This window comes from Ochotona princeps, chromosome 10 (genome assembly GCF_030435755.1).
Source record: "Ochotona princeps isolate mOchPri1 chromosome 10, mOchPri1.hap1, whole genome shotgun sequence".
Classification (NCBI taxonomy): Eukaryota; Metazoa; Chordata; class Mammalia; order Lagomorpha; family Ochotonidae; genus Ochotona; species Ochotona princeps.
Genome location: NC_080841.1, coordinates 30,387,223 through 30,663,829, shown reverse-complemented (window position 1 = coordinate 30,663,829; position 276,607 = coordinate 30,387,223). Strand labels below are relative to the sequence as shown.

At 48.7% G+C, this 276,607-nt stretch overlaps 3 protein-coding genes, 1 non-coding gene and 1 pseudogene across 9 annotated transcripts; 2 read left to right on the top strand and 3 right to left on the bottom strand.

Annotated features, from left to right (window-relative positions):
- Nucleotides 1-76,452: 76,452 nt before the first annotated feature.
- On the top strand, nucleotides 76,453-136,240 carry TP53BP2 (tumor protein p53 binding protein 2). 5 transcript variants are annotated; one of them, XM_058669219.1, is made up of 18 exons: nucleotides 76,453-76,771; nucleotides 99,403-99,550; nucleotides 105,048-105,161; nucleotides 108,175-108,257; nucleotides 111,512-111,613; nucleotides 113,587-113,761; nucleotides 114,708-114,889; nucleotides 115,237-115,401; nucleotides 115,750-115,978; nucleotides 117,105-117,212; nucleotides 117,566-117,645; nucleotides 118,603-119,068; nucleotides 121,353-122,128; nucleotides 125,453-125,590; nucleotides 126,213-126,346; nucleotides 128,372-128,538; nucleotides 132,501-132,700; nucleotides 135,536-136,240. In XM_058669219.1, exons 1-18 carry the CDS (start codon nucleotides 76,745-76,747, stop codon nucleotides 135,575-135,577), a joined length of 3,336 nt encoding a protein of 1,111 aa, XP_058525202.1. In that variant the 5' UTR covers nucleotides 76,453-76,744; the 3' UTR covers nucleotides 135,578-136,240. The 5 variants fall into 5 exon arrangements, with proteins under 5 accessions (XP_058525202.1, XP_058525201.1, XP_058525203.1 ...); XM_058669218.1 differs by having other exon boundaries at nucleotides 117,497-117,645; XM_058669220.1 differs by having other exon boundaries at nucleotides 105,048-105,165; nucleotides 117,497-117,645.
- On the bottom strand, nucleotides 130,505-131,955 carry LOC131481295 (large ribosomal subunit protein mL42-like; annotated as a pseudogene).
- Nucleotides 136,241-140,149: 3,909 nt separating the features above from the next.
- CAPN2 (calpain 2) lies at nucleotides 140,150-187,315 on the bottom strand. The gene is made up of 21 exons (XM_004578613.3): nucleotides 186,920-187,315; nucleotides 183,175-183,244; nucleotides 158,782-158,900; nucleotides 158,390-158,523; nucleotides 157,587-157,755; nucleotides 157,117-157,200; nucleotides 155,567-155,652; nucleotides 154,614-154,688; nucleotides 153,963-154,123; nucleotides 153,307-153,476; nucleotides 152,642-152,653; nucleotides 151,554-151,765; nucleotides 150,018-150,054; nucleotides 149,178-149,243; nucleotides 148,671-148,728; nucleotides 146,665-146,729; nucleotides 145,722-145,790; nucleotides 145,240-145,318; nucleotides 143,254-143,370; nucleotides 142,991-143,049; nucleotides 140,150-141,085 (listed from the first exon to the last, which is right to left on the bottom strand). Exons 1-21 carry the CDS (start codon nucleotides 187,154-187,156, stop codon nucleotides 141,062-141,064), a joined length of 2,103 nt encoding a protein of 700 aa, XP_004578670.1. The 5' UTR covers nucleotides 187,157-187,315; the 3' UTR covers nucleotides 140,150-141,061.
- A 31,465-nt stretch (nucleotides 187,316-218,780) lies between these two features.
- CAPN8 (calpain 8) lies at nucleotides 218,781-274,882 on the top strand. 2 transcript variants are annotated; one of them, XM_058669215.1, is made up of 20 exons: nucleotides 218,781-219,047; nucleotides 224,326-224,395; nucleotides 243,685-243,803; nucleotides 244,291-244,424; nucleotides 245,204-245,372; nucleotides 246,218-246,301; nucleotides 247,893-247,978; nucleotides 249,861-249,935; nucleotides 250,698-250,858; nucleotides 253,674-253,858; nucleotides 260,347-260,558; nucleotides 262,554-262,590; nucleotides 263,203-263,271; nucleotides 264,144-264,201; nucleotides 265,960-266,024; nucleotides 271,489-271,557; nucleotides 271,964-272,042; nucleotides 272,567-272,683; nucleotides 273,465-273,523; nucleotides 274,365-274,882. In XM_058669215.1, exons 1-20 carry the CDS (start codon nucleotides 218,811-218,813, stop codon nucleotides 274,386-274,388), a joined length of 2,109 nt encoding a protein of 702 aa, XP_058525198.1. In that variant the 5' UTR covers nucleotides 218,781-218,810; the 3' UTR covers nucleotides 274,389-274,882. The 2 variants fall into 2 exon arrangements, with proteins under 2 accessions (XP_058525198.1, XP_058525199.1); XM_058669216.1 differs by lacking the exons at nucleotides 260,347-260,558; nucleotides 262,554-262,590; nucleotides 263,203-263,271; ... (5 more) ...; nucleotides 273,465-273,523; nucleotides 274,365-274,882 and having other exon boundaries at nucleotides 251,473-253,765.
- LOC118759140 (U6 spliceosomal RNA) lies at nucleotides 256,437-256,543 on the bottom strand. The gene has a single exon (XR_004995994.2). It is a non-coding gene; the product is annotated as a U6 spliceosomal RNA (small nuclear RNA).
- Nucleotides 274,883-276,607: the final 1,725 nt, after the last annotated feature.

The following is a 276,607-nucleotide window of genomic DNA, read 5'->3' as shown; positions in this document are numbered from 1 at the left end:
TACACATATGGGAGACCCCAGCTTGTGATTTCCACCCTGGCCAAGCCCTGCCCAATGTGGGCATTTGGGGGAGTAAACTAGCAGAAAGGAGCTCTGGCTATCTGTCTGTCTCTGCCTCTCAGAGAGTTACAAGAAGAAAGACTAAGGATTTGTGGCACATGAAAGGAGACTGCAGATACATAGCAGCTATCCAAGAATGGTCCTAGATTGGATCTTGGATTGGGAGAAATGGCAACAAAATATTATTATCTTTTAAATGTTTATTTATTTTTATTGGAAAGACAGATCAACAGAAAGAAGGAAAGAAAAAGATCTGCCATCCGCTGGTTCACTCCCCAAGTGACCTCTCTCAATAACTGGAAATAAACCAAGCCAATCTGAAGCCAGAAGCCATGAGTTTCCTCTCTGTCTCCTGCTGGGTGCAGGGTTACAAGGCTTTGGGCCGTCCTCCACTGCTTTCCCAGGCCACAAGCAGGGAGCTGGATGGGAAGTGGAGCTGCTGGGACATGAGCATGTGCGCATATGGGATCCTGGCAAATGCATTCAAGGAGAGGATTTAGCCACTGAGCCATTGGACTGGGTCCAATCTGTCTTTTCTGTGACCAATTGTTTTGGAATCTAGTTGTTTTACAGAGTATATGGAGATTATAGAAAAAGCTAAGTGAACTAAGGGTTATAGGAAAGTAGATATATCTAAGACAAGGAAATTTATTCAGTGTTTTGATATAGGTGAGCTTCTCTGACCATTTTCCCCTACTCACTGGGCAGGTAAACAGTTGGTCATTTTACCTATGTTTGTTGCAGATCCTTTGAAGTTACCTCTTTGATTCTCCTGCCTTGGGTTGCCCAATATTTAACAGATGCTTTCTGCTTAACTGTTTCTGACATGTTTGCAGATGTGCAGTAGGGCAGTTTTATCTTCACTAGTAGATAATAATTTCACTTTCTACTTAGGGTATTACCGCATTTTTATAGAAACTATCCAGTTTAAGTTGAATTCATTTTTATCTTGTTTTATTAAAATTCTTGGTAGTTTAGACTGAAATAGAAGTTCTGTAAATGAAATCATTCTTTAAATATATTAAGGAAACTCTCATTTAAAGAAAATCTATAGAAAATCCTTTAAAAGTGAATCTCCAAGGGGCCCAGCACTGGCACGACAGCCTAGTAGTTGAATCTGCCTTGGATGATCTGGGATCCCATAAGGGTGCTGAGTCCCAGATGCCCCACTTCCCATCCAACTCCCTGCTTGTGGCCTAGGAAAGCAGTAGAGAGGATGACCCAAAGCCTTGTGTCACTGTACCCAGGTGGGAGACCTGGAAGAAGCTCTTGGCTTCAGATTGGCTAAGTTCCGGCCATTGTAGCCACTTGGAGAGTGAACCAATAGATGGAAGATCTTTCTTTCTGTTTCTCCTTCTCTCTGTAAATCTGCTTTTCCAATAAAAATAGATCTCTTAAAAAAAAAAAAAAGAGGTTCCAGGGCTCAGTGCAATGGCTCAGTGCACAGTGGCTCTGTTTGCTAATCCTCCCTTGCAAATGCTGGGCTTCCGTATGGGCTCTGCTTCACGTCCTGGCTGTTCCACTTCTCATTCAGCTCCTTGTTGATGTGCCTGGGAAAGCAGCAGAAGGTGGCTAGCGGTCTTGAACTCTTGTATCGGGGGAACCCAAAAGAAGCTCCTGGCTTCAGCCTGAAGCCCCAGTTATGGCCATTTGGAGAGTGAATCAGTGGATGGAAGATATCTCTCTCTGCCCCCACCCATAACTCCGCCTTTCAAATAAAGAAAATAAATATTTTTAAAATAAAAAAAACAACCTTCACTGCCGAAACTTAATTCATCTAAGTTGTGAAAACTGCCGTTACAACAAATGTATAGTTGAAGTGGGCATGCGAAAAGCCTTGTTATTTCCTGAATTCTGTATTCTGTAGTCAACGAGTTAACATCCACCTGTATTCACTTAAGTGAGAGAATAGAACTTCGGGAACAAGTTCAACCAGAGCCTGACAGTTTGTCTTCTGTTTATATACATTGGATTTGTGCCCTTGTATCCCCTGCATTTTTTTTAAAAGGAGAATTTCAAAGCAAATGGTTTCTTTGTTTCAATTATTTAAATAAATGCTTGTTTTGGATATGATTTCCAATTAAAACAAATATTTTTAGTTAAAATAAGCAAAGGAGCTCTTAGGAGGAGTTCTGGCTTCCAAATATCGTTTCATGCCAGCAAACTATTAAGACAGTTGTGAGATGGACACGTTTCAGGAGATCTGTGTGCTGCTTTTATTTTTTTTAATTTACTTCTTTTTATTGGAAAATCACATATACAGAAAGAAGGAGAGACAGGGAGAAAGATCTTGTGTCTGCTGATTTACTGCCTAAGCATCGACAACGGCCAGACCTAAGCCAATGTGAAGCCTGGAGCCAGGAGCTTCTTCTGGGTCTCCTACACAGTGGCAGGATCCCAAGGCGTGGGACTCCTACCCAAGTTGAGGGTCCTCTCGACTGCTTTCCCAGGCCACAGGCAGGGAGCTGGATGGGAAGCAGGGCCACCGGGATTAGAACCTGTGCCCACATGGGATCTCGGGCAAGTACAAGATTAGAACTTTAGCCGCTGGACTACCTTGCCAGGCCTGCTTCTAGTTTTTTATTTATAATAGGGAATACTACTATTTTCCTTATTTTATCTCACACAACTGATACAGAGGGAGTACAATTCACATGATTAAAATGTAGAATGTACTATAATGAAGACATTGTACGGGTTTCTGAGTTCCTTCTTTCTGCTTTTCTGACAGAGTGTGTTTAAGGAGCTGGAGTGGGATTGGATGTGCTGGGGTGTGGTGAGGCTGACTTAATTCATCCTAGGACTCTGCTATAGGAAGATAGACTCTAATTCCTTAGCAGATTTGTCTTATATTTGAAAGTTTAATTTTATGTGAAACACAGAAAGAGACAGGCACAGAAGGGTCTTCCATTCAGGAGTTCATTCTCCAAATGCCCACGCAACAGTCAGGCTGGGTCAGGTTGAAGCCAGGAACCAAGAACTCAATCTGGGTTCCCAGGTGGTTAAGAGGGACCCAAGGGGCCTGGCACCTGCCTCCCAGTGTGCATTAACAGGAAGTTGGAATCAGGAGTAGGGCAGGACTGAAGCTCAGATACCTCTGATGTGACATTTGGGCATCCTGAGCACTGGACCAAACACTCTTGCCCCTGTGCTAGGTTTAGAAAAAATTAGATACGAGTTCATATCTTAACTGAAAAGAATTTGGAGTTTTTCTGGATTGCAGTTAATGGTACTTTCAAAGACATATCTTTTGAGTGGGTGAGATCTTTTCTGTTGTGCTTAATATATCTGAAATTCCATTAACAGATGCATAAACTTTTTTTTTTTTTTACAAGATTTACTTACTTTTATTGGAAAGGCACATTTACAGAAAGAAAAAGAGAGAAAGAAAGATCTTCTGTCTACTGGTTCACTCCCCAAATGGCCGCAATGGCTGAAAGATCATCCTCTCTGTCTCCTCCTCTCTGTATATCTGATTTTCCAATAAAAATTAAGAAAAAGAAATCTTTAAATAAAAAAGCAGAAGTGTGTGAGGGCATTTCAAACAGAAGGGACACTAAACACAAACTGTAAGCATCCAGGTAATGAAGGAAGTGTGTGTATGCACCGAATTTTGGACTTTGTTTCATTAGCAGGATAATTTTAATGCTTTTTTAAATGCTTGTGTCAATTACCAGTTGATTGCCTCTGAACTCTAGATTTGTTGCATTATGAAAGCAACAGGCTCTTTGAGTATCTTTCCCTTAGTGGCAGACACAGTATTGAGCTGTGTCAGTTGAGGGCTCTGGAGTTGTTTCCCAGTTCTAGAGTGCTTTGCCTGACAGGCTCCTGCAGGTATCCAAGAAGTTTTTCCAGCACCTGTCCCTGCAGTGCGAGGCAGGCGATGGCACCCAAGGGCCCTCGGTCTCCTCCTCTGGTACCCCCTCCTCCCTTGGCTGGCTTTGTAGTCAAGTGCCTCTACTGAGGTAACTCCTTGTGCAGAGCACTCCCCAGTATCTACAAGATGTATTTCTGGTGAATTGCTACTGTGTTTTGTCAGTACAGTACCACAGCAACTTTTCTGCCATCTATCCATGCCATGTAGTTAACAAATCTTGGTATTAAACTTTTTTCATTCAAATTATTGTATGTGCTTTTCTAATTTTTAAAGACTTATTTTTATTTGAAAGGCAAATTTTACAAAGAAAAGGAGAGGCAGAAAAATCTTCCATCTGTTGGTTCACTCCCTAAATGGCCACAAGAGCCAGAGCTGAGCCAGTCTGAAGCCAGAGAACAACTTGCTGGAAAATAGCAATGCATGAGGAATTAGGTGGATGCAGGGCATTTAGATATTTGAATCTCAGTATTCTGGCTTAGCCTCAGGGCCGTGTCGGTGTGATCTGCCCTTGTCTCCCATGACTAAAAGTCATTGCTTCTCTAATTGTAGCCAAAAGCTTCCATCAGAAGCCCTGGGGTGTTCGGTAGATGTTGAAGTTCAGTGGTAGATATTTAGCCTCTTCATTGGAGTATCTCTGTCTGTTTCCCAGCTCTGGCTTCCGACTCCAGCTTTCTGTTCACACAGATCTTGGAAGGCAGCAGTGATGACTTGAGTAATTGGGCTTTATTACCCCCGTGGGAGACCTGGGTTGAACTGCTGGTTCCTACCCTCAGCCAGTCAGCTTTTGCAGGCATTTGAGGAGCTCTCCCTCCCCTCCACCATTCCTCTCTTACTGTGCCTCTCAAATTATACAACAACTGCCATGGCTCCTAATGCTAGTCAAGATACTTGAGATCAGAAACTCCAAGAATCGAAATCAAAGTGTTCTTCACCTGTTTTTTGGGGTTTTTTTTTTTGCATCTGAAAACATTTGATTTTCAGTATTTATATGTTCTTTGTCCTCGAATCTTTAAGAAAGCTTCTATTCTTAGATTGTATAATTATGTACTCAAGTAGAATTCAGATGAGCTGGACAGTTGGGTATTTAAGAACTCCACCTGCCTTTAAAAAAAATTTCCAGTTTCTTTTAATTTTCAGAAAATGGCCTCTATTAAATTTTATGAAACTTTTCTAATGAAGAAATATACTTTATTTCTTCCTACATTTAGAATTATAATTATTCTTCAGAACTTGTTGGCCTTTGTGTGCCTCAGGTGCCTGGTATGGTGTATTGGCACAAAGATGCTTACAGGTATCTAATAAACTGGCTGAAAGAATAACAATGCATAGTGGGGAGTGCTTAAAACTGTTAGTCATTGGTCTGGAGTGAGGGCGAGGCGTTCGTCACAATGAAGGTTTCAGCATCTCCTCTTACCAACTTCAAGGGCTGAGCAGTGTTAAAGGAGCTGTCAGCTTTGTGAGCCACGACCAATCTGCAGCCTGGAAGATATTATTCCTCAAAGCAAAGCCTAATCAACAGAACTTCAGGATCAAAAGCTTCTTTGATTTAAGACTGACTAGAGACTCTGGCCTCTTTAGCCTTTGACCAAAATTATGGCTCTGGAGATGACCTGTCTTGTTAATGACTGTTTCCACCGAGGGGGGAGGGTACAGGGAGGAGTTGGGCAAAAAATTAAAAAATGAATAAATAAAAAAAAAATAACTTTTTCATTCTCTCACAGTCCTCCTTGGGTTTCATCTAGACATGACATCAATGACTTGGATTCCTAAACACTAAACAATAAACCAGAATGACTCTGCCACTTAAAAAAAAAGAGAAAAATATTCGCAAACTGGATAAAAACATGCCCTACATATTATCAGTGCCTTTGCTTATTGTCCCCTGGTCACTGTCTTATACCCCAGTAGAGAGGGTGCATTTACAGCAACAGTGTTGGAAGCAGGCACAGTAGGAGCAGATCAGAGCCACATTAGGTAGTGAGGACAGAGTTAAGGAGCAAAGCCTGTTTCTCTCGTGTCAGTAGAGACAATGCCAAGAGCTGGGAAGGTTGGCTTGCTGAACTGGAGGCATGCAATGAAAGCATTGGTGGAAGAAAATGATCTAGCAAGGGCTGCACACTGGGAGGTGTCTCAGATGTTCCTGAATTTGAGTGATGGGTTCTGAGGGAACACTCGTGGTTTAGGTGGCATCTACCAGGTTCAACTGCATCTCAGAATGTAGGAAAGTATGGAGGAGAGGATTTTTTTTCTTTATTAATTTTATTTGTTAATAATGGTTACATGGTTGGTCAGGGTGGGAAGGATCAAGATTTAGGTAAAATTGGGTGAACTCATCGCTTCCAAATTTGTTATTTCTACTTGTTGTTCCTGGGGGAAGAGGAGAGAGAAAGGGGAAAACCACTCACGACTTTCCGCACATCCCAGTACCCAGGGACGAGGAACCGCCACCTCATATCAACCCATAGTCTCAATGTGTACGTATTCCGAGGGTTCTGCCCAAGTGGTTTGGATAGTTCTGAAATGCTGCCAATTTCACCAATCCTAGGATGATGTCACCCTCCCAATGTCCATTGGCTTGCTTCTCCAAGATTTGTTGCTGTTATCGTTTGTTTGGGGTAGTTGTCTAGTTCTGTTCTCCTTCTGCTACAGCACCAAATGTGCTGCCATATTCTGAAGGAGGGGATTCTAAATATCTAAATTATGTCTGCCTTCTTCCTGGATTTTGAGCTTCTTGGAAGGAAATAGGCAATTATAATTTTTTTTTAAAAGCAACTACCATTTTTTTAGCAGTTGAATATATTCAAGCATCATTCAGATGTCCTCTGTATGTTGTCATCTTTTATAGTAACTGGGGTATAATGTCAAGGGCTAGGATGAGGGGCACTAGATGGAATCAAGCAGAAAAAAATATTCCTTAGGATGAGGCAGCAAACAGTCCAATATTCCAAGAGTTCAGCAAGCTAGGTCATGACATTCATGTCAGAGGACATCTTGTCTGGTGGGATGGGGCAATATTTGATGGGATTGTGTTTTCAGAAAGTATCTTAGAACCTGGCACGGTAACCTAGCGGCTAAAGTCCTCACCTTGCATGTGCCAGGATCACATATGGGCACCGTTCTAATCCTGGCAGCCCTGCTTCCCATCCAGCTAACTGCTTGTGGCCTGGGAAAGCAGTCGAGGATGGCCCAAAGCCTTGGGATCCTGCACTCACATGGGAGAGCTGGAAGAAGCTCCTGGCTCCTGGCTTCAAATCAGGTCAGTTCTGGCTGTTAACAGCCATCTGGGGAGTGAACCAACGAAGGGAAGATCCTCTCTGTGTATCTAACTTTCCAATAAAAATAAATAAATCTTTTAAAAAAAAAGAAATTATCTTTGAGAGAAGGAGGTGGGTGGGTGGGAGGGGATGATGAGGAAAAGGCACATATCAGAATTCCTAGATTCTGACACTAATTGTTCACTTCCAGAGTGAGATGGGAAACCAGGGCTGGTAAGGACCTCATGTCAGCATGGCCAACATGATGTGTGGGGGAGGGGGGGAGGTTCCTGTCCAGCCCAACCAGGGTGGGTGTTGAATAATGAGCTTGCTTATGCCATTGAAGACCAGCCATTGCCTAAGAAAAGGAAGGTAGGCTCCATTCAAGGACCTAACCACAGGGTCATGACCTGTTTTGTACTTAGTATTTTCTCTCAACTCCTATCATGTATCTACACAGTTTCATTGATTTGGCCTGAAACACCCTTTTGCTTCATCACACACTGAGAGTGAACAGGTGGCTGAAAGCTTCTTCATAGTAGTTAGTCTGGTAGAACTTGAGCTGGTTTCCTGGACAGGCTCAGAACATTTGGCCACCTAACTTTATCCTGGGCTGTGGGTAGGAAGGAGGAGAGGATACAGGGGCGTCTTTCCTTTGACTGCAAGAAGCTCAGTTTTGTGGTCCTGTCTACTTCCTCCTTTGCCCTCTCCCAGTTCTATCGTTACAATCACTTTTATGGCACTTGAAACATTTCCTTCCTTCTCTCTGCCTCCAGGTGGCATAAGCAATATCTTGGTCTATTCTGCAATCCAATGACTAATGCTAGACAACCTGCAGATCTCTTCTCTGTTACTGTGTTCCTCGAGGACACTACTACCTGGCAAATTCAGGGAATAAGGCTGAGGCTCTTTCATAAGAGGAAATATTGAGGAATAAAAAACATATGCTAGGGCCCGGAGGCATGGCCTAGCGGCTAAAGTCCTCATCTTGAATGCGCCGGAATCCCATATGGGCGCCGGTTCTAATCCTGGCAGCTCTGCTTCCCATCCAGCTCACTTGGGGAGTGAATCATCGGACGGAAGATCTTCCTCTCTGTCTCTGCTCTTCTATGTATATCTGATGTCACTTTTTGCCCTAAATTAATGATTGTCCAAGCATCATTGCCTATTAAAAATAAGGATCTTTGGCCTAGCGGCTAAAGTCCTCACCTTGAACGCCCTGGGATCCCGTATAGGTGCCGGTTCTAATCCCGGCAGCTCCACTTCCTATCCAGCTCCCTGCTTGTGGCCTGGGAAAGCAGTACAGGACGGCCCAAAGTTTTGGGACCCTGCAACCGTGTGGGAAACTTGGAAGAAGTTCCAGGTTCCCAGCTTCGATCGGCACAGAACCGGCCACTGCAGTCACTTGGGGAGTGAATCATCGGACGGAAGATCTTCTTCTCTGTCTCTCCTCCTCTCTCTGTATCTGACTTTGTAATAAAACAAAAATAAATCTTTTTAAAAAAATAAGGATCTCTGGGTTCCTCCTCCAGAGATGTGGATTCAGTAGACCTAGGAAAGCTTAGGGAACCTATACTAGCAAGACTCCTGGGACTCCTTAGAAACAGCAAATTGTGAAAACTTGGCCTCTGAGAGGATATGTTATTTTGTTTTATACAAAATTTTCATATAAAAGTTTATCAAATCAACAGTAAAAAAAACTGTCTCTAATTTTGCCATTCTAATGTAGTAGATTCACTTTCCTGCAATATATTGTAGGCTATATGCACATAGTACATTTCTGTAAATAAAAATACATAGACTATTTTTATGCAGTATGGCAAAAACACTTTTATATAAGATTGGAAAGTTAGTCCATCTGAACATCTATACCCCAAATACCATAAACAAAGTGGCTTATAAGCAACAGAAATTTATTTCTCATAGTTGTAGAGGCTGGGAACCCCAAGATCAAGGTGACTGAAGACTGGCAGGAAGGGATGCTGTTTCAGTTTAAGAAGTCAAGTAGGGGAGTTCCTTCTTAAACACCTTTCAGTTGACTGGATGGAGTGGATGGAGGTAAGTCTCCTAGTTTTACTTGGTCCATGCATACACCCAATCGTTGATCTCATCCAAAGCATTCTCATGGATACGGCTGAAATAATGCTTGGTTAGATATCTGAACACCTTGTGGTACCGTCAAGTTGACATGAAACTGCTGCCACAAGCCCACCTTTTGGCTTCTGGGCTCCCAGATACATCCTGTTAAATGGTACTGAATGTTCAAATAAAGGCAATAATTCTGCTTAAAAAGATAGGGCTATCATTCCTTATCATTTGTCATATCATAAAGGGACTATGAGGAAAGGAAACAAGGTATTTATTTAATAAACACATACAAAGTGTATTCATAACCAAATGAGGAAGTACTCGTGACAACAACTAGTCTTAATTTTGGTAACTGCTCATGTGATTGTAGGTAATATTTATAGCCATCTTCTTCCACTACCCAACTTTTTTCTCTTTGCCTTTAGTAAGTTCCCTAGCTGGTCATGTTTTTTGGTTGGCAAAATTGACCCAGCCCGTTTTGACAGTCTAGGGTCCCAACCATTGGTAGTACTGATTGGATTGAGCTGCTGTGTTTTTAATGACATTAATGATAAAGACTTGATATTTCTTTTTTGTTTGTTTTAAGATTTATTTATTTTCATTTGAAAGGCAGATTTACAGAGACAAAGAGAGACAGAGGGAGAGATTCTCCATCTGCTAGCTTACTCCCCAGGTGACTACAATGGCCAGAGCTGAGCTGATCTGAAGCCAGCAGCCAGGAACTTCTGTATCTCCCATGTGGATGCAGGATCCCAAGGCTTTGAGCCATCCTCAGCTGCTTTCCCAGCTCTCAAGCAGGGAGCTAGAAGGGAAGTGAAGGGATATGAACCAGCATCCCTATGGGATTCTGGCTCATGCAAGGCAAGGATTTAGTCACTAGGCTATTGTGCCAGGCCCATATAATGTGATTTTTAAAAAATAATTATTTACTTTTATTGGAAAGGCAGATCAGATTTACAGAGAGAAAGAGACAAAGATCTTCCATTCACTGGTTCACTCCCCAAGTGGCTGCAACAGCCAGAGATGAGCCAATCCAAAGTCACGAGCCAGGAGCTCTTCTGGGTATCCCACATGGGTGCAGGGTCCCAAGGCTTTCGACCACTGCTTCCCCAGGCCATAAGCAAGAAGCTGTATGGAAGTGGAGCAGCCAGGACATGAACTTGCACTCCTATGGGATCTCAGTGCTTTCAAGGTGAGAATTTAACCATTGAGCCATTGCCCTGGGCCTTGTAATGTGATTTTAATGTATCTGGTTCACCTTTCCAGGTTCTGAGAAGTCATGCTCATGTGGAGGATAGTCCTTATTTTGACAACCACTTGTCTAGTCTAATGACCACACTGAAATAAGAAGGCTAACCATAGACCTTGACCTGCTGCATTCTGGGACGATATTGATAGTGTTTTGCTTCATCCTGCTCCACTCTCAGTGCTTGGCCTTTTATGGCTACCAAACATTTAACAATCACAGACTAAAGCAACTACTCATGTCTGTTTTATATCCCTTGGCTTCCTGATACTGTTTTAAATACTTCTTTTATAATCATATAATAACTTCATTTATAAGGTCATTGAAAACCAAGAAATAATGAACATTCAAATAGTCTAGCCAAAGACGTGGGCCAGGACATTCCCCAGCTGGGGCAAGTGTTGGAAGATACAGATTTCTCAGCAAAGAAATTAGCAAGTGACCTACTGTAGCTACAAAAGGAGAAGATAGCAGTTTAGGGGCCTGGCACAATAGTCTAGTGGCTGAAGTCTTTACCTTGCATGTGCTGGGATCCTGTATGGGTGCTGGTTCTAATCCTGGTGGCCCCGCTTTCCCATCCAGCTCCCTACTTGTGACCTAGGAAAGCAATCAAGGCCGGCCCAAAGCCTTGGGACCCTGTACCCACATGGGAGAGCTGGAAGAAGCTTCTGGCTCCTGGCTTCAAATCAGGTCAGCTCTGGCTGTTACAGCCATTTGGAGAGTGAACCAGCAGATTGAAGATTTTTTTTTTTAAAGAAGATAGCAGCTTAAATTCTTGGTATGCTCTAAGAGCCTACTTAAAATGTGAGTAGTGGGATAGCAGAGTGCAGAATCTACATCTAAGGAGGAGGGCTGCTCTGTCAGCCTGCAGGATGCAGTGAATGTATTTACTTAAGGAACTACAGGCTCCTTTCCTCTGTCGTATTCCTCTTTACAATAGGTATGCTTGTCGTAAGGAATTTTGTACTCAGTATTCATTTTCCATTCCAGACTTCACAACCGGCTTCATCAGTGTTCAAACTATCAAGAGCAAGCATCAGAGAATAGGAGTAATAAAAGAAATGCTGAGAAATAAAAAAAAGTAGGTAGGCATGTTATCTATTTTTCTAACCACCTGAAAATCTGTCCATGTGAGCAGCCATCAGCAGGAAACAGGATGTCATTATTTTAATGTCCTATAGATGCTTTTGTGGTGGCATGAGTTTACAGGAAACAATTTCCTCTGACTTCAAGTAGGAATATTACTCTTCTATGCAATGAATTACTATTGTCTTAAAAATTTTCAGGGCCAGCACTGTGGCATAGTGCATTAAGCCTCTGCCTGCAGTGCCAGCATCCCATATGGACTCAGGTTAGAGTCCTGGCTGTACCACTTCCAATCCAGCTCCCTGCTAATGCACCTGGGAAAGCACCAGAGAATGGACCAAGTGCTTCAGTCCTGGAAGAACATCCTGGCTCTGGCTCAATCCCAGGTGTTTTAACCATTTGGTGGATGGAAGATTCTCTTTCTCTCCAACTCTGCCTTTAAAATAAATAAGTACATCTTTAAATTAAAAAAAAATATTTTGTCATCTGAAAGGCAGAAGCAGAGAGGCAGAGGCAAATAGACAGATATCCCATCCACCAGTGTTTTTGCTAGATGCACGCCATAGCTGGGGTTGGGCCAGCCCAGAATTCCGCTGGGACCTTTCAGATGGGAGGCAAGGACCCAAGTACTTGAACCAGGCATATTAGCAGGGGGCTGGATCAGCTACAGAGGAGTCAAGGTTTGAAACAGACACTCTGATATGAGAGTGGCCATCCGTGTAGAGGTACCAATTGCCTACTCCTGCTCTTGTCTTTTGAGAGCAGGGTGGATCATGTCGTTGATCATATGTTTTTTTGTTTGTTTGTTTGTTAAGAGATTTTTGAGGGCCTGGCACGATAGCATAGTGGTTAAAGTCCTCACCTTGAACGTGCCGGGATCCCATATGGGCACCGGTTCTGGCTGCTCCACTTCCTATCCAGCTCCCTGCTTGTGGCCTGGGAAAGCAGTCGAGGATGGCCCAAAGCTTTGGGATCCTGCACCCGTGTGGGAGACCCGGAAGAAGCTCCTGGCTTTGGATTGGCTCAGTTCTAGCTGTTGTGGTCACTTGGGGAGTGAACCATTGGATGGAAGATCTTCCTCTCTGTTTCTCCTCCTCTCTGTACATCTGCCTTTACAATAAAAATAAATAAATCTTAAAAAAAAAGAGTTAGATTTTTGAATTCTATCTCTACCTAGTGAATTCATTTTTTTAAAAAATGTTTTTCCTGGCTTAGGGTCAGCTCAGCCGTGCGGCCACTTTGCGAGTAAACCAACAGATGGAAGATCTTTCTCTTTGTATTTCCTTCTCTCTGCATATCTACCTTTTCAATACAAATAAATAAAAGTTAAAAAGATAAAATTGGTTGTTAAGTCTCTTCTATAATTTGGGTAACTCAGTAATAGATAAACAATTTGTTAATATAGTCTCCAAGTTGATAGATTATTTGTTTATCCTGTTAATTATTTCCTTTGCTATACAGCAACTTTTTAGCTTGCTACATTCACGTTTGCATATTTTTGTCTGCACTTTTGGAATACAGGCCAAAAAAAGAAGCATTGCCCAGACCAATGCTATGGAGGTTCCAACTCTGCTCTCATAGGTCCACAGTTTTAGGTCTTATTTTTTTTGCTAAGTCTTTGGTCTAATTTGACTTAATTTTTGCATATCATCTAGAACAAAGATCTGATTTCATTCTTTTGTATATGTTTTTTTCCCAATAGTATTTATTGTGTTCTTCATACATTTGTTGAAAATCACCAGACCGTGAATGCATGAGATTTCTGGGCTCTCTGTTTCATCAGTCTATGGATCTGTTTTTCTGTCAGTACTATTTGGTTTGATGAACATGTTTTGCAAATATTTAAAAGCCAAATAGTGTGATGTCTCCAGTTTTGCTTTTTTGGCTCAAGATTTTAAATTGTGCTTCTCAATTTTGGTGTTATTATTCATGGCAGTGGAGTTCTGGAACCATCCCTGAATGAATGCCATATAGCACATAATGTGCTGGTGGTAGTTGTACAATAAGCTAAAGTGATTTGACCTGAAAATAAGATGGGAAGACCCAAAAAGCCATTAGGACTTCCTAAAGAAGCAAATTGTGGCTTCGCTAATTGCTTTCCAAAAGAACTTCAATTATGGTCTCTAAGCAGATTGCCAGGAAGTAGCAGCCACTGACATGAGGGAGGGAGGAGGGAGCGGGCAGGATTTGGTTTGGGTTTGGTTTTCAGCAAAGGCAGCTTGTAAGGTAAAATTGAACTTGAAGCAGTGATTTAGCACCAACAGCAGCTTTGGCTTTCAAAGCAATCTAGGAAGAAAAGCTTTCTTACAGCAGAGCTGTAGCCAAGTCATGTCACTGAATTCTAACATGTCAGCGACTCCCCATTATCTTCACCAGCGAGAATAAGCCCTTCAGCGTGTAGATCAAAGCTGGGTTGTTTCTTCAGTGTTATCTTTTCTTGCCACATGCAGAGCTAGTCCGTGGCTGCATTCCACTGAGGTGACTCAGTCACCATGCCCCATCCCTGTGCTCAGGCCATTCCCTTCTTTCATCTAAACTAGATTTGCTTTGGATGAAGTGGAGTTCCCTCTTCTGTGGAAAGCCTTCCACTGCTTCATACTATTACTTTAAAATATATTTAACATTTTATGTATTTTTAATTTTTATTTGAAAGGCAGGAAAATGTAGAGAGAAAGAGAGAGATTCCCATTTGCTGGTTTACGCTCCAAATAGTCACGGTAGCCAGGACTGTGCCAGGCTGAAGCCAGGAGCCTGAAACTCCATTCGAGTCTCCCACATGCATGACAGGGACCCAAGTACCTGCTGCCTCCTAGGGTATATACTAGCAGGAAGCTGTGATAAGAAGTGGAACTGGTTTAAAAATTTTTTTTTTAAATAGGAAAAAAAAAGTAGAAGAACTGGGACTTGAACGCAGTCATTCCAATAGGAATGTGGACGTCCCATGCTGTGTTTTATTATTATTATTATTATTGGAAAGCTGGATATACAGAGAGAAGGAGAGACAAAGAGGAAGATCTTCCATCCGATGTTTCACTCCCCAAGTGAGCCGCAACGGGCCAGTACGCGCCAATCCGATGCTGGGACCAGGAACCTCCTCCAGGTCTCCCAAGCGGGTGCAGGGTCCCAAATCCTTGGGCCGTCCTCGACTGCTTTCCCAGACCACAAGCAGGGAGCTGGATGGGAAGTGGAGCTGCCGGGATTAGAACCGGCGCCCATATGGGATCCCGGGGCTTTCAAGGCGAGGACTTTAGCCGCTAGGCCACGCCTCCGGGCCCATGCTGTGTTTTAACCAGGTTGCCAAACACCTGCCCTTTCACATTATTACCTAACAAAAGCCTTGTACTATACTAAGTGCTTCCTACATATATACTCATTTAATTTTTACAGTAGTTTTAATGGGTGATTACTAATATTAGTGGCAAAGGAAGATATAGCCGTAGAGCCTTTAGAAAAAGGAAAGACAAAACTGACTTGCAAAAGAGAAGATTCAGAAGGTCTGGTTTGGCAAATGCACATAGAAATATTAGAAAGTTAAAAACTACAAATGCCAAGGTTATTCAATTTACATATTTGTTCATGTTCCACTTTCTCACATGATTATCATATTCATGGAAGTCATGACCTATTCAAGCAAAGCAAAGCAAAACAAGACACAGGATACTTTTAGGGAGTTTATGAGAAACATTTAAACTTTTATTACTTGGAGAATCATAATTAAAGTGGTTATCTCTTTTTAATTAACACATAAAAATACATGTTAATGGAAAATAATGTGATATCTTTTCTTTTAAAAATTCGTTTTATTTTTATTGGAAAGGCAGATTTATAGAGAAGGAGATACAGATAGGTCTTCTGTCCACTGTTTCACTCCCCAAGTGGCTGCAATGGCAGGAGCTGAGCCAATCTGAATCCAGGAGCCAGGAGCTTCTTCTGGGTCTCCCGCATGGTACAGGGTCCCAAGGCTTTGGGCCATCCTTGACTGCTTAGCCAGGCCACGTGCTCCAAGCCCTGCATTTTCTCCGTCTCTTCCTTAGAGGTTGAACATTCAGGTTGTTTCTATCTCTTGGCTATTGAGAATTGTGCTACTATAAATGTGGACATGCAGATAGCTCCTCAATGGAGTGATTTAATTTCCCTTAGATATCTACCCAGTAGTGGGTTGTTAGACCACACACTAATTCTATTTTAGCTTTTGAGACCCCTCTGTACTCTTTCCCACAGTGGCTGTATTGATTTGTATTCTTTTTTATTTTTTAGATTTTTATTTATTTTCATTGGAAAGTCAGATATACATACAGAGAGGAGAGACAGAGGAAGATCTTCTGTTTGCTGATTCACTCCCCAAGCAGCCACAACGGCTGGAGCTGAGCTGATCTGAAGCCAGGAGCCAGGAGTTTCTTCTGGGTCTCCTATGCGGATGCAGGGTCCCAAGGCTTTAGACCTTCCTCGATTACTTTCCCAGGCCACAAGCAGGGAGTTGGATTAGAAGTGAGTCCTCTGGAATTTGAACTGGCGCCTATATGGGATTCTGGCATGTGTGAGGCAAAGACTTTAACCACTAGGCTATTGCGCTGGGCTCCTGATTTGTATTCTTAACAACAGTGTACAAGCATGTCCTTTTCTCCACATCCTCAAAAATGTTTTTTTTTTCACTTGTCTTTCGACAATAGAAAATCCTAACTACAGCAAGGCAGCATCTCTTTGTGGTTTTGACTTGAATTTCCTTCATTATTAATGATGGTGTGCATTTTTTCCATTTTGACCAATTGTTAATTTTTGAATTATCTCACATTCCAAGTGTCTTTCCCTCCCCCATCCTTTTTCCTAATGGAATGTAAAATGCCTAATCATGTTGGAAAGAACATGTCAATTTTTACCCCTAAATTATTCTCTGCCCCTCTCCGGGTTTTTCTTCTTCTTCTTCTTCTTTTTTTTTTTTTTAACATACGTAACATAACATGTTATACATAACATCATATCATCTTAAATTAAAGCAAACATGTGGTATTTAACCTTTTGGGATTGGCTCATTTCCCTTAGCATTATGGTTTCCAGTTTGGCCCATTTGGCCACAAAGAACTGCATTTTGTTTTTTTTAATAGCTGAGTAGTATTCCATGGAGTAGATGAACCATAGTTTTCTTATCCAATCCTCTGCTGATGGGCATTTTGGCTGCTTCCATGTTTTTGCAATTACTGATTGTGCTGCTATGAACATAGGAGTGCATGTTGGTTTCTCGTAAAACAAGTGTTCTGGATATATTCCTAGGAGTGCTATTGCTGGATCATACGGTATGTTGATTTTGAGTTGTTTAAATGTTCTCCATACTGATTTCCATAGAGGCTGTACCAGCCTGCAGCCCCACCAGCAGTGGAGTAGGGTTCCTGTTTCCCCACAACCTCGCCAACAAGTGTTGTTGGTGCTTTTATTCATGTGGGCCAGTCTTACTGGCGTTAGGTGGTACCTCATTGATGTTTTAATTTGGATTTCCCTTATTGCCAGGGAACTTGAGCATTTTTTTCATATGTTTATTTGCCATTTGGGTTTGTTCCTTTGTGAAGTGTCTGCCCATTTCCCGTGCCCATTTCTTGAGTGGCTTGTTTGTTTTGACTTTTTGGTTGTTTTGCAGCTCTTTGTATATTCTGGAGATTAGCCCTCTTTTCTTCTTCTTTTTAAAGATTTTATTTTACTTGATTTAGAGAGAGAGAGAAATCTTCCCATCTGTCGGTTCACTCCCCAAAAGAAACTGAACTGATCCAAAGCCAGGAGCTTCTTCCAGGCTCCCCTGTGGGTATAGGGGCACAAGGCCTTGAGATATCCTCTCTACTGCTTTCCCATGCCATAAGCAGGGACCTGGATGGAAAGTGAACAGCTGGGACTCAAACCATTAGGGATACCAGCATCGCAGACAGGATTACTTGTCACTGTGTTGACTCCCCAGGTTCTGTACAAATCAGAAAACTGAGTCAGAGAGAGCTTCCTTCAGGTTGTAAGGTTGGCAAGTGACCAAAGCAGGATATGAAAGCAGGCAGTTAGGCTCCACCAAGTAATGATGCATCTCTATTCTTTAATATTTCCTTCTCAGAAAGCTAGAAGCTACTTAGTACCTGCGCCATTCACTTACCCATGAATGATGCACTGCCCTATACTTTTATCTCATTTTGCCTGTGAAATCTTATTTCCCCATTGATCTAAAGGCTCTGAACAGCCTGGGCTTTGCCAGACTGGCATTTAGTGCGGTGCTCAGCACACAGTCGCTGCCATGCAAATATTCATGAAGTGCATGAGTGACCTTCAGGTTCAATTCCCCACGCACATGTAAGCTGAGACCTCTTTTGCCACAGTCCCTCTATACCCCCAACAGTTACATTGAGACTTCAGGAATGCACTACATAAAATTGATGAGATACCACACAAAATTATTTTGTTTGATACCACCCCTCCTTTGCCCTCTGCCTCCAGCATACTCCCTCAAGTAGTTAAGGTGGAAAAGATCTAATTATTAGGAGGGATCTCTAACACTTTTCCAGGGTAGAATTCTAGCTGGTCTAACAAGGGTCCTTTTTAAAAGGTTTTTGGGGTACTAGACACTGCAACTTTATTATAACTGGCAGCATTTGTTTGGAGCAAATTCAGCTGCAGGAGCTGCATGAATGCAGCTTGAATGCAGGAGGGGTTCCACCAATCGCGCCAGTACCTTCCATTGTAGCAGCTTGGCCAAAGCGTTCGGCTGCCGGTGGGGTCAATCCCAAGGTTCCATCTGGTATCCTAGCGGCAGGTCCTGGAGCTGCTGGGGTTCCAGGTGGCACAGGAGCAGGTGGCATGACACCGCTGTTGTTTATTCCCATAGCACCTCCCATGTCCATCTGGCCCATCCGTATCGCCTATTAATTTTGATCATTCCGGTTTGTGTCCATTCTGTTTTATTTGCTTTCTCATCACTACATCACTCCCTCCCCCACAAGCTCCAGAGACACTGTTACACACACCACAAAAACCATGTGAGAACTCAGGCAAATGTCCACAGAGGTCTCAGCTTACATATGGTTCTATTCTATCCCATATATTACCCGGTCATGTCCTAAGGAAGTTTTCATTTTGTGTTAACTTGCCTCCATCTTTCTCTTGGGTAAGACGAACACAAGAATGGTGTGTTTGTGTCCTACGGTGTTGCTATTCTGTGACAGGCTTAGTACTGTCTTGGGAACAGGGTTGTTGTATGCTGTAGGTCTGACAGGAGCTCTTAGCATTGCCTGTCTTAGATAATATGCTGTGTATTTTCGATTAATGTGTCACGTTTGATTTGTCCCTGATACATTAAATTTGGAGTTTTTCTGAGAAATGGAGCAGTAATGAAGCATTAACTTATTAAAATACATTTTAAGCCTTAAAAAAACCCACTTTTGAGGGTAGAGAAAACCACATAGATCATTCAATGTCCTATTTTTTAAAAAGATTTATTTTGTTGGGCCTGGCGAAGTAGCTCTGCGGCCAAAGTCCTTGCCTTGCTTGCGCAGGGATCCCATATGGGTGCCAGTTCTAATCGTAGCGGCCCCATTTCCCGTCCAGTTCCCTACTTGTGGCCTGGGAAAGCAGTTGAGGATGACCCAAAGCTTTGGGACCCTGCACCTGCATGGGAGACCTAGAAGAAAATCCTGGCTCTTGGCTTCGGAGCTGCGCAGTTCCAGCTGTTGCAGCCACTTGGGGAGTGAATCATCGGATGGAAGATCTTCCTCTCTGTCTCTCCTCCTCTCTGTATATCCGGCTTTCCAACAAAAAAATAAATAAAGTGTTTGTAATTTGACAGAGGGAACAAGACAAGTTCTGTGTGTATGTGAGAGAGAGAGAGAGAGAGGAAAGTCGACTTTTTTTAAAGATTTATTTATTTTATTGGAAAGAATATGTGTTTATCAAAGATGATGAGCTAACTGGAACCGATGCTCCTCTTGCAGCTGCCCAGTGCTCAGGTCGCCCACAGATCCTGAGCTTACTGTCTGCAGGGCATGAAGTGACACTGCTGATCCAGCATCAGTGACTGCGTATTATTGCTTTGTGCTCCTTAAAGTGAGCCTTGAAGGTTATTCTCTGTTCTGTGACCTAGCTTTGAAAAGTCTATTGCTTATTAGTGTCCTGGTGCTAGCTATAAGAAATTCACATCTGAGGGGCCTTCTAAAAGCTCACAGAGAAAGTGTATCATGAAAAACTTACGCATGGGTTTAAAAATATTTTGCAAGAAAATAAACATCCGTTTTTCAAGATAAAGATTTGCTGATTTCTATTGGGAAGGCACCCATAACATCACAGTAGTGGCCCCAATAACCATTTTTAAGTTCTGTTTCCCACCAATACTAAACAGTACTCTTGTGTCTTATTGATTTTTTGTTACTTTAAAGTGCCTGAGAGAAGCTACTTAGGAGGAAAGAAATTTTATTCTGGCTTGTTGTTTTAGAGGCTCTGAGTCCAAGTTCCTATGGCCCCAGGAGTTCAGTCCTCTGGTGAGGCCAGAAGATGGCAGGGGAATGATCATATGATAAACAAGAGAGCAGTGAGAGAATGGCTGGACAAAACTGGGCTTCTGTGATTAATCCTTCGGGGAGAACTACAATTCTAGGGCACATCTCCAGTTATCTCAAGACCTATCACTGGGCCTACCTCTTAGCCACTGTAATTATACTGATTATCTATTGTTTTAAGATTTGTTTTCTTATTGTAAAATCAGATATACAGAGAGGAGGAGACACAGAGAGGAAGATCTTCCGTCTGATGATTCACTCCCCAAGTGAGCACAACAGCTGGAACTGTGCAGATCTGAAGCCAGGAGCTTCTTCCAGGTCTCCCATGCAGGTGCAGGGTCCCAAAGCTTTGGGTCATCCTTGACTGCTTTCCTAGGCCACAGGTAGGGAGCTGGGTGGGAAGTGGAGCTGCCGGGACTAGAACCGGCGCCCATATGGGACCCTGGTGCATTCAAAGCAAGGACTTTAGCTGCTAGACCACCACGCCCGGCCCTGAATATCTATTCTTAATTCATTGAATGTTTACATTAATTCATTAACATTAGACTTTGGGGAATCAAGTCACCAATACATAGGTTTTCGGGCAAATGTTCAAACTTACATTGAAATCACAACACCTCATATATAATAAGGTCTAAGATCTTACAGTAATTGTTCCTTGTATGAACATTCATACAGTCACTGACTCCTTGGGTTGAGTGTCCTCATAAATTATGACCACGGGCCTTGGTTATTTTTAAGAAGGTCTCCATTCTCTCCAAACTGTAATAACTGACCCAGGACTTAAATATCAAAACTAGGCAGAAGGTATGCGGAGCAAATGTTAGGCGTATGTTAGGAGAATGGGTCAGAAATTAAGCAGGACAAATTACAAAGTTCCAGATGAGAGCAGCTAAGGAACTGGGCCCAGAGACTAGCTCTCAATGCCCTGGGATGCAAACATCCTTCTGGCGCTTATCAGAAATCTGTGAGTACATGGGCAAAAACTTGAAAGTTACTTGTCACTTTGATTATCTTCTCAGAGAGGGGATCAGCTTCCTGGGTGGACCTTATGACTGAATTAGAAAATAGCTTTAGACTTCCTTCTAATTAACTGTTTCAGGAAAAAGTTCTGTGTTGGTTCTCATAATATTCCTGCCAAAAATAGCAATTAAGCCATTTGCTTAAATTTTTTTTTTTTTGCTTAAATTTTCATTGGGGAAAATATTTTGACTCCTGGGAGGCAGGTCAAGGGCAGTTCTGATAATGCATCCCTGTTGTTGTAGGAACTGACAAGGTCAAATCTGAAACAGCTCTTCATACCTGAGCATCAGACGTGGGTCACAGCCCACTCCTCTGGAGGTCTCGTTTTATCTCCCTTTTCTTTCTGTGTTGGTAGAAGCAGAATAGCAGCAAGCTTGTTGACTTGGAGAGGGGACAGGTTATAGGGGAGAAAGTGATGGATTTAGTGACGTTTCTCTGTAGTGACTATGTGTCAGTTTCCTCATAGGCTGCATGAGTGACCCACAGATGAAATCTTCTGTATGTCAGGACCAGGCCATTGAGTCATCTGCTTTGAAATGACAGGCTACTGTTAGAGTAAGTCACATGGTAATGAAAAGAGACCAAAAAAGAGGTACTGGCCTTTCTTACAAGCCTTTTCATTTTCTTAGCTTAGGCACATTTTATTTTTAGGAAGGATAATTGTTCCTCTGGAACGAATCAAATAGGAGTTTCAGATTTTTTTTTTTGGCAACACTTAAATGTAATAACCTCATCCTAGGAGACTTCCAGATTATTTTTGAATTGAAAGAGGGGAAAAAGACAATAAAAAATTGAAGAAACTATGGTTGGAAAAAAAACTTTTAGAGGCTATTTAATTCTCCAGAGTAATAGCATTACTTGAAACCTAAACTATTTCAGGAAACTGAATTTCTTATCTTAAGGATTCTCAAAGAAGAATTCATAACCATCCTAGACACTCAGGCCAGCACCTACGATGGGTGTCACCTGAATTCATCCTGACATTTCTTGGTTTTATAAGGAATTAAGGCCTGTGATAACCTATGGAGACTTTTGGGTTTTACATGAATCAATAGGGAAATAAGTGTTTTTTTTTTTTTTAATGAAGAATTTCCTTTTTTTTGTTGTACTTTTATTTTGAATGTTTGAATTTTGTGGTACAATTTTGTATAGACTGGGATTCCCCCCGAACTCTCACCCCTCAATAAAGAATATTCTTAAATATTCTAAAATTCATTCATTATATTTGAAAGGCTTAGAGACAGAGATAGATGGAGAGAAAGCCATCTACTCACTAATTCATTGCCCCAGTACATGCAGCTGAGTTTAGGCCAGGCTGGAGCTCAGTCGGAGTCTCCCATGGGCTTTGGAAGAGGCTTAAGTACTTCAGCAGCTAACTGCTGCCATTCAGGGTGCCCAGTAGCCAGGAGCTGGACCAGGAAGTAGGTCCTGCACTTAGACCCAGTCACTACAATCCAGAGTGCAGGTGTCCTGTCTGTTTTAACCTTTGTATCAAATACCCACTCCCAGAAAATTAATTCTTTTTTTTTTTTAAAAAGAAGATTTATTTATTTTTATTGGAAAGTCAGATTTACAGAGAGAAGGGGATACAGAGAGAAAGATCTTGCATCTGCTGGCACACTCTTCAAGTGGCCACAGTGGTCAGAGACGAACCTATCTGAAACCAGGAGCCAGGAAACTCTTCTGGGTCTCCCATGTGGATGTAGAGTCCCAAGGGCTTGGGCCGTCCTCTGCTGTTTTCCCAGGCCACAAGCAGGGAGCTTGATGGGAGTAGAGCATCTGGGATACAAACTAGTGCCCATGTGGGATTCCAGTGCATGCAAGGCAAGAACTTTAGCCACTGGATTACCATGCCAGGCACAAATTAATTATTTTTTTAAAGATATATTTATTTGGGGCCCGTTGCGGTGGCCTAGTGGCTAAAGTCCTTGCCTTGAACTCGCTGGGATCCCATATGGGCACCGCTGCTAAACCCAGCAGCTCTGCTTCTCATCCAGCTCCCTGCTTGTGGCCTGGAAAAGCAGTCGAGGATCGCCCAAAGTCTTGGGACCCTGCACCTGTGTGGGAAACCCAGAAGAGCTCCGGGCTCCTGGCTTCGGATCGGCACAGCACTGGCCATTGTGGTCACTTAAGGGAGTGAATCACCAGATGGAAGATCTTCCTGTCTGTCTCTCTCTCTTTCTCTAAATATATGTATATATATATTTGAAAGAGTTTCAGAGAGAAAGAGGGATCTTTCATCTGCTGGTACTACCTAAAAGGTCTCAGTGGGTGGCGCTGGGCCTGTTGGAAGCCAGGAGTTTCTTCTGGATCTCCCAAACAGATGTATGAGTCCAAGCACTGAGGCCAACTTGTGCTGCTTTTCTAGGCCAATTAAAAGGATTGGAAGTGGAACATCAGGGTCTTGAAGCAGAGCACATGGGATGCCCGTATGCTATGTGGAGGTTTTACCTGCGAATCCACGGCACTGGCCCCAAGAAATAGATTCTTGAAGAGGGAAGCTATGGGTTATTCTGCTCAGACTCTACTCATGTTTTCGACTGTGGTTCATCTTCACATTGTTAGAAAACTTTTAAAAACATTTTCCCACATCAGGGACCTGGGATGGTGGGAGACTGGGTGGGGCTTCTCGCTTTATCTCCCCCTTTACCCCAGGTACATGACAAAAATAATGTGGAAATAATAGTCTTGTAGCCCTTGAACTTTTTTGCCCTAATTAACTATGTAAAGAATGTCAAAAATAGAGAGGACGTCTAGCTCGGATCCCGAGCCCAGTCCGCCATGTGCCCATGGCTCATGGCGGGCTGGGCCCGGACATGCCTGGGTGCGGGGCCTGCTTCCTTCTGGGGTGAGTACGCCGAGGGGGGAGGCCTCCGTGACTGGGCATGTCCGGGACTCACCCACCACCCTCATTGGGTGGTGAACGGGATTGGGGAGGGGCGCAACCTTGGGCCTGCAGGATTACACCTCCTGCTGCCAGAGGCGAGCCGAGGGCTGCGGGAGAGGACGTCTAGCTCGGATCCCGAACCCAGTCCGCCATGTGCCCATGGCTCATGGCGGGCTGGGCCCGGACATGCCTGGGTGCGGGGCCTGCTTCCTTCTGGGGTGAGTACGCCGAGGGGGGAGACCTCCGTGACTGGGCATGTCCGGGACTCACCCACCACCCTCATTGGGTGGTGAACGGGATTGGGGAGGGGCGCAACCTTGGGCCGGCAGGATTTAACCTCCGGCTGCCAGAGGCGAGCCGAGGGCTGCGGGAGAGGACGTCTAGCTCGGATCCCGAACCCAGTCCGCCATGTGCCCATGGCTCATGGCGGGCTGGGCCCGGGCTGGCCGCCCGGCCGAGGAGCTCTGGGGTATTGGACGTCTGAATCGCTGCTGAGATAGCTCTAGAGTGACCACTGTTTCTGGGATCTGAGTCAATCCTAAAGATTCCCAATGCCAGTAACTCTTCCTTTGAAGAACTTCCAATCCCTTAATAATGCTGAGCTTTGAACACCTAACAAGTAAAAGATAAGCTCCGGCTTGTCTAGCAGGCTGGCACCTAATGGTCCTCGGAGCAACCACGTGCAGGTGCGTGATTTACGGCTAGGAACGGTCCCAATCTGGGATGCCACAGCTGGGATGAGGTTCCCACCAAGGGGTGTATGTGCTGGAATGGGGGCTGCGTTCTATCTAGGAAACAGTTGCAGTCACCCGAGGCACTAGTGTGGGCTGGGATTGGATGCACCAGGCCGGTTCAGATCCCAGCACCATCTGGTGTTATGGAGAAACGGTAGATGTGGGACTGACTAGGCTGGGTCTCAATCCCCTTCTGAGCCATGTGTGAGCTGTATGTGGGTATGGACGAGCCATGGCTGGGCTGAAACATCCAACAACAAGAGTCAGAATGGGGTGAAAGCCAGCCAGGAAAAGCCACGGTTCCTGCTAGGACAGGAGGTGAACTGAGTAGGGTTGGCTCAAGAACCCCCTGGCAAGCGCAAAATCTGGCATTGGGAGGGGTTCTGATAGAGGAGCCTGGGCAACTCCTCTGGCAGGACACAGTCCCTGCAGGTAAGCGCGAGAAGCATGAATGGAAACAGCCCAGAATAGGCCATGGAAAGTTTCCCACTGGCATGCATTCGGCATGGGTCAGGAGCAGACCAGGCTGAATCAGTTCATGTAATCCTCTGGCAAATCCGATCACCAGAACAGAGTGTGGAATGGGCCGGGTTTGGTTGCGACAAAACCAGTACACATTATGGAACGCCAGGGCGTGGTTGCCTGTACTGGATATGAATGCAGCACCCATCCAGCACACGTGAGATCCAGGAAGGGAGGGGCAGAGCTGGCGGGGAGGTTAAGGGGCTGGTCCCCTCGCTGGACAGCCACTCCCACTGGAGAGCGTGGGTTGGGATAGAGACAGACACGACTAAGCAAGGCTACAACACCTGTGCGCTGCATGTGGACTAGATCAGGGCCACAGCATCAGCTGGCAGAAGCTGGCACTGGGGACTAATTCTGTCGAGTCAAATCACAGGACCACCTAAAGAGTGCATAAACCGGGACAGAGAGACCTGGGAGGGAAAAAGTGGGTTCCCCCTTCTTGGGTCACTATTCCCGTGGGAGGGCATGAAAACTAGGACGGGGGCTGGGATGGCTAGATAGAGAGGTACTCAACAATATCTGTGAGGGCTGGATGGTTGAGTTGGTTAGATAAAACTAAGCTTTAATACCCATTGACAAGTACCAGAGCCAAATGGGATGGGGGACAGATTGGTCTTCTGCTACACATACTGGCAAACCAGGGTAGGGGGCAGTCTGGTGGGGGTTATGGTGGGTCGCCCCAACTAGGCTGCAGCTCCCACTGGTTGATGTAAGGGCCGAACCAGACTGGACTGCAACACCCATTGGTTCCAGTGCAACTCGGGACTGAAAACAGAACCAACACAGCAATTGCAACCACCAGCTGATCAGGGTGATGGACTGTGCCGGGCCCTGTGCTTGCTAGAACATACAAGAAACTAATCTGGGAATACCTCAAAGTATCTTTGGAGATCTCCCCACTTGAACTGCTGGACTCAGAATTCTAACCAAGAAAAGACAGAAGACAGAATAGGACAATCATTCATCTCAGCTACATGTTGGCAGCGAAATATGGGACAAATGGAGACTTCATGATGGACCATATCAATCAGTGGACCACCTCATCGAGCGAAACTAGCAGTGACTCATAACTGGAGAACTATTAACTCCACTTGAGCACATATCTCAGAGCATGCCCCACATCCAGGACTTGGGGTGGGCGGGAAACCGGGTGGGGCTTCTCCCTCAATATCCCCCTTTACCTCAGATACATGATGGAAACAATATGGACATAATAGCATTGCCCACCTCCCTATCCCCCTGAACCTTTTTTTTTCTTTTTCTTGTTTTTCCTTCAACTATAGTTAACTATGTAAAGATCGTCAACAACAATACAATAAAATGGATAAAAAAAAAAAAAATGTCAAAAATAAAGAAAAAAAATATGACCCCCCCAAAAATTGAATCATCAATAAATGTAAGATCTAAACAAACAAAAAGTATTCATAGAAATAAACAGCATTGTTTCCAAAAAAAAAAAAAAAAAACAGTGCTGAGGCTTCTGTACAGCTGTGTGTGACAATTCTGGATGAGGAAGCTGAGCTCCAAGGAACTCCGTGCACGGTCTTGCTTCTGGGAGGACACTGATACCTCTTCTCCTGGCAGAGATTTATCCAAGCAGTGGTTTCTGCAGACAGAAAAAGAGTTCCAGCAGAGTCCCTCACCGCCTTTTATCAGCTTTGTGTGATCAGAATCCCAGAAGCAAAGATGGTGGTGACTCGCAAGGCGTGGCATATGTGCTACTTGGAATACAGTTATATGTGGCAACAGACTGTTCAGGAAAAGATGTAAAACTGATTTTGCAAACATTCAGTTAAACACCCCCGTCCCAAGAAAATTACCCTTAAGAGTGATTGAATTGGGCTTGGCAGTGTGGCCTAGTGGCTAAGGTCCTCGCCTTGATCCCATATGGCTGCTGGTTCTAATCCCGGCAGCTCCACTTCCTCTCTCTCCTCCTCTCAGTATATCTGACTTTGTAATAAAAATAAAATAAATCTAAAAAAAAAAAAAAAAAAAAAAAGAGTGATTGAATAGCCATGACATTTTCATAGGTCAACTGCCGGTGTCGGGTTGGTTTCCTGGCTCCTTGGGTTCTGCCGTGCTCTTTCATCTTTTACTTCCCTGTGGTGTCCTGCCAGAAAGGCACACATGGCCCGATTCTCGGCAGTGAGGAGTCAGTGTTTACCTTTGGCCAGCTGTGTCTTTCAGGAGATGATTACACAGCTTTAAGGGTGGAGGGTCTGAAGCAACTGCAGCCCATTATCTCTTCACAGCTTGACCAGCACTGCTTTGCACTTCCTGCGTTCAAAGTTTAATCAGCAGCTTGGCTGAAAGGTCTCTCTCCTTGGGATCTCAGTTTATATTCTGCATAGTGCATATTGGGATGCAAAACACTTATGCTTGTTCTCTGTATCATAAAAGTGATAATAGCAACATCAGATTGACTTTTCAGCCTGTTATAGAATGTATCTAGCATCTTTTTACCAAAAATACCAAGGAAGCTACCTTATTATAGTCTTGGGAAATTGCTTAGCAAATGTTCTGTGCCTTGGGGTACTTTGGAATGGAGATGTGGGTCTTTGCTATTCAGCCTTGGTATCCTGGAATCCATCAACAAATGCCACTTCACATCTCATTTTCTTCAAGCCTCTTTCCTAGGTTCCTTGGTCTCTGTGCTTAGTAAAACAAATGAATGAAAACAAAAAAACAGAAAAAAAAGTTGCTTTTGAAATTTTTCAGATTCCCTTCCCTTAGCCAACGTGCTGAAGTCTATTACTGTAGTATGTCTTATAAAAATGTTCTTCAATAAAAAAAAGATTTGAATCATATTGCACACAAGTAGGAAACTTTTCCAACTGTGGATAAAGTTATCTAAAGGAAATGAATATTAGCATCCGTGAGTCTGTAAAAGAACCAAGAATGTCAGTGAATTTGCTTCTTGATACTTGATACATTAGATTAGTTTGTGTGAAAATGGAAGGCCTTAGACAACATAAAACAGGAGACCAGGAAGACATTCTTTTTCTTGGGGTTCTAACTTGGCCATTGACCGTCAGGTTTACCCAGGGAGGTGGGGCGCTCTTTTTCTTCTCAGTTTCCATCCCTTCCTTTGTGTCCCTGGCAGTTATACAAGGGGTTGGCTCTCTACAGATCCAGTCTTTTTTTTTTTTTTTAAGATTGGATTCAGAATTCATTGTCTTACCTTGGCTTGCTTACTCTGTCCTGTCCTTGGGTTGACCCTTCATGCTTACATAACTTCTCCTGTATCCTGTATCCCAATATGATGCTTCTGCTCTCTTGCTCCTCTCTCAGGATTTAGAATAGATCTGTACTTGAATTTTTGAGTTCCAGTTCCCAACCCATCTTACAAATTTTTCATTTTCTTCCACTTGGCTGGAGACTGGCCTCTTCTGCAATGCTGCTGCGTAGTAGGTGCTTTGGAAATATTTGCTGGATTTCAATGGAAATGAAGGAAGGTGGAATAGCATGAGCTTATTACCTGTTAGCTGCTGGCAGCTCTAATCTGACAGATGGAGGCAGAGGGAAGAGAGTAGCACAAATGAGTACACTGTAAGATTTTTGAGATACTCCATTGGGTTTCTTTATGGTTTTTCCCTTTTGTTCCCCTTGGTAACTAGATATTATACTTTTAAATGTCTTACATAGCAGGACATCCAATAAGTTTATGGAAAATGGAATGAAAAGACAGGCTTATTTTGGCATAAATTTTTTTGAAATTCATACTTACATGAGGCCTTCAAAAAACATGGATATTATGAAAAAGAAATGTATGGATTTCAAAATTTTTGCACCAAAATAGATCTTTAAATTTCATTTTCTACAAACTTAAAATAATTCCTGTATTTGTTATATTTGTGTATTTATATTTATTATATTTGTTTGTTTTTATTTATTGGCGAGGCCAAGGGCCAGAGAGAAACAGAGATCATCCATCTGCTAGATCACTCTCCAAATGACTGCCATGGCTGGGTCTGGACCAGGCCAAAGCCAGATCCTGGAACTACACTTGGGCCTTTTATATGGTTAGTAGGGACCTGTGCACTTGAACCACCAGTACTCTCTACCAGGATCTGCATTGGCAAAAGCTGGAGTCAGGCGCTTCAGCTGGGAATCAAGCCCAAATACTTTGATATGGGGTATGGGCATCTTAATTGCTAAGCTAAATAATGCCTATTCTCTCTCATCTTTCTTTTTTTTTTTTTAAGATTTATTTATTTTTATTATAAAGTCAGGTACAGAGAGGAGAGACAGAGAGGAAGATCTTCTGTCCGATGATTCACTCCCCAAGTGAGCCACAATGGCTGGTGATACGCCGATCCGAAGCCAGGAACCAGGAACCTCCTCCAGGTCTCCCATGTGGGTGCAGGGTCCCAAAGCTTTGGGCCGTCCTCGACTGCTTTCCCAGGCCACAAGCAGGGAGCTGGATGGGAAGTGACACTGTCGGAATTAGAACCGGTGCCCATATGGGATCCTGGCGCGTACAAGGTAAGGACCTTAGCCACTAGGCCACACCGCCTGGCCCAGATCTGAGTTCTTACGTTAGACTTCCAGCATGATTTCCATAGCCCCATTCCTGGCTCACCACTCTCTACCTCCTGGGATGCCATGGTGTTGTTGCACTGTTGTTTGTACAATATTTTTCCCAATTCTGGAATGCTCATTTCCCAGGATTAGGGAGACATGATGTGTCCTATATAGCTAGGTTGTTGTTGGTGTTGGTCTTGCTGGAAGCTGTTGGCTATTAGGTCTGAGGGCCACATGGACCTCATTTGACCCATATGATGCCAAAGTCAGTATTATTTTCCCTGTGGAACCAGTGCAATGCCCTGAGCTCAGTGAGTTCTCTCCCAGCTCTGCACATGGGCAGCTCACTGCAGTCATAAAGTTTTTCCACACTGTACAAAATGGCACCTGATGTGCCACTACTAGAGTTCTTGATCTGCTAGCCATCAGGTCTGGGAGCCTATCTTTGGCGGAGCCTGTAGGATGCCATGTTGTTGCAATTCACTGTGCTAGTACAGTGCATGCGGTGTACTGTCCCATAGCCTTTGCCTCCCTATACAAACTGGAGCCCAATTCAGCTATAGGGGGCAGACTGGGCTGTGAAATCCACCTGTTCCCACACCGCCTGTCTGGGACCTGCTGCTCTGTCTCTGCTTCTGGTCAAATCAAACAGACCAGCAGGATTGGTAGTTCTTTGTCTGGGTTCACCTCCTGAGCTCTTGATGAACTTCCCTTCCCACCTTGTTGCTGGTGAGGTTCCAGCTGCCGGTGGAGTTCAGATCACTGCTGGCTGAATGCCGCTAGGGAATCAGTCACTGCAACGTCATATCATTGTGTCCAATGCTTTTCCCTGTCTGTCAGTCTCCAGGTGTCTCTCTGCTGTTGTTCTGTCCTCTCCTATTTCCTGGAATGTGCCCTTTCTGCCTAACACTGGCTAATGCTTGTTCATTTGTTTAAAAGTGTCCTTACCCTATTCTGCCATCTGGTATATGTCATAGTACCTGGTTTGCTACCAGCTTTGGCTACTGATTACAGCATCTTCTTCATGTAGATCCTGGAATGAAGTAGTGATGGATTAGGTGGTTAGGTCCTTACTTAGCCACATGGGAGACTTGAATTCAGTTCCCGGCTCATGGTAAGTAATAAATATTGATAATCTATGAGTTGTTGTTATGTATTCTGCACCTGGCATTTTCAGAGGAAAGAAGATAGATACTACGTTGATTAATAGTAAGTGAAGGCACGTGGAGGACCCTGCTAAGTATGGAAAGGAAGCTGTAGGATTTGTAGTAAACAGTTACGACCAACCAGGAGCCAAGTGAGACACTTTGTGTGCATGTAGAATAACCAACAAATTGTGGTCTGTCTAGATCCTATTGAATTTGTTAGCCGCACCCATCTCCAGAATCATGCAAGCTGTAATTTTCTGATACACCCACCAGGGGGCCTCTCACTCCCTTGAGTGTGTGTATGTGTATGTGTGTGTGTGTGTGTGGTAAGAGTGGAGGGCCAGTTGAATGGCTTTGGGTGTCCAAGGTAGGGTCTTGGCAGTCGGTCGGTTCTATCCTTAGGTGTTCTCTGAGCTGATTCTGACCCCTTGCTGTGCCCTTCTGTCTATTGCCCTTGGCCTATTGTAATGACTGCCAGGTGTACAGGCTCTGCTCTGTGAGTTAAAACAACACAGAACTAGCAAACACTCCCTTACAACCTCCTTCTCTTTCAGATTCATTTTAGAACTTTGGAAATGTCTCAGCACAAACATTCTATAATTTTAACCTGTGTGGATCTACTATTTGGTGTCCTATTTCTAATTCAATGTTATTTCAGTGTTAGAATTATGTATATTCTATTTTTGAAAGTGTTTAAATCTGATTTTTTTCCATTAGTTTTTTTCCATTTTTCATTAGTTTAAGTAGCATTGTGATGAACATAGAAATTTTATAACACAAAGAGAATCAATTAATGATTTTGTTATTCTTGTTATATATCTCAAAGTGACATTCCAAGAAAAAAATTTTTTGTTGCTGATTTTCCCTCAAGTTCCTAACTTCTAATTAAAACTTTGCTATTGCTAATATATTGATAAGTTTCAAAATGACTCCCTTGCCGGCCTCTCTTCTTTTCTTGTGCCACATACTCCTATATCTGTTCAACTGACACGTTGACAGGGTGGAAATATTGCTTGTTTGTATGCAGGTGCACAGCGACATTGTGTAGGAATAGGTGAACCTGTATCATTTAAATGAATGGCAGGGCCCAACGGCGTGGCCTAGCGGCTATAGTCATAAACCAATGGCAACTTTTTCTTTTTCATATATTTTTTCATTTTTAAATTATTGTTATCATATGATAGAGCCCTGGGATGTCCCTTATCCTTTCCCCAAATTTCTTCCACTGAGTTCTCCCATATCATTACAACAGTATAGTCCCACATAAACAGTCATAAGTCCATCATTGCAGACATGAACAATGGCAGAAAGTCCAGCATCCTGTTGTCAAGACACATCCAACAGTTTCACTGGGAGTCCATCCTTGATCTGGAAGTAGGGATGCACACTGCACCATATCATATCCTCATATCTGGACAAGTCAGTCTCCACTACACAGTCACTATACATCCCCTCAAGTGAAAAGCCACAACAAAATCAACAACAGGAAGAAAAACAGAAATGTATAATGCCATGAAGTTAAGCAACATGCCACTGGATATGATAGTCTCCATTACACAGTTATTGTACATCCTCTTGAATGAAAAGTCACAAAACAAAATCAACAACAGGAATTAAAAAGATTTTTTATAATGAAATGAAGTTAAATATGTTGCTGAAGAAATAAAGAAAATCAAGAACCTTCTTGAAGAAAATGATGTTGCTGTATGATGTATGCATCATTGAAAAATTTAATGAGAAGAAAAGTTTTTGAAGAAATGAAACCAGAAACAAAAACATCAAAATCCATGAGATACAGTTTCTGTTGATCTTTCTGGTGAAATATGTCTTGTATAAGTAACAAATAGATGGGTTTTGTTTTTTTAATCCAGTCTACTAATCTAAGACATTTGATTGATGTGTTTAATCCATTTACATTTGGGATTAATATGAATGAGTGGTAATTTGATCCTGTCAATTTAGTAAAGGATTGTTAATTGAGTTAGCCTTCTGTTATTTTACTGGGTTGTTCTTCACATTTGCCTTTGGTTTTGGTGGGTGCTATTCCTCTTCTCTTTCTAGAGAACATCTTTAAGTATCATTTGTACGGCAGGTTTGAAAGAGGCATATTCTTTGAAATTTTTTTTTACTGTGGAAGATTTTTATTTCATTTTCAAAGACAAAGGAAAGCTTTGCTGGGTACATTATCCTGGGCCAACAATTTTTTTTGTTTTAGAATCTGGAATAATATGTCACTCCATTTTCTGCCTTGTAGAGTTTCCTGTGAGAGGTCTCCTGTGAGTTTAATTGCCATTCCTCTATATGGCAATTGATTTTTTTCACGTGCACATTAAAGGATCTAAGGATCTTTTTCTTATGTTTGATTGAAGAGAGCTTGATTATCATGTGTGGTGGCGAAGATCGCTTTTGGTCAAACCTGTTGAGAATTCTGTGCCTCTCTTGGATGCTGTTTCCCAATTCTTTCTCCAGATGAGGGAAATTTTCCCTTATTGTTTCATTGAATACACCTTTAATCCCAGCTTCTCTTTCTGCATCTTCTGGGACTCCAACAACTCTTATATTTATCCTTTTAATACTGTCTTTCAATTCTTGGAAACATTTTTTTTAGTTTGACCCAGCTCTGCTTTCAGCTTTTTGTTTGTTTCTTCCTGGTGACAGGAAATATCTTCCAATTCTGAGATTCTTTCTTCTGCCTCCTTCATTCTATTATGGAGATTTTCCACTGAATTTTTAATTTGCTCTATTGCATCCTTCATTTCCAATAATTTGGCTTGATTTTGTTTCAGTATTGCTATTTATTGTGTGGCATAGTTCTTAAATTTCTGCATGTGCTTCTCATTGTTAATAAGAAACTTTGTAGCAAGTGTTTTGAATTGTTATCCCCCATTTTTCAATGTGTTCTTCAATTAGCTCTGAGGTTGGCAAAAGCTTTTGCTCCTTTGCAGGGGAATCTTCAGTAATATTCATTTAACTTTGTCTCTTCTTTTGTTTTTGGTCATTATACTTCTGATTAGCAGATTCTTCTCCTTAGGGCAGGTTTCTAAGCTGTGTCACCCACAGGACTGCAATTCAATTTTACTTATTGTGGTTGGTACACGATTCTTGGTTTGCAGTCACTTGTGCCATTACCTCCAGTGCATTTCAGATCTGAGTTCTTTTTTTGTTTTAAGATTTATTTTATTTTTATTGGAAAGTCAGATATATATATAGAGAGAGGAGGAGAGACAGAGATAAAGAGTTTCCATCTGATGATTCACTCCCCAAGTGAGCCACAATGGCTGGTGATACGCCGATCCAGTGCCAGGAGCCAGGAACCTCCTCCGGGTCTCCCATGTGGGTGCAGGGTCCCAAAGCTTTGGGCCGTCCTCGACTGCTTTCCCAGGCCACAAGCAGGGAGCTGGATGGGAAGTGGAACTGCTGGAATTAGAACCGGTGCCCATATGGGATCCTGGCGCGTACAAGGTAAGGACCTTAGCCACTAGGCCACACCGCCTGGCCCAGATCTGAGTTCTTACGTTAGACTTCCAGCATGATTTCCATAGCCCCATTCCTGGCTCACCACTCTCTACCTCCTGGAATGCCATGGTGTTGTTGCACTGTTGTTTGTACAATATTTTTCTCAATTCTGGAATGCTCATTTCCCAGGATTAGGGAGACATGATGTGTCCTATATAGCTAGGTTGTTGTTGGTGTTGGTCTTGCTGGAAGCTGTTGGCTATTAGGTCTGAGGGCCACATGGACCTCTTTTAACCCATATGATGCCAAAGTTGGTAATCTTTTTTTATGATAGTTATCTTTTTAATTTTAATTTTATTTTTTAATAATGATTACATGGTTGATTGATATTTTTTCTTTTTTTTAAGATTTATTTATTTTTATTATAAAGTCAGGTACAGAGAGGAGGAGAGACAGAGAGGAAGATCTTCTGTCCGATTATTCACTCCCCAAGTGACTGCAACAGCTGGAGCTGAGCCAATCCGAAGCCTGGAGCCAGCAATCTCCTCCAGGTTTCCCATGTGATTGCAGGGTCCCACGACTCTGGGCCGTCCTCAACTGCTCTTCCAGGCCATAAGCAGGGAGCTGAATGGGAAGCGGGGCTGCTGGGATTAGAACTGGTGCCCACATGGGATCCTGATGTGTTCGAGGCAAGGATGTTAGCTGTTAGGCTACCGCAATGGGCCTGATCAGTATGATTTTTGATGTAGTACCAGTGTAATGCACTGAGCTCATTTAGTTTGCTGCCAGCGCAGCATGTGAGCCACTGACTGTTGTACCCTGCGGTTTTAAATTCTTTGCTACACCATACAAAATGGTACCTGATGTGCCACTGCTGGAGTTCTTGATGTCTCGTCTGCTATGTTTAAGGACTACTTGGACCTAATTTGGGTGGAACCTGAAGGATGCCAAGTTATAGCAATTCACTGAGCCATAAATTAGTTTGCTCCCAGCTTAGTGCATGTGCAGTCCTATCCTATAACCTTTGACTCCCTGTATAAGATGGCCCCTGATTCAGCTCAAAGGTCAGACTGGGCTATGAAATCTACCCTCTTTCCACACCGCCTGTTTGGGACCTGCTGCTCTGTTCTGCTCCTGGCCAAATCAAACAAGTCGGCAGGATGTGCAGTTTTATGTCTGGATTCATCTCCTAAATTTCCAGTGAACACTGCTTCCCACCTTGTTGCTGATGGAGTTCAGGCTGCCAGTGTAGTTCAGATAGTCACTGGCCGAAAGCTGCTGGGATGTGTAGTCACTGCAACAGCACACTATTGTATTTGCTGCTTTCCTGTGTCTGTCAGTCTCCAAGTGCCCCTCTGCTGTCGTTCTGTCCTCTCCTATTTCCTGGAATGTGTCCTTTCGGCATCACCTTGGCTAATGCTTCTCTATCTGTTTAAGCATGTTATTACCCTATTATTGATTCTTTGAATGGCAACATTTTAAAATTACAGTTTTACTGGTTTTCATTTCTGACAGTCTAATGTTTTTCATGTGACCTGAATGTTCGTTGTTTTCTTTTCTTTTCTTTTTTTTTACTAGCAAAAAGGCCCAGTTTTTTCTTAGAATCTTTACTTGTTTGAATACTGCTTAGTGACTTTGACCACTTATTAGGCGACTATGGAATATTTTCCAGCTGGTTTTCCATCTCTCACATGTCTCACATTTTTCTTTTCTTTCTTTCTTTTTTTTTTTCTCAAGTTTAAAATGTTATGTGGAGGGGCTGTGTTTGACCTTGTGATTAAGTTCCTGCTTGGAATGCACACAAACCATGATTGGAATGTCTGCCTTTCGGTCCTGACTCTACTTCCAATTCCAACTTTTTGCTCATACATACCCTTGGCAGCAGGTGGTGGCTCAAGCAGTTCAGTTTCTGTTGCCCACATGTGAGAATTGGCTTGAGTCCTTGCTCCTGGCTGTGTTCTAGCCCAGTGCTGGCTGTTGTGGTAGAACAGGGAGTAAACCAGCAAATGGGAGATGTCTCTTTCTCTATATATAAAATAAATAAAAATTAAGTATTATATTAGCAAATTGTGTTTCCTACCCTTATATTCACAATTTAAAATTTCATTAAAATTTTAAGTTTTCTTTTCTTAGGGAGAACTGATTTAAAATTAAATTATATTTTCTTTGGAAAGAACTGATTTGTGATTAATTCAGTAGTTACTTTTAAATACAAAAGATTGAAGACACAGTGACTCATTCCCACATCTCCCAGCTTCTTTCCCACAAACAACCACTATTAATATTTTTCCCCCATATTAATATCTGCTTGATCCATTCAATAAATAAACAATGAATGGAGTTTTGAATTTGTATATTCATATAGGTGTTTTTTGGTTTTTAAACGTTAAAATTGCCCACACACATAGTATTTTTGCACCTTGCTGTTACAAATTTTTTTTTAAAGAATTGTTTATTTTTATTATTATTATTTTTTTAAAGATTTATTCTTTTTTTTTTTTTTTTTTATTACAGCCAGATATACACAGAGGAGGAGAGACAGAGAGGAAGATCTTCTATCCGATGATTCACTCCCCAAGTGAGCCGCAACGGGCCGATGCGCGCCGATCCGAAGCCGGGAACCTGGAACCTCTTGCGGGTCTCCCACGCGGGTGCAGGGTCCCAATACATTGGGCCGTCCTCGACTGCTTTCCCAGGCCACAAGCAGGGAGCTGGATGGGAAGTGGAGCTGCCGGGATTAGAACCGGCGCCCATATGGGATCCCGGGGCTTTCAAGGTGAGGACTTTAGCCGCTAGGCCACGCTGCCGGGCCCAATTTTTATTATTTGTTTAAAGATTTATTTTTATTACAAAGTCAGATATACAGAGAGAGGAGGAGCGACAGAGAGGAAGATCTTCCATCCGATGATTCACTCCCCAAGTGAGCCGCAACGGGCCGGTGCACGCCGATCCGATGCCGAGAACCAGGAACCTCTTCCAGGTCTCCCACGTGGGTGCAGGGTCCCAATGCATTGGGTCGTCCTCTCCTGCTTTCCCAGGCCACAAGCAGGGAGCTGGATGGGAAGTGGAGCTGCCGGGATTAGAACCGGCGCCCATATGGGATCCCGGGGCTTTCAAGGCGAGGACTTTAGCCGCTAGGCCACACCGCCGGGCCCAAGGTAAAGCTTTTTGATATAAGAAATCATCTGGTTTCAGACCCTTTAGCGTATTGCTGGAGTGCCCATGTTTTACCCAGGAATACCTGGCTCTAATTACTGATTCTAGCTACTTCCTATTGCAAACCCTGAGAGGCAGCAACGATGGTGCTGGTGCTTGGGGTGGGTTTTTTTTCTTAACCCATGTGGGAGACCTGACTTTAGTGGGTCCTGGCATTAGCTTTGGCCTAGTCATGGCTCGGTGGAACTCTCTCTACCAATCTGTTTCTTTCCCTGCCTACCTCTCAAATAAATAAATAATAAAGCTTGGTTTTTTAAAAAATTTATTTTATTTTTATTGGAAAGACAGATTACAGAGAGGAGAGACAGAGAGGAAGATCTTCCGTCCGATGGTTCACTCCCCAAGAGGCCGCAACGGCTGGAGCTGAGCCAATCCAAAGCCAGGAGCCTCTTCCAGGCCTCCCACACAGGTGCAGGAACCCAAGGCTTTGGGGTGTCCTCGACTGCTTTCCCAGGCCACAAGCAGGGAGCTGGATGGGAAGTGGAGCTGCCAGGATTAGAACTGGTGCCCATATGGGATTTCGGTGTGATCAGGACGAGGACTTTAACCACTATGCTATCGTACCAGACCCTAAAGCTTGTTTTCAAAAGAAAACTTTTTTTTCTCTGAGAAGTACCTATCATGTCTTTTGTGCTCTTTTGGGTTTTAAAAATTTATATATAGGAGTACTTCATACATTATGCATTTGTCATATATGTTCTATTTTTGCTGCATTCGTTTGGCTTTTGTCTTTGTTCATTATATTTTCTTGCAGAATAGTATATATATATGTGTGTATGTATATATATATAACCATTTTAATTTTTATTAACAAAGTAGAAACCTAGACTCCCATACCTGCTGGGATCTTTCATCTGATCCAAGCACGTACTAGAGAAGCAACTCTTTGTCAAAGTACTTAGGTGAGAACTGTCAATACAGCAATTCCATCAAAAACCAGAGTTAATTGAGACTTTAGCATATGAAATATGAAAGAGAGGAAATAATGGAAACCACAGGAGTCCTTTTGTCATATGTAATAGGACTCCATTAATATTCTTCAGAGAGGCTCACTCTGAGAACCAATCAAGATCATTCATACTGTTTAACTCCCAGAGTAAAAACTGAGGGAACACATGGGTAACTCTCACAGCTTCATTATAAAGTCCAAGATCAAAAGGATTGTATCTTCTTTAAACTGGACGTAAGATGCACACATGATGGTTGCTTTGACCATTACTCTTCCAACTACTTCTATAATTCCAGAAATTTCTTCATTAAGAGCTCCATTAACACAACAGTTCCCGTTTTTCCTTCTCCATCTTCTCCAACCTCCTTATGAAGCACACTGGACGGGCGATGAACTGAGACAGCATGCTGGCGTTGACGCGCGACTTGGGGAACTCCTTGATGTCCACCACGATTAGCGGCCAAGCAATAGTATATATATATATTTTTAAAGATTTATTTATTGGGGCCCGACGTGATAGCACAGTGGCTAAAGTCCTCGCCTTGCAGGCACCAGGATCCCATATGGGTGCCAGTTCTAATCCTGGCAGCTCCACTTCCCATCCAGCTCTCTGCCAGTGACCTGGGAAAGCAGTTGAGGACACCCCAAAGCCTTGGGACCCTGTACCCATGTGCAAGAACTGGAAAAAGCTCCTGGCTCCTGGCTTTGGATTGGCTCAGCTCCAGCCGTTGCGGCTACTTGTGGGGTGAACCATCAGACAGAAGAGCTTCCTCTGTCCTCTCTGTACATCTGCCTTTCCAATAAAAACAAATAAATATTTTTTTTAAAAAAAGAATACCTGCTGCTGCCTTGATGGTTTAAAAACTTTTTAAAAAATTTATTTATTTTTATTGGAAAATCAGATTTACAGAGAAGGAGAGATAGAAAGAGATCTTCCGTCTGCTGGTTCACTCCCCACGTGGCTGAAACGGCTGGAGCGGAGCCGACCCAAAGCCAGGAATCAGAAACATCTTCCAGGTCTCCCATGTGGGTGCATGGTTCCAAGGCTTCAGGCCATCCTCGACTGCTTTCTCAGGCCACAAGCAGGAGCTGGATGAGAAGTGGAGCATCAGGGATACAAACTGGCACCCATATGGGATCCCAGCGCTTGCAAGGCAGGACTTTAGTCACTAGGCTATTATGCTGGGTCAGAAGTCCATTTTGTCATTAAAATACATCTTACTAATGACATCTTATGTTAAGAATTTGTTTGAATTATGTCCTTTGTGTGGCCGTGGAATAATTTTCAAATATAATATAATTTATCCGTCTTTTTCAAAAAGGCTTCTGAATGTGGTGTCATAATAGCCCCCGACAGAGATTCTATAGAACTCTCCTCACGTTTCCTAAGTATTTAAAAAAGTTTTATTTCTACACATACCAGATTTAATTGACTGGCTAAAAAGGGAATGGGGAATTTAAAAATAGCTGTTAATAGCTTCAAAGTGCAAATAAGCCACAACTCCAGTCTTGGTAGATTGTAGATAGCAGTGAGATGAACAGAACAGACATCCAGGGAAGGGGTCTGCCCCAGGAATGGGGTGGAGGACAGTGCCAGGCCTGGGAGACATCAAGCCATGGGAGGCCAGCAGCTGTGTCAGCTGCCGCTCATTGTCCTTTTCCATGTAGTGCTTCCCTTGTGTCAACACAGGCTCTTTTGAGGGCCTGGGAAAACTGGGTACCCTGGCAGGGGATTTTGATTCCATTCTAAAGGAATTAATGAATAGAAACCAGATCCATTTTCCTCATCACTCTTACATGACCATGGTGCAATTTTATTAGCATGAACCAGACGTGTCTCAAAAAACTTGTTCTGCTGTGTGATTATCACCAGAAAAAAAGGATTTAGGATGAAAGATTCCATATTTTAAATTTTGTGTGTTTGTTTTTGTGTAAAAGCAGTTGTGTTACAGCCATATAATAGATCTCTTTTTCCTTAGAGGAGTATATGTGTGTGGTGTGTGTGTTGTAAATTTTACTGTAGTATAAAACACATACGGAAAGCCACACCGACCCTGAATGTACCTGCACGTGGCCACCACATGGATCAGCTCCCTCCCTCTTACCTCCCATGCTTGCAAGGGTAACCACTCTCCCAACTTCTGCCGCCACAGCGGAGCTTTGTTTGGTGTGTACTTCATGTAAGAAGAATGCCGTAGTCTATACTGTCCCATGTCTGCAGGCTTTGGTGTACCATTTTGCCGTGGCATACAGCAATGTTTGGCCATGCTCATCCCTCCATTCATGGTGTTTCTCTTCCATTCTATTTTTGCTGGAATTTGAATTATTCCCACTTTGATAAATTAGCATAGTGAGCATAGGAGTATTCTTGCATGTGTCTTTTGTGAATATATGTTTGTATTTCTACTGGATACATACCAAAGAGGGGGAATTGCCCTGTCATTGATATGTTTAGAACTGCAAGAAATTGTCCAGAAGTTTCCAGTGTAGTGGTGCCCAAAGATGTGGATTTTCTTCAAATTCATACTGAGAGATGCTCTAAAGACTATGTTGCCCCAAACTAAATGTTTGATCAGGATTTTTTCTCCCCAAACATCCTAAGTCAATATCACTTTGCCACTGAGCTCTGGTTTAAAACTTTGGGAACTTGCTTATTTTTTTCATGTGCTATTACGTTGGTTAAGACTATGCATGGAATCTCCATTCAATATCATAGGTTCCCTCTAGTCATCTCTGGTTAGCTATTCAGAAGTCTAAGCTTGGATTTAGCATTGAACATCTTCCCTACACTATATCCAAACCACAGGGGTTTGCCTTTTCTCCAAACCTGTTTGCTGAAAGTACAAGCAGGAACTCTTACCAATGCCAAATAAGGAATTATTTTAAACCAAAAGAATATTTGAGGGGCTAGTACTGTGGCTTAGCAGGTAAAGCAGTTGCCTATGGCACAGGCTTATCATTTGGACACTGGTTCCAGTTCCAGCTGCTCCACTTCCAAACCGGCTCCCTGCCAATGTGTCTGGGAAAGCAGCAGAAGATGGCTGAAGTTCTTGGGCCCCTGCACACATGTGGGAAACCCAGAAGAAGTTCCTGGCTCTTGGCTTCAGACCAGTCTAGCTCCAGCTGTTGCAGCCATTTGGGGAGTGAAGTGGCCGATGAAACATCTTTCTGTCTCTGCCTCTTTCTCTCTATAACTCTGACTTTCAAATAAATCAATAAATAGGTGGTCCCAGCTAGAGACCATTATGCTCAGTGAAATGAGTCAATCACAAAAGAACCAATACCATATGTTCTCTCTTATGTAAGGAAATCAACATGGAAAGTGCAACTTCAATAATCCGAGCCATACTGTTTTTTGTTTGTTTGTTTGTTTTGGCTATTTCCTATGTGTTTTGATGTTTTTTATTTCAGCTTGGTTTATTCCAAATAATTTATTTTCTCTTGTCGAATTCATTACTGGCTCATGGATTATACAGTGGCATCATTTTTCCCCAGAGACTTTTGTGTTTCCTTTTTGTCACTCATGTGTTGGTTACTCAGTGGCACATTTTTTCATGGTGCTGTAATTTGTTGTTGTTGTGGCTGTTCTAACTCATACCAATTGTTGACCTGTTTCATGGCTTCTCAATTATGGTAATGTATAGTGATGGAGTACTGGGGTCTATCATATACAGAAATGGGGGAATAATGGAACATGTATCCCTGCTTCCAGATGAAAGTTGGATCCCCAATGAAACTGTTGGACATGTGTAGACAATGGGATGCTGGACTGTCTGTACCAACAATGTTGGGGTACACTTAAATAAGAGACTGATGGAATTGTGATTCCTTATGAAGGACTACACTATTGTAGCAAAATGGGGAAAATCTGTCAGGGTGTGGGAGTTTGGGGGAATCCCAGCCTATACGAAATTGTACCACATCATTCAGAATTCAAAATAAAAATATATTTTAAAAAGTAAAAAAAAAATTGATATGCCAAGAAGCAACCACAAAGATAGTGATGAGATAGAGGGGTGATTAGATATTTGCCCCAATCTCTTGTCATCTTTTCATGGGTGTTTAGAGGTCAACATTGGTCCCAAAGTGCAGGGTACAAAGGGTTCATTTTTTGTTTGCTTGTTTTGTTTTGTTTTTAAAATATTTATTTATTTGAAAGATGGAGCTACACAGAGTGGGAGAACTGGGCCAGCTCAAAGCCAGGAGCCAGAGCCAGGAGTTTCTTTCAGGTCCCCCAAGCGGGGGCAGTGACCCAAGCACTTGGACTATTTTCCACTACTTTCCCAGGCACATTAGTAGGGAGCTGGATGGGAAAGGAAGCACTCGGGACTTGAACCCATGCCCATATGTGATGTTGGCTTTGCAGACAGAAGCTTAACCTGTTATGCCACAAAGCCTGTTTCCAAAGGGACTTTCAAGGTGGATGTGCCGGTGGAAAGGTGGTAGTAGGATCCACAGTTCCTGACCTCTGCATACCAACCTTTATCTTGAAGATTAGTTTTAGTGTTTTATTGCTGATGTGGAAGGCAGCCACTGAAATGTACTCTGGATCACTTACTCACTAGTCAGAGCAAGCACTGTTACGATGTAGGACTCTGCATTGAAGTATGAATGAAATACCTCATCTGTGTGAATATTACATTTCATTTGTTACCTGGGTTGTTTTCTTATGATTAACATCTGTTAACTAACAGGTTCTAGATGGTCATTCTGACTTATGTAAGTATGAAAAAGCTTGCAAAACTGTATTTTAATGGGCTTATTTAACAAAAATAGCCCAGCGTTTTGGTGACTAAAAGTAGATCTAAGTAACTGGATGACTTTCTTATCTCCTGAAACATTGATATGCTTTGCTCTGACAGATGAAGACTTGGGCAGCCTTGAAAATTGGCTCCAATAGGGAAGCATCATTTATTCATTCATTTTAGGATTTATTGTGATCAGTGTCCTGGGAGGGAAAATTAAAAGTAAAATTAAAAAGAAAAAACTGAAGTACATCTTAGTTTAACTGAACTTGGATTTTCATCTTGAGAAAGTGTTATGCCAAAACACAAGAAGCAGTAAAACAAAGTTTTGATGTTGAGAGAGGAGTACATTGGATGTGCTAGGGGGTCCATCTAGGGAAGCATGAAGGCTTTAAAAGAATTTATGGGTGAGCTGCCATCTGTGCCAGGCTGGAGAGGACGGGAGGCTTGGCACACTGGAAGGGAGTGACAGGAATTCCTGTCATACCTCTTGGTGCTGGGCACTTGGGAGTTATCTACTATTGAGGGTCAGAGGGGACAAGAAGAACAGATAGCAAAGGTGAAAACAAGCCTGGAATGGAAATATCTCCTCTAAAAATCAATGCCGGCACCAGCTTGGTGGTGTGTGTAGTAAGCCTTTGGCTCTGGCAACCCATGTGGTTGCTGGTTCAGGTCCTAAGTGCTATGCTTCTGATATGATTCCCTGCTTGTGACCTGGGAAAGCAGTGGAGGACAGCTTGTGTTTGTTTGTTGGTTTGTTTAAGATTTATGTATTTGTATCAGAATGGCAAATTTACAGAGAGAAAGAGACTTCACTCCCTAAGTAGCTGCAATGATCAGAGTTGAGCTGATCTGAAGCCAGGAGCCAGGAGCTTCTTCTAGGTCTCCCACGTGGGTGCAGGGTCCCAAGGCTTTGGCCAATCCTCCACTACTTTCCCAGGCCACAAGCAGGGAACCGGATGGGAAGTGGAGCATCAGGGATATTAACTGGCACCCATATGGGATCCCGTTTCATGTAAGGTGAGGACTTTAGCCACTAGGTATTGCACCAGGCTCCATTTCTTTCCTATAAGAATAACATTCTAGGACCTGGTGCAGTAGCCTAGCGGCTAAAGTCCTCACCTTGCATGCGCTGGGATCCCATATAGGTGTCGGTTCCAATCCCCAGTGGCCCTGCTTCCTATCCAGCTCCGTGATTGCGGCCTGGGAAAGCAGCTGAGGGTGGCCCAAAGTCTTAGATCCTGGACTCATGTAGGAGACCTGGAAGAGGCTCTGGGTTCCTGGCTTCAGACTGACTCAGCTCCAGCCGTTGCGGCTGCTTGGGGGAGTGAATCAACGGATAGAAGATCTTTCTCTCTGTCTCTCCTCCTCTCTGTATATCTGACTTTCCAATAAAAATAAAAAATAAATCTTGAAAAAAAAAAGAACATTATAAAATTTACTTTCCAGAAATGGTCAGCAATCACTTGGTTGCTAGCAAACTGGGATAGTAAAATTTTCATTACTGATGAAACAGCTATTATAAAAAATTAATGCAAAAGTGTTCCCAATAGGGTAGCAGAGAGAAAGCCCAGTTTTTTTATGGCTAGGTCCACAGCAAATAAGAGACTGCATTCAAAATGCCTTGATAATGACGTTGATGGCTCAGGTTTTTGAGCCCCTAGATGAGGCTTCAGGTTCCTGGTGCTGGGTCATCTAAGCTCTGGTCATTGTGGCTTTGGTGAGTGAGCCAGCAGATGGAAGATCTCTGTCTCTCCTTCTCTCTGTGATTCTGCTTTCAAGTAAAAATAAAATATTTTTAAAAATCAGTACTTCCCCAAAAAAGGGAAGTAGAGGATGCTTCTTTGCAGCAGCCAAGGGGCAGCTGGTTGTAAGATGGGAAAGGTGCTGTTGTGGGGTGCGAGTGAGATCTTGCCAGATATTGTCTCAGGTTTATTAAGGAGTCTTTATTAACCAAGCCTAGTGAAAACAGAACCCACTAGAAATAAAAAAATCACAAGTCCATATGGCAGTCCAGTCAATCAAATCTCCAAGAGGAACAAATGGTCATTACCCTGAAGTTCATCCGTTAAGCTGAAGACCTATGTCCCAGCTTCCCCAACAATACAAGTTGTCCTAAGAGACACGCAATGAATAACCTGGACACACAAAACTGTAGACATTCACCTTTCCCTGGCTTCTCTGTCCACATTCCATGATTGCTAGGTGTTACCTCTCCTGGAACTCCCAATAATACACAAATTAGAAATATAAAGCATTTTAGCATTGTTGTCTTCACTGTCCTGCCTAAGTGGTGAACAGAGGGTGAGGATACACGGGGCATGCTCAGGGGATACTTGTCTTCAGAGTCTGTCCGTGGGAAGCCAGAGAGCAAGTGGGTACTGGGGAGGCCAAGAGTCAGAGTGCTAGAGGGATTTTAGCATAAAAGTGAACCCCTGCTTATCAGGAGCCATTATAGGGGCTTGTGAGGGGAGTGGTTAGACAACAATGCAATACCGTCCCCTCTCAGGTGATAGGTGGGCAGGAGGGAACATCTACATGCTGGTGGGGGAGTGGCTTCCAAGCACATGACTCTGAACTAGCTGCCTACCTCACCACAGGGCCTGAGAAGGTGGTCCCAGAGGTGTACCCAATAGGGGTGTTGGGTTGATTGTGGCTGCTGCCCCTGCCGCCTTTGTGTGCACAGTACATGTCCTCAAGGGATAAACTTTGTATACATAATGCTGCCTAGCTGCCTCCAGGGAAGGGAGCCTATAGTCAGCTTAGAGAAAGGACGGTAGTGATCCTTCTAGCAACAGGGTAGGTCATGGTTAGAAATAGTGTGAAGGGGAACCAGGAGACACACCGTGTGGAGGGTGGCTTGGAGTGAGACCATGCAAGGTGTTTATGACCAAAGTCCTCTGGCCATCTTTCCTAAGGGCTAGGAGATCTCTTAAAGGCATATCTGATCTGTGCCAAGAAGGTCATTCTGGAAGTTCTTTTACAGTAAGTCTTGTCTCAGGGCTGTGAATGCTTTGCAAGGACTTGAGGCAAAGATCTGTTGTAATTATTGTCTATTATCATCACCCTATTGGAAGGGGAGTGTTCATGTTTTTTGTGAACTATGTACTTTCCTAGCCCCAAAGCTAGGGTGATACAGATGACAGAATGGGAAGAAACCTTGAGCTAGGAAGTTGCTTAAGTTATACCCTACTCAACTGAGGCAGGACGTGATGGGATGTGTGCCTGGGAGGGACAGATAGACTCGCAGAGGGAGCAACAGCATGTCCAGAAAGTTAATGGATGCATCAGAGCCACTGCACAGGCTGAACTGCCGAGGGAAATGGGCCTGCTCCAGACATCAGCAGAACATGAGGCTCAGGCTAGGGCACACTGAGGCAAGATCCACCGCAAGAGTCCGGGACTTGGCAACATGTTACTGGTGTCTGTGTGTGTGAGATGTGGGAAGGATGATGGTTGCTAGTCTGAGCACCCAATTTAGATCCTGGTGTAGAGATTGGTTAAGCTGGGTGAATGAATGGAAGAAAGCAGTGGGAGAAGGACTGAGTTTTTGGTGTAGCAGTGAGGGCAACACTTGGGACAGCCTGCATCCTGCATCAATAAGTCTTTAAAAAAAAAACAACAGAAAAAAGCAGGAGGAAGCAAGAGAGATGTGTATATTCATATGTGTTACATACTTTTAAAAAAAGATACACTTATTTTTACTGGAAAGGCAGATATACAGAGAGGAGGAGAGACAGAGAGGAAGATCCTCCATCCGATGGTTCACTCCCCAAGCAGCCACAATGACTGGAGCGGAGCCAATCCGAAGCCAGGAGCCAGGAGCTTCTTCCAGCTCTCCCATGTGTGTGCAGTGTCCCAAGGCTTTGGGCCATCCTCAACTGCTTTCCCAGGCCACAAGCAGGGAGCTGGGCGGGAAGCGGAGCTGTGGGATTAGAAGCAGCGCCCATATGGGATCCCAGTACTTATAAGGCGAGAAATTTAACTGCTATGCTATTGCACTGGACCCCCATATGTGTTATATACTAGGTTTATGTGGGTGGATGGAGAAGCTGTTATTTGTGTGGGTAACCAAATACTTCAAGTTCATTTTCAAGCAGGGTTTTACAAATGGTGTTGTTATATCACAAGTGTGACTTCTAAGGATCCTAATGTATGAAAGCATTTTTTGGGGTGGGACTAGGTTGTAGTGGTGGATATCCAGTGGGTCACACACAGGGCTGCATGTGGCACCTCAGGGAGTACCTGAGCTTGGAGCTCAGGTCAGCCCTTGGACCTTTAGGTCCAGTCCATGATTCTTTGTCCTCCTGGTGATAGACTCATGTGTGCCAACATGTTACTCCAGCAAAGTGACATATTCATGAGAAGTCCAGCAGAACAAATTACAGCGCAAGTGTGCCATTCCAGCTACTGGAAGCCTGGCTCTGTAAGGCGTGCCCTTTGGAGAAGTTGGCCACCGTTTCCACTGCAAAGGGCTCCTGGGTGACTGCATTAGGTATCCGAAGACTTTTTCCTGGGCCTGGAACTCACACAAGAAAACCAACATGACTGCAGGCTAGAAGTTATCTATCTTCCTGTAAAGCCTGATGAAATATCCCTTCTTCTCCCTCGAGGATATGTCTCCTGGGACAGAGTGCATGTCCAGGGATCCAGGTACATGTTTAGGGTCTTGCTTGGGGCTAGATGCTTTTGGAAATTTTTGTTTTGAGCCTGGCGCAAGCCTAGCAGCTAAAGTCCTTGCCTTGCACACGCCTGGGATCCCATATGGGCGCTGATTCTAATCCCAACAGCCCTGCTTCCCATCCAACTCCCTGCTTGTGGCCTTGGAAAGCAGTTGAGGATGACCCAAAGCTTTGGGACCCTGCACCTGCATGGGAGACCTAGAAGAAAATCCTGGCTCTTGGCTTCGGATCTGCACAGTTCCAGCTATTGCAGCCACTTGGGGAGTAAATCATCGGATGGAAGATCTTCCTCTCTGTATCTCTCCTCCTCTCTGTATATCTGACTTTCCAATAAAAATAAATAAATATTTTAAAAAAATAGGAAATTGGGCCCAGCGGCGTGGCCTAGCGGCTAAAGTCCTCTCCTTGAAAGCCCCGGGATCCCATATGGGCGCAGGTTCTAGTCCCAGCAGCCCCACTTCCCATCCAGCTCCCTGCTTGTGGCCTGGGAAAGCAGTTGAGGACAGCCCAATGCTTTGGGATCCTGCACCCACGTGGGAGACCTGGAGGAGGTTCCTGGTTCCCAGCTTCGGATTGGCACAGAACCGGCCGTTGCGGATCACTTGGGGAGTAAATCATCACTCTGAGGATCTTCCTCTCAGTCTCTCCTCCTCTCTGTATATCTGACTTTTTAATAAAAATAGATAAATCTTTAAAAAAAATAGGAAATTTCTGTCTGCATGCACCTAATTTTCTCCCTCAGCTTTCTGTGACATATTTCTTTTAGAGATGATAAGGTAACCCCAATAGCACATCTTGCATTGCCCTCTGTTGATTTCTAGTTTCTATGTTCTTGAAACAATAGGTAGCTTTGCTGCAAGCAGTGGCCCAGGACACCTCCCTTGACCGCTGGCTTCTGTTGTGAAAAATTAACTCCTCCCATCATAAACACTCCCAGCACCACAGCGTGTTGCAGGATGCCATGTGTGTATGTATGTTTGAAAAGACTTTCCATAAGGCAAATGTAGAAAACCACATAGTCCCCCGACAGGCAGCAGGGAGTGTGCCTACCCTGTTTGTACACTGAGAGGGAAAATCTTTCAAGAGGAAGTCATGAAAGGTTGCAGGTGGATACAGATCAGTGTGAAGGAAGTCTACAGGGGTGTGGGTTAGGACCAGACTGGATGAGTCATTGCAGGAAAGGCAACACGTGAGTGTGGGCGGGACTCATTGCCACACTCTGTGTACTTGTACTGCTGTGAATGTATTAATATCGATCCACAGGATTAGGCAAACTATGCGACTCTGTTCCACTAAAACAAACACAAGGAAACCCCAGTGTAATCAGAGGGATGAGGTAAGGGATTAAAGGCTTTTGACCACAGGGAAGGGCGCTGACCCTTGCATATGATCCTGCTCCTCCCCAAACCCCATAGTGGAGAAAGACGCTAGCCCTCCGTCTTGTGTGCCTTATTGATTTTACCTTCTTTAGTGTTGTTGTCTCTCTCTGTGAAATGGAGCTATAGACCCTGCTGAACAGAGTCGTGCAAATTAACATGTTACTGTATGCATACTAAAAAACTTGTAAATGCTTGGTAAGTGAAGGTCTCAATATTCGGACCAATGGATTGATATGGTGTTGGTTTTTGACCAGCAAAGAGAAAAGACTTAAATTTTTTTTTTTAAATTGAAAAGTCAGATATACAGAGAGAAGCAGAGACAGAGAGGAAGATCTTCTGTCCAATGATTCACTCCCCAGGTGTCCACAACAGCTGAAGCTGAGTTGATCTGAAGCCAGGAGCATGGAGTCAGGAGCTTCTTGCTGGTCTCCCACCCAGGTGCAGGGTCCCAAGGCTTTGGGCCGTCCTCCACTGCTTTCCCAGGCCACAAGCAGGGAGCTGGAAACGAAGTAGAGCAGCCAGGATACAAACCAGCACCCATATGTGATCCTGGCATATGCAAGGCAAGGACTTTAGCCGCTAGGCTACTGCGCCGGGCCCAAGAAAAAACTTTTGACAATCTGTAAAATTTCATTCTCTTTACTTCTGGCTACTAGAATTTTGGCTCCTGAATTTTGTTTGATTTCCACATGGTTGAGGCTAAGTTATATTATTATAGTCTTGTTGGAGGGTCAGAAATTTTGATTTTTGTTGTTACTGTTTACAGATAAAGAGAAGATGGAACTTTGCATCTCTCTGCCTGGGAAAGAAGCTGTACTTTGGGTGCTCATAGATGGTGAGTGCTCACCTGTACCTTGGCTATGCAGAATCCCACTGGGCCTCCGGCCAAAGGCATGGGGTACGTAAGGAATTGCAGATGTTCATCCGGAAGTTTTGTCTGTGCTCCTCACTCCTTTACACAATTACTCCTACGACTTTATCTTTTGGCAAAGGACAGTGGGCTAGAGGATGCAGAATAGGAATCTTGGAATGCAATGCCATGTCTATGTAGATATTATTGTTGTTAATGTAAAGGCTGGTGTAAGAACAGCACAGGCGATGCGTTTCTTCTCCACATTTGCCTTTTTTGTTAAGGACTCTCGGCTTGGAATCCTTGATGTTCTCTTGGGCTCTTCCCTGCTTGTCCCTTTCCCATCTACAAGATGCTGTCTGCCGCTCTGTTTACCTGGGAGTGTTCCTGTCTCCTCATCCACGCCACCAGCATGGGTTGGGCCATCTTGCTAGGATTTTTGAGTGTGGGTTTTCCCTGAAAAAGAGCTTGATAAAAAGACCTGGGCACAGGATGCAGAAGTGATGGGGAGCAGTGAGTGAGGCAGGGCAAGAGGAAGAGCCAGAATCACCTCCCTACCTGCTCCGGAACCTTTTAAGAAGAGTATTCAGGCCCTGGTGCAGTAGCCTAATGGCTAACGTCCTCACCTTGAATGTGCCGGGATCCCATTTGGGCACCAGTTCTAATCCTGGCAGCCCTGCTTCCCATCCAGCTCCCTGCTTGTGGCCTGGAAAAGCAGTCGAGGATGGCCCAAAGCCTTGGGATCCTGCACCCACATGGGAGACCTGGAGGAGGTTCCTGGCTCCTGGCTTCGGATTGGTTCAGCTCCGGCCTTGCAGCCGCTGGGGGAGTGAATCAATGGATAGAAGCTCTTCCTCTCTGTCTCTCCTCCTTCTGTACATCTGACTTTCCAATTAAAAAAAATAATTAAGTAAAAAAGAAAAGTATTCTGCAAGAGTGGTACTGTGGAACAAAAGACAAGCATTTGGGGAATATTCCTCCCATTCGTTGAGGGAGACCCTGTCCTGAACTGCCCTTGCCTGGCACATGGTGTGTGCACTCAGTGTCTTAGACAAAGCCTAGAGGAGCAGTCAGTCAAGAGACCACTCATGCCTGTTACTAAGGTAACGTGAGCAGAAGGGTTGTGCTGTGGGCGCTGCTACTGTGTTTGGTACAATGGGTACAAACCCCTGCATCCAAATTACCCAACAACTAATGTCACTTTAACCTGTCTTGGGCTAGTGCTGCAAGTCCCTGTGAACTTACCTCAAACCATTCAACCTCCCTGCAGGCCTGGGGCTGGTCATCCAGCAATACTGACTGCTCCGGGCATTCCCATTTGTACCCTTGGTCATGCACTTCTCCCCACCTGGGCTCTCCTCTTATCTACATTTCTTCCATGGCTAATTCCACTGTCATAAATGTCAGCTTTCCTTTTTAAAAAAATTCCTTTTTATTTGAAAGGCAGAGCTAAGAGCTTGGAACTTCTGGGTCTCTCATGTGCTTGCAGAGGCTTGAGGACTTGAACCGTTTCCTGCTGCTTTCTGAGGCTATAAGCAGGGAGCTGGATTGGAAGCAAAGCAGCCGGGACATGAGCTAGTGCTCATCAGGGATGCCAGCTCTGCAGGTATAGGCTTAGCTTACTAAGCCACCACACCAGACCATACCAACTCCACACTGGCCCTAGCGTGTCGGCTTTCTATTGCTGAATAACATATGATCACAAACCCAGTGACCATTGGAGTTTGAATGTGTGCCCTTCTAAATCTCGGGTCAAAGTTTAATGGCCAATGTAATAGTATTAGGAGGTGGGTTCTTCAGAGATAATGAAGTTGGGAGAACCCCATTCTTGTGGGTGGTTTGAATGCTCTAATAAAAGGGTTTTCTAGAAGTCGGCTGCTTTCTGTTGGCCTATCTGCTTTTTGCCACCTGAAGATCCAACCTTAATTGCCTACAGAGGGTACAGTATGCCAGCTACCCTCTTGGAGGGGAAGAATGTCCTCAATAGACTCTGAGCCTGATGGCACCTTGATCTAGCCCTTCCCGGCCTCCAGAATTCTGAGCCAGTAAGTTTATGTTCACTGTGAATAGTGAACAGGTTCAGGAGGCCTGTATAGCAGCACCAACTTGCTAAGGCAGTGACTTAAACTGAAGGCCATTTATTACTCCGTAGTTTTGGAGGTCAGAAGATTAAACAAGTTCAACTGGTTTTCTGCTCAGGGAATTGGAAGGTGCAAATCAAGGTGTCATTGGGGCCAGGCTATGAAACACAGACTTGAGAGAGAATCTGTTCTCAAGCACTGAAGTTGTCAGCCAGCTCCTCTCCCTGTGGTTGTGGAAATGAGGTCCCTGTCTTGCTGTTGTGGGCTAGGCATTGCTCTTGGGTTTTTCCAAGAATCCTGTATCACTTCAGTAGGGAAGACCCTCCCTTTAAAAAAAGTATTTGTTGGGCTCGGTGGCAGGGCAGCGTGGCCTAGTGGCTGAGGTCCTCGCCTTGATCCCATGTGGCCGCTGGTTCTAATCCCGGCAGCTCCACTTCCTCTCTATCTCTCCTCCTCTCAGTATATCTGACTTTGTAATAAAAAAAAAAAGTATTCGTTTATTTGAAAGGCAGGGTGACAGAGAGAAAGATAGGATGATTTGGAGAGAAAGAGAGCAAGCACTTCCATCTGCTGATTCACTTTCCAAGTGGCTGCTAGTTAGGACTGTGCCAGGCTGAAGTCAGGGGCCAAGAGTTCCATCCAGGTTTCACTTATAGATGGCAGGGGCCCGAGTACTTGGGCTATTGCCTGCTGCCTGTCAGGGTTTGCATTAGCAAAGAGCTGGGTCAGACGCCTGGCAGCTGGGACTTAAACCATACTCCAACATGGTGCCTTGCAAGAGGCACCTTAACTTACTAGCTGCAATGCCAGTCCTGAGACTCTTCTTTAAACCCTTCCCTCTGCACGCTTTGGGTTTCCATGATGTCTTCTACCAAGTAGAAGGAAACACTGCTTTAGGCTGGTGTGATTGTCTCGGGCCCACCTGGATAAACTTCCTTCTGCCCTAAGGCAACACAATCTTCATAGTCAGTCTACTCACACCCAAAGGAAGAAGGTTATCCAAGGATAAGGAGGTTTTTTTTTTTAAAGATTTATTTATTTTTTATTACAAAGTCAGATATACAGAGAGGAGGAGAGAAAGAGGGGAAGATCTTCAGTCCAATGGCTCACTCCCCAAGTGAGCCACAACAGCCGGTGCTGCGCCGATCCGAAGCCAGGATCCAGGAAACTCTTCCGGGTCTCCCACACGGGTGCAGGGTCCCAAGGCTTGGGCTGTCCTCGACTGCTATCCTAGGCCACAAGCAGGGAGCTGGATGGGAAGTGGGGCTGCCGGGATTAGAACTGGCGCCCATATGGGATCCCGGGGCTTTCAAGGCGAGGACTTTAGCCGCTAGGCCACGCCGCCGGGCCCCAGGATAAGGAGGTTTTGAGGTCATTCTGTTGCAAGGTACAAGAATGTTCAGACAAGTCTAGGATGTATTAAGGAGTCGTTATTAATCAAGCTTTATTAACCGTCTTTATCAACCAAGGTGATGGCAGGGGCCCCTAGAAATCAGCAAATGACAGGTCCATGTAGCTATCTTGTCTGAATCAAAAGTCTGAGGGGGACAAATGGTCATTACTGTGAAATCCATCCATTAAACCGAAGACCTATTTCCAGTTTCCCCAGCAATGTAAATTATTCTAAGAGACATGCAGCAATCAACCTGGACACACAAAGCTGCAGACATTCACCTTTTTCTAGCTTCTCTGTCCAGATTCTATGATGGCTAGGCCTCACCTCTCGTGGAACTCTTGAGAGTACACAAATTAGAAATGCAAAAAAAAAAAAAAAAAAAAGGCAAAGCATGGGGCCCGGCACGGTGGCCTAGCGGCTAAAGTCCTCACTTTTAACGTACCGGGATCCCATATGAACGCCAGTTCTAATCCTGGCAGTGCCACTTCCTATCCAGCTCCCTGCCTGTGGCCTGGGAAAGCAGTCAAGAATGTCCCAAGACCTTGGGACCCTGCACCAGCGTGGGAGACCTGCAGGAAGTTCCTGGCTCCCGGCTTCAGAGCGGCACAACACCAGCCATTGCGGTCACTTGGGGAGTGAATCATTGAGTGGAAGATCTTCCTCTCGGTCTCTCCTCCTCTCTGCATATCTGTCTTTGCAATAAAAATAAATAAATCTTAAAAAAAAAAAAAAGAGGGCCCGGCAGTGTGGCCTAGCGGCTAAAGTCCTCGCCTTGAAAGCCCCGGGATCCCATATGGGCGCCAGTTCTAATCCTGGCAGCTCCACTTCCATCCAGCTCCCTGCTTGTGGCCTGGGAAAGCAGTTGAGGACGGCCCAATACCTTGGGACCCTGCACCCGTGTGGGAGACCTGGAAGAGTTTCCTGGTTACCGGCTTTGGATCGGCGCAGCACCAGCCCATTGCGGCTCACTTGGGGAGTGAATCATCGGACAGAAGATCTTCCTCTCTGTCTCTCCTCCTCTCTGTATATCTGACTTTCCAATAAAAATGAATAAAATCTTTAAAAAAAAAAAGGAAAGAAATACAAAGTATCTTATATTTGTGTCTTCATTGACTCTCCCAAGCAGTGAACAAGGGGTGAGGGATACAGACATACAGGAGCCATGTTCAGGGCCCCCTGTCCTTGGAGTCCATCCATGGGAAGACAGAGAGCAAACAGGTACTGGGGATGCCAAGACTCAGAGTGCAAGAGTGAGGGGAGCACATGACTGAGAGAGAGAGAGCCCCTCCCTATCACGGGCCTTTCTGGGGGCTTGCGAGGGGCGTGGTTACACAACAATGCAAAACCACCCTGGCTCAGGTTCCAGGTGATGATAGGTGAGCATGACAGGTGGGCAGAAAAGCTGGGGGAGGTGTGGTTTTCAATCCTGTGATCCTGAACTAGTAGCCTAACACCATAACAATTCTTAGACTTCTGCTTATCATATCACCTCTTTTTTTTGAAGATTTACTTTTTGGGTGCTGATGTGGTAGTATTTCAGGCTAATCTCCCACCTGTAGTGCCTGCATGCTATACGGGTGCTGGTTTGTGTCCTGGTTGCTCTACTTCCTAGGCAGTTTCCTGCTAATGGTCTGGAAAAGCTATTTCCTCAGGCACAGTAACAGGGATCTGAACCAAAAGTGGAGCAGACAGGACTTGAGCCAGTGCCCATACGGGATGCTGGCCCTGAATATGGCAGCTTAATGTGCTGTACGACAACATCAGCTCCAATCATATCACTTCTTCCAGACAGTCTATTCTGACCCCTCATGGGAGCAGCCTCATCTCTCTGCTCTTTATGATAATGAACTCATTGTGTAGGCACAGGGCCTGCTGTCCTCAGTTTCATCTCCCTACCGAGAGTGGAGGGATGGGCAGGCGAGAGGGAAGGGAGGCATTGACTTAATCTAGTCATCTTTGTCAATTTAAGTCCTCAAAGGCCCCGATTACTTTGTGCCAGATGTATTTTGATATTCAAAAACTGAAAGATACACACAGTATAAAATCTGAAAGCATCGACTGTATAGGAGGAGGTGTTGCCTACCAGTTAAGATGCCTGCATCTTACTTTGGAGTACCTCAGGCTCCTGACTCTAACTTCCTGCCCCTTCAGACCCTGGAAAACAGCAGTGACAGCCCAATAATTGGGTTCCTGTCACCCATGTGGGAGACCTAGATTATATTCTTAGGTGATCCCCCTGCCTGCATCATCTGTTTTTTGGCATTTGGGGAGTGAACCAGTAGATGGAATCTCTCTCTCCCTTTCTGTTTCTCTGTCTCTTTCCCTCCCATCTTCCCTCTCAAATAGAGATTTACAGAGCAATGAAATAAAGGAAATTCTGGGTCCTGCGCAATAGCCTAGTGGCTAAAGTCCTCACCTTGAATGTGCAGGGATCCCATATGGACGCCGGTCTAATCCCGGCAGTTCCACTTGCATCTGGCTCCCTGCTTGTGACCTGGGAAAGCAGTTTAGGATGGTCCAAGGCCTTGGGACCTTGCACCTGCATGGGAGACCTGGAGGAAGCTCTTGGCTCCTGGTTTCGGATTGACTTACCACCAGCCGTTGTGGACACTTGGGGAGTGAATCATCAGATGGAAGATATTCCTCTCGGTCTCTCCTCCTCTCTATATATCTGACTTTGCAAAAAAAAAAATAGTAATAATAATAAATAAGTCTTAAAAAATAGAAATAAAGGAAATTCTGAAGGCAAGAAATTAGTTTAAAACATTTTTTACAAGTGGTTTCTATTACACTTTAAGCAATCATTTATTTTTATTTGAAGAGCAGATTTGCAGAGACAAAAAGAGAGTTTTTTTTAATCCACTAATTCACTCCCCAGATGGACACAACAACTGGAGCTGAGTTGATCTGGGAGCTTCTTATGGGTCTCCCACGTGAGTGTAGGGGTCAAAGGACTTGGGCCGTCCTCTGCTGCTCTCCCAGGCCATAAGCAGGGAGTTGGATGGGAAGTGGAGCAACTAGGACCAGAACTGGTGCCATATGGGATCCTGGCAATGTAGCTGCAGGATTGGTGTGTTACGCCATGACATGGGCCCCTCTATTACACTCCTCTATTATACTGTTCATATCTTCTTATTAAGTGTGAAATGTCCCTTTTATTTCTTTCATTACTTTTTCCATAAATTCTGTGATTTTGTTGTTGTGGTATTAATTTTCTTTTTATAGGTGTTATGATGTATGTCCTTCAAAGAGCATTTAATTAGAATTTCAAAATCCAATCTGAGTCTGCCTTTTAATCAGTGTATTTATAATTTTCCTTAGTCATTTTTACCAAAGCAATTATATTTTTCATTACTATCTAATTTTGTATTTTTTTCTTTTTTGCATTCTGTCGAATATTTCTTTATTCTTCCTGTTATCATTTTAGGTGTAATACTTTTGTGGTTAACCTTAAATCTTTAATATGCATACCGCTTTACTCCATAATGAAATTTAAAGTAATAGATAGTTTATATTCTCTTTCTGAATGATGCAAAAATTAAATTCATTTCAACTTTTTCACAAACTGATTTCATACTTATGTCTGTTAGTTATTGACATTTATTTTACTGTTTTTACTTCTTTCTTTTTGTTCTTTTTTTTTTTTGTTTAAGGTTTATTTACCTTTTACTTGGAAAGTCAGTTACAGAGAGGGAGAGAGGGAGAGAGAGAGACGGAAGGAGAGAGAGATCTTCCATTTCCCAAATGGCTGCAAAGGCCAGATCTAGGTGGTCAGAAGAAAGGAGCCAGAAGTTTTTCCAGGTCTCCCACATGGGTGCACGGGCCCAAGGATTTGGGCCATCCTCTGGAAGATTTGCCTGTATGGTATCATACCAAGAACCAGTGCCCATATGGGATCCTGGCGCATGCAAAGTGAGGACTTTAGCCACGAGGATACCGCGCCAGACCTGGGCAGTAAAATTCTTATGTCATGGTATTTTTGAAAGAATTTACTTTTTGTTACTCCACTTATTCTTTCTGCCTCCAACTCCAGAAACCACTGATATTTTTACTGCCTCCATGTTTTGCCCTTTCTTGAATGTCACGTAATTGGAGTCACAGTGTGTGGATTTCTCAGATTGGCTTCTTTACTAACAAATCTGCACTTTAAAATTGTACTATTTTTTCCCAGGTCACAAGCAGGGAACAGGATGGGAAGTGGAGCAGCCAGGACATGAACTGGCATCCATATGGGTTCCTGGCATATGCAACATGATGATTCAGCCACTAGGCTATTGCACCAGGCCCAGATGTACTACTTTTTAAATACTGTTAATTTTTTGCCAGATTTATTTTATTGTTTTTGTTGGAAAGTCAGATATACAGAGAGGGGGAGAGAAAAAGAAAGATCTTCCGTCCTTTGATTCACTCTTCCCCAGGGCCAGAGCTACACTGATCTGAAGCCAGGAGCCCGGGACCTCTTCCGGGTCTCACACATGGGTGCATGGTCCCTAGGTTTTGAACTGTCTTCGACTGCTTTTCCAGGCCACAAACAGGGAACTGGATGAGAAGTAGGGCTGCTCTGCTGGGATTAGAACCAGCGCCCATATGTGATCCTGGCAAAGTAAGGACTTTAGCCACTAGACTACCATTCTGGGCCCTAAAATACTGTTTTGGATACTTGCGTGTCATTTTGCCAGGTAAGTGTCAGAGCTAGTTTGTCAGTTTACACATACACACATATGCATGTATACTTACACACACACACACACACTCTCTCTCTCTTAGGATTTATTTGTGGACTCTCTGTTCTGTCTTATTATTTTTATCTATGATGTAATGCTATGTTATCTGCTGTAAACCATTTGTGTCCCCCCAAAATTCACATGTTGAGAGCTGATCTACAAAGCAATAGCATCAGGAGGGAGGAATCTGGGAGGTGGCCAGGTCACCAGGCTCTGACCTTATGAGCGGTATTAGTGCCCTTAGAATGCAGTCATGGAAGTTCTTTTGCTCCTCGCACCAAATGCAGACAAGACAGGAAGACAGCCACCCATAACCCAGGAACTAGGATATCCTCCCATCTTGAAATTCCTTCCCCCTGGGATTATACGCTATAGTTTTTTGTTTTAAACCACTCATGAATGCATTTTTCTATGGCATCCTGAATAGACTGAGACCAGTGGACACTAGGAAATTCTGGGCAATGACATTGTCACAATTTTGTACTTGCCATTTTTAAAAAAAACCCACACTTTTATTTATTCATTTGAAAAGCAGAGTGGCAGACAGGGACAGATGAGAGAGAGATACAGAGAGAGAGCCCTTTTATGTGCTTATTTCCAAATCACACAAAAGCTGAGGCTGGGCCAAGCTGAGGCCAGGAGCCAGGAACTCATCGGGTTTCTCACATGGGCCTCAGGGATCCACGCACTGGAGCCATCCTCTGTTGTCTCCCAGATGTATTAGCAGGGTGCTAGATGGGAAGCAGACTGGCTGGGACCGGCAGCAATATGGCATCCAGTGTCCCAGGCAGCAGCTTAACCAGACACCACAGCACCTACTCCACATAGTTTATCACTTTAAATATTGTGGGGTTTTTGTGTGTCAAACATAGCACAGCATGGTTGACAGAATAATAGTGACATGGATTAGCTAAAACAGACAACAAGACGAACCATGAACTCTGCAAAAGTGCCAGTTTGAGTGAGGCTCTTGGCACACTTGTGTAATGTTATTGTCTGTTGCAGGACATGCTGACCTCCATAACTTTTGCTTTGTCTGCTTGGGATGTTGTTGTTCTTAGAATTAACAGATTACTCCCAGTGAGCACCCCGCTGCTGTGCACATAGCACAACTTTTTGTATTTTCACTTTAACTATAAAGAAATCTATTTTGCCTTCCCCTCAGTGCACCATCCTGCAAGGTAGTTGCTGCCCTGCTCCATAATAAATTCATTTTCCTAGAAAAATTGAAGACTGTGTGTGTTACGATTTACACCAAAAAGTTTCCCAAAGATGTCATTGTACTGATCATGGGACTGTGGCTTCCTGCTAACTGGATTCTAGGGGATGGCTGTAGTAGCTGGGTGCCTGTCACCTAGCGGGGAGCCCTGGATTAACTCCCCCACTGCTGGCTCTGGCCTCAGCTGCACCCCAGTTGCTGCAGGCATTTGAGATAAGCCAGTGGATGGGAGCTCCCTCTATCAGTCATCCTCTTTTTGCCTCTCAAATAAATAAGCTTATTTTGTGCATTTTTTTTTCATGCTTTTCTGTAATGCACATTTTCTATGAACATTTTGAAGACGCTTTGTGTAACTAGAAGACGCTAAAAAGAACCACAATCATGCCAGCATTACTGTTTAATTTCAATGATTTTATTGTGTGTGTGTGTATAATTGTCTAATGACTCACTCACTAAATGGCAGCTTTGTTGGGCACAAGAACAGTTCTGGAGAGACAATTCACATAAAGGGATGCTTTTTAGGAAGCACCAGCCACTCAGAAGAGGGCTGACGGTGTTTGTGCGTGTGATAATCACAGAGCAGCCACACCCAAAAGCTGAGGAACCAAGTACACTTTGGCATATGGTGAAAACTTTGTTCAGACTTGGCAAAACAATAGAATTAAAACAAAACAAAACAAAACAAAAAAAAAAAACAGGCAACGCATTATGGTGGCATAGCCATGAAGTAATGGCTCACTTTGTCAGAGTGCCTGGATTCAAGTCTCATTTCTGCTTCCTGCTCTGCTTACCTTGGGAGGCAGCAGGTGACAGCTGAAATACGTGGGTCCCTGCACTCCATTGGGAGATCCAGATGGAGTTCCTGGCTCCTGGCTTCAGCCTGGCCTTGCCTCAGTTGTGAGTATCTGAGGAATGAACAATCCAACAGCAGATCCTCCTCCTCTTTAAGTAAATAAAAATAAATAACATTTTGGGCCCGGTGGCGTGGCCTAGCGGCTAAAGTCCTCGCCTTGAAAGCCCCGGGATCTCATATGGGCGTCGGTTCTAATCCCGGCAGCTCCACTTCCCATCCAGCTCCCTGCTTGTGGCCTGAGAAAGCAGTTGAGGACGGCCCAATGCATTGGGACACTGCACCCGCGTGGGAGACCCGCAAGAGGTTCCAGGTTCCCGGCTTCGGATTGGCACGCATCGGCCGTTGCGGCTCACTTGGGGAGTGAATCATCGGACGGAAGATCTTCCTCTCTGTCTCTCCTCCTCTGTGCATATCTGGCTGTAATAAAATGACCTTAAATCTTTTTTTAAAAATGAATAAATAACATTTTAATAAAATTTAGAAGCTAATCCCTTTTTTTTTTTTTAAGATTTATTCATTTTATTACAGCCAGATATACACAGAGGAGGAGAGACAGAGAGGAAGATCTTCCGTCCGATGATTCACTCCCCAAGTGAGCCGCAACGGCCGATGCGTGCCAATCCGAAGCCGGGAACCTGGAACCTCTTGCGGGTCTCCCACGCGGGTGCAGTGTCCCAATGCATTGGGCCGTCCTCAACTGCTTTCTCAGGGCACAAGCAGGGAGCTGGATGGGAAGTGGGGCTGCCGGGATTAGAACCGACGCCCATATCGGATCCCGGGGCTTTCAAGGCGAGGACTTTAGCCGCTAGGCCACGCCACCGGGCCCTAGAAGCTAATCCCTTTATAACATTCACAATTACATACAAATCTATTTTTTAATCCTATGCATGTTTTTATAAGTGTTTTAAATTATAACTTTGTTAGTTCAACTCTATAACTTCATTGCAACTATTTGTATAATCTTGTATATTTTATGTGTCCTTTTTAAAATGCATTATAGAAGGTATTTCCCCATGATATAATGATGAGCCCTTTGTTCCTTGGGGCCATCTTACAGACATCCTTGTCCTACACAGACTGACATGCCTCTTGGCAGCCAAGTGCCTGTGGGATGCTTTGTCTGCTCTCAGATGGCTTTGGTATACGCTGCTACTGCAAGCGTCTGGATGGCCCGCCGGGGCATGTCTGGGTGTCATGTCCACACTCACTCTGCTGGCCCACTCCAAACCCGCTCTGTTGTAGGAAGCTCATCTGCCTCGGGGTACAGCAACTAAGTACCTGGCTGATCTCCTTCCCCAGCCTTCTCATCAGTGGCTTTGGTGCTGAAATGGAGCTGACCGCATCCCACACATCCTATCTTCAGTTCAGAGTTGTTTTGTAGTTGAAGACTGAATTCTGTTTCTTTCCATTTCCAGGGCTTTGGTGACTGGTCAGTCTGCTCACTGAATTTTGTCCCCTTGTTTTTTTTTTTTCAAGATTTATCTTATTTTTTTTATTACAAAGTCAGATATACTGAGAGGAGGAGAGACAGAGAGGGAGTGGAGCTGCCAGGACTAGAACCAGCAGCCATGTGGGATCAAGGCAAGGACCTTAGCCACCAGGCCACACCGCCAAGCCCCCCTTGTTTGCTCTTTCCATAAACGTTTCCTTTCATTGCTTTCCACTTCGCTTTACCTGCTGGTTCTTGGGTCGAGTCAACTGTTTTGACAGTGGTCTCGGTCTTTCTGGGCAGTTTCACTCACATGAGTAATAATGTCTGATTCCTGCAGCCATCCTAGGAAATAGGCAAAATGAGCATTATTATCCCATCAAGAGAAAAAACCGAAGCTCAGAGGCAGGTGGAACTGTTAGAAAGAACAGGCTGTAAAGGAATGACTGAATAGTGTCTTGATTTTGGTGAGTCTGACCAAATGCCCGGGCCTGGACTATCTATGAACAGCAGAGTCAGAGCACAGGCAGGTGCAGGGTCTAGTGAGGACACCTTGCTTCTGCATCCTCCAGGGGAGACCAGGGATGTATCCTCACAAGTGCAGGGTGGAAGGGGAAGAGGCAAGTCCTTGTTCTCTCCAGCCCTTTTACAAGGTCAGTGAACCCATTTGAGAGCTCTGCCAGTGTGACTCACTCACTCACCACTTAATACTAGCATATTGGTGTTTAGATTCCGGCCTGTGATGTTTGGGGGAACACAATCAAATCATAGCACATCGTTTGAGGCTTTGCTTGCGGTGTGAAGAATCTAAGCAAGTGGCTCCTGGGATCTGGACAGAGATGTCTTCAGCTTTCCCAGAGAGTCTTCTACACAGTCAACACGAAGACAGTTGGGAACATGACTTTCAACACTGTGTTAAAGTAATTGCAGCGGCCTCTGATGCAATGCATCTGTGCAGGGCTGCATGATTCACCATCTCCGTCTCCCTTAAGTCTCACAGCAACTTGAGCACTAAGTACTCTTTTTATCATTGTACAGTTAAGGAGACTGAAGCTTGCAGAGATTAAGTATGTTTTCCAATGCCACACAGCTATTAAGTATCAGAAAAAGTTTCCAGCACAGCTTTGTGCAGAACTGAGTCCATGATTTTAGCCCTTTCAGTATATTGATTTTTAAGGACCGAAGTTAATATTTTTTATTAGCCTTTTAAAAAATTTGAGAAGCAGGAGGCCCATGCTGTGTCAAAGATGGCTTTTCCTGCACTCTGTGGTACCAGCATTGCATATAGGCGCCCTGTCTGCTTCACCTCCGATCAGGCTCTGTACTTACCATCTGGGAATGCAGCAGAGGATGGCTCCAGTCCTTGCGTCCCTGTGTCCCCGTGGGGGATCTGGAAGGGGTTCCTGGCTGCCAACTTCAGATCAGTTCACCTCTGGCCATGAGGCTCTTTGGGGAGTGAATTAATAGTTAGAAGGCTTTCTATCTTTAGGAAATCTGCTTTTCAAATAAAAATAAATAAACCTTTTTAAAACATATGAGATGCAGACAAACACACACTCAGAGAAAACACTCTGTTTATTCCTCAAATGCCCATAATAGTTGGGGCTGGAGCAAGGCAAAGCAGGTCCTGGATATTCCATCCTGGTTTTCCACATGGGTGGCAGGAACTCAGCTACGTGAACCATCACCTCTGCCTCCCAGGGTGTTCGTTTTAAAGGAAATTGGAATCACAGGCAGAGCTGAGACTCAAACCCAGGTCCTCTGAAATGGGATACAGGTACCTAAGGCAGTAGGCCAAACAGGTGCTGTCTGGCCTCAAGTGAGCTTTCTTTTAGATGCATTGCCTCATTGTTGAATTTAAGCTCTTCTAGGTAGAGGGGCTGTTTCTCCTGCTGGTGTCTGATAAATGGGAATTAGCAGAGACTCAACAGGTCTTTGGTGTCTTGCAGAGGATTCTGTCACTGCTCTACTGTTTCTAGCATCTGGGAACTAACATACAAGGTTAGACTTTATTCAGCCAGTTGAAAAATCTTTCAACGTCTTGTCCTACATCATCTCTGTTTTTGGAAGCTGATTCTCATATTTACTTAAAATCCATCATATTGGCTGCTGCCATTATCCAGAAGGATCTGCTTAACTTATCACCATCCCCCAAGATATGCAAACACCTCCCACCATCTCTAGGTTCAACCAGTTTTGGATTCCCAGGTGTAACTCACCACTGGGTTTAGTAGCTTCAGCATCTGGTTTCATGGCTTGAGCTTGCCATATTCGTAGGCTGCTGGCTAATATTGCCTTCTTCTATCCCACACACATACACCCCCAGAGATGATTGTAGCAACTTGCCTACTGCTTCTGGATGCAGCTAGGAGGCCCCCAGTAATCTGCAAAATGAGTGGCATGCTCCTCCTGTTGCCTGGGAGTAGCCAGCCTGCTATCTGGTTCAACAAGTTCTGTCAGTTAACCCCAAGCCTGAGATGATCTTCATTGCTGTTCCTCGTTGGGATTTTTTGCGCCTGAGAATTTATCCAGGCCATACTTCAGAGCATTGTGATTTAGAACCCTCTTGGTAGTCACCTGGACTGTTCGGTGGCTTTGAATTTGGGAAAAAAAGTTGCTAGTTGGTGAACATGTGTGCATAGTGCTGACATTTAGATCCCAATAAACATCTATGCATTCTTAGACAATTTGAAGAGATGATGAAATTCTTCCTGGGGATTTTGAATGCCTTTGCCCTATTAGAATGGCACACTTCAATTTTTGCAGCTCAGAGCATACTAATTCAAGCCACACATTTTGGCCCTGGCTGAGGGAGCCAGAGTGGTAGCTGTGGCTGCAGCTTGTCTTCCTCCCGAGGTTCTTTCAGCTTTGGAAGGCACTACAAGGAGAAAAAACTTTCTCTTCTACTTGTGGCCAAAGTGTAGTGATTGGTGCTGGCCTAGCCTGCTCGCTGTAAAGTAGCCATAAAACTAGCTGAACTGGGCCTGGTGTGAATCAATGGATGGAAATTCTTTGTCTCTCCCTCTCTTTGTATATCTGACTTTCCCATAAAAACAAATAAATCTTAAAAAAAAAAAACACAAAAGAACAAATGAAAAAAATACAAGGTTCATTTTGGAGAAAATATTCTCAATATATGCATCTATCAAATTACATTTTCTCAGAATATATTAAAATAACAATAAGACAATCAAAGAGGGGCTAAAGATTTGGAAAGATGCTACACAAAAGGAAATATACAAATGGCCAACAGGCACTTGAAAAGATGCTTATCATAGTCATTACACAATATCCTCAAATATATGGAGGTGACCTGAATTTTTTCATTTACTATGGGTGAGAGTATTAAGCAGCAGACAAAAAAATTTTTTGTTGGAAAACAGCCTGATTTTTACGAAATAGATTTGTCTATCTATCTATCTATCTATCTATCTATCTATCTATATCTACCTATCCATCTATTTATCTATCTATTTATTTAAGTAGCAGAGTGACAGAGAGAGACAGGGAGACATGACAGAGATGTTCCATCCTCTGATTTACTTCTCAAATGGTTACAACACCCAGGGGTGGGCCAGGCCAAAGCCAGGAGCCAGAAACTCCATCCAGCTCTCCCATGTGGGTGGCAGGGGCCCAGTCACTTGGGCTGTCTTACAGTGCCTTCTCAGAATCAGAAGCAGAGAAGCTGGGACTCATAAGTGGTCTGATATGGGATGGTGTGTGGTGGCTCAAACACTACATCGAAGCACCAGTCCCAAGTTTGGCACTTTTTTTTCTAATAAGGCAAACATACCAACCAAATGACCCAACGATTGTATTACTAGATATTTATCAAACAAAAATGACATCACATGCTTATAAAAAGACCTGCACATGAATGTTCACAGTGGGTGTATTCAACACATCCAGAAACAGGTAACAATGAAAGTATCTCTCAGCAGGGGAAAAGATACAAAATCTGTGGATCATGTGAGCAATTACGTGCTGCTCGGCAGCCACGTGGAATGACTGACACAGACAATAACAAATATATTGTGCTCTGGCCAGCACAGCCAGTAACGTGGACACGGAGAGGGTCTGGGGATGAAGCACCGACAGGAGACCAGTGATGGTGGAAGTCTCACTGAAGCCTCCCTTTATTACTCCTTATATACTGTTTCTCCCAAGCGCTTTAACCAAACAATAGGATGCCAATGAGTCTGATTAGACCAGGTGCTTTTAGCGGCAAGCCCATTTCCTGTTACTACTCAGCTTAAAGACTGCTAACCAACTCCTTAGCCCACAACAATATTGATTTTTGAAATTTTCTTGAAGAGTAGAGCTTAAGTGTTCTTGTCTGTGATACACACATATATACATGGTAACTATGGGAAGTGATGTGTGTGCTAATTAGCTTGATCTTTTCACTATACAAGTATATATTAAAGCACCAAAGTGACAAGTTTGTCAGTTATGCTTCATAAAACTTAGGGACCCTCATATGTCAAAGGGATAACAATATAAGATGCGCAAAGATAGAACTTCTGCTTTAATACCAGCAAGATTTCATTTTATTGCCATGATATTTTATAGTTTATCAAGGTGAGACTGATCACTGAAATCTCTGTGAAAGGCTTTGTCCTCACTCGGTTATCTGTGCAGGAAAGGAATACGTCCAACACTGCTTCCCCTCAGCGGGCAAGGAAAACAAAGGTGTATTGGCACCAAAGGAAGTCAGGCACAAAAGCCTGGGTAGGTGTTGGCTTCATGTTTTTAACTCTTTGGTGACCAGAAAGCAGCTCCAAGTGGCTGCTAAGGTAGGAAAGAATGATACAAAGAGGGAATGAGGTGAAAGAAATGTTCCTTAGCTTGATTTGGTGGCATTTGCTAGAGTTTCTGTATTTGTCAAAAACTCTGTGCACTTAAGTGCATCAAATTGTATGTAAATCACACCTTAATGAAATTGATTTAAAGAATAACAAACACAAATGTTTTGCATCAGAGTAACATATTTCTCATTAATATATCACCCTGTGTAAGTAATTTAAGCCCAATCTTCTTTTTTTAATCTGCAAATTGTGACTGTTACTAGCATGACTTATGGGGCATGTGCATTCCATATTGGAGTGAGTGCTGTGGGTTCTAGACCTAGCTCCACTTCCAATTCTAATTTCCTATTAATGTGCCCCTGGGGAGGCTGCAGATGATTGCTCAAGTTCTTGGGTGCCTGTAACCCATTTGGGTGACCCGGACTGAGTTCCAAACTCCTGCCTTTGGTCCTGGCCTAAGCCTTGCAGTTGCAGGCAATTTGGGGAGTGAACCACTGCATGAAAGATCTCTCTCCCTCTTTGTGTTTTTACTACTCTCAAGTAAGTAAAGAATCAATAAATAGAAAACTTTCAGAACAGTGTCACAGGGCTGGCTCCATGACGTAGTAGGTTAAAGCTCTGTCTGCAGGGCCAGCATCACATATGGGTACTAATTTGAGTCCAGGCTGCTCCACTTCCAATGCAGCTCCTTGCTAATGTGCCTGGAAAAGCAATGGAGGATGGCTCAAGTGCTTGGGTCCCTGCACCCATGTGGGAGACCTAGAAGAAGTGCCTGGTTCCCAGCTTAAAACCAGTTCATTTCAGTCATCTGGAAAGTGAACCAGCAGGTGGAAGATTTCTCTCTCTCTCTTCTCTGTAACTCTGCCTTTCAAAAAAAAAAGCATATTTAAACAAAAAGCCAAAAACTTTGCCACTTTCAATGTGTTGTGAGGACTTAATAAGTTATTATATGCTCTCTACTTTCAGGGTTTGGCATCCCACTTAAAATCAAAGATAAGCTCCTTCTTCTACCATTCATGGAGTTTTCTCCTAATCATGTTGCAAACAAAGGTAGGTCATCTCATTTTGTTGAGATCTTCAGATTTCAGAGTTGATGAGCATCACCACCCACACAGGTAGGAGCACACAAACCATGCTAGGGATGCAGCTCCTGCTATGCCAAAAATCAGTGGGGGAAACTGGGTTAAACTCCCTCTGTGTACCTGACAACAGGGAGAGGTCTAGGCCACTGGGACACAGATTCCTTGAGATAAGGCTCTCAGGGAAATGCAGGCTTCCTTGAGGGAGGAAAAAAAGCAGGGGCAGGGGTGGGGGAGCTGTGCTCCTTTGACTCAGTTTGGTGTCAGAATAATATGTCTCTCTATTCATTTGTAGCGTTAGGGTTTCTGAAGGTTTTCTGCCCTGCTTGTTTGTGGCACCTTGCCTGGCAACTGGAGCCTGCCCTGCCCACTGTTTGGTCTTCTGCCACTCACCTTAGGATTCCTATCTCTATAACCAACTCCCATCTGAACTTAGCCCCCACCCCCTCCATGCACACACCCTTTTAATCAGAGCTCCGCTAGCCAACCTGCACTGTGTCCTGCAGGAATCTCACCCAGGTGGCCTGTTGACAACGCCTTCGTTGGAGCCACTGAAAGTATGGGTCCTTCAAGCCAAGAGTTCTCTGCTGACACTTGTGCTGAAGCATTTTGAATATGAAGCTTATCTGGGCTGTTGATCTGAAGCATCAGAGCTGCATACCATCAACTCTACAGGGGATTTTGGTCTGAGAACTGAGAACGTGTAGTAGGCTGAGGTTCAGAGCAGGGCTAGATAAAGCTGGGTTTGAGATAGCTCCTACTGTGCGGTGCTTTACTTGTCTTGCCATCTCCTGTTTAGAGGAAGCCCTCTGTTTGCTTTCTTCTGTTTGGACTTTTGATTCCTTGTCTTTGGGTGTTGCTCTCATTCATTTTAAAACACTCTCAGTCATGACAACATGCAGAACATTCTGTTTGGTCCCTTTGGCAACCATGGCAGAGTGGCACCTGCAGGGTTTGGCCGTGGATTTGAACATCCTCTCTGGTGTTTATTTGTTGTGTGATTTGGGGTAAAACCCTCTGCTTTCAACCTCTCTGACCTTGCTTCTGCACCTTGTCTTTGCCAAGCTCACTCTATCAGGATCATGCCTTTGCGGGTCTCTCTGCCTGGGATTCCCTTCGACCAAGTTTCCTGAGGATGGTTTTCTTCTGGTCGTTTGGATCTCAGCGTTAATGTCATCTCTATAGGGTTCTGAAATACTCTCCTAGAGCTTACTTCAGCTACTTTTTAGTGTTTGTCTTACTCATTTGTCATCAGTCATCCCCATTTAGATAAAAACTTGCAGAGAGCAGGGCAGAACTCATCTGTCTTTTCACCACTGTGTCCCTGGGGGTTAGCAGGGTAAGTCTTTAGGGAGCATGTAGCAAGTGAATCAAAAGCCAACATCTCTGAGCTTTACATCCTCTGTCTGTGAAATGGAGGTTATTGTATTTTCTGAAAGAGTTGGTGAAAACTGTGCGAGGATATGTTTGCAGAGGCCTTAGCAGGTTGTTTGAACCACAGTAACTGCTCTAAAGACTGGCCCTTGTTGTTTTTCCCTTTATTGCCCTCCCAGAAACTGAGTACTTAAACTCCTCTGGGTCATACACATCTTATTTGTGTATTTCACATGGCTCTGTGCATGGTAGGCACTCACTGAAACTTAGTTTACATGAAATAAGATGTCCTTCTGGTCAAGCAAGGTGGAAATAAGTGAGATAGGAACCACACCATGCCCAACTTGCAGACTTGGCTCCCGAGCCTTCCTGCCTCAGAGGGCTTTTGTGGCTGCCCTTGTAGGGTCCAATGATAAGGTGACCAGCGCGTGGACTTGCAACTGAGCACCTGCACCCTTGGTTTCACTCGTGTTTAGGTTAGCTTTTCCTCTCCTAGGCTGCACGTGCTTTGAGGCGTCCTTGTCTCTGGATCCCCATGGACTGGCCCTGGGCCTCCCAGCATTGGCAGAGAAGCAATCAAGTCCAGGATTCTGGCAAACGGGCCACCAGTGCAGTCTCTGGACTCACACCTTCTGGCTTTGGCCACTCACCGACCGTGAGGCTTCTGACCAGTTACCAACCTCTCTGTCCCTCCAGTCCCTCATTCATAAAATGACAAGAACCAAAGCAGTAGCCTCCAAATTTCGGTGATTAGAGGTGTGCTACATCCAGAATTCTTGAAAGAGTGCCTTTAATTTTGTGAGGAAATCCTCACCTTGCCTGCATGGATGCGCCCCAGACAGTCCAGGGCTCACAGCAGACACTCAGTAGTATTTATTGCATTATAGTGAAAGGCTGTGTACTGATTAGAAAAATTTTTTGACAAACAAAAGCATAATTGACAGGGAGAACTTACTGTAATACTTGGTCCTTTATACTTTATACTTTATATATATATATATATATATGGTACAAGTATACAGAATGTAACAATATATAAGCATATTTTAATGGATTTTTTTTTCAATTTCATATGTATTCTATTAGAGGTGGCAGATATGAAGTGTTTGAGTCTAGACATACATTTTTCCCTGTATCTATTTCTAAATAAATTCAGAAAACAAATTACTTTAAGAAAAAATTCTTCAGTGGATGCACTGGGGATTCACCAGTTTGAAGTGAGAATTCTTGCTAAACACTACTATTCTTACTTATTTTGTAGTCATTGGGTCTTTTTAACGTTCCTTCTGGTGCCATAGAGGGGAATAAAAACTGAATTCAGCCAAGCCTCACAGCCGAATCTACCACCTTACATAGGAAGGTGGCAGCTGCAGCGGACGCTGCCAGTGCTCAGTGGGCCCCTGCGTGGCCTTGGCCTGAAAGAGTCTCTTCTTAGTATTTCAGCCTGAACTTCCATTTGTCAACAGAAAAGCCCTGATCAAGTTGCTCTCTGAAATCTCACCAAATAGGTTCTTTTTCCTTTCTTATGCTGCCTGATAATTATGAACAGTTCTCAGGTGTGCTGACGTCACTGACCAGTCCTCTAAAGGGCAAGGGCTTCAGGTTTGTCTTCCAGCAATGGGCTGAAGTTCCAGAGAACTTCTTGGGGATATTTGTAAGTTGGCCATTTGAGGTTACAAGTTTAATCCACAGCCATAGGATAGGCAAATGCACAAAATACTGACTTGAATCAAATGAATACCTCAGTTGCTTGTTCATTCTCTTGTTCATTTATTCAGTAACTGCTTACACACTGAGTAAGCATTCAGGTACTGAAGAAGCAATGCTACACTGGGTAGATGAGTGCAAGCCTCCGCTCTGTGGTTATTGGTGATGTGGAACAGACAGAGATGGGGCCAGTGTTGCTGTGTTTCCCCCTTAGAATGTAAGCATTGCAAAAGCAGCATGTGGGCTACATGGCCTCCAGAGTCTTCAACAGTGCCTGGCAAAAATCTAGGGTGGGAAGTGTGATGTGTTGGAGTTGGAGGCAATGAAATTGCAGGAGTGGAAGGCCAGTTGCCTCTCTTTCATGGGCTGAGTAAGATTCATCCAGAGTAAGTCCATCCTCCAACAGAGGAGAGGTTCAAGGTTGGAGACAGTGTGGAAAATGGGAAGCAAAGTCATACTGGAAGCTGGAATTTAAACATTTGCATGGCAGCCAGATAATTAATTGTACTGTGCTTAAGGGTGAGGTGAGGCCTGAGACAGAAGGCAGCTTTTCTCCACTTGGCTTGTATCATTTGGTTTATCTTTCTTGGGGGTGGAGCACAGAATTATAGGGTGGGGAAAAACAAGTTGAGGCTCTTGAAAATGAACAGGTGAGGGTAGGAGGGAAGGAAAAAGCCAAAGTTGGAAGGGAGCAAGCAACCTGACAATCAGAATTTGAAGAAACAAAACCAAAGCACAGATAGGGGTTTTTGGTTCCATGCTTCTATGATTTATAAACAAACAAACAAATCTCCAATGTAAACATATCTGTTTGGCAGCTGGATATTCTGAATTGGCAGCAGGAAGTCAGTCACCTCCCTTGGGCAGTAGAACAATCGAACTGCAGCATCGTGTGGCAGTTATTTTCTTCTTGCTTCCATTTCCATTGTTATCACTTTGTTTTCACTTTTATTTGGAAGTCAGAAAATGACAGGGACAGAAAGACAGATGGAGAGGAGATCTTTTCTCTGTAGGTTCAATCCTCAAATGCCCCCAAAATCCAGGGCTGGACCAGTCGGAAGCCAGGATTTCATCTAGATCTCCCACATGGCTGGCAGGGACTCAGGTACCTAAGCCATCATCTGATGCTACTCCCCAGGTGTGTGTTGATCGAAGCAGAGTAATAGGACTGGGCCATCCAAGGGATGACTTGATTGCTGTGACAAATGCCCACCCAGTAAGCTTTTATGAATATGCGAGCTACTGATGCTCATACTGAATCGAACCTACTATTGTGTGCTGCCAGTTTTCAGGTAGTAATGAAGCATGGGAGTTTGTTATTGTTGTGGTCAAGATGAAGAGATTTAATGATTAGTATCTAGAATTCATCATGAGTGTGAATCATATTAAAGGTTTTTAACTTTTTTGAAGATTTATTTATTTTAATTTTTTTTTTTAAAGATTTTTATTATTATTGGAAAGCCGGATATACAGAGGAGGAGAGACAGAGGGGAAGATCTTCCATCTGATGTTTCACTCCCCAAGTGAGCCGCAAAGGGCTGGTGCGCCAATCCGATGCCGGGAACCAGGAACCTCTTCCGGGTCTCCCACACGGGTGCAGGGTCCCAATGCATTGGGCCGTCCTCTCCTGCTTTCCCAGGCCACAAGCAGGGAGCTGGATGGGAAGTGGAGCTGCCGGGATTAGAACCGGCACCCATATGGGATCCCGGGGCATTCAAGGCGAGGACTTTAGCCACACCGCTGGGCCCATTGAAGATTTATTTTTATCAGAAAGGCAAATTTACAGAAGGAGAGACAGAGAGAAAGATCTTCCATCTGTTGGTTCACGCCCCAAATGGCCGAAATGACCAGAGCTGAGCCAACCCAAAGCCAGGAGACAGAAGCTTCTCCTGGGTCTCCCATGTGGGTGCAGGGTCCCAAAGCTGCCGGGATTAAAACTGGTGTCCATATGGGATCCTGGTGTGTGCGAGGTGAGGACTTTAGTCACTAGGCTGTCGCGCTGGGCCTGATTTTTGGTTTTAGACATTGTGAGAATGCCACATCTCATTTGATAAATTTTATTAAACAGATGAATGGATGAATTTCCTTTTCTTTAACTTAGGATAATCCTTTTAAAAACAATGAGAGTTTAAGCTAGAGTTTAGACGAAGTTTTATTTATTTGAAAGAATGATGGAGGGTGGAATTCTGCAATTCATGGGTCACTCCCAAATGCTCCGAACAGCTGGGACTTGGTCAGGCAGAAGGCAGGATCCTGGAATGTCACTGGTATTGCCACCTACTGGGCCATCATCCACTGCCTTCCAGGCTGTGCATTATCAAGAGACTGACTGGGAGGGTAGAGTGGCTAGTGCTGGGGTCCGTGCAGTAGGTGTGGATGACACAAAGGTGTGAAGAGAACAGCTCCCCTGTTTGGCAGGGCCCAGGGAAGCTTCCAGCTGTTTGGCAGGGCCCCGCGAATGTCTCTCTGACCACTTTGATGCAGTTTCAACCCCTGTTTGCATGGACACTCAAGCACCCCACTAAGAATTCTGTAATTGATTGAGGGATTGTTGTTTGCTCTTTTGTAACTAATGTGAGCTTGGGAGTTAATGTTACTAATAATGTCTCAGTAAGTGGGCCTTTAACTACACACAGGAGTACAATTAAGCCCATGCTGTTTCTGGACACCTTATTGTGCCTACCCATTGCTCTAGAATCTGGCCCAGACATGTAGCATGTCTTCTGAGAATTGGCTTGATAAGAATTTTACAAATTAATGGAAGTGATGGGAATATAAGTTGAAAATGCTATGGCAGAAAATATAGTTGCTGTGACCCTAAAGTTTGGCCTATCTTTGCAACTCTTTAGAGCATAGAAAATGTAGTTATTTTAGCAGCTTTAATAATTTTTTACTACAGGAATTATAGTGTGATTTTATTAATGTCAGAGATGCTTTTAATTATTGTTTGATTGTTTATGGGATTATAGAGCCTGTAATTGTAGGGGGATTTAATATTTGAAACTTTTGTCTTGGATTTTTACATTTTTTTCCCTTGTAACATATTTCTCCCATTAAATAATGGGCAAGTTGTGGAAATAAAAATATAGAAGGAATGTATTACTGATTAGCAGGTAATGGCATGTGCCTTGGCCTTGGCATGTGTAAAAGCTTGTGATGTGTCTGAGTAAATAAAAAAGGACAGCTTCGGGCCCGGCGGCATGGCCTAGCGGCTAAAGTCCTCGCCTTGAATGCCCCGGGATCCCATATGGGCGCCGGTTCTAATCCCGGCAGCTCCACTTCCCATCCAGCTCCCTGCTTGTGGCCTGGGAAAGCAGTTGAGGATGGCCCAATGCATTGGGACCCTGCACCCGCGTGTGGGAGACCCGGAAGAGGTTCCAGGTTCCCGGCATCGGATTGGCGTGCATCGGCCCTTTGCGGCTCACTTGGGGAATGAATCATCGGATGGAAGATCTTCCTCTCTGTCTCTCCTCCTCTGTGTATATCTGGCTGTAATAAAATGAATAAATCTTAAAAAAAAAAAAAAAGGACAGCTTCTTGAGCTGTTGCGAGAAGGCACCAAGTGACAGTGTCCGTGTCTTTCTTTATTGCCAACTCCACGCACACTCCCCGAGCTCCAAATTCGGCTGGAGCTGGTCTCTGGCAGGCTGGGACTCAACCTCAAGCACTCCTGCACGGGATGCAGGCATCCCAAGTGGCAGATTAACCCACTGCACTGCAACACATACCCGTTCAGTAGATTAAAAAAATTGAGAGTCAGAGACACAAAACTTCCACCTACTAGGTCATTTCCCAAATATTGTGACACCCAAATGCGAAGACAAGGGGCCAGGGAGTCAATCTTGGACCCCCACGTGGGTGAGAGGGATCCAAAGTTAGCCGGTGGCTGGAGTCAGCAGATGAGGTCGGTATGGGGCACCAGTGGACATTTTTCAAAAAAGATTATTTTTATTGGAAAGCCATATTTACAGAGAGGAGAGACAGAAAGATTTTCCATCTGCTGCTTCACCCTCTAAGTGACATCAATGTTTGCAGCCGATCTGATCTGGAGCTTCTTCTGGGTCTCCCACGTGGGTGCAGGGTCCCAAGGTTTTGGGCTGTCTTGGATTACTTTCCCAGGCCACAGGCAGGGAGCTGGATGGGAAGTGCAGCAGCTGGGACACAAACCAGTGTCCATATATGGGATCCCTGTGCATGCAAGGTGAGGGCTTTAGCCAATAGACTACTGCACGTGGCCCACCACTGGAGTTTTAAACTGTGTGTTACTCCATAGGCCAAAGCACTGCCCCAGATTTTTTTTTTTTTTGTACTTATTTGAAAGGCCACCGCACACACAGAGGGAGAAAGAAACTAGGGAATCTTAACATTTGCTATTTTATTCCCCAAATGGCCCCAAAGGCCACAGTTGGGCCCAAAGCAGGAGCCAGGCGCTTCACCCACATCTCCTACCCGGATCCAGTGGTCCTGATACTTGGTCCATCTTATTTGGATGAGAAGTGGAGCAGCCTGGACTCCAACCAGTGGGGAGTTGGCCCCACAGGTACCCCTATTATCACAGGGTTTGCCCGTGCCCTATATTTTTGAAGAACATCAACAGTGTAATATTTCCAATTGAAGCAGTGAGAGTGAAACTGGGAGTGTGAGGTCGCTTCCAGTAAGGACTATGTTGCAAGCAGCGGGTGCTTCACTCTGTAGATTCAGTCAAAACAGAAAAGTGACCCTGACCGAGCGGCACAAAGTACTGCAAATAGGGCTTCCTGGAGCCGGAGTCTGCAGGAAGGTGGGTGCGAGGGCGCCCTTCCAGGCAGAGCACCCATGGTTCTCTGAGGCCACGGGACTCCCTCCCTCTGCACCTGCATCCCTAAGCAGGGAGCCGGTTGGACAGGCCTTAGGGGAGACGCTCAAGGGATGAAAAGCGCCGCAGAAAGCCGCTTTGCACATTCTGAAGCTCTTTGTCATTAAAATCATGGTCCCACACGCATAAAATCCACTTGAATTATTTTTGAAGGTTACTTTTCTTTTTATTTTTTTAAAAAACAGAGTTTGCAATTACGCCGAGGACAACCACGGCGAAGGCGCCCGAGTGCAGAGAGTCTCCCGGAGAACTTTGGGGAGGCGCGACGGGCGTGTCCGATTTTGTTGGCAGAGGGTCAGCCTCGCCGAGGCCAGGCCCGCGGCTTCGAAGGCAGGCCAAGGGTTCGACTCCCGGACACTCCTCGGTATGGCGTGGGGTGGAAGGGCGCAGAGGCGGCAGCCTTGGCCTTCTCGCGCGTCGTCTGTCTCCCTCTCTTCCCGAGGCGTCGCCTTCAGGACGCCCCACTCAGCCAGGATGCGCGCGCGCCCGGGGCCGCACTGGGAGCCCCGCACCAAGGGCGGGAGAGGCCGCGAGCCCCGCTGCCCACTCTGCAGCCGTGTCCGCGCAAGCGCGCGCCGCTCCGGGGCCCGAGGCCGCCTCCCCGCGGGCGCCGGGCGGGCGGACGGGCAGGCGGGGCCGGGCGGGGGCGGAGCCGGCGCGGGCTCGGCGGGGCCCGGCCCGGGATTAGTTGGTTTCGGAGCGGAGGAGGGCGTCCGGCCCGTCGCCAGCGCCTCGCCGAGGAGACAAAGCCGCGTCCGACGGGGTGCGGTGGGGGAGCCTGCCGCCGAGTGGGGTGCGCCCGGGGCTCGCTGGCGCCCCAGCCCGCGGGGACGGCCCTGCCGAGCCTCCCGGCTGCTTCGCAACAGGTCCGCCGCCTCCCGGCCGCCCCGCCGGGCTCTCCGCTCCCCTCCCCCGCAGCCCGGCAGCCGGGCGCTCGCTGGAGCTCGGCCGCCGCGCGGTCTGTGCCGCCCGCGTCCATGCGCTACGGGGCCAAGATGATGCCGGTAAGCGGCCGCGCGGGGCTGTGGGGAGGGCGGGGGGTGTCGGGAAAGCGGCCCGGCTGCCTCCCAGGGGGCCGCGGGACCGGCGAGCTGGGCTCCCCGCCGCCCCGGAGTTAATGGAGCAGCCGGTTGTGGGGGTGGGGAAGGGGAAAGCCACTCAAAACTTTTACTTTTTTTTTTTTTTTTTTTAACCTGGTTCTTAAAAGTCAAGACTAGGGGACCCTTGAACCTTGCTCTTTGCTCCTCTCTCCCCCCTCCCGTTTTAAAAACAACTTTTTACTAGAATGCAACACACCTGCTCGTCAAGGTTCTTTACTGAATTTCGATCTTGAACTGTCCCGTAGCCGCCGAGTTGACGTGCTTTCTCTGGAGCGTGTGCTTAGTTTCAGGTGCCAGGCCCCCGGCTCTCCGCGTCGCCGGGGAGGAGTGGCGCGGGCTTCGGGGGGCCTCGCAGGCGTTGGCGCCTCCGCGGGCTCCCTGAGGGCCCGCTCCGTCCCAAGCGGGAGCAGAGCCTGGCAGGCATCCCCGAGCGTGTGTGGCATGACTCCGTGTGCTCACAGGGAGGACTGCTGTGGCACCTGCGGAGTCGGGTCGGGATAGAGCCTGTTTGTTGATAGTTGATAGTCACGCAGAGGGAGTGTGTGATGGGCGGTCTCCTACCTGACTCCCATGTTTCTGTCACGGTTGGGCGTGCTAGACCTCAGGCGGCTCAGATCCGGCACTGGTTCGGTCTGGTCTGAACCACTTGGGATTCTGGAATTTGTTAGTGTTGGTAAGCCTTCTGCCATCTTAGTTTAATGCCTGGTGTGATCCAACGTTAAGATATGTACCCTAGATATGGGTGGAAAGGTTTCCTTAAGATTTTTACACCATGGGTGTTCGTTTCCTTATAGTGAAATACCTAACACGTTGAGGTTTTTTTTTTTCCCCTCTTGAAAAATAGAAACAAGAAAACAGGTGTTGGTTGTTGCAATCTGACCTCTTCCTGAAAGAGATCAGTTTTATATCAAGGTATCCTTTGGGGTTTAAGATGTGAGGTTTTTCCTTCTTTTGGGCTCCATTCCAGATGATCAGAATTTATGTATATATAGTTATGGATGAGGTGGCTCTTGACACCAAATTCAGTTGAGTGCAGTGGTTCTTCTGCTGTGTTCCTCATACCAGACTAGCACCTTAGCACAGACTGTGCCCTGTGGCCTTGCACCAGCTCGAAAGTCTAACACTTCAGCATTGGCTCAGCTCCTCCTTTAGTGACTGGTGGGGTTGGTTTGTTCATTTGAGATGCAGAGAGACACAGAGAAAGTTCCCCTCTCCCCTTCTGAAATGCCCACCATGGCCAGGACTGGGCCAGGCTGGATGCAGGAGCCTGAGTTACTATTCTTGCTTCCAAGGGGAGAAGCTGCAGTGGGAGTCCAGAGTTGTGTATCCCAGTGATAGGCCTGCTGTGTCTCATCCCTTTCCCTGATGGATTGAACCTTGTTGGCTTTTGTTGTTTCGCATGAACTGGATTGTCTCCGTTTCATGATCTGTAAAACGAGGGTGATGACAGTCGTGGTGTATTGAGGGTTGGAATAGCTTTGAAGGCTGGAATGAGCACATTGCCTAGTTTGGGATAGGTTTTAGGTTAAAAAAAAAAGTTTCCTCAATTTGTAACACTGTATAAGTTCAATTGGAGGTTCTGCACTTCAGATAGAAATAATGTATCTTTAGTGGCATCATGTTACATTTCTTTATGCTGAAATGGTGGGGAATATTTGAAAATAGTTTTTAATTAACTTTAACTTATCTTTAACCTTGAAAGTGTTTGGATTTTCATTCCAGCATAGGTGAAATGTTGTATTATTTTGGAAACTTGTCAGGAATAGCATTATATTTAATATGAAAAGTGGATAGTCTCAGAGTGTAGACAGTTGTCTTGATTGCATTTTAAAGTATTGTGGTAAAATAGACATAACATTAAACATTTTTGCTATTTTAAAAAGAAGTTCTGTTTATTTGAAAGGTAGATTTATAGAGAGAGGAGGAGAGACAGAAGTCTTTTATCCACTGGTTCACTCCTCAGATGACTGCAATGGCTAGAGCTGAGCCGATCCAAAGTCAGGAAAATCGTTAGGGTCTCCTGCGTGGGTGCTGTTTCCCAGGATTTGAGCTATGCTCTGCTGCTTTCCTAGGCTATAAGCAAGGAGTTGGATTGGAAATGGAGCAGCTGGGGCGTGAACTGGTACCCATATGGGATGCTGGCACCACAGGTGGAGGCTTAGCTTACTGTGTCAAGACACTGGCTCCCATGTTAGTCATTTTTAAGGTACACAGTTCTGTGGCATTAAATGCATTCCTTCATTGCTTTTATTTATTTATTTATTTATTTTTAAAGATTTATTCATTTTATTACAGCCAGATATACACAGAGGAGGAGAGACAGAGAGGAAGATCTTCCGTCCGATGATTCACTCCCCAAGTGAGCCGCAACGGGCCAATGCGCGCCAATCCGAAGCCGGGAACCTGGAACCTCTTGCAGGTCTCCCACGCGGGTGCAGGGTCCCAATGCATTGGGCCGTCCTCAACTGCTTTCCCAGGCCACAAGCAGGGAGCTGGATGGGAAGTGGAGCTGCTGGGACTAGAACCGGCGCCCATATGGGATCCCGGGGCTTTCAAGGCGAGGACTTTAGCTGCTAGGCCACGCCGCCGGGCCCTATTTATTTATTTTTAAAGATTTATTTATTTTATTCAAAAGAGCTAGAGAGATCTATACATTGGTTCATATCCAAATGTCCGGGCTGGGCTGAAGTCCTGAGCCAGGATCTTCTTTCAGGTCCCAGGTGGGTGACAGGGTCCTAAAGACTTGGGACCTCCTGTGCTTTCCCAGGCACATCAGCAGGGAACTGGACTGGAAGTGGAGCAGCTGGGACTTGACTCAGTGCCGATTTGGGAAGCTGGCTTTGCAGGTGGAAGCGTAACAAACCACTCCACGATAAAGGCCTTGTGAAGATAGGAGTTTTCTGTTTAGACTGCATAATATTAAAAAATGTGCAAATAAATGTGTTCCTGCATTTTCTCACCAACTGGTAACAAATCAAGTGGCTTTTAAAATGTGGGACGTGAAGTGATAATTGCATCCCAAGCCAGAATTGGAAGATGCCTTCAGCGGGCTAACTAAAAATAGGCAGGCACTGGGGATGGCAGTAGAGGTAATGATAGGGCCCTGCAGGCAGGGCAGGGATTGGGACTTGCGTTTTCTTCTGCAAATCTGCCATGGTTAATATCTCTGTTTCTCTCATATTTCTATAATTTGGCGAGGAGAGGCTAATTCGTCTTTCATACTTGACACCATCTGATTTTTGTTCACTGTGGAAAAGGCTTATTTGCTTGTTGAAGGGTGGCTTTTCTGAAGAAAAAAAAATCTGCATCCTTACTTTTTAAAAAAGATTTGAGCCCGGCGCGTTGACCTAGTGGCTAAAGTTCTGTCCTTGGACATACCAGGATCCCATAAGGGTGCCAGTTCATATCACGGCAGTCCCGCTTCCTGTCCAGCTCCCTGCTTGTGGCAAGGGAAAGCAGTCGAGGTCAACTCAAAGCCTTGCGATCCTGCACCCACGTGGGAGAACCTGGAAGAGCTCCAGGCTCCTGGCTTTGGATCAGCTCAGCTGATTCATCTTCTTTTTTTTTTTTAAAGATTTATTTTATTTTTATTACAAAGTCAGATATACTGAGAGGAGGAGAGATAGAGAGGAAGTGGAGCTGCCGGGATTAGAACCAGCGGCCATATGGGATCAAGGCGAGGACCTTAGCTACTAGGCCACGCTGCTGAGCCCAGCTGATTCATCTTCATTGGCAACTCAGATATATGGAGGAGGAAAGAGACAGAGGAAGATCTTCTGTCTGATGATTCACTCCCCAGTGGCCACAATGGCCGGAGCTGAGCTGAGCCGATCCAAAGCCAGGAGCCCGGAGCCTCTTCAGGGTCTCCCACACGGGTGCAGGGTCCCAAGGCTTTGGGCCATCTTCCACTACTTTCCCAGGTCACAAGCAGGGAACTGGATGGGAAGCAGAGTTACAATTAGAACTGGTGCCCAAATAGGATCCTGGTGTGTGCCAGATGAGAACTTTAGCCACTAGGGTACCGAGCCGGGCCCAAAAGGTGGCTTTTTAATGGCCTGCTCACTCAGGATCTGGCAGAGGCAATGAGCCAAAGCAACATTTCTCAACCATTTGAGAGCTATTTGAGATAGGGAGATGGTACAGTAACAGAAGGACAGCAGTTGCGTACAGTGTCCTGCTGGCCACATGGATGTGCAGAGGGCTTGGGTCTGCTTCGGTCCCTGAGGGGTTGGTGATGTCACTGGTTGGGGGTTTGTCTAGCTGTGAGGTTCCTGGCTGTACAATATGACAGTCAGCATGTGTGGCAGCTGCACTTCAGATGGGATTGTGGAAGAAACGACTTAGTTTTATTATGATTGATTACTAATTGTATTCATGTTTAAATAGCCGTGCGTACCTGGTGGCAGCTGTGTTACCAGTGTAGTCAAACGAAATGTCGTCGTGGAGCCTGTATGCCAATAACAGTTCCAAGGAAATTATTGTGTATTTAAATGCTCAGCTGATCTAATCATGACTTGATTTAAAAAAAAATATGGCATTTTATCTTCCAGTGTTGTAAAGGCATAATTATTTCTAACTACTTCATAATGTTATAAAATATGATTGTTTGAGTTCTCAGTTTTGGGGAGTGCAGGACAAAAAGATTGTATATTGTAGCATTGTTAGTAGTTTGCATCTGCCTGCAGATTTTTAAAAAATATTTTAATTTATTTTTATTGGAAAGAGTTTTATTTATTTTTATTGGAAAGGCAGATATGCAAAGAGGAGAGACAGAAGAAGAAGATCTTTCATCCGATGGTTCACTTCCCAAGCGGCCGCAATGCTGGAGCTGAGCCAATCTGAAGCCAGGAGCCAGGAGCCTCTTCTGGGTCTCCCAAATGAGTGCAGGGTCCCAAGGCTTTGGGCCATCCTCGACTGCTTTCCCAGGCCACAAGCCGGGAGCTGGATGGCAAGTGGGGCTGCTGGGATTAGAATCAGTGTCCATATGGGATCCTGGCGAGTTCAAGCTGAGGCTATCATGCCAGGCCCATATATATTTATTTACTTATTTTAAAAGATTTATTTACTTTTATTGAAATGGCAGAGTTACAGACAAAGGGAGAGACAGAGTGACCCTTCATTTGCTTGTTCACTCCCCAAATGGTCACAACTTCTGGAGCTGAGCCAGTCAGAAGCCAGGAGCTTCTACTGGGTCTCCCCCATGGGTTCAGGGGTCCAAGGCCTTGAGCATTCTGTGCTGCCTTCTCAGGCTGTACGTAGGGAGCTGGATGGGAAGTAGAGCAGCAGGTCTCGAACTGGCAGTCATAGGGGATGCTGGCACAATAGACAGAGGTTTAGCGTACTGTGCTATGATACCCATTCTGCAGAATTTATTTCTTATGGAGACTGGGTAGTCTGTTCAGCTGGACAAACCAGCAGTCTCACGTCTACTTTGAATACTTGCCTGATTAAAAGTCTGATTTGCTTGCTCGCACTTCCCAGACTGATTTTTTTTTTTTTTTTTTTTTTTTAAGAGCAGAGTTACGGAGAGAGAAGAGGCACAGAGAAATATCTTTTATTTGTTGGTTTGCTCCCCAAATGGCCATGGCAGTCAGAACTAGGCTGGTCCTAAGGCAGAAGCCAGGATGTTCCTCCAGGTCTCCCTTGTGGGTACAGGGGCCCAGAGTGCTTGAGCCATCCTCTTTTTGCTTTTCCAGGTCATAAGCAGGGAGCTGGATCAGAAGTGGGACAGTTGGGACTCAAACTGACATCTATACGGGATGCTGGTGTCTCAGGCAGAGGTTAACTTAGTATGCCGTGGTGCCAGGCACTGAAATTGTATGTTGAAACTACAGTTTTTCAAGCTACAAATGTGGGACATTGGATATATATGGCTATACTGTGTTCTGAAAGAATTCTTTTTTTGTTGAAAAAGAATGTAGCAAGTTAGCTTAGATCTGGTTTTATTTCAAGAAAAGTATAGATCAAGGTCTTAAAGCTAGATTTCTGTCTTTATAGAATTGTAATTCCCAGAGGCTGTTCAACAAATAATCTATTTTTTAAAAATGTGCAAACCATTTCACATTTCATGTGCTATAATTTTGTAGCCTTGTGACTTAGTCTGCATTAATTAAAACTGAAAGACATTTGAAGATTTATGTTTCCGAAAGATTAGATGTATGTTTTTAATTTTTTTATTAAAGATTTATTTTATTTTTATTGGAAAAAATATATACAGATATACAGAGAGGAGGAGAGACAGAGAGGAAGATCTTCCATATGATGGTTCACTCTCTAAGTGAGTGCAATGGCCAGTGCTGTGTCAATCCGAAGCCAGGAGCCTGGAGCCTCTTCCAGGTCTCTCATGTGGGTGCAGGATCCAAGGCCTTGGGCCGTCCTTGACTGCTTTCCCAGGCCACAAGCAGGGAGCTGGATGGGAGGTCAGGCTGCCGGGATTAGAACTGTCACCCATATGGGATCTTGGGCACGTGCAAGGCAAGGACTTTAGTCACTAGGCTACCACGCCGGACCCTGGATGTACGTTTTTTAAAAAAACATACATGAGTGTGCTTATTTTTAAAATTGAGGAGTGTGTGCTTTCCCTGGCAGGGACTTTATGCAGTGCTTCCAGGGGAACTGTTTTCCCTTTCTTCGTCCTCCCCTCCCCCGTCCCCCCCAGACAGTGAAAACAAAACACGGCTGTCTTCCCTGGAGTTTTTTTTTTTTAAAGATTTATTCATTTTATTACAGCCAGATATACACAGAGGAGGAGAGACAGAGAGGAAGATCTTTCGTCCGATGATTCACTCCCCAAATGAGCCGCAGCGGGCCGATGCGCGCCGATCTGAAGCTGGGAACCTGGAACCTCTTGCGGGTCTCCCACGCGGGTGCAGTGTCCCGATGCATTGGGCCGTCCTCGACTGCTTTCCCAGGCCACAAGCAGGGAGCTGGATGGGAAGTGGAGCTGCCGAGATTAGAACTGGCGCCCGTATGGGACCCGGGGCATTCAAGGCGAGGACTTTAGCCGCTAGGCCACGCCGCCGGGCCCCTTCCCTGGAGTTTTTAAGGAATACTGTAAACCTTTATCTTCTTGGGGTAATCTACCACAGTGTGTGACACACTGAGTCTTTCTGAAGTTCCTGGAGCGCTGCGGCCGTCTGGAAGCTCCTTGGCCTTTGTCCCTGCAGCTCCAGCAGGCAAGCTGTGTCCCAGACGCGCGGTTTGTCAGCATGGGTTGGAAACCTCTTACTGCCTTTCTGTGTTAGCCAGTGTCTGAAGGCATAAAAAAAAAAATGGAACCTCAGGGCTTGGGAATCCAGAGGGCTTTTTTCAGTTCATGCTACTTAATCCAGCCAGGCATTATTTAAATAGTTTTTTTTTTTTTTTTCGACGATGTGTTAGGTAATGGACAGGGGATTTTCTTTTATCAGATGTAATTGGGAAAAGAAAATACAGATGATGTAACAAAGTACATACTTGGATTGGATTGGAGTGAGAGGAGGTGTGCAGATTCTGTCTTATAGGGGCCCATCGAGCGTAGCCTTTGGGAGCACAAAGTGTTAACACTTTGGTCTTACCTAAGAAATTGAAACTCTAAACAGTATTAACTGATGAGTGGCAAAGTAGCTTTACAGATTTAGCAACTGTGGTCATTGTTAGCCCTTTTCTACACAAAAGCTATTAAAACATGGATGATATATTCACATGATAATAGAACTAAGGTTTCAATGAAAATCTTTAGCCTGTAGCTGCTGAACTTTTTATTTTTGAAATGCATACATCAGTTATTTACATTTATATCTTAGTACTGCTTCATTTCAATTGGTAACATTTCAACCGGAAATCCCTTTAAGGCACAGGCATAAATAGTAAACCCTCATGAAGAACGTATTCTAGAATAACAATTTTTGAAAAAGGTTTATGTTGTTTGTTTGAAAGAGTTACCCAGGGAGGACAGGGAGAAAGAGAGATCTTTGCTGATTTCACTCTCCAAATGGCTGCAGTAGGCAGGAGTAGGCTGGACTAGGCTGGGCCAGGCGGAAGGCAAGAGCTTCATCCTGGTATCCCACCTGAGTGCAGAAGCCCAAAGCACTAGAGCCTTCCTCTACACATTAGTAGGGAGCCTGATCAAAAGTGGATCAGCTGGGACTTGAACTGGTATATGTGTGGGATGCCTGGGTTGCAGATGGCTATGTAATGTCTATACCACAATGCCTGCCCCAAGAGAGATCTTCCATTTACTGGTTCACTTCCCAGATGGCCACAACAGTTGGAGCTTGGCTCAAGGGACCTAAGCATGTGGACCATCTCACACTGCTTTCCCAGGCGTATTAACTGGAAGTTAGATCGGAATGAGCAGCCTGGATAGGAACTGGCGCTGTATTGCTTGCTGGTGGTGGCTTAACTTGCTGTGCCATTATGCTGGCCTTTGTTTTTTAAAGATTTGTTTATTTGTTTTTTTATTGGAAAGTCCAATATACAGAGAGGAGGAGAGACAGAGAGGAAGATCTTCCATCTGATGGTTCACTCTCTGAGTGCAATGGCTGGTGCTGTGTCGATCCGAAGCCAGGAACCAGGAACTTCTTCCGGGTCTCCCATATGGGTGCAGGGTCCCAAGGCTTTGGGCCATCCTGTACTGCTTTCCTAGGCCACAAGCAGGGAGCTGGATGGGAAGTGGAGCTGCCGGGATTAGAACCAGTGCCCATATGGGATCCCGGGGCATTCAAGGTGAGGTCTTTAGCCGCTGGACCACTGTGCCGGGCCTATGCTGGCCTTTTGAATAGCAATTTTAACTACTAGTGGCAGTAATTTGAAAAAGGTGAAGGCTATTTACTGGCCTCCCACAGTATGTAAAGTAGGGGGTTGGAGGCCCTGCTGTCCAGCTACCCTCCTCTGTCCAGTGACGGCACCTTCCCCGAGAGTCCCCATGTGTGCCTCACAATGTGCCCAGCAATTGTGGTTGGGCCTCCCAACTACTCCGCCTTTGTTACACGGTGAACTTGGTCTTCCCAGTTTCATTCAACAGGGAATTGGAAGCCCCAAGGTTGTAAGTGATTTACTCCTGGTTCCTGGCAGAAGTGAGTTTGAAGTGCATTTTCCTGCAGACACATGCTCTTTTCAAAATAGCGACTGCCTGGGTTAGAATATTTTTGTATACTTGACCTGGCAAGCCACGGCTTTGGGCTTCTTTGACCATGGCAGCTTCAACCACTGCTTTTCAGAGTCAGCTCTAATTATTTCTGAAGTAGAAAAAGAGGGACATTTTTCCCATGGAAATCTAATGCTGGACAAGGAGGTTGGTAGACAATTGTTTTGTCACGTTTCCAGTGATGTGGATGGAGGTACTTACCTCTCCCTGAACAGAAGCCACATGTCAGTGAGCATTTCTCCCATCTCTGACACTCCTGGGGAGATGGCAGGTCCCAGGCATCTGCAGGGCAAGGGGAGTGTAGTGATGAACTCTCGTCTGAGGAGTGTTGATAGTGTCTTCTTGGAGGTGGTGTATTTAAGCAGACGTAGGACAAAAGGCCCACCGTGCAGTAGCCAGGTTGGGAGGGCAGGAGGTCAGGGGGCCCGACTGGTGCAGAGATGCCAGTTTGTTGTCTTCACGCCCACCACGTGCCTGGCTGGAAGCAGCAGTGACCTGCAGGCTTGGCAGGATTGGGCGGCGGTGTCTCTGCACGTGCAGCATCTGGGCTGGGTCGTGGGCGGTGACTGCAAGCAGGCAGAGGAATTTGTTGGAAGTAAATTAGTGGCAGATGTTGAATGAGATCCCATCAGATCACTGCTCTTGTTTTCTTTGACCTGGGGACTGCTCGTGGACGGCCTGTCAGGGGCATCTGTTCCGTGCATGCTTCATGAGCTCTGCGGGGCTTCAGGCACTGTTCTGTTCTCAGGGAGTTTACCTTTCCTGGTGCTTACTGGGGAGTTTGGGTGTGTGCTTTGCAGGGGGCAGAATGTAAGTAAAAAAAAAAAAGAAAACGAAAAACAAAATATGAGTCTTGAAACTTCAAGGAGGAAGGTACAGGGAAGGCTGCTTTTGATTGGAGGCCAGAGACCTGACCAAACGCCTTTCTGTGGGTGCAGCATTTCAAGGTGCAGAATCTCCAGGGACTGGGCCAGAGAGGCCTGGCAGAAGCCTCCGGCCACTGGCGCCAGAACTCAGTAGCAAGGAAAGAGGTGGGAGCAGAGTTGGAAGAGGCCTCTCTCATTCGGGAAGGTGGTTGCTGCTGTGAGAATTTTCAGTAGCAAACGTGGTACTGCCTGCTTGATAGAAACTGTCCTGTTTGGCACGTGGGGAGTGGGTGTCAGCTGGGCCGGGGTTCTGTGGCTTGGAATGTTCCTCTGCAGCGCTGCAAAGGGCCCTGCAAGTGAACACCAGGGCCTCTCACCACAGCCAGGGCTTGGGCCCACTCCTGGCTGTGGGAGGCAATTGGAAAGGGAGCCAGCAGCTGGAAGATCCCTCTCTCTGCCTCTTAAATGAAAAGTAAAACAAATTTAGGCTTGTGAGGAAGCCTTCTGGTTCTCTAAAATCGAGTTGGGTGTTTCAGGTTTCTTAGGAAGCCATAATCTTATAAATGGGTTAGAACAGTTTTCATGTCTGCACTGCCCTGCAAGTTTCCATGTGACCGTTGTGAAGTTCCCTGGTGGTCCTGTGTTTTTCTGTCCGTGTAGCTCCATTTTTGTGACAGCATTACCAAGCACACAGATCTAGGGAACCCTGAGGCAGAGCTGGGGCTCTAGGGCTGTCTGTGTCAGTGTCATGAGGTCTAGTTGAAGCTTCTGGTTTGCGAAACTCAAGTGTTTGAAAAATTGATTGCCTGAAGGGGGTGGGACTGTTTTGAATGAAGGTTTTATTTTAAAGGCAGACCGGCTCTTTCTCTGGTGGGCTGGCTTGCTGCTCTCTGTAGCGGGTGACCTGGGTGTTTGTCCTGACCCCCCTTGCTTCCATCCTCTGCCAGCTGTTTGGTCCGGATGACGTAGCTCCCTCTCTCCTGCTTCACACACCCCTTGCCTGGACCAGTGCAGTGCACTCATTCCTTCCTTCTGACACTGTTTCCTGAGACTTCACTCATGTATCATGGCTGCCTCAGTGGTCATTCTGTACCAACACCGTGACTCTTCCCTGTCCCAAACTCTTCATTTAGAGCACAGAATGTGAACTCCTGAGCCAGGAACTAAGTTTCTCTATGGTCTGGCCCAGTGGATTGCAGCCAGTTTGTCCCAGTGATACATGTCCATTCCAGCATGTTCAGCCTGGTTAGCCACATGGTAGGAATGATTAGAGAGTTGGAGCATCAGGCCCGTCTGTGTTGCAGCCACCTCACTGGGCGTGGTGGTGCGCTTGGCACTGTGTGCAGGAGCATCCGTTTGCCCTGTCGGCTTGAGCCTCTGAGATTCTGGGGAGATCTGGCTCGGAATGTATGTGAGGATTCCTTCGGCCTTCATATGTGCTGCCTGCCTTTTGCTCTCAACACGTTGTCCCCTGCTGTGTCTCCTGCCCCTGACCTGCTCTGCTCGCCTGGACTTTGTTCTCCCTATGTGACTGTGAAATGAGTTTTCATGTTGCAAGATTTGCAGTACATCTGAGGCTTATGGGTTGGGGTTTGGCCTGATCATTCCTGGGAGGGCAGCCCATGGCAAGCTGGGTTTTCTCCTACTGCTGTGCGTCTGTCCTGCCTGTGAAATCCCTGATTGAGTTGGCCCAGTGGAGTGCTTGTGTCAGGCTTGACATGGGTCAGCTGACTGGGCCTCAGCTGTGTCTGCTCCAGGAAGCTCGCTGTTCTGTGAGCCCTCAGGGGATGTGGGCTGTGCTGGTTCACACATGCGCTTACAAAATTAACACAGCATTGCACACAAGGCAGGGGTGTAGTACATACAGTTTGGGCAAAGGAATGAATACTCTCAGTTTTTTTTTTTTTTTAAGATTTATTCATTTTATTACAGCCAGATATACAGAGAGGAGGAGAGACAGAGAGGAAGATCTTCCATCCGATGATTCACTCCCCAAGTGAGCCGCAACGAGCCGGTGCACGCAGATCCGAAGCCGGGAACCTGGAACCTCTTGCGGGTCTCCCACACGGGCGCAGGGTCCCAAGGCTTCGGGCCATCCTCAACTGCTTTCCCAGGCCACAAGCAGGGAGCTGGATGGGAAGTGGAGCTGCCGAGTTTAGAATCGGTGCCCATATGGGATCCCGGGGCATTCAAGGCGAGGACTTTAGCCGCTAGGCTATGCCGCCAGGCCCTCTTCTCTACACTTTCACAGCAGAGTGGGAGGTGGAAAGGAAAGAGCTAGCAGTGGTGGATTGGTTGTACTCAAGGCGTCGTGGATGGGTCTGAAAGATAGGATGCCTAGTGGATACAGGCAGTGACAGGCTGTGCCACAGTACACAGGGAAAAACACGTGCTTGGTAAAGGACAAAGTGTGACAAAATCAAACTTAGAAAATAGTTGGGAGGAGAATTAGGTTTGTGTGTGTGTGTTTGGTTCTTGTACTTCTGTATAATTTATGAGATATTGAAAACAAAGTAGGCTAAGGTGGGTTGTATTGAAGGGTATACTGAGAATTTGAAACCAGTCTAGATAAAGCTCTAGCATACTTGAAAAGGAGAGAAAATATTTCTTAGTGTATCCCAAAATAAGCAGGTACTTTGTTTGTTCATGTGAGACATTGGCCCTTTTAAGTACTGCCAGGCATTTTTTTTTTTAAAAAAGGATTTATTTATTTGTTTGAAAGGCAGAGAAAGCAAATGAATGAGAGAGAGAGGAAGAGAGATATTGTCCATTTGCTAGTTTACTCTCCGATTGGCTGTGGCAGCTGGAGCTGGTCCAGTTTGATGCCAGGAACCTAGAATTTCACCTGAGTCTGCTGTGTGGATTGCAGGGGCCCAAGTACTTGGACCATCTTCCGTTGTGTTCTCAGACACATTAGCAGGGAACTGGATTGGAAGTGGAACACCCAAGACTCAAAGCAGCATCCCAAGCAGTGGCTTGCCCCACTGTTGAGCATTCCTAATCTGAAAATCTGAAATCCAAAATGTTCTAATGTCGGAAACTTCTTGAACACCAACGTAACAAGTGGGACATTTCACACCTGACTTCTGACTTAATGTGATAGGTACACTAAAAACAGTGTGTAAAGTTACGTTTAGGCTAAGTGTATAGATTAATGCAGTGTTTAGAGTTGGGTCCCATCCCTAAGATATCACGTTAGATATGTGCAAATATTCCAAAATCTGGGGGGAAAACCCTCGAATCTGAAATATTTTTGTGTCTAACCATTTCCAATAAGGGATACTCATTTTTTGTTATTGTAACTTACTAAAATTCAAAATATGTAAAGATACATATTAGTGGATAAGGGTCGTGATAGGTTTTTTTTTTAAGATTTTTTTTTTTTATTGGAAAATTAGATATACAGAGAGGAGGAGAGAGAGAGAAAGATCTTCTGTCTAATGATTCACTCTGCAAGTGGCTGCAATGGCCGAAGCTGTGCTGGTCTGAAGCCAGAAACCCGGAGCTTCTTTCGGGTCTCCCACTTGGATGTAGGATCCCAAAGCTTTGGGCCATCCTCGACTGGTTTCCCAGGCTGCAAGAAGGGAGCTAGATTAGAAAGTAGGGCTGCTGGGATTAGAACCGGCGCCCAAATGAGATCCTGGCATATGTGAGGTGAGGACTTTAGCTGCTAGGCTTCTGTGCCAGGCTCCTGTGATGTTTTGATATTGGTTTAGCTGCTGGCATTGTAGTAGTTAATAAAGGGGCTTGCATTGTGGCGTAGTATGTTAAGCCTCCCCCTGTTAGTCTGGCATTCCATATGGGGGCTAGTTAGAGTCCTACCCAGATGCCCACTGACCTGCTTCGGAAAGCAGCAGTAGATGCTTCAAGTCCTTAGGCTCTAGTATCTACTTGGGAGACTGGGAAAAAGCTTCAGGTTTTGGTCTGGCCCAGCTCTGGCTGTTGTGGCCATTTGGGGAGCAAAGTAGCAGAGGAAAATCTCTGTTCTTCCTCTTTTTCCTCCTCCTCTCTCTGTAGCTCTGACAATTTTAAGAGTTAATGAAATAAATTTAAAAGTGTTTCAAAATGGTGTATGCAGAGCCTTGATTTTGTCTGATCATGTATATCTCAGAGGGAAGGCAGCCATTTGCAGCTGGTGTAGCCAGGTGGTCTTGCCACCAGTGGGTGGTCGTTGCCCAGTGCTCCTTCCTCTGAGCTGTGAACAGGCAGAATCTTGTCCCTCAGTGTCAACAGAAATGTTAGTTACGGAGTCATAACTTCAAGCCACCCTTCCTGTTTTTTTTTTTTTTCAATTTTTTGTTATCGTTTGTATATTTGAGAGAGATTCATGTCCATGTGGGCCTCCGATTAAGGTGGGGAGGGTGCAGGTATGGAGGAAGGTTAGTGGGACAAATGTTTCCATTTTTTTTTCTCCTGAGTCTGCAATGGGAGAAGGGGAGGGGACCTCCCCTTGTTGTCAAACTGTATCAGCACTCAGGGATGGGGGAGAGTCCCTTGATGATGCCTTAGAGATCTTGATATGAGGAAGAATGTTCTCAGGATATTACTTGAGTGGTTTTTTTTTAAAAGATTTATTTATTTTTATTACAAAGTCAGATATACAGAGAGGAGGAGAGACAGAGAGGAAGATCTTCCATCCGATGATTCACTCCCCAAGTGAGCACAATGGCCGGTGCTGTGCTGATCTGAAGCCAGGAACCAGGAACCTCTTCCGGGTCTCCCACGTAGGTGCAGGGTCCCAAGGCTTTGGGCCATCCTCGACTGCTTTCCCAGGCCACAAGCAGGGAGTTGGATGGGAAGTGGAGCTGCCAGGATTAGAACTGGTGCCCATGTGGGATCCCGGGGCATTCAAGGCGAGGACTTTATAGCTGCTAGGCCACGCTGCCGGGCTCTACTTAAGTGGTTTTGATGGTTCTGAGATGTGATCCACTTCATTGCACCAGGACTGAGAAAAATCTTTCCAAGGTCTGTTGGCTGACCAAGTCCACCTTAGTATATCTACAGACCCAAGGACATGCTGCAAAGCTTGACGGGGAGGGTTGTCCAACCCGCTCTGCTGACACTTGATGTCCTCTGCTGGCCTAGATAATGTTGGCCATCATGTCCCCCTTGTGTATTTGGACACACTGCACATCATCAACAACTGAGGAGGCTCCATCCCAACAGGCACTCCAAGGTCGGATCATATATATTGTGATGTTCCCTGTGTCTGAGGTTTGAGTCCAGTGGTCTAGTTGGACAGTCTCCCAAGAAACCTTGCCTGGGGTGATCTCAGATCTGACTCTTATGTGGCCAGTCAGTACAGGGTCAGACCTGGTCTGTCACCTGCACCAGCAACACACATATTGGTAGATGCAACTGCCCAGTCCACCCCACTCCCAGCCCTATATCTCATGCAAACTGATGGGTATTGTGACCTAGTCCAGCTCAGCTTGCTACAGGCCTGGTCTTAACGCACATCAGCGGATACCATGGCCTAGTCTAGTCTGGGAGACCCCAGTAACCTCCAGTAACCCCCAGTAACCAAATCTAACCCCAGCGCTGGTTTTTGTTATACTGGCATGTGTGCAACTTAACCCAGTCTGTACTCCATCTCTATCTGGCTCACATGCACACCTGTGGGTGCTGCAGCTCAGCTCAGTCCAGTCCAACCCACACCAACCCACACTCAGACCTGACCCACACGTATGCTGACAGGTGCTGCTTGCTGCCTTGAACAATCTGGCCTGCCCTCAGCCCTGAATCTCTTGCTCACCAACAGGAACTGCAGCCTAGCAAAAGAGTGCCCACAGTTCCCCTACCAGGCTGGCTTGCTACCCTGGATCTTGTGCCTACAAGGGGCAGTGCAGTCCAGTCTGATAAGACTTACACCCAGTTCCTAGCCCAGTTGGTCCACACCCATTCTGGCTTTCTCGTGCTGGTGGGTATGGTAGACCCAGCCCACATGCCGGCTAACAGGTGCTGCAGTCTGGTGTGGCCTGCCCCTAGCTCTGGCTCTCGTACTCACCAGTGGAAGCTACAGCCTAACAAGAGAGTCTCCCAAGTTCCCCTACCAGGCCTGTTTCCAGTCCTGGATCTTGTGTGTGCTAGCAGGTGCTTTGACCCAGTCTGGCATGGCCCACCCATAGTTTCAGCTCTCATTAGTGGGAATTGCAGTTGAGCTCAGCTGGGCATGATTCATACCCTGTCCTGGCTCTTGTGCATGCTGGTGGACGCAGCAACCCTGCTTGGCATGATCTGCCCTCAGTCCCTTGGTTTTCTGGTTTTAGTTGATGACTCTTGCTCAGATCCTTTGGCTGGCTGATGGCCTCTGTGGGGTCTTGGGTTGTTGTCCAACTAGCCAACAGGGACTTTTCTCTTTAGCTGGTCTAATCTGATCTCATAGCTTTCAGTTCAACCAAATGTCCATCTCTTCACATGTCTGTTGAGTAGAGATCTGTTGAATGGAGTTGTCTGAAAGTTGACTTTGAGATGCCTGTTTTATGGGTCCTACTCATTAACCTTCCCCACCTTCCTCCTCTCTATACATTGTAGCACTTTGGATTTAGTTGGTTAGTCTGTGGGTCCAGATCCATCTCGATTATCTCTGCCTTCACATCATACATCCAACCCTTAAGCAAGTCCTCATAGATCTGCCTTCAAAATGTAACAAACCTAGCCCTTTCTTGCCACCTTGGCTGCTTTCTGCAGTCCATGCTGCAGTCTTATTGCGGGCTAGGCCTGCATCTACCTCTTGACTGGTTTTCCTTCCCTGAGTCCCTGTAGTCTGTACGTGTAGTAGCCAGAGTTGATTTTAAAAAGTGGTGTAAATCATTTTCACATTCTGTGCAAAATCTTCCAGGGACTTCTGTTTGAGAAACAAAAATTGAGACATGATTCACATATAGTGAAATTTACCATTCTGAAGTGTGGAACTCAGTGGTTTTTATTATAAGCAGCCATCATTAGTATTGCCACAATTAATCACCATTCCAGAAAGTCATCCTGTAGCTGTTAGCAGTCATTCCCTATTTCAGTTCCCTGCAGTCCCTGGCAACCACTAATCTGTTTTCTGCGTCTAATGATTTGCCTCCAGTGGCCTCAGAATTAAGATCTAGCTTCCCTGCTGCAGTCTTAGAAAGTGTTTCTTGACACGTGGTTTCTGTGCCAGCTCATCAGCATCCCCTGGGAGCTGCGTAGAAATGCAGAATTCTGTGTCAACACCCGAGAGCTATAAATCAGAAACTCAAGGTGCGGCCCAGCATCTGTGTTTAACAACCCTGTGGTCCGGGCCCAGGTTTGAAGACCTTTGGCCTACAAAGTCTTGTGTACCTGGCTTCCGCTTGCCTGGCTAACTTAATCTCCTCTAATCCTTTGCTCTTGTTTCCTTCCGTCTGTGTGGTGTGGTCTTTGAGATCTACGCTGGCCTGTGCCCTCATCCGGTGACATGCTTGCTTGGTCATACAGGCACGTTCTCTGACTGCAGAGGTGCGAGAGGAGGGCCCTCACACTGGCCATCTCTTGTGTATGCCCCCTGCCTTCCCAGTTCTTTATCTCCTTCTGCCCTGCTCTCTTCCCCAGGAGGATGGCTTCCAGAAACTGCATCAGCAGCTTCTCTTGCCACCTGCCTTCTCGCTGGGTTTGCCCAGTGGAGACGCATAGGATGATGGAAGATGGGGGTGGGGATCTTTCCTAGCTCCTGCCCAGGGGTTCCCTGTGGGCTGGTGTGTCCCTCCCCACAGCTGTCTCTGAGTTTTGGGCTGTGTTTAGTGTCAGCTGTTTATGATTATTTCTGCATTAAAACCCAGATTGTATAGTGCACGATCTGTGTGTGCTTCAGGGATGAGGAGAGGGATGGAGGAGGAGGAGCTGCTCTGTAGTTTCTGGGTGGATAGCCTTGCCACACTGTGTATGTCACATCTCCAAGCAACTCCTGAACAGAGTTGTTCTCTTTCCTGTTTCCCCGCATTGGCTCTAAGGCATCCTCCCTTAGCCTCCCGACCTGGGACACCAACATGACTGCTGTGTAGCTGTGCCATATCCAGGACAGTGTAGCCGACGTGATGACATAAGCTCCCCCTTTTCCTTGGAGGCAGGCTCCGTTTGCAGAGCTTCCCTGGAAGACTTTTTTTTTTATTGTATAAATGTTATTTGGAATCATTTTTACATATTTGATTAGGGTGTGAAGGATCAAGGGCTAGAGGAAAGTGGGTGAGACCATTGTTTTGACATTCACTCTTTTCCTTCCTGTACCTGGGGCAGGGGAGAGACAAGGTGAGAAGCCACACCCCACCTCCCAACCATCCTAGGGTTGCTGATTGGGGCATTCTCTGAGGGTCTTCCTCAAGTAGTTTTTATATTCAGCAGTTCTGTATTGTAGCCAGTCTTGCCACTCCAGTCACGATAAAATCTCCAAAAATCCACCAGCTGACATAGTTCACTTTAGAGTCTGTTTGCTCAGGTGTTCACTGCTAACTCTTTGCTGGGGTGGTTGATCGATTTGTTCTGTCCTCCACCCTCTGTTATGGTACCAGGTGTCCTCAGCAGGGTCCAGTGTACTGCCAAATCTTCCATTTGCATCTAGATATCCTGTCCACTGCTCTGTAAGCCACTGAGGAGGCCGAGCTCTGACACATGCATTCCAGAGTCAGACCATGGAACCTGCAATTTCCTTCATGGTTGGAGTTTTGAGTCCAGCGGTTCACTTGGGGGGATTCCCAAAGAAACTTCATCTGAGATGATCCCAGACCTGATTCCTATGTGTGCATGCTAATGTAGGGTCTGGCACAGACCATCGCCCAAATCGGCCTTCGCATGCACTGTTAGTTGCAATTGCTGGGTCAGTTTCATCTCCAGCCCTGTCTTCTACGCAAACTAATGGGTGTTGTAGTCCAGCCCAATCCTGCCCATCCCATGGTTGGCCTTCATGTAAACCAGTGGGAGTTGTAGCCTAGTTGGAGCAACCCACAATAACCCCCGCCAGGCCTGCCCCCTGCTCTGGTTCCTGTGCTTGCCAATATGTACAGCCGACTGGTCTCTGAAAGACTCTTACTGTGCCAACAAACTGGAGGTCAGGCGGCGTGTTGGGGGCCAAGATCTGCCCTAAAAGGCAGCGAGCAGCCATGACACATTTGGCACTGTGTAGCCCAGGTCATAGTGGTGATTTGGAGCTCAGGCTGTGGAGAAGATCTTGGTTGGCTTTGGATTTTGGCTTTGCCATTGAAGAGTTGTGTGACCTGGGCAAGTCTGCTGATCTCTGGTTGTGTCAGCGTCTTCATCAGTCACGTGCATCTGTAGGTTCAGCACCTACTGTGTGCCTGTTACATAGCAGGTGCGGTTATAGGTGCTGAGATTATAGCACTGAACAAAGACGAAGCCCTTGAATGTGAGGCACTTACATTCCAGTGGGGAAGTCGGGTTATAAAAGCAAGTTTAGTACAATATGTGGTATGTTGGTAACTGTGCCAAGGGGAGATAAATCATGGGAGTGAGCTGGGTGTGTGCGCACTGCTGGAATTTGGGGGGAGTGGCCAGGAAAGACTAGAGAGAGGTGACATTTGAGTTCAGGCTTGAGGAACCATGGAAGGGAGCTGTTCTGGCACACGGGGAAGAGCAGTGCGGGCAGGAACAGCAAGTGGAAGGTTTCCAGGTGGGAACATACCTGGTCCATTTGCAGAACATCCCCCGGGGATGCTGGTGAAGCAGAAGGTGCTGGGAGTTAGGAGATCAGACACGGCAATGCAAGGTCATGGAGCGGAGGCGGGTGTGTGTGTGTGTGTCTATCACGTGGGACCTGCAGGCTGTTGCCAAAGTGCTGGGCTCAATTGGCACCTGGTAAACACTCCTGAAGCGGTGGCTGCTGGGGCACTAAGCATTCTTGTTTTGAAGATGGGGAGGTAGAGTTGCAGGGAGGTGTGCTTACTTTCCTGAAGTTGTTCTCATTATGAGTGAATCTGGAGTTCTGATCAGGTCTCTTTTTGGCAGTCCACAGAGATGTCGCAGTGCTGGCCTGAAATCCCTATGGTCCTGAAATCCCTATGGGATCATCTCCATACATGAAAGGGAGCAGAGGGTCTCATCCTGTGCTTGCTGTTTATACCAGGGCTAATCCTGTGGGAAAAGTAACCTGGAATAGAACAGAGCTCTCATTCTTATTTGTAATGAACTCCATTTTAAAATTAAAGTTTATTTTTTATTTGAGTGAGTGTGAGTGGGGCTTGCGGGGAGTGCTTTGCTTCCTCAAGTGCCTGCAGTGAACACAGCTGTGTGAGGCCAGAGCCAAGAGCCACACTCAGTGGCCCACATGTGCGCTCCAGTCACTGGAGCCATCCCTACTGCCTCTGGGCCTGCAATGTGCTGCTAGAGCTGTACTTGAATCCATATAGTCCAGTGTGGGACCCGGGTGTCCCGACTGCCAGGCCAGTGCCCATGCCAGGACTTGTACTTTTAAATAACTGGAGTGTTGTTTAGCCAAAAAGTTATAGACCAGGCCTTATTAAAATATGGGTTACTGCAGTTCACTGGAACATTTCCTCATCTCTTCCAACTATAAAGGGAAGCTGAAAGAGTGAAGGGCAGAACAGAGCAACAGAATTGCACCTTGGTCTTCTCACTTCATTCGCCAAGTAGATCACTGCCCCGAGTCTGGTTTCATTTATGAGGAGAGGACACGTATCCCGCTTACCTGAGTTGATGTAAATTTCTGAGATAATGTGTTTGAGAGCACTGAAAGGTGAAATGTGCAAGGGGCAGGTGCCATTAATTTCCATAGCAGGCTTTCCTTTGTTGATGTAGTGTGTGCTTGTGTTTAGATGGCCATCCTGTGTGTCCAAGAGCAATTACCTTGAGGAGTGTGGTAGAGTACTGTTTGATACTAACATGATACTGTTTGATACTAACACGTCCATCATCAAATATGCAGTCTGTTCTGCTCAGAGCAGTGATAGGGTGAGATTATGTGAGTGTAGTTACTCTCTGCTGTTTGTTTTCAGGGTTTTATGATTTCTGTGTCCCCATGGTAAGTGCTGCCTGGCTGGCTAAGTTAAGACCTAAAATGTGTATTTACTGCAATATGAAAAACCTATTTAATTACCTTGAAAGCATCTGGGCTCATACTAGCGAACTCCGGAGCTTTTAAATAATTATTGTTTCAAAATGTCCACTATTTTAATATTCAGGATTGTACTTTATGTCATAGATGTGTGTGTGAGTTACAAAAAGTGCTTCTTTCTGAAAGCACAGTTTTTGTAAAAAGCTACCCTGAAGCTCCCAAGCCCTGTTTGTTCTCTCGTGCGTGCATCCTCTCAATTCTGAGCAGATCTGTGGCACCCTCACTGATGTCCCAGCCAGTTCCCGTCCTGGTCTCAGACCTCTTGGCCTAGCGCAGCTTTCACTGTTCTGGGGTCATGGGTAGAAAAGTCCAGGTCGGAAGGAGGAGTTGCATGGTTGTTGGCAGCCCCTGTGGCTGCTGCACGATGCTCTGTGTCCCTGTGGCCCAGCACAGGTTCCCCTCGCTCTGCTGGTTCTGCAGGAGGCCTACAACTCCTGCTTTCCTCAGTGTTCAGTATGCTCTCGCTTACTATATTTTAAAGGACTGTCCAGGCATGTGCTGTGACTGTTGTACTTTGTTTTTAGTTGGAGTTATTTTCCCAGGACAAATTTTTACAGTGGGAAAACTTTCAAATTCTTACTGTTTTTGAATATGCTGACACGTACTAGTTTGCCTACAATCAGTACTCACTGAAATGAGTGATCATAGGAGCTTAACCATTTTCATCTTTAACAAAAATTTGCTTGCTCTTTCACTCAGTTTCTTCAGTGTTGGGAATTAGCAAAGGTAAATTTTGTAAATTCAGTAAATGTGAAAGCTTGAATTCTTTGGTTGGAGTGTTTTTACGATACAGTCTCTATTTGTATTGGAAGAAAGATTGTTAGTGAGTTTAGTTACCTGTTTACTTGAATAATCAGGTAAATTTCAACCTAATAACTATGTTTACTTAAATTTTACTATTGAAATCTTAAACTTGGAAGTGGGATATTTAATTTGGTTGAAAGCACCAATTTTGGGGTGTGTGTGCACATGGCGTAAAGGCAGGGTTCCCTCCAGCTCTATCTTCTGTCCCATCTCCTCCAAAAGCAACTGGATTAGGTTCTGAGGTATCCTTTCAGAAAGTGCCCAAGCACTGGCGGGTGCTGGGTGTGGGGTCCTCTGAGTAACCCTTATAGGACTGATGGCAGAATTTATTTATAGTGTGGGTGGGGCACATACTAACAACTGTGTAAATGTTTGATAAACATATAAATAAAAGGGGCAGGCGGATTGATGTGGTTTGTCCTTGGGTGTGAAGCACTTGAAGTACTCCAGGTCCCTTGGGATTCTGCAGCACTGCCTCTGGAGGACTGCGGTCCAGGTGGGTCCCAGGTGTTCTGGTCCCCTTCAGCCAGGGGAGTGCCAGGCTGCTGTATGGTCCATCTGGACTCCCAGCTGACATTGACTGGGAGGAAGGCGGCCATCACCGCTGCGGACAGCACTGGTAACCCTAGCGTTTCTCCTCTGTTTCCAGATGTTCCTTACCGTGTACCTCAGTAACAACGAGCAGCACTTTACGGAAGTTCCAGTTACCCCGGACACAACGTGTCGAGATGTGGTGGATCTGTGCAAAGAGCCCGGCGAGAGTGAGTGCCACCTGGCCGAAGTGTGGTGTGGCTCTGGTAGGTGGCGGGTGCCCCAGTGCTCAGTCCTTTCGGGTTACAGGCTTGGCTTGAGCTGACTGCTCACGGTTGCGCACCGGGACCGTGGGCCGTGCCAGGAGTGGGGATCTCAGTTCTCGCAGCCTGCTATGATGGTGAATCTTCTGGCTACTTCTCTGGAATTAAACTGCTGAGTGCAATATAAAAGATCATAGGTCAGGTGACTAATGTCCCCTAGGAACACTTCTGAGTGGCTGAGGCCGCATGTGTGGTGCTCAGAGGTCATGTGTGTGTGTGTGTTTAGGTGTCGCTTAGCTAGAACTTAGTCATTTGAGTCTTGTGGGCTGTTAGGGAGAGCTGCCCAGTGAGTGTGGCAGGAGGCCTCATGGGAAGCCTTGTGGTCGGCCTCTCCCTGGGAGTTTCTGGAGCTCTAGGATGGGGCAGCCTGTCTTTTTGGCTGCAATGGGTATTTGTGAGCAGGGGAGTAATTTGTCATCATTTCTGCCTTGGTCCTGCACCGCTGGGTCCATGTCCTCAGGGCAGGTTCCACACTGCACTCCCCGTGTGCTCTCAGCCCGTGGTCTCTGGCTGCCACCCAGCCCTCGCGTTGCACCAAGCAAGTCCTTTACTCACCTTCTTTGCACTGGCGTGTTGTAGAAGGTTTTGCATGCCCTGTGAATTGTTTAGATCTGTTTCTCTTTATGTAGGAACCAGATAAATCATTTGCACAAAAAAGTTCAAGTTATCTCTTTAAAAAAAAAAAGGAAAAATGATTCATTTATTTTAAAGGCAGCATTGGAGAGAGAGAGAGAGAGAGAGAGAGAGAGAGAGAGAAGGAGAAGGAGAAGGAGAAGGAGAAGGAGAAGGAGAAATAGAGAGCTTTCATTCACTGGTTTACTCCCCAAAAGGCCACAAAGGGCGGATCTGTGCCGGTCCAAGTGAGGAGCTTCACCCGGGTCTTCCACGTGATTGGGGGACCCTAGTCCTTAGGCCGTCCTCTGCTACATTCCCAGCATGTTATCAGGGAGCAGCCGGGACCTGAACTGGTGGCCCTCTGAGATGTCAGCATCACAGGTGGCACTACAGGTCGGAGCCTAACAAGCTAGTCCACGATGCTGACCCCATCCAAGTGATCTTTTTTAAAAATAAAAAGTAGATAATCTCTCTTGTTTGAAACTCTTCAGTGTTTTTTCTTGCACTCAGAATAAAGGCCTGGTAGAGTAGCACTCTACCAGCTGTAATCTAATACCATTTTTCTCCTTGCCTCCTTCTCTAACCTTTGAAGGTTTTATTTATCTGAAGGCAGGTGACAGAAACAGAGATCTTCCATCTACTAGTTCACTTAATGCCTGCAACAGCAAGGGCTGGGAAGGCTGAACCCCGGAGCTTGCGTCTTCCGCATGGGTGGCAGGGACCCAAGCACTTAAACTACCATCTGCTATTACCCAAAGTGCCCATCAACAGGAGCTGGATGAGAAATGGGTGAGACTGAAAACCCAGGTACTGTGATGTGGGACGTAGATGTTCCAGGTTGTGGTTTAACCCACTCTGTCTCAATACTTGTCCTTCCTTACAGCCTTTAAATATTCCTTGCATTTGCTAGGCTCCACCCCTCTTCTTCAGAGCCCTTGTTAGTAGGTTCTATATGCCTGTATGACCAGTTGCTTTCTCAGCAGCTTTTGTTATTGCTAGTTCCTTCTGGTCATTTACATTTCAGTTATTTCAACCTTCTTGAAGAGGCTTTGCTGAGCAAGCTGCTTGAGCAGCCACAAAGGGGGTGGGCACTGTGGTGCAGATGGTTAGGCTGCTGTGTGGGACACCTCTGTCTCACACTGCTGATGTGCCTGGGAAGGCAGGTGATGATGGCCCCCACACGGGAGACCTGGATGGTTGCTTCCAGACCCTGGCTGCTGGCTTTAGCTCAGCTCTGGCTGTTGCAGACTTTTTGGGGGAGTAAACCAATGGATGGGACATCTCTCTTTCTCCTTGTCTCTTTGTCTTTGTGTCTCTGTCACTCAATCTGATTTTCAAGTAAGTAAATACATCTTTGAAAAGTAGCCATGAATGTAGTTCCTTATTATATCCTGATTTAATCCTCTGCAGAACACGTCACTCTCTGACGTCTATGTGTATGTTTGTGTTTATTGACTGTTTAACGCCTGTAGCCTCACACACACACTGGACTGTCAAACACCTCAGAGCAGAGACCCTGTTGAGCCTGTATCTCCAGCCCAAGGGTAGTGGCTGATACCTCATGGGAGCTTAAGAAATATTTCCTGGGTGAGTAAATGAACTAGCCACCTCTGACAACCTCCTTACACTTAGAAAATGACCTGGCTTCGTCCTTCCCTGGGATGACTGAAACCATCCTCTGTGGGTCTCAACTTCCTTCCTCTGTGCCTCGGCTTCTTGCTCATTCTCTTAGAGAAAGAAAATTCTCTGTCTTTGCCAAGCCTTTATTCTCTTGAAACTCTTGATTCCACCTATTCCCTGCTGTTCTCTCTACGCCTCTTGTATTTTGGCTCAGTTGAGTTTACACAGCCTTTAAAAAAAAAAAAGATTTATTTATTTTTATTAGAATGGCATACCTACAAAGAGAAGGAGAAGATCTTCTGTCCACTGTTTCACTCCCCAAGTGGCCGCAATAGTCAGAGCTGATCCTATTTGAAGCCAGGAGTTAAGAGCTTCTTCCGGGTCTTCCATGCAGATGTAGGGCCCCAGGGCTTTGAGCGATCCTCTACTGCTTTCCCAGGCCACAAGCAGGGAGCTGGATGGGAAGTGGAACAGCTATGATATGAACCGTGCTCATAGGGGATGCCAGTGCCACAGATAGAGGCTTAACCTACTGTGCCACAGTGCTGGTCCCTCTCCTCTTGCTTTTATAAATGCTATAGTGAAAATCCTTTTAGGAGCCCTGTTATTTATTTATTGAAACTATTCAGTTAGTTTGTTTTTACTTTGTTGGAGGGGGCAGTCAAAGAGGGAGAGACTGAGAGCAAAGGGGCGGGGCAGAGATCTTCCCATCCACTGGTTCACTCCCGAAATTGCGTGTGATGGCCAGGGCTGGGGCAGGCCAAAGCTTATGGGTGGCAGGGACCCTCATATTTGAGCCGTCGTTTACTATCTCCCAGGGTATGTGAGAGCAGAAGCTGGAATGAGAAGCAAGAGGCTGGGACTTGAGCAAGACGTTCCAATATGGGATGCAGACGTGCTGAGTACCATCTGAGCTGCTGTTGCCAGCGCCCACCCTGGGGGAGCCTCCGTGGAGGAGGCATCTCTACAGGCGGCTACCAAGGAGAAGAATTTCTTGGCTGAAGGTTCACACTTCAGCTTGTGATGTGTGTGAGGGTAGTTTAGGAAGCTACATGGGAAGACCACGTTAAAGATAAGTTTATATTATGGTGTGAAAAACTTCTGAAAGCCAGGCTGTTTTTCAAACTGTGTGTTTTCTGTGAGCCTCTTGGACACCTCTTATGTGTTGTCAGATTTCTGTCCGTGGATGCTGTATTGGTTCATGGATTTGGTATTGCTTCCAGTACTTCTAGAACTATACCACATCAATAGTTATTGCAGTCATATCTTACTTTGTGCTAGCCTGTAAAATGGCCTTTGGTTGAAATTTGCGTTTTTTAAAATTATGACTACGTTTTGCCTGTTTTTCTGCTTGTTTTAGTTATTTGAGTTTCCATGTTTCCCCTCATGTCCCTTGCTTGCGTTGGCATTTGTTTCTCTCCTGACTTGTGGGCATTTGACAAACTCTTCTTGGATCTCAAGAATCTGTGCTACCTTCGCTCCAATGAAGGAACCATGTTCTGTTATTTCATTCTATTGGTGTTATAAGTCTTACCTTATCTTTTTTTTTCCATTTCTTGCTTCTTAATGTGTATTTCCTAGTTGCTTATTTGGCTGTAGAGACTGTGCTTGTCTGGGGGGAAACAGAAGCAGGCTACCTGCCTCAGGTATCTTCTGGTGCACTGGAGAGGTGGGTCTTGTCCTGCATTTTTGTGACAGTGCAGTGCGTGCACTAACACACGGCTGAGGCCCATCTGCAGGTGGAGGAAAGGATGCCTGCCTGGGACGCTGGTGTGGATGTTCAGAGTCCCACGGGCAGGAAGGCTGTGACTAGCAGATGGGTGTGGCAGAGCGGTGGGGTAGGAGGGAGCTCTGAGAGCCTTTGAAGTGTCTGTCAGTGGGTGCAGGCCCACACCGGCTCTGGAACCTGCGTGCCCATAACCCACTGGGGCAGGTCAGTGGGGAATAGGAGGCAGTGGGGTCCCTCGCTCGGGAGTTTCACTTCTTTCCTTGTGGTGCAATAGCATGTGCATGTGAGAGCCTGTGTGCTTGTGTCCATATGTGTGTATGCGTGTGTGTGTGCATGCACACGTATGTGTGTGGTTTCTTATGGAAGGTGTCTCAGTTTGAGTGGTTCCTTTTGGGGAGGATCCTAGAGTTTTTGGGGTCTACAGAGGGAGGTTATGTGGGACACCTGGGGAGGAGCAGCACTGCTCTGTGTTGTCCTCAGGCAGATTGTTTGGGGTCATGAACTCCTGAAGGCTTGGCTGCTCCTGCCTCTGCCCACGGTGTTGCTTTAAGGTGTTGAGATCCTGCCTTTGATGACTGGCCGGTGTGTCAGGTTTCCTCAGGCCATTTCACAGTTCTTGTATTTAGAAATCATACTGACATTGTAATCTTTTCTTTGATTTTGAGTAGTTGTCTTCTTAAATAGCTTGTTGGATTTTTATATCCAGTTCCTTTCCTGAGATTGGAAGGTTCTTTTGAGGAGAGCTTAAAACGTATCTTTTTTGCTGAAGCAGCTTCAGTGTACCAGGGTGTCAGGCCGGACTTTCTGTGTCCAGCAGAGTTCTGGCAGGTGCCTCTGGTGCTGGAAGAAGGACCAGGGAGATAAAGAAGTCTGTTGTCATAAATAGCCTCGTGCTTGGAAATGACTAGGCCTCGGTTCCAAATGTTGGTTATACAATAATACTTTAACAATAGCTTTATGACAGCCTATATTAAAAACCATATATATATATATATATATATTTGTATTTTTAAAGTAAGATTAGGCTGTATAGAAAGTTGCTTTTAAATTTTTCTTTGTGTACTTAGAAACTGGTGTAGATGTCAGTGTTGGGGGGAACCCTGTGGTGTAGCAGATGACAGACCCTGATGGAATCCTGAGTGCCCGTGGGTGACGGAGCCCTCCGGGTTAGACTTGCTCCTGACAGCTGGCTTGCCTCCATTCCTCTTTCCAGGACTTCATTGATTTGTCAGTGATTATGTGTTAGAGATCTTTTGCAGATCGTTTTCTGGATTCTTTTTAATAATAATGATAAAGAGATCAGAGATACTAAGAACTACATCTGTAGTGCATATTTTGCTTGAATGTTATGTGTATAGTCACTTTTACCTGTAGATAATGTGTATCCATAGGTAAGTGCCTTTCCTGTACCCACAGAATATGTAGATAACATGTCTTTCCTTTACTTGTAGATAAATTTCTACCCATTTCTTGTAGAACGCCCGGTTGCTGATAACGAGCTGCTGTTTGATGTTCTTCAACGATTCGGAAGTCGGAGGAACGAGGTCCGTTTCTTCCTTCGCCATGAACGTGCCCCTGGCAGAGACGTTGGTAGGTGGTATCTTATGAGATGCAGCCCTTATCTTGGAGTTCCTGGAGGTGTGATGGCATTTGATGAGGAGCCAGGTGGTCTGTGGGGTGAGTGAGGGTAGGAAGCAAGCAGTGGGGATAGACTGCTCTCCTGAGAGCTGCTCTTGGTGCAGGAGAGCGCGGGTATGGTTTTGATTGCAGGGGGGAGATAGGTGGACTATGGCCTTTTTGTGTGGGTGGGCAGGAGTTGGTGGAGGCTGGGCCTGCCAGGAGCTGCTCCCTGAGCCCTGGTGGAGAGACTCCTTCCTCTGTTGCCGCAGACAGAAGGAGAGTGGCAGTTGATGCAGCTAGGTGGGGGCATTTTGTGGCGTCAGTTTAAAGGACTTTTCATCTGCAAACAGTTGATTTGTCTGAGATGGGGACAGAATCACCTGAAAATAAGGATGACAGAGGTGGGTGGCAGCTTGAGCTGCTGTGGGGACACCAGGGACATTGAATGCCAGTAGCGCCGAGGCCAGTTGGGACGGGAGCCATGGGGCTGGTGTGGGTGGTGGGCATTTCTCTGCTCGTGCTCTGCAGCCCAGGAGGTTGTGAGAGGAGGAGACTGTTGGCTTGACCCAGTGTTGGGGTTTTCCAGACAAATTCAGTTGGTGAGTCAGCAGGATGGGGAGAAGAAGGTGTCAGTAAGGTGACGGCTGGCTGTGAGGAGAGGAGACCGACTGCCCCTAGGCTGCAGGGTTCAGCTGGGCTAATGCAGAGGTGTGCGAGATGGGTGCATTGAAAGGAATTTGTGGTAAAAAATTAACAGGTTGGAATTTAACATGTCAGAGGTAGGACATTTGTGGATGTTGTCCTCTCCGTGTGGGCCCTGAAGTGAGCATGAGTTAGAATGAGAGTGAGAGGCCAGCTCTAGGGTGGGCAGCCCTCCAGAGTGCAGCAGGACCTGGGGTCTAGAACTGTCAATGGCCACTTGTTTGTGGGGCTGTGACGGGGTTCCAGATGCCAGCGAGGGGAGGCAGAGGTGATTGTTAAGACGCCAAGACAAATTGGACCTCAGGTGCTGTAGACCCTGGAGACACAGCTACTGCCTGTGGCCCTGAGATCTTGGGGTGTGGGAGGCCGAGTAGCCTTAGAGCTGAGGTTGGGGGCCTCCATTCTTACTGGTGAGCAATGAGTTGAGACATGGTGACTGTGTTTCTAGAAATGTTGGACTCTTTAAGCCAGACAGTTGAGGCTAATGTGTTTAGGAGTAAGATTGAGGGTAAAGGACGTTAGTTGCTGAACATTATGAACTCTAACATTGGTTAGTGTAGCTTTAGCACAAGTGTCTGGTTCCTGACCACTAGGAGTTAAATTTAGTCTGGCCTCTTCTACTTGTCTTGATCCTTGGGGGTTAATTGACTTATCAGAAGCCACCCCTAGTAACTCAACCAGCAGTGGACCCAGGCCCACCTCAGCCAGCTGGCTCACATGCCTTTCCATACCACTGGTGTCTACTTCTTTTAAAGTGAAGCATACATTACTTTTTCCCTAAGCAAGTCATCATTTGCCTCTTATTTTTTAGTTTGTTCTGTGTTTACATTACTGCTTAATTGTGCATTCTTTTCTACTTAAAATGGGTTGAATTTGTACTGTTTGCCTGCCAGTTCTGGTGTCTTTCTGTGCGATACTGGGTGAATTATTAACTTGTCTCACTGGTACAATGTACAGTTTCAGTGTTTGTAATGTGAGAAACAGCGTCTGAGGACATGAGACCGGTCTTCCCTCACTACACACCAGCGCCCCACAGTGTTGACCCTGGGGTAGGGCAGGATGCCCTGTTTTAGTACAGGCTTCTAGATTGAGGATGTTGGGACTTGGTTTCTAGGCCTTTTTCTCAATTTAACTAGGACTTCTGACCCAGAACCTGTAGGAAATGATTTTTTAAAGCTGGCACTCTTCCTCATTAGTTATATAACTGATTATACAAAGGAGAAGCTAGCTATTAAATGCTCGCTCTCTGACAAGGCAACAAAGAAAGCAATTATTTTTAAATTACAGAACTTTTTTTTTTCCTGTAAAAATATTGTGACAGAATTCACCTGAGTTATTTTGTTCAAGAAATGAGCAATTTTAAAAATAGGGTAACACATCAGAGTCAGGTGAATATATGATGGGTGGCTCCAAGGATGCCTGTTTGTTTGTTGGCGTGGGAATTTGTCCTCAGCTTTTTGGCAAGTGTCGTGAATATTGGATTCAAAATAAATTTAAATTTTGTCTTTTAAATCTAAATTTTCATAAGTAATTTGGTAGTTTTCCTGATTTGCACAAAGTACAAGTGTGAGCTTAATCTCTTTGAAAAAATGTTAGTATTATTTATTATAATTGTTAAACTAATGCTTTTGAAAGTAGTGACATTAAGTGATAATAAAAAATTCTCTTTTTAGTTCAAAAAAGCAGACTCTAGTATTTTCTAGTTAGTAATTTCTTGAACTGGGAAAATGGGAATTATTTGTTTTAAACTTAAATGGGAAAACACTTCATAGTATGTTTAAGCAAAATGTTGTCACTAAACCAAATAAATGTTATACCATTTGTTCTATTTTCAATTCTTAAAAAAGTTACAAATGCTGTTAATGAATGGATACAAGGGTTGACTGATTTAATTTTCAGTTAATTGACTCTTGATTTCACTACTGAAGAGCTCCAGAAGAGAGGTCTTGGAAAAGTAACTGAACAAATAGCATGAATTACCCACAAAGCGCGTTCATTAGTTGTGTTAATTTTCCCTGCTTTGGTGTGCGAATCAGGCAGCTTCCCTAATGATAAGCAGTGGTATGTGGTATTTCATAGTGCTGACTTTTCACTGTTCCATGTAATTGATTTTCCGGAACAGAATGAATTATGAGATCTTCTCTCCATTGATAGTAGAAAACATCTTACGTACATGTTCAATTTAAGTATCAAACAACAACAACAAAGCTCAGAATGAACTGTTGCTTCAAACAGTGGTCAGCTCTGGTGTTAATGCCAAATTTTTAAATTTTGTCCTCAGCGAGTGGACCAAGGCCTCAGGATGCAGGCTTAAAAAGAAATGGTGTGACAGTACCTGGGGAACATCGCAGAAACGAGAATGGTGTAAGTAGTTGTTTTAATCCATACTGCATATGCTGTGGTGGCACTGCCTTCTTATCCTTTGAGTCTCATTTGTTGTGGAGTGGGTTCATGATGGCCCTTTTCTTAAAGGATATTTGAGGGTCTGGACTTGTGCCATAGTTGGTTAGGCTGTGTCTGTAGCCACCGGCATCACCTATCTAGCTGGCTGAGAGTGCTGGCTGCTCTGCTTGTGATCTAACTCCCTCCTAATTCTGGGAAAGCAGTGGAATATGCTACCCATGTGGGAGACCCAGTTGGAGTTCGAGGCTCCTGGCTTTGACCTAGCCCAGCTCTGGTTGTTGCTGCCATTTGGGAAGTGAAACAGCAGATACAAGATTTCCCTGTCCTTCCCCATCTCTCTGTAACCCTGACTTTCAAGTAAAAAAAAAAAAAAGAAAAAGGGATATTTACGGCCTGATTTGATAGTCCAGTGGCTAAGTCCTTGCCTTGCAAGTGCCAGTGTCCCATATGGGCGCCAGTTCATGTCCCAGCTACTCTGCTTCCCATCCAGCTCCCTGCCTGTGGCCTGGGAAAACAGTAGAGAACAGCCCAAAGCCTTGGGACTCTGCACCCACATGGGAGACCTGGAAGAAGCTTCTAGCTCTTGGCTCTGGTCAGCTCATCTTTGGCTGTTGTGGCCACTTGAAGAGTGAATCAGCAAATGGAAGATCATTGTCTCTGTGTCTCAAATCTGCCTTTCCAAGAAAAATAAATCAGTCTGTTTTAAAAGAATATTTAAATTTATGTCATAGGAACTATTAATTTTATTGAGTAAAGCAATTATTTTCATGTTCCTTAAAGACATTTTATGTACAGAACTCACAACTTTTTTTTTTTTCAAGATTTATTTGTTCACTCCCCAAATGGCTACAATGGCCAGAGTTGAGCCAATGAAAAACCAGCAGCCAGGAGCTTCTCCTGGGTCTCCCACGCGAGGTACAGGGCCCAAGGACTTGAACCATCCTCCACCGTTTTCTCAGGCCACAAGCAGGGAGCTGGATGGAAGTGGACAGGTGGTACTGGAACTGGGACCTATTTTGAATGCTTCCCCACAGGTGGAGGATTAGCCTGCTGTGCTGCTGCACTGGGCCCTTTATTTTTTTTATCTTAAGTATCTTCATTAATGAACGATGACCCTGAAAAGATGACAAAAGTGGTCCCAGTCATTAGTGGACTTTCTGATTGTATCTGGACACTCTGGGGTTTAACTTACAAAAACAACTTTGTGGAGGTATAATTGATGTACAGTAAGTTGTGTCTTTAAGTTGTACAGTTTGGTAAATTTTAATTTAAGGCATAATTGTTGGTGCTGAGAGCTACTCTACTGTCTGGAGGTAGCAGTTTGTCCATTGAGCTCTTGATAAATGCATTTGGTTTTGTTTTCAGTTTTTGGTTATTCTGTGTCAAGTTGCTATGGGTACTTGGGTATAAGCCTTCATAAAGGCATTTCCTTTTATTTTTCCTAAGCAATTCAGGAAATTAGAAGTAGACTACCTGGGCTATCGGATAGGTGTATAGTAACTCGTATATTTATAAGAAACTGCTCAACTATTCCAAAGTAATTGTGATTTTACCTTTCATCAGAGACTACTAGTTTTTCACCTATTTGTCACTGTTTGCTATGGCCAATTCTTTAATTTAGTTGGAAGAGTTAGAGAGAGAGAGAAATCTTCCATCTAACAGTGACTTAACTAAGAAGAAGTTCTGAATTACGATCAGGTACAATTGATCAGTTTTTTTAAACAAAACATACTTTTGGCATTTCATATAAAAACTTTTTATCTAACCCAACATTACAAATGATTCTTTTCCTCTGTCCTCTTTTTAAAGTATTGATTTTAGGTTTCACATTCAAATCTGTGATTCCTTGAGTTAACATTTGCGTGTGGAAATCACAGCTCCTCTCCCTTTTGTGTATGAATATCCTCTTGCACAAGCAGTATTTGTTGAAAAGGTGATTGTTTCTCTACTCAGCTGCATCGATACCTTTGTCTAAAACCAGTTCCCCCATATATGTGTGGGTTTATTTTGTGCTTTTTATTCTGTTTCATTGATCTGCTTACCTGTCTTGACGTCAGCACCGCACTGTATTGGTTACTGGTCTTGAAGTCAGATGGTGTCAGTTCTCCAGCCTTACTTACTCTTTTTGGAGTTGTTTTTTTGGCTCTTCTAGATACTCTGTATATCCATGTGAAGTTTGACTCTGGTGATTAATTTATGCAAAAATGTTTTTCTGGAATCTTGGGATTCTGTTGACTCTATAGAAAAGTTTAGGAAGAATTGCTGCATTGACGATATGGAGCTTTTAAATTCATGAACATGGTGTATCTGCCTGTTTTATGCTGTCTTTCTCTCAGCAATATTTGAAAATTTTGGTGGTTAGGTCTTGCACATCTGTAAAGTTTATCCCGAATTCATATTGGGTGCTATTATAAGTAGTATTTAAAAATTTCCATTTTGGGGGGCTGGCATAGTGGTGCAGCTAGTTGAGCAACTGTCTGCAGGGTTGGTATCCTATATTGGTGCAAGTATCAGCTGCTGCACTTCAGACCCAGCTCCCTGCTAATCGCGTGGGGAAAGCAGAGGAAGACAGCCCAACTACTTGGGACCTTGCACTCGTACGGGAGACCCATGACTCAGCCCTGGCCATGTAGCCATTCGAGTAACATTCAATTTCTGAATGTTGCTAATGCATAAAAATGCAATTGATTTTTTTTCTTTTTTGCACATTAACCTTTTATTCTACAATCCTGCTAAGTAATTTACAGCTTTTCTTCATAGGCGATTATGTTTGTGATGCCACTTTGTTTCTTATTTTATTGCACTGGCTGGAACCTCTGTGATGATATTGGATAGATATGAGAGTGGATGTTGTTTCTTTGTTCCTGATGACCCAATGTGTCTTGAGTTTTTTAGTGCTAATATATGTTTAAAATTATGTTCCAGTGACTGTATTTTGAGTTTGTTACCAGTGCCCCTGTACTGTTGATTCTGATCAAACACTACTCTTCCAATAGAAATGAACTTTTTCTGAGTCCTTCACTGTTCAACTGTTTCAGTTTACATCTTGGCATGAAATGGTGGTGTTCTATATAGTAAATGTTCTATCTTAAGGAAATGTATTGAGCAACAATTTTATCATAACTAGTTCTCATATACTGAGTGGTACTGAGGGAGGGATTTCTGTGATTGTTTCATAGTGAGTTGGGTTGTGTGTGTTTGTGTTTCACTTGTAGGTTAACAGTCCTAGGATGGATTTGACACTTGCAGAACTTCAGGAAATGGCCTCTCGTCAGCAGCAGCAGATTGAAGCCCAGCAACAAATGCTGGCCACTAAGGTAGTTTGTTTGTCAACCCTGCCCACAGGCGGCCGTTGTTAGTGTTGTTGCTTACAGGCCAGTCTCATTAAGCCAGCTGTGTCACAGGTGTGAGTTTGCGTTTGCAATCCCGGAGTTCCCTGTCGATTGCTGTTTTCTTCTCCTTCCGGCAGCATTTATTATCCCAGTTGTTCAAGATCTTCCTAATCTTGGATTCTGAATTTTATAAATTTATTTGTTTATTATTAAGATTTATTTATTTTTATTGGAACGTCAGATCTGTAGAGCAAAGGAGAGATAGGAAGATCTTCCATCCGTTGGTTCACTCCCCAAGTGGCCACAATGGCTGAAGCTGAGACGATCCAAAGCCAGGAGCCAGCAGCTCTTCTTGATCTCCCACGTGGATGCAGGGTCACAAGGCTTTGGGCCTTCCGCTGCTGCTCTCCCAGGCCACAAGCAGGGAGGTGAGGTGGGTGGGAAGCGGAGCAGCCAGAATATGAACCAGTGCCCATATGGGATCCTGGTGTGTGCAAGGCGAGGATTTAGCCTCCAGGCTACTGTGCTGGGCCCACAAATTTATTTACTTATTTATTTATTAGAGGGATTGGGGCAGCTTGGGGAGAGAGAGTGCTCCTCTGTCTTTACTGATTCTCTCCCTAAATGCTCACTATACCACCTCAGCTGAAGACCACAACCAGGAGCCTGGAACTCAATCCAAGTCTCTTTTGTGGGAGACAGAGATCCTACTACTTAAAGTATCACCTGCTGTTTCCCAGGGGTAGAATAAGAAGAAGCTGGAATTGGGAACAGCGCTAGGACTTAAGCCATTAGGCCTGCACAGGTTCCCAACCTGAGACCTAGCCACTGGGCTAAAAGCTTGTCCTGCCTGCCTGCTCCATCTCCCTCACCCCGCCTCTGACTTTGGTCAGGGTTTCCCATCCTGTGTTGAATCTCAGCAAAGCAGAAGAGTCATAAGGAGCCCTTCAGCTTTGTTGCTGGGACCTACCCTGGGCTGCCAGAAGAGGAATGTTCAAGTTTAATTCTGGCACTGTCCCTTTCTGTTGCTTGGCACCAATAGCAGGCTGTTAGCTTTTATTTGGGGACATTCTCTTAGCCACAAACTAATCCTGGCCTTGAACAAAGAAAACATGACATGTCTCTTCATTCCCATTAAAACCCGTCTCGCTGCCATTTTCCCTACCAGCCATGGGCGTCTAGTCTAAACCAGATGCCATCAGACATGGCATCTGCAGAGTAAATATTTTAGGAGTTGCAAGCTATGCTGCTTTTGTTACAAGTATCCAGCTCTGCTTTTGTATGCAGCCACAAACAATAGGCAAATGAATGGATGTGGCTGTGTTCTAATAAAATTCTCCATACAGAAGAACACAGTGTGCTGAATTTGGCTGTAGGCTTTAGTTTGCCACCTCCTGATATAAACACTCAGACCCTTAATGAATCAGTCTTATGAGCCCTGCCAGTCTATTGAGTTGGAGAGAACAGTGGTGATTTGACACAAGTTATCCAGTAGGGCTTTGGTGCCAAGGCTGGGGATGCTTTGAGGCAGTTTTAACCACACGCTGTGGCCATCCAGGTTCCTGTGTGTCCTTTTCTATCTGCACTGCCAGACAGCAGCTTTTTCGGAGTCAGGGTGTCCTTGCGTCTCAGACTTCAGTGTGCTTGTGACTCTCCTGGGCATCTTGGGGTCTCGTTGAGAAGCCATGGTCTGATGTAGCAGGTAGGAGTTGGAGATTGAGAGCTTGCATGTCTGACAAACTCCCAGATGGCACTGAGGCAGCAGGACATTGAGTGGCAGGAACATCTGTTCGTATAATAAGGATGATTATTGGGGAATAAATTTCCAGCTCATGTTCCTTATTTTGAAATGGTTTCCAGTGATACATTATAGGCATGTTCATGCTAGGAGCTTACTTTCAACGATAAATTGTGTGACTTGATTACTCAACTTTCGTTAAAAAATTTTCAATCTTCAGGAACAGCGCCTAAAGTTTTTAAAACAACAAGATCAGCGTCAACAGCAACAAGCAGCCGAACAGGAGAAGCTGAAGAGGCTCCGAGAAATAGCTGAAAGCCAGGAAGCCAAGCTGAAGGCCGTCAGAGCCTTGAAAGGCCACGTGGAACAGAAGCGGCTCAGCAACGGGAAACTGGGTGAGCTGCTCCGAGCAGGTTGACTTACTCTTCAGTGCAGTGTGAGCAGACCATTGTGGCCTGGGATGCCAGATTGGTGCAGGAAGTGTATCCACAGTAGGGAGAATAAGCTGAGGCTTTGTAGCTAACTTGCAAAGAGGATTTTTGAAGAAATAGAATCCACTGCAGTTTTAATGCTACTGGTTCCTTCTACTTGAATTCAGTTGTTGCAGGCTTCTTTCCTTCCTTTAAAGTATTGTTAAAGAATTTAAAAGTAGGGGTTTTTAAAATATTTTAAAGAATTTGAAGGTGATTTTTATTTGTGTAATAATAGTTCCGTGTATTTTCTTACTATTTCAAACGAAAGTTTAGTGCTACTACTCTGGTTACTGTTACAATTCGGGCTAGAGATGGAGGCAGGTTGGATAATGGGTGCTAAAATATGGTCTGATAAAAGTAACAGGTTCTGGTGTTCCATAGCACAGCGGGGTGACCAGTCCACAGTACTGGGTTACAGAATGTTTAAAGAGCTGAAAAAGGGGAGACAATGGAATCTAAATATACAAGATAAGGAAATAGCAAGCCTGGTTATATGGTTTGGTAGGTTATTTTGTGTATGTGTGTTAAGACACTACATTGTACTGCATAAAAGCGTACAATTTTTGCTTGTTACACATTTTAAACATAAAATGATTTTAAAAAAATTGAGATGAAAGGTTCTAGAGCGGTTTCATTGTTTACAAAATTTTGGTTTAATGTGTTATACATTCATACTGTAGATTCTGTGAAGTCGAGATGACTGTTGATTTCATTTGCTTCTGCAAGAACTAGATTCGTTCTACGACAGTCTGAAAAATCCACCTACCTTTTAATGGAAGGTTTATTGCAAGACTCAGTTGCTTGGTCAGATAACCTCCATTTCTGTTTTCCTGTTGAACTGTTGTTGCTGTTCTCCCTCTTGTTCTAGTGGAGGAAATTGAACAGATGAATAGTTTGTTCCAGCAGAAACAGAGGGAGCTCGTCCTGGCCATGTCCAAGGTGGAGGAACTTACTCGACAGCTGGAGATGCTCAGGAACGGCAGGATCGAGGGCCACCATGACAACCAATCGGCCGTGGCCGAGCTCGACCGCCTCTACAAGGAGCTTCAGGTACCTGGGCGCTTACAGCGTGGGCTCCCCTCGCAGCCATCAGTGGCAGCAAATACTGCCGTTTACTTGCTTTTCATTGGTGCACAGCTGGGAATCTAAACCTCAAAGAATCCAGAATAAACTTTGTTGTACCCTTAGACAGGCAATTTGAGGCATTTCTTGTAACCACAGCTGGTGGTCTAGCCACAGGTGTCACCTAACTTTAAACCATGAGCTGAGAGGTGTGAGGGGTGGAGGGGGCCTAGCATTTTTAGAAATTATGTAATAGTTAACCATGTGACTGTGTTTGCGAAACTTTCCTTCTCACTCCTTGGCTATCTTCCCCCCCCACCCCCCATTGTATTCAGTTAAGGAATAAACTGAATCAGGAGCAGAATGCCAAGCTGCAGCAACAGAGGGAGTGTTTGAATAAGCGGAATTCAGAAGTGGCAGTCATGGAGAAGCGTGTTAATGAGCTGAGGGATCGGCTGTGGAAGAAGAAGGCAGCCCTGCAACAGAAGGAGAGTCTCCCAGTAAGTGGGCAGTTCTGGCTAGGGCCTGGGGAGGGGCAGGGGATGACCCGCCCTGTGAGGTCACTACTCCTTCTGCATCGCTACCCAGCATGCCCTCTCGCATAAGCAGTGGCATTCTCCTTTTCCATGTGCTTGCCTGGGCGGTTGGCTAGCTCTGCCTGCCTTTCTAGCACTCTTAAAGGCACTCAGGTAGTTTTTGTTTGGGGAACGTTTGTTATGGACTGGATGACTAGACTCTGAAGAGGGTCATTTGTAAACCTGGGGAAATGGAACTGCCTTTTCTGGATCTGATCCCGCTGTGTGGATTGTCACCCTGAAGGGGGCCTCTGCTTTCTTTTTGCTCCTGAGGTTTCATCCGATGGAAACCTTGCCCAGCAAGCGGTGGCGGCCCCGAGCCGTGTGGCGGCCGTGGGTCCCTATATCCAGTCGTCCACTATGCCACGTATGCCCTCCCGGCCAGAGCTGCTGGTGAAGCCTGCGCTGCCGGACAGCTCCCTGGCCATGCAGGCTCCAGAGGGGCCGACGAAGATGCAGACGCTGCCGAATATGAGACTGGGGGCTGCTTCACAAACTAAAGGTAAGAAAGGCCCTTTCCAGCTCCATATGCAACCGAGCTCTGCCTCATCCTGCTGTTACTCTCCCCAAGTTCCAGTTACCAAAAGCAAAATGTCTACATCCCTTGTAAAATCTTAAAAAAAAATCTCCTTCTGTTCTTTGCTACTGCAATGATAAGTATTTTAACCTTAACACAGTTCTGTTTAGAAAATGAAATGAAATACATTCATGACGTCTGAGGATGGTTTTGAAAAGCTCTTTGTTACCGAGTTAACTTGATCTGACAGTGATAATTGAAGAGCTTTGCTTTCGTTGAGAAACGGTGTCTGAATGTTCGCGGAGTCCTCTTCTTAGGATGTGGGACTGTGGATGCGCTCTGATTCTGAGAGGTGGTGAATATTCATGCATGCCCACTGAGTGTTGTTAGAAGAGTAGTGAACACGTTAGAAGATTAGAAGTGCAGCCAGCAGAGGCTTCCTCCTGGGCCGTCTTCACATTGCGTGTAGTCCTCAGCTGGGTGGGGAGCGCAGGCCAGAGTTCCGTAATGGCTGCGGGTGCTGGGGAGGAAGGGGGAACGTCGTAGGAAGCCCGTGGTTGAGCACACCCTTCTATGACCTTGTTCTTGAGAGCCCAGGGAAGTAAAAGCAGTAGCCAGAATGGTCTGCTCTAACCCTTGTTAGATGCAAAATGTAGCAAATTTTAGAAGTTTTGATTGTTTTGCCATAATTGCTAATTGAAGTAATAGTACCCTGCAGTAGGTAGAAATGTAAGGTTGTGGCTTTTGAAGTTTAAGCCTGAGGTACATTCCTCTGGGAAGACAGTGATTCGAGCTCCGGGCTGTACTGTCCACAATTCTGCTGACTGCCTGGTTCTGCTGTGCTGCAGACCATTTGGGGGTGATGTTTTTCTCAGTGAAGAGCCATGTGCCCTTGTCTGTTCTCTGTTGAGACTTTGTTACTTTTAGAAGGTAAGAGACTCTTCAGTTAGCAACATGAAGTGTGACACTACTTTCTCTACATCCCTTTATTTGGGCTGTGGCAAGTGTGGAGTTGAAAACTGCCCTTAGAAATGGAAGTCCTAGCAGGAAGTGACCACTAGCGCCCTCTTCAGGACGCTGGGTCACCTGTAGCTGCTCCTCTGCCCCGCAGGCTCTCACGTCCACGCAGCCGGCCCTGAGTGGGGACCTTCGAATGCAGATCTCTTCCTGAGCCCTGGCTCCTGTGTTCCTCAGAGCGCCGGGAATGCTGTGGATCCAGGTGAGGCTGCTTTATGCTGCTTCTCAGTACCTCAGCTTGCTCCTCTGAAAGCTCTGTGTTCAGCTGTGTTGAAGCCAGGGCCATTCCGTAGTGGTTTGTGTTTTTGCAACACCCTCCCTTGATCGGGACCCCAGTGGTGGCTATCTGTGGGCTCAGTGTCTGGTCAGCTGAGGTTGGACTCAGAAGGCACTGAGTGGGCACAGGGGTTCCGAGAGCTGCAGGAGGGAGAACCGCATGAGCAGGCCTGGAGGTTTGCAGAACGCTATGGTGTTTTCTGCCTTCAGGTGGTGATGGGGAGGTTGTGCTGAGGGAGAAGGAGAGGAAAGTACGACCCTTTTCTATGTTTGACACAGTCGACCAGGCTGCTGCCCCCCCTGCCTTCGGTCCACTGCGGAAAAACCAGAGCAGCGAAGACCTCTTGCGGGATGCTCAGGTACTTAGACTGTAAAAATATCACATGAGAGAGAGCAGAGAAAACAAGGTGATATGTGTGAAAGCTTAGAAAATGCAGTGTTTCTGCTGCTTCTGCTGTTCTCATTTCTCTGCACAATAGCATGCATTTGTTTGAACTTCTGTTGCATGAGTGTGCCCTCAGCTGCAGGAAAGAACCGACACATTTGTTTCTGGGGCACATTTCTTGTGGTTCCCCTACAAACTGCAAGTGCTTTGCAGAGTGTCATACTTGTGCTGGTCAGGCATCTTATTTCTTCCAAATTGACAGCTGGGTTATATCACATGATTTGAAGGTGAGTCTTCTGTAGCCATTAGGGCCTTAATCTTTTTAAAAAGGATTTATTTATTTTACTTGAAGGAGTTACAGAGAGACATATCTCTCCTCTGCCTATTCACTCCTGAAATGGCCAGAGCTAAGCTGGTCTGAAGCTGGGAGCCATGAGCTCCTTTCAGGTCTCCCACGTGCATGCAGAGGCTCATGCACTTGGGCCATCCTCTGGTGCTGTCCTAGGCCATAAGCAGGGAGCTGGCTTCTGAAGAGCGGCTGGAACTCAAACTGGTACCCATATAAGACGTGTGGAGGGTCAGCCTACTTGAGCTAGGGATGAGTGCTCCAAGTTAGATAGAGGGTTCCCCCCCCACCACGGTGGTTTTCCCTTATTGGTGCCATTTGTGAGTGTGGAAGATGGCAGTGAAAAGCTATCAGCAGGCGCCTCCACTTTCCACAAGTGGAATGAGGAGGAGGCCGTGTGAGGCAGGAGTTGACAGGTGTTGCATATGTCCTTTACTGTGATTAATACAGAGATATAAACGTTCTAATGAATTAAGAATCTAAAGAAGGCTACTGTGGGATGATGTGAGCTTACATTTGTGAGACTAGGTTATTTGGGGCCTTTTGTACCTATGTTAGTGTTCTAACTGGATGTGTGTTTTACAGGCTGCAAATAAAAATGTGGCTAAGGTACCTCCTCCAGTTCCTACAAAACCAAAACAGATCAGTCTGCCTTATTTTGGACAGACGAATCAGTCGCCTTCAGACAGCAAGTCCGACGGGAACCCTCAGCAGTTGTCAGCAGCCGTCCCAGCCTCTGTGGGGAGCAAACCCAAGCCGGCAGGGCCTCAGTCCAGGGTGCTGCTGGGCCCTGGTGCTCCTTCACTCGGCCAAGACCAAGCCCTGGCTGCCAGTTCTAAGCAAGAGAGTCCGCCTGCCGCCGCTGTCCGTCCCTTCACTCCCCAGCCTTCCAAAGACAGTCTCCTCCCACCCTTCAGGAAACCCCCAACTGTGGCCGCAAGCTCTATATACTCCATGTACACCCAGCAACAGGCTCCTGGCAAAAACTTCCAACAGGCCGTGCAGAGCGCCTTGACCAAGACACACACTCGAGGACCACACTTCCCCAGTGGTAAGGGTCCTGGTCTCGCCTCCCCCCGGGCAGGGGACGTGGGTCGGCCCCACACCAGGGACTGCAGCAGGCAGACAGTGGAGGGAACGGCCCCTGTGTTGATGGATGCTGCTGTTCTCTGGGTTGTGGCTTCTGTTCTTACCTGGGAGCTTCAAAATGTGTCTGCCAGGCACGGTTCTGTTCTGCAGGGCTCCTGGCAGGGGATGGGTGCCCGAGGTAGGTGTGGTGTCAAGGCCCCGTCTGCACTGTGGTTGGCCCCGGTATGCTTGTGCATAGTTGGACTGCTGCTGCAGTCTCTCTCTCTCTTTTTTTTTAATAGGGGGTTATTTTCTTTCTTTTTTTATATATATAAACTTACTCTTTTTTTAAAAAATTACTTTTATTGGAAGGTCAGATCAGATATACAGAGAGGAAGAGAGACAGAGAGGAAGATCTTCCGTCCTATGTTTCAGTCCCTAAGCGGCCGCAGTGGTTGGAGTTGTGCCAGTCTGAAGCCAGGAGCGTCTCCCATGGTCTCCCATGCGGGTGCAGCGTCCTGCACTGCTTCCCCAGGCCGCAAACAGGGAGCTGGATGGGAAACGGGGCCCCTGGGATTAGAATCGGCTCCCATATGGGACCCCAGTGTGTGCAAGGAGAGGACTTTATTTTTTTAAAGATTTATTTTATTTTTATTGGAAAGTCAGATATGCAGATAAGAGAAGAGACAGAGAGGAAGATCTTCTGTCCACTGACTCACTCCCCCAAGCGACTGCAATGGCTGGAGCTGCGCCTATCTGAAGCCAGGAGTGTCTTCTGGGTCTCCCACGTGGGTGCAGGGTCCCAAGGCTCTGGGCTGTCCTCGACTACTTTCCCAGGCCACAAGCAGGGAGCTGGATGGGAAGCGGGGCTGTTGGGGTTAGCACATGCAAGGCGAGGACTTTAGCCACTAGGCTACCATGTCGGACCTCCTCTCTCTGTTTTTTAAAACATTCTCTACTGCATTTCCATTTGTTCTCATGAGAATACAGTAGCTGTTTAAAGATAAGTTGATTTGTGTTAAACATATGCAATGTGGAAAATTGTTTGACTCTAAGTTATTAGGTTATAGTATGAGTAAAATTGACCATGCTTTATTGAAATGAAAATGACTTTCTCAACATGAAATGAACTTATAATTATGGCCTAACCTGTTGTAATGGAAACTAGACAGCAAAGAATCCTATGTATACTTAGCTTTTTGAAAGGATTTGTGTATTTATTTGAGAAGTAGTAGGAAGAGAGGGAGAGAGAAGTCCCCTGCTTGCAGACTCACTCCCCAGACAGGCACAGTTAGGTCCTGGCAGGGTCAGAGCAGGGAGCTGTAGGGTTAGCAGAAGCCCAGGCAGGCTGTGCCCTCTTCTACTGCCTCCTAGGCACGTTGGCAGAAAGTTAGGTTGGAAATGGCATCCCAGGAGCTCAAGCTGCTATTCTGATGCCAGCATCTCGAGGAGCAGCTCAACACGCTGTGACACACAGCCTTCTTTTGTAGGACTGTGATGAATCTGCTGATGTAATCTGGGAGCAAGAGAATTTTGATACAGCCCGAATGTTAAGAGGGAATAATGTGGGCTATATAAAGGGTTCTTTGTAATTTTTGGTTCTTTGTAAATTTGGTTTCTCACATCGATTCATGTTTGGAGGGGCGTGAATGACAGTGTAGTACTTGTAAGTGAAAGGATTACCAGTTCTCATTGGTTCTCATTTTTTTCTGACATTTTGACGTTTTAAATTGGAATATCACAACCAGTGGTTTCTTAGGCTCATAGTGTTTTCTCTGTTACTTTTCTCTCTCTTTCTCTTTTTTTTTTTTATTATATGTTACTCTTTTCATAAAATCAGGGTGCATGTTCCAGTCAATAGGAGTTCTGCTTGTGTGTTAGATTTAGTTACTCCCAAAATGTCTCTAGTAGCTGGGGTTGGGGTGGGACTGAAGCTAGGATCCAGGAACACAATCCCAGTCTGTTATATGGTTGGCAGAGCCCTGTGACCTGAGCCAGCCCCCCCGCCTCCCAGGGTCTGCATGGAGGAGGCTCAGGTCAGGAACTGAAGCCTGGAGTACAGTTCAGGCACTCCAGCAGGGATTCAGGCATCTCAGCCACCAAGCTAAATGCCTGCTCCGTCATTTGTTTGAAAAATTCAATTGTATTTGAAAGTCATTATGTAGCAGGCATGAAATTAAAAGGGGTCTACGTTTTTGTTGTTGGCTATTTTCATTCCTTTCCAGTTTAATTCAAATTAACCCCAGTCTCCCCGCTTTTCCAATCAGTCTATGGCAAGCCTGTGATTGCCACTGCCCAGGCCCAGCAGCAGCACCCAGAGAACATTTATTCTGGCAGCCAAGGCAAGCCCGGCAGCCCAGAACCTGAAGCAGAGCCTGTTGCCTCGGTCCAGGAGAACCACGAAAACGAAAGGATCCCTCGGCCCCTGAGCCCAACCAAATTACTGCCTTTCTTATCTAATCCCTACCGGAACCAGAGCGATGCTGACCTGGAAGCCCTGCGGAAAAAACTTTCCAATGCCCCACGGCCCCTGAAGAAGCGCAGCTCCATTACAGAGCCAGAGGGTCCTAACGGGCCGAATATTCAGAAACTGTTGTATCAGAGGACCACCATTGCTGCCATGGAGACTATCTCTGCCCCTTCGTACCCTGCCAAGTCGGCCGCAGGCGCGGCTGGCTCAGAGAGCCCCATCGAGGTCATCCCCAATCCGTATCTGCACGTGGAGCCCGAAGAGACGGTGTCCGTGGCTCCTGAGCCCTTGTCCCCAGAGGACGTGGGTGGTGTCGGGACAGAGAACAGTGACGTGCCAGCTCCTTCTGTGGGCCTTGACTATGTGTCTGAAGGTGTTCCGGATCGCAGTCCCAGTCTCCAGAGCAGCACGGACGAGTCAAACCCAGAGGCTCCCTCCCTGTTTGAGGTGTACCTGGAGGAGTACCCACCTTACCCGCCTCCGCCTTACCCGTCTGGGGAGCCTGAAGGGCCTGGAGAGGACTCCGGGAGCATGCACCCCCCTGAGATCACCGGGCAGGTGGCTCTGCCTCCTGTGAGTAACGAGGGACCCTCAGTCTTGGTGGGCTTTCACCTTATTGGGCTCCTTGGGTGCTCGAGGTCTCCGGTTTGCTTTTCTTGTTTGAAGTTCTCTTGACTCAGATGCAGCTCACATGTTGTTAACATACAGTGTGTTCAGCACGGAGAATGTTTGTCCATTTTAGAAAGGACCTATTTGTCAGGATAACGGGGTAGTTCTCATCTCTGCAAATACCAGATTGACTGTTTCTTCTCCAGCTGATGCTACCTCCTGGGGAAGCAGGAGATTTTCAACTGGGTTGAAAATTTTTGCATTTGAAAATTTTGCATTTGAAGCTTTTGGTCAATAGCTTAAATGGTTAGGGAGATCAGGCACAAGGTATCGTTTCTCTCAAAAGGGGGCTGTATCCTTCTTTTTTTCCAGCTTCTTTCCTGTCTGTTTGCTAGCTTCTTTCTCTAGATGAGAAATCTAATGAGCTGTTGTGTAAGGTCTCAAACAGTGATCAGATGGCACAGGTCTGTGAGGTGGTGGCTGAGAGGTGTTTGGGCCAAGGTAGAGTGGCCTAACCTCTTCCTCTCCTTCACGATGGTGTATAACAGACAATTCCTAAGGAGTTTTTGCAACATTGCATTATCCTGAAACTTGGTGTTGTTTCAGGAAACTATTTTGTACTCTTTCTAAGTATTAAGCTGTGTTTGGAAGTTTGCGACATCACTTTGAAATATCCTTGTATATTTTAGATATAATAGTGTACAAAGACAAGGAATGCCTAAGGTTATTTTCACTAATAGTAAGAGTAAATATTAGCTTAGGATTTTTCTACAGGAGTGGACAGTTGGTGCAGAGATTGTCACTGCTTGGGACACCTGTGTCCCAGAGTGTCAGGTTCAAGTGCTAACTCCTGCTTCTGATCCAGCTTCCTGCCGAGGTGCATCTTGGGAGGCAACACGTGATGATTGAAGTATTTGGCTCCTTGCCACCTGCCTGGGAGATGCGGAAGGAGTCCTGGACTCCTTCTTGGGCCTGACCCACCCCTGGCTGTTGTGGCCATTTAGGGATTGAACCAGTGGATGAGAAATCTGCCTCTCTTTCCACCTTCCAAATAAAATGAATAAATAATGAAGGTTTTAAAAAAACAGTAAACATTTAAAATGAGAGTAAAGTTTAAAATAGAGGCATAACACTTTTTATACAAGTCTGGGATGGAATGAGAGAGTGAGCTCCCATCCGCAGGTCTACTACTAAAACGCCCTCAGCAATCTGGGCCAGGCTGGGAGTAGGGAGCCAGGAGCCGGGAGCCAGGTTGAAGCCAGGAGCCAGGTTGAAGCTAGGAGCCAGGAGCCAGGAACCAGGTTGAAGCCAGGTGCCAAGAACGAGGAGCCAGGAGCCAGGTTGAAGCCAGGTTGAAGCCAGGAATCGGGAACCGGGAACCAGGAGCCTGGAGTCAGTAGCCAGGAGCCAGGAGTCTGGAGCCGGGAGTCTGGAGTCAGGAGCCAGGTTGCTGGAGCCCCCTGCTGCCTTCCAGAGTGCATGTTATCAGGAAGCTGAGATTGGAAGTGAAAGCAGGACTTGAATGTGGGCACCCCCAGCACGGAATGCTGGGTTCCCAGACAGTGTCTTAACTTCCAGGTCAACTGCCTGCCCCTGCCCCTGCCTTCCCAGTTCTAAGGCATGATCCTCTTCCTTTGTTTTACATGTGAGACAAGAAGGAGGTTAATGCACACTGCTGCAATTTATGATCTCTTCTTGTCTGTGTTACTATTGTCAGAATAATTCCCACTTCCAAGGAGGGAAAAGAACTGGGGTTGGTACAAGTAGCATGCTTTCTTTTTACGGCTCTGTTATTCTTTTCCCAGGAGAGTGACTTCTGTTTCCTCCTTGCCTCGGGTGAAATAGGAGCCGCTCCCTTGCACACTCTACGAGGAGTGTGTCCTGATCAGCTCCCCAGGATACTGTCTGTGACTTGCAGTACCACAGTCACCTGGTGTCCACCATTTCAAGGACTGCAGCATCTTAGCCACTGCAGATTTGTGAAATACATCAGTGGCCATTAACGTTTTTTAAAACCTGAGTTTCCTTATGTGGGGTGAGATGAGAGAAGCATGTGTAGCACACACGTCCCACCTCGGAGAACATTTCCATGTGCTTAGAAGAACCCGTGCCACATTGTTGGCTTGGGCCTGGTGCTGTGGTCTAGCACATAAGGCTGCTACCTGCAGTGCCGGCATTCTGCACAGCTATCACTTTAGAGTCCCAGCTGCTCCATTTTTGTCTGTTTGCTTGTTTTTGTTTTTCTGAATTGGTGTGTTCTGAATGTCTTGTAAGTGGAGTCATGCAGTGCTTTTTTTTTCTAAATTTATTTTTATTTGAAAGGCAATGTTACAGAGAGAAGAGGAGGCAGAGAGAGGCAGGTCTGTTGGTTTGCTTTCCAAATGGCTGCAGCAACTGATGCTGGGCTAGGCCAGATCCAGGAGCTTCCTCCAGCTAGTGTTCAACTTCTGATCCAGCTGCTTGCTAATGTGCCTGGGAAGATGGCCTGGGTGTTTGGGCTTCTGCCTCCATGTGGGAGTCCAGGAGAGGCTCCAGGCCCCTGATTTCAGACTGGCCGTCCCTCGCCATTGGAGCCATTTGAGGAGTGAACCAGAACTTACTTTCTTCTTCTACCTATCCTCCTCCCATTCTCTGTAATTCTGACCTTTTTTTTTTTTTTTTTTTTTTGAGATTCATTTATTTTTATTTGAAAGAAAGGTTTTAGAGACAGGAGGAAACCTCTTCTCGAGGTCTTCCATCTCCCAGTTCACTCTGCAGATGGCTCTAACGCCAGAGCTGAGCTGATATGAAGCCAGGAACTGCTTCTTGGCCTCACAAGTGGGTCTAGAGGCCCAAGGACTTGGGCCAGCCTCCGCTGCTTTCCCAAATCATTAGCAGAGAAGCAGAGAGCTGGATCGAAAGTAGAGCAGCCGGGACATGAATTAGTGCCTATATGGGATGCTGGTGCTAGAGTATTAGCTTGCTGCGCCACCACATCAGTCTCTAAACGGAAGTAATACTAGGCTGTGTGGTTGCCTGATTGAATAGGGGCTTGTTGGTTTAAGGACTCATCTTGGCTAGTTTTCAACTTGACAAAAGATAAACTTGCAGTTAAAGTCTTCCTTTTTCGCTACTTGGGCACCATGTGAGGATGTGTTTCGCTGCACAATAATCTGTGTGCTTTACTGAATAATGTCATCCTGGGATAGAACGTGCGAAGTGTGTGAGCTGCTTACTACTTGACTGCAGTCTTTCTCTGCTTTGGGCTTGAGATCAGGAGCCTCAGTTTTGCACACTTTTCCTTTGCAGGGCAAAAGGACAAACTTACGTAAGACTGGTTCAGAGCGCATTGCGCATGGGATGAGAGTAAAATTCAACCCTCTTGCGTTACTTCTTGATTCATCATTGGAGGGAGAATTTGACCTTGTGCAGAGAATTATTTATGAGGTACGGTCACTAATTTCTTTAAATTATCTTTATTTGGCTAATTCAGAAACTCCTGTTGCAATACTCTGGAGCTTGTGGGGTTGTGAACACCCTGTGGCATAGTCAGCACCGGCTGTGCCCATTGGGTGCCACCCGACCATCCCGGGTCTCAGGAGAGGACTTACCCTCACGGGGAGGTCCTTGCTGCTCTTCCCACACCATGCACATATGGAGTAGGACGACTTGGCATGCAGCTACAGATCTGGGCCCTGCTGTTTAAAATAGTTTCAGCTGACCTTTTCCTCGTCCCCATAGCACATGTAACTTCTACTTAGAAACTCATTTGTGGCGGGAAGTTGGGGGAATGAACAAACAGATGTAACTTTAATTGTAGTTGCTGGCACTGTTCTTTCAATTTTTTTAAAAAGAAAAACCTTTTTATAGCCTGTGCCGTCTTAATGTGACTGTTTTGTCTCTAATTGCTAGAAGATTATTCTTAATATAGTTTTATTGGCTCTTGTATGTTTTAATTATGATTTAGAAAGATGCCACAGGAGTCTACATTTATATTCTTTCTGACCCTGAGGAGTCATCAGGTGGCAAGGGACTAGAGTGATGCCCCTGCTTCTTACCGCTGTTACAGGTTGATGACCCAAGCCTGCCCAATGATGAGGGCATCACAGCTCTTCACAATGCTGTGTGTGCAGGCCACACAGAAATCGTCAAGTTCCTGGTACAGTTTGGTGTCAATGTCAATGCTGCCGATAGCGACGGATGGTAAGAGTTGGTGAATCCATTCAGATGTCACGTGTTGTGTGTGCAGGGGTGCAGGGGCGCTGGAAGGCAGGGAAATGTGTCTTGGTGTGTTCTTAAGCTGCCACCTGCCTGGGCAACTGGGCTGTCTGCTGTTGAAGGCTTGGCCTGCTCCCATCTAACATCATCTCATTCCTGTCTTGGAAGTAAAGGAGGTTTAGAAAGTAGCGCAGTTGAAGAGTAGTAAGAGGGTTAGTTACAGTTAACCAACGTGCCTCAGTGAATTTGAGGAAGGCTGGTTTGAAGCAAGGTCTCTCCAGCTCCTTGGAAAGTCCAGGTTAATATGCCAGTGTCTCTTGGATGTCTCCAAGAAGGTATAATAATTTGCAGCATTTTACTAATATGTTTAGCCATTGAATCCCTTTTTTACGGAGCATTCTTGATGCCTGCATCGCATATTGGAGGACCTGGGTTCGAGTCCTGACTCCACATCCAGTTCCAGATTCCTGATGGCACAAGTTGCTAAGACACAGATGAGCTTTCAGTCTTCTAGTTTTTGCCTCATTCAGTCTGGGCTGCTGCATGCAATTGGAGAGTGAACCAGCAGATTGGAACACTTTTTATGTTCAAGTTTATCTGGGTCTTGCTGCCTTTCAAGTAAATAAATAAAATAAACTTTTAAAAAATGCAGTAAAAATAAAAAGTACGGGGTCTGGCACCATGGTATAGTAAGCTAAAACCTTTACCTGAAGTGCTGACATTCCTTGTGGGCACCAGATCATGTCCCAGCCGATCCAGCTCCCTGCTCACGGCCTGGGGAAGCAATAGAGGATGACTTGAGTCCTTGTGCCCCTGTACCCGTATGGCAGACCTGGAAGAATCTTTTGGCTTCTACTTCGGTTTGGCTCAGCTCTGGTGGTTGTGGCATCTGGGGAGTGGGCCAGTGGATGGAAGACCTTTCTGTCTTTCCTTCTCTCTGTAACTCTGCCTTTCAAATAAAAATAAATCTGTAGTAATAGTCATCAAGCTAATACTAGTGTATTGGAGTAGGGACTGGAGAGGAAAACACAGTTTTTAAGACCACCAAGGGAAATGAGATAGAGGGGAAGGAGATAGCAGAGAAATAAGACGTGTGGCTGTGGAGCCTGCCTTTCATTCCCGAGCCCGGCCTCTGAGTCTGGATTGTGGTGCCAGCCCTTTTCATTGATTGACTTAGATGTTGTCTGTTCACCCAGGATACTTGAGGTTCCGAAGCAGACTCTGTTTAATGCTGTTGTAAGTTCCTGCTAACTAGTTACCTAACCTAAATTGAAATGTGTGTGTGTTTTTATGGTCCACTCTCTAGTCTGAATTGAATTTTACAAATTTTTTCCATTAAAATTTAATTTCAGAAAGTCATTTATTTGAGAAATAGAGTGCATGGGAGCAGGTGTACACACCTGCCTGAAATGTCAAGGGCTTGGCCAGGTCAGGAGCCAGGAACTCAATCCAAGTCACCTCCCCTGTGAGCCGCAGGGAGCTGTCACCTGCTGCTGGCCCCGATGTGCACTGGCAGGGAGCTAGAGCCAGGAGCCAGTGGTGGGTAGCAGACCCAGGTACTCCTGTAAGACACAGATAGATGTGGAACTTGAACATCCTAGCTGGGGTCCTAACCAGCTGCCCAAACACCTGCCCGGCAGCAGTTTTTGAAAATGTAAAGGGATCTCAGGTACATCTTAATTCCTTCAAAATTGATGGCAATGAACGGATTTTTCAAGGGCTTTAGTTTTGAGTGAAACCATATAATTTAAGGACTGTTGAAATTGTTATTATTATCTTATTCTGAGATTATTATACAAATTTCATTTCTTTTTAGTTTTCTGTGCTCTTCACCCAGCTCCTAATCCCAGCACGTTCTGTTAATCTGTGATTCTCCCCGCTCTTTGTGGCTATAGTTCTTTGTTTCAGAAGAAAAGCTTGAGGTTAAGAGCTTTCCAGCTATTTTATCATGGCAGGAGTCTTACACTCTAGGAAAAATGTTTCAAACGTTTGCTGCATCTCACTTCCCAGGACACCACTGCACTGTGCTGCCTCGTGCAACAACGTCCAGGTGTGTAAGTTTCTGGTGGAGTCGGGAGCAGCCGTGTTTGCCATGACCTACAGTGACATGCAGACTGCGGCCGACAAGTGCGAGGAGATGGAGGAAGGCTACACCCAGTGCTCCCAGTTCCTGTACGGTATGTGACCCGCCACACTGGATGTGCTGAGTGCTGTTCTTCATTTTTCCTGAATCTCTAACGTATAATTGGCGCAATGTTTTTATTATTTGGAAAATTGTCTCCTATATCGTACAAAGTACTGGGAATTGAAAATAGTACAGCCATGGCGAGAAGTCACAATAGAGCTTTTGTGCACATTGCTAGAAACCACTATTGTCAGTTACAGAAGAGTGAGGTAGCTCAGGACCTTGTGATGCTGATGGCTTTTGACCTCGGCAGATCCTGGCACTTGGTGAGTGTGGTGTTTGTGTGAGCAGGCAAGCAGACCCCCATCCTTCCTGGGTGGTCAAGGGAATCTGCGGACGTGGTCCAAGTTTTCTAGCAGCCCAGTTCGTTGTGAAGTGGAATAAGGGCAGTATGTATTTTGTTGCCAGTTTTTTCTTTTCTTGGTTTTAGTGTTATGATTCTGATTGCTAACATCAGATCTGTGCCTAGAGAAACATGGACTTGAAGATGAGTATGTGGTTACTGGCATTTTTAGGCACAAGGAGGATTTTTTTAATGTGACGAGGCTTTGGAGTTGAGGCTGCCTTCCCTCTTCAGTCTGCCTAGAGAGGAATCAGGAAGGCGGCCCCAGGACTTCTGCAGTTAAGACATAGACCTCTGCCCCTGTGTCTCCAGCTCCCTTGGTCTCCATGTCTGTTTCCAGGGCCTGGGTGAGGAGAGAGTGTAGGTGAGAATGCCAAATCTCAAGTTCCTCTTTGTCATCTTCCTCAACTATTAACTTACGTTGTGAGTTTTTAAAAAAGATTTATTTTTATTGGAAAGGCAGATATACAGAGAGAAGGAGATACAGGGAGAAAGATTTTTCATGCCCTGGTTCATTTGTTAAATGACTGCAATGGCCAGAGCTGAGCAAATCCGAAGCCAGAAACCAGGAGCTTCTTCCAGGTCTCCCATGTGGGTCAAGGTCCCAAGGCTTTGGGCCATCCTGTACTGCTTTCCCATGCCATAAGCAGGGAGCTGGATGGGAAGTAGAGCAGCTGGGATATGAACTGGGACCCATATGGGATCCCGGCGCCCGTATGGGCTGATGAGGCACCCCTGCCCGGTCTTCCTTGCTCTGTGCTTCTTGACCCATGGTATATTTGCAGTGACAGATACATCGTTGTGATTGTAATTCAGGTGCTCAAGTTGCTAGTGACTTTGATTATGTAATTAGTATGCCTCAAACAGTTTTTTCTTAGTGTCCTTCCTTTCTTACTAGTTTTCCAAAGTTGAGCTGTGGGATAGTATTGTAGCACAGCAAGATAAGCTGCCTCCTGCGACACTAACATCCCATATGGGAGTCTGAGTCTCAGTTGCTTCACCTCTGACCCAACTCCCTGCTAATGCTCCTGGGGAAGTAACAGAGGCGGCCTTGGGTTCCTGCATCCACTTGGGAGACCCAGGCTAAGTTCCAGGCTTCCAAACTGGGAGCCAGGAGCTTCTTCTGGACCTTTCGTGTGGGTGCAGGGGCCCAGTGACTTCCGTCATCTTCTGCTGGTTTCCCAGACACATCAGCAGGGAGCTGGATCAGATATGTAGCAGCTGGAACTCAGACTGGTACCCACATGGGATGTTAGTGTAGCAGGTGGAGGCTTAGCGTACTATGCCATGGCCCTGGCCCCAGGAGCAGCTTCATTTTTGCTGAATTGGCTATATTGTACACTGCATCATACTAATTAATTTAGGAATAGTAAGTTCATAGTTGATAGCTTTGTGCTCACGTGAATTGAACATCTGTTCACAGGCAGAGTTTTTCCTGTTTATACAAAAGCCACAAAGGTGAACCTTCTCATCTGTTTGCTTCTCTCTGCCTCTGCTTTCTCCCTGTCGTCTGCCAGTTGTTGATGGTAGTTATTTCTTTTTTACATGAAAGAATATTTAATGATTTTTTTTTTACTATATAACATTTAAGGTGAAGATGCCAGATTGAATTTTCTCAAATGGAAACTGGAGCACAGGCTAGCATTCTTCTTTGATTCCAAGAACCGCAGCAGCATCTGTCCTTGGGAGGATCTGTAATAATGTCCATGAGGATACCAGTGGTGTTCGTAGTAAAGTTGTTCCAACATGGGTCCCTGCTCAAGGTGTTCACTTTTTCCTTGCAGTCTGGTTTTTAGCACTTGATCGTGTGTTTCTTCATTATTAAGCACAGGATCTGGTCGAGGGATGGGTTTGGTATGTTCATATGGAATATCCATGGAAGGGTGATAACTGGTTCTGCCATCTGATGTCAAAGCAAGTTCTACTTTACAGTTATAGTCATCTGGAAGAGGAGAATATGTAGATTTATGGCAAACACAATATAAAGCTCCATGGGTTGGAGATAAATGTTTCCAGATAGTTGTGTTTGATATCACCCGTTGCTGCCGCCATGGCGTATCAAGAATGCTGTGTGTCAAGTGGGATGAAAAAGATGTTTGCAAGAAATCCACTTTCAACATCTCTTTCCAGACCTACCAATTTTTGTCCTGTGAGCACGCCATTTTGTCCTCATCCTGATGGTGGTTATTTCTTTTTCTTTCTTTTTTTTTTAAAAGATTTATTTTTAAAATTTTTTTTAAAGATTTATTTTTATTACAAAGTCAGATATACAGAGAGGAGGAGAGACAGAGAGGAAGATCTTCCATCCGATGATTCACTCCCCAAGTGAGCCGCAATGGCCTGTGCACGCCGATCCGATGCCGGGAACCTGGAACCTCTTCCAGGTCTCCCACGCAGGTGCAGTGTCCCAATGCATTGGGCCGTCCTCGACTGCTTTCCCAGGCCACAAGCAGGGAGCTGGATGGGAAGTGGAGCTGCTGGGATTAGAACCGGCGCCCATATGGGATCCTGGGGCTTTCAAGGCGAGGACTTTAGCCGCTAGGCCACGCCGCCGGGCCCTAAAGATTTATTTTTATTACAAAGTCAGATATACAGAGAGGAGGAGAAACAGAGAGGAAGATCTTCTGTCCTATGATTCACTCCCCAAGTGAGCCGCAACGGCCGGTGCACGCCGATCCGAAGCCAGGAGCCAGGAGCCAGGAGCCTGGAGCCTCCTCCTGGTCTTCCACACAGGAGCAGGATCCCAAAGCATTGGGCTGGCCTCAGCTGCTTTCCCAGGCCACAAGCAGGGAGCTGGATGAGAAGTGGAGCTGCCGGGATCAAAACCGGTGCCTATAAGGGATTCTGGCGTGTCCAAGGCGAGGACTTTAGCCGCTAGGCCATGCCGCCGGCCCCCAATGGCCCCTTAACTAGTGTCCCCACGTAGGGCACACAAGGCAAAACTAGCAGTAATAGGTAATTTGAAAATCAGACATTAACTTGTGAAAAGTGAACTTTTGAGGAATTGCCATGCTCTAGTTTATAAATTTTATCATGTTTTAGAATTCTGCTTCTCATTGCTTTAGAGTTGACCATATGAAGACTTTTATATCACTTTTGAAAGACTGATTTGTGCATTCTAGCATTGTGTAACTTTTTTTTCTTTAAGAGTAACAGCTGAACACTTCTGATCTTTTTTCTCTGCTCTTCTAGGTAGAGTGTTTTCGAAATTGCTTGGTTGTTCCATGTAGAAGTAGGCGGAAGTGTGACAAGTATATAATTTACTTAATACCCTAGAGGGGAACAGTTGTATTTTTAGTTCATGGGCATGACGCAGTGTTGGTCATGCCAACACTAAGCCCAGTGAGCCCAGCTCCAAGAGATCATTGCGGGGTGCTGGTTTGTAGTGTTGTATCGGGGGTGAGCGTGGCGTTCACCTGTGTGCCAGGTGCTGCCCGTGTGCTCCCCGCCTCCCACGCCCCTACAGCCCTGGGACATGTACTTTGACTGACTGGTATGCTCGGCCTGGCCAGTCCCACATCTTCCCATTTTGTGTCCCGTAGCTGAAAGTCCCTCAGAGTGCACGCTGTGAGTCACGTGTTGTGTGCTGTATCTTCCCGTCACAATTGCAGGCGTTCAGGAGAAGATGGGCATCATGAATAAAGGAGTCATTTATGCCCTTTGGGACTATGAGCCTCAAAACGATGACGAGCTGCCCATGAGGGAAGGAGACTGCATGACAATCATCCGCAGAGAAGACGAAGACGAAATTGAGTGGTGGTGGGCACGCCTCAACGCCAGGGAGGGCTACGTGCCTCGCAACCTGCTGGGGGTAAGTCCTGCTGTCACACAGCGGGTTTCCACGGGTGCCAGAGAGCAGCTTTGCAGAACTGCTCATGCCAGAGGCACAGCACCATTTGTTGCCCTTTGTTAAGAGGACCTTGAATTTACTACTTGATCATCTGAAACTTAGGGTCGAGACCACATTCCCAGTGATTGCTGTTAGTCCTATTGAGATCAGGATCCTCTCTGCATTTATGAACAGACTAGAAGATCCCTGGGTAATGTGAGCTTGTGACTTTTATTTTTTTAAGATTTAGTTATTTAAATGCAGAGTTAGAGAGGGATAGCTAGAGACTCTCCATCCTGCTGGTTCATTCCTCAGATGGCTTCGGTGGCCAGAACTGGACCAAGCCAAAGCCAGAAACTTCATCCAGGACTCTCACATGGGTTCGAGGGCCCAAGTGCTTGGGCCATCCTCTCCTGTGTTCCCAGGTACATTAGCAGGAAGCTGGATTAGAGGTGGAGCAACTAAGATGCAAACCGGAGCCCACATGGATGCTGGTGTTACAGGCAGTGGCTTAACCTATTACGCTATAACACTGTACAGAGCTTGTAACTTTTAAAAGAAACTTTACATCTGTCTAAATTAGGATTTGCAAATCTGGAAGAGCTTGAAGCAGGGCATTAAAGGTGACATCTGAGGCTGGTCTTGTGGCATAATTGATTCAACTGCCACTTGCAACACCAGCATCCCGTATCTTTGCATATTGAAGTGCTGGCTGTTCACTTCCGCTCCAGCTCCCTGCAGTTGTGCCTGAGAAAACAACAAGTGCCTTGTCCCCTTGGCTAGCTGTGGGGATGGCGCCCAGCTGTGGGGCAGGGCAGCGGTGGGCAGGCTGGGGCTTTTAGGGGTACACAGATGTGGTCATTCCCTACCTTGGGCTCGTGCTCTGGTGCCTGGGGGTGCAGCACCAGATTCCACTGTGTGGGCTTTGCTCTGCTGGTCCTGGCTTCCTGGCAGTGACTCCAGTGCAGGGCCCGGCCCTCAGCCCTGGGCCTGACAGCACTCCTGACTACCCACCCCTGCCTAATGCTTGTCTGACATGCCTGCCTCATAGCACAATTTATTGTGAAACACACATTTGGGATGAATTCAGTGGGTCACTTCCTGGAGGGGTTGTTAGTGTTGTAAAATGGTAACAGTGGAAGTCAGAGTGGGGAGACACTAAAAGGAATAACCTTTTAAAATAGGGTTTATTTATTTATTTGAAAATTACAGAGGAAGACAGATCTTCCATCTTCTGATTCACTCCCCAGATAGCCATAATGGATGGAGCTGAGCTGAACCAAAGGCAGGAGCCAGGATCCTGGAACTTCTTTTTGGGTCTCCCACATGGATGCACGGAACTGAGCTATCCTCCACTGCATCCCTAGGCACATTAGCAGGGAGCTGGATGGGAAGTGGAGCAGCTGGGATTTCAGCTGGTGTCCATGTGGGGTGCTGGTGTTATTGGAAGCAGTGATTTGATGTGCCCCTCAAAGGAGCCTTTCAAAATCATAACCAGAGGCAAGCAAAGGGGTCTTCTTGTCATAGCCTGTTTGTTTTCTACATCCTCCAAGCCGGGGACATGCCACTCCCCTTGTCTAATGAGTGCAGTGGGAAGCGAGGGCTTCCTACAGCTGGGTCTGACTTGGGTGATTTTTTTTTTTCCTTTACAACTCAGCAACTGTATCTGTGGCATGTGACAGGATGCTATGAAACACGATGCGGTGCAGAGTGGTTGCATCAAACTCATTACCTCTGTCACCTTGTGTAGCTGTTGCTTTTTTGTGGTGAGAACACCTAAAATCTATTTTCTTAGCATTTTTTTAAACATCCTAAGGCTGTGGGCCTCGTGATTAGCTTCAACTCCCTTCAGCGGGTTTCCCTGGCAAGGAAGTGGCAGGGCCAGCGCAGGGGCCTGCTGGCAGCTGGGGCTGGAGTGCCTGGTGGGTCAGCTCCATGTTTCCTGTCTGATGTTGCACAACAGAGCAGGTGCATCGATGTTGCATCTCTTTGGGGAGTGAATAACTGAAGTGGCCATGTTTTTTGTCAGGTGGGACAGTCAGCTCTTGGAGTCTGCCCTGCGCCTGGGAGCCTGGCTGTCTTTGAGTGAGCTCTTGTTTGCCTCCTGTGTGCCGGGCGGAGGGCTTTTGTTTGGTCTGTGGGTTGAATTACTGGTCTGATTTGCCCCTGACTTCAGACTGTAGACCTTAGCCTGCACTCCCCTCTCTTGCTCTTGTTAGGGAAAACACAAAACCACAAAACCCTGAAGTCACAATCGCCTATCCTCCCTTTAATCTGTAGACTTGTTGTCTGGCATTTTGTCCCTGCCAGTCTCAATTCCCTCTGCATCATGAATAAAGCTGAGGCACTTGCGTCTTCGTTTTTTTTCTTAGCTAGTCATGGAAGCCTCAGGTGCTGGAGCATACGTCAAAAAGTTCTTTGAAAATGGAGTTACAGATGAGTTCCTTTTGGTGCCGACATGTTTGGAATTTGTTCAGTTTTCCCATGAACTTTGTGAGGTATCCTGTAACATACTGCAGTTCGTTTTCCTGCCTGGACCTGATTTATGGTGTAGCAAGCTGCACACATTGAACTTACCCTAGAGTGGTCATCATGAGTTTTTCTGTCACTGTTGTGTGGTTTGTCACAGGCCAGGGGGAACCCCTGTGCTGCGTCACTGATAAGAACGTTGCCGAGTGTGTGTTTGTACGTGTGGACATAAAGGGTATTTTTTTTAAACTTTGATTTCCTTCCTCTGACACGTCCCCTCTTTTTGAAATTGTGTTATGCTCCCACACATCTGCACAAGATGTAAATCTTCTCAACTCTCTCTTACAGCTGTACCCCAGAATTAAACCAAGACAAAGAAGCCTGGCCTGAAACTGCCACCTTTTACGTAATGAGCAGTTAGTCTTTGTTGTCACTAAGAAGTAATAAGATTGTTTTCGGTGAAGATTTTGTGAGACTTACATAAATGACAACGTAGCATGGAAGCAGTGAAGAGTGCGTTCTGGAGGAAGATGAAGGATTGAGGACTTGGCCACACGTGGAGCACATCCCTGTGAAGGACTGGTGAGCCGAGCCGCTCTGTCGAGTGCTCAGGCGCACCGTGGGGTTCCTGTTCTCTGCAAGAAATAGGACCCTTCCGTGGGTGTTGTCAGCACCCATCCCTGTCCCAGCTCTTGCCAGAAGGTAGTGGTACTACTGTGGCACCGTTAGCAACCCCTCCAGGAACTGGCCCACGGGCTGCGAGGTGCCCTCCACAGGTGCACTGAGGAACTGCAGCTTGTCAGTGAGCAATAACTTTATGTATGAATTCTTGTAGCGTTTTGGTAATGAAACATGTATTTGGAATACTGGAACTAAGCTACACTACCTAATCTAAATTAGATTTAGTTTTGTTTTAGGCTGAATTCAAATCTGTATTTATTGTTTTTTGTTTTGTATCTTGGAAATTAGAAACTTGCTGTAGGCTTACTCGTACTATTTGTCAAGGTCATAGATGAGTTGAAAAACAATTGTAATAAACTTTTTTGACTCGGAGCTGTCCGCTGGCCTGTGTTTTTCCCGCCATAAGCAGCCTTATTTGTTTGAAGGTCACAGCTATTGAGACGTCTTCCCAGCTGAGGAACAGCTACTTGGTGCAGGTATGTGTGTTACAATAAGATTTCTCATGTAACTGAATGTGAGAAGTGCTTCTTTGCTTACCAAAAATGCTACAATTTGCAGTTCATAAGTGCTGGTGATCTTTGAATAGAAATAAGGGGTTTTTTTTTGTTTGTTTTTGAGATTTTAGAGGCCATGGTGATAGACGACTCTTGGTACTTTATCTGGAACTTTTGGTCGACTGGGAGTGGCCTCCGTTTGTTTGCTTATGGAATTACATGTCTTGATTTACGCAGTGAAAATTTCTGTAGACGTGTGTCTGCCACTCTGTTAGTGTGTTACCGAGTCTGGGGCTTAGTTTGGAACATATTTCTTATTTATTTTTTAAAAGACTTGTTTTTATCTGTTTGAAAGGCAGAGTTACAGAAAGAGAAAGCTCTTCCATCTGCTGATTCACTCCCCAAATAGCCACAATGGCTGCAGGGGTAGGCCCGGCCAAAGCCAGAAGCCAGGACTTCTTCCGGGTCTTGACTGTGGATACAGGGGCCCAGGCACTCGGACCATCCTCCGATGCTTTCCTAGGAGGATTAGCAGGGAGCTGGATCGGAAGTGAAGCAGCTAGACCGATAACCTGTGCCTATACAGGCTGCATGTGCTGGCTTAACCAGCCGTGCCACTGTACTCCCCACAGAACTTTTTTTTTTTTTGAAAAATGGAAGATACAAATGAATAACCATGCAAGATTACTTCTTAATGCATTTTGTGAGTAGCTGAATGGTAACAAAGAGAACATATTAGGCCTTTCAGAGGAGTGGAGAGGGAGCTGTAACATGACCAAGGCGCCAGCAGTCATGTGATAGGTACAGCTCTCGACAAGTCCTTGGCTGCATCTCCCCAGCTGCCTGCTCAGTGTCCTGTAGCCAGGGTTGTCAGTCCCAGCACTGACCGAGGTGCTACTGTAAGGGGCTTTTCAGATCCACTCAGCTAATCCAATCCACTTATCCACTCACCTTAAACCAGGGCGATGAGATTCGCCTGGATTATCCCCGTGGGCTCAGGCCGCTATGTGAGCCCTGCTGAGGTCAGCCAGACTTGGATGGAAGGGACTGCACGCGCCATTGCTGGCTCTGAAGGTCAAGGGAGAGTGGAGGCCAGCAAGGAAGCAGCCAGTGAGGCCCGGCCCCACAGGGCGGTGAGCTCTGCCCGCCAACATGTAGGCCTGGGCTATGGGGGGTTCCAATCCCCAGGGTCAGGAGAGCGTGGGTATTGTTTCAAGCCTCTAAATTGGTGTTTGCTGCCGTCACGACATGAAGGGATCCCGCCGGGCGCTAGTTCTGAGCTGTGTCTTTGGCTGTGACCCTTAACCGCTCTAAGCCAGGTTTTTCTACTCTGAGCCATGCAGTCTGATGTCATTGTCTCTGCGAACTTCAGGGTCATGAGAAAAACCATCCCATGGGCTATGTGTGAGGGTGCTCGGTAAATTAATGAATTATACACATGCATGATAAGAGGAGATGGGAAAATGAGGCAAGTGATACTATGTTTTATGTTCCTTAACTCTAAACTTAGAATGCCATAGTTTCCTTAATTTTTGTCTTACTGTCAAACTATCCTTTAAGGAATATTACAAAGTACAGAGAAAGGCTCTGGGGGAGGAGGAGGAGCACCCTGAGACACTGTTAACACATGGACCTTTTTTTTTTTTTTTAGGATTTATTTTTCTTATTGGAAAGTCAGATTTACGAAGAGAAGGAGAGACAAAGATCCTCCACACACTGGGTCAGTCCCTAAGTGGCTGCAACAGCTTGAGTTGAGCTGGTTCAAATCTAGGAGCCAGGAGCCTCTTCCAGGTCTCTTCATGGGTGGAGGATCCCAAGGCTTTGAGCCATCCTTTGCTGCTTTCCCAGGTCACAAGCAGGGAGCTGGATGGGAAGTGGAACAGCCAGGACACAAATCGTCACCTGTATGGAATTCCAGTGCTTGCGAGGTAAGGGTTTAGCCAATTGTGAGGTAAGGGACCTCTCTATGTATAGTCTTCTCCTGGGCAGCAGGAGGAGCAGGGACCAAGGGGATGCAGCTTGTTAGGGATGAGGAGAGGTATTCAAGGCAGCAGGTAGGCCCAAGGAGACCAGGGCTGCTGAGCATGGGTAGGATTTGGCGTTAGGTCCAGGGTGGCCTGTGGCTGAGTGCGCGGTAGGCCAAGGGCCACCTGGGACCACCAAGAGGCCACAGAATGGAGCTTGAAGAGGACAGCTGCTCAGGATGCTCTGCCTGTAGGAAGGGCAGTGAGCAGGAGGACAAGAGCTGTGCACAGACACACAGAAGAGGCACAGGAGTGCCGGGCTAAGATAGGACTGCAGCAGCGCACAGCAGGATCGGCTGGGAGGCAGCTGCAGCTGGGGCAGAAAGCTGGGGGGGGCGGGGTTGTTTTGCTTTGTTTTACTTATTTGTTTATTTGAACGAATTACACATAGAAAGGAAGAGAGAATTTCTCATTTGCTGATGTATTTATTCCCTAAGTGGCCACTGTGACCAGGGCTGGGCCAGGCTGAAGCCAGGAGCTTCTTCGAGGTTCCAAACACCAGAGACACATCCTCAGCTGCTTTCCCAGGCCGTTAGCAGAGAACTGGACTGGAAGTGGAGCATCCAGGACTTGAATCAGCACCCATTTGGGATGCTGGCATTGCTGGCGGCAACGTTTCCTACTGTGCTTCCCTGGAAAGCAGGCACTGACAGATGTGTTCTGTGGGGAGCAGCTGCTGGTTGTTTTCCAGATTTGTTTTCTTAGATTTGCCAAGATTCACATTTACGATCGTCCTCAATGTCCTCCTGACCTTGGCTTCGTGGCTTCCTCAGATATCTGCGGGTACGTGGGTCGCTTAACGTAAAATGGAACCTACTTGCATAGAACCTGGACACTTCCTGCTGTATGTGTCGGCTCGTCTCTGGAGGACTTATCCCTGGAAAGCAGTTGTCGTGCTGTGTCATTTAGGGAACACAGAGGGCCTATCCGTGTTCAGTGCAGGTTCTCGCCTGCTGATTCTGTACCTGGGTTGACTTGCTGATGGTCTAGCACCCCCAAACCCGGAGACTGCCTGTGCCTTCTTGCTTTTTTTGTCATCTCATATTGCAGCTAAGAGAGGTGTTTAAAATGAAGTCAAAATCTAGGGCAGCTCTCCAGTGTGCAGCTGGAGGGGTGTTGCACTAGCCGCCCACCCTGCCTCTGCCCTTGGGAAGGGCCTGCCTTCCACCTGCTCTGTGGCGTTGTGGCTGGTTTCTGGAGATACTTCCAGCCCTGTTCCCATCTCCCCCCTCACCTTGGACCACTTGGTTCCTGGTTTTAAGCACTTTTGTCACCACCTGCAATTCCTTTGTCCCCTGGTCTTTCAGCCACCCTTCCCATGCCCACCCTCAGTCCATTCCAACAGCTATCTGCAACCTGGCGATTAAACAGAAAACACACACCCAAACAGCCTGCAGCTACTCCCCGAGCCTGGATCCTGCAGCTCCACGCAGCAAGCCAGAGCCTGACTCCCCTGAGTTGCGTCTGGGAAAAGCATCTTGTTTCAGGGAACAGCAGGTGGCACCTGCCCACCACGTCATCTTCCCTCTTTCCCATCATTTAGGATTCCTCTCAGGTCACCTGCAGCAGGGCAGCGACTCCCTCAGAAACCAGCGAGAGGCAGAGGCTAGAACTGCGGCCACATTATCAGAAACCTTCAGAGTTCCTGGTAGGAATCTCGGTAAGATGCCATTTCCTCTCAAAATAAGGAACCCTAGAATGATGCAACCATAAATCATCCCACAGTTCACCCTACCCTTGGGGAAGGAAAACACAGCCAAGTGTTAAGGTTGTCCAGGTGACTTTATTCAATGGTATGTTTGGAAGAAGATAAGGCAACAGGGCGGTGTGCCTATTACATTGCTAGCAGTTTCCTAAGGTCAAGCCAGGAAACAAGCTTGTGTCATTTCCAGGACTGACCCCTAAGCGGTATCCCCTATGCACAGACACATGTACATGGTTTTGAGGCAGCCAGGGACTTGCTGGGCCCTTCCTGGGAGCCAGCCTGCAAAGTGGACACGTGGTTCTGCTGTGCAGCTTCAGCTGGTCAGGAGTAGAACTGCGTCGGGCCGTGTAAGACAAAGTGTGGCAGGAAGGCCAGAGATACTCGGGTGTGAGAGCAGTTCACGGTTCCCCATCAGCGGCATGTACAGGTCCTCCCTTGTTTAAGTCGCACAGTGGAGCCCTACTTTCCCATAGGGGCTCCAGAATCCATGTCGAGGGGGCTTCCTGTTGTGGCCTCCTGCCCAGCTTTCTTGGGGAATTGCAAGGTGGGGCTGCTGTCTGGCAAATGCTGTTGCATGTTTAAATTTCAAGTTACCTGAACTGTCCCAGCAAGGGCCTCCCTCACGTCCTCTGAGACTGACTTCATTGCTCTGTTGTTGGATACTTCCCTGCGTTTTTGTTTTTTTCTGGCTTAATATTGCTATCAGTAGGAAAGTTTTTAAAGGTAAAAAGTGAGCACTGTTTCTCTGAGTTTATCAAGGATTAAGTAGCTCACTTGCATTTAGTATAATGATATGCAAATCTTTGATACGTAAAAGTTGGGCTATCTCAAGTAACAGTGTGTTCAGCTATACTCATTGGCTTCAGTAGATGTTTCCATACTTGAAGGTCCAGAGACAGGTGTTCCTTCGTGCAACTTCTTGGCTGCTTTTCTTGTCAATGAGACATCCTCAGGCAGAGTCCTTGTAACTTCAAAGTACTGAGAAACAGAGCCACTGTGAGGGAGGAAAAAAACCAAGTCAGCACAAAGTCAAGGCGGTGTGAGCTCCGGGGGATGCTTGGGCAGGCTCGTCACTGCAGCCCCGGGGCACTGACATCCTCTCCAGCAGCCTCCTGCAGCCTGGCTCTTACAGGGCTGTCCACATCAAAAAGAAACTCAAGCGACATACTAAGGAGTGTTTTCCTGCCTCTGATCCAGGATGCATTCAGAACTTAGTTTGGAGCAGGTTCTGTGATAGTGGCTGTTAATGCTCCCCATGTCAGCAGTCCTTACTGCAGTGCCAGTTCGAATCCTGGCTGGTGCACTAGAAAGTGCAGTTCTCTGCTAATGTACCGGAAGGCAGTGGATGATGACCCGCCTGCATGGGAGACCCAGGTGGAGTTCAGGCTCCTGGCTTCGGCCTGGCCCAGCCCTAGCCATTACAGCCATATAGGGAGTAAACCAGCAAAAAAGATTTCTCCACCACTTTCCTGTGCTGTCTCTCATTCTACTTTTCAACTTTTTAAAGATTTATCTGAAAGGCAGAGAATTAACTGATTGAGAAGGGGAGACAGAGATCTTCCATCCACTGTTGAATGCCCTAAATGGCCACAGTGGTCAAAGTGAGCTAGGCTGTTGCGAAGCCTGGAGCTACCGGGTCTCCCATGTAGCTACCAGGACCCAAGGACTTGAGCCATCCTCTGCTGCTTTCCCAAACCAATGGCAAGGAGTTGGGTCAGAAGTGGAGCAGCTGGGACTTCCACTGTGCCCATATGGGATGGTAGGGCTGCAGGTGGACACACAACCTGCCATAACATAGTGTCAGTCCCTTGAATCTTTTTTAAATACAAGTTAGTGTGGGTTGTGGATGTCTCTGAAATGGATGGTGTTCAACCTTGGATTTACACTGGAGTCTGAGGGGCCTTGAAAGCAAGTTCTGATGAGGTTGGTGTGAGATGCACCCTGGGTACCAGGACTCTGTCACAGCTCCCAGGTGGCATGACCTGCTGCCGCTGTGCAAACCACTGCAGCCTGAGGGGACAGCCTGTGCATGTGGGGCTCTAGTCTCTGGGAACTGAGGCTCGGGATTGGGACAGAGTGGCGGGAAACTGAGCAGGCCAGTGAGAACACAACTGAGCTGTGGTGGAACACAATATCCACCAGGTAGGGTAGAGAACGGAGTTTCCAGGGCTCGACACGCAATGGGTTTTGTCTCACATTGTATGACGTCTTGACTGCTGTCTCAGGTAGGGATGTGGCCTAGGCCCCGTGTGGGCTTGAGGAGGATTATGTTGTTGGAGCCAGCCAAACTATTTTCAGTTGGCCAAGGAAACTTTGCTGACTTCCTCCAGAATTCAGATTTCAAAAGGAGTTGCCAGGTCTTTAGACCTGCATGCAACCTTGTGCCATTACCTGGGGACAGGCCTGGCGTCTGGGCTGTCCCCACCCCACCCTGGCCTTGCAGCACCAGCTGTGGTGATGGGAGGCTGTCCCACTTGGCTTCTCTGAGAGGAGGACTCAGTGTTGTCAGGATGCCTAGAGAACATTGCGTGCTTGCTTTTGTGTGTGAAACTTGTTTACTATTGTCAGTTTTATTTTAAACAGGGAAATGGAGAGAACTAATTCGCTCAGAAGGTATTTTAGGTAGACTGTCCTAAGAGTGACAGATCTTAACACTGAACTTGAATACCACCCCCTGGGTCTCTGTGTGTTAAATTGCACTTCCTAGGCAGCGTCCTGCAGCTTCGCTCTGCCTCGTGTCCTGCATGCTGCTCCCTGCTCTGCAGGTGGCTGGGAGGCAAGGGCACTGGGGGACTTCGCAGCTCACTGCAGGCTTCAATCCAATAGACTAAAAGGTTTTCAAGCATTCAAGGCAGAGCCCGCAACCCCCCACCCTTTTCTCCTAGTCCCACTGGCTTACAGAGATGAGGTCGAGCTGTATCATGCCGGTGTTGTCGGGGTCCAGCTGCTTAAATATCTCTGTGGAGGGAGCAGGAGACAACAGTGAGTGCCCCTAAAGGGAGGCCCCTCACCCCTCCGGGTGCTGCCGCCAGCTGTCACTTCTTCCCTCCTTCCCCAAGTTAATCAGGTGGGAATCGCATCCCCAACTCTGGCTCAGCTCGTGTTGCTCAGGCTTTACTGCCCCGAGCACCGGGGCGTGCCTTTTCCCCAACAGCCACTTACTGAAGAGTGTTTCCAGTCGCACCAGACACCGGACGAAGTTGTCGAAGTCGATGATGAGCTGGTCGTCGGCAAAGCGAGCGACGATGACCTCATGGAGTTGGCAGGGCAGCTTGAAGCCTGGAGGTGAACGACAAGCTGATGACTGAGCCAGAGCCGCACCTGGTGGCTGGGGAGCCAGGTAGCAGCTGGGCTCACAGAGCTGACCTCCTGACCCCACACCTCTAGGTCCCCGGGCCGCACTCGGCGAGATTGCTCTGATTCTGCAGAGCTAGCTCCTGCCGCTCCGTCATTTCCCCATGGCTCACTGTCACCCTACTTCCCGCTATGACCATGCTTCTCAAGTCCTGGCTGTTCTGGGTACGTGTGCAGACTGCATGGTAAGCTGGTGCAAGGTCCCCTCTGTCTGCAGTGCAGTACTTAGAAGCAGGCCTGAGGCTGCGGGGCACACAGCCCCGCCTTGCAGCCATATGAAGCGGTGCCCAGTAAGGCCAGCGGGCTGGCTGGTGAGAGGAAGGGACAAGTGTGTCTTTCCAGGTAAGCAGCCTTAGCCACCAGGCTGCCTCGGACCACACACAGGTGAGAGCAGCACCCCAGGAGCCTGGGAGGCCCGTCGCACCTTGGATTGCTTGAACTTGGGTTCTTGTCCAAGCTGAGAGAAACATGTGTTTTGTTTACTCCATGGTTATTGGGGATCCTTGCTGTGACGTTATGTCCCAGGGAGGGGCCTGGCATTGGGCCTTGAGGCCAGTTTTCACTCAGGTGTCTGCAGCCCTTATGGGCGCATTTGGTTGAAGTCCTGGCTTCACTCCTCATTTCTGTTTCCTGCTAATGCCTGCTCTGGGAGGCAGCTGTTAACAGCTCGAGTAGCTTGGGTCCCTGCCACTCACATGGGAGACCCAGAAGTGGTCCCAGGTTCTTGGCCTCAGCTTGGCCTAGCCTTAGCTGAGGGCATTTGGAAATAAGCCAGCAAATGAGAGATCTCTGTTTCCCTGCCTTTCAAATAAAATTAAAATAAATACAAGTTTTAAAAATAACGGGGGCTGGCAGTGTAGTGCCGTGGGTTAAGCTGCAGCTGGTGACTGACATGCCATATCAGACTGCTCGTTCAAGTTCTGCTCCACTTCCAATCTAACTTCCTGGGAAGGCAGCATATGATGCCCTGTGAGCTCGCACTGCTGCCACTCATGTGGGAGACCTGGATGGAGATGCTGGTTCCTGGCTTCAGCCTCTCCCAGTTCTCAAGGGGAGTGCATCAGCAGATGGACGATTCTTCTCTAATGCCTTGCTTATCAAATAAATAAATCTTTTAAAAAGACTCATTTTTATTTGAAAAATTTTAGAAGGAGAGAGGGGTATCAAGGTGTGTTCCATGAGCAGGTTCATTCCCCAGACAGCTGCAACAGCTGGAATTGGGCTGGTCTGAAACCAGGAGTCCAGAACTTGTGGGTCCCCCACATGGATGAGGAGGCCTTTGGGCTATCTTCTGCTGCTTTCCCAGGCCATTAGCAGGGAGCTGGATCAGAAGTGGAGCATCCGAGACTTGAACTGGCAGCCATATGGGATGCCAACAATGCAGGAAGAGGCTTAACCATACTATACCATGGTATGTCCCCTAAATAAACAAATCTTAAGAATGAAAACACAGCAGTCTTCCGCTCTGCTGGTCTACTCCAAAGTTGTGTCCTTTTATTGCTAATTCTGCCAGGGCTTACCCAGGATTGAGCTGAGAAACCATCTGTGCCTGATCCCCTCTGCTGGGGGAAGTCTGTGGGGAACTGGCATCACCCAGCTGCCCTGACAGGCTGTGACAAAGGGAACTGGGATGGAGGGAAGCAGAGGTGCCAGAGGCTGCATTTAATTTTGCCCATTAGTCTTTGAAAGGATGTGTTTGCATCCAAGCAGCATCTACTCTGCAGCTCACCAACTTCTGCGTATCATGCCATAGTGCACACGAGTTCCACAGAGAGAACAGTTATGCAGGGTTACCTGCTGCTTCTAGAGCTTTCCGCATCTCATAGGAATTCATGGTGCCAGACCTGTCGACGTCAATTTCCCGGTAAATTTTCTGGAACATGAGAAAGCAGTTGGAAGAACAGTGAACCAAAGCAAAAACAGGTGGCAGGGGACTGAGCTCTGTGGCGTGTGCTGACAGGGAGGAGAGTTTCCAGGGTCCTGCCTGCAGACCTGGGAGCATCTCCTGTGCTCCAGCCTTAAACAGCTGCTGGTGTGCTGGTGTGTGCTGGCCAGCAACCTGGGGCCTGTGAGAATGTCTTACATAATTGCTATGCTTGAGCTGTCACAAATTTGAACCGCAGAGGCCCCACAGCCTTTTCAAGAACCCTGAACAGTGGCCTGTAGGTGACCATTTGAAGGCCCACTTTGTTGCATCCCTTTGACCTGTTGTAACTCCTCCTGGGCTGCCTTAGAGAGGCGTTCCCAGGTTCCACCGTGCCCTCCCACCCGCCTACCTGGTATTTCTGAATCTTCGTCCAGAGAACGTAGAACTCCTTGAGTCCCAGCTTGCCGCTCCCATCCGACTGCCCCGAGTCAAGGAAAGCTCTGGGAGCTCCCGGACCACCTAGAGAGGGGGTTGCCTGGCCCATCCTCCCAACCAGGTCTAGGGGGTGTCCCAGCACACCCACGAGACAGTGCTGTGCAGGCACTGCCAACCCTGTACAGCTGGCAGCAACTGCCAACACACAGACTGCTGCTAAGAATGAGCCATCAAACGATACGCGGGCCTCCTGATGCTGTCTCGCTTTATGCCCTGGTGGTTTCTGAGTGTTACTTGGAATGTTCCCAAGAGGCCTTTGGGGAGGGGAGCTGCATCATATGGGTGTGTGCTGATAGCTCCCCAAGGGGAATGCGCACAAGCCCAGAACATGCCCACCACTGCTTCTCACTGAGCACTGGAAACCCGGGGATGCGGACTGTATTGGCTTGCCTTAGGGACAGGTGAGTGGCCCGGGAAAGAGCCCCATAGCAAGAGGGGAAGATTTTCCTAAACAAAATCTTGACCAGGGAAAACAGAAATACTGGCTTTCAGGAGGGTCGGAGCTGTGGCACAGCAGTGGCTGCCACCTCAGATGTCCCCATCCCACATCCGCGTGCCTGGGTGTGCATCCCAGCTCTGCTTCTGGCCCAGCTTCCTGCTAATGCACACCCTGGGAGGCAGCATGTAGTGGCATGAGTAGTTGAGTTCCTGCTATTCACAAGGGAGACCCAGATTGAGTTCCAGGCTCCTGCTACTGGAGACAGAAAGGGTTGTATGGCAGGACTTTGCTGCTCAGCCTGGGGACGTGGTTGGGGGAGGCTCTTGTCTCCCTGACCAGGCAATATGGACGACAATCCTACAGCAGCTCTGCAGATCCCCCACCATGGGAGGCGCAGAGGGCCGAGGATAAAGGATACATCCAGCATGTCCACCATGATTTTGCATGTCTCGATGCTGAAGCCGTCTGTCTTGATATCTTGTCCTGAAAGACAGAAGTCTGTGACTGGGATGCCCTCTGGAGCGGTGCTTCCTACGCACCGTGTAACAGGGCCACCTCATGGGGCCAGTGGCTCCCGGGCCAGGCCCTGCGGGGGGGGTGTGTGTGTGGTTACACTGGCCTCACTGCTCTGGAGACCTGCCACAGGCACACCAGGGTTTCAATAAGCGCCTGTTAAACACGTGCATAAAAGGACGTTCAGTGACTGGCCTGAGTGTCCACAGGGTGGGAAGACACCTGTGGTTGTTGGGCAGGTATGACACTAACACCGTCACAGGAAGAGGGAAGCAGAACTGCCCACCTGCAGCCACGTGGGGAGGCTGTGTGCCCAGGTGGCTGAGGAACCCAGGAATGGAAGCTCCTGTGTCCCCTGAGGTGAGACCTGTCTCATGGTGGGCCCAGGACAAGAGACCCCTGTCACAAACATGACCCTTCCTGAGCAGCGACCTTTTTCTGTCTTGTCCTTGACGAAACCAGTTCACCTGAAAGCAGCTCCTTTGGACACCAACCCCTTCCTGGGTGTGGGCATGAGGCTTGAGTCAGTGCCAGGTAGCAGCAGGATGGGGATGGCAAGCGGGGCTGGCCCCGAGCACAGAGGCTTGGGTGACACCAACACGGCTGAATGCAGTGTGGCCCGATGCCTCCGCCCCACTCCCAGCCTCCATCTGCATGCAGACAATGAGGCTGCAGTCTCCTTGGGCTCCTGCCAGCCATGCAGCTGAGGGCCCTGTGACCTCACTGGTGCCTGGCAGCCTCACGGGCCATCACCAGCTGCCCCTGTGATGATGGGGGGAGGGTGCAGACCCAGGCCAGCCTTGGGGAAGGCCCTCACAGGGCCAGCTGTGCTCAGGCCATCCCCACTCCTGGCTGAGAGCGTCATCAATGCAGCCATCCATCCGCTCTCTGGCCACCAAGGAGCAAACCAGTTAGGCTTGGTCTCTGAGGTGCTTGTGGTTGGTTCTCTTGCCTGGGCGTGGGAGAGCCGGCTGGCCCAGGCTCCCTGTAGGCCCTGAGCAGAGGAGTTACTGTTGTCTTCTGGGGTTAGACCAGAGGCCAGGCTCCTGTCATGGATCCTGGTGGTGTCCGTAGGATCACGCCAGGACATGACACTTATATGTTCCTGATCTGTACCTGGGGCCGCCGATGGGTCAGATGCTGTCGGGTTCTTGAGATGATTTGAGGGGCAGAGAGGGTAGCGGGTATGCCTCCCTCCTCCCCAGCAGGATCAGTGGTGGTGGAAGAAAGAGCTGAACGATGCTTCCCTGTGCTTTGCTAAGCAGTAGCTCCAGGCTGAGAGGGAGTGTGAGGAACACAGCTCTCGCTCTCCATCCTCTCCCTGCCTGGGCCTTGGTCCTCCTTTATGCAGACCCTCCCACCTGAGATGCAGCAACGGTGATGGAACCTGGGGCTCAACTGGCTGGGTGGAGTGGCCGCAGTGAAGTGACATTTTCTGGCTAGTAAACAGTTCATTTAAATTCAAGATTTGGAGGAGAGATGGTCATCTCAACCCCTTAGTTTGCTTAGCAGGTGCTTATTTTCCATTCTGGGGTCCCCTCTGTATCCGTGGTTCCCCACCAGAACAGAGAATTTAGGACTCAGCACAGTGCCTTGGCTCCTGTTATCTGGGCCGACTCTGGTTTTCCTGGCAGTTTCAACTGCCTTGGAGGGCGCTGTGGACCCTCTGCCGTCTTGCCTTCTCTGAGATGCTCAGAGGGATAAGGAGCAATGTGCCCATTTTACAGATCAGGAGACAGAGAAGTTCAAATGAGTCTTCTTGTCTAGACCCCGAAAACTGGGATGGCAGGCAGATTATTTGTACAGAAACAGGGAGTCCTGGTTTGGCTACACCTGGGAAGGGCTCCCAGCTGCCCCAGCGTCCACAGAGGAAGAAGCATGATGAGGGACCAGCCACGAGGGGACACTTACTCTTCGCCAGGACTCGTCTTAGGATACTCTGTAGCTCGAAGGCGGAGATCTCCGCATCCTGTGGGCCGGACACAGACAGAGCGCCGTCAGGGCCCCATGCAGCTGGCAGAGGCCCCGTGCAGCATGCATGCAGCATGTACCCGAGGTCGGCCTTGCTTACATTAAAAGGGTAATTAAAGAATTAAGTCTTTGCAAAGCAGAGGGAGACAAAAATCTCCCATCTCCTATTCAGCCCCCAAAGGCCTGCACTAGGCGGGACCGGCCAAGGCCAGGGACCGGCGCACTTCATTTGGGTCTCCCATGTGGGTGGCAGGGACCCAAGTCCTTGAGCCACCATCTGCTGCCCTCCAGGGTCCACCTGAGCAGGAAGCTGGATGGCAAGTGGAGTAGCCAGGACCTGAACCAGGCACTCTGATGTGAGATGGGGGTTTCCTGCTGCACCCCGAGACCCACCTGCTGTTTCCTTTACATCCATCACACAGGCATAAGAGCATTCCCGGGACCCACCTCCCCTGCCAGCTGGGCAAACAGCCTCCGGAATCCATCATCGATGTCGTCGTCGCTGACAGCGATCTGCAAGGCAAGGCCCATGAGTGAGGGACAGGGCCCGAGGAGGCTGTCCCCCTCCCTCAGGGCTCTTTCCTTCACTACCAAGATCATTTCTGGACAATATGAAGCAGTAACAGGGTCAGATTCAGGAGAAAGAATGTGTGTAAACTCTGAGAAGGAATACACATTAATTTCTCATACAGTGATCTTCAGCATTCAACCCGAAGTGCCACTTAAGATCTAGTCTGATGAGGATAACTGGAATGTTCTGGAAGGATTCTGACAGCAACCAGTGATCGCGGTCCATGAGGCTGCTGGAAGCTAAGCAGGCTCTCCCTTGGGGCTATGCCCTGCAGACAGAATTCCTTCCCGTCTTTGGTGCTTTCCTGACTGAACAACTCCAGATTTGTGAAAACTGGGCCTATTTGCAAATCCCTGGCTTCTATCCCTAACAGCCCTTTAGGGTTTTACCACTGAATCGCCTTCTCAGAAACTGTGGCATCTTGCATGTCCATTGTGAAGACAAGAAAAATGAGGCTAGGGAGCTGGCACTGCTGGGCACAACAGCCACATCCCAGGCTCCTCCACACCTCTGTGCACATGGGCACACTCTACGCTGGCAGGCAGGGCCAGGGCCCGGCACGGGGGCCAGAGCCAAGGTAGGCAGCAGCCTCGTGTCCCACAACTGTGTCCTCGCTGACAACTCGTGAGCATGGAGCCCCGGGGAGTTATCGCTTGTTCCTCTGCTTTCTGCTTCTCCAGGGCAGAGTGGGTGGCATTCAAGGAGTCTACAGGTACCTCTTCAAGGTCGGCCTCAATCTCGTCGTCGACAGCTCTGGAATGGAAGGAGACGATGGGTTACTGGCAGGCAAGCCACTGCCGGAATGGTCGCACCACAGGGGATGCAGGAGGGGACGGTGGGCGGCGTGTCTGTGCCGACTCATCCCCTGACCCGCAGAGATGATCGGGGTACAGGAGGGCTCTGTGTGCTCGGGGCTCCTCTCAGCTCCCTCGGTCCCACTCGAAATGCCCGTGGCCAAGCTTCCACACTGAGACGCTACACGTAACCACTGCCTGTTCACCATGGAGCCTCAACTCCACAGTGGCGGGTTTATTCCACACACTGCTCCCTCTACTCCCTGGTGATGGGGGTTGGGCTTGGGTCCCTGGGATCTTTCCATTTCTGCACTTTTAATGGCAGAGAGTTTGAGAAGGAAATAAATCTCTTTTCTACTGGTTCACTCTTCAAATGTCTGCAACAGTCTGGGCTCAGCTGGGCTGAAGCCAGCAACAAGGAACTCCCTCCAGGTCTCCTGTGTGGGTATCAGGGACCCAAGGACTTGAGCCACCAGGGTGTGCATTAGCAGGAAGCACGATGGCCAGGACTTGAATCTCAGGACTGGTATGTGATGCTGGTATCCTGGTGTCTTAACTGCTGTGCCTAATACCCGGTCTGTCTCTGGGATCTGATGCAAGGCTACACAGTCCTGGGTGCAGCGCAGTGCATCTAGAGGAAAGGAGGGTGCCTGGGCTGGCATTTGGCACCTGGAGCAGAATGACTAGCAGCCTGGGGAGCCAAGGGGCTTGAGGATTCCCTGGGCAGTGGCTTGTGGCTGGCAAAGGAGACAGCACTGTGTTTGGTTAGCAGCAGGGTCATCCCAGAGACACTGGGTCATGTCCCCATGTCCCTGTCAGTGAGGACGGAGCTGGAGCCACCAGGATTCCTCCTGGGAGCCCAGGCGCTGAGTAGAAAGGCACCTCACCCACAGCAACTAGTCACTCACGGCCAACTGCAGTACTGGTTGTCCCTCCCTGTGGCTTCCTGCCTGCACCTGCCAGTGCCCACCTCCTCCACAGGAGCCCAAGGCCCCTCAGACACGAGCTGTGTGATCTTGGGACCTGAGCACGTGGTCTCGGTGAGGTGTCATCCTGCAATCTGGCTCTCCAGCACCCTCAGGGTTGTGGCACCTGCTCTCCCCGGCCTGTGTCCCAGCCTCCATCAGTGCTGTGACTCTGGGGCCTTCCAGTGCTTTCCATCGGCTTTACTGGCCCAAGGTGGAGTCTGTCTCTCCCATCAGGGGCCCAAGGCAGCCGCCGAGGCCACAGAAGCCAGCATGAGTGGAGGCCACATGTGGAAAGCAGCAGGAAGTTACTGGGGCAGGAAAAGGCTCCAAGAGAGCTGGGATGCAGAGAGCGAGGCAGGAGGGGAGACCCTGAGGGGGGCAGCTGTGGTGGCTCTGCTGGACCAGTGACCAGGACAGGACAGTGCCACCTGTGCCAGGAAGGGTCCCCGGGCAGAGCAGGTGGGGAGAAGGCCGGCAGCCCATGACCTACTGGTAGTCAGCTTTCTTCTCAGAGAAGATGCGCACACAGAAGTCACCGTTCTTGTTGGGCTCGAAGGTGGAAGGCACCAGGATGTACTCCCCAGGCGGCAGCTTGAAGCGGTTGAGCACCTCGCGGAGGTTGATGAAGGTGTCCGAGCGCTCCGTGGCCCGCGTGGTCAGGAAGAAGTTTTTGCCCAGGTGGATATTGGTCTGCCCCTTGAGCTGGCGAGTCCACAGGGAGGTCAAAGGATTACAAAGTCTGGAGTGTTCCAGATAAAAGACACACCCTTTGCCAGAACCCAACAGATGCCCTCTACAGGACGTAAGGGGCCCCGTCTTCTCACATGGCAGGAGCCAGGATGACCCAGGAACAGACGCAAAGACCATGTGACCTACAGGTGCCAGTCACCGACGGTGCTGTGGACAGCGGCGCCTGTCCCTGCGTGGCGAGCTGCAGCAGTCGGCAGCTGCTGAGTGTGGCATCTGAGCCAAGCCTCCTGGCATTTTCACCCACCTCCACAGTCCCCAGTGGGGGAGACAGTTGTCCCTTTACATTAAGAAGGAAACTTATGGGGCTGAAGTGTTAGCACAGCAGGTTAAGCCACCTGTGAAGCCAGCTTCTTACACTGGTGCCTGTTGGAGTCCCGGCTACTCTACCTCCTGGCTAGCTCCCTGCTAACGTGCCTGGGAAAGCAATGGAGGACAGCCCATGTGCCTGAGCCCCTGTAGCCACGTGGGCGACTGGGGGAGAAAAAAGGAAACCAAACTATGGGAATGAGGGCTAACTCATCCGAGGCCGCACACCCTGGGTGGCTGGGTCCTGGTTCTCCTGTATTCTGGTGATGCACCTCTGCCCTGGCTCTGGCTGGCCCTCAGAACCACACAGAAGGATGGCCACAGTCCTGGACTAGCCACCTGCAATGGAGCCCTGCACAGCAACTGCCCGGGACACCCTGCCCTGGGCGTAGACCAGATGGAGCTAAAACCAGGGCCCTGGAAAGCATGAAGATGCATCTTGCAGGACCCCGGCCCCTGGCCAAGCTCTGCGCCATTGCACATTTTCCGTGTTGGGTGCAGGCTGACACACAGCAGACATACCTCTTCTGGAACCTGCAAGACAAAGCAGAGAACGGGTCCTTGCTTCTCCTCCTGGGAATGCCAGTCCCCCTGCTCCATGCTGTCAACAGCTTCTGCTAAGCCCACACAGCAAGTGTACCGCATGAAACCAAAACCCAGACACAATACAGGAAGCATCTCAGCTCAGGTTGCCAGGGGGCCACAGCCACACTGCCAGCCAGGGAAAGCAGGGCAGAGCACACCCACCCTCACCGCCCCCTGGGAGGCAGCCGTGCAGCTCTGTTGCCCATGTCCCAGTGCCCTCAGCTCTAACGTGGGACCAGAGCCGTCCTCAGGTTCTTGAGCAGTTCTGGAGCAGCTGTGGCCAGGGGAAGGGCCCTGGTCTGAGGTGGGGAGAGGAGGCCCGGGCCAGCTGGGTGGGGAGCAGGGAGCCTTTGCTGGGCAAGACCAATGCTTCGGGGTTCCCAGCAGCTCCACATGCTGGCTAAGGCTGTCCCCCCAAGCCTGCTTCATGAAGGGGTCCCTTTGGGGTGCAGAATGGGCTGGGAAGGCCCCTGGGGTGGGAGGCACAGGGTAGCATCTGGCCAAACTGACCCCAAGCCACGGCCCTGCTCCTCCTTGGCCCCGCGCTGGGCCAGGGTGTCCTCCCCGCTTGGGGTGGCCGTCTGCCCTGCCCGTGCCCGCACCTCGTAGATGCCGAAGCCGATGGTGTGCATGTCCTCGCCCATCTTCCTCTGGCGCCGCCGGTGCTTCTGCATGAGGCCCACCAGGAAGGTGCAGCCAGGCTCGCCGTTGTCCTGGTCTTCGTCCTCCTCCTCCAGCTTGATCACGTACTGGGGGTTCATCCAGAAGGTCTCTGCAGCAGGAAGGGGCAGAGGGGCCGGGGCCTGAAGGGGCTGCAGGGGGCGGCCCAAATCTCCAGGGGTCCTCAGTGGGGACTCCCCTCCAAGAATCTCCTTGGCAGCTGTTTCAGGCAGTGTGGCTCTGGCGCCCCCTGGTGGTTCTTTATCCCGGGCTCTAACAGCGAGGTCCAGGACAGGCCCTACTGGCCTGGCTGAAGGGACTGCCCATTAGCCAGCCCCCAAAGCTCCATGAAACAGGTTGGGAGCGTCCTGTGCACATGGTTTGGGTTTCCCGGGCACACCCTCAGCTGCCACAACTGAGACTCAGTAGCCCAGAATCTGGTGGGAGCAGCAGCTTGTGGGTATGACAGGGGATCAGGTACTGCCTCAGCGGGCCCAGCAGAGGGCCACGTGGGTGGAGGGAGAAAGGAGGATGGTTTGTGTGTGGGGTTGCTCAGCAGTGACAGGGAGCCCTCCTAGCCCCTCGGCCCTGCCCTTACGCGGGTAGTTCCTACAGCCGCCCGCGGTGGAGCCCCGCCTCCAGTTGCCATCCATCTTGGTGAGTTTCCACTTCTTGTAGCTGTCGCTCGTGAGGGTGTCCGGGGTCAGGTTGCAGATCTCCAGGCGGGAGTAGTGCGTCAGGAAATCCCGGAGTGACATCCTGGGAAAGGGGTTACAGGGGGGACACGCTGGTCACCTGTGACCGACCTGCCACCACCATGGCCACACACGGAGCTGGGACATGGGGAGAGAAGGAGGGGGCAAGCAGGGCTACAGCTGGTGGCCGAATGGCAGGGCATGGGGTTCCCTGGCAGGACCCTGAGCTGCATGCTGTGTGCGCACACCCAGGGAGTCCTCCGGGGGACGCAGGCACACAACTGCGGGGACCGATCCCTGTACCTGCTCACCAAGGCCTGGGGGGCGGGACAGCAAGCTCCACCTGGGTTCCGAGCCTCCTCGGGGTGAGTTCCAGCGGAAGTGCACCCCTCCCCTGGGAGGTGCCCAGGTATCTGAGGTCTAGGGTCTTAGGGTGAATTAGAAAGCACAGCCAAACCAGAACCCCCATGCCTCTGTGCCCTGAACACGGCAGACTCATTTCTGCCCTGGCTTTCCCATGGGGCATCCCTTCCCTGGAGGCTGTGCGGTCTTACCAGAACTCCCCGTCTTCGTGGCGCTCCATCAGCCTCTCCCTCACCTCTGGGTCCACGGTGTTCCAATTTGGGCAGCTGGGAATGGAGGGCAGAAGGGGCATTTACACCCAGCATGGAGGGATGGCCTCCAGCCACGTGCACTCGGACCCCTGGGCAGGGGGCAGGCTCAGACCCAGGAACAGGGCAAGTGGCCCACGCAGGGCTTGGAGCCACATCTCCGTGCTCTCAGAGCATTTCAGGACACTGGGCAGATGAAAAAGGGAGCAAGGGGACGGGCTATGTTGTTCCCAAACGCCGCGCCCAGGAAGAATCCGGAAAGTGAACATGGCCCATTAGAGCAATTGGTGTCCACTGCTCAAGCCAATGGGCATGGTCGGCCTCCCCCAACCAGGAGCATCTTGGCTTGGCCTCTGCAGCTTCCCAGGAAGGCAGCCTTGGCAGGTGTCCCTCTGCCCTGGCAGAGGTTGCTGGGCATGGGTCAGGGAAATGGCAGAAGGACGAATAGGCAGCCATGAGAGGCTGCCAGGAGGGTCCCCCACAGGTGACTGATGTCCCACAGGGCTTGGAAATCAAGAGAGCCATGACTCCCTAGTCTTTGCACAAGGCTCATACCAGAGCAGAAGTGTTAGGGAAGTCCAGTAGGGAGGACATTCATGCTGGAGCCAAGGAAGGAATGGGAAAAGAATGGGCATCGTGGAGCCTGGGCCTGCAGGAGGCCAGATCCCTGAAAACCCTGCAGGTTCTGATGCCTGCCCTATGGGTCCTTGAGCAGGCCCACTGCCCACCCCATGGGTCCCTTAGTGGGCCTGACGCCCACCCCACTGGTCTCTGAGCAGGGCCACCACCTGCCCCACAGGGTCCCTGAGTGGGACAGTGTCCGTGAGTACAGAGCACAGAACCTGCCTTTCCCCATGGGACACACACCCGCCCTACCCTGGCCCAGCACCACTCACCTGTCATTCCACCTGCCTGTCCACTCCACTTCCCCCCAGGGGTTGCGGATACGAACCAGCTTTTCCAGGCCCCCAGCGCTCTCCACCTGTCAGAGGTTACGAAAGATAGGAGGTGGGGCTGGAGCACAAGCCAGGCCCAAAGTCCCCTGCAGCAGACCCAAGGGGCTGAAATCCACCAAGAAGAGGCCATTACAAGAGCAGCAGTGGCTTAACCACGCCCATCCAGGCCACCTGCTGCCTTCCAGCTTTGGAGCCTGGGAATGAAAGTTCCCAGTGCCCCCCTCACAAGACAGGGTGGGTGACCCAACTACTGCTGGACGCCCGAGGAGTGCACAAATGGTGTCCAGGAGTGGCCTCTGCTCCCTACTGGCTGCAGGGGCACTTCTGTCCCAGGAGCTTGGAGCAGCTCTCCCACCTGATGAAGGAAGGGGGGTGGGAACTGGCCCTGGGGAGAGGGAGAGGGCTGAGAAAGAATATTCTAGGCAAGTGGAAAAACCTAAGCACATGGGGCCAGTGTATCTGTGGTGCCAACACCTCATATGGTGCTGATTTAAGTCCTGGCTGCTCCACTTCTCATCTAGCTCACTGCCTGTGGCTTGGGAAGGCAGCAGAGAACAGCTCAAAGCCTTGGGACTTTGCACCACATGGGAGACCCGGAAGAAGCTCCTGGCTTTGGATCAGCTAAGCTCTGGATGTTGCGATCATCTAGGGAGTGGACTAGTGGGTGGAAGATCTGTCTCTACCTCTCTCTGTAAATCTGCCTTTCCAATAATCAACCAATAATTTTTTTTAATTAATCATGGAGTGCAGAGCAGGTGATAGAGTAGACCTAATGGGGCCTGACAGGGAATGGCAGGTACCAGCAAGGGCCTGGACCTGTTCACAAGGGTCACCTGCTCGAGTGTTTAGCAGCCAAGGATCAGGGCAGCTGCAGCTTGCTTCCAGAGGCCACTGGCGAGAAAGCTCTGCATCCCCCAACACAGTACAGGAGGCACAGGTTCCCTGTTGCTGAATCTGGAGGGGCTGTGTTGGATGCTCATCCTATTCCAATTCTTCTGTAGATGACATTTTCAAAAATAAAAGTACACCTGTGTGTATGTTTTGTGGGGAATTTGCTAAGTCTTAAGATTAAAAAAAAATTTTTTTTTTGTTCTTCACCGTGAACTTGGCCAGGCAGTGTCCATGTTAACAACACTAACAGCTTGCTTAGGACTTGTGGAGAGCGATGCTGTTACCGTTTCAATCCAGGGTTGGTACAGGCCTCGGGTAAGCATCCCAGGCCCTCCCTGGTGAGTGGCAGAGCGACATGTGAACTCCAAAAGAAGGCCCTTGTGAGATGAGGTGGTAATGCCCTCAGGGTCTCCAAGATGCCCAGGACGCTAGCTCTGCTTATCCATTCCCGAGATGAAGACCGGCCAGGCGCCTGCAGTGTGCCACCGCAGCCACCAGGGGGCAGCACGCACCGCCCGAGCTCGAAGACGGCCCAGGCTGCACCATCCTGGGTCTGCGGACACCAGGCTGCCCACCCAGGGGACACCCCAGTGCTTCACCTCCTCGGCTCCGGTGACGGAGTACGCGTGGCCCTTCACCAGTTTCTGCCGTGTCACGGCCTCCGAGTCTGCGGCGCTGGTGATCTGGAACACCAAGGAACGGGGTGTACATAGCCCCGCAGGGGTTATGCCCTGGGCTTCCTACTGGCCCCCTAGGGCCACTCCTAGAGGATGGTCTAGGGCAGTCTACTGGGATTCTGTCAGCACCGTGTCTCCCCCAGGGGTCTGGACACCAACTTTTGCCTCCAGGGACCAGATCACCAGTTGAGGTGGCCTCCCAGGCCTCCAAGCACAGACCCATCAGCCCTGGGACCCTGGCGGGCGGGTGGGGAGCACAGGGGCCTGGGGCGATCCCTGGTGGATGAGCAATGGGCAGGAGGAAAGGACTGCGGGCATCCTGGGATGGCCCTCTCTGGCACACCGCACACTGCCTGGTTGTCCCCAGGGACACAGCCGAGGCCTGTGCTTACATCGATAGAGCAGCCCAGGAGGGAGCCTTTCTGCAGAGCCTTCTGGATGATCTTGAACAGGTTGGGTGGGGCATTCTTCAGCTCGTACCACTCGGCAATGCCGCCCGTGAAGTCCTCGAAGCCCTCAGTGGTGGCACCCCCCGAGAGTGCCTCGTAACACCCGTTGATCCTGCGATGGGGGCAGGGGGAAGCACAGAGCTGCAGTTCCGGCCCCCCCCATGCCAGGCACCATGCTTTCCCCTCCCAGGGCCGGGAGTGGGCATGCCCCCCTCCTCCTCACTCTGCTGCTCTGGGTGCCCAGCAGGGCCCAACTGTTCTGGCTGCATCTTGCCAGGAAGGGGAGAGTCAGCTAATGGTCTGTCCAGCACTGAGAGCTTGCAAAACCGACGGGGACCCAGCGCCGGGCAGCTACCCTGAGAAGTCTCTTGTGCTCCCTGGGGGGAAGGGTGCTTCATGGAGGGCAGCAGGGCCAAGAGCAGGGCACCCCCGGGGCCTGCTGCTGAGAGCAGGGGCTGTCCTGGAGCAGCTGGGGAAGTCCCTGCAGGCACGGAGCCTGCTGCCTTTAGCTGATAAAAGGCAGGCGGCTTCCTGGGCACAAGCAGCACTGTTCCCTTCCCCTGTGTTTGTCATTCCCCGGGGCTTAAGGCGCCCAGCACACACCATTCCTGCATTGAGAGCCCATCGTGGGCCAACAGAGGCCTTCAGCAGAGTGCAACGCATGGCTCCGCCAAGTGTTGCCAAAGTGGCCCTGGGAGTTTTGGGTCCAGGGCAGGGGGGCCTGGGGGTGGGGCACGGTCACTCACTTGGCGTAGGCCTTCTCCAGCAGTGCGCTCCAGAACTCAGTCCCCTCCGCCGAGTGCACAAAGAGCAGCTCCCCATCCTTGGTGGGGAGCCGGTCGTCCACCACCACCTCCACCCATTCGCCATACTGCCAGAACTGTGGGCACAGGGAAGGCAGAGGCAGCATGGGTGGACAGGAGGGACAACCATGGCAGCCCTGGGATAACCTTCCTCCTTCCTCCCCTGCCATGGCCATCCACCAGGGTCCCTCAGTGTCATCATCTTGGTCGTCATGAGCAGCTGGGAGCATCCAGCCCCCACTCAGCGTCCTTGGTCCTAGGAGCCCACTGACAACCTGGGCTGCCCGGGGGGGCTGCACAGGGCTGCCCCCGCCCATCTCTCCCTGACCAGGTACCTGGAAGTGAAAGATGCCCGCATAATTCTCCTGGAAGCTCTGGTCTAGGGGCACGACCCGCGCCAGGACCTCCTCATTGAGGGTCAGGGAGGCAATGGCCGCCAGCAGCCAGCAGTCACCTGTGAACACAGTGCAGGGAGCTCCTCCGTACCCGGCCTCAGTGGGGAACCCATGGGTGCCGCTGCCTCACCCGTCCTCCCAGAGAGGCAATGCTGAGGCAGGAAGGTGCTGATTGGCTTTTATTTTACTGGAGAGGCAAAGTGAGAGAGCTCGTAGATCATTTCCTAAATGCCCGCAGCAGCCAAGGCCAGGCCAGGCCAGAACTAAGAGCCAGAAACTCCATGAGGGACCCAAGTAGCTGGGCCGCCATGGGCTCGCAGGCTGGGCGCTGGCAGGAAGCTGGAGTCGGGAGGTGGCCGGGCTGGCAGGTGCTCTGATGTGAGACGAGGGCTTCCTCGGGACATCTGAACAGCCACACCAAGCGCTTGCCTCGAGAAGTGCTTGTGTGTGTCGGTGACTGGGGAGAGATAGGAAAGTTCATCCCCAAACCCAGAACCCTGAGCTGGCTGACCTCCATCCTCCGAGCCTGTGCCATGGGAGTGGGGGCAGTGAGAGATGCCAACATGGCCAGTGGAGGCTTCTTAGGAGAGGACAGCTTAAAGGAGTCCTGAATGGAGGCAGCAGATGTGGGGACAGGTGCGTGGGGTCTGATGTGGCCCACCTGCTGCCAGGATGGGGGATTCAGAGACCAGCAAGCAGTGCCAGCAGGCAGTGTGATGGCAGAAAGATGGGTGATGAGGGCACATCCTGAGGTGGCATGCGCAAGCCTGAGTGGCCTGCCAGGCCCTGGAGGTGGGGGGACACAGAGGTGGGCAGTGGCCAGGCCCTCTGGCTCCTCTAAGCCTAGGGACTGTCCTCCAGGAAATGTAGATAAAACTCAGCAGTCCCATGGGCTGAAGCTCAAAGCAGCAGGCAGCCAGCAACCACGCAACCCTGGGTGTTACCAAACACAGACAGCAGGGTCTGGGAAGGGGAGGACGTCTCCTCCACCTGTAAGGAACCATTCTCCTAAGATGTCTCATGACAATGGCAGCGGGTGGCCTCAGTTGTGAAGACTTCAGTGTCAGCTTGACTCTAATTGACAGGTTGATTGAAGATGTTACCAGAGGTCTGGCATTGTGCCACAGCAAGTAAAGCTGCTGCCTGCATGGGGCTGGCACTGCAGCACTGGCATCCCAAATGGGCACAGGTTCGCATCCTGGCTGCTCCACTTCAGATCCAACTCTCTGCAAATGGCCTGGGAAAGCAGGTGGAGGATGACCCAACTCCTTGGGCCTCTGTACCCACGTGGGAGACCTGGAAGAAGCTCCTGGCTTCGGACAGGCCCAGCTCTGGCTGCTGTGGCCATTTGGGGAATGAACCAGTGCATGGAAAATTACTGTCTCTCCTTTTCTTGATAACTTTGCCTATTTGAAAGAGTTAAATAAATTTGTTTTTTAAGATTTATTTATCTGTTTATTGAAAAGGCATATACAAAGAAGGAGATACAGAAAGATCTGTTGGTTCACTCCCCAAGTGGCCGCCATGGCCAGAGCTGAGATGATCTGACCAGGAGCCTCTTCTGGGTCTCCCACACAGGTGCAGAGTCCCAAGGCTTTGGGCTGTACTCTCCTGCTTCCCAGGCAGGGAGCTGGATGAGAAGTGGAGCAACTGGAATAGAAACCGGCACCCATATGGAATCCCGATGGGTGCAAGGCAAGGATATAGACACTAGGCTATCGTGCTGGGCCTAAATTAAATACATAATTAATGCTAATAATAATAATAAATCCACTGCCTGCAAAGCTGGCATTCCAAATGGTTAACAGTTCATGTCCCAAATGCTCCACTCCTCATCATGCTCCCTGCTAGGGGCCTGGGAAAGCAGTGCAGGATGGCGCAAGTGCTTGGGGCCCTGCTGCTCATAGGAGACCCAGAAGTTGCTCCTAGCTCCTGGCTTCAACCTGGCCCAGCCCTAGCTGTTATGGCCATCTGAGGAGTGAACCAGAGGATGGAAAATCTCTTTCTTCAAATGAAAAAAAAAAAAAAAGGTGTTACCTACCAAACTTTACTGTAACTCTTCAGGGAGACATCCCCGTGGACACTGCCTATAAGGCTGTCATGGGGACCCACAGAACATTCAGTCCTGCCAGGGCCTCTGGGTGGGATTTGGGGCGGTGACTCCACTACTTTTCTCCTGGTGACCCACAGAAGATCCTTTGCCCACCCTACACCCCTGCCTGCATGGACCTGCAGACACATGTGCACCACACACTCGCCTGGCTCCAGTGACAGGCAGGGGCCAGGCCAAGGGAGGAGGCTCTGAGGCTTCTGGGAGAATGGACAGGTGCCCTCTTGTCCTGCATTAAATCCACAAAGATGCATGGCCTAATGCCGCCAGAACTATCTGGCTTTTGTGGATGACTGGCTGAAGAACAGAGCCAGTATAGACCAGGAGGGGCTGAGATCGACAGAGACACAGAGACAAGCCAGGTCCTGGAGACACCACCCCTCGGGTCCCTGAATCAAGCAGTACTGAAGCCACATCTGCCGGGGACTTCTCAGTTTAGGGACTGGTAACTCCCTGGTTACAAGTCCCTGCTACTTGACTGCCAAGGCACTGGGCAGCGGCCATTGCCTTATGGAGCCATTCCCAAGCATCAACCACTACTCTAGAAGCTTCGCTGTTGCCATGAAGGCTCTGAGCATGCTGCAGGATGGACAAATTGAGTGTACTCCCCATAGTCCAGAAGCTGCAAGTGGAAGTTGAAAATGTGTGGGACTGTCAGCTGCCCAGGGGTAGGCACCAGCTGTCCGGTCATCAAGGGCTTTCTGTCAACCACACGGAGGTCCCTGCCCCGCTGCCCTGTGGAGGCTGGCCAGGAATCTGGAAGGACCGTTTCCACTGCTGGCTGGGAGCTAGGGAGTCCTTGATTGATGGGGATAGGAATATTCCTGGAGGGCCTTTTCCTGCCTAATTCCACATGGTGCCTGGTGAGGATGTGGTGATGGCTAAAGCACATGACTGGCAGGTCTTCGTTGAGCATGCGCCACTCTCCCACTCCGGCTTGTCTGGACGCCCCGTCCTAGGGACAGACTCAATATGTGTCTGCTGGTCTGGGAGATCTGAACCTCTTCATCCCTGTTCCCCTTCTCCCTACTACAGCAGGTCTTTTCACGATGTTAACCCACCAGATGCCTGCAGCTGGTCCATGCTGTCACTGCGCTTCCTGGGTATCCTGTACAATGGGTGATTTGGGGCTGTCACCACATGGAGGCAGAAGGACTTGTGCACAAAGTGGGCTCACCTGTAGGGATTCTGGCACCAGAAGTCCTGAGCCAGTTGCTCCCACAGTTCCCATAAAAGCAGACATGAGAAATGAATGCCTGCATCCTAGATGGGTGCCAGTCTGAGTCCTGTCTGCTCCACTTCTGATCCAGCTTCCTGTCATTATGCCTACAAAGGCAGAAGATGGACCAAGTGCATTGGCCCTGCATCCACATGGGAGACCCAGATGAAGAGCCTGAGTTTGGTGTGGCCCAGCTCTGGCTGTTGCAGTCATTTGGGTTTTTTTTTTTTTTTTTTAACATATATTTTTATTGCATTTCCTTTTTTTAAAAAAACTAATTACATTGCATTATGTGATACATTTTTTTATGCACTGGGATTCCCCCCGCCCCTCCCAAAGCCCTCCCCCCACGGTGGATTGCTCCACCTTTTTGCATTTCCATAGTTCAAATTCAGTTGAGATTCTTTCATTGGAGGTATTTACCAAGCATAAAGTCCTGCATCTTATTGTCCTGGTAAGTTCAATGGTTTCTTGGTGAGACCATCTCTGGTCTGAAGGTAGAGCCGGCAGAGTATCATTCCAATCAATTAAAAGTCCCAACATAATATTTCCAACCATTTACAACATTATGGCATTAATTGACATGGTATTGATTAACCAATATGTTGATAGGAAAATGCAGGTTCTCAACCACAACCTGTGACTTCTTCATAGACATTTCAATTTTGGTTTACATTCAACCGTATTCTATACACCTTAAAATGGTTTAGATTGCTATTCAGCTGTCTCATGCCTATTTTAATTTTAGTATTTAGCAGTTTATAGCATAGAAGCATGATTTCGCTGAACCTGGCTGTTTTTTGGGTGGTCTAACTCTATAATTCTAACAGGATATTTGTCAACAGTTTAGGTGAGCATGTTTAGGAGGGGTGTGCAGAGAAATCTTCCATACCCCAGTTAGGAGTAACTAATCTTTGTGTCCCACCCAATGAGGTATAAGTGCATCCCACTGACCGTTTCCTGTCTGGTTCTAAGCTTTCCTTGTTGTTCTCTGTCTATCTATTCTAGTTTTGTTTGTTTGTTTGTTTGTTTTGAGGGGTTTCTGGAGCGCTCCTGATGGTTATTACAAGAGGGGGTTGGGGACCCAAAGTTGGAAGCAGGCAAGGACCAGAGAAAGCTCCTCTCCCTAGTCCCGAAGGAAGTTTACTGTTCTTCTGTTTCTGCGGACCGCTCAGGGCTCCTGGTTGTTGTTCCGATGACCTTGGAACCTGCTAGGCAGGATTTGGGCTTCTTCCATCCCATGTGGTAGATCCAAATGGGGGTGGGTGACCTCAGAGTTCTTGGTCTCTGAAGGCACTCCATTTCCCTGTGGTCTCCTTGGCAGTAGGGATGTAGTCCTCGGTGCTTCTTGGTGAGGATCTGGGAGTCTTCAGGATTGGGATAAAAGCCTCCTCCTGTCGGCCTGCTCCACTCTGGGGTCCCCCCCTGCTCTATGCGTATGACCTCCTGTTAAGAGGTTGTTAGGATTACTCCTGATTCACCCATATGCCTTTGTAGTTTTGCTACTGTCTAATGCTAATTCGAGTCTGTTGTCTATGAGTTAACAGTTATGATCCTGATAGGTTATATTTCCCATCTTCCTCACACCTTCTAGGGTGATGTAAGATTTCTCTGTTGCAGTCATTTGTGGAGCACACCAACAGACGGCAGCTCTCTGTCTCTCTTTTTCTCTATGTAACTCTTCCAAATAAAGAAAATCTTTTAAGCAAAATTGAAATCCACACATAGGTTTTAATAATACACATTTTCCATGAATATTCTGAAGACCTTTTGTATACATGGGTGTCAATTTTTTTTTTTTTTTGCACCAAACTATACTTATCTTTTAATTCCATTTTCCATGGATTTTCTCAGTAGTGTCTTATCCCCTATCAAATTTGAGCATCTTCTTAAGGGTCCTGGGGGCCAGTGTGACCACAGGATGTGACCATCTAACATCCTCCCTATCCTGTTCTCCCTGCTGGTCCCAGAATCCGTGCTTGGCCATGGCAGATGTGCCGAGGCCACATGGCATGTTCCTGGGACAAATGCTTTTGTGATCTTGGTGGCCACAGCTGACTGTGGCGTTATTTGTGGGACGATGACACTGGCCGTGTGTTGGCGGATTGGCCTCCACAGTGGCCTGGTACTCTGTGTGGGTCACATATTCAGGTCAGCACTGACCCAATGCCCGGCTCAGGTTACAACCCAGCACCCGCCTCATTGCTCTCACCACATTCTGAACACCCTGGCCAAACATCCTGGTTTTTCTCCCTCATATCCTGGGGCTGAAACTCTTGCCCTTTTAAAAAAATAATAATTATTTTGTATTGGAAAGACAGATTTACAGAGAGGAGTGACACAGAGATCCTCCAACCCCTGGCTTATTCCCCAAGTGGTTGCAAAGGCTGGAGCCCAAGCCAAGCTGATCTGAAGCCAGGAGCTTCTTCTGGGTCTCCCATGTGGGTACAGGGTCCCAAGGCTTTGGGCTGTCCTCCACTGCTTTCCCAGGCCACAAACAGGAAGCTGGTTGGGAAGTGGAACAGTTGTAGAAAAGTTGTGGCCACTTGGGGAATGAACCAGCAGACAAAAGATCTTTTTCTCTGTCTCTCCTTCTCTCTGTAGATCTGCCTTTTCAATAAAATAAATATTTTTAAAATAAGAAGTGGAACATCCTTCTTATGATGAACTGGTGCCCATATGAGATGCTGGCACTGCAGACGGAGGAATAGCCACACTCGCCCCATCCCTGCTTTTTCCATCCCTTGCTGTTCCAGGTTAACCTATTTCTTCTGAAAGAATCCATCCAAGGATGAAGAAGTTGTATCCCCAAGACACTAAGTCACAGGCTGAAGACCAGAGGCAGAATCAGAACTCGAATCTCTCCACTCCTTGTCTGCGTTCTGCCCACCACTGGGAGAGAAAACATTTACCAAGGAGCTTCCACTGTATAATACTTCATAATTTTCAATCCCAAAAGGACAAATACCATATGTTCTCTCTAATATAAGGAATCCATCATGCAAATTGGAATGTATAGTGGTGGAGTAATGGAGACTACTATATCCAGATGTGAAGACACAATGCAATATGCATCCCTACTTCCAAATAAAAGATGGACTTCCAGTGAAAGTGTTGGATATGTCTAGACAATGGGATGATGGACTATCTGACATTGTACCAGCACTGTTGGGACACACTTAAATAACAGACTGATGGAACTGTAACTCCTTATGAGGAAATGTACTGTTGTGACAATATGGGAAAAATCAATCGGGGGTGGGAATTTGGGGGAGGAGAATCCCAGACTATACAGAATTGTATCATAAAATTCAAAAATTAAAGAAATAAAAATACTTCATAATTTAAGTAAAAAAATTTTAAAAATTCCATTGGAGAAGCAGTCAGCATGAGGGAGAAATCTTTCACCAGCTGACTCATCTTCCAAAGACGTGGGTGAAGCTGAGGTCAGGAGCTGAGCCCTCCCTCCAAGACTCCATGGGAGTGGAAAGAGCCCAAGTACTTGAAGTGTCACCTGCTGTATCCCAGGGCACATTAGCAGGAAGCTGGAATCAGGAGCAGAGCTGGGACTTTAATCTAGACATGTGGACAAGGAACAGGAGCATCTCAACCCAAGGCCAAAGCCTACCCCTACTTCAGTTTAGACTTTTGGGGGGCTGATACCATGGTATAATAGGTTAAGCTTCTGTCTGCAGCGTTAGCATCCCATGTAGTTGTTGCGAGTCCCAGTTGCTCCACTTCCCATCCAGCTCTCTGCCTGTGGTCTGGGAAAGCAGAGAGGACCACGTGGGAGACTGGGGAGAACCTCAAGGGTCCTGGCTCCAGATCGGTTCAGCTCCAGCCATTGCAGTCATTTGGGGAGTGAACCAGCAGATGAAAGCCTCCCCTCTCTCCTTTCTCTATAACTCTGGCCAGTCCCAGTTATTACAGGCATTAAGGGGGAGGAAACCAGTGGATGGAAGATCTCTGCCATTCATATAAAATAAAAATAAATCACTGTTTAAAAGAACAGTATGTGGGCTGGTGCAGTGACTTACTGAGTTAATCCTCCACCAGTGATGATGGCATCCCATATGGGCACTGATTCTTGTCCCAGCTGCTCCACTTCTCATCCAGCTCCCTGCCAATGGCCTGGGGAGCAGCAGATGGCCCAAGGTCTGGGTCTTGTACCCACATGGGAGTTGGGGAAGAAGCTCCTGACTCCCAGCTCTGGCCACTAGGGCCATTTGGGGAGTAAACCAGTAGATGGAAGCTCTCTCTCTTCTGCTTTTCTTCTCTCTTTGTGACTCTTGCAAGTAAAATAAATATTTTTTTAAAAGAACATATTTTATTGGATCCTTCAACAATCCTCATGAGATGGAAATACTTTTTATTATCAATTATTTGGGATGCAGACCCAGGGGCTTAGGAAGACTGACGGGCCTCACACGCAGAGCCCAAGTCCAGGGACTGAGTTCTGAGAGGTGGGCACTGTGGTGCAGTGGATGAAGCTGCCACTTGGGATTACCTGTATCCTATCCCGGAGAGCCAGTCTGTATCTTGGCTACTCCACTTCTACTCCAGCTTCCTGCTAATGTGTCCGGGAAGACAGTGGATGATGATAAACTGCCTGGACCCTTGTCATCCACATGGGAGACCTGGTGGAATTCTGTGGTTTCTGCCTGGCCCAGCCCTGGCTGTGGCAGGCACTCGGAGAGTAAACCAGTGGATGAAAGGTAGGGGTGTTTGTGTGTGACCCTGGCTTTCCAGTAGATTAAAATAAATAAGTAAATAGTAAAAAAGAAAAAAAGACAGATGCAGTAGTTTGTGTAAGAACCACATCCTGGTAGTGCTTTGGTTAGGAGGATCAAATTTCCTTTTTCCAGAGACCTGTTAGGACTATCCAATTGCAACTCAAAGTTAAGACTACAGGGAAGCCAGCTGGCAGCTTCTATATGGCGTCTTTAACACCCAACACCTGTTGGTTCAGGAACTAGGAAAGTTCATCACCTGCTAAGCCACGTCATTCACCCAGGCGGCAGCACTGTCTGACACAGCTCAGCCCAGGCGCAGCAAGGAGCCCAGGGCTGAGCCGGGAGGAAACAAGAGCCACGTGCAATTTGCAGTCAAAGGTCTCCAAAGTTTTCCATTAATTTTTCAATTTCCAGAGCTGAGTGGGACAGAGGCCACTTGGAGAATGTCCTGGTGTTAATGAAAGTGGGACCATTTGAAATCCCATTAGATATTTCTGGTTCCTTATTCCCTCGCTACAGTGAGCAACTAAGCCAGGAAGTGCCCTGAATTTCATCTTTCTCAGGAACAACTTGCATAAGTGATCCTAACAGTGGGTGTTCCCAAGGTGCTACTGTGGGCCAAGCCCCGAGCATGATGCTTTACAGGCAGGGTCACAATTGTGTCACTGCATGGTCATAAACCAGCTCCAGGTGCTACTATGAAACTCCTATTTCACAGCGGAGTAAGGTCCCAGCTAATGAGTTGCTCCCGGGTCTGCCCACTCGTGCAAAGCACACGTTTTCCAATGGATGAGCTAACTGGTCTCTGCAAACAGGCTAATGTCACTTCAAAGGCCCTTGTCTTGGAGACGTTTGTCCTTGGTAGGCGACTTGACATTACAGACTCGGGACTGCCCAGAGTTGTCTCCCCAAGGGCCTTCTCACTCCACCTAGACGGCTGCTGACTGACCTGGGACTTCCTGCTCCCGACAAGGACTCCTGTTACACAACCCCATCAGCTGGAGCCTCCCGCAGTGCACCTGGCCCACATCAACGTCAGAATCCACCTTCCCTATAATGATTTCTGGAAACTCCTCCTCTGTGACTTGTTCCTTCCTGGGGGAGTTCACTGGCTGGAGAAGTCCCTGGAGTCTCCTTGGCCAGAGCTGGTTTGAGGCAGTTACAGCCTGGGTTGCATAAAACCAAGGCTGGCTGGTTCCAGTGCACTGTAACACTCCCACCTGGCTTCCAGTGAGTTTTCCAGCAGCAAGGAGACTGCAGGCTCCCGGCCTGGGTGCAGAATCTGTTTACCCTGCTTATCTGCTGCTAACCTCATCATCCATAATGACTGCATTTATGCCAGAGTAGAAACAATTGTCCTGGGGACCGGAGCACCTGACGCTGTCCAGTTGCTGTGCCAGGGCTAGGCTCCACCCTCCATCCTGCTCTCTCTGGGAGCTCAGCCAGTGGGGAGAGTTAGGAGCCCCCCAGAGGGGACTGCTCTGGCTTAGACCACCATTCACCCCCACTCTTAAAATTGGCCCATGCCCTTGCCTCAAAAATATACTACTCCCTTTTCAGTTACTTATAAATTTAACATATAACAGTGGTAACAGGATAAAGTATATAAGGAAACATGAAACATCAAGCCCAGCCAGAAACAACACCCAAAAGCGAAGGGAGCCCAGTTGATCAGATACTAACTATGTGTAGGGCTGCCACCCTGACAGCAGTACAGAGCTAGGTCTAACTATACAGACAGGTCCACGGAAAGCTTCCAAACATAACATTCAATCAGGAGAATCATTCAGGAATGCAAGTAAACTGAGTGTCCATGTAGGAAAAGAAAAAGGAAAAAACCAGTTGTGGGTCATCTTGTTACAAGGACCAACTTCAAACAGAATATCTATAGATCAACATTATGCTTACACATGTATCTTCATGTACATATTATTTACACATTTGGGCTGGCACCTCAGTGAGTAAGTTAAGCTTCTGCCAGCAGTGCCAGGATCCCATATGGGCACCGGTTTGAGTCCTCAGTTTAAAAAGATGATAGGCACACTCATAAATGTAGTAAACCTGGATATCTGTGGTTTTTATACATCAAGGTTTACATAATGTATTTTATTTAGATTTTCACGTTTGTATATTGCATATAAATACAGATCCACTTATGAATCCATACACATTCTAGAAGAGACAACAGGAGAATCTGTAGTATAATCTCAGAGTGGAGATAGGATATCTCATTATCTGGAAGCTATGCAATTTTAAAGTGACAGGTTAATATTTAAGTTCAAAATGATAAGATAAATTCAACTATATCAAAGTGAAAAATATTATGTAGTGAAACCCACAACATGCAACGTCCAAGTGAAAAAATAAAATGGAAAAATATCTGTTGCTCAACCCTCAGGTGACATTTTCTAGAGTAAAAGGAGAAAAGGGGCTGGCGCTTACTAGAAAAACAGACAGGTATATACACAGAGCTAACAGAAAAAGGCAAAACAGCCACTTTTAATGAGTTTAGAAGATCCTCACCTTTGGGGCAGGGGTTTGTCCAAGCACCTGTCCTGAGTGCTGGCCACTCCATGCTTTGGATTCAGCTTCCTGCCCACGTGCCCCCGCCTGGGATCCAGCTTCCTGTCCACGTGCCCCCGCCTGGGATCCAGCTTCCTGTCCACGTGCCCCTGCTTCGGATCCAGCTTCCTGCCCACGTGCCCCTACTTCGGATCTAGCCTCCTGTCCACGTGCCCTGCTTCAAGTCCAGCTTCCTGTCCAGGTGCTCCCCCTTCGGATCCAGCTTCCTGCCCACGTGCCCTTGGTTTGGATCCAGCTTCCTGTCCATGTGTTCCCCCTTCGGATCCAGCTTCCTGTCCACGTGCCCCCCCCCTTCGGATCCAGCTTTCTGCCCACATGTCCCTGCCTGGGATCCAGCTTCCTGCCCATGTGCCCCTGCTTTGGATCCAGCTTCCTGCCCATGTGCCCCCCTTCGGATCCAGCTTCCTGTCTACGTGTCCCCCCTTCGGATCCAGCTTCCTTCCAGCAGAACACAGCCAAGCGCTCTGGCTCCTGCCACTTCTGGGGGAGCTTTTGGCTGGAGCTTCGGGCTATTGGCTTTGGACTAGCTCAGCCACACCTGCTGTGGCTAATTGAGTGAACCAGCAGATGAAAGACCTCTCTCTGTCATTCTGCCTTTCAAACAGATAAATACATCTTAAAAAAAAAAAGTAAAAATAAAAAAGGGGCACTCATCCTCACTCAACAACACACCAGAGTGTAAAGTTAAACTACACTCAGATACTTTTTCCATCTTTCCGCTGACAAATCTCAAACTGTGGCTGATGCAGAGGCTAAAAGAGGTGACCTTTTTATGAGCACTCTGCATGCAGGCCACCTGCTCTCAGCACCTCTGTGCCCAGCGCTAGCACCTGCAGGAACCTGCTTACACGCACTCACAGGCCACACAACAGTGCCACACAGCACTGTCACGACAGCAGCTAGCTGGAGAGACAACCCAGTGCCCCTCACTGTGGGATGGGAAATGTGGCATGGTTCATCAGCAGTGAAATCTGCAGCTCTGAAAGGGACCCAAGCTGCTATCTGCTGATGGGAAGGGAGCACAAAGACCCATGGAGGAAAACCAAGCAAGGCCCACTGCAGTGTGCATGGTGTGCCTGAAAGAAAAAAGAGAAAATCAAAAAGGAAAAAAAACAGGGGATGGAAGTGGGGACACAGCATATTGTCTGCCTTTGATGACGCGTGACGTCACATCTAAAGGACCTTCGTGATGGCGTGTAACAGTGAGCAATGTGTTGCCTTTTGTGTGCGCACACCATCGCTTCCTGACTGCAAGCCCCCATCTATGACCCTCAGTATAGCACAGGATGACGTTAGTACTGAGTCCAAAGGGATGGCTTCTTTTCAGTTACTCCAAAATCTATACGCTTCTTTGGAGGCACCAAGTCCTTGAAACAGGAACGACCAGTCATCCAGCTTACTCCAACATGTGTCTTGTAGAAACTGGAACCTCAAGAAGCAAACAAGGAGTCCCTGAGAGAATGTTCCATGGGCAGGGAAGTTTGGAGAATGCAAAGCTAACCAGGTCGGGTGCTGAAACTCCCCAGAGTCTCCCAGGTTCGTGAACCCCAGGGGTAGGGGATATAGTGGGGTTTGGGTTGCCTGGCCCAGGTCCTGGGGCCCGTCTACTAGGTGGATGTCAAGTTCGTGAGGCCCAGGGGTGGAGAACCTGGCGATGCTTGGGACGCCTGGCCTGGGTACTTGGACTTGCCTGCAAGAACATGTTCTACTTAATGAAAAAGGCAGAGCAGTGACACGGGCCCTGTTGTAAAAGGAGAATATGACAGCACATTTGGTGTCGTAGCAGAAGAACAGAACTAACTGGACAAAACCCCAAACGATGACAGCAAAAAATCTTGGTGAACGGAGCCATTGGAAACTGGGAGGGTGACATCATCCTCGGATCGGTGAAATTGGCAGCATTTCAGAACTATCCAAACCACCTGGAAAGAACCCTCGGAAAACGTACACATTGAGACTGTGGGTTGATACGAGGTGGCGGTTCCTCATCCTGGGTACTGGGACATGTGGAAAATCATGAGCGGTTTCCACCTTTGTCTTTGCTCTTCCCCCAGAAACAAGAAGAAATAGCAAATTTGGGAGCAATTTTCCCTAAACCTTGATACTTCCCACCCTGATAAATCATGTAATCATTATAAAAAATAAAATTTATATATATATGTATAATATTATATATATAAAATAAGAGAACAAGGAGTCCCTGAGAGAATGCTCCAAGAGACAGGGAAGCTTGGAGAATGCAAAGCTAGCCAGGTCAGGTACAGAAACTTCCCAGAACCCCCTAGAAGCTCACAAGGTTGGAGAATGGGGTCAAGGTAGCCCATTTCTCAAACTTGCAGGATCCTAGAACCCCTTTGCTGACACTGCACATACACAGACCTCCCCGGGGGTTCAGTTCTTCCATGGCTGTGGAGCTGATGTGAGCATCCCTCCCTGGCCCATCTGTAACAGGTACAGCCCCTGGGCAGCACATAGGCTGTGTTCTCCGTTCCCGAGCGCTCCTCTCTCTGGATTGCCTTTGGCTACGAACAGGTTGTTGCTTTGCTATGTGATGTGCTCAGGGTTCGCCCCCCTCCAGCAGCTCCTAGTGCTCTGTGGAATGAGGTGTGGCCCAGGTAAACACTAGTGGGCTCTGCCTGCGTCTCCAGAATGTTCTGACTCATCATGTCTCATTCGCTCTCCTGCCGCATCTTGGCCTCCATCTGTCTAGCATGTTGGACATGAACAGGGTCAGGGGTGGGGCACTACCTGTTTCTGCCTGGTCGCTGTAGGGCTGACCTCTCCTGTGGCAGACTGCCGCCAGTCATATCCATGACTAAAGGTGGCGGACAAGGCCACCAGGGGAGCTTCTGGCCGCAGGCTGCTTGGGGACACAGGTGGCCACTGCTCCCTCCAGGCTGTCCCCAGAGCCTGTCAAGCTTCCGTTCTGGAGGACACTCTGCTAGCACAGCAGGAGCGGCCGGATCAAGAGGGGCAGCATGGGCCCGGCAGTGTGGCCTAGTGGCTAAAGTCCTCGCCTTGAAAGCCCCGGGATCCCATATGGGCGCCGGTTCTAATCCCGGCAGCTCCACTTCCCATCCAGCTCCCTGCTTGTGGCCTGGGAAAGTAGTTGAGGACGGCCCAAAGCTTTGGGACCCTGCACCCACGTGGGAGACCCGGAAGAGGTTCCTGGTTCCTGGCATCGGATTGGCGCGTACCGGCCCGTTGCGGCTCACTTGGGGAGTGAATCATCGGATGGAAGATCTTCCTCTCTGTCTCTCCTCCTCTCTGTATATCCAGCTTTCCAATAATAATAAAATCTTAAAAAAAAAAAAAGAGGGGCAGCCTGCAGGATTGGGTGTGGGGACCTCCTGCCCCCTGCAATCCCCAAGCCTCCCCTGTGTCTGGTCTTCCTCCCACATTTGTGGGCCCACACTCAGCTTGCAAATATCCTGGGGAATGGAAATCCCTGGGTTTAAGTGCCCAGATGTGCACCTGCTGGAGGGTTGCCAGGACATGTAGTGAGAGGTGGGGTTCTGGGGGTTGGCTACTAGCAGGGTTAGAAGACATCTGGCACGGGGAGGTAGCCTGGGGCCAGGATGGCCTCCCTGTCATCCACTGGGGTTAGCACTGAGGTTTCCTGCCTTCCTCAAGTCCCTGCAGCAGACCTGTCTTGCTAGAGGCTGGGGTCCTATCCGTTCCTTCCAAAGGGCTCAGTCTGCACTCTGCACCTGCCCGCATACCTTCTGCCTCCAAGCATGTAGGCAGCCCCTCCCTCTCCGGGTTCCAGGGATGCCACACGGGCTCTTGGCTGGCCCCTCATTCCCCCTTGTGTTCCTTTTGTTCCTCCAGGTCGGCCCCTGGGACTGCCCTTCCTGAACCCTTCCCCTGTGAACCCAGACCCAGGCACCGCTCAGCCACACATGCCAGGAGGCGGGTACACCACACAGGCAGGCTTGTCACCCTCCAGTGGCCCGCAGGGCAAGGGGGTACTCTGGGCAGAGGTGCTGCTCAGCCGAGTGGTGAAGGATCCCAAGCAGGTGGGCCGACACACTATCTCCCTGTTCTGGCTGATCCCGCACTGCCAGGCACAATGCAAGTGGCTCCATAGGTACCCAACGGGTACCCTTGGTCTAAATGTCAGGTAAGACAATGTCTTATGTGTGTGTGGGGGGTGATGGATAGGGGATAACCTAAGTTTCATGGGAGGGGGATCTAACAGCCTCAGCAGCAGCCCAGGGTTTTATACCACCAGGTCCTGCCCAGACCCCGGGAACTTCACAGGTGGGCTCAGCCTCCCTTCACCATCCCCCGCCCCCAGGACAGTCCTCTCTGCTCCACACCCGCTAGTCACCCAGCCAGGTAATCTCAGGCAGTAAAACCTTCACAACCTTCTCCCACGAAGCTAGAGGAATGTTACCTCATTCTCACTCAGCCTCTGTCCTGGGGACGAGGGAGGAGGGGAAGAACTGGACCCAGTGCCCTTAGAAGCCCCAGGCTGAGTACAGATCGCTCGCTCAGCTCTCAGGCTTTCCTGGACTGGCCCACCTGGCCTGGCAGGGGCATGGTCTCCATTCAACCCTGCCCCCGTGTTTTTCCCAGCCTGAATGCCTGGGCATGCACTCTGAGGTTCTGCCTGTTGCAATGGATGCCTCCCTCATTGAACCTTGCTACCTTGCCAACCACTGTTCTGTATCCTGTTAGAATTCTTTCTTGCGCCAAGACAAGAACTTTCTCCACTCATCTCCACTAGCAGGCAGATCATAGAGTGGGGTCTGTCTCTGTAGCCCGGGCCTCTGCAAACTCCTTGGAAGTAACCGAGGGACGGTTCCAAATAAGAGGGAAACTGAGGAAAGGGATGAGCACCAGGAGCTACAGGTGCACACCAGGGACAAGCTTGCACCCAGGGACCACCCTGGGGACCCTCAGCCTGAGCCCCATCACGGCCCACTCCAGAGCAAGGCCAGCTTTGCAGTCCGTTCTCTGTTCTGCCCCCCACAGAAGTCACAGCCAGAGGGGGCCAGCAGCTCCCTACCCAGCCTGGGCTCTGGTCTTTCCTGGGAGCCTTACCACCTGTTCTTGAGCTGTTCGCCAACTGCTTAGCCACCCGGGGCACCTGCTGGCCTCAGTTGCCTGCCTTGATTCCAAATTTGCACTCTTTCTGCCCTCACACTTGTCTGAGGCATAGCAGGCTCGCTCATTGGGATCTTTGGCTCTTTAAGCACAGCTGTCTCCTCCTGGATAAAAGGTTTTGCTGCCTGAACCTGGCACCCCCTCCTCAGGCTTCTCTGGAAGCCCTCCCCCCACCCCAGGAATTTAGAACCTTCTCCCAAAACACCCAAGCGTCAGACAGGACCTGGCAATCAACTCGGAACCTGCCAGGCCTTCCTCTGAAGATGCTGCTCCCAGACCTGATGAATGCCCTGTTATGCTCCAGGGTCCCTTCTGAAAAGGTGAACTCATTCAGACCTGGGCAGTACATTTCCAGAGCTGTGGCCTTGGCATTGGGTCCCCAAGGGTCAGCCCTAGGCATGGGCTGCAGTCACCAGGGAGGCCATGTGACTCATACTTGTGGTGCTAGTGGCTTTTCCAAAACATTTATGTTTTTGAGTCCTCTCCCGCCTACCACTGTCTTTCCCTCATAAACAGGAAAGTGAAGCAGAGCCAGGACACCACCCAGGAAGTCTGGGGTACGCTGGGCTTCTAATGCACCTGTCCTCACTGTGACCATCCCAGGCAGACGGAGTCTGCCCAGTCACAGCCCCACCCTGGGTCTGCAGTGGGGAGCAGGTGCTTGATGATGTAAACACACTCACGTCCCCACTTTAGCCGGGGCTGAGGAAGCCCTTCCTCCCACAACAGCAGACAGAACAGTGCCCAGCCACGGACGCCATCCCTGATCCTGGACCCCCTCTGTCACTTCTCTCCCCAGAGGTCTCATCAGCCTTGGAGCACCCCTGAACTCCCTCGCCTGCAACCAGGCGCCTGTGTGTCTCTTATCCCACAATCCCAGTCTGCAGCACTACAGCCACTCACTTGCTCCTCCAGTGTGCTGTGCTGGGTCTGCCTGCCCTGACTCTCAGAAGCCAGCTCCAGCTGGTGGACGGATAGGTTGGAACATGGTCATTGGGGTATGACGGGGCTTGGAATCTGAGCAGGCCACCTCGGGGGACGGGAGGAAAATCCCAAGGGAAGAGGAGCTGGGACTGAGCCGTGGGGTGAGCACTGCTTCAGGGAACAAACTGAATGAGGGCAGAAGGCTGAGCTCCTGCAGGAAGCAGAACTGACACTGCAGGGAAATCAAGAGGTTCCTCTCCCTATCTCTGCCTCTGCACCAGCACTCGCACTATCCAGAAAGAACCGCTTCCGGCTATGGAAGAGCACATGGATCCCGGCTTCCTGAGGCAGATGGGACTCACACCCGCCTTCCCTGTACTTGACACCTTCCCTCCACCTCCCTCCCTGCTGCCCCTGGCTGGGGGTTTCCTTCTTTCATCCCAGCTGGCCCTGAGCACAGCACAATCAAGACCCACGGGGAATCTAACCATTCCGTCATCCCATCAGTGCCCTGCACACTGGGGCCTGTGAGGTGTAATGTACCAAGTGAATCAGGCACAGGTGGGACCCCAGAACTGTGGCCTGTCACACAGGAGGAAAAGGAAGGTTGGGGGTGGAGACAATTTAAAATCCTAGAATGGGGAGGACGGGCAGGATGTGTTTTGGGGGGGGAGCTGAGGAAGAGTCTGGAATGGAGGGCACTGTTTTCACTCTGCTTCTGCCCAAAGCCACATCCACTGCTCTTCATCCATCAGGCACCCAGTAAAGCCACCAAATGGAGAAAGGGTGGGGTAGCAATGGCTGGCCCGTCCCCAGACCCTCGTCTCCTCCCCCAAGCCATGATGGTCATCACAGCTAAAGGACAAGAAAGCTGGTGTCCAAGGAGGAGCAAAATGGCAGCATCAAAATTTCTGGCTTTCCCACATTTCTCTAGAACCTTCCATTCCTCCTCGGGAAGTGGGACCTGTGTTCCTTCCCTCAAACCTGGGCTGATCTTCACCTGTCTGAACAAACAGCACTGGGCAGAAATAATGTGAGGAGCCAGCTTCCCTGACCCTGCCTGGGAATGTGACCCTTGTGCGAGCTCAGCTCCCTTCAAACCCACAACAGACTGCCAGAGAGTCAGACCTGCCCGGAGCCCCAGCTGACCCAGCTCAGTGCCAGCCCCAAACTTGCAGGGGGAGGGGCAAACAGGAGATCTCAGACAACTGCACCCTCCTGAGATGGCCTGGGAGTCTGCCTAGCTCAGCCCAGCCCCGCTTCAGGACGATACAGCCATCACTGTCCCAAGTCATCGATTCTGGAGTGAGCTCTTATACCCTGGACCCAGGTGTCACCAGATCGGAAAATTCCTGAATTCCAGGTCTGGGTGTCTGACACTGAATTCAGGCTGGGCACTGTATGACACACCTACTTATAGTCACCTCCCGGAAGAACCAGTGAGACGACGGAGCTGAAGGAGACTGATGCCTGCATTCCCAGGACACCCAGGCACTCGGTGGTATCCAAAGCCACCTCGAGACCTGAGATGGACCCCAGAGTCTCTCCCAAGTGTGATTTTAGGAGACACCTGGGCCAGGAAGCTGAGGAGACAGCCGGGCCTGCCAGGGCTGCATTCTCATGGCAGGGTGGGGGAGGGAGGATTTTCCCCTCCATAGCTGGCTGACTGGAGGTTGGGCGCTCTCTCCCACCAGCTCAAACCTCCACCTGACCCCAGCCCCATGGACTCACGGGGTCCCCCGGTCCTATAGTACTGCTTCCTATTGGTGGCTCGGTTGGGCTGCACCTGTCTAGGGATCTCTGTAGGTCCCACCTCCAGGCTCCCAGGGTCCAGCGATTGCCCCCTCCACAGGAGTTCTGGAGGTGGATCCTCCCATCCTCCTTCCACTGGGGATCTTTAGCAATGCATTTAAAACTGTTCCACCCACGGGGTGGAGGTCAAGACTGCTGCTCAGCACCATGCAGTGCACACGCCAGCCAGCCCCAGGGGGACTGATGCAGCACCATGTGTCAGCTGGGCCATGGCTGGGCAGCCTCGCTCTGTCTCAAGTCTCCCCAGTTAGAGCCTCATTCCCTTGGGAGCTTAGCTTCCAGATGACAGCCTGGCCCACATACTAACAGCTGCCCCTGGCCACTTCTTACCCTCCCCTGAGACAGTGACTACTTAACACCCGTCCTGGGCAGCCTGGTGCTGGGGAGTAAAGCCAAACTCTGAGGAAGCTGGGAGGGAGAAGGGCCCACGCAGGTTCCCCACCACCACCACCACCATGGATGCTGGCAGGGGAGGGTCTCCCTGCAGGAAGCACATGCCCACGACACACCAGGCCTGGGGGAAGACAGCTGATGAGTGGCCCTGGGCTGTCCCCCAGTTACTCACTGTGGCCTGTGGCAGAGCCCAGAACAAGAGGCTCCAGGACGGGAGTTCCCTGCCTACGCATACCACCTCTTGTGTGTAGCAGGGGCTAGGGTCAGGTCCTCAACTTGACCCACATCCCAGCTGTTATTGCGCCAGGCTGTAGTCTCTCTGCCTGGTTCTCTCTGCCCTGCCCACCAACCCCCAGCAGGATGCTGGGGCCAGCGTGTCCCCAACCTCCGCCCCCTCCCCACACACGCATACAGGCTGACTCAGGTAGTGACTGCGGTAGCTAAGCTTGTTCCTTTCTCACCTGCAGGGCTGTGGCCCCACGGTCACTCCTGGATACCATGGTCCTCCTACACCGTCCTCCCCAGATCATGGTGCCCTCAAGACCCCAAAGGAGACGGGGAGTGGGGCAGGCTGGCATGTACTCTGTATTTGCTGACTCGTCTGTGCACTTGGCCTTGGCGTGCCGAGCTCTCCATGCCTTATCCTACTTCACCCTCACGCTTGCCCGCCCCCAGGTAGACACCGTCATTATTCTCGTTTCACGGACAAAGAACCAACGCTTGAGAGGCTAATGAAACGACAGCGCTCGTGAGTGGCAGAGCTGGGAGGCCAGCCTCTCATCCGGTTCAAGCAAAATCTCACTTCCGACGCTGATGCTTAACAGGCTCTGACGGCTACCTGTGCCTCCCACACAGGACTCTGCGAGGAGGCCAAATCCTAAAGCTCAGCTCTCCGTTGAGCCACCCTGCATGCTGATGGCAACAGATGACAAAGTCATTACATTCATCACATGGCAAGTGCAGCCACACATGGCCAGCAGCTCCCACACCAGTGGTACAGGTTCAGAACATTCCAGCACTGCTACTTATTCCATTCCAGCGCCAGTCTAGAGTTGGCCTCAGCGCACACCTGCTGGCCAGGCCAGGCTGGGGCGGTGCCTGTCACCTCTTCCCTTTTCAGCGCTGCTGGCCAGAACTCGTGCAGACCTCAGGCCAACTCACTTCCGAATGCCCCAGAATGCCCCTCTAGGGCTGGGACCGTGGAGGACTGAACAGGACAAAGTACCCAGCACCCTGGAGCAGATACTCTTGCTCACAAACCTGAGTCTAGCAGGAGCTTGGAGTGGTGGAGGCTCTAGGACAAAGTGGCAGGTTTCAGTGTCACAGAAGCTCTTCACTAAGTACAAATGCGGAGAGAATCAAAAGCAAGAGCAGGATCTAACCCAATCTTCTCATCTCAAACAAGAGTACTGAGGCCACGCGGGGACAACAGCCCCTTGAATTTCTGGAGGATTCCCCAGTGCAGTGCACCCACCAAGGGTGTTGGCCTGCATGGCTGGGAAGGCAGCCTCTCCTTACAGATGCTGCTCTACTCACCATGGGGCCATGCTGATTAAACCCATCATCAACTGAATAAGCCCGCAGATAAAAATGCATTTACTATGCCGCTCACCTAAAATGAACTCAGAACATTTACTACGGCAAAAGCCTCTACAGTGCAGACCATCTCCTGGACAGTTAATTACAGGCTTCCGCGGTGACAGGAGCTGACGGTCACCTGCTGAGGATCTCGAAAGAGACTCACGCCCACCCCTAGCCCAGGGACAGTCAAATTCAAAGTAAGAGTACAGTTGCTGCTAAATGCATATCAGTCTTGCCCCCAATCCCTTGTGTGTGCTTTTACATCCCTCTCCCTTTCAAATAAAAAAGTAATTATTTAATTTTTTTTTAATTTGAAAGGCACAGTTAGAGTGAGGGAGAGACAGAGATCTTCCATCAGTTGGTTCACTACCTAAATGGCCAGAGCTGGGCTGGTCCGAAGTCAGGAGCTTCTTCTGGGCCTCCTACATGGCTGCAGAAGACCTAGCACCTGAGCCATCCTCTGCTGCTTTCCCAGGCATATTAGCAGGGACCCAGATCAGAAATGGAGCATCTGGGACTCGAACCAGCACACACGAGATGCCAGTGAAACAGGCAAATGCTTAATTAACTACACTACAGAACCATTCTCCAGGCAGATCTTTTTATACAGGTCAAATCATCTTAAGTTAGGGAGGGTCTATGTTCCCATTAAATAGGAGTGAAAACTGAGGCTGGGGATGCTGGGTCACCTGCCTGAAGTCACAAAGGCAAATGATGGTGGAAGTGCAGTACCAGAAATATCACTTCTGTTCTGTTTCTCCCATTGGCTCTGCTCCTCCCCACCCTGCTGCACCCAGGAACCAGACACCTCCTTGTGGGTGGGTGTTCTGGAGCCAAGGGGGCGCTCAGGGATGGGGTCATGGGGCTTTGGGAAACTCAGGCTGTGCTGTCTCAACAGCTATGACAGCACCAGCAGCCATGGGCTCTGCCGCAGGAAACCAGGGGCCAGCCAGGGGTCTGTGCCCCATGCCTTCCCAGCAAGGGCAGCAGCCTTGTCCTGTGGGGGTGAGCAGTGATAGAGGGGGGAGGACTTCAGCCTTTGAACTTCTTCTCTTCCTGCACCCCTGTGGGGGCCACTCCAGGTAGCAGTCACCTGCGGGAGTGTGGTCACCACCAGCATCCACAGAGCCATACTGGGTGGCATCTGCAGGCTCTCCCAGAGGGCAGAGAGTGTTGTGCTGAGTGCCTTCCTAGCAGGGGCTGGTCCTGCTCAGCCGGTGGCTGGCAGCCAGTAGCTGGCCATCAGGGCCAATCTGCAGCCATGATCCAAAGTGCTCTGGTCAAGTCCTGATGGTGTGCCGTCTGGGAAAGGGGGTGGATACTGGTGCCAACCACTGTGGTCAGTGTGATGGAGCCCTGGCTCCCTGAAGCAAGCGCCAGGGCAGAAAGTGCAGGGACAGGAGGGTGTTTCTGAGGACTGGATGGTGGGGGAGAGATGGAGGGTGGTATGCACTGAGTATAAGCATTCGCTCGCCATTGCCGGCTGGGTGGCCTTCCAAGCACACTCCCCTCTGTGTGCCTCAGCGCTCTCAGGTACATCATGGGAATGAGAATGGTCCCTTCTGAGTAGGGACGATGACAGGAGAGAATGCAGGGAGAGGCTGCCCCATGAGCAGCGTGTTCCACAGGGAACGGGCAATACTGTCGCCCGGCGTGGGACCTGGAGGTCACACCATGGCCTTCGGAGCCTCCCCGTGGGTTATGAAGGCAGTCACCAGGAGCCAGGGCAGCTTCAAGCAGCTGCTTCCCAGGGGCCTCTGAGGCCTCACTTGCCCCACCTGTCCTCCCTGTTTTCAGAAGAGTCTGAGGCTCTGGCTGGTGACCTGGCCAGTCTTCCTGCCACAGACACAGCCCAGCCTCTTATATCTGGCCCCTCTGGGGGTGTCACTGCCATTGGCCTTGTTCTGGATGCTTCTGAGCTTACTGGGATGTGGTGACAGACGCCACCCCTCCACCACTCTATCCTCCCAGATGCCACCACGATGGGAGCTCAGTGAACCACATGTCACAGACCATCATCTAACCAGACTCCCCTAAAATAGAAGGTCAAAAGGATAACCAATGGCTAGTGTGGCATTTGAAGCAAAGAGGCTAAACAAAAACCTTAGAAATTACAGACCAGGGCCAGCTAAGCTGCCCACTTACAACACAGGTACACTCTATCAGAGTGCAGATTTGGGTCCCAGCTTCTCTGCTCCCCATCCAGCTTCCAGCTAAAGCATCCAGGAGGCAGCAGGGACGGGGGAGTGAATCAACAGGGTCTTTCCATTTCTTGGTCTCTCTCTCTCTGCTTCCCTCCTCCCCTCTTCTCCCTCTCTGTTGTTTTGCCTTTCATATAAACAAACACTTCTATTTTTCTAGAGAGAGGGCAGGGGAGGACATTACAGACTAGTTTCTGAGAAGTTTAAAAACTTTAAGAATGTTTACATTTCACTTTGCTGTGCTGTATTCCACATATCCTTGCTCCCAGGAATGTAAGCTGTGTTAGTCTCCTCTACAAATGGCCTACTGGCATCTAAACATACCTTAAACCTGGCCCTTAGGGTAGTAATAAACTGAAGTAGACATCTAGTTGGGGCATGTGGGTAGCAAGTGCTGTGTTTGCCTCTATCTGCTGCAGCCCCCAGGGTTGTTCAACGTGTCCAGCAGATTCCTGTGCTAAAGCAGTGGGTGCCCCTGGAGCCCCAGTCATCTACCTCTGGGTGGGTCAGTAGCGGGGAGATGGGGGTGGGCTTCTTGCAGGTAACAATGGGCTTGGGCATCACAGCAACTTGATGGTGGTGCCAGCTCTGCCCAGCTCTGGGTTGTATTCTTCCTCATGTCTTGCCTTGACCTTGCCATCCTGCAAGGCTGTGGGCCTCAGCCTGGGGCTGTCCCCAGGATGAGAAATGACAGGCAGCTTCTGGACCAGGACATGCCAAGCTACCTGGACAGGGAGAAAAGCCATACATGCTCTCATCCCATCCCAGTCTGGGGGATTAAAACCTAGGGGACCCGGGTTGGACTGAACCCCCTACTTCATCTGTGTGAGGACCTCAGCATGCCCATCCATGAAATGGAAACCACTACAGCAGAAACTTCAGCAGCAGCAGCCCCGTGTGTCTGGCAAACAGTATACACTCATGCACAGCAGCTGGTGCCAGGCAGTCGGAGCCCGTGAGGGCCAAGGGAAGGACATCCCATCACTGACCCACTTGCTGGGGCAGGAAGGGTGGTTTTTGGTTTCTCTTGCAGGCATTTCAGGCCCCTAGTTAAAGCATATCCTGACAACAAACACTGAGAACTGAAGTGACAGCCACGACGTGCCACCCTGGGGACTTCCCGGCAGGCCCGGGGCTCTCCTAACAAGGCGGGAGGAGCCCCAGACCCAAGGCCTCCCAACACTGGAACTCGCCGTAGCACCCCCCCATGCTGGGGCTCTGGCTTTGGCGAACCTCACAGCCTCACACAGGGCAGCGAGCTGCACGGCTTCCTGCTGTTGTGCTGCCATGGTGACGGCCAGCTGGGAACGCCCGGGGCTCACTTCCTCCCGCACAGTCCTGGGCTTTCTACTTCCTCCACACTGAGTCACCTTCCCCCGTCCCCAGACTCCAGCCAAGTGACATCCGCGCAGTGCTCCCTGGGGGATTCTGGCCTGGGAGGCCCAGCGATCAAGGGGTGGGACACAGAGGTCCTTCAGACCTCAGGAAATTCTACCCAGTGCAGAGAAGTCTCGCATGGGGCTGGAGTACAGGGGTGGGGAGCGAGGGCCACCATCCCCAAGATGAGAGAAGTCCCGGAGCTTCTGGAACTGGCCAAGTTAGCCAAGCTCTCCCTTCAACCCGCCCAGCTGTAGCCTCACAGCTTCCCCAGGGCCCGTCACTCACCCAGGGCTCCTTGGCAGATATCTGTGCGGGTGGCTCCTCCCACGATGAACTGGGGGTCCCCGCAGAGCTCCTGGGAACAAAACCCACAAGGTGTTATCAGCTACCAGTTCACTGCTTTTGCATTTTGGATGGGACCCTCCCAGCTTCACCCCTTTTCCCTGTGCAGAGAGGTCCCTGCTCCACTGGCCCCCCATGGGTGGGTGGGGGCTCCACCATGGTGTTGTGTTCCACGAGTCCCACCCCAGGAGACCCCTCCTCTCTCCCCTGTTCTGGTACATGGGTGGCTTTGCTTGCATGCAATTCCTCCGCTTACTACCATGTCCCCTCTTTTTCCACATGGTACCACATTTGGAAGTGTCTTGCCACCTCTTCCATGCAGCCCTCCCTCAGTCTGATTCCACTCAGCTGTGCCCATGGGTGGTGGTCTGGTTTCCTCACAAGTAGGGTAGGGGCCCTTCCTTCAGCTGTGATACCTGTAACCTCTGACTACCCTGCACCTGACATTTAGCAAAGACCATGTTGGCAGTTTGATTCATGGGCCCCTCTCTGGAGCAAGAGATGGGTTCACACAGATTTCACAGCGGGAGGAAACTGCTCAGGGAGGTCGAGTGATGTGTCCACAGTCACACAGCTTACGCGAGAGAGACAACATTGGGTTCTGAACTTCAAGCAAAGCCATGCTCCCACTCGGGCCCTAACGGCTTAGGAACAAGCTCCGAGGCAGTTGCAAGCCAACTGCTCAGGACGCCAGCTCTGACTCACACTGGCCCCTACAGCGGCCTCCCTGGGTGCATTTTTGAATCTGAAGTGCTCTACCCAAGCCCACTGAGGAAGGCAGGGGGCGTGGCCAGGCTCGCCTCCCTGGGGCTGCAGGACTCCCGTCTGCTGAGTGCCATACTCCCACCCTACACCCCGTGGTGATGGGCCAGCCTGGGTCCAGCCCTGTCTGTCCTGGCACAGGCGATGCCAGCTCTTCTGCAACACAGCACATTCCCTTTATGCCTCTGCATTGTCCTCCCCCTGCTAGGATCCGCCTGTCCCGGGGAGCAACAGGGACAATGGACTGCTCTTATGCTTAGCTGGCGGCTTGGCAGCCAGCAGCCAAGAGCTTAGCATGGTGCGGCAGACAGAACAGCCTGCCAGTCAGGCGCCTACCGCCTGGGGATTTTCCCATCATTGAGCCTGGGGCAGCCTCTCCGGAGAAATGAAAGTTTGGCCTTTGACACTCAGAGAGCTAACCCTTGTGGCAGTGAGCAGGGAGGTGAAGGAATGGCTGTGTGTCAGGGTCAGAGGGTGTAGGGATTCTGATAACTTCTGAAGCCTGGCTCTGGCCCTAGCATGACAGCTCCGGTGGCCTTGGCCTCAGGGCCTTCATCTGCACAATGGGAGTTGGGAGGGACATAGCACCAGCTGAGAGTTAAATAACAGCCTGCAAGTACCGTGGGCACGCCCCACAGATGCTGTCAGGAGCTGGATGGTCACTGGGCTTGGAGCCCAAGACACAAAGGTGGGAGGCTGAGCTCAGGGTGCAGAAAAAAGCACTCACTACCCACTTGAAGGTGTGGTTCTCTCAGTGGGAAACAGGGGTTCTGCCTGCGCTCTTACCCGACAGGTGCCACCCCGGGATCACATAGGCTTCCTCTTAACCACACCCTGGCCCAGGCCCCCACTCTCACGGAGACTCCAGCCACTTCCTGCCATACCCCCGCAGTCATGGGGTGGGGGGGCACTCTCAGAGCCACAGGGTCCCTCCTCCCACTCCCTGCCATCCTGCACCCCTACTAGCTCCCCAGGGACCCTGCCATCTCTTTCCACCTTCAACCCCTTCCTGTGTGGTGACTCAACTTGGAACACATTCCACTGGAACACACCCCAGCTGTTTTGGGCACAAAAGGCCCTCTCAGGCCCCAGATGCCGCTATACCTGCCTCCCTCCGTGCCCTCTACCCTACCCGGTGCCTCCTCCCTCTTTCTCTCCTCTCTACCCCCACACTCTTATCAGCTGATCTTATTCCCTTACTTTACAGCCTTCAGCCATCTGGCTGCTAGCCCGGTCTTTCCATCGAAACCGCCCTGCTGCAGTCACCGATGACTCGCTGGCCTCCAAATCCAGTGGAAACGTTTTGTCCCCCTGACCTGCCCCTAGCAGTGTTGGGGCAAGGGCAGGGGGAAGCCAGGGCAGCCGTGAGCAGGCTCAAACCTGCACGGCCAGAGCAGAGCCCTGCCTCCAGCCTGCATACCAGAGGGCCTCCAGCAAGTATCCAACTTCTCATGGCTTAGTTTCTGCAACCACAGTGCACAGCCTGCCTGCCCTATGCAGCAGCCAGGCCATCCGGAAGTCCCACAGGAATTTCCAGCTAAACTCTTCAGGGGCCACAAGCTATAGGCACTGTATACAGCAGGTATTCAATAAAGGCTCACTGAAATGAATGAAAACAGCAGCAGAGTATGAGTTCACTATGCAATTGGCACAATGCCATAGAAATGCGAGGCCAACACACTTTCTCATCACTTTCACGAATCTCAATTAGCACTCAGCATTGACAGTCACCATCCTTTGGGTTTCCTGATACACCCTGGGTGTTCAGTGCCAGATGTGGAACAGAGACTCTATAAACTCTGCTGAGTGAGTGAATGAGTAACGCACAAGGGCAGTGGAATACAATGTGTGTGGACACGCCAGTCTCCCTCCCTGCAGTTGGGCAGAAAGGACAAATAGACAGTCACACGTACACTGTGACAGTGCCAGGAAGGCTGCATCAGGTGCCAGCGAAGGTGGGGAGCGGGGAGGACTCTGGCAGGTGAGAATGCCCAAGGCAGGAGAGAACTGTGGCCCATGGAGGAACCGCAAGGTGCACAGAGTGGCCGGGCCTGGTGAGCCTGGGACGTCAGAACCCGTTCAGGCCCTGCTGCTTCTCTCAGGCGAGCCAGTACAGGTGCGCGGGGGGTGAGGAGGCTCACCTGGGGTCACTCAGCAGCAAGCCAGGAAGGGTGAGCTCTGCTCCCCTCGCCCTGCCCTTCCTACTGCTCTTGGGGACCCAAGGGCTAGGCTTGGGAAGTGGAAAGGGACCCAGGGTGGCCAGGGCCATGGAAGCAGGGGGAGGCCGACCCCGCCGCTGAGCCTCCTAGTGTGGGTGTGGGGAGTCCTGGGGCATCCTGGGGAAGAATGGACGCAGGTGAGGCAGCAAAGTTGTCCCAAGGCTAGGGAGAGATGAAGACCCTGAAGGGCAGGCAAGGGTCCCTGCAGTTGTGAGGGTGCGGCTGTGAGGCCCCCAGGGCAGGACCTGGATCCTGGGAGCACTTCCTGTCCTCGGTCAGTGACCAATGGAAATGTCGAGGAGTGGAGGGCTCCACAGCGCCTCTCCACAGCTCTACGTAAAGGTAACGGCAAGTCTGTGCTGGACAGACCTTAGTCAACGACACCCGCCCAGCAAGCAGACCCAGGGCCGGGATCTCCTGCCCACCTCTTCCCCGCAGCCCCTTCACCTCCTTGCCGCAGCCCATGACTTTCTCGCGGCCTCCGGGGAGCCACCCGGGTTTTGGCTAGATTCCAAGACAGGGGAGAAGGTGCCCCGGTGGGCGTGCGAGTGTTCCACCGCAGCTCGGGAGGGTGTAGAGGGTGAAAGCGGGAGCTGGGCCCCAAGCAGGCAGCCCGTGCGTCCTGGCGCTCCGGGCAGCTTCGGCTCCCCGCCCACTCCCGCACCGTGGCGCCCCGGGCCCGCCCGCCCACGCCGCGAGCCTCCTACCGTGGGTCGCTTCCACTCAATGCCTCGGGTCTTGCTGGAGTAGGGCCCCAGCTCCTTGAAGCCCAGGGACGGGGCCAGGGCCGGGAAGCACGGGTCCTGGAAGAGCGTCCCGGCCTCCAGGCACGCGTCCCGCAGCGTCGCGTAGTCTTGGTTCAAGTACTTGACGGCCCTCTCGTGCGAGCCCAGCCCTTCGGCCGCCTCCCGGTCCCGGGCCAGCCTGGTTGCGATGCCCGCCATTGTCGCGGCGTTGAGCGGGGAGCCAAGTGGGCGGCGGAGCGGAATGCGGGCGCGCAGCGCTCGGCTGGGGCGCGGCCAGGGCCCGGCGCGCGGAGCGGACTGCGGGAGCCGCAGCTGCGGGCGATGATTCACCACGGGGAGCGCCGCGGTCGCGGGGTGTGGCCTCGGCCGCTCCCGGCCTGCTCGGCGCGGGCTCCGGACGCCGCCCGGTCCCGGGCCTACGGAGCGCAGAGCCGGTGCTGCCACCTGCGGACCGCGCGCGGCTATGGCGTGGCCCTACGCGAGTCGGACGGAGGCAGCAGCTGGGCAGCTCCGGGCAAAGCCTCCAAGAGGCACCCAGAGTCTGTAGAGGTTCGGGGTCAAACTGGCTTCCATTCCTTGTGCTCTGGCTTAACGGTGTCCTGCCAGCAACTCCATGAAGAGGGTGCTGCTTACCAATCGTCCCATTTTACAGATGAGGAAACTGAGTTTTGAAGCCACTAACAAGACATAATCCGACGTGACGCTTCTAGTCACGGGCAGACCCGGGATTGTAAACGGCCACAAATCACGATGCTTCAGTGCTAGTCAGCTGCCGGGCCACCAAGAGGTATGTGCCATTGGGGGTGGGGGAGGTCTTCTTGATTAAATTTAAGCCTCAAGTAAACAGCATGCAAATATCGCATGAGGCAGAAGAGTATTTCCTAAATACCAGCACAGTGATGCCTTGTTTACCTGAAGCACAAATTTAGCTGGGAGTATTAATTAACTGGAGAAAAGTTCTTAGAATAGCTGGCCACACAGAGAAGCAGGTGTGTGCAGAGGCTCGGCCTGGCAGGGTAGGGGTGCTCAGTACACCTAGGGAGAAGGTGTGTGTTTCCTTGGATAGCTGTGCATTGTGGAGAACAGTAATTCTCACTGTGTGGGGGGGTACTCTTACCCTCCGTTCCACCCCAAGGAGGTGTCTAGCAATGTCTGAAGGTTTTATATAAGCTAAACATTTTAAAAAGGATTTAAGAGAATGAGAGCCCATCCATTGGTTTATTGCCCCCCAGATGCCTGTTGCGGTTGGGAGTTGGACCAAGGCCGAAAGCCAGGAGCAATCCACCGAGGTCTCCCACGTGGGAGGCAGGGACCTAAGTAGTTGAGCCTTTGCCTGCGCCTAGATGGGAAGCTCGTGGTGGGGACTGAACGCAGGCACTCCGACATGAGGCTTGGGCATCTTCACTGCTAGTGCATTCCTGGAGACGTCCGCCTGGGTCACGAGCTGTGACTGGCCTCTACTGACTCCACCTGGTGACAGGTCTGCCCCGTCCCTGAGGAGGAGCCGGCGTTTGTCTATCTACTTCCTCACTTCCATAGCTTTCCCTTCAAGGGGTGGGCATGGTGGCACAGTGGACACCGTGTCTGCTTGCAAGGTCTGCATCCCACATAAAGCTGCCGGCTTCTCTGCTTCTGACCCAGTTCCTGCGGAAGCATCCTGGGGGCAGCAGGCGATGGCTCCAGTCCTTGGGCTGCTGCTGCCCACGTGGGAGGCAGGATGGGGTTTTGGGTTCCCTGACTTAAGTCTAGACCAGCCCTGGGTGCTGTGGACATTTGGAGAGTGAGCCAGCAGATGGACAGCCTCTTTCTGTCACATTGCCTTTCACAGTGAACAGTAAACAAAAACCCACTCTACTCCATCTAAATGTCTTTTCATTTGAGTTCGTTATAACACACATACCTCGTTCCCTCAAGAGTTAAATGAAACCTTTAACTCATGTTCATTTTCCCTGGGTGATTCATGCTATTCCACCTCTTTTTAATAAAAGATTTATTTTTATTGGAAAACCAGATATACAGAGGGGAGGAGAGACAGAGAGGAAGACTTTCTGTCTGTCGGTTCACTCCCCAAGTGACCTCAATGGTTGGAACTGCCCAATCCAAAGCCAGGAGCACTTCCGGGTCTCCCACATGCGTGCAGGGTCCCAAGGCTTTGGGCCGTCCTCGACTGCCTTCCCAGGCCACAGGCAGGGAGCTGGATCAGAGGCAGGGAAGTGGGGCTGCCAGGATTAGAACTGGCACCTATATGGGATCCTGGCACGCCCATATGGGATCCTGGTGCGTACAAGGCAAGGACTTTAGCTGCTAGGCTACTGCTAGGCTACTGTCTCTGTGCACACACAGGTCCGTGTTATTACCCTTTAAAAAACATTATGTGTGATCACCTGTCCACCTCTCCTAGTCGTTGACCAAGTGTCCGTGGTTGTCTGCCACTTTAGCTAAACTTGAGTCGTATTTCTCTCTTTCCTACTCACCTCTGAGCACTGCTTGCCAAGCCTAAGCGACATGGAAGAGCAGAGCCCTGCCCGTGGATCAGCTCCACATGGGGAGGTCCACTTCTCTACACTTCCTCCGGCCATCTCCTTCAAAGATTCTGCCTGGCCCTGCAGCAGGAGACCCCCATTCTGCTGCTTTGGGGAGCTCTTCCCAGATGATTGGCTTTCTAATGAACATTGCTCCCTGGCTCAGTGTTGCTTTTCTTTGACACTTTCCATCTGCAGTTCGCAAGTCTGGGCATTCCTGTCCACGCCTGGTCTCTGAAATGGAGACACAGGCAGGTGTTTCCAGCGGGTGGTTTTCTGGTGCGAGACGTTTACGTGAAGCTAGCCCTTACCTGGGAGGTGTTCATTGGCCTCACTGTCTGATTTCCCCTGGCCCTACTCTGAGCTGGAGTTTAGGAGAAAGCCTGGCCACCTGCCCAGTGCTCGTCCACCTGTGGCCCCGCCCGTCTCCTCACGGACAGCTCACCTCTGGAGGAAATACCTCCTCCCCAGGTGGCTTCCTCCCAAGTTCTTTCAGCAAATGACTGGGGCAGGGTGGAGCTGTCATCCCGTCATCCAAACTAGGCCAGAGGCTGCACACAGCCCGCAGGCAGAAAAGTGTCCTGGCTCACCCCGGACTTCCTCTCCCCGACCCGGGCAACGCCCTCTGTGGTGCAGCTCTGGCAGCAAGCCTTGCCAGGCGCCCAGGACTCTGCGAACACACCCGGTGCTTCCTGCCTCCACGCAATGGACAAGGCTGTTCCCAAGCTGGGTGCACGCTGCTCCTTCCACTCCCCAGAGCCCCGCTCTCACCCGGTGTTACCCTGCTGCACCTGGCAAGACTGTCTCTGTGCACACACAATGCCTTTCACCAGGGAGCGTAAGACACAGACAGGCCCACACGCCACCGCCCCGCAGTGGAAACCCTTCCTGCAGTGAGTCATCCAGCTCTGGGGGCGGCTGGTGAATCAACAGCAGCCAGATTACCCCAAACCACCCAGGCCTGGCTCAGAGCCCTCGGAGCAAACAAAAAGAGACAAAGAAGAAACGAGGAGAGTGGGGAGAGAATCTCGGGGCTGTAACAAGGAAATCCCTGCTAGAAATCATTTGAAATGTCTGTGAGAAGAAATTACTGGATTTTCAAAGTAAGGCGCATAGCTGTGATTGGATAGGCAGCTAGCCTCACAGTTTGTGTGGAAAGATACAGTCAGATAGCATAACAGATAGGTCCCATGCATCTGGAAAGCCTTAAGGGTGGCCGACACAGCTGGAGGAAAAGCGGGACAATTATAATCGAGCAGTTCTCATTCAGTGAGGAACTGGGGAGGGGCTTGCGTGCCAGGGAATAAGTCACTTGCTGAAACTGCACCGGTTGTGCCCACCTACCCACCAGGAACCCTCTCATTTCACTGCACTTTTTCAGCCTGAACTAGCCTCGGAGTGGACAGGTGACACTATTCTTCACGCTATTCCCTGAGGATTTTTTTTTTTAAAGATTTATTCATTTTATTACAGCCAGATATACACAGAGGAGGAGAGACAGAGAGGAAGATCTTCCGTCCGATGATTCACTCCCCAAGTGAGCCGCAACGGGCCGGTGCACGCCGATCCGAAGCCGGGAACCTGGAACCTCTTCCGGGTCTCCCACGCGGGTGCAGGGTCCCAGTGCATTGGGCCGTCCTCAACTGCTTTCCCAGGCCACAAGCAGGGAGCTGCATGGGAAGTGGAGCTGCCGGGATTAGAACCGGCGCCCATATGGGATCCCGGGGCTTTCAAGGCGAGGACCTTAGCCGCTAGGCCACGCCGCCGGGCCCTCCCTGAGGATTTTATACATTCTTAATTAAACTATAGTGGTTAGGCATATTTATAGGCCACAGTGTGATATTTCAAGACTTTCTGGATTAAACAACCTATTGTTATTACAACAAAAATACCCAGGCCAAACCAGCTTATGCCAGGGAGGATTATTTTTGCTTGTGGTTCCACAGTTCCCCAGCCTGAGATCCGCAGGTCCCCCTGGTTTGGCCTCTGGCCCTGGTGTTCTTGCTGACCAAGCCTTTAGACAGGCATAGCATGACAGAGCAAGAGAAGAGAGGCGTGTGTGTGCCTGTGTCGGTGTGGTCTCTGCTTAGCAGCCACTCGGAGGGCACTGCAGGGCCCCTCACCCTAAGGACCAACTCACTCACTTTCCAGGGCCTTCCCAAAGCTTCCATCCTCTGGATCCTTGAGAAGGTCTTCAGCATTCAAGCAGACACCCAAACCGTACTACCTTTATTTCATGTGAGTCGATGAAATCGTGGCGATTTGCATCTTCACCTCCCTGCTCTTCTCTGAGGTCATCATTTTTTTAAAGATTTGTTTAATTTTTATTGGAAAGTCAGATACACAGAGAGGATGAGAGACAGAGAGGAAGATCTTCCGTCCATTGATTTATTCCCCAAGTAGCCGCACCAGCCGGAGCTGAGCCAATCTGAAGCCAGGAGCCTCTTCTGGGTCTCCCATGTGGGTGCAGTATCCCAAGGCTTTGGACCATGCTTGACTGCTTTCCCAGGCCACAAGCAGGGAGCTGGATGGGAAACAGGGCTGCTGGGATTAGAACTGGGGTCCATATGGGATCCCAGAGCATGCAAGGCAAGGACTTTAGCTGCTAGGCTACCATGCTGGGTATGTGAGGTCATTTTATATAGTTATTCAGAAAACATGCACTAAGTTATTGTGAGCTGTCCCTCCTCTGTGCTGTGAACACCATCATGGATCCCCCCACCAACATCCCCTGCTCCCTCTCCCAGCCTTTCCCAGCCTCATGTCTGTAGTGTTTTCCTTTAAAATGTCTCCAAGTGCCAAGAAGAGAAAACAGGGGCACCACCTCTGGGTTCTGGAGATATTTGTCAAAGTGTTCACTTTGCGGACGGCTCCTTGTGCCAGCGTGCAAGCCCGGTACTGTGCACACCTTTGAATTTGAACTTCTCAGCTGGCCAAGGGCAGTCTTAGCTCCCCATGCTGTGGAGGAGAAATGGAAGCCTAGGGAAGTGGCAGGCGGGTGGTGGAGGCTGGCTCTGTCCATGGTGTCCCCTCCCAGTGTGGGTGAGGCAAGGCACTGGCAGGTGGCAGCTGAGGAAGAACCCCCGAATTCTTCCTGTCCCCTTTAGGGATGCGTGATGCAAATCCTGGGTCGCATGCAGACCGTGTGAGTTCCACAGTCACCACACATGGTCCACCAGGATAGAGATGCCATTAGGAGTTCACTCTATCCTTAAGACTTTTGTGGGGTGATGGACAGGCCTATTGAATACCACAGAGCAGACAGGGCCCTTCCGCACGGATTCTGAGGGCCGATGAGGAGATCAGAGGTGCTGAGTAGGAGAGAAGCCCCAGTGGCCTGCGGCGTGTGGCTCAGTGTGTGGAGGCCTGGGGTCACGTTCCATCCCCACCAGGAGTCTGGAGCAGCTGGATGTGGGTGACCCCGATGGAGTTCCTGGTTCCTGACTTTATGCCCGGGCTAACCTTGGCATTTGAGGCGTGAACTAGCGAATGCAGGATCTCTCTTTTTCTGTCATTTTGTCTAAGAAATAAAAATCTTATTTTATACAGAATGGCTCTTTACAGCCCACGGAGAGGTCACCATGCCCGTCTGTGGTCTTGCCTGCCAGTGGCCACAGCACCATATCCTGCCCGGGGCCATGCTCCACCTGCTCCCCACCCCCAACCTAGACCACTGTTATAACCAGCCTGGAGCCACACCTCACCTGGGGGCTTTACCCTGTCCCTGGGCCTCTCCTTCCCTGAGGAGACACTCCTCCAGACCCATCGACACACCAGTGGCCATACCCCATCTGCAGCCATGCCTGTCCTGGGGCATCACCCTGAATGGGGCCACACCCACCTAGGCCACACCCACCCGGGGGTCACACCCACCTAGGCCACACCCCACCTGGGGCCACACCCTGCCTGGGGCCACACTTGCCTGAGGCGAGGCATGGCCCTGTCTGAGCCACACCCTGTTTCCCCTGACTGGGTTTCCTTTCCTGCTTTCAGACACTCAGCTAAGCTGTTTTCCTGGCAGCCCTTGCTCAACCTGCTGCCCTGGTTCTTCTGCTGCCTGTCCCTTTATGCTCTTGGTGGTTGGGCTTTCTTGTCTCAAAACCTGCCAGGGTCGGGCCCAGCGTGGTAGCCTAGCAGCTAAAGTCTCGACTTGAACGCGCGGTGATCCCAAATCCTGGCGGCCCTACTTCCCATCCAGCTCCCTGCTTGCGGCCTGGGAAAGCAGTCGAGGACAGCCAAAGCCTTGGGACTCTGCTCCCATGTGGGAGACCCAGAAGAGGCTCCAGGCTCCTGGCTTTGGATCAGCACAGCCCCACAGCTGTTGTGGCTGCTTGAGGAGTGAATCAATGGATGGAAGACCTTTCTCTCTGTCTCTCCTTCTCTCTGTATGTTTGACTTTGCAATAAAAATAAATAAATCTAAAAAAACCAAAAACCAAAACCAAAACCAAAACCCATCTGCCAGGGTCGACACCTTCTAGCCATGGGGGCCATTTGTAAATGCAGTGGGGGTTGGGGTGGAGCAACCAGAGCTTCCACTGACTGGGGCCTCTTGCCCTCTGGGGGTGGGCCCTTTTACATTTCCTCCACTCCCTATATTTATTTATTTTTAAACAAGACTCACTTTTTAAATTTTTTATTGTTTAGAAAGTGAGGGACGGAGAGAGAAGCGAGAATCTTGCATATACTGGTTCACTCCCCAAATGGCTCAGGCCAGCTCAGGGTAAAACCAGGAGCCTGGAGCTCCGTTCGTATCTTCCATGTGGGTGACAGGGGTCCAGGCATGTGGGCTATCTTCTGTTGCCTTTTCCCAGGTGCATTAGCAGGGAGCTGCTCGGATTCGAACCAGCGCCCCAGGGGATGCCAGTGCCAGGGACGGCAGCCCCTCCAATGTTGTTTTCATTTGTGTGCAGGAGGCTCGTGAGTAGACATTCTGCTGTCCCAGGGAGTTAACTGCCTTCAAGCACACCCTGTGGCTCTCGGTGTGGTGGGTGTGGTTGACCGCCTGAGAGCTGTCCAGGAATGAGGCTGTCAGCCCAGAGCCCAGCCCAGGCTGTCCATCTCCTTCCAGGCCTGAGAGAGGCTCTGCTTCTTAGATCCTGAGAGAAAGAGAAACCCTGCAGGGCCCAAATAAGGGCATGTTGCAAAGGGCTCTGAGAGCCTGCTCAGGCCTGAGTCACAGCTGGCCATGTGGCCCTGCAGCATCTGACTCAGCGCCTGGCGGGCTTCAGTGCCTCCAGCCAGGGTGAGATGCCCACAGCACCACAGGGCTCTGCCCTCAGGCTGAGGAGCCCAGGGCAGGCCTGTGACCCACCAGGGAGGAGGGCTCCATGGCTTCACAGAAATGGCTGGTCCACTCCCCAGGTGCCGCCCGGTTGGCCTGTTCCTGTCACACCGCTGGCTGGCAGGATTCTCCCCGGGGAGGCTTGGGCTCCCTGACTCACGCTGAGAGGGGAGTGTCTTAGAGGAATTCCTCTCCATGCCAGCCAGCCAGTCAGCTGATAAAAATGCAAGTGATGGCCAGACACAAGTGCTCTCCAGCGTGCGTTCTGGAGCGAACTTGAATATAAATTGGCAAGCCCAATGGCATCATTGCTGCTTACCTGAGCACTTGGCGTCCTTGCTTGTAGCTCCTGTTTCTGCTGGCCCGTCTTTCTGCTCTTAGAGAGAGACTGTATGTGTGTGTGTGTGTGTGTGTGTGTGTGTGTGTGTGTGAGAGAGAGAGAGAGAGAGAGATTTATTTGAAGGGCAAAACAGAGAGAGGGAGAGATCTTCCATCTGCTGGTTCACTTCCCAAATGGCTGTAAGGCTTTCTTCTGGATCTCGCGTGGGTGCAGGGGCCCACGAACTGGGCCATTCTCCGCTCTTCCCTGAATGCATTAGCAAGGAGCTGGATCAGAAGTGGGGCACCCAGTGCCCACATGGCATGCCTGTGTTGCAGGCAGCAGCTTCACCTTGCAGACTGTGTCTTGTTCACTTGTATCTGGCACAGAGCCTGGCACCTGTTGGGTTCTTGGTGAAGGTGGATTGAAGGAAAGGTCGCGGGCACAAAGTGTTCCCAAGTGATGCTTGGTGCCAGGTCCCTGGCATAGGATGGGGAAACCCTGCCTGAGCTTTGAGATCTGCTGGAGGGCCCCTGAATATAATAACCTAGGACTGTTCTGGATTGTTCTGTGTAGGGGGACAGGGCATACGCTCCCTCTTTACAGAAGAACAGAAGACCTGTCTCAGATGGGCGCTGGGGTCCAACACAGAGGGCAAGAAGTCCCTGCATCCATACCCAGCGCCTCCCCCCGCCAGGGCTGGGTTGGTCCTTCCCTGTGTGGGTGCCCATCATGCCTGTGTGCCAGGATGAGGAGCTGTGGTGTCTCCTTGGTGCTGTGTGGCCATCACCACAAAGTCCGGCTTGCCAGCCATCGCCACCCCTGAGGCATCCTGGAGCCAACTGCAGAGTTCCAGAAGTTACTGGGAACTCCTTTGTCCTACGCGTGGGGATGGATGCAGGTGCGTGGGGTACTGGGGTGTCCGTGAAAGCCATTTGACCAATGGCCTTGCTAAAGTGTGGTGAGGAAGGTTTTTTACTCAGGAATCCCGAAACTGCAAGGGGTCTGGCTGTGGGGCATACAGTGGCTGGACACTCAACAGTGTCGGCTCACCCCAAGGAGCCTCTCACCCCAGGGGGATGGGTCACAGCACGGAAAATGATAGAGAGGACGTGTCAGGGTCGAGGGGCTTCTGGCTACATTGAACATCAGGTTAGGTAGCCCTATGGAATGCTGGCATCTCTTATGAATGCCGTTTCGAGTCCCATCTGTTTCACTTCCAATCCCAATGTGCCTGGGCAAGTAGCAGCAGATGGCCCAAGTGGCTGGGCTGCCCCTACCCATGTGGGAGCCTGGGATGGAGTTCCTGACTCCTGGCTTTGGCCTGGCCCAGTCCTGGCTGTTGCGGCCATCTGGGGAGTGAACCAGCAGACGGAAGTATACTCTATTTCTCTGTAACTCTGCCTTTCAGATAAATAAAAAGAAATCTTATAAAAAAATAAACAGGACCCTACAGGATTCTTGGCCAGGAATGGGGAATCCCATATCACTGTGGGGTGGTGAGTGTTACCAGAAATACCCGGTGGGTTCTTTCCTCAGCTTAGTATAGAAATAAAAAGCTGGGAATCTGTTGCAAACAGATAAGTTTATTTAAGAAGGGACCAGGTGAGCAGGGAAGGGAGGAAAGGGGAAGCACCTCCGAAGAGGTGGGGTGCCTCCCGAAAGGAGAGACACCAAAGGTTTGAGGAAGGGTCTTGGGGTTTTAAGCCTTCCTTGACCCCTCCTTGTTGGGCTGGGAACTTACAGGTAAGATGTTCCCCATTGGTGGTCTCTTTAATTAATCAGAAAATGGGTGGGCAATGCTGGTACCACCCACCTAAAGGTGTGGCCAAGACCTCAGCAGGCCAGGATGGGCTCAGAGAGGGGAGGAGGCTGAGGAGGGGGAGGAGTGGGGGATTTTGGGGAACGTCCTCAGGGGGTTGAACAATTTTACAAGGCCAGGAGTCCGGCCAGGAGTCCTTGTCGGGGGCCCAGCGGTGAGGAGCAGGGGAGAGGTAAGGAAGGCCCTGGCGGTCTGGGTGTGGGGAGCCCTAGGGAGCAGGGGGAGCCCTAGGGAGCAGGGGGAGCCCTAGGGAGCAGGGGCACCCCCTGCCGCACACCTCAGCAGTCCCTGTGGAGCCCTGGCCCTCAGCGACCCGGCTTCCCCGCCCGGCCTCCTTCACAGCTTCTTTGGGCGGCTTCCTTGCACTTCCTTGGAGAGTTTTAGAGTCGGCCAGGAGTTTCTGAACAACAAACATAAACACAACTGTTGGCACCAAAACCCGGCTGTTCATTGCAAACCAGGCCGGCGAAGGTCACCCCCAGGTCGACGCAGTGGTAGGAAAAATGGCGGCTCCCGCGGCTCTTTGCTGTTGCGTGGGCGCCACCTCGTGGCCAAGCGTGGCATGGTTCTGTCAGAGTGCGGAGTGCCCTCCGGGAGCCGGGAGAAGCAAAACCTGGAGCCAGGGCCTGGGTGACAGCTTCAAAGTGGTGCCGCTGGCCTGGGGCACCTGAATCAGGTCAGAGTGGCTGGGGGTGGCGGGGGTGAGGCCTGAGGGTACTGCAATGGCTGGGCTGAGCTCCTGGGTGAGTTTTTTCTTTTCTTTTCTTTTTTAAGATTTATTTATTTTTATCGGAAAGGCAGATTTACAGAGAAGGAGAGACAAAGATCTTCCATCACAAATGGCTGCAATGGCCAGAGCTGAGCCAATCCGAAGCCAGGAGCCAGGAGCCTCTTCCGGGTCTCTCAAATGGGTGCAGGATCCCAAAGCTTTGGGCCGTCCTCGACTGCTTTCCCAGCCCACAAGCAGGGAGCTGGATGGGAAGTGGTGCCACCAGGATTAGAACCGGTGTCCATATGGGATCCTGGAACATGCAAGGTGAGGACTTTAGCCACTAGGCTGTTGCGCTGGACTCTGGACAAATTTGTCCTGTGTTGACAGGGGTGTGTCCAGGAGGCAGGCTCACAGGGAGGAGGACTACCAAGTGGTTGCTAAGATCCCAGGGACATGGGGTGAAGGGGCCATCTGGGGTAAATGCAGTGACAGGAGCAGACAGATTTGAAATCTGGCAGGTGGAGGGGTTGGGATCGGTAACTGATGAAATGATAGTCTAGGATCCTGGCCAAGATTGAGAAATGGAATTTGCTGAGCGAGGGAAGGTGGAACAGGGTTTGGGGGCATGGAAACAGGCGTCTTAGATGCCCTGTGGTGTCCAGGCGGGACACCCAGTGGACCCTTGGAAATGTGGGTTTGGGTCTCCGAGGAGAGAGATGGGCACAGAAGATGAGGAGTTGGGACTGCTGAGATGAGGAGGGCACCGAGGCCGTAGCATGGATGAACTCCATAGGTGATGAGGTCCCACCTTGAATGTCAGTGGGCAGAGACGAAGGAGCAGGAGGGGAGACAGGATTAATAGGAGCTGAGGGGAGAGACTCTCATAGCGAGAAGTCAGGCTAGGAGGGTGGATGAAGGCTGTGGAGGGCCCTGGGGCTCTGCAGTGTCCTTGCCTTGGGGCTGGAGGTCTGAAGCTGTCGGCAGACCACACTGGCCTATGCCCCAGCAGCAGCTTCCAAACCTCATCTTCTTGCAAACACCCAATTCGTCCATTTTTCTTATTCCTGCAGGACACTGAGTAGGGAGGGCTGCACGTGGTGCTGAAAGTGTTGGGAGGTGGGCATTTGGTCAAAGCCCCGCGTGGAACACTGGCATCTCATAGCACAGCCCCTCGCTGCCAGTGTCCCACCCTGCATCCAGGTCGGCCTCCTGGGGGACAGCCGGCAGGGCCTCAGGTGCCTGGGCCCCTCCCAGCCCGTGGGAGACCCACATGGAGTTCTACGCTCCTGGTTTCAGACTGGCCCAGCTCCAGCTGTCAGAGGCCTGTGGGAAGTGAACCAGTGCATGGGATGTCCTTCTCTCCTCCCGGCCCCCCTCTTCCAAATAAATAAAAGAGAAAAAAAAAGAGGGAACAGAGTCTCGTGGGTTTTGCTCAGCAGCTGTGGATTTGGGTCAAGTGCCAGCAGGCTCATGGGCACTCCCGGGAGGCTGCAAGCTGACCAGTGGACGAGCGGGGCCCAGGGAGCAGGGGAGGGGAGCTCACTTCGGTAGCTATCCCATGTTCCGTTTGAGCTTGCCGCGACTCCACTCACCCGTGAGGTCTTCAGAAAGCTCACAGGAATTCACATGAAGTCAATTCCATTCCTGGGGCCGGCACCATGGCCTAGTGAGCTAAACCTCTGCCTGGGGCACCAGTTCACGTCCCAGCTGCTCCACTTCCCATCCAGCTCCCTGCTAATGAATGACCTGGGAAAACAGCATAGGATGGCACAAGTGCTTGGGCCCCTGTACCCATGTGGGAGACCCGGAAGAGGCTTCAGGCTCCTAGCTTTAGTCCAGACCAGCTCTGGTTGTTGTGGTCATTTGGGGAGTGACTCAGCAGATGGAATACCTTTCTCTCTTCACTATTCCGCCTTTTAAACAGAAAAAATTAAAAATTTTTCTATTTATTTATTTTATTGTAAAGTCAGATGTACAGAGAGAAGGAGAGACAAAGAGAAAGATCTTCTGTTAGCTGGTTCACTCCCCAAGTGGCCCTAACTGCTAGAGCTGAGCTGATCTGTGGCCAGGAGCCAGTAACTTCTTCTAGGCCTCCCTTGCGGGTACGGGGTCCTAAGGCTTTGGACCATCTTCAACTGCTTTCCCAGGCCACAAGCAGGGAGCTGGAAGGAAAGTGGAGCAGCTGGAATATGAACAGGTGCTCATATGAGATACCAGTGTGAGCAAGGCGAGGACTTTAGCTACCATGTTGGGCCCCAAACAAAAAACTAAAAAAGATCTTTAGTAAAATTGCATTTCCTGTGAATTTTTGAAGTTTCTTCATGTAGCCGACTTAGGATAATCCAGTTAGCAGAGAAAGAAAGCAGAGTGGAAGTGTCCTGGGCTGAGGGGAGGTGCAAGACGAAAATGGTGCAGGAGCTGTGATATTGCTGCAGGTGAATGCTCATGTGTGTGCACACACACACTATGTACCTGTACATTCTGAAGTGTCAGGAGGGTATGTAGTGTGTGCCCTTCAGTTACACTTAACATCTCCTGGGTGCTCCTCTTGCCCCTCCTCGACTGGTCAGCTGGGCTTGGCTGTAGTTGGGCAGGTGGCAGCGTCCAGACCTCAGCATGGCTGGAAGCAGAAATCCTCAGTGGTGCTCAGGGCCGTGGGCCGCCTCCTCTCCACCCCCCAACAGAAGCCCCTGTCTTGCAGAGCCCCGCTGTGACGTTTGGGGAGACCTTCCTGCTCCCTGGTGGAGCCCTGGTGGAGCCCTGGTGGAGCCCTGGTGGAGCCCTGGTGGAGCCCTGGTGGCTGAGATGGGCTGAGAATTGGCTCTCCGGAGACGTTACCTTGGATAGTGCTGCCTCCCCTGCTCCAAGGGCCTGGGCAGTCAGGATTAGGTGGAGGGGTTTAGGCTGGATCTGTGATCTTGGATGATTTGAGTGGGCCCAGGTCATCGCAGGGTCCTTGTGAGAGGGAGATAGGAGGACTGGGCAGAAAAATGTGGAGGTAAAAGCAGAGTATGGAGTGATGGGAGGGACACCCCAGGAGCCAAGCAGGCATCCATCAGGGCCAGCGACAGCAGCCTCCTTACACTTTCAGGTGGCTTGGCTTTGGCCTCTGTGTGTAGGTATTCTCAGTTAGCTTTGTTCCAGGTGTGCAGGGGAGACCTGCATGGTCAGGTCAGATCCTGGAGTGGCCAATGCGTGGCTGTTCTAGGTGTCCTGCTGGAACATGCTATGCAGGGCTCCCCTGGGGCCCCACACCAAGAAGAGGGCTGGGGGAGGTATTTGCAGGTGTTGTGGCATGTATGATCTTTCAGTTACCATTGGCTGGGCTGAGTCAGCCCTCCAGGATTGTAGCCTGGAGGGTCCTGAGCCTCTCAGATCTCCTGGGGACAGGGATGGCCAGCTAGGGAATAAGGAGTACAGTGGCACAACGAGTATCTTGGAGGACATAGGAGCATTGTGGCTCCTGTAGCTGGGGGCTGTGTGTATGGGGTGCGGCCAGAGCTCCCCTGGGCACCTGTGGGCAGGGGGAGCTTGACCCTGGCTGGGAGATGGCCGAGGGTCCTGTTCCAGGCAGTTGTGTTCCTGAGATTGGACACTGGCTTCTGGTGATTGTGGAGGACTCAGCCTTTTATAGAGTCTGATGGTCTTTTAGCCCCATCATCATCTCGTGTGTAACAGCGCATCTGAAGTTGGCCTAGGACAGTTTCTGTCCTTTCCAGCCCCAGCATCTGAGGGGGACAGTCCCTCTCCTTCCTGGCTCTGTGCCTGAGGTGTTGAGCCCTGGCTGGTCTGTGTTTGCAGTGTGTCCCATCCCGAGAGTATGCAGGAGTGTACTCTTCTGCTGTCAGCTACGGTGCCATCTTGCCCTCCTGCAACCGTGAATCACTGGTTCAGAGCACGTTAGATCCTGGGTCTCAGGAGAGGGAGTACTTAGGGGCCAGGCAAGCCAGGCTCCCCTCCACTGTGCCACTGCATGTGTGGGTGTGTGTGAGGCCCCTCCTCATCCCGCTGAGAAAAGAGGCACGGATTCTTATAACCAGTGGATTCTGATGCATTAGTACTATTTATTTTTGATGTTCAAGTTACCTTAGATTTTGTGCAAGGGTGTGGGGGTGGGGATGATAGCTCCTCTGTCCTTCTGATAGGCTCTCAGCATCCTTCACACATATCCTATTTTCTGGTACATAAAGCTGTTCCAAGGGATGGTGCTGTGGCGTTGTGAGTAAAGCTGCTGCCTGTGACACCAGCATCCCATGTGAGTACCAGTTCAAATGCTGGCTGCTCCACTTCCTATCCAGCTCCTTTTTGATGACCTGGGCAAACATCAGGGGATGGCCCCAGTGCTTGGGCAATGCCACCTGTATAGGAAACCTGGCTTCTGACTTTAGTCTCTTTTAACTCGGGCTATTGTGGCCATTGGGGAGTGAACATCAGATAAGCTCTCTCTCTTTCTGTAGCTCTGTCTTTAAAATAAATAATTTAATAAATATTTAAAAAAGAATAATCTATATCCCTCTTATACTTTAATTTAAAAATAATTATTTTTATTGGAAAGGCAGGTTTACAGAGGAGATATAGAGAGAAAGATCTTTCATCTGCTGGTTCACTCCCTGAGTGGTCACAATAGCCAGAGCTGAGCTGATCTGAAGCCGGGAGCTTCCTTTTGGTCTCCCATGTGGGTGCAGATGCCCAAGGCTTTGGGCCGTCTTTGGCTGCTTTCCCAGGCCACAAGCAGGGAGCTAGGTGGGAAGTTGAGCAGGATATGAACCAATACCCATATGGGATCCTAGTGATTGCAGGGCGAGGATTTAGCCACTGAACCATTGCACCGGGCCCTATACTTTATTTTTTTTTTTTTTGCATTTAAAAATTATTTTTGATGGTGTTTACATAGTTGAGAAGGATGTATGCCCATGTCGACCACTGATTAGGATGGGAAGGATTGAGGAATAGGGGAAAGTGGCTGAGACCATTGTTCCCAATTTTCTTTTTTTTTATTCCTATATCTGGGGGGAGTAGGGAGGGAAGGGAGAATCCACACCCAGTATCCCAACCACATCAGTACCCAGGAATGGAGGACAGCCACTTGATGTCATCCCAGGGTCCCCATTGTGGAGCATGCTCTGAGGATCCTGCTCAAGTAGTTTCGATAGTTCTGAGGTGCTATTGATTTTATTGCTCCAGGATGAGGAAATCCTTCCAAGGTCCATTGGCTGACAAGTCCACCTTAGAGTCTCATTTGCCCAGATACTTGCTGTGAACGCTTGGCTGGGAGAGTTGTCCACTTTGTTCTGCCCTCCATCCTCTGCTCTAGTACCAGGTGTCCTCTATATGCCCCAATGGACTGTCATATTGCCCTTGTGCATCTGGGCATGCTGTCTGCTGCGCCATCGTCAGTAACTGAGGAAGCCTAGTTCTGACACAGGCGCTCCATGGTAAGACCACAGATTCTGCAATTCTTCCCATGGTTGGAGTTTTGAGTCTAGCAGCTCAGTTGGGGAGGGGAGGGATCTCCAAAGAAATCTCGTCTGAGGTGACCCCAAACCTGACTTCCGCATGTGCCAGTCAGTATGGGGTCTGGGTTAGTCCATGACCCACATCGGCCTACATACCCACACCGGTGGTTGCAGTTACTCGGTCAGTTCTGTATCTAGTCCCATCTCTTACATAAACCAGTGGATGCTGCAGCCCAACCCAATCCTGCCTAGCACACTCTCAGCCCTCATGTACACCAGCGGGACCTGCAGCCCAGTCAGAGTGACCCCCAACAACCTCCACTAGGCACGCCCCCAGACCTGATTTCTGTGCATGCCGGTATGTACAGCTGACTGGTCTAATCTGTCCTGCATTCTATTTGGCTTTTGTACACACCAGTGGATGCTGCAGCTTAGCTCAGCCCAACAGTCCCCACTATCCAGCCCACACTTATGCTGGAAGGTGCTACTTCCTGTCCAGCCAGGTCCACCCCCAACCCTGGTTCTCAGCTCAGCTGTAACCCATCAGAAAGGTGCCTGGGAAAGCAGTCGAGGACGGCCCAAAGCCTTGGGACCCTGCACCGCGTGGGAGGCCTATAAGAAGCTCCTTGCTCCTGGCTTCAGCCGTTGTGGCTCCAGCCGTTGTGGCCATTTGGGGTGTGAACCAGTGGATGAAAGAGCTGTCCCTCCTCTCTATAAATCTGTCTTTCCAATAAGAATAAATACGTTTTTTTAAAAAAGAATACGCATCTGAAAGTAGTTTTGGAACTGCTAGCCTATACAACTGTGGAAATTGAAATGACTAGGTGATGATCAATATTTTTTTACAGTTCCTTCTGTCCTTACTGAAGTGATGCCGAGAAATGAAGACACGGTCTGCAAAGTCCCTTGGATTCGTTCTTCTCCCCCGATCAATAGATTCTGAACCTGGAGTCTGTTTGCTACCTGTGCCAGAATGTGGTTAGGCCTGGAGGTAGTTTTCACAGAAGAGCTCTCTGCTTTTTGCACAGGTGGCCGTGTAGTTAGAAACCCCAAATGCAGTTGCAACAGAGTGTTAAAGTGGGGTCTGGTCACCTCCCAAGACCCGGGAGTTCAGTTTCTCAGCACCTTCTATTTCTAGTGGCCTAAGTACGTGTGAGTGCCCTCCATCCCATGTGGAAAATGGCATTGTCGGCTCATTTGAATGAACTCTGGAGAAGATTGTTCTCTGTTCAGAGTTCTGAGAATTGGATCTTTCTCCAGAGGGCCCTGGATAATAAAAAGCAGCTCCAATTCTCTAGCACTGGGCTATTCAAAGCTGGTGTTAAACAAAAGGTTGCACTGTGTCTCTGGGTGTTCCATTTCATACTCAGCGTTTCTGCCCTTGTGATCATAAGGGGATTTTTTTTTATGATTCATAAAAATGATGTATTCATTTTTGGATTTTAACAGCCAGGCTGTATGCTTTGCTCCTATTCTGTCTTTTTAAGAAAATATTTACTGAGTTTTATTTGAAAGGCAGATTTTACAAAGTCCGAGGAAAGACAGAGAGGTCTTCCATCCACTTGTTCACTCCTCAAATGGCCACAATGGGTGAAAATGGGCCACCGTGAAGCTGGGAGTCAGTAGATTCTTTCCAGGTCTCCCATGTGGGTGCAGGAACCCAAGACCTGGGCTGTCCTCTGTTGCCTTCTTAAGCCATAAGCAGAGAGCTGGATCAGAAGTGGAGCAGCTGGGACTTGAACTGGCATCCATATGGGATGCTGGTACTGCACATAGAGGATTAACCTGTATGCCACCAGTCCCTGCTCCTATTTTTAAAAAAGATTTATTTTGTTTTTATTGGAAAACAAGATATATTGAGAGGAGGAGAGACAGAAAGGAACATCTTCTGTCCAGTGATTCACATCCCAAGAGACCACAATGGCTGATCCGAAGCCAGGAGCCAGGAGCCTCTTCCGGGTCTCCCACATGGGTGCAGGGTCCCAAGGCTTTGGGCCATCCTTGACTGCTTTCCCAGGCCACTGGCAGGGAGCTGGATGGGAAGTGGTGCCACCAGGATTAGAACTGGGGTCCATATGGGATCCTGGAGCATGCAAGGTGAGGATTTAGCGCAGGCCCCTGCTCCTATGTTTAATGGCTGTGTGACTCACCTGCTGTGAGGCACAGGTTCTGACCAAACCTGGTTGGGCAGGACTGGAGTTTATCCATTGTGTCACTTGTTCTCTCCTTTCTGGTTCTCTCCCTGTTTGCCATGTAGGCTGTGCCCCTAGGGTATCTTCTCATACATTTGGAAATCAGCTTTTATACAAGGATCCGCAATTCGGTCAGATTAAGCTGCAAGTAGCGGGCAATAGCTGGGAGAGCTATTTCTCTTCCATAGGCTCTCTTATGGAACAACCAAATTAGGCCTGAGCCAGCCCTCAGGCAGGGCTAGGTGAAAAATGAAGATGTGGGCATCTTGTGCAAAACTCAGAGAAAAGTACTGTTAAAGGTGCTGAAATATCAAATTTTAAAAAAATGTCTTTTTACTTATACAATGTAACAGGGATTGCAATTGTAGATGAGTAACAGTAGAAACTGAGAAGATACTATGATGTTATGCAATGAGTAATAATACCTTATTAGTGTTATATTCTGATGGAGCTTAGAGTTTTCCAGGGCCGCCTCTTTGCAAGAACATTTATTTATAGCCATCAAAATTTAGACTTTCAGGAGAGGGACAGGGTAAGGACTTGACTGTGCCTTGTAACTGCATGTTGCTGCTTTTCTGGGGGTGAGGCGGAGGTGGAGTTTGGGCTATGCTGTTGCAAGTTTACATGTTTAAAATGATTGTGGTATCTGTCCAAAGAGTCTACACGTTTAAAATGATTGTGGTATCTGTCCAACGTTGTGATCTTCTGTTATAATGAAATCTCTTTATTCCCAGTAACTTTTGTTTTTTTGTTTCAAGATGTTTTTTTTTTTTCTCACTAATGTTAGTAGAGTTACAAAACTTTCTTTGGGTTGTATTACTTCTGTCTATTCATTTTTAACTTTTCTTATTCCTGTAGTTAAACATCATCATTTAAACAAGACTAAAAAACTACTTGAGTGACACAGAGAGGGAGCTTTTATGAAACAAAAAGACAGAAGGAGATTTTCTGTCTACTGGTTCACTTCCCAGATGCCTGCAGCAGCCAGGCCAGGGTTGGACCAGACTGACACCCAGAGCCAGAAACTCCATCCGGGTCTCCCACATGGGTTGCAGGGTTGAGTACTTGGGCCATCTTTGGCTGCTTTCCCAAGTGCATCAATAGGGAGCTGGTTTGGAAGTAGAGCAGCCAGGTCTTGAAATGACTCTTTGATATGGGATACCAGCATCTCAGGCAGCAGCTTAATCCGTTGTACCACAAGGTGGGCCACATGCTGCATCTTTTTGTTGTTTTTATCTAGTCTAACACTCTCATCTTTTTAAATGCAGCAATTCAGATCAGATGGGACAGCTGATTTATTTGCATTTGAACTTGCTGTTTTCTTTTTGTGATTTTATTTGTCTCACCGAGTCTAGCTTCTCCTTTTTTTCGGTCTGTTTTTTATCATCCCATTTCACCAGTAGACTGGCTTTGACTATTCTATAGTGGTCATACAGCCTAGAACATCAGTAATATAGGGGTGGGGGAACTCTGCTTGACTCCCCATTGGCTGTAAATTGGCCAAGACCTGGAGGTCTCATTAGATTCACTGTTGCTGGGGTGAGAACAGATGGCCTCACCAGTGGGGCTGTACTCTGCACCCTGTTACACTAAAGGCAACAATGTCCCACGCACTGCTGGGCAGGTTGGTGAGTGGGGTTGGGTGTTGCAGTGTGACTCATTCATTCTGAAGTTTCTCATTGATCTTTCACCTCACTGTGTTAGCAGCCAGTGGTGACTGTTGTCTAGCTCTGTGATTCCAATTAGGGTGACAAAAAGGCAAGTCTTTTATCACTCACTGCATTTAAAATTTTTATTGAATTTTTTTTTGAAATTTGAGATGCAGGAGAGAGAGGGAGAGAGGGAGAGGGAGAGGGAGAGGGAGAGGGAGAGAGAGAGAGAGAGAGAGAGAGAGAGAGAGAGAGAGAGAGAGAGAGAAACTAGCTCCCATTCTTTCACTGGTTCACTCCCCGAATGCTTCTGTGACATAACTGGGTGTGACAACCCTGCGCAGGCCTCCGGAGCTCAGTTCCTTGAACCATCTCTCCTGTCTCCCATGGTCTGAGTTAGCAAGAACCTAGACTCAGGAACTTAAGCTGACAATTGACAGACACCCTAATATGGGACACTGGGATCTTATTTGCTCAATCAAATGTACCCAGCCATTGGCTGCAGTTCTTACAAAAAGCATTGCCTTATCAACTGCTTTAATTACTCTAAAGCATAGGTCAGATCAGAAAGGCAGGAAAATACATGATTCTTTCCCTCTGTCGATGTTAAGAATCCTTTGCCATTTAAAAATGCATTGAAATATTCAGCAGCCACCGACTGAGGAGGGAAATGGGAAAACATTTACCCCACTGCATTCTGCCAAACTCTGGCTTTTAAATGTGCCCCTGCCTGGGGCCTGCTGGGAGGAAGTAGAATACTAGGGGGCAGCAGAGACCACCAGCTGCCATGTTCGGGCCACTGCTGCTTGTTTGCCCACACGCTCATGGCAGCCAGCTAGAATCCCAGCTGCTCCAGGAGGCACCATGGCTGACATAGGTGCAGGGAGGTGCAGGGGCTGTATATGGTGCCCTGGTTCAGTCAGCTGGTGCCAGCAGGAAAGAGGGTATCCCATCAGGGGCTCACGAGTTCTGGGAAGCTCCCGTAGGGACGAAGTGGCCTCCACTGGCTCAACTCCTCGGCTGCATGCTACGTGCTTTAAACAGATAGCTGTCATTTTGAACTGTGTCAGTGTGGTCTCCTGGGTAAATGCATGGGCCTTTGACTCAGACAGGCCTGGGTTCCAGTCCTGGTTCTGCTGCAGCTGCACTGTGTTACGAAGCCCAGTTTCTCTGCCTACTGAACAGGGGGTTGTTGCTGAAGCAGGAGCTACTGTGGAAGGGGCTCTGATGGGGTTTTAGTGCATGGGTGTATGTGTGTGCCATGTGCAACCTTACAAGCTTGGTCTAGCTTCCGGCTGCTGGTGGCTTGCCTGGCAGTCCATTGCCTCCAGGGAAGTGTAGTCAGGTAGTCAGGTGGAGGGTATAGCAGACACACACACACACACACACACACACACACACACACACACACACGTTATGCACCTGTACACTCTGAAGTGTCAGGATGATGTGTGTTGTGATATGTGCCCTTCAATTATACTGCAAAATCTCCTGGGTGCTCCTCTTGCCCCTCCTCGACTGGTCAGCTGGGCTTGGCTGTAGATGGGCAGGTGGCAGCGTCCAGACCTCAGCATGGCTGGAAGCAGAAATCCTCAGTGGTGCTCAGGGCCGTGGGCCGCCTCCTCTCCACCCCCCAACAGAAGCCCCTGTCTTGCAGAGCCCCACTGTGACGTTTGGGGAGACCTTTCTGCTCCCTGGTGGAGCCCTGGTGGCTGAGATGGGCTGAGAATTGGCTTCCCGGAGACGTGTACCTTGGACAGTGCTGCCTCCCCTGCTCCAAGGGCCTGGGCAGGCGGGATTAGGTAGAGGGGTTTAGAATAGAGCTGTGATTCTGGATGATTTGGGTGGGCCTAGGTCATCTCAGGGTCCTTGCATGCTAGGTCTCTGGTCACAAGAAAGTTTTTTTTTTTTTTTTAAAGATTTATTTATTTTTTATTGGAAAGGTGGATATACAGAGAGGAGGAGAGACAGAGAGGAAGATCTTCCATCCGATGGTTCATTCCCCAAGTGACCGCAACGGCTGGAGCTGAGCCAATCCGAAGCCAGGAACCAGGAGCTCTTCTGGCTCTCCCATGTGGGTGCAGGGTCCCAAGGCTTTGGCAGTCCTCACCTGCTTTCCCAGGCCACAAGCAGGGAGCTGGATGGGAAGCGGGGCTGCCGAGATTAGAACCAGCGGCCATATGGGATCCTGGTGCATGCTAGGTGAGGACCTTAAGCACTATGTTATCAAGCTGGGCCCAAGAAAGGGGTTTAAAACCAGGGGAAATAGACTCACCAAAGTGAAGAAGTATACTCCCTGTCTACAAGGAACGAGACCGCACTGGGAGGAGTGGAGGAAGCACAGGACCAGAAAAATGACAACCATTCACCATTCATTGGCGCTGGAGCCTATGGGAGGACAGGGTGGAGAGAGCGCTTTCAGTCTGCAGGGGAACTTGTCCAGAGGGAGCCTGGGCATATCACTGGAAGCATGGGATTCCGGTGGCCAGTTCTACACAGAGGAAGCATGGGTGGGTTGGGTTGTGCTGGAGCCAGAGGATGAGGCAACACCATAGTGGGGTGCACAGAAATGCTACCGGGTGCAGAAGCAGGCAGTGCTGAGGGACAGGGTGGGGAGAGGTCTGAGACACTTGCACGGCTATTGCCATGGCTCAAGCCAGAAGGGTGAAAAACTGTACTTCTGTTGTGACTGTGGGGATGGAAGCGACTCAAGAGATCCCCAGGAAGAGGACTGGTTAGGACACATGTTCAAACAGTGGCTGATGGAGGACTCTTGAGCGCTGCTTTGGAATTGGCCTTGGGAAAGGGCTATAATACATCCAGGCTCCTTCTGGACAGTTTCCCCTGCAGACTGGAAGGCTTACACGCACCTTGTCTCGTGTTTTCCTCCTTTGAGCCCTGATTTTGCTGACATTCTTGCTGTCCCAGGGACGTGGGGAGCTGGTGTGGGAAACATGGGCATTTCCAAATGTGGCCTATAGCTGCCCTCAAGGGGAGAGGGATGGAGGGTCTGCGGATGCCCTGGTGTTTCTCTGCCCCCGTGGCAGGACCTGCCACTATCCAGGCTTGTTGGGTTTGAGGCTCCTTGAGCAAGATTTGCAACTCACAACTCCCTCCCTGCCCTGAGAATCTCTTCTCTTCTTGCTGATGTTCAAGACTGAATTGATAACAACTTTTGAATCATGACATCCTCCAGTGGCCTATGCATAGCTGTCTCTAACTTCCTGCCTAGGTTATTAGCGGTCTAGTGAGCCTCTCTGTGTCTGCTGCCCCATCTAAAAGTCCCAGCTATGGCTGTGCTCCTCCTACCCCACATCCTTGAGTTTATCTTTCCTTTCTGCGTGTGTTTTGCTTTGTTTGTTTGCATGAATGTGTGTTCTATTTTCCACATTCAAAATATTTTCCACTTAGGCAGACTCCAGGCTTCGAAACAGTCTGGAAGCTTCCTCTGTGTTTCTTATTAACGGCTTAAAAAATTCCTTTTATAAAAACATCTCTGAGTAAAACAGATAGATCTGTGTGTGTTGCCACGCCTCTTGGTTGGCCTGCGTCCCCAATTAGAGGCTACTTCTGATCTCCGTGACTACGGGTGATGAATGTGACTCCAAGACCTTCCCATGGGGGAAGGGAGGGCTTGTGCTGAGAGGAAGCACATTGAAGGCTTGAGCAGAAAGGTGGCAGAGGAAAATGGGCAGGTGTTCTGGGCAGAGGTGGGAGGCCTGCATTCCATATTGAGTGCTAGGCTTGAGTCCTGGCTCCCTTTTCTATTCCAGCTTCCTGCTAAGACACACCCATGGAGGTGAGGATGACCCAGGTAACTGGGTGTCTGGCAACCACACTAGAGAGTCTTGGATGGAGTTCCTGGCTCCTGAGTGTTTGGAGGAGTGAGTGAACCAGTGGATGGGAGTGACTCTCTCTTTTTCTCTCTCTGCCTTTCAAATGTAAAAGAGCATGGCCAAGGGCTATGCCACAGCACGAGAAGATGCTGGGCCAGTCAGGGTCTTTGTGTTGGGACTTGTGGTGGGAGTTTGGATCTGTAAGTAATGCGGTAGAATTGGAGACCCTATGAGGGGCCCTCATGGCACAGGCCTTCCTGAGGAATGTGCCTCCTGAAGTGAAAGAAGATTGATTCAAGTCATGCAAGATGAGAATGCAGACTGAATGTTTGGGCCATGAAGCATGTGGGTCGGTGGTTTCACCCAGAAACTCTGCTTGGAGTTTTCTTGTACAAATGAAAGGAGACATAAGGCAGAGATATAGGGGTTAAGAGAAGTTAAAACTATTTTTTTTAGGTCAGGAGAAAGGAATGATGGCAAGTTCACTTGCTGAAAAAAAAGGGGGGCCACTGGAGAAAGAGAAGGTGGATGGGGCAGGTATGTCACAGTGAGGACTGAGGGCAGGGAGGTGCGCAACAAGGTACTGTGCCTAGCAAGAACATACTTAAAGTTGATATTGTAACCCCCACGTGGTGTGGGGAGTCCTGTGAAGGCTTGTGCTATGCACTTGGGCATGTGCGGTTCCTGTGCCCATGGCTGTGCTAGTTAGGACAGACTAGGTCAGAGGGCTCTTGGCTTTGTACCACCTCTTTCCTAGGAAGTAATTTCCGCTCAGAGGCCATCCCAGTCTCTCTAGTCTGCTCTGAACAGGAGCCCTGGAGGTTCCAGCTCTCGGGGTGGGATTGGTCAGGGTCTGCAGGGAGCCAGCACTCAGCGCTGGAGAGGAGACACCCACTGCCTTCCACTCCTTGTGCTTTGCCCCACTTCTGATACCCTATGCTCTCAAACACCAGCATGTGTGTGTGTGTGTAGGCCCATAATTCTGCTGAAGCAGGACACTAACAAGTCCACAGTTAGTGTGGATCCCATAGGTTGCAGGCTCCATTCTCCAAGACTGTCCCACTTTTGCCTCTGTCACGGGCCGAGCTGGGGGTGGGAGTCTCCTCAGCTCTGTCTGACTTGGCTGAAAACTGGAGGCTGTGTGCCTCGCTGCAAATCCTAGAACTCGGGCGGGATGGGTTGCCAGTTTGTCCTAAAGGATGTAGCTTAGGCACAACCCGTGGGATACAAGCAGGGGGCAAGATGTGGGGGAGGAGGCGTGGGGCTTCCTGGGGGCTTGCCTATCTCTGGGCTCTCCACATGTACAACACCTGGAAACTTTCCAAACCAGTGGTTGGAGGATTTTGGTGGAGGCTCCATCACTAGGACATGACTGATCATTAACTTGATCACCCAACTATAGTTCCTCGCCCCTTTCTGGAAGACAGAGGGTGATGCTGAATGTTCTAAGCTCCTAATCACAGCCTGGCTGTTCTGGTGACCAGCCCCATCCAGGAGCCCTTAGAGAGCCCCTCATGGGCATGCCCAGGATGTTCCGGTGATGTAGGAGCCTGTGTCAGGGACCAGGACCAAAGACCAAGTGTTGGAACAAGCCATGCTCCTGGTGTCTCCATGGGAGTTGCTGAGCCCAGAACCTGACATGAAACCCCAAATCAGTGTTTTTGTTCCTATTACAGTAGCCTGAGGGCCCATCCGGGCTATGCCTTGCTCTCTCCTGACTGCCCGCTCCCCAGCTGCACCTGGGCCTATGGAGGAGGGATCCTGTAATTCCCTTGGCTGCCTGCAGCTCTCATTGCCCCTACCATATTAAAGCCATCTCTGGCTCCCATGGGTCCACAGCAAGAGCCTCCTGGTTCTACAGAAAGTGCCTCTGTTGGCATTCAAAACGCTTGACATTCTCTCCTCTTGTTTCTTGCTTTCCTCCAGCCACTCCGATCACCGACACTAGCTGGGTTCTGTACACAGGGGACCCCACGTGCTGCTCCCTTGTCTCCAACACCCCCTCTCACCGCCTTGTTTCTCAGTCATCATTCTTTGAGAACACCCCAGCTCTTACTGGGACACCATCTCCAACAAGAAGCCGCCTTCTTCTTCTTCTTCTTCTTCTTCTTCTTCTTTTTTTTTTTTAAGATTTATTCATTTTATTACAAAGTCAGATATACAGAGAGGAGGAGAGACAGAGAGGAAGATCTTCCGTCCGATGTTTCACTCCCCAAGTGAGCCACAACGGGCCGATGCGCACCGATCCGATGCCGGGAATCAGCAACCTCTTCCGGGTCTCCCACGCGGGTGCAGGGTCCCAATGCATTGGGCCGTCCTCGACTGTTTCCCCAGGCCACAAGCAGGGAGCTGGATGGGAAGTGGAGCTGCCGGGATTAGAACCGGCGCCCATATGGGATCCCGGGCTTTCAAGGCGAGGACTTTAGCCGCTAGGCCACGCCGCTGGGCCCACTTCTTCTTCTTTTAATATTTATTTTTATTGGAAAGGCAGATATACAGAAAGGAGGAGAGACAGAGAGGAAGATCTTCCATCCGATGGTTCATTCCCCAAGTGACCACAATGGCTGGAGCTAAGCCAATCTGAAGCTAGGAACCAGGAGCTTCTTCTGGGTCTCCCATGCGGGTGCAGGGTCACAAGGTTTCAGGCCATCCTTGACTGTTTTCCCAGGCCACAGGAAGGGAGCTGGATGGGAAGTGGGGCTGCTGGGATTAGAACTGGCCCCCATGTGGGATCCCGCCGCATTCAAGGCAAGGACTTGAACTGCTACGCTATCACGCTGGGCCCTACAAGAAGCCTTCTTAACACGTTTCAGAATTACCCCTGACTCTTTGAGTGCTGCTCTGCCACTAATCTGTTCAGCTCCCCCACTCCTACCCTGCACGAAAGGGCCTGCAGAATGTGGGGGAATGGTGTTTTGATTTCTCTTTTTCAAGCCTCACAGTCTGTCAGGGTTTCCCCTGGGTGAATGTGGGTCCCATGTCTTGGAAGTAGCATGGAATCTGAAATTAGAAGACTTGAGCTCCGGTTTGCAAGCTGAGTGACCTTGGGTTGACAATATAACTCACTGGAAATGCTACGAAGACTGAACCTTCTAACCCAGTGTAAGTTTTTGTGTCATTGCTTAGACAACTCACACCAGCTCAGCAGGATCTGAACTGGCCACTGGGGGGGCATTCTCATCTGGTCTCCAGCTGGACTTGATTAGGGCCTGGGGCCTTTGCTACTAGTCTTGACCTAGCATGCAATGAGTGATCCCACACAACTGGATGGTTGAATAGGGTTGCATCTTATAGTTCCATCTTATTGCCTGTCAGGTAGCAAGGTACTAGTTTTCTTTGATCTGCAGTGAAGGCTGGAATCACAGAAGGTCTTCACTTTAATACCTCCTTTTTCCAGCTTAATTTATTTTAAAAAAGATCTATTCATTTTTTTTGAAAGGCAGAGAAACAGCAAAGAGTGAGAGAGTGAGCAAGAGAGATCTTCCATCATCTGGTTCACTCCCCAAATGGAAGCAATAGCTGGGATGCTGAAGCTAGAGTCAGGAGCTTCTTGTGGGACTCCCCTGTGGGTGCAGGGGCCAAGCTCTTCGGGCCATCCTCCACTGATGTCCCCGGTGCGTTAGCAGGGAGCTGGAATGGAAGTGGAGCAGCCGGGAGATGTGGAAAGCTTCTTGGAGTTATGATACATTTAAAGTTAGGATTTGGAGGAACTGCCAGGCTGTGTTTGCCTGTCTTTGCCTGTCTGAGAGTGGTGGATCAGGACTCCGTCACGCCCCAACCCTGACTTCTACCCCTGCTTGCCCGAGTCTTCCCAACTTGAAAGCCCAGAAGACAGAATTCTGCTACCAGGCTTCACACAGCTGTTTCCCAAGACTGCAGTCCACCAGGCAAGAGGCTTTGCAGACTTTCATTGCTTGGAAAGTCCAGCAGGGCCCTTGCATGTAGCCAGGGTGTCTTATCTTTCTAGCTGAGGGGATCTTTTAGCTCAGGAGGAATTGTCTGTGGCTTTGACTGGGATGGGGAAGAGAGAGCTATTGACCTGGATAGTTTGTGTCAGGAGGTGTCTGCATACCTTCTGAGGCTCTGGATTGGATCCTGGGGCTTGCCTGCAGGGAGTAGGGTGTCAGGGGCGTGAGGCTGGAGACAGAACTGTCAGGTGGATGGAGACAGCAGGTGCTTGCTGCTTCATGGTAGGTGCTGGGTAAGATGGCAGGTAGATACGGGCTGTCTGTTCATAAGGGTTGGGAAGCAAAGGCCTCTAGCTCCTCTCCATACCTTTTTAAAATATTTTAAAAAATTTAAAAGATTTAAAAATTTTTTTAAAAAATTCCGTGACTGGGCAAATGAGAGCGCTCTCTGTGGCAGCCCGGACCTGCGTGCCAAGATGATCGAGGGTTTGTCCCACATCTGGATGTGGGAGTGAGGTAATTTAGGAATGTGGGGAGGGAAGATCACTCACCCTGGAGGAGTTCCCTTGCAGAGCAGGAAGATTACCAGATGCGCTTATTCTGCCGTGGGAGGGAGGTGAGGTGGGACTTGTCATTTTGTGTTTGAAGGCAGTGGTGTGGGAGCGATAGGGAAGAAGCAATGGGAGACGCTCCTATGAGACCCTGGTGAATTCTCCAGGCACCTGCCCTGGACATCTGAGGCCTGGGGACATTTATTCATGCCGCAAGCATTTATAGAGCGTTTATGTGACCTGCAAGTTGCTTCTAGATTCAAGGATACAACCACAAGCAAAATAAGCACCTGGAATTGTCTCTGTGGAGATCAGAGCCTCGGGGTACAGAGGGGCCCTGAGAGCATGAGGGTACAGAACTACGTGAAAGTGGGCACCCTGGAAAAACAGCTCAGCATGGATGGAGTCAGGAAGCCTCTCTTGAAGTCCCTGAATCTGAGAAATGAGCAGGAACGGAGATAGTGAGGCTGGGAGAGCAGCATTTCAGGGGAAGGGCTCAGCAGGTGCCAAGCCCCAGGGCAGGGTGAGTGCAGCATCCAAGGAAGGCAGAGTGAGCCAGGAAGAACAGGGAGGAAGGATGGGTCTGGAGGCAGGGCCCATCTGCTCAGTCTTTTGGGCTGTGAGGCTTGTTCTGCCCTCACACTGGAGCAGTGCAATGACGCAACTGAGCATGTGTGTAATGGCTACTCTGGGGGGAGTGTAAGGAGTTATTCGAATATCCCACCCTGCACCCGGCGCCATTTCTTCTTCCTCACAGCTCATGAAATTTGCGCCAGTCCAGCCATTCACCAATCAGATGTAACCTGGCATTCCACCTGAGAATCCCACCCCCAATCTTCCAGCCCCTTCCCCAACTCCGCCCACTCGCCAATCATCCCTAGGCATTCACCTGCAGTTGCCAATCCCTTGGGGCTTGCCCTCAATCCCTCCCAATCCCCACCCCCCACACCTGGCAGACAAAAAGGCCCCCAGGTGTGGCTCTCTCCTCTCTTCTTTGCTCTCCCCCTCTTCTTCTTCTGGCCTCCCTTTCCCCCCTCCCTTTCCCCTTCCCCTCCATCCTGTTCCTGCCCCACTGGAATAAACCTAAGATACTTTGTTTAGTCTGGTGTTTTCAGCTCATGGTAAAGAACCAGGTCGCAGGAATTAGCTGCGCGTAATAATATCGTAATATCCTGTGAACTAGAACTAGGACTCTATCACTGTTTTAAATAACTAACAGGGAGAAAGTGGTTGAAGCGCCACATGAGATGCAGATTGAGAAGTAAAACAAAGCAAAATAAAAAACAAACCATTCCCTTGGAGTTGGCTTTGTGGTGTAGTGGGTTAAGGCACCCCTTGGATGCCTGCATGCCCTATGGGAGTTCTACCCCTACTTCTGATTCCACTGCTTGTGAATGCGCCCAGGAGACAGCAAATGATGACCCCAGTGTTTGGGTTCCTGGCACCCACATGGGAGACCCAGATGGAGTTCTCAGTTCTTGACTGTACTCCTAGCCCGGCGCAGGCTTGTGCGGCCATTCCTGGGGAGTGAACCAGCAGATAGATGTCTGCCTTTCCAAGAAATAAACTTACATAAAAAACAGCCATTCCTTTCCTTTCCCACATGGGTTAATAAAAATACTGGGATTTCCCTCCAGCCTGAGGGGGTGTGGTATTGGTGTGTGAATGGGGATTGTGGTCTGGTTTCAGGAAAGGGAAGGAGCTCCTGTAGTAAGACCAGGTAGCTGTGGCCTTGGCCCTGGGCTGGGTTTTCTAGTGGCAGGGGTTGAGCCAAGGGAAGGGCTGTGTGGAGAGGATGAAATGGAGCTTCTCCATCCCAGGGGTTCCTGTAAGTCCTTCCACTGCTCCCTGGAACCTCTGAAGGCCATTTTGACCTGCAGTTTCTGGTAGCAGTTGGACATCGCATTTTTTTCCTGGCCACTTGGTGAGTAGCTCTTCCTTTCTGTGCTGTCTTAGACCTACCTGGCTAAGTGCTTAAGACATGAACTTTGCTGACTTGGAAGGTCTGAGCTGGAGCCTCAGCGGTCAGCCATCTAGAATTTCCCAGGGTGTGGTTCTTGGAGCCCTGTGTAGTCATCGTTTTTGGGTGACGGCTGCTTCAGAACCGCTGAGTCAGAATTTGCCATTTTTGGGGTAGAGGTGGGCAATGGTAGGACTTATTAGGATGGCAACATTTACATTTATTTGAGAGACAGAGAGTACTGCCACCTGCTGGCTTGCTTCTCAGATGCCCACATGGCTGGAGTGGAGCTGGATGGCAACTAAGACTTTCCTCGGGGACTCTTACCTGAGTGGCAGCAGCCCAGTTACTCAGGCCACCACTGCGACCTCCCAGGATGTTCACTGGCAGGAAGCAAACCCAGGACCTGATGTGGGATGCAGGCATCTAAGCCACAAGGCTGAGAGCACACTCTGGATTCAGCATTTTAGGCTAAGCGTTCCAGGGAATTCTTGTCATATGACATCAGTTTCCTGTGGGTGTTGCCATAAATTCCACAAAGTGATGTTAAAAACAATAAGAGATATGTTCTTTTGCAGGTCAGAAGGCCCTGCTGTGTTTCCCTGAGTCACAGTACTTCCTGCTGTCGGCTCCCGAGCCTTCCTCCTACAAGAACACTGTGGCTGTTAAGGCCAGGATAAGCTCCCCATCTCAAGATTGTCAATTGTACCTACAAAAACCTTTTCCCAGATGAATTACCATTTATGCTTTCTAAGGATTAGAACCTGGTATCTTTGAGAGACCATCTTCCAGCTTTGCATGCACACCAAAGTAAAAAACCATTGATGTGACCATCCACATCCTTGCGGGGTTGACAAAGCACTGAGGGCTGAAACCCTGGGAGCTGCAACTCATCCAAGGTCGCACAGTCTGTAAGTCACTTCTGGGATGAGAACCAAAGCCCCCCAGATTGCCCCAGGCTTTTCTTCCAGTTGCTGGCTGCCAGGTGCCATGGCAAGCTGGTGGTTCCTGGGTATGTACAATTACATGCACAATCTCATCACTCTTTCACAGAACTCTGAGAAGGAGGCTTTCCTATCATCTACCACTTTGCATTTGAATGAATTAAAGGGGGGAGGGATTAAGGAACACGCTCAAGGTAACAGAGCCAATTCCTGGAATAGCTAGGATGGGAGGCCTGGCAGGCAACTCTTCCCTCCAACGTGATTTACTGTGAATCTACACAGTGTGTCACTCTGAGACTGTGTCTTCCCCATCCCTGGAAATGAGGGAGCCAAGCTTCCCTGCTTGGAAGAGCTGCTTCAAATCAGGCCACCAGCCTTCAGGTTGCAGTCCCTGGGGCTGATGCCAGCCAAGTAGGTCTTACTGAGAAGAGGTGGTTGGGTTCCTAATGGACTCCTTGGGCTGATGGTTCAAGTTATCTATGAAAGCCAGATGGAGGAGGTGGGGCAGGGACCTGTGCACCTTGGGTACATATTTGTTTCTGACTGTGACTCACGTCCCTCTGGAGCAGGCCCTGGGGTGAGAATGTTTACCAGCTCCACCTCCATCCACGTTGCCTTATAGCTCCCCTCCCAGTGGCACAGGTGTCTGAGAGGGCAGCAGTTCTGCCTGGTGTAGCCAGCCTGCAGAGCCCTCGGCCATGGCAGCCCTGGCAGCCGGTGTATCCAAGCGGCGGGCTGTTGCCCAAGGTCTTGGCTCCAGCCAGAATGCCGTGAAGTACCTGGATCAGGACTTTGAGACCCTGAGGCAACAGTGCCTGGACTCAGGGGTCCTATTTAAGGACCCAGAGTTCCCAGCCTGTCCATCTGCTTTGGGATACAAGGAACTGGGCCCGCACTCCCCCCAAACCCAAGGAATCATCTGGAAACGGCCCACGGTAAGGGGGTGGCCTGTGCTGAGTGTTAGGCAGGATGGAGGGCCTATGGGGTCTGGTCCAAGGGATATGAGGAAGGCGTCATGACTATACATCTCAGGTTCCTGAACCCCACGTCTCAAATCTCTCCGTTTCTGAAGCTTTTAAAGTTCTTTTCAGAGACAGAGAGGACTGGAGCAAAGGACTGACTTGGGCTCTGGAACCAGAAACAGGCTAGATTTGAATCTTGTTCCATTTGGGACAGATAACCTGTTTTCTCATCTGTGATGGTATGCCATTAGCATATTGCTTTTCTGGGAGATAAGCCAGAGAGAAATCTGATTATGGTGCCTGGCAAACACAGAAAAGATGGTAGGTGTTGCCCATGCCCCTGGAGCTAGAGCACAGTGGGGCAAACCAAACCAGGACTAGATGTGGTGCAGGGTTGCTTAAGGTCATGATTTGTCACTGCTCAGCCGGGGTTGGGGAGTGAAGGTGGGTGAAAGCCATGGCTCTGTGGATGCAGGTGCAAGTCAAGGGCTGCATTTATTGAGTACCCAAAGCTCAAAATCAGGAAAGGGAGAGGTGTGCTCCCCAAATCCAAGTACTTAAGCCATCAACGAGTGCCTCCCAGGGTTCCTATTTGTGCAAACTGGAATTGGAAGCAGAGCTGGGACTCACCCTCAGGCACTCTGCTGTGGGCTGCAGGAGTCACTTGGCAACTGCTCTGCCCTGAATCCTGCTTTTCTGATAGATGGGTGTTAACTCTCTTGCAAGGTCTTTCAGCCATAATTGCTGTTGGGAAATGACCTCCACTTTCTCTGTGGAAGCCATCTAATTCCATATGTAAGCACTCTGCTAGGGTACTCAGGTATCCCAAGGGACATTTGCAGCATCAGGGTCTCCAGCTGTCCTTTGGTGGCAGTTCGCTAAGCCCAGCTCTCCCATATTTCCCCTGAAATCCTCAGAGCCTTCCCCTCCTCACCACAGTGACTTGTGTCTCTCTGGTATCACTATCCTTATGCACATAAAACTCTCAGATTGTATAAGCTGCAAAATCCAGGACCTGAGTTGGTGAACCTTGAGAAGTGGACCTGAAGGACTCCTGTGGGCAGTTTTTAGGTGTGTGTGTGGAATGAACAAATGTGTGTCCAGTATTGACCTCTCCTTTGCCAGCCACCCGTGAGGAATGATCATGTGGCTTCTTCAGGCCCGGATCCTGCTCAGGTCCTGAAGACACAAGTGAGACTGTGTCTCCCAAGATCACGCAAGCTGTTGAGCAGGTTCCTGGGTCCATGAACATCCTCAGTCTGCCTCTACCAGATTGTGCTGGACCCTGAGGAAAGCAGCCTGCTCCTAAGTGCTTCATTTTTCTCTCCCAAGAAGTCTCTTGGGGTTTGGAGGCAGGGGAGGTCCTGTGAGCTGATTGGGGTATCCAGGTGTGTAGTGTGTTTCAAGTTGAATTTACTTCCTTATTTTTAACTTGTGGTAAAGTCCACGCAGCATAGGGGTTGACACCTTAGCCACTTTTAGGGGTCCTGTTCAGTGGCATCAGTGCCATTTCTACTGTTGTGCAATCATTGCCATCCCCGCATCTCCAGAATGCTAGTCACCTTGCAAAATTGACACTTGAGACCCATCAGATGGCAGTGCTCTGTGCTTTCTCACCCCAGTCTCCTGAAGCCACCATTCTGCTTTCTGACCATGAGCTTGGCCAAGCTGGGTACCTCACGTAAGTAGATCATATGTTTGTCCTGTTGTGACCAGCTTCATTCACTTATCCTATTATCCTCAAGGTTCATGCATATTGCAGCACATGCCGGAACCTTCTTGCCACCCTACCTCCGCCCTCAAATAGATTTATTTACTTCTTTGAAAAACTGAGAGAGAGATGGGGAGAAGTTGGGGCAAAGGGTGAGGGACAGAACTTCCAATCTTTGGTTTACTCTCCACATGGCTGCAATGATAGGAGCTGGTCCAGGCCATAGTCTGGAGCTCAGAGCTTCATCCTGGTCTCCCTTGTGGATGGCAGGTACCCAACACATGGATAAGTCCCTGCTGCCTTTCCAGGCACATTAGCTGACTGGATCAGAAGCAGAGCAGTCAGGGCTCCAACAGGCACTCATGATGCAGGTGGCAGCCTTGCACACTGAGCCACAATTCTTGCCCCTTCCTTCTTCTTTTTTTTTTTTTTTAAGGCTGAGTAGTTTTCTGTACATATTCTTCTCTCATCCTTTGGTGGAGATGTGGGTTGCTTCCATCTTTTGGCTGCTGTACATTATGCAGCTAAGAATGCAGGTGTGCAAATATCTCTGAGATCTGTTCTTTTGTTAGATACCCAGAAATGGAATTGCTGGATCATGGGCAATGCTATTTTCAGGGTTTGAGGAATGGCCACACCGTTTTACATAGTGGCTCTAGAATCTTACATTACCACCAACAGTACACAGGATTCCAGTTTTCCCGCTTGCTTGCTACCATTTGTTCCTTATGTCTTCTTGTTAGTGGCCATCCTCGTGGTTGTGAGATATATCTCATTGTGCCTTTGATTTGCATTTTCCTAAACGATTCATGATGTTGACCATCTTTTCATGTACTTAGTGAGCATTGATCATTTCCAGATCTTATTGGAGAAATGTCTATTCAAATCCTTTGCTAATTTTTGTATCAGGAGGCTTTTTTTTCTCCCTTCACTTGCTTTTATTCAACTTTTAAGGATTATTTCTGATTTCTTGGGGAGAACTTGATGTCAGCTGTCCAGAAGCTTCCCCTGAAATGTTGTTTTTTTCCCGCCTTTGGGGAGAAGGAGCTGGGATCTACATTATATGTTACATATTATAGGTTGTAGGTAATTACATATTCTGTGCCACGTATTATGCTTTTGCCCTCTCCTTATAAATAAAGATGGGCATGTAGATGTTTTCTGAACTTGTAAACTTGGACCTAATATTTCTGCTGGGTGGATCTGTGTGGTCTGAAGCTGCTAAGCAAAGGGTTTGCTTGGGCTCCTGTCCTAAGGGTTGGATGACAAGTTTGCCCAGATACAGATCTCAAGGTCAAGCTGGAGTTCTCAGGATGAGCTCTTGGTTACTCATACTTCTAAGGCACTTGTTCCCACTGCTTTTGTGCAAGGACACTAATCTCCTCACAAGCACAATGACTGTCTGTGCAGGATCGGGGAGTGCTCCTAGCAGGTACTTCTCCTGTCCTTTTCTCTGGGCCTTCCCGCGCACTGGGTCAGTGCCCCTGAGTTTGAGAAATAGCTGGTGTGAACAGAACCTGGCATGGACCAGTCAATGATGCTCTTTTCTGAAGTGTCTACTTTCGGCAATTAAGTAGTTTATTGATCTTTTGGAGAGATACAGAGAGGTATAGGTAAGGCCATCTCAGTTGCATAACAAGGAGCTCAGTGAAGAGAAACAGTGGGTGGCCAGCATCAGGGGGAGGGAGAAGAAGCGTGTGTCTGGGACTTCTGATCTTTGTCCTGGTGCTCCCTCATGTAGTTGTGAACCTGGAGTTTTCAGTCCAGCCATGATTTATTACCTGCTGGTTGTGTGAAGGTGCTCAAGAGGATTCTGCGGCCCTCAGCTTTCTGAGGGAGGCAAATGGACAAGTGGCCGGCTGGCCGGCAGCAGAGCAGTTAGGAGCAAGGACTTGGGTGTTAGGTGCAAGGGATTGTGGTTCTCTTCCTGCCTCTGCTAGCAGGATAACTACAGGGAAGTTATAAATCTCCCCGAGACTCAGTTTTCTCATGGATGTAATGGACACAATAGTGTTTTCTGTCTGATTGAGTTTTTGGGAGATTTGAATGAGATAATGGATAAATGCTTCCTACAATGAGGTATCTCCAGTGTTTGTTACCAGACAGAATGTCCAGAGGGTGAGATTCACACATGTCAACTGGATAGCATGTGCGGGAGCTCAGGGGGAGAAGCAGTTGAACATGTTTAAGGAAACTAGTTACGGGTGAGCTGGAGTTGGGATAGGGGAGGGTCTTTGGCAGGGACCACAGAGAGGACCCAGGCATGAGCAGAGGCACTGGGCTGTGGAAGCACACTCAGGTGGCAGGAGTCTATTGTCACTAGAGGTGAGAGAACAGTGTGGGTAATGTGGCCAAGCTAGAACCATCTAGTGGGCCAGGTTGTGCTGGATTGCGTAATGTAGTTGAAATAGATGTGATGTTGATGAAGATGGAAGACCCCATGGGTCTCCTTGAGAACATACTTGGAAGGTGAGACCAGGACTTTTGGCCATACCAGGACTACGGTAATGTCCTGGTTGGGAGGGCAGGTTTCCACGTAGCCAACAGCCCTGAGACCATGCCTTGGACTCCTTGCTGCCGCTTGGGGTGCACGTTAACAGGAAGCTGGATTCAGAAGCAGCATTGGGACTTTGTCCAGGCCCTACAGTGTGGAATGTGCCAAGCACCCTGCCCTGAATCCTACCTGGCAGCCTTGCACCATTACGTCAGCTTGGACACTTCTCATTTCTTTTTAGGGTGTCTACACCCCGTTACTATGCAGTAGCCCTTTGCCTCTGACTGTGTTACAAATGTCAGTCCTGGCTTCCCACATAGCCTGGAAGCAGTTTAAGGTCAAGTGTTTTATTTCCATCTTGTCCTCGTGTCACTCTGCTCCCCTCTTCCCCCTGTTTGCAGTGGTGCAGAGTGCTGTGGGTAGAGTGGGCAACAGAATAAACCCTAACCAGGAAATGAAGATGGAAAGCTCTAAAGTGCACTTCCTTGTGCCCAGGCAGAGCTGGCCTGCAGGCAGGTGAGGGCTGAGGTGGGGGAGTGGTGGAAGTGTAGGTCAGCTTGGGGATGGTATTTCTGCCAGTGGCACTTCCTGACACCTCAGTGTTTCCATCTGCACAAGGGATCATTACCACTTAGTCAGGTACTTAACAAGTATCCGCAGGGTGCAAGGCACTTTACTAAATGTTGCTCTAATTCTCTCTGTGTAAATAGGGGTGGTGTCAGGATGGGTGAGGACCCATGTCATCACCTTGTTATCTGAGCTGGTGCCTTTCTCCTCCCTCACACCCAGACAACACATACAACACACAGTGCAATCAAAATGCTGTTCCCAGCAGCGACTCTGGGCTCCAGCTCCCACCCTGGTCCCCCTGAGCCATGGGGGCTCTGGGAGGGTGTCCTCTCTCCTCTGGGCTGCTGGAGCCTGTGGCACTCAGATGACATCTGTGCAGTAGATGATCCTCCAGTTTCTCCAGCTTCGAGTTCTGTGACTGATGTGGCCACCATGACAGGCGCCTGGTGACTGTATTCTTTCCAAATCACTTCCAGGAGTTGTGTCGCAGGCCCCAGTTCATCGTGGGCGGAGCCACACGTACAGACATTTGCCAGGGTGGTCTGGGTGAGTAGCTGGGGACAACTCTGTTTGTTCTGGGGAGGGTTGGGCGTGTGTTTGCCATGAGCAAGATCAGATTAAGTTAGACATTACCAGCCACATTATGTACATGATTTACCCATATGAGTTTGTATTCTCTGGACTGCATGTGTTACTCTGGGTCTGAAAGCTGACACTGTCTTTTGGTTTCCTCTAATAAGAGATTTTGTCCATCAGCTCATTCAACCCCCTTCATGCGAGGACTAACAAGACAGATTTACATGCATTTAGCAGAGTACAATGAGTACCATGTTTTTGTAATGGTTATCTTTAAGCAGACATAATTTACCTCCTGGAATGACCAAGTCTCTGTAATTATGGGCCATCATCATAGAGGCTTTCATAATGAGTAAGGGCAGAAGAATCTTATTTTTCTAGCCATTTTTTGTGGGCTTGGGATCCCAGAATCAAGAATCGCCATTTTCTAACCCATCATAGCTCTTCCAGTTCAGGTGTGATTAAGCTTAAGGAAATAATCTCATTTTGCTTGGCAAGTTCCAGCCCTGATGGTTGTAAAGCAAGGCTCTCCTGGCTAACAGGTGAGCGTGTGGGTAACTGTAAGCCTCACAGTTGGGCATCCCTGAGTGGAGTTAGACCATAATTTAGAGTTGATGGGACAGCACAATCCCGGGTGGGATTTGCTGGGCTTACCAATCATTGTCCAACAACAGCTGCAAAATCGAGAACTGCAAATGAAGGTGAGAAGAGATGTATCTGCCTGGTGAAAATGAGCAAAGCACACACAAACCTCAGCACCCACAGCGATTCTGCAACCTCTGTTGTTGCTTTTTTTAGGGAGATTTTTTTTCCGCCTTCCTTCCTTGTCCTCCCTGTTCCAGCTAGGAAAACATTTTCTCTCCAGCCTGCTGGAAACTGACAATGTTGAAAATTGCCGAGCCTTTTCTTTTAAATGCTTTCAATGTCCTTTCCTTTAATGAGCTCAGCAAATAGGCCTTGGCCAGCTTGATGGCAAAGAGTCGGAAAGCAGCAGGAACAATCGGGGTACCACCAGCATGTGCCCTGTTCCCTGAAAACTCGCAGCCCGGCTCCCAGGCTTTTTGAGAAGGTGCGCACGGTGCTGTGTTCTGACCTTTTCTTGCTCTGGATAAGCGCGTGCTGGTTTTTCACTGCAAGCCAAATGTTTAGCCTAATTGAGCCTGGCTCTCAGGAAAATGCACCTTTGGAGGTAGGTTTTTAACAGTTCCTGGTGAAAGATGTTTAACTTTGGGGGAAAGCATTTAATAAGTGCCTCCATATTGATTGGCTTGGATAGATTTTCCAAGGAGAAGAGAAGGTTTCTGAAGAAAGGGGGTTCCCCGGGTTACCATGAAGAGAATATATAGCTGATGGAGGCTTGAAGTGCAGGAAACACACCCAGCGCCCTCTCAGAATCCCGCTCTCATCAAGAGCAAGTGCTGTGATGGTGTCTGCCCTGGGTGAGCCCGGCTGCTGTGGTGGTAGGCTCTTTAAAAGTTTGTTTTATTTTATGATTTATGAGGGAGGGAGTGAGAAAGAAAGGGAAGGAGGGAGAAAGAAAAAGGGAAAAAGAGAAGACAGAGACAGAAGGTCTGCTTCATCCACAGTTTCCCTCTTCAAATGCCTGCGATGGCTGGAGCTGGGCCTGGGGCCAGGAGCTCAGTCAAGGTCTTCTGTGCGCATGGCAGGGAATCAATTATGCAAACCATCACTGCCACCTCCCTGGGTGTCCATTAGCAGGAAGCTGAAATGGGGAGCTGGAGCTAGGCACTCTGGTGTGGGCTGCAGGTGACTTAACCACAAGGCCCAACACCCACTCCGGTGGGGGAGGTGGTTTATACTGAGCAGATGGAAAGGGCCATTGAGTCCAACCTCCTGAAAGGGGCCAGGTGCTTGGGATCAGTTTTTTGTGTTTTGTTTTAAAGATCTGTTTATTTGTATTGGAAAGGCAGATTTACAGAGACAAGGACAAACAGAGAATGATCTTCCGTCTGCTGGTTTGTTCCCCTAGTGGCCGATCTGAAACCAGGAGCCAGGAGCCTCTTTTGTGTTTCCCACACAGGTGCAGGATCCCAAGGCTTTGAACTGTTGTCTGCTGCTTTCCTAGGCCACAAACAGAGAGCTGGTTGGGATGTGGAGTACCTGGGACACAAATCAGCATCCATATGGGATGTTGACACTTGCAGGTGGGGGATAAGCAAATTGAGCCGTCACACTTGCCCCTTGGGACCAGTTCTGTGGGTCTGGAAGCAGATTGAGTCTCACTAAGCAGAAAAGTGGGTCTCACAGGCCCGAGGCTGCAACTGATGGTCAGGATGGGGAACCAGTTGCACCCCACAGCAAACCCGTGTGGCCTGGGAGAGGTGAGCACGGGCCTGGCCCTGAGACACAGCTCAATTGTGGAGAGATTTAACAGAGTCCAGCCCTGGACAGTGGGTCTGCTCTCCGTTTTTCTAATGTTTGGTTTATGTCATGAAAATATCTCTTTCATAGTTATTATTTCATAATCATTTTAATACCACTGAGAGATAGGCCTTGAAAGGCCTTGAAAGCATTGCTCACTGCCTTGCAACCACCTAGAAAAATCAGTTCAGTGCTTTCTTATGCAAATTCAAGCAAATAGAAATACATATTCTAATTTGTCTTCCTCTCTTGTACTGAGACAGCACTGTGTTGACACCTTTGCCTTTTTTTTTGCGGTTAATTCACTGAATACACTATCTTGGAGATCTTTCTGTCAGTCTGTAGAGAGCCTTTTCTTTTTTACCCACTCTGTGTATTGTACGGCGGCAGCTCAGCTAATCTGTCCTGTCTCCTGTCACTGGATGCTGGATTTATTCTCTCTTCTCTGCTCTGAGGAAGAGCATCACACCTAATCTCTCTGTTCCCACATCATGGCCAGGGTGAAGGTGTTGGTCGGCAGGTCTGACGCACAGGCAGGGTGGGCTGTCCGCAGTCCTGACCTCCTAATGGTCCCAGCTCATCCTTGACGTGTGCCTGATGATGCCTTGTGTCCATGCACACACTGAGCTTTCAGGCCTTCTGCTTGCCAGCAGCCCAGAAGCTGGCTGTCCTTGGAGGCATAATTATAAGAAAATGAAGGCTGAGGAGGCTGTGGGGTTAAGGGACCTGTTGCTGCATGTAATTCTTACTGTACTGTCTGATTTCTCCTGGGGCTGCCCGGTGTTTGCAGGAGGGCACAATAGTTTTGACTCTGCACAAGTAATTCTTTGAGCACCCATGGATAAAAGAGCTCTGAGATCACAGCTCTTCCTGGACTTCAGACCTCTTGCCACCTGAGGAGGCGAGTTCTTTAAAGACGCTGTCTTCTGCAACTCCAGCTTTTCTTTGCTCTACTTTCTCAGCTGAATCCATGGTCACCAGGTCCAGCAGGAGCCGCCCACGTACAGAGCCCCCCTAGAGTGCAGACCACCTTATGTGAGGATGGGTTACCTTGTGCGGGACCAGGCAGAACACATCTACAAGTGCCTCTTCCAGGGGACACTTGTGCTGCCCGTCGCTCAGGGAGCTGTACACACCCAGCCTGTCTTTCCATTGCTCAGCCCTGTCCCTCCCTTGCATTCTGCTCCGTGGGTGGCCCAGCACCTCTTGAGGTCTCTGTGCCTGCCCAGCTCTCAGCCCCTGCTGGTCTCTGTGGACTGGCTTTGTTCTCATCCTTTGCAGACAGGCTGCGCATGACATGCCCACGAGAGGTCCTGGGCTTTGCCCCAGGAGCATCTACATCAGCTGTGGCTTTACACATCCCAGGAAAGAACTCTGATGTATTGCAGTAGTGTGTCTTTGCTTAAAACTTGGACCAGTTAATATAGTCAGAGGGTGAGGTATCAACTAGGTAATGAGCCCATTGTTTTTATTTTTTTTAGTATTTTTATTTATTTGAAAGGTAGAGTTATACAGAGAGAGAGAGAGAGAGAGAGAGAGAAAGAAAGAAAGAAAGAGATCTTCCATCTGTTGCTGGTTTACTACCCAAATGGCTGGGACAGGACCAGGCTGAAGACAGAAATCAGGAGCTTCATTTGGGTGTCCCATGTGGGTGCTGGGCCCAGGTACTTGGGGCATCCTCTGCTGCTTCCCCAGTTGTTGCATTAGCAGGGAGCTGGATTGAAGTGGAGCAGCAACTGTGGCCTTTATGCCTCAGTATTCCCAGCTACACTGTGGGGACATAAAACCTGCTTGACAAGTAGTTGTGGTTAGTAGACAGTTAACCCTGGGTCCCTTAGCCCTGGAAAGTGAGCACCACCGTGGATGGGCACAGCTGGTAACAAGCCCATGGGTCCTGGCTCTGCTCCCTGGTACGGTCTCACACATTCTCTGTCCACTGCGCCTGGGGCTCCCTGGTCGCTTGCTGCGCTTTTATCTGTTGACCTAAATCTTCTGCCTTCTTTTCGTTAGCAAAACATTTGAAAGCAGGTTGTCGTAGTCTACTTTTTTTGGCTGCTAAAACACACTGGGTAATTTCTAAATGACAGAGTTTGTTTAGCCCAGGATTTTGGAGTCTGGCTGTGGCAGCTGCTGGGGGCTTTCCCTGTGTCTGGGAGAGGGGCCATGAACTGTGCTGTGGGAGCTTGTCTGTTTTAACCCGTTTGTTCTCTCCACCTCTGTGGGGCAGATGCCGTTTTCATGCTTGCTGGGTTTACTGAATAGAATCTTGCATTCTGTATTCCTGTTTTGAAGAGAGAGTGACCAGATCATTTCACATGTCCCTAAAGGCAGACAAGGAACCAACAGCAGTGACCTAAATTCATCACCTTCCCCTACACCTCCCTGACACTGATTTTGCTCCATGAGTCAGCGTGTCCCAGAGGCCGGGGCATCCTGCTAGTCAGTAATTGGGGGAGGGGGAATGTCAGAATTTTTAAGAGCACTTTTCCAGACACATTTAATCTGCGGCATCCTTTGAGGATTGGGGCGAAGCAAATCAATTCCCTGGGATCCAGTGGTTCTTTTAAATGAGCAATCGGGCAGGGGGGGATGTGGGCTCAGACAGTTTAAAGGATCAAATCCACTCACAAGATTCATGAGAGTGCTGGCTCAGGCCTCCTGGAGGCAAGAAAATGGTGAATGACAGTTCCGGGTGCCCAATGGACTGAAGTGTGCTCTTGGCTTTGTTGATGGGTCTGCTTCTCCCGCTACCTCTGTCTTGGCTGCCAGGGCTTGGTGCTTTGCCTAAGCACTGTGCCCTTCAGTGTAACCAAAGGGTCTGGGACAGACAACCATTCAGATGTGAATGAGAGTTTGAGAGGAGGTGAGGTGGGGTTAGGGGAATGGGAGAGGGGGGTCAGTGGAAGGGGCACGGGGGTTAAAGGGCAGAGCTGCCTGTGTGAATACAGTCGGAGAAATCACATGGACAGGTGTGAGCTTGGGGCCCAGCAGCTGAGACACCCCTTGGGGCACCCATGTCCCACGATCTGGATGCCTAGTCCTGGGTCCTCCACTTCTGATCCAGCTTTTTGTTAGAGTGCACCCTGGGGGTCAGAAAGTGAGGACTCTGGAGCTTGGGACCCTGCCACTCATGTGAGAGACCCAGATGGGGTTTTGGGTCCCTGACTTTGGCCTGGGCCAGCCCCTGCTGTTACGGGCATTTGGGGAGTAAGCCAATGAATGCAAGATCTCTCTCAGTCCATATCTCTATCTTTTTGCTTTTCAAATAAAGTGAAAATATGGAAAGCAAATAGATAAATAAATAAAACCTACATGAATAGTTGTTACAAATATCTCTTGTGCTTATCCTCACCTATAATTATACCACTTATTATACTCTGGGCACTAATGAAGAAGCACAGACATGGCTATAGTGTAGTTTAAAAGCTGTGTTGGATAACTTTCAACACACTTTTTTTTCTAGCTCATTTTCAGCTTTACACATTGAAGAAAAACCCTGTGTTCAGATCCTGCCTTTTTTTTTTTTTAGGCAAAAGAAAAAGTTTTATTCACACGTGTGTGGGCTCGAGGCTACCAAGAACCAAGAGCCCCGAAGCAAATTTCAAGCAGGATTTTATACAGTTCCTTCATTTGGGGAGGGTAAAGTAGAAGAGTTGAGATAGGGAAGTTACAAAGACCCTCAGAGTTGAGATAGGGGAGTTAACACCTGCCCTCAGAGTTGAGATAGGGGAGTTACAAAGACCCTCAGAGTTGAGATAGGGGAGTTACAAAGACCCTCAGAGTTGAGATAGGGGAGTTAACATCTGCCGCTGTGGTTTTCGGCACCGCTGGGTCAGGGCTGCTTCTGAGAATAGTTCAGCTTCTTTTTTTTTTTTTTTTAAGATTTTATTGTTATTGGAAAGCTGGATATACAGAAAGGAGGAGAGACAGAGAGGAAGATCTTCCGTCTGATGATTTACTCCCCAAGTGAGCCGCAATGGGCCGATGCGCGCCATTCTGATGCCGGGAACCAGGAACTTCTTCCGGGTCTCTCACGCGGGTGCAGGGTCCCAAATCTTTGGGCCGTCCTCGACTGCTTTCCCAGGCCACAAGCAGGGAGCTGGATGGGAAGTGGAGCTGCTGGGATTAGAACCGGCGCCCATATGGGATCCCAGGGCTTTCAAGGCGAGGACTTTAGCCGCTAGGCCACGCCGCCGGGCCCCATTAATAGTTCAGCTTCTTACAAGAGATTATCCACAGTTTAGGGTTATAACAGCATTTTAGTAAAACACATATTTCAATACACATTTCAGCAAATTCCACTCTTCATTCCCCCCTTCTTATGGATTAGATCTCTAATCCTAGAGATCCACCTTTTAAGTCTCATTAATTATAGCATACTGCTGTCTAACATTAATTTAACTACTCCAACTTGTTCTCTTATAAAGCTAAGAAGACGGTTTAAAATGCAAGGTCCAACAGTAAGAATTAAAAGTAGTATGTTTAAGGGCCCACCTAAAGTAGAAACCAGAGTAGTCAACCATGGGGACCTGTTGAACAGATTTTCAAACCATCCTGATCAGAGGAAGTCTGCCATACAATGTCCCCGGTCCCTGAGAAGACTTGCCAAGTCTGGTATTTCGGCTCATGTAGGTTGCTTATTTGTACGCCGGCGATGGACCCAAAGTTTAAGAGGATTATTAGTCCGTTCCACAATCCATTCGTCATCAGGAGCAGGAGCAGTGCGGGTTTGATGTGAGAGGCATGGACCCAAGCAGTGATCCCATCTACTTTGACTGCAGTTGGGGTGGTCAGCAGCACTTGACAGGGTCCTTTCCACCTTGGCTCTAGGGTGCGATGATGATGTCTCCGCACGTAGACAAAGTCCCCTACTTGGAACTTATGGGGTGCAGCATCCCCTTCAGGGTGGTAGAAATCCGAGAGTTGCTTCCACAGGTCTCGCTGGACCTTGTCAAGGACCTGCAGTCTATCAAGCAAGAAAGTTTGCGAAAGTCCAATATTAGTATCTAATGGAGTTAAATCCCTAACTGGCGGGGGTGAGCCAAACAATATTTCGAAAGGGGTCAATCCAGTCTGAGAGGAGGGAGTGTTCCTGACACGGAAAAGTGCATAAGGTAGGGAGCATGATCCAGTCTCTATGGCCGGTTTCTACTGACAATTTTGTTAGGGTCTCTTTAATTGTCCTATTTGTTTGTTCTACCTGCCCTGAACTCTGGGGTCTGTAAGCACAATGCAATTTCCAATTGATCCCCAGGATTCTGGCTACCCCCTGACTCACCTGGGCCACGAATGCTGGTCCGTTGTCTGACCCACTTACCTTAGGGAGCCCAAACCGCGGGAAGATTTCTTCCATCAATTTCTTCACCACTATTGGGGCGGTTTCATTCTTGGTTGGGTATGCTTCTATCTATCCAGAAAAGGTGTCTATGAACACTAGTAGATATTTTAGTCCATATTTTGCAGGTAAAATTTCTGTAAAGTCAACTTCCCAATGCTGGCCCGGTCTGGTGCCCCTAAGGCGGACCTTTTCCTATTTTAGTTGGGTAACTATTGACTATTTGGCAGGATTTACAATTTCTAGCGATGTCCTTGGCTATCTATCTCCTCTGTCCAGGGGTTAGTTTTTCATCTTTTATTATCTGCTGGAGTTTTTCAGTGCCCAGGTGTGTTAGCTGGTGAACCAGCTTGAGGTATTCATATGGTTTCTGATTAGAGATCCTGCCTTTTTTTTTTAAAGATTTATTTATTTTTATTACAAAGTCAGATATACAGAGAGGAGGAGAGATAGAGAGGAAGATCTTCCGTCCAATGATTCACTCCCCAAGTGAGTGCAACGGCCGGTGCTGTGCCGATCTGGAGCCAGGAGCCAGGAGCCAGGAGCCAGGAACGTCCTCCAGGTCTCCCACACGGCTGCAGGATCCTAAAGCATTGGGCCATCTTTGACTGCTTTCCCAGGCCACAAGCAGGGAGCTGGATGGGAAGTGGAGCTGCCGGGATTAGAACCGGTGCCCATATGGGATCCTGGCTTCAGGCGCTGCTAGGTCACACCACGGGCCCCAGATCCTGCCTTCTTGGGGCTGCCAGAGGTTGGCATGTGTGAGCAGGAGAAAGAATCCCACTTGGTGGGAATGCCAGGTTTCAGTGCCAAAGGGAGACTTCTTAGGCCCCCAAGTCTCCTGGCTGGAGTCAGTGTGGGTGCCCAGCTCTCACTTTGCAGTAGATGTGTAGCACGTGTGTATGTGTCTGGCCATCTCCGGGAGCCTGGCATGTGGACCTGATCTTGTGAGTAGGTAGAGGTCCAGGGAAGCTCTCTGAGCTCTGGCTCCATCCAGGACCTGTGGATCTGGAAACTAAACCAGTGAACATTGCTGGTTCTTGCTGGTGGCGGGGCAGGGACAACTGCAGACAGCTCTAGCGCCGCACCTTTGGTAGAGCATAGCTTTAGCTTGCTGCATGGTTCAGCAGCAGGGCTCAGCTCCTTGCTGAATGGCTGAACTCACTGTCTGTACCTTATGTCTTACCACCATCCCCCAGGGGCTATGGACCGCAGATGCATCATCAGGTAACCATGAGGCTTGCACCCCTGCAGCTGTCCTCAGCAAGTGTTTGTAGAATGAAAAAGTTGAGGGATTCGGGCTAGATTTTGCAGTTTTTAAGGGGGTCGGATATTTACATTTTCATACAAAATTTCTTGATTCAAATGTGTAAATCACGATGCAGATAGGTTCTGGACATGCTGAGCAGAAGAGATTTGCAACCTAGTTAGGACTTTTTGATTGCCACACCAAGCCCTGCCTGGGCTTAAATTACAGCACTGGCCCTTGGTATCTGCTGCCTTCCACTAGTTTCCATCCTTGGGAGTTGCATGCAGCTACCGCTGGCCACCCCTTTGGGCTGTGGTGTAACACTGTTCTCTAGCCAGGCTCCCGGCACACCTTCACTGGCTTCTGGCTGACGCTGCTTTCTCTGCAGATGCCCTGCCTACCCACAGCCAGCGGCCCCTCTGCCTGTAACTTTGATTCTTTCCCAGATCATTGCACATAATTTTGTTCTCAGACACAGTGTTCAGCATGTTTTCCCAGCTCCCGAATGTCTTGTTTGTCTTTTGCTTTTTTACGTCTGCATTGGTCCGGTTGGGTCTCTGACAGTGCTTGAGGCTTCATCACTGTCCTCATCCCACCATGGAGAGCCTCTGTTACTCAGGACTGAGATTTGGTGACTTTAAGGACGCTGGGCCAACATTTGGAAGCTTTTGGAGTGCTAAGATTTGGGGATGTCTTAGGATCTACAACTGTTTTTGGGGGAGTATGTTGAGCAGCCTGCTGTTCTATCCCTGGCAAATACAGAGCCTTATTCGTATTTTGGCCACAGCTGGGCCAACAATGGTATCTGAACAGTCTCTTAGTTTTCTGTGACATCTGGCTTCCAGCATTTCATCTTATTTTTGTAGTCGAAGGGCATTGTAATTAAACTTGGTCAGCAAAGCCACTTGGCCCAGAAACTGGCTCCAAGATGTAGTTACGTAAACTCCAAACATAGTTGCTTAATGATTCCCTGCCCTGATTCCATTACAACAAATTCAGACTCATAATGACCCCTCCAAACAGCACTGATGTTCCAACTGAAAGCTTGGGATTGGAAAAGGACAGCATGTGAGAAGCAGGTTCATGTCATTGACTCTCATCCCTTCAACACCAGCAAAAGTTAGCAATTGGCAGGTTGGTTCTGCTGAGTTCATCTGGATGAATTCTCTCAGCTGTGAAGACTTTGCTTGCTTGTTCCTTTCCTCCCCACTGCTAACTTGGAAGGCAAAGCAAGACCAGCCAAGCACGCCCAGTTTGTCTCCCACTTTTTCTTGTTTTCCAAGTGCTTTAGCTCTCTGGGGTGCACTGTAACTTCTGTAAACCACAGGCCCATGGACCCCAAGGCGTCCTCAGATAAATGTTGTGATGCAGTACTAAGTCCTTGTGAGTCACCATGGGAACCAGGAGTGGTGGGGCCAGGTGACCTCTGCAGGAGTGGATTATTTAGTGTGCCTTATCACATGAGGTTCAGCTCGAAAGAGTTATTTTGAGGGTATAAAAACTATGGTTGTCGGGCCCGGCGGCGTGGCCTAGCGGCTAAAGTCTTCGCCTTGGAAGCCCCGGGATCCCATATGGGCGCCGGTTCTAATCCCGGCAGCTCCACTTCCCATCCAGCTCCCTGCTTGTGACCTGGGAAAGCAGTTGAGGACGGCCCAATGCATTGGGACACTGCACCCACGTGGGAGACCCGGAAGAGGTTCCAGGTTCCCGGCTTCGGATCGGCACGCACCAGCCCGTTGCGGCTCACTTGGGGAGTGAATCATCGGACGGAAGATCTTCCTCTCTGTCTCTCCTCCGCTCTGTATATCTGTCTGTAATAAAATGAATAAATCTTTAAAAAAAAAAAAAAAAAAAACTATGGTTGTCATATTGAGTCACCCTGCCATCTCTCAGAAAAATGCCAGTGCAATTTGAGGCTAATCTCTATCACTATATGGCTGATCCTCCTTCCTGGGTCCCCAGGGGTTGTGGCCACCTGTAGCACCCAGGACTGGTGCATGTCAGTGTTTGTGTTTCAGAGACAAAGGCACCTTGTTGTAATGCAACCAGGAGCTAAGGCTCATGGCCCTGTAAGGGGTGGTAGAATCTTAATTCACAGACACAGCAGGAGGCGGAGTCACCGTGAGAAGGAGTCGGGGTGTCTGGTGGCGGGACACATGGCTTAGGCTTCGCTGACAGATTCATTTATCAGACTCAGGAAGAACTTTCACAGCTCATTCACTCATTCATCCCCCGCCACCCTGTCCGATGTTTATTAAGTGCCTTCATCTTGCCAAGTGCGGTAGACGTTGGGGAAATAAAGAATAAACAAACAGGGACTGCCTCTCTTCTCCCAGGACGGGGAGAGGGGCAGAGGGCTGCAGGTGGCTCAGATGATTAGGTACGAAAGTCCTTCAGGCAGAGAGTGTGACGTGAGCTCCAGAAACCATGAGCCTGGTGTGGGCAGGAGCAGGGTGCAAGCTGGAGAGCGGCCAGGGAGGCAGGGCCCCCAGGAGAAATGTGGACTTTATTGCTCAGGGCAGTGGAGAGGCCAGGATCACCACATTGTGGGGCAGGAAAACAACACAAGAAATTCTCATTATGGAGAACAAGGAAGGGGACATTTCTTAGGTAACAGTTTTTTTTTTTTTAATAAAGATTTGGTGATTATATTACTTTGAAAACAGCATAAGACGCCATGAAAGTAATTTCTTCTGTCCTACAGGATTGAGTCATAGCAGCTTTGTATGCTCTCTTAGAACACGGAATGAATTCCCTGGCCACTTTGGCAGGGGTTGAGCTTTTTCTGAAAATAGGACAAGATGGCAGGATGCGATGCTGCCCCCTTCTGCTGGACTTCGGAAGCAGCATAATGCAAGCACCCTGCGTCCTCTGATGTGCTCTGATCCTTTCCAGCACGAAGCCTGCCTTAGGCTGGGTAGTTCTCTCTTCCTAGCTGTCACCATGTTAATGCTGTCAAGCTGTGGTTGGTCACTGCCTTGGAAGCAGGTGTCCCGTGTCCCTCTCATTGACTTCATGACATCCTACAAATTTGACCAAATACTCAGGGTCACTCTCCTGTTCCATTTGTGCTGTCAACAGCAACTACAGGCTGGGCAGTTTATGAAGGACAAAAATTTATTTTGCATGGTCCCAAAGGTGTTAGGGGAGCACTTTCATGACTCAGTGCCCAGTTAAATGCACATTTGTAACTTGTTGAATTGGGGATGAAGTCTTGTCATGAATTTTATAGGACACAGAACATTCAAGCCATAGCAACCACTTTGCAAACCCTTGGCACTGCTTGCCTGTGAGGCTGGCACGGTTGGAAGTCACTGACCTGGCTGGTGGGAACTGGGGAGGGATGCACTGTGTAAGCAAATTCACAAATGTTTTCATGATGTGATGGTTTTGCTGCTTTCTGATACTTTTGGACTGCAGCTCCAGGCTAATGAATATTTGGAGAAAGAGGGCCCCTTCCAGTCCCAGTGAGAAAGGAGATCATGACAGGGGTGAAGGAGAGAAGGGGTGGAATTGGAGAGCTACTTAAGAGTCAGATCAGAAGGATTCAGGGAGCAACTGCATAGAAGGCGAAGGACAAAAGAATCGACTGGCTCCTGGGCTGGAGCATCGCAGACGCTGGTGCTGGTGTCTGGGAGACAGGGAAGTGATTGTGGAGCTCAGCACGGACAAGGAAGCCAGCCACCTGCTAGTGTGGGTACAGTCTCGTTTTCTTGTAGGTGGTGAGCACTCCATCAACACTTGCTACTGACTCTCATCTGGGTTCCCCTGTGTTTGGGGTGGTGTGGGGTGACAGGAGCTGATAATAAGGAAGTTTACTGAAGACAGGCCATGGGGCTGGCACAGAGCAAAGCACGTTACTTGCCTTATCTCATTTTTGTCTTCCTGACAGCTTTTGGAGGCAGCCATTGGGTGTAAGTCGGTGCTGTTATGTGGGGTAGGTCAGAGGCTGGAGAGAGTGTTAGCAGCCTGGGGAGAGGGCGTGGCTGAGGCACAGGCCAGCGAGGCGAGGTGCCAAGAGAGGCAGAGGTGCTAGGTGTGGGCTGAGGGAAGCAGGAGCCATGCCTGGAAGCCCTTGCTTCCCTTTTATGGGGGAACCTAATATGTGCTTCCCTGCAATAATAGTCACACATGCCTCAGCTTCCGAGGGGGCAGCAGGGTGTGGGGCAGATGGCAAAGCCCTGCTGTCCTGCCAGCTCAGTCCTGCCCACTGATCTCTCAGGTCCATGGATAGCTTAGGGGCTCAGTGTAATCCATCAGGCCATGGACCTTAGGGACCCACTTGAGCTGGTGCAAACTCCTGGCAGACTCAACTCCAGAAAGTGTTCAAGGAACAACTTGGGGTAAAATAAATGTAATGGGGTTTGAATGAATGAAGAAGGATTCACAAGACAGTAGTCATTCAGAGAGTCCCAGTGCAGCTGTGGGGGTCCTCCTGGCTGAAGGTGGCAGCTGAGGATCCATGTCTTATTCTTCAGAGTGAAGAGACTCTAGTGAGCAGGGCTGGAGACCTTTTCATGCTAAGGCCTATTTGGATATTGATATCCTCATTTACGGGCCGTACAAAATCATTAACTTAGAAATGAGCCTGCTATAGATGTATTGATTTTCTGAGTCCCTCCTGCAGTTGTCTTAGCAGGCCCAGACCCAGGGGTTTCACGGGCCTTATATGGTCTGTGCACCAGATGTTCTCCAGCCTACCAGAGGTTCTTTGGAGGGCTCTGATCAGCAACATCTCTGGCTCCGTCTCACTGTTTGCCTTGGTGTGTGGTTCACTTACAGGAGAAGTAAGAGCCCTGGGGCCGCCCTAGCCTAACAGCCTTCCAGTTGAGAGCCTTTGAACTATAGGCGTTCTCCCTCCCCTGCAGCACACTGGTGAGACTGTGGCTTGTCTGGCCTCATGGGAACTCTTGGAGGAATGAGGGCTGAGCCCAGGATGCATTTTTTTTCTGGTCTCTATTTTGTGAGGATCCCCACCCAACCCCACTGCCTTGGATAAAGCTACTTCCTATTGGAGTGCAGCTTCCAGATGTGCTTGGTTGTGGCTTATGGGTGAAGGTCTTTGGGCTGGGAGCTTGGTCTTCAGTGTGGTGCTGTTGGGAGGTGGTTCCTGGTGGAGGGGGTGGGGGTAAGGCACTGAGAGTAATGTAGTTCCCATGGGACCCTTCTTGGTCCCACCTGTTGGGACAAATCTTCTTGTCTTCTTGCTGCCTGCAATGTACAGTAATCCCAGGTATTCAGAACCTTAAGCGTTGATCTTAACATGTAAATGCTAGGGCCTGGGTGGTGGCTCAATGGCTAAATCCTCACCTTCCAAGCTCTGGGATCCCATTTGGCTGCTGGTCTGTGTCCTGGCTCCCTTCTATGGCGTGGGAAAGCAGTAGAGGATTCCCAAAGCCTTGGGACCAAGCGCCCACATGGAAGACCTGAAAGAAGCTCTTGGCTTCAGATCAGCTCAGTTCTGGTTGTTGCAGCCATTTGGGGAGTGAACCAGTGGATGGAAGATCTTTCTCTTGTTTTCCTGCTCTCCATAAAATCTGCTCTGCTTTTCTAATAAAATAAAAAAAGCAAAATTTGAACTAAGGGAATTACTTATTTTTAGAGATTTATTTGGAAGAGTTACAGGAGGAATGAGAGAGAGAATCTTTTATCTGTTGGCTCACTACCCAGAAGGGTGCAGGGACACTCCTACCTGAGCCATCATGTTAGCAAGAAGAAGGTGCAGAAGCAGAGCTGGGATTTTTATTTTATCAGTTAGGAAAACACTGGTTGCAAGGAGCATAAAAGCCGACTGTAGGGGCTTACATAAACAGGGGGGTGATTTCTGTTGGATGACAAGTAGACTGGAGGTGGTTGGCCCAGGGTTGGTGCAGCTCTCAGTAACACTGGGCTCCTGCTCTACTTTCCTGACTCTTGACTTCCACCTGGCACATGCAGGCTTGGGATTGTGAGACCAGCCTGTACCTCCAGGCGTGATATGGACTTTCCAGGAGGAAAGGAGGAGGAACAGTGATGGGCAAAAAAGAAAGAAAAAGTTGCCAGCCATGCCAGTCTGGTGTCCACAGCAAATCAAACTTCCTGAATCTCCGCTGAGTAGACCCCTGCTTAAAGCTTGAGAGGTGGATCTCTGTCTTATACCTCCCTCCTTCCCTTTCTCTGTGGCTCATTCAAATAAGTGCAAACATTTTAAAAAGTATTCATTTGTTTTTGTTTGTTTTTTTTGAAAGACAGATTTACAAAGAGAAGGGGAGAGAGAGAGAGAGAGAGAGATCCTCAGTTCACTGATTTACTCCCCAAATGGCTGCAGTGGCCAGAGCTGATCCAATCAGAAACCAAGAGGTTTCTTCCAGGCCTTTCACATGGGTGCAGGAACTGAAGGATTGAAACTATCTTCTGCTGCTTTCCCAGGCTATAAGCAGGGAGCTGGATCAGAAGTGGAGTAGCTGGGAGTAGAACTGGCACCAATATGGGCTGCTGGCCCTGCAGGTGAAGGATTAGTCTATTATACCACTGTGCTAGCTCCAGGAAAAGCATTTTTTATTTTAAAGAAAAAACAAACCATGGAGCTGGTGTGGCATAGTGAGTAAAGCGGCCGCTTATGACACTGACATCCCTCAAGGGTGCCGATAAATGTGCCAGCTGCTCCACTTCTGATGCAGTGTCCTGCTAATGTCCTGGGAAAACAGAAGAGGATAGGCCAAGAGCTTGGGCCTTTGGACACATGTAGGAGACCGGAAGAAAGCAACGGGCTTTGGCCTGGATCAGCTCTGGTCATTGAGACTATCTTAGAAGAGATGGAAAATCTCCCTCTGTCAAATGAATAAATAAATAAATATTGATAAAACAAAAAAGTAATGGAGAAGAACCATACCACATGAGCAGCCTCAGGTGGAAGGCAGCTGGGGGAGGAGCACTTGTCCATTGAGAACATTCACAGCTCTTTTATCTGCTTTATTCACTACCTCATGTAACTTAACCCCACCCTAACCCCACCCTAATCCCAACCCTAACCCTAACCCCAACTCTAACTCTAACCCCAACCCTAACCCTAAAGCTCCAGGCTGCTTTTGGAAATTAAAACTGCTCACAGATCAAAGTTGTGTTCCCTTGGAGAAGAGCCTGAAGGGTAAATGCCCTTCCTCCCAACAGATGCTTGGTGGGAGATTACAGTCATGCGATATGTTCCTTGGGAAACACATCATTGTTGCCACTATTCATGTGCACCTGCAGGGGTGACTGGCAGGTCCTTGGTGACTGAGCTTGCTCCTGCAGCATGGTGGGTCCCAGGGAGGTGAGGAGAAAATGGTGATCTCTCATGGCTGGCAAGCCTTCTAGGATGTCAGCCATGGAGGGCCAGCTGGTTGGTGTGTGCTGAATTGTCTGGTGAGTGCTCTGGGTGGACCAGCAGCTCAGGCTGGGAGTGAGAATGCTCTCATCCAAAGGGAGAGCTGGGGCTGCTCCAGGTCATGGAGGCCACACCCACTTTCATCTCTCAGGGAGGCCACCTGCTTGGGAGGCATTGTGGAGCCATCCCCACCCTGTCCTCTTGTGTTCATTTCACTTTGCAGGTCTCCCTCTGCCTGAGAACTTCAGATAGCCAAGGACCTTGACATTGGTGAAGGTAGAATCTGTCAGGTGTGGACCCCCACCTTACCACAGATGGGGAAAGTCAGGTGTAAACACAGAGCAGGCGCTGTCCCAGATTTTTAGAACAGAACAGGGTTCGCTGATTGGTCTTGACTCATAGGAAGCCTCAAGAGAACAGTGACTTCTGGCTGGAGGGTGGGAGGCATCAGGAAAGCTTCTTCCAAGAAGTAGGAGTTTGAGTCAACAGGTGAAGTTGCAACAAGGACCTTGCCAGCAGGGGGCACCTATGAGAAACAGCATGGCCACGGACAAGGCTGTGGCATGCTTTGTGCATGTCCAGGCTTGACAGGGAGGTCAGAGTCACGGTGGCAGTGTTGTAGGAAAGCCTGGCTGACGTCGTGTTGTAAGGAGTTTTGTTTCTTTTGTGTACAGTGGAGAGGAGCTGGTGATTTTTGAGTAGACGAAGGACAGGATCAGAGGTGTTTTGCAGGAAGACAAGGAGCTGAGTGGGAGAGCAAACTTGGTTATTTTATTCCTCCCACCTAGGGCTGCTGGCTTGTAAGGAGCTACTGCCCTGCTCAAGGCTTCTTGGAAGTGATGTCAGGCACTCCTGCCGGTGCCCAGCAAGGGAACCTGCTGTGGCTGCCAGGCTGGAGTCCCACCTGGGGACTTGGCGTCCTTCATGGGGGTGGGGTTTGTTGGTGACATGGAGCCTGGTGAGAGAGGGGAATGGCAGATTGCCTCCTAGGTCAGGAAAGTAAAAATATGTGTGTATGTGTGTATGTTTATCCATTGCATAAAAGATAGTGTGATATGAGGTTGGCTGTAGTGAAGGAATTAATTTGAGACCAAATTGTGCAGCCATTTGCTAGTAAAGATCAGGGCAGGTCAAGGTGGAGGCCAGGGCTCTTGGGGTGCTGGTGACGACACTCTCAGGCCCCCCTGGGTATGTGCTCTGGGCCCAGTTGATCTGCTGCTTGCTCAGGCAACTTGGGCCTGAGGAAAGCATCCTGTGTTCCCTTGTGGCATGGGTCAGCAATTACAGAGAGCAGAGGTAGGTGAGGGCTTCCATCTGAAGACACATTGAGAAGTTTCCAGAAATGATGAAGGCCGAGCCATGCAGGGAGGGTTTTAGATGCCTCTGGGCTGGATGAACAGGAGAGGCTCACACACCGGAGCCCAGCCTGCGAGAGCCAGGGATATGCTGTGAGAAAGTCCCTGCAGGTCTTGGAGACCTCAGTGGTGGTTGGGCCATAGGTGTGGATGTGAGAAAGGTGACGGCGCCTCCTGGTTGCTAGCCCCACCGCAGGATTGTAGGCTGGCAGAGATGTTTTGCCAGGCCTGGGCATTATCCTTTGAGACTGGCAATAGGGACGGTGAGGCCTTCCCAAGGAGGGAGGGCTCGACTCACCAAGGCTTTCTGTCTTTGCTTCTACATTTAGTTGATCCTCCAAAGTGGCCAACATCAAGCCCCATGATGTTTGACCTCTCTTGACCTTTATTTCCTCAGGTTCAGATTTGGATGATTGAATGCTAATCATTGTCTCCAGAGTGTTATCAGCAATAGGGTGTCAGAGCCGTCATGACATGAGAAACTGAAACCTAAAAGGGCAATGCCCTGGACGGTCATCCAGAGCCAGCTGTCTGCAACCCCAGGCTGCGGGGAGCAAGGACACACACACACACGCACACACACACACACACACACTCCATGCTCATGTTCACATACTTACTCGCACAGAGACATTCATTCACACACGTTATGTTTCCCCTTAACCAAATTAGAGCTGCTAACGAGTGTGACTACCCAGCCGACATGTCCTGTCTGCATTTGGGTTCAGGAACAGTGTGGGGCAGAGAATTTCCACTCCTAAGGGAACAGCCCCTAGAGGGCTGGTTGCTAACACCAGAGGCAGGGAATGGGATGGGCTGGTGGATAAGGAGGTGGTGTGACAATGCCGGTATTTGAATGGAGGTGTCCTCCTAGGTTCCTAGTCAGAACCTAAGTCAAGTCTCTGAGGTTCTGGCCTCATGAATGGGATGAGTCCTTGTCTATGTCTGTTTCCTGCTGCTAATAGCGCAGCATCATGAGCTGGGCAAGTTATGAGGCAGAAAGACTCCTGGGCCAGAGTGTCACATCTGGTGATGGCCTTCCTGCTGGCAGAGTCCCCAGGCACAGAAGCCAGGGAGCACACGAGAGACCTAGCAGACCACTCTTGAGACGGCCCCCAACCTGCTGATCACAGGAGTGGATGCTGCCTTGACTGAGGACCGAGCTCCCGTCCCCTCGCACCGGCCTCTCTTGGTGCCACCTCTTAGCAGTTCCTCATGGGGATGAAACCTGATTAACCTCTGGGTGGGTCTGCCCCCACAGCAGCTTTCTTGGGAAAGCACTCTAGGGGATCAGCTGGGTCCCTTGCTTGCCACTCCCTGACATGCAGGGACACGGTGACATGGGGTCATCTGGGGTACAGACAGTGGCCTTCTCCAGATCCCGAATCTACTGGCACCTCCGTGTTGTACTTCAGGGACCATGTATACCCTTTGTACATAATCCAGTCTCAGGGATCTTCCCCAGCAGCAAGAATGCACTAAGACAGATGTGGACTTGGGGTTGAATGGGACAGTGAAGACCTGCAACAGTGGGGACTCTGCAGGCCTGACCCAAGTACTCTGTGTCTTCCCCTTCCCACCAACACTGTGCAGGTGACTGCTGGCTTCTGGCGGCCATTGCCTCCCTGACCCTGAATGAAAAGCTGCTTTACCGCGTTGTTCCCAAGGATCAGAGCTTCCAGAAGAACTACGCAGGCATCTTTCACTTCCAGGTACTATGCCTTGCTTGTGGTCTTTGTCACCATGTTCTGCACTCCTAGGTCCTTGCTACCTTAGAGTTACCAACTCAGAACGTCTGGGGTCAGGGCCAGTGCTCTGCGTTTGAACGATTCCGTCAAGGGTGCTGATACACATGAAGATCAGAGAAACATTGCTTTAGTGCATGCTTCCAAGCATCCACAGGTCTGCCCCCTTCCCACCACACTTAGGAGCAGGGGAATGGGTCTGAGTCACCTGCTGTCGTCGCTGGACAGAGCTGGGCATGTTCTCCCACGCACAAAGCCAGAGGCTGCATTAGCTGTTTCCTGGTTCATTCGTTTTCTCCAAGTGGTGTAGAAGAAGGGAGACCTGGATCCTGTTGCTAAGGAGCGGGGGAGTTCATGGAAGACAGCACGAAGCCCCATGTGAGGCCTGCAGGGAGAGCCTTCACCCTTCCGTGTATTCACATGAGGCCCTGTGTTATCTTGCTTCCCCCTCCAGTTCTGGCAATATGGAGAGTGGGTGGAAGTGGTCATCGATGACCGGCTGCCAACCAGGGACGGGCAGCTGCTCTTCCTGCACTCTGCAGAAGGCAGTGAGTTTTGGAGCGCCTTGTTAGAGAAAGCCTATGCCAAGTAAGACTGTGGAGCCCCTAGGGCTCAAACCCACCCCTCTCCCACCCCACACCCCAGGCCGTGCTTAGTCACCAGGGCCACTTGCTCTGTTAGGTGGGCTGCCAGGGGCTGCAGGGAAAGCACCCCTGGGTCACAGAGAGAAACAGTGGTTAGGGTTGGGAATTCAACTCCTCAGCTCTTACCCCTATGGATGTGGGCAACTTAGCTTTTTTCTCTCTGAACCTCAGAGGTGGGCTGTTAACACAAAGTAAAATTGAAGGATAAAGACAAAATCAAGTGTGTTCAGACATGGAACTCAGCTAAGTCTGCCCCCTCCCTTAGGAGCTGTTTTCCTTCTCACTGGCATTTGATGCCCAAGATCTGCTTTGGGGTTTTGTTTACTGCTACCCTTTTTGTCAAGCTTAGTTCCTCACTGGGCCTGTTTCTAAAGCAAACCTCAGCAGATGCCACTCAGCCTTGAGGGAGGGTCTCCCTCATTCTTACCTGTTCCCCTGTCCCTTCCAAATCTAAGAAATGGAGGCCAGTCCTCGGAGGATTGCTCTAAGCTTTGAGAAGGAGTGGGTGGCTGGAATACAGGTAGTCCAGGTGGGTTCCTTGCCAAGTGCTGGGTTGATCTCAGGGAACTGTGGGCTAAGCATGTTCCTGGATGGTGAGTGAGACTGGCCAAGGGCCTTCCTCCAGACTCCAGAGTGTCCCAGCACCATCCCTATCCCCTGCTCCCTTGGTCCAGTGGCTAGGGAATGGTTTACATGGTGTATGTTTTCTTTCCTTCCTAATAGGCTCAATGGGTCCTATGAGGCTCTCACTGGAGGGTCCACAGTGGAAGGGTTTGAGGATTTCACGGGTGGCATCTCTGAGTTTTATGACCTGAAGGATCCACCAGCCAACCTGTATCAGATCGTCCGGAAGGCCCTGCGCAAGGGGTCTCTGCTGGGCTGCTCCATTGACGTGAGCCACGGGGCTTCTCTTTATTCCTCTCTCCTGCATGGAAGGGAATGGAAACAGACAAGGAGGTAGAGAGGCCTGGGAAGGCTTTGGGCCAGTACAGATCTGGGACTTGATGGGCCAGTCTGGTGGCATGCTGGTCATTTCACACAGGAGCTGGTGAAGACCTGCTCATTGGGTGGGAGCTGGAGTGTTAGTGGCTTTATAGAGTCCCAGATTCCCTTTAGTGCTGTTGTAATGTGCCAAGAACGAACACTTGGATCCCTGGACCCTAGGTGCTACATCTGCAAGCAGAAATGGTGGGCAATACTTGGCAGACTTGGAGATGCCTGAAGGAAAAGAGAAGGGATTCGGAAGCCAGTGGTCACCGCCAACCAGAGGGGTGGCTGCATGGAGTTCTCAAACAGCTGTAGGGACCAGAGGGCAGTGGAGACCACCAACCTTCAGGGTCTGTTATCTCAGACCTCTCCAGCTGCCCTTCCTTTCTGTCTTTCTGTAATCAAGGATAACTAGTCTTCAGGTAGTGTGTGTGTGTTGTGTGTATGTGTAGGTAGGGAGGGTGGAGCTGGGGAGAGATTGCTTTCAGTGAATACCTACGTCTCAGTTTCCTGGTGGTGTTTGAATGGCTGGGGAATTATGCTCCAGGCGTGGTAGCCATGCAGCACCTGCTAGAACTGCAGGTTTGATTAAAGAGGGGTGGATGGTGATGACACCAAGAACCTGTAGTTCATTGCCATGTCTACAACCTTAGCCCGGTGCTGGGACAGCCTTGGAAAGTATTGTAGCGATGGCTCCCTACAACATGGTCGTGGTCAGCCACCGTAAGTGGACTTTTCTTCTCCACCCAGATCTCCAATGCAGCTGAGACTGAAGCCATCACCAGCCAGAAGCTAGTTAAGAGTCACGCATACTCTGTCACTGGCGTTGAAGAGGTAAAATTGAACGGGAGTGGGGGGTCTATGGTATGTACCACAGCATTACTATCGACCCAAGCATCTCAGAGAAAGAGAGAGAGAGAGAGAGAGAGAGAGAGAGAGAGAGAGAGAGAGAGAGGAGATAAAGGGGGAAGAGAGAGAGACAGACAGATAGACAGATTGATTCTCTTAACACAGATTGATTCTCTTAACATAGTTAGGTTTTGAGCTCCCTTGCTTTGCTGTGGGGAGTCCCTGACACCACAGGTGTGTGGTTAGCTCTCAGTCACTACAAGGGCACTTCTCACTCTCATCCATGCAGAGATGACTGACAACCCTCTAACCTCTAGCTCAGTGGATTCTGTCTTGTTTCAGCCTTTATGCTGATGTGTGGCTACGAAAGGATGTCAATTAGATGGTACATACATTCCAAGAGTCTGTGTAGGTAAAACTGAGAGATAAGAATGTGAAGGAATGCAGGTATTCGTTCCTCTTTACCCTAAGGAGAAAGCATGGATTATAGCTTCCATTATTTTCTATTTCCTATTTTCAAAAAGAATTTGATGTAGTTTACAATTGAAATCAGAGACATGATAATAACATGAATGTAAGGTAAACCATATCAGTCTAGGCTGAAGACAGAACTAGAGTTGAAAAATTAACTTGCTTTGCGCTTCCCAATGGCTAATGCAAAAATGGAAATGCAGTAAGTGACCTAGTTCTTTACTGTTTATTCAAAGAGCATGCATGCTCATTGCACATGTCTTTATGTTTCATGAATATGTTCTTTAGTCAAGTCAACCCTATAAATACAAATGGAGCATATATGTGTTAATGTTGGGCTAGGACATGATGGAGGATATGACGAAAATGAAGACAAGGAAAATTCAACTGTGTGTGTGTGTGTGTGTGTGTGTGTGCATGCACGCGCGCCATGGCCCAGGGCATGGGGAATCGTATTGGAGTGTTAACTAAGGATGAGGAGAAGGCAATATCTTAGTTACTGTTTTTTTTTTTTCTGTAACAGAATATCTATATACTTATATATAGGAAGGAGCTTTGTTTAGCTCTTGGCTCCAGAGGCTGGGTGGTTGCATCAGTTGTGGGACTTGTGTGGCTCTGGAACATGGTGGAAGTCAGAAAGGCAAGTTTGGAAAAGAAATAAGCAGGAGGGTCCAGTTCACTTTGAAGATGATGATGGTCTGCAGCTCCAGGGTTGTGGTGAGGTTACAGGAGGTATTGACCCACTTGGGGTACTTAACACAGTGTCTCATCAGTAGTCTCTGCTGTGCTGTCGGTATTTACTTGGTGGTGTTTATTTTCACAAGGTCGCAGATATAAAGAACAGAATCCAACTAGGATAACTCTAAACTTCAATCTAAGCTAAAGCAGACACGAGCTGGTTTGTGTGATAGACTCATTCTTTGTTATTTTTAAATATAGGGGAAAGTAAGAGCACTTGGTCAAGGCCTGAAAATAGACCTTAAAAGCAAGTAAAAGCATCAGGACCCTGGAAGAAAGCAAACACATGTGCTTTCTGATGCTGAGGCGAAGGCCGGGAAGCAGGGGTGCTGTCACTCAGCTGTTTTTCTCTCTGTGAAACTCACAGGTGCATTTCCATGGCCGCCTAGAGAAGCTGATCAGACTCCGGAACCCATGGGGCGAAGTGGAGTGGTCGGGAGCCTGGAGCGATGAGTAGGTTCCTCCCTCCCCACTCCTTCCTTATCTCCCTCTGGGGAAAGGTGTCCGGGAGACATGCACCGTGGGACGGATTGTAGTCAGCTCGGAGGCACTCGTGATTCAGAAATCACATGGTCTGCCCAGAAACAAGGGTCAGTGAATCCAGGCTAGGAAAAACAGCAGGAAAACCATGGAGCAGTGCTTCTCTGGCATTTCAGAGAATTCCCCTCACGGTCAAAGGGCTTACCTGTTTTCTTCTCACTGCATTGTGGTGACTCAAAGCCTGACTCACAGTCTGACTCTACTCAAAAACACTGGTCACTTTTTGTTTTTGTAAAGATTCATTTATTTGAAAGTCAGAGTTATGGTGGGGAGGTGGGGGATATAGGGGACAGATTTTTCATCTCTGGTTCACTTCCCAAATGGCCATATGGTTGGGAACTGAAGCCAGGAGTCAGGAACTTCTTCCAGGTCTCCCATGTGGGTGCAAGGGCCCAAGGACTTGGGCTGTCTTCTGCTGCTCTCCCAGGCTGGATTGGAAGTGGAGCAGCTGTAACTAAACAGGCTTTAGGTCATGGAGAACATGCATCCTGTGGGCCAGGGATTGGGTCCCATATGAGAAAACTTCTCATCCCACTGCCCAAGGTTGAGCAAAACCCAAAAAACTCAGTTATGCCAACTGCCCTAAAAAAGTGACCAGAGTGAGTGAGTCCAAGTGTTGCCCGTTGTCACCAGTAGCTGTTTTCCAAGCTGTCATATGTTTGCCTGCCCTGATTCCACCCAGTCTCTGACAGGCTGGGAAGGCTTGGTGGTAGAAGGTGGTTGCCATGCGTACTGGGGGCTGCTGAGTCTACAGACAAAGCTTGGGCCATTCTATGCTGACTGTTGGAGTAGGAGGGCACATGCCTAAGTCCATCCCAGAATCTAGCTAGGTTTTATTTTTCTCTTTAAGTGCTAACGAATCAAGGGGGAGATTAGGTTGGAGCTAATGGATTGCTCCTGGTACCTCCAGACTTTGTTTCCAACGGGCACACTGGTCAAATTCATGTTTCAGGGAATGAAAGAGGCCCTGGGAGTTCTTCTGTGGGTCCCCTGGACTGTTAGAGGTCACTTGCAAGAGACAGACTGGACCTGGGGGTGCCCCAGCTTTTACCTGGGGACTAAAGGGCTTTAGATTTTTCTTGAAGATATTCATGGAAGGTCTTGATACTGTGCAATCAGTTAGACATTGCATACATATTTTAGGAAAACCTCCCTTTGTAAAGGTCAGGGAGTTGGCATTTGAGCAAAGTGTGTGGATATTGCTAGGGAAAGGCCACCAGTGGGAGGCCTCACAGGGTGTCACCACTTCAGGGAAGCAGCCAGAAACCCTGGGCCTGAGGGGCAGTTCTTGCAGCCCTAGGGACATGGGCCGGGTCCTCCTCCCAAGAGCTGGCCAGGTCTCTAGCTGGGTAACCAGGGTAACCAAAACGCCAACTCCCTCATTGTTGGTGGTGTGTGCTTTTGCTGTGTTGGGAGCTCTTCCTGCTCCTCTCCTGGTTCTTCCCTGCCCTCCTCCCCTGACCATTCTTGGCTGGGAACCTTCAGTAGGAACATGAAACTTACAGTAAAAGAGAGAGAGAGAGAGAGAGAGAGAGAGAGAGAGAAAGAGAGAGAGAGAAAGAGAGAAAGAGAGCTGGGCTGTAGTGTTCCTATGCCACATGTTCCAGCTCCCCTGCTGGAGCCCTGGCCCATGTCACTGTCCAGGCTGGGCACTGTCCGGCTCTCTCCGGCCGGCCTCTCCCCTGCCTGTGTTTTGTGGGTGTTCCATTTCTGGTCCTCCCTGGGAAGTTCAGCTGGAGTGGAAAGGTGGGAACCCGCAGGCACTGTCACCTCTGCTTCCTTTCTTTCTTTGCAGTGCACCTGAGTGGAATGACATCGACCCCAGGCAGAAGGAAGAGCTCGACAAGAAAGCAGAGGATGGGGAGTTCTGGTGAGGGGTTGTCCTCCAGCTGCGCCTCAGCAGTGGGTCTGCCCCAGCTCTGATGTAGGCGCAGCAGCCCGTCTCCAGCAGGGCAAGACTGGAGCTGTCAAGAAAGGCAGTGCGGTTCCGAGCCAAGGGGCCTTTCACTCTTCTTACCCTTCTTGCACATGGTCTGATTGCACCCCTGAGGTGGCCTATGTGAAGTGTGCAACTCTTGATGTCTGGGCTCTCCTTGTGGCTTAGCTGTCAGCCTGTGGGCTGCAGCCTCTGTGGTCCTCCTAATACTCCCAGATCCCTCTCTGGGTCTCTAAGGGAAGGGTTGGTCTATGTCACAGCAGGATAACCACCCTCACTGTGGGCTAAGGAAGACCCCAAGGCCATCTCTTGACCACACTTAGGCATAGAAGCCACATCTCTGCTGGACCTCACTGAGATGCAAATGGAAAAGAGTCTCTTGTGGGTTTGACCTTGACCCAACTGAGGGGCAGTGGCTATGCTCAGATCATTTCCTTCTAAGTGAGGTGTCAGTCTTTGCCTGGCCTGTAAAACAGGTGAGGGGGCTTTTTAAGAAGGGCAATGCCAATCACAGCAAAGAGTTCAATGGCAGTCAGTCCATGTGCCCGAGGAGGTCCCTTGGCCAGCCATGGTCTCTGAGGCCATTCTCGGGGGATCTTGACTGTGCCCAACATGTGGCCTTGATGACTTTTCCAGCTCAGCTCTCTTGACTGACAGCCCTCTGGCTCTTCTGTCTCTACTCCACTACCCCACCAGGATGTCATTTTCGGACTTCCTGAGACAGTTCTCTCGCTTGGAGATCTGCAACCTGTCCCCAGACTCCCTGAGCAGCGAGGAAGTGCACAAATGGAACCTGGTCCTGTTCAATGGCCGCTGGATGCGGGGCTCTACCGCCGGGGGCTGCCAGAACTACCCAGGTGAGGCCTAGGGGCTGGCCTGGGCCCGCTTCCATTCCTCCTCCCTGCCTGAGCGGCATACCTGAGAGTGGGACATGCCTTTGCAGCTTGTTCCTAGCTTCTGCACGCCATCTGGAGGCCCCACTGCTCCCTAGGGTGGGTGTGGGGTGGGGGCTGGGGAAGCAAGAGTGGGTTGCAGGGCTGCTGGTCCACATCCTGATGTCAGCCGCTGTTCAAATCCACCTTGTTTCACTCAGCTGGCCTTGACCCCTGATGTCTTCCTGTCCACCTGTTCTCAGCTCCTCCTACAAGGTTCTCTATTCCTTTCTTGCTTCCCCATTCCCACCTGTCCACTGGGCTCTGGGACGGTGTGGCTGATGGCATGCTGAAGGAGTGTGGACTGCACCCAGCACCGTGGAGGCTCCACTCCACATCTGCGCGTGAACTGGGGGTGCAGGGTGAGACTTGTGGCTCACTGCATGTGGCCCCTGCCTGCTTTCAAGGGTGCCATTGGGCTCAATCCCTGCCGGGAACAGTCTGGTGCACCTGTTACTTGTGCACTAACTGGGGCTCCTCATCTTACTAATGAGGAAAGAATCCCAGATTCTCAGAAATGCACTAATACATGTGTGTAGACTCCTCCTAGGCTGAACTCACGCCTGATGAAGAAACTGACAAAACCAGCTCACCTGGCTAAGGCGCAGTGAAGGAAGGCAGGCCCCTCTCTCCGCACCCAGTCCTGTGCTCCAGCTGGCCGGTTTGCTGCTGATCTTTGTTGATTGATGTTGATTGACGTAGTCCCTCAGCACAGGGGCGAGGCCAGCCATGTGATCAGTGGAGCTCGTGGTCGAGTTGTGCTCACTGCTGTGGAAGCTGCCTTAACCCAATGTCCCACATGGGAGTGGTGTTTGACACAGCAGTTAATGCACTGTTTGGGGTGCCCGCATCCCAGATGGGAGTGCTCAGGTTTGAGACCTGGATTCTGTCCTGAATTCCAGCTTTCTGTTAAGGTGCATCCTGGAAGGCAGCAGATAATGGCCCAAGTCTTTGGGTCCCTACTACCTATGGGAGACGTGGATGGAGTTTCTAGATTATGGCTTTGGCTTGGCCCCGCCCCGGCTGTTGTGGATATTTGAGGGAGTGAAATAGTGGGTAGAAGATCTCTGTCTCTGTCTCTTTTAAATGAAAATGAAAATAAACACAAATTAAAAACAATGAAGTCGCAGGTGGTTACAATTGTGCTCTTGGCAGTCTCTCCTGCTGTGTTCTCCGTCCCTCCACAGCTCCCCTTTCTGGCCAGTGGCTGGCTGGCATCCTGTACCTGGGGCTCAGTGTAACAGCTGTGGGGCCCAGGGTCAGCAACTTTGTCTTGATGTCCTCATTCCCTGATAGCACCAGCATCTGTGGGGTGTGCCTTTCCTGGACTGCATTCTCTTGATCCTCAAAATGGGGTAGTAACTTCTGCCTTCCAAGCAGTTGTGATGAGCCGGGATGAGCTGGCAAGCATCTGTTCTACTATGCAGCATGATACAAATGGAGTTGTTTTTCTTTTCTTTTTTTTTCAATGGCCCATTCTCTATCTCCAGTACTATTAACGAGTGAACAAAAAAGTATAGGGATTGCTGTAATGTTACATTGGGGAGAAGTTAAAATCTGCTCACCATGAGCAAGCTCTTAGAAAAAGGCTTAACAAATCTCCTGGATTGTTCTGGGAGCTCAGAACACCATGGGCACCCAGGCTCAGGACCATTCGTGTGGCTACTCTGTCAGCAAGAAATGGATTGGCCCAATCCTTGAAAATGATGTGAAGATGGAAAGCTATATAGTCTTCTCTGTCTCCTCTGGGATCTGTAGATATTTGGTTTTAAAATCTATGCACTTGCACCTTTTAAAAAAAGAAACCCTGGGAAGTGGAGACTGCCTTGTTGGTGCTCACAGGGAATCCATACTGAGAGGATGTTAGAACAGGCCTGCCTGCTCCTGTTTCCTCTCATCCTCTCTGCCCAGAGACCCTCTCCTATGATGCTCAACCCTGTCGCAGAACCACAGTGTGCCCTGATACAAACATTTGGGGTCTCTGCATCCTGGCATGGTCATTATGTTGAAATGGAGTCTTTTAAACTACCTGTGGGTGGGGTGCCAGCAGCAAGTCCTGATGGCCAGGTGTGATTCCTCATGCATCATTACCTGGCTTGCTGGGTGTCGGGGGCATGTCTTATGGGTGGGCTGTGGCACGATCGCCATTCATGAGACCGCCCCCCCACCCAGGCTCATGGGTGGAGGATTGGATGCTAACACTGCTTTAGGTTGTGACCTGGAGCTAAGACTCTTGCAGAAGAAGCACCCAGACTAATCAGGTGGCCACAGCCTGGCAGTTCCATCATTGCACATTGGAACCCTGTTCTGGTCTGTCTCAGGGATACACATTTTACCCAAAATGTCTCCCTTCCTTCAAGAGGTGGGTTTGTATTTACATACCTGAGCTGAACACAAGGAGATATAAATGGTCCCCAGTGGGAGTTGGAGGTTACTTCTCAGTGTAACCCTGGGCAGGCATGGGATGGTGGGCTCTTGGGCATTCCCGGTGGAACATATGCTGGCTCTTGGTAGGTTACATGTCCAAATGCAATCCTTTGTGAATGCAAAGGATGTGTCTGGTGCCCAGAAGTGGGCGTTGGATGGAGGAGGCCACATCTCCCCCTGGTGGAGGGTACTTCCTCTGCCCGCTTAACCTGAGTTGAACTTCCATTGAGATGACACAGGTTCTCCCCTTTCATTTTCTTCTCCCCCATCTCCAACCCCCATGGGGAGTGGCACCACTTCTGGTGACTTCCAGCCACTTATTGGACCAATCCCCAGTTCAAGATCCATTTGGACGAAGCGGATGAGGAGCAGGAGGGCAGCGGCGAGCCCTGCTGCACAGTGCTGTTGGGCCTGATGCAGAAGAACCGCCGGCGGAAGAGGAGAATGGGGCAGGACATGCTCAGCATTGGCTACGCCATCTACCAGGTACTGCTTGAAGTCTTTGGTGTGAATATGTGAGATAGTTGATTGAGCAAATTGTCCCTGCTGGCCTGAGTGTTTCTAGCCAAGCGTTCCGCGTGATCCTCCCAAAACCTCCCAAACAATTAGAGATTCATGCCTATGTCTGAAGTCTGTAGTTAACACTGATATGTCTGATTCATTAACCCTGGCCTGTCATCAGGGGTAGTGTAAATGTGCATACTTATTAGACTCTCTTCCACCTGTAGTCTTCCCCAGAGACAGTAACCAAGAACTTGGGGAGGTAACACACTTCAGGGGTCACATGATGGCCAGGAGTGTCACTGAATGGGAGAAAGGAGGCTGGATTTGGGAGCCAAAGACAACCCTGGCTTCTGACATGCATGGGAAAACACAGGGTGCAGTCTGGGGCTGCAGGAGCCAGATGGTCACTTTGGGTTCTGGCATCTCTAGATGGGGGAGCACAGCTGGCTCTGATCTATAACTGCAAACCTGGCTCAGGAATCAGTTTGCTCCAATAACCAGCTCTCTATGGATCCAACAGCATCACAGATGTGTCCAAGAAAGACCTGCAGACTTTGGCAAAGTCTGGCCAGAAACAAATTGGAACCTCTTTTTTTTTAAATTATTCTATTTTGGTGATCTTTACATAGTTGATTAGGGCATAAAGGGTCAAGGACTACAGGAAAGTTTCCGCATTAGTATTATTATTAGTTTTTCTTTCTGTATCCGGGGTAAGGGAAGAGATAAAGGGAAAAGCCCCACCCAGCCTCCCACCCATCACAGGTCCCGGATGTGGGGCATGCTCCGAGGGGCCTGTTCATGCAGTTTTGATAGTTTAACAGTTCTGAATTGCTGCCAATCTCACCATTACAAGCGTGATGAAATCTCTTCAGAATCCACTGGCTGACAGTCTCTTCATGATTGGGGTTCTGAAATCAGCAGTTCAGTTGGAGGGTTCCCCAGAGAAACTTTGTCTGAGGTGATCCCAGACCTGATTCTTTTGTGTGTGCTTGCCAGTACAGGGTTTGGCACAGTCTGTCACCCCAATTAACTTATGCGCATGCTGGTTATTGCAACTGCTGGATCTGTTCTGTTTCCAGCCCTGTCTTCCAATGGGTGTTGCAGTCCAGCCCAATCCTGCCACTTCATACTGGGTGCTCTCACAAACCAGTGGGAGCTGCAGCCTAGTTGGGGTGACTCCCCATAACCCCCACCAGGCCTGCCCCCTACCCTGATTCCCATGCTTGCCAGTATGTACCACAGACTTGTTCAGTCTGTCCCATATCCCATTTCGCTCTCGTACATATCAGTGGGCATTGAAACCTAGTGCAACCTAACCTGCTCTATTATCCAGCCCATATACATATTGGCGGGTGCTGTTCTGTCTAGCCACCCTTGCCCCAATCCTGGTTTTCATTCTCTCCAGTGGGAGTGGTAAACCAAAGGGAGGCACCCACCCCACTATTTCCCTCCTAGGCCACTCCCACTTCTGGATTGTGCACTCTCCAGGTGGTTCTGGAGTTTAACTTGACAGAATTAGCCCCCAGTGCCAGCCTCTGCCAGCTGATGCTGCAGCAAAGCCCAACCAACCCTCACCCACACTAATTTATGCTTGCATCAGTCAGAACAATCAGCCCACCGTGGCTCTTCCCTTATCTAGCTCATATGATGCCCATAGGTGTTGTAGCTCTGCCTGGTCTAGTCTGCTCCAATCCCAGCTCACATTCTCCAGTGGGAGTGGCTGTCCACATTCCCTCTACTGGCTTTGCCCCCTCCCCAAGGTCTAACTTGGAACCTACTTTTTTCTTACTGCTCACTGGCAAAGAGTCTGTATAACAAATTTCAGAGGGAATTGTGGTGGATTTTTTTTTTAACAATTTCTTATAGCTTTGTTAAAAATGAATTCCTTGGAGGGAAATGCAATTCTAATCAAGAGGACCAAGAGCTAGCTAGAGGACTGGTAGCTTAAGACAAATTAATGCTGGCAAAATAAGTATTTGCAAAAGAAACCAGTGAGGAAATGTGTGTCAAGCTCATCCCTCCCTCTGCAATCTCTTCCTTTATTTTATTCTGAAAGGTAGGACTTGTGTGTGTGTGTGTGTATGTGTGTGTATGTGTGTGTTTTATGTTGGAAGGATGGGAGTTAGAAAAGAATAGCTACTTGATGGCAGGTTATTTAATGCAAGTGAAGAAGCTCTAATTCTGCTGCAGTTCAACTCTCTCATCTCCACCTAGATTGTAAATAGAAAAAAAGCAGACCCTTTGCTTCCTGGGACTGTGGAGTGCCTGAGAAGACTTCTTTGTAAATGCATGTCAATGTAGTGAGCTTCCGTGAGCACCTGCTATGTGCCAGTTGTGGCATTGGAAACTGGGGACACTGCCTGGGGTTGCCCATGACCGAGTGCAGGAAGGCAGGTCTACTCTGATGACAAGGACCACCGTGGGTGCGCATGGGTGTCCCCCGGAGAGGGACAGCTTCAGGGAGGAGGAGACTTTCGTTCAGGGCTTGGCAAGGTTAACTGGATTTCAAAGGTGTGGCTGGAGAGCTTTCTGGGCCGAGGGGGCATCATGTGCTTCTTCTTCTTTTTTTTTTTTAAATATGGAACGCTTCACGATTTTGTGTGTCATCCTGGTGCAGGGGCCATGCTAATCTTCTCTGTATCGTTCCAGTTTTAGTATATTTGCTGCCGAAGCGAGCACACATCATGTGCTTCTAAGGGATGATTTTTTTTCGAGTGGAGAATTGGTGGACTTCTCACACACTGTGGCCACCATGCTCCTCTTAGCAACCAAATGAGCCAAGTGTTTGTTCAAAGAGGCTGAAAGAGCTTTGTGTGACGTGGTGTTGGTTTTCACAAATAATATATAAAGCATGTCAGTTTCTTGAGCCTTAAATTATAGCTGTTTATAAAATACTGCAGTGGAGTGATCCATGGCTTGTCATTTTAAGGCTGGGGGCAAATAATTTAGGGCATCACTTCTGTGAGCAGAAGCAGTTCTAAAGTTGGGTTGAGGAGTGTGTGATGCTGTAGGGGTAGCTGGGATAGTAGGGAGAAGGTGTATGTGATTGTAGGGGTCTCTGAGCTTGCAGGGAGTGACTGGGGTTGTAGGCAGGAGTGTGCAGGGGTAAAGGGGTAGTGTATTCCTAGCCCTACAAGCTCCGTTCTCTGGCTCTAACGATCTGACATCATAGTCTGGCTTGAATTTAGAAACCTGTCACCCACTGAGAAACAGGACCCCACTAAATCTAAAGGGTCCTGCTTTTGCAGCAGTTCCTGCCCTTGACAGCAGGCCCCGGCCACGCAGCCCTGCTCTCTGCATTTGGTACCCTGAATTTAACAGGGGTTCGTCCCCTGTGTGTCCCTTAGGGGGCAGTGGCTGAGGCCTGCTCTCCTGCCACACTGCCCTGCTTGACTCCACTCCTGCCCTGTGGCTGTTGCTGGGTCAGATGCAGAGTATGTGACAATGGAGGTGAAGGTGGTGGTGGTAGCTGTGGCTGAGCTGTTAATGGAAAGAAGACAGAGTTAGTTAGGAACCCCCAAGACTACTACTCCTGAAGAGCCTGGGATTCTGGTAGACAATACCACTGGAAAATGAGAATGCCAGCACAGATTCCTCTCATCTACAGATGGCCTTGCTATTCAGCAATGACTTTGCACTTTCAGAAGTGCCGACTCATTTCTCTTTACTGTAAACTTCCACTTCAGGGGCCCAGGATGGCACAGTTTCTCTGAATGATGATGATGTGGTGGTGGTGGTGGTGGCAGGGTACAAAGGCCCAGGGGAGGACCTGGAGGCTCTGAGTGACCTGCTCTTTCCTTCTGCCCTGCAGGTTCCCAAGGAGGTATGTGAGCCCTGGCAGGCGTCCTTCCTATGGTGAGAAAGAGCTTGGTTGCGCTCAGACATCCACCGGGACCCACTTCCTGTGATGGTCCATGTGCACCTGTAAGACCCAGTGAGCTGACAACCCCTGTGAGTTGGTAAAGACAGCTCAAGCCCCACAGGTCCAGTCCCCATGGAAGAGAACAGTGGGGACCTTGATCCCATGCACCCTGTTCACCTCCTTTGAACAAGATGATTACAGCACACTTGAAGTTCCTTTTGAGCTGGCCACCGGAAATACATGTCCTGATCTCTAATAAGAAAATGAAGCATCAGCTTTTTTCTTTTTGGCTTCTGACTTTTCCTGTTCCTTCTCAGTAACTTACATTTGGATTCGGAAATCATGTCATCCTTCTCATGTTCCCATCTGGGTCTTCCTGCTACCAGGCCTGCCTTGGCCCACCTCTGTCATCTATCCTAGCTGGTTAAAGGTGGGAGCCCTAGGCAATACTCCTGGGAGGTGACAGTCATGGTCCATTGTGAGAGTGCACCTTAGGGCTGCCAGTACAAAGTCAGCTCTGTCATCTTCCCAGCAGCAATCAAGGGAGCATTAAAAAATCTCAATATCCAGAACAGTTCCATGAGAATTTATAGGAGAGGGGGACCCAGGCATCACAGGTTGCCAGAACACCGGATGACTTGGGACTCCCCCAAGTGGAATCCAATTACATTTATTAGGCAGAGGTGCCTTACCTCTGCAGCCTCACTGGTACTGCAGATTTTGAGTTTGGCTGGCTATGTAACACATACTGATAAGTCAAAGCTATAGGCCTCATCCTAACAGCTGCAGACTACTGGTCTACCATGTGCTTGACTCACAAATGCATGTTACTTAGCATGGAGAAAGGGAATTTGGATGACTTAAAGCAAATTCCTTTTCAAACAAACCCTGGAGAATGCCTGTTGTAGAAAAACTATGCATGGTATTTAAAATGTTTTACACCAAAATAAATGTTAATTGCATTTTCCATGAGCGTTTTCAAGTGGCTAAAGGTACCCAAGTTCAGTGCAGTTGGCAGTGGTTCCATCAGAAAGGCCCCACTTATAGCAATGCTGAACATGCACACTACGGCCCCTCCTGCGATAGTGCTCTCTATGTTACCATGGTTACTGTGCTGTGCCAATGCCAGAGGGTCTGAGGGTCAAAGGTTGTCTGACTTGAAGGTGCCTCAGAATCTGCTGCAGGGAAGATTGCTGGGCCCTGCTCCCCGCAGTTTCTGAGTCTGTAGGCCTGGTAATCTGCCTTGCTGACACATCTTTTCTCCACCCCCTCACCTGCAGTCCTCTGTGCTCTTGCTGATCCTGGGCTGGCTGGCCAGGGACCTTTAGCCATCTGCCTGTTTGGTGTCCCTGGAGGTACAGAAGGGACGTCAGCTCTGCAGGAGCTCTGGGCAGGATAGTGGGGGCATCTGGCCCCGTTTTGTCCACTGCTTAACAGACCAGTTGATCCAAGGAGGATAAGGTGACCATGAGTGGACTCTGTCCACTCCTGAGTGGGCATTGCAGTTTCAGTTGGAAGTCACAGCCCCTGCTGCTTGTCAGTACTGGCCCTGGCCCTGTTGTGATGAGGCCTGGGCACTGAGAGGCAGACTATGGGAGGCCTCAGTGCAGTTGTAGCTATGTTGGCACCTGTTTCCGAAGCCCTCCTCAGTCACTAATTAGCCTGGGTCATGCACCACCAGCCTCCTCCTCCCCCTCAGCCCGCAGGTGGGTCAGGGGAGCATTGTCCATTCCCCTCTCCCAGGAGGGCCTGGAGGGGCCCCACACTGGGCCTGGCTGCAGCTGCCTCCTGGCTGCTTGGGCTTAAGGACCAGGATTTAAGCTCTTGTCTACAGCCTCAGCCTCAGCCCTGAGCTGGAAGGTCAATGCTACTCCCCTAGGGATGCCACAGAGCAAGTCTGTGGGGAAGCTTTCTATTTTGTTTCTCTATTTTTGTGTATAATTTGATGATACAATTCCATAGGCTCTGGGATTTCCCTCACCCCTCTATGGGGAAGCTTAATACAGATCAGACATTGCTATTCAAGATCTTCTTCATTTTCTTTTAATACATTTAATTTACTTGAAAGAGAGAGAGGGAAATCTTCCATCTGCTGGTTTACTCCCCAAATACCTGCAACAGTCAGGCCAATGCCAGGAGTCTAGAAGTCACTCTGTGTCTCCCATATGGGTGACAGGGACTTGAGTATTTGAGCCATTGCCTGCTGCTTGCCAGGATTCTCCTTAGCAGGAAGCTGGATCGTAAATGGAGTAGCTGGGATCTGAACCAGGCAGTTGGTAATGGGCTGGGGACATCCCAGGTAATGGTTTAGCCCCAGGTAAAACAACATGGGCCCCCTAACCTTTCCAGAGAGGGCCTCCACCACCCATGGGGGTGGAGGTGAGGGTCTGGTCAAGCTCATACAGTCAAGATCAGGGTCTCAAAGAGGGCCTGGCACCAGAAGTTACTCAAAATGCATTTGGTGATTGACACAGCGGCTGCAGGCCAGACTTCAAGCCTCCTTCATCTTAGCGTGGTATTAAAGCCAACAGCCGTTATATCAACGCAATAAACTCCAGCTCTCTGGATGGCATCTTCCAGGATTTAGGGAGAGACTGACTCAGCCTATTGCTTTGTGCAGCTGCAGAGTCACACAGATGTGCATCTGGGCCGAGATTTCTTCCTGGGCCACCAGCCCTCTGCCCGCTCTGGCACCTACGTTAACCTGCGAGAAGTGTGCTGCCGGACCCGACTGCCTCCCGGCGAATACCTGGTGGTGCCATCCACTTTTGAGCCCTTCAAGGATGGAGAGTTCTGCTTGAGGGTATTCTCAGAGAAGAAGACCAAGGCCCTGTGCGTGGACTTGGCCTCTGCAGGGGGGTTGGGGGGGTTTTGTCTGGGCATGGGGCAGGCCCAGGGAAAGGGGTCCTATTGCTGGGTTAGGGAGGTGGGCACCCTGGCTGCTGGCTGGTGTTTTCAGAAGCTTTTAATAATACTGCAGGCTCCCAGTATCCCTCATTGGTGTCTCCTCCTGTCTGTCATCTAACTGACAGGACACTAGGGGAAGGTGGAGAGAAAGGTGGCAGCCTGGCTGGAGGGTTTGGGGCCATCCAGGGGCCACATGAGGCCCAGAGAGCTGGGTTAGGAGGGTGGGACCACCTCCCCCTTCTTACACATGCACAAACCCCTACATATACAACACACATTAGACACACATGCACACACCACGTACATGCACAGCCTATATGTACATACCATAGCACAAATTACCTCCTCACAGATACAGTAAATAGATGGACATCCTGTATGTATATAACATATGTATTGCATACTCTACAACATACCACATACATACATGCACTAAACACCACATATCCTGCATATTCAAACCACACATGATGCCACACATATCACATACAACTCACATCACAACTGCATATCATACACAGTATTCACATGCCACATACACACAAGACATATTATTCCTATACTCAAACCAGACACAATGACATTCTTTACACACAGTATTTCTCATTACACCCCCACACTATCTACATATTATACACATACCACACATATCTGTAACATACCCATACACTGTGCAACAGCTATGCACACACCACACACACTATAAGGCGTATTCTCCTTCGTAGCATATGTACAATATACCCCATCATGCATTGTGGGGTCCCCATGTTTTTGGGCTCCCTATCCATGGATTCAAGCAACCAAAGATTGAAAATATTCAGAAAAGAAAAAAAATTTTACAGAGGCTCAACTGACTTTTTCTTGTCATTATTCCCCAAACAATATAATGTAGCTGCTATTTACATAGCATTTATGTTGTATAATTAGGAATTAGAAGTAATCTGGAGATGATTTAAAGTACACAAGAGGCTTGTGTAGGTTCTCTGTACATACTACGCTGCTTTATACAAGGGATTTGAGTGTCCGTGCCCCTTGGTACATGCAGCAAGGTGTCCTGCAAGCAATCCCCTGAGGAAAGCAAGGGAAAACTGTACCTACTTCCATCCCCCATGCACTACACACCACTCACATATCACACACCGCACACACTACACACTCTGCATAAAACTCTAATGCTGCACACAATACTATACACCATTTACATACCATAAATCACACACTTACACTAAACACACTGCACACAGCTCACATATAGCATGCATAATACTATGCAGCAAACATGTATCCCTATACTCCCATATACACATTCCTATATACTGCCACATACAACACACACATGCACACATCACCACATATGATACCACACACATCACACAGTAACACATGTGTACCACACATCACATACTATGTACACACATGTGTGCATGTACTGCAGCCTCTTTGGAGGCCATTTCAATAGCAATGTTGAAATAGGTTTGCAGAGGACTAAAGAGTGGCCTAGAGGAGTGGTCCACTAGGGTAGAATTTTCTAGAATCCATGATGAGCCCACTTGGAAGCTTGGGGCAGGGGTTGGGGAGGTGAAAGAGAAGGATCCTCGTTAAAGATTCAGGTTCTACAGTGTTTGGTAGAAGCTGAAGGTCCTGGGTGGGGAGTGAGAAAATTTCCCTAGAGGACTGCGGTCATTATTTGTACTTTATTTCTTTTTTTATTTTATTTTATTTTTTTATTTTTTTTTTAAAATTTATTTTATTCTTATTACAAAGTCAGATATACTGAGAGGAGGAGAGATAGAGAGGAAGTGGAGCTGGCGAGATTAGAACCAGCGGCCATATGGGATCAAGACAAGGACCTTAGCCACTAGGCCACGCTGCCGAGCCCTGTACTTTATTTCTTATCTGGCTTCTTCCTCTGTATTTCAGAGAAATTGGAGATGTTGTGGCTGGAAACCCACATGAGGTATGTAATCTTTTGGTATGGTGAATTCTTTTTTTTAAAGGTTTATTTATTCAAAAGTCAATTAATGAGAAAGGGAGAGTCAGAGAGAAGGAGAATATCTATCTATCTATCTATCTATCTATCTATCTATCTATCTATCTATCTAATCTTCTGGTTCTTTCCCCTGAATGGCTGCAATCTCCAGGACTGGGCAGGCTGAAGCCAGGAGGGGCCTGGAACCCCATCCGAGTCTTCCATGTGGGTGGCTGTTTTCTGCTGCTTGCCCAGATTGTTAGCAGGGAAAGATCTGTCTAATGTCAGTGCTTTGTATTGTTTTCTGAAAGCAATTCAGGGTTGAAATTAGAAATCTAGGAGTGCTGGGGCTCAATACTCTCCAGCTCTTGTGGAGAACCTCAGAGACCCAACATGGAGCCCCTGTTGGACCCCAAGCCCCAGGGAACCAGAGCCTGGGATGAATCTCTTACTCACTGCCACAGGTCCCTGCTGGGTCCAAATTTTGCATAGGGCAGGTGTGCAGGAGACATAAGTGGATGGAGGGATGAATGAATGAATGAACTGCAAATCTTTGTCTTTCTCTCTCTCTTCCATCTTAACCTTGCAACTTCCTTGTAGCCACATTCCAGCGAGCTGGATGGGAAAGATGATGGATTCCAGAGCCTGTTGGAGGAGCTTGCGGGGAAGGTGAGGGCAGGCGCCCACTTGGGAATGCTCTGGTCATTTCATCTTTCATTCTCTGGGACCCTAGAGCAATGAGGGTCTCAGGACTTTCCCCCACCCCTAGCCCCAACCCCTGTGTTTGCTCCCTTCTTCATCCTGTGCTAAGATCCAGGGTACTGCAGAGGGACAGTGAACATGGGTTTGAGACTGCTGTCCTCGCTGACGCTTCTGGATCAGCTCTGCTGTTTGTAAATTGGCATTGTCCGTGTGGGGCTGTGCCTGGAGCACAAGGTGGCTAAACCTCCCTACATCCACATCTCTTAGAGATAGTCCCCAGGCTGGGTGCAAGACAGCTCAGGTAGCCTGGGCATGGGTTGGGAGGCAGCGCAGGTCACTGCCCCAAGAGGTGTCCCAAGCAGCCCCAGAACCAGTGATCCTGCTGTCTTTTGGAGGATGGATGGCAGGAAGCTGTTGAAGGGGAATGTGCATGCCTCTGCCCCTCCTCCTCCTCCTCACTCCCATGGCAGGAAGGCTCAGGGTGACTTCCTGTGGGGACAGCCTCTTGATACTGCCCCATACATGGATGTCAAATACAGGGAAGTGTAGGCTGGTGTTTTTGCTACCTGAACCTTGCTTGCTTAGTTGCCAAGTGGTCCTGGTTTATTCAGAATGTCAGGAGCATCAGAAATGTGAAAGCTTATGCCTGATGAGAACCTTCTACTCTTGTCTCCTGCTGTGTCAGTGGGGTCGGTCTCTTTTGGTGGTGATGGTGGTGGTGGGCCTGTAGGGTCCTGGCCAGCACAGAGGATGGGTGCTGGGAGCTATGACCTAATTGGATGTCTTTCAGCACCTTGGTCAGAGTCCACTGTGACTCCCATTTGGGCTTCTCTTTCCAGAATTCTGAGGTCACTGCCAATGTGCTCAAAGCACTGCTGAACCGGGCGTTTTCCAAACGTGAGTTCCTCCTTGGGAGGCCCTTCAGGATGTGGCGGGGGCAAGCAGGTGTTGGGCCAGTGTCATAGGCTTTGACCTTTGGTACCAGGGAGGGGTACACTAGGCTGTTTTGAATTTTATTTTGGGAAGTGAGAGTGAGAGTGAGAGTGAGAGAGAGAGAGAGAGAGAGAGAGAGAGAGAGAGAGAGAGAGAGATAATCCTTCTGTTGGTTTATTCCCTAAATGCCTGCAGCAGTCATGATTGGGCCAGGCTGAAGGCAGGAGCTTGAAATTCCATTCAGGCATCCCACATGGATGGCAGGGATTCAAGTATTTGAACCATCACCTGATGCCTCCCAAAGTGCAAATTAGTAGGGAACTGAAACAGAACTGGAGCTGGGACTTGAATCCAGGCATCCCCAGTGGTATCTTAGTCACAGCACCAAATGCCTGTTCTCTCTAGGGGTTCTAATTGTGTCCAGCAATATAAGCAATGCAGCCTCTGGGGCTGGAGAGGACAGGGTGCCAGGCTGGGACTGGCAATTACCCAGACCCTGCAGGATGGAGGCTCTGTGGTACAGAACGCAATCATGTGCTGAGTCCCAGGAGCAAAGAGCAAGGGTGGGGGCATTGACTTGAGTGGTAGTTTTTTTTTGCAAAATGAATGACATAGACCCTGTGGAACCCCTGGTAGCTGAAGATTCTGTGGCGGAAGGACCGTGGCAGGGCTGAGACTGCCCAATGCAGACTTGAGCAAGTCTTGGGTGTCAGAGGGCCAGGCTGCCCCAGGAGGCTAGGTTTGCTCCTCTCTTGCCAATTCAGGCCGGTAGAAGCCACATAGTGCTGACTTCCCTTCAGGCATGGAATGGGCCGTTTGAGTGATGGGCTCTTGTTCACCCACCAGAGCAGGACCAATGAGCAAAAGCAGCAAGCAGAGACTCAGCCACAAAGCCAGTGGGATGCCTCCTGGAGACAGCCCTGGGCTGAGCAGCTCCCTGGGGCTCGGAGTCCAGGCCTTGGATTGGGCAGACTGCCCCTCTTGTGCTTGGCTACAGGAGAGGGCTGCAGGGGCTTGTGGCCCCTGACCTTGACTTCTAGGTATAAGGGAGGTAAACATGGAAGCCAAGGATAGCTGGAACTCCTAGGAGATGCCTGCAGTTTAGCAAGGAAGGGTAACAGCTGATGTGAAATAGTATGTGTTGTGGTTAGTAGCACAAGCCGCAGAGCCAGGCAGCCTGTGTTGAAATCCCAGCTGTGTCCCTACTCATTGTGTGACTTGGAGCAAATGGTATTAGTTCCCTAGGCCTCAGTCTCCTGGTCTATGAAATGAGGATAATGAGAGAGTCTACCCCATGGGGTCTTTCTGAGGAGTGGGGTACTTAGACCAATTAGCTGCTTTGTTAAGAACTCACCATATACCAAGTACTTTAAGCTATCTCAAAGTCCAGTCAACTCTTGGGGCATGGACTGCCTATCGTCATCATTTCCTCCCCCATTTGATGGGGGAGGAAACCCAGGCTGAGAGACATTCACTTGTTCAAGTTTGTGCTTGTGAATAACCGAGGTTTGGACAACTGCACCCTCTCCCAGGCCCCAAGGAGGCCCAGGAGGTCTGTCCAGGTCTATCCTGGTCTGTCCACCTTAAAGTCCTTTCTTTTTTGTGGAGACCACTTTGCGTTGCATGCTCCGGTTGGTGTCTGTGGGGTTTCCTATCGTGAGAGGTTATTTTCCCCATCTTCAAATGATCTGACTATCATTTTCCACCTATTTATTTATGTAGGAACAGACATAAAATTCTATGGATTCAACATCAACACTTGCCGGGAAATGATCAGCTTGCTGGATGTATCCTTCAAATGTCAGAGTATTTTGTTTTTTTTGTCCTGTTTTGCAAGACCCCCCAACCTTTTCCAGTAAGAAGTAAGGGAAGGGTAGACAAGGGAAACCATGGAGAGTGAAGCAACATTTATGGAGCCAAGGTCAGGAACTGTGCTGGCAACTTGAAAGAGAAATGTGTCACATTGTCCATGATCCTCAACAGGTGTGAGGTGACCTTAGTTTTACAGGTGGAGAAACTGAGGCATGCAGAGTGTGAGCCAAGGTTTGGAGACAGCAGAGAGATGGCATTTGTACCCTACCCTGTTAGTCACAGTGCCCCTCTTGCTGTGCTCAGTGGTGATGGGGTCCCTCCTCATGCTGCCTGGCCTTGGCCTTCAGGATCTGCACATGGTCTTTGGACAGCCTCTGCTGATAGTTCAGATTTACCACCCCACATAGAACCTGTTTGCTCTCTCTGATCTAATTTAGCCTTCTAGGCATGCTGAAGAATGATGTCTTGGGTGACTATAACAGAATATCATACACTGCGTAGTTTCTATGTGATAGAAATTTGTTGCTCACTCTCCAAGGTCAAAGTGCCTGTATATGTGGTCCGTGAGAGCCTCCTCCCTGCTGCTTCATAGACAGGTGTGGTTTTACCAGGATCTCACCTGGCGGAAGGGTTAAGGGAGCTCCCTGGGGCCCCTCTTAATAGCTGCACTAATTTCATTTATGGGGCTCTTCCATGTGGCCTCTGGGGGTCTCTACATCCTAACACCCTCACATTAGATTAGGTTTCATCATGTGAATTTTCAGGAGACACCAACACTCAGGAGGAATGGAGAGGTCAGGACCTCCTAAACTCAGGGAATGTGCCAGGTGTCAAGGTGCAGAGAAAACTCCAGCATCATCATCTCCTTAAAGTGATGCCCAGGGCAGCTATAGGCTACTGCCCATCTCGGTGCTGATGGTGTGAGTGAGCTCTTGAAGAACAGGAGCCTTGGTTGGTTCTCCTCAGTAATTAGGGCCTCGTCCTTGAGCTTTGCAGGATTCTGCCCCACCCGCTGGGGGTGGGGCAGAGGGATGGGGCTCCTTTGTGCAGTGGTCATATACAGTGGGTGTCATGGAGTATGGGTGTTGGCCTGTGCTTGGGTTATCTGTCTAGAAAAATGGTGCCATCCTGTGGTCCCAGAGATCCAGCTGGCTGTTTTCTCACAATGCAGCAACCTTTAGCACTTGTGTTTCCCTGTGCCTTTGTGGTTAACAACTGAACATGTAGATTGCAGAGAGCTCCTCAGTGTGGATTCACTTTGCTGTACAGATTTATTTGATTTGTGACTAGTTCTCATCACACCTGGATGGTTGATTTCCATTTAGACACAGGAGTCTCCTTGCAATCTTCCATGTGGTTCCCAGTGGTTCCCTCTGAGAAGACTGTGACTGCCCATCTTCCCTGCCCATGAAGACTGAAAACCCTCAGCTTTATTGAGATGTAATTCACGTCCTATCTAGCAGGCCCACTGGGTGTCCAGTCCAGTGGTTTTCTGTAGGTTCACAGAGGTGGGAAACCACAGCCAAATAATTTAGAACATTTTTATCACTCCCATAAGACTGTTCATACTAACATTAGCACTTACTCCATTTCCCATCAATTCCCCAATCCTTACCAATCACCCATCAATTTTATGCCTCTATGCATTTGTGGACTGTTGTGGACACATCATACAAATGGAATTCTGTACCATGCAGTTTTTGGTGACCAGCTCCTTTTACTCAGCATGACACTTCAAGTATGATAGCATTTGTTGGTGCTCCCTGACTCAGAGAGGGTGTGTGTGTTTTTGTTTTTTTTTGTTGTTGTTGTTTATAATTTTATTTTTAATGATGTTTACATAGTTGAATAGGGTGGTAAAGATCGAGGATAAGGGGACAGTGAGTGAGACCATTGTTCTCAAAATTTCCTTTTCTTCTTCCTGTATCTGGGGGAAGGGAGAGATGAGGGAAGAAGCTATACCCAGACTTCCAACCACATCAGCACCTGGGGATGGGGAATGGATACCCAATGTCATCCCGGGGCATGCTCCAAGGATTCTGCACAGGTGCTTTTTTAAAAAAATATTTATTTATTTTTATTGGAAAGTCAGATATACAGAGAGGAGAAGAGACAGAGAGGAAGATTTTCTGTCCGATAATTCACTCCCCAAGTGGTCACAATGGTCGGTGCTGCACTAATCCGAAGCCAGGAGCTCCTTTTGAGTCTCCCACATGGTGCAGGGTTCCAAGGCTTTGGACTGTCCTCTACTGCTTGCCAGGCCACAAGCAGGGAGCTGGAAGGGAAGCGAGGCTGCCAGGATTAGAACCGGCACCCATATGGGATTCCGGAGCGTTCAAGGCAAGGATTTTAGCCACAAGGCTACTGTTCCAGCTGCTCCCCCCACCCCATTTTTAAAGATTTATTTATTTTTATTGGAAAGTCAGATATACAAAGAGGAGGACAGAGAGGAGATGCTTTTGATTGTTCTGAAATGCTGTTGATTTCATTCAGGATTGAGGAAATCCTTCCAATGTCCATTGGCTGACATAGTCCACCTTAATCTCCATTCACCCTGATATTTGCTGTCAACACTTGGCTGGGGTAGTTGTTCTGCCCTCCATCCTCTGCTATGTACCAGATGTCCTCTGCAGGCTCCAATGGACTGCCAAATCCTCCATGTGCATCTGAGTATGCCATTCACTGTTCTGTCTAAGCCACTGATGAGTCTCAATTCTGACACACGCACTCCACGTCAGATCACAGATCCTGAAATTCTCCTCATGGTTGGAGTTCTGAGTCCAGTGGTTCAGTTGGAGTGGAGGATCCCCAAACAAACCTTTTGAAGTGATCCCAGACCTGATTTGCCAGTATGGGGTCCGGCTCTGTTTATCACATACATCAACCTATGCTCACATTGGTAATTGCAGTAGCTGGATCATTTCTGTATCTAGCTCCATCTCTTACATAAACCAATGGATACTGTGGCTCAGCCCAACCCTGCCCCCCCACACACTCAGCCTTCACATTCCCTAGCGGGAGCTGCAACCTAGATGGAGTGACTCCTAATACCCCCATCAGGTCTACTCCCATCCCTGGCTCCTGTGCTTGCCTGTATGTGCAGTCTGCTGGTCCAATCTGTCTCACATCCCATTCAGCTCTTTTATGCATTAATGGGCATTGAAGTCTAGCTCAACTCAATTCACCCCACTATCCAGCTCATACTCATGCTGGTGGGTGCCACCGCCTGTCTAGCTAGGCCTGCCTCCAGCCCTGGTTCTTAAATTCACCAGTGGGAGTTGTAACCCATTAGAGAGGTGCCCATAGTTTCTCTACTGGGCAAAATCTCAATCTCAGATCTTGCACTCTCCAGGTGATTCTGCAGTCTAGCTTCAGGATTTTCCTCCAGTCCCAGCATTTGCCAGCTGATGCTGTGGCAAGGCCCAACCAACATGCTCTTACTCTGGCCTGTGCATGCACAGTGGGTACAATCGGTTAGCCCAGGCTGGCTCTCCCCTTAACTCAGTTCACAAATAGGCCAACAGGTGTTGTAGTCTTTGTTGGCCTGGTCTGCCCTGATGCTAGTTCTCATGCTTGCTAGTAGGGTCAGTGACCCAGCAGGGAGCACCCCTCCTGCAGTCCTCCTAATGGGGTTGCATTTCCCCCCTCTGGGTTTCACGTGTGCTGGTGGGTGCTGCAGCCTAGTCTTGCATGACCCACCTCACCAGGGCATTTGCCATCGGGTGCTGCATCCTGGCCCAGCCTGGTTTGACCCCAGTTCCAGCTAATGCTGATGGGTGCTGCAGCCTAGCCAAGCCCAGTCAGCTCCCAGTACTGGGCCTAATGTGAACTGGCTGGTATTACGGCTTGACCCAGCCTGTCCTGCACCCCGTCCTTGTTCCCAGATCTGTGAGTGGGTGTAATGAACTTGTCCAGCCTGCCCCCCCCAACCCAGACCTGACCCACATGTATGCCAGCAGGTGCAAGTTTTAAATACTTTTGTCCAAGAGTGTGCTGGGGAGGCCTTTGTTCAATTGGTCTTGTCTCTGCAGGCAGTGGGATCTAGAATCAAGAATGGGGAACCAACATCTGGCTGTACCACTTGTTATGTGTCTAAGTGTGGGGAAATTGTGGCGTGCTCTGAACCCTCTGCTCCTTCTCTTGGAAAATGGGTGACCATGTCTAGTGAGGATGGAAGGTGCCTGGATCCGGAGATGAGCTCTCCATGCATGTTGCTCTTCTGAGATTGGTTGGATGAGTGACTAGGCAGAGTATAGGTGCTGTAGTCCATTCGGCTCTCAGTGTGGGTCCCACATGCAGGAGCACAAGCATTCCAGAAGGATGAGATTATAGGGAGGACACAGCATTTTTGTTTGCAGTTTGAAGGATGAGGGAGAGAGACTGTTCCTGTCACTGTTGTAGCACATTGGTGTGAACCCATGAATTGTGACTGGGCAGAAAAGGGTTTCAAAGAAGCTCTACTTCATGATGGTAGGGATGGTTACAAACCACATCCCTGTGGCCTAGCAGGTTGCTCACCAGGTATTCATGGAGTGAATGCAAGTTGAGCACAGGACTTTCCATATCACCTACCATCCTGTGTGGTGGTTTGTGTGCAGACAGCACAGCTGAGAATCCAAATCCCATCCATGACGATTCTTGATGACTTTTCTGAGAACATGTTGACAGTCTGACAAACTAATTATCTGCATGATCAACCACAGAAATTAAATCTGGAAGTGAATGTGTGCATGCGAGAAGCAACCTCACATGCCCACGTAAAGGATGGATTCAGGATGCAGTGAGAGTGACAGTTTATTAACCATCTTGCAAGATCGGGCGTCTAGTGAGACAGACGCCCGATTTACTGCAAGCTACTTACTTCCTAGCATGTAAGTCCCTCCTCAGGTGGCTCCCCAGTGCTTGGACTGGTAGTTGGACTTTGACCTGGTTGAGTACTTGGATGTTACAGTCTTCTTGGTATTTACTGCAGCTTTTGGCCACGCTTAAGAGCTTGCCAAGTACATATAACCTGGCTGTTATGCTAGCCAGGTACTTGCAACTTTCCACACATCTGCAAACTGTTGTGCTAGCTAGCAGTCTACTTACAGCTAAGCATCTTATTTTGAAAATGAACTGGGTGCCTACTTCTCATACAAGTCACATAATTCTTTTGGTAAGTCAGGGTGTTAAATGCTAAGCAGTGGTATTGTGAGCAGGTCTTCAGGCTCACAACTTGCCCTTTATCCCTAGCTCTGGGCCTGGCTTCAAGGGAGAGACTTGGCTAGAGCTGGATTTTTCATGTTTATTTTTCATTCCCATAGTTGCCCCTACTGCTCTGCCTGTTGCAAACCTGGAGGGTTGACTAAGGCCTTAGGACACTCTTGCAAGATCACAAGAGAAAGATTCATACAGCATGTAGAATTGAGACTTTATCATGTTTTCCTTTAACATGCCTAGAGCAAAGGAACAGGTACCTTGGGACCAGAGGAATTGAAGATGGTTTGGCTGAAGATTCAGAAGTATCTGGTAAATTCTCTTTCATGGGCATCTCTTGGGTTCTGGCCCCTCTCCTTGGTTCTAACTCTTCTTGACAATTCATTGTGTATCTAGGTTGGACTTTCAACTGATCAAATCCTTAGTTATGGTCAAAACCACCAAGACTTGAATTTGTTCAGGTTTTTGTTCATTGTTCAGGAAGCACCAAGAAGGCATCCAGAGAGCCTTATGCCAACCCCCACCATTCAGAGGGCAAAGGGGCCAGCATTGGCTCTCAGCCCAAGCTCTCATCTTTGTTTTGAAACTTTCCTGGGATGAATCAATGGTTTTGCTTCTTAGAAGCGTCACTGACTTTCCAAGGAAACAGTGGAGTGGAGGGAGATGACTGGGAGGGGCTGTGCATGGCTTTTAATGCTATCTGGAGTTTCTGCTATAGGAGATCTATCTGGAAGTGGGTTGTAACCACTTGGGGACCATCGATGCCCATGAGATGAGGACAGCTCTCAAGAAGGCAGGTGAGAACTCGTGCTGGTATGCTCATGGCAAATAGTTATTCTATTCATTGTCGTGGTTACATATGATCATCGCTGGCAATTAGTTAGCTTATATTGGACATCAGTGTTTCAACTAAACTTTTTGAGTATCTTCCTTATCCTCCAAAGGGGGAATGCTGCTGGATTCTATATAGCATAGCAAGGGGAATTTTTACAGGAGCTCTGTTTGTTCCTGGGGTGATGACAGCGATCATAGATGGTGGGGATTTGAAGGAGCTAGTTAGGGGCAAGACAGACAGGTCCTGATCTTCTCTACTGTCATTGGCCATGGCTGCTATGACCACCGTGTTGGGCCAAGGAAGGGTCTGTTCCTGATAAGGGGTCTCGCGGAGGAGGTGGTCTGATGCCAGCATGCTTGTGGGATTCCCTCTAGGAAGCAGAGTCATGTGCACAAAACTGCAAAGGGGGCCAGCAGTGTCAGCCCCTTTGAGTTTTTGCCGAAGTCATGGTTGAGTTCTTCACTCTACTGTGACTCTCTCCCCCAGGTTTCACCCTCAACAACCAAGTGCAGCAAACCATTGCCTTGCGGTATGCCTGCAGCAAGCTCGGCATCGACTTTGATAGCTTTGTGGCCTGTATGATCCGTCTGGAGACCCTCTTCAGTGAGCCACCTCTTTCCTTGACTTTATCCCACTTCCCCTTAGATGTAAGGAGTAGCAAGGGGGCAGGGCCAGAGCAGTTGCTGTCTTTAGGGGCCAGGGTTTCTATGAACCTATGGATGGGGCTAGGTACGCTGGAGAGTGGAACTGGCCACACCCAAAGGCACAGGGTGCATTTCCTTGGGGACTTAAGAGGTTGTCACTCAGGGTATTGTGCACCTGCTCTATACAGACCCTTGGTCAAGATGAGTGAGTCCTTAGATGGTCTAGTGACTGGTGACATTTGTGTCTTGATGAAGATCATGCTGAGAGTCATTGCCAGCTGCCATTGAGGGGAAGGGGACTTTCCCTGCTCTCTTCAGCCTTGGCAGCCTGCTGTGTTATCATTGCTCAGACAGCTTATGAAGGGAGGACTGGAGGTGGTAAATTCTAAAAGGATCTGGTAACTGAAGACAAAACTGGGAGACTGGATTCTTCATGATCATGACCATTCCACCCCTGCACCAAAGATCATAGCATGTTGCTGACATAAAGCCACTGAGGGCAGAGATGACAAAGAGTCCATCTCTGCTGATGGCTGGGTTTGTCCATCTGGGCAGAGGAGCATTTGCTGGCCAAAGGTGCGCCCTGGGCACTGGATCTAGATCTGGTTTTCAAGGCCCCTGGGGCAAGGAGGGAGCTGCAGGGGACGGGGGGGATGCCGGTGGGGAGTGGGATGAGGCGAGAGTAGTTTTGCTGTCCAATGACAACCCTAGCTAATTGCCTTCCTGTTCTGCCATTTCAGAACTGTTCAGGCTCCTGGACAAGGACCAGAGTGGCACTGTGCAGCTCTCTCTGCCTGAGGTAGTGGCCCGAGGCCTGATGAAACACTTGCTGGTGGTACTGTGAAGTTTTCAAATGGCATCGGCGTTGTGTGGTGTTTATGCCCCGAGCTGTCTTATTTCCAGTGCATGTCATGCATGTTCTGTGGCAATTGTCATGCAGACTCTTCAGTTTAGTATTATTGTTATAAAGATAAAGCTACAGGCATACTTCAAAGGTGCAAGCCCTGTCCTGTGGTCTAGAGAAGGCCTCTCTCCAGAAGAGTGACACCAGACAGTCATGGGCAACTGAGAATGGAGTATGTGCGTGCACCCAAATGGGAATGCATATGAATGCTCAGAGTGCATATGTTACTGTACATGTAAAGACATACACAAGGGCTATTTCACAATGTTCATGGAAAAGTGAAATTAAGAGCTATGTATATTTGCTGTAGAAAATTTTGGAAACTGAATTTTTTTATCAAATGTATTTTCCACAAACCTTTTGAAGATCCTTAGTATGCATAGATTTCACCCTTTTTTGACACCAGAATGAACTCTCACTTTCATTTCCACAAATGTTTTAAAGTACCCCATGTGTATTTTATATATAAATATATATATGAATATATGTATGAGTATATCCATGTGGATGTGGATATACACCTGTACCAAAAGTTGGGGACCCTTTTGGGTCCAGAACTTTTTTTGAGTCACATTTTTGTAGCACCCTGGCTTACAGGTTGGTGGCTTGGCTAAGAGCTTTGTGCAGTTAAGTGAGACACTTTCAGGGGAACAGGGGAGGAGGAGTCTGTGGTCCCAGTGGGAGCAGCCCTGTTCCTTGGGAGGCTGTGAGCTCACCCCTGTCTCTTGTTTTGCAGTGGCTTTGCTGTGTGCTGGTCTGACCCCTGGTCCAGGACATCAACTGTACTCTGCTTGCTGGTGTGCCTCTTCCCTCCCCTTTACCATTTTGTGGCATTGGTGGTTCCCTGTCTGTAGTGTCTGTGGTTGTCTCCTGAGATGTGCGCCTATCCCACCCCTGCAGGTTGATGGCCCCGAGGCTCCTGCCAACACTAAGCTGTGAGCTGTGGGAAGCTAACCCCAGGCTTAGGCAGGGAAAGCTATCAACGTTGTGTGCTAGGCATTGGTGTGCCTGTGTGGGTTAAGCTCCAGCTTGTGACATCAACACCCCATGCTAGAGCACTGGCTTAAGTCCTGGCTGCTCTGTTTCCAATCCAGTTTCCTGCTAATGTGCCTGGGAAGGGAAACCAGTGGAATGTGGCCCAGGCACTCAGACCCCTGCTGTCCATGTGGGAGATGAGTTCCTGGCTCCTAGTTTCAGTCTAGCCCAGCCCCAGCTCTTGGGGACATCTGGGGAGTGAACCAATGGATGGAAGGCCTCTTTCTACCTTTTTTCTTATCCTTCTCCCTCTCTCTTGCTCTGCCTTTCAAATAAATAGGTAAAGAAGAATTAAAAATAAAATTGTATTCATTGGGATATTGACTTTCCTAGTGACTTACAATCTGGGTTTTTTTTTTTTATGAAAGAAGATATTCTTGGGAAATGGCCTTGCCACAGACTACTGATAGATCAACAGTGTGGGTAGGGGCCAGCATTGTGGCCTAATGGATTAAGCCATGCCTGTAGTGCCAACATCTCATATAGGTGCCAGTCTGAGTCCTAGTTGCTTCAGTTTAGATACCTGCATCTGCTTACACATCTGGAAAGACAACAAATGATGGCCCAAGGGGTTGGGTCCCTGCACCCAGGTGGGAATCTGGAAGAAGCTCCTGGTTCCTAGCTTTGGGCTGACCCAACCTTAGCTAGAGTGATCATTTGGGGAGTGAGCCAGCAGTTGGAAGATCTTTCTCCTTTCATTGTCCTACCCCATGTAATTCTATCTTTCAAATAAATAAAAAAGGAAAAAAGGAGACTGGGGGCTCAGGCACAGCCCTGCCATGGATTGGTGCAGAGCAGGGGTGTGGTGATAGAGGGCTTTTTTTTCTTCTCACCATGTGTACGTTAGCAGGGTGGGGTGATGAGGTGGGGAGAGAGGTGACTCTTATTTGACAAACAGCTGGAAGGAAACACAGATTGGGATTTGTGTGTGTGTGTGTGTGTGTGTGTGTGGTGGGGGTCAGAGGCCACAGCATGGCATTTCATGGGGGTGGAGGTGGGCAGAGTATGTTCTTCTGGAAGCCTGACCAAAAAGGACAAGGAGGAAATACACACTGCCTAGGAAATACCCCTGCCTAGGATGAAGTACCCACTTCCAGAATCAGGGCCGGGTAAATGTCCTTTCAGGGGAGGGGCGGGACTGTGGCCAAACACTGCGTAGATGTAACTCTGCAGAGAGGTGAGGTGAGTGCTCTGGAGTCTCACCCTTACAGGGGAGCTGGGGTCTGTCTGATGAAGGTACCTAAAGGAAAGGGGTCACTGGTCAGTGGCATGAGGGGTGTGTGGGAAGGATCTGTATATGTAATGGCAGCCCTCACAGACCACCTGGAGGGAGTATCCCACTTGCTCCTGTGGGCCCAGCTGGTGTAATTCTCAGGTTCCTCCAAGAGCTTCAAGCTCCCACCCCACATTCCTTCTGTAAAACCCAATATCTCCACCCTGTCAGTGTCCCGCAGTTGTTCCTTGGCTTGAGATGTGGCTTTGCCATGGTAAAACCGTTTTAAGTTGAAAATGCATTCACAGCAAAATGTTAGATATCATATGTATGCTCTAATATAATATAATATGATGTCAAATCAAGGGATATCGTATGTGAATCTTACTGTGTTAATCAATGTTACTTCATACTTACTTGTACCTAATGTAACAAGAACATGTGACCTAAATCATTAATTAACCATCCACAAGAGGTGGATTGTTTATAACCATCTGTGATTGTCAATGTCCACATATTGGTGCGGCCCATAAACAACGAAGGCCTAATCCTCACTGTACCTAATTTAGGGCCGCAGGATACAGGAATTAGCCTACAATGAAAAGTTATTCTCCTACATGGCTGGGAGACACTCCAGTGGAAGCGTGATGGACTTGGGAAAATTCACGATGGACACACATTATAATTCTAGAGAGGAGAACAGAGGGGAGGGGAGGGGATTTGGGAAGAGG

What these genes read in the sequence shown, in the direction of transcription:
- TP53BP2 (XM_058669218.1), top strand. Translation starts at nt 76,745, where the DNA reads ATGCGCTACGGGGCCAAGATGATGCCG. An exon ending in AACAAATGCTGGCCACTAAG is followed by an intron (nt 111,614 to 113,586) that starts GTAGTTTGTTTG and finishes TTCAATCTTCAG; the next exon opens with GAACAGCGCCTAAAGTTTTT. An exon ending in GCTGCCGATAGCGACGGATG is followed by an intron (nt 126,347 to 128,371) that starts GTAAGAGTTGGT and finishes CTCACTTCCCAG; the next exon opens with GACACCACTGCACTGTGCTG.
- CAPN2 (XM_004578613.3), bottom strand. Translation starts at nt 187,156, where the DNA reads ATGGCGGGCATCGCAACCAGGCTGGCCCGGGACCGGGAGGCGGCCGAA. An exon ending in ACAGGCAGGTGGAATGACAG is followed by an intron (nt 154,689 to 155,566) that starts GTGAGTGGTGCT and finishes CTCCATTCCCAG; the next exon opens with CTGCCCAAATTGGAACACCG. An exon ending in CGAAGATTCAGAAATACCAG is followed by an intron (nt 145,319 to 145,721) that starts GTAGGCGGGTGG and finishes CTCATGTTCCAG; the next exon opens with AAAATTTACCGGGAAATTGA.
- CAPN8 (XM_058669215.1), top strand. Translation starts at nt 218,811, where the DNA reads ATGGCAGCCCTGGCAGCCGGTGTATCCAAGCGGCGGGCTGTTGCCCAA. An exon ending in CTGTCACTGGCGTTGAAGAG is followed by an intron (nt 246,302 to 247,892) that starts GTAAAATTGAAC and finishes TGAAACTCACAG; the next exon opens with GTGCATTTCCATGGCCGCCT. An exon ending in TGAAGATTCAGAAGTATCTG is followed by an intron (nt 271,558 to 271,963) that starts GTAAATTCTCTT and finishes TTTCTGCTATAG; the next exon opens with GAGATCTATCTGGAAGTGGG.